At 44.2% G+C, this 287,362-nt stretch overlaps 8 protein-coding genes and 2 pseudogenes across 19 annotated transcripts; 5 read left to right on the forward strand and 5 right to left on the reverse strand.

Moving 5' to 3' along the window:
* Positions 1-2,200: 2,200 nt before the first annotated feature.
* On the forward strand, positions 2,201-98,061 carry nbeal2 (neurobeachin-like 2). 3 transcript variants are annotated; one of them, XM_088601389.1, is made up of 55 exons: positions 2,201-2,779; positions 34,116-34,204; positions 39,485-39,649; positions 40,790-40,871; positions 45,887-45,999; positions 46,704-46,786; positions 49,255-49,340; positions 50,828-51,134; positions 51,317-51,423; positions 53,038-53,124; positions 57,099-57,182; positions 57,701-57,799; positions 59,379-60,001; positions 60,768-60,900; positions 61,573-61,692; positions 62,474-62,810; positions 63,140-63,222; positions 64,292-64,384; positions 64,586-64,757; positions 64,925-65,058; positions 65,953-66,112; positions 66,656-66,758; positions 68,215-68,368; positions 69,785-69,940; positions 70,453-70,612; positions 71,044-71,132; positions 71,757-72,464; positions 73,004-73,182; positions 73,358-73,517; positions 74,359-74,493; positions 74,870-75,181; positions 76,104-76,253; positions 76,427-76,584; positions 77,215-77,339; positions 77,473-77,590; positions 78,372-78,529; positions 78,933-79,066; positions 79,940-80,047; positions 81,291-81,386; positions 82,265-82,389; positions 82,686-82,826; positions 83,006-83,136; positions 83,866-83,975; positions 84,715-84,832; positions 85,118-85,215; positions 86,004-86,117; positions 86,686-86,772; positions 87,487-87,596; positions 88,315-88,487; positions 89,129-89,223; positions 89,322-89,438; positions 90,555-90,716; positions 92,812-92,960; positions 93,284-93,419; positions 93,749-98,061. In XM_088601389.1, exons 1-55 carry the CDS (start codon positions 2,729-2,731, stop codon positions 93,854-93,856), a joined length of 8,385 nt encoding a protein of 2,794 aa, XP_088457515.1. In that variant the 5' UTR covers positions 2,201-2,728; the 3' UTR covers positions 93,857-98,061. The 3 variants fall into 3 exon arrangements, with proteins under 3 accessions (XP_088457515.1, XP_088457517.1, XP_088457516.1); XM_088601390.1 differs by lacking the exon at positions 2,201-2,779 and adding an exon at positions 29,070-29,225; XM_088601391.1 differs by lacking the exon at positions 53,038-53,124.
* Positions 96,861-97,477, reverse strand: LOC148651293 (insulin-like growth factor 2 pseudogene; annotated as a pseudogene).
* Positions 98,062-113,187: 15,126 nt separating the features above from the next.
* Positions 113,188-133,569, forward strand: nradd (neurotrophin receptor associated death domain). Its single transcript, XM_088601392.1, has 6 exons — positions 113,188-114,076; positions 125,199-125,331; positions 126,066-126,431; positions 129,397-129,619; positions 130,742-130,884; positions 131,529-133,569. The coding sequence occupies exons 1-6, from the start codon at positions 114,026-114,028 to the stop codon at positions 131,840-131,842; spliced, it is 1,230 nt and encodes a 409-aa protein (XP_088457518.1). The 5' UTR covers positions 113,188-114,025; the 3' UTR covers positions 131,843-133,569.
* A 7,631-nt stretch (positions 133,570-141,200) lies between these two features.
* setd2 (SET domain containing 2, histone lysine methyltransferase) lies at positions 141,201-201,817 on the reverse strand. 4 transcript variants are annotated; one of them, XM_088601395.1, is made up of 23 exons: positions 201,644-201,817; positions 200,828-200,895; positions 193,849-193,993; positions 179,270-179,291; positions 173,038-178,226; positions 171,637-171,768; positions 171,195-171,323; positions 170,474-170,597; positions 170,119-170,196; positions 167,597-167,694; positions 167,213-167,339; positions 163,913-164,047; positions 162,501-162,629; positions 160,784-161,710; positions 159,509-159,557; positions 158,727-158,937; positions 157,155-157,866; positions 156,268-156,384; positions 155,803-155,939; positions 151,919-152,030; positions 145,754-145,834; positions 144,183-144,284; positions 141,201-143,594 (listed from the first exon to the last, which is right to left on the reverse strand). In XM_088601395.1, the coding sequence occupies exons 3-23, from the start codon at positions 193,875-193,877 to the stop codon at positions 143,433-143,435; spliced, it is 8,802 nt and encodes a 2,933-aa protein (XP_088457521.1). In that variant the 5' UTR covers positions 193,878-193,993; positions 200,828-200,895; positions 201,644-201,817; the 3' UTR covers positions 141,201-143,432. The 4 variants fall into 4 exon arrangements, with proteins under 4 accessions (XP_088457521.1, XP_088457520.1, XP_088457523.1 ...); XM_088601394.1 differs by lacking the exon at positions 200,828-200,895; XM_088601397.1 differs by lacking the exons at positions 200,828-200,895; positions 201,644-201,817 and adding an exon at positions 201,341-201,535.
* On the forward strand, positions 200,275-213,040 carry LOC148651296 (uncharacterized). 4 transcript variants are annotated; one of them, XM_088601401.1, is made up of 11 exons: positions 200,275-200,295; positions 203,280-203,391; positions 204,271-204,366; positions 205,735-205,796; positions 206,919-207,056; positions 207,293-207,434; positions 208,109-208,294; positions 210,986-211,081; positions 211,538-211,613; positions 211,742-211,883; positions 212,395-213,040. In XM_088601401.1, the coding sequence occupies exons 2-11, from the start codon at positions 203,300-203,302 to the stop codon at positions 212,658-212,660; spliced, it is 1,296 nt and encodes a 431-aa protein (XP_088457527.1). In that variant the 5' UTR covers positions 200,275-200,295; positions 203,280-203,299; the 3' UTR covers positions 212,661-213,040. The 4 variants fall into 4 exon arrangements, with proteins under 4 accessions (XP_088457527.1, XP_088457526.1, XP_088457524.1 ...); XM_088601400.1 differs by lacking the exon at positions 200,275-200,295 and adding an exon at positions 201,900-202,015; XM_088601398.1 differs by lacking the exon at positions 200,275-200,295 and adding an exon at positions 202,418-202,560.
* A 3,649-nt stretch (positions 213,041-216,689) lies between these two features.
* LOC148651297 (fucolectin-like) lies at positions 216,690-220,104 on the forward strand. Its single transcript, XM_088601402.1, has 2 exons — positions 216,690-218,749; positions 219,260-220,104. Exons 1-2 carry the CDS (start codon positions 218,373-218,375, stop codon positions 219,420-219,422), a joined length of 540 nt encoding a protein of 179 aa, XP_088457528.1. The 5' UTR covers positions 216,690-218,372; the 3' UTR covers positions 219,423-220,104.
* Positions 220,105-220,308: 204 nt separating this feature from the next.
* Positions 220,309-235,461, reverse strand: LOC148651298 (IQ motif and ankyrin repeat domain-containing protein 1-like). The gene is made up of 15 exons (XM_088601403.1): positions 235,318-235,461; positions 234,547-234,633; positions 233,184-233,321; positions 229,809-229,942; positions 229,148-229,336; positions 228,430-228,621; positions 227,462-227,587; positions 226,833-226,972; positions 226,442-226,496; positions 225,141-225,233; positions 224,160-224,268; positions 223,655-223,751; positions 222,330-222,464; positions 221,848-221,976; positions 220,309-220,642 (listed from the first exon to the last, which is right to left on the reverse strand). The coding sequence occupies exons 2-15, from the start codon at positions 234,629-234,631 to the stop codon at positions 220,468-220,470; spliced, it is 1,797 nt and encodes a 598-aa protein (XP_088457529.1). The 5' UTR covers positions 234,632-234,633; positions 235,318-235,461; the 3' UTR covers positions 220,309-220,467.
* An 11,759-nt stretch (positions 235,462-247,220) lies between these two features.
* sack1hb (scaffolding CK1 anchoring protein Hb) lies at positions 247,221-275,083 on the forward strand. Of its 2 annotated transcripts, XM_088601406.1 has the most exons (6): positions 247,221-248,028; positions 261,036-261,094; positions 264,350-264,855; positions 266,677-266,841; positions 267,221-267,345; positions 268,426-275,083. In XM_088601406.1, the coding sequence occupies exons 3-6, from the start codon at positions 264,403-264,405 to the stop codon at positions 271,406-271,408; spliced, it is 3,726 nt and encodes a 1,241-aa protein (XP_088457532.1). In that variant the 5' UTR covers positions 247,221-248,028; positions 261,036-261,094; positions 264,350-264,402; the 3' UTR covers positions 271,409-275,083. The 2 variants fall into 2 exon arrangements, with proteins under 2 accessions (XP_088457532.1, XP_088457530.1); XM_088601404.1 differs by lacking the exon at positions 261,036-261,094 and having other exon boundaries at positions 247,223-248,028.
* A 1,017-nt stretch (positions 275,084-276,100) lies between these two features.
* On the reverse strand, positions 276,101-281,058 carry LOC148651300 (synaptonemal complex central element protein 1-like). 2 transcript variants are annotated; one of them, XM_088601408.1, is made up of 11 exons: positions 280,728-281,058; positions 280,421-280,474; positions 280,034-280,093; positions 279,764-279,838; positions 278,830-278,877; positions 278,597-278,648; positions 278,263-278,352; positions 277,511-277,574; positions 277,159-277,225; positions 276,262-276,597; positions 276,101-276,226 (listed from the first exon to the last, which is right to left on the reverse strand). In XM_088601408.1, exons 2-10 carry the CDS (start codon positions 280,458-280,460, stop codon positions 276,503-276,505), a joined length of 591 nt encoding a protein of 196 aa, XP_088457534.1. In that variant the 5' UTR covers positions 280,461-280,474; positions 280,728-281,058; the 3' UTR covers positions 276,101-276,226; positions 276,262-276,502. The 2 variants fall into 2 exon arrangements, with proteins under 2 accessions (XP_088457534.1, XP_088457533.1); XM_088601407.1 differs by having other exon boundaries at positions 280,421-280,920.
* A 2,263-nt stretch (positions 281,059-283,321) lies between these two features.
* On the reverse strand, positions 283,322-286,562 carry LOC148651301 (uncharacterized; annotated as a pseudogene). Its single transcript, XR_015925711.1, has 2 exons — positions 286,238-286,562; positions 283,322-284,997 (listed from the first exon to the last, which is right to left on the reverse strand). The product of XR_015925711.1 is annotated as an uncharacterized LOC148651301 (transcript).
* Positions 286,563-287,362: the final 800 nt, after the last annotated feature.

A 287,362-nucleotide genomic window follows, 5' to 3' on the forward strand; every position in this document is an offset into this window, starting at 1 on the left:
ACAGATCTACGCACGCCAGGTCTGGAATTATACGCAGGGCCCCAAGGCTGTGAGGCCGCAATGCTAACCACTGTGGCTCCATGCCGCCAAACCCTAAACTGTCGGCATTGAAATTATTGCAAAGAGAATTCTGTGAACGAGTGCTTCAGAAGGTCAAAGCGGATGAGAAATCGGATGAGCGGCAGCAGCCCCCGCCCCCAGCTGTCTGATGCCCCATGGGAAAACACAGCAGGTGGAGGAGAGGCAATTGTTGCTCAGGAGCTGCTGCCTGGTGACTGTGCTGTGATGCTGTCAGGGTCCCAGCCAGGGGTTTAGAAGAAGGAGGATTTGTGTTGTAACCCACCTGCAGGCAGGAGGAGGAGGAGGGAGACCCCTGGACACGCATGAAAATCCAAGGAAATAAGGGCAGATCTCAACACAGGACAAAAACAATCCGGCTTCAAAGGGAACGAGAGGGGTGACATCTAGGAAGGAATACAAGCCTGTCTCACTAGATAGCATGATTGTACAAGTTTAACCCACTGTTAGGGCTGGAGACCTCTGGGAAATCGGCGGCAGCTCTCATTGTTCAACAACGAAGCCGTCTGCGGTGCTTCAATCTGGTTGTGGTTGCAGACAAAAACAGATGGAATTTATTGTGCCAGCTCAGCTCGATAAAGAGCAGCAGTGCACGGCCATAGCTCACCAGACCAGAGACCCCTTTCAAGCAGGTTTAATTATATAAAGGCAATACATAAATACTACAAGTCGGCAGTTTAACATTGAGAAGTAGATAAACGAAGCAACAGATGTTTAAGAACTAATAACGGGAGGCTTAAGATCCGTCTGGTAGAATCAATAAAGATCCGTTTAGCATCAGTCAGGAAAAAAATAATCCCAGAAGACGTTGGAACGTTTTATATTTGCTTTTTTGTTCAGTTTTGCAGTATTACATCTACTCCAGTCCAATAATAACTGCTCGTGAGCTCTTTTTGTCCGTTAATTCAATTGTACTCGTTTTTAGAGTTTATCTGGTGTCATTCAGTGCTGCTGTTTTAATCTGTAAGCACCTCTGGGAGACTGGAGGAAAACAAGACCTAATTACCCTAGTGTGCACTGACGCTGTGGACCGCAGAAGGGACTTTCATAATATCAGCCACTTAATAAGGATATTAGATCATTTTATGTGGAAAAAACCCACTAATCCTAGAAAGCTTACCCTTTTCCAGTGCGCGACTCTAATAAAGCTTCAAGACGAAATCTGAAACATGACAGTAAATTAGCATGCACAACAAACTTGGCGATTTGCTTCTGTATTATTAATGTCCTGTAAAACAATACCTAGTGTTGTTGTGAAGTCTACACAAAACACATTTCCGTTTGTCATCCGCTTCCGTGAGCTTTGAAATAATTATTTATTTTTGATTAAAAAAAACCTCCAAAAACATCCGATCACAAATATAAACAGCTATTTGACCTCCGCTCACACTGGACACGATATTGATTGGCCCCTAGTGTGTCCTCTTTTGCCAGACAGAAACAGGAAATTGGTGTCTTTACGTGACGGAATAAAACACATGACATACTTTCTAATTTTAGGTGCAATGATGACAATAAAGTAGTAAAGATAAAATACACTCCTGCGTATTTAGCCCGCAAGTGTTATATGCGAGTGTTATGAAGACAACTAGGCAAAGGAATGATTTATCAAAGTTGCCATGTGACATTAATTACTGACAGTTTGGGGGAAATAAATGACCCATTCTTTTATTCTAGACAACAATTAACGATTTTGTGAAATGGAACTCTATTGTGAGATCCATCTAAAGCCAAGTGGATAACCGGAATTGTATTGTGCTACACGTTTACAAATATTTTGCAGTTGAGACGATTAGATGAAAAAAAGATTTGATTAGCAGTACATTTGTGTTATGGACGTTATCTCTTAAAATGATACTGAACTATATTTCCACGTTAACTTCATTGCGTCGTTTGGAACAGTTAGGTGTATTCCACAATAGGAAACGTCAGTCAAACTGTACTTTCTTGCGGACTTCCTCGTTTTGCCCGACCTTCAGGGATTTGATATTCTGTACTACAGTTTAAATTCAAGACTTTGCATCGCAATTCAGCGCACACATCCGTTAAATTGGGAACTGGACATGAGAAGGATATCGGTCTCAAAAAGGCACCTATGACTTTAAGAAGGTTACCTGCCGGCTGTGGTTACGCACCCCACTAGGAGGCCAGCGAGCCAGGGTTTCTTTACAGTTGTTATAGAGAATCAGTAAGATTGCACGAAAAACGCACATTAACGTCCACATGAACAGTCGTGCTGTGGTGCAGAAAGTGGGTGGGTGACAAAAAAGACGGGCTCCAGGAAACCTGTTAGCTTCCAGCTCATCAACAGCAAAGAGTCCTGGGTGCAAGGAAATCCACGCTTGCTATGCAGCGTCTGTTTTCACGATCTCTCTTCCTGCTTAACACGCAGTGGAAACTCTAATAACAATAAGGAACGTGATGCGCTTCTGATGTTGCCGGATTTTATTTTAAACCAGAGCAGGTTTTAACTTTGGAGGAAGTCATGGGTCGGCGGCGATGCAGAAGAAAATGATTCAGGATTAAAGAGCGCTCCTTTTCTCTCTCCTCCTTTCTTTTTAAACAATAAACAAGATAAATGCATGTTTTAACACTGTGAAGACTCCAATCGCTGACCTAGCACGAGCGAAGAGCCCCAGAGCCCCAGAGAATGGCTTCGAAGGAGAGGTTGTACGAGCTGTGGATGTTGTACTTCACCAAGGTGAGCGCATTGCCCACAGACACCTGTGGATTTGGCAGGTTTTCTTTCAACCATTTCCCCTCTTCCTAAACCGATTACACGGTCGCACATGAAAGCGACTGGCTCTGAGTTCATATATCTCAAGTACAGGAGAGATCTGCGGTGTTTTTCGTTTGGGAACGCTCGGCTGTTGTCGAATATTAAAAGTGTTTTGTTTAAAAAGTCTTTCTTTACACTTTTATGACTTTGGATTCACGTGTAACGACTGTGAGATTCCCAGGAGTATGTTTTTTTGTATTCTAGAGCGAGTGGTGCTTTGGTAATTAGAAGCATTTCCGTACTGTTACGGCGTCTATTTGTTGTTTCTGCACGGTTGTGATGTTTTGGATGTGTTTCAATGTGGGCTGTTGTAACCGTCTTGGTGAGCTTTGTTGGGGGACGACAGCTCCAGTCGGTATCTGGCAGCTTTGTGTACTCATTACATGATCAAGGAAAAGTACAAACACATTCAATCCCTTACCTCTACAACAGGACTGACCTGTTGTAGGGATGAAAAACAAAAACAGAGCAATAATATGAGCTTGGCCCTTGCACTGTGCAAACAGCAATATGCCTGCAATATTGCTAATTCTAGTTTACTATTTAGAATAGATTTTCATGCGTTTTCGTCACCACAGAGAAACTACAGGTATGGCCCTGTGTACTTTCTATTTGTAAAAATATTACCAAGTATAGGAGTACATGTTAAGTGGAATCTCATTGTCAGGAATGTACTATAGTAAACGCATTTCTAGTTAGATAAGTATGCGCTGGGTTGTTTTAAAATATTAGCTTGAAGCACAGTGCAAGATACTACAGCTCTGCCGGCCCGCTGAGCCAGCAGTGACTTGTATCTTCGGTATTCAAAAAAACTTTGACCGAGTTACGCGTAACTGAGCTGACATTTACTTCGCAAGTGTGCCAGGAAGCAGAGGCTTGGCGGAGGTAGCACTATTTTGCGTTTATTTAACTTCGTCCTCGATATGTCAACACGTGAAACGTCGGTTTACTCTGCTGAGCAGGAGTGCGTTTGGGAGAGATCAAGTGTGTGCGTGTAACCCATACATGTGAACAGATCGGCAGTGGGTGCATCTCCAGCACTTAATCTTAGAATTAAAAAAAAAACAATGAACACGATAAAAAAAAACCAGCCTGCACCTTCATCACTTTTTTTTATTGTCGCCTCTACTTTCATTATTGATCGTTATACTTATTACAATTATTTTTATAAATCATATTTGGTAAACGATTGAAAATTTGTGCAGGAACGCAAAACACATTAGCTCCTAGGTATTTGTATTTGCACAGCGGTGAAGTTGGGCTACAAGCAGCTGGCTGTGTGGCTTGTTGGGTGGCAGCTTCACTGTCGTCCTCCGGTGCTATATTATCGGTTTTGCAATCACTGGATTCTGTATTATATTGCAGTCCTTAACTGAGGTTAAGCCTGCAGGTTAAGGCTAGTTATTAAATCGGGGTACTACTTTTCGCACTCAACCTGCAGGTAGAGTTCGGAAGTAATTTAGTAACCCTCTGCCTCGCTCGGCTTTCTTCGGAGACGTTCGGCTGTTGAGTGGGGAGGAGGGTCGGGATTGGTGGTTTCCTTGGAAACCAGGAACAGCTGGTTGGGCTCACTGCGACGTGAGGTCATTAAGTGTACCAAGTTTGTTATTAATCCGCCCGTCAGCCTCAGAGATCAAACGAAATAACTTGAAATAACAATGAGAACCTTTGGGAGCTGCTTCACTATTGAGTGTGTTGAATTGAGATAACATTGCGACAGTCTTTCAGTTAGGATGCAGAAGTTTTAAATCTCCTTTTGAAAAATCAAACATTAAAAACCGTACATCATGTGGTCTAGGCCTAATCTCTTTACAGAACTGCACCAAAAGTGTTGTAGCTCACAGTGGTTCCCAGCCCTGGATATAGGGAGTCCACTATCTGCTGGTTTGCATTCCAACTGAGTTCAAAATAACCTTAATTAGCTTTGGTTTTTAATTGAGATTGGTTGTTTAAATTTTTGGATAATATTTGCATCTTTTGACCTGAGTTAACTCTTCTTAAACCTTTCTGGCAGCATACAGACCTTTACGTAGCCTCTCCTAAACTTGCTTACCATTGTTTCTGAATGAGGTGATCAATTGATGATGTTCAGACAGGTGGGAATGACAATGCAGCAGACATTCCCACAGTGAAAGCCTAGTGCTACCACAGAGATCCCATTGGTTACATTTCAGACAACACACCTGAAAGGGGGCAATTCTGAAACTCAGAAATTGTGACAGGGTTGATACTACCTATAAACCCAATTTAACTGTTTAGGATCCGAAAGCAAATTTACACCTATGACCCTAATAGACAACTGTAACCAATAAGCCTGTGCAAGTACCTCTCTGTAACTTTCCCTCTCAGCAAAATTGTTCAGAAGACGGTCGGGTGAGGGGGGTTGCAGCCTGCGGATTTACAATTTGGGATTTCAATATTTAGTTATACCTTACAGTGTAAAATATGGTTTCCCTACGCATTTTGCTGTAGAAGCCTAACAGTGAGGCAGTTGCATTCCTGTAGAGCATGGCTGTGCATGAAGGGTTCTGTTCTTTCCTGGGTGCAGATGAGGAGAGCTCTAGACAGAAGAGTATGCTGCAATAGCCCTCTCTGTGGAGGACTGGGTTATTCCAGCGTAGTTTATGTCACAGGCAGGGATATTGGGTTAAACTGTTGTCTTTGCTTGGTTAGCACAGTGCATGGCTTTTCATTACACCATGCGGTACCTCTCTAGGTGAAATGAAAGGAGGAACACAGGCTACAGCCTTCTCTGGTAAAAATTCCCCACTGTCCCCACCCCAAGCCACAGTGATGCAGCTGCACACAGGCACTGATAGAGTTATTAAATACTGCAAAAGAGCTGACAGACCTGCTCTCCCAATGAGGCATCTAACATGTCCCAGCATGATTCTAACTGACTACCGCTGTGCCTTCAGTCCTCCTATCCTCCAGCTGTGTACTGTATGTGTGTAGGCGATCAACCTGGAGACGAAATGTGAGACAGTGTCCCTACAAAGATGATAACCCCACACAGACAGCATGGGGAAATCCCTATTGTGGACATTTCAATTGGTCTATATTTAAAAAGTCATTTTGTTTTCGAACCAAAAGGGCTGACATATTTATTCTGGCCTGATGACACTTTTTGGGAGGGTCCAATTTGAGTGGAGCAGTGAATTTAAATAGAATGAGGGTCAATAGGAAGTCCCTGCAAATCGAGGAATGCAAAAGGTTGTGTATGTGAATGGAGAAGGGCTTTTTTAAAAGGAAGCAGACTGGCAAAACAAATCTTTCTGGCACCTAATTTTCTGCTTTTTGTGAGTATTTACATGCACAGTTGGATGGGTTGTGGGTTCAATATCCTGCTGCCGATCTGCTGTTGAGTAAGCAGCTATATAAATGGGGGTCATCAGTGTCCTGCCGAGAGGGTAGAAAGCTACCTGTGTGCCCAGTTCAAATGCCTGGATTGCAAAGGTGAGAGCTCGCTCTCTTCTTGGTTCTGTTACCATCAGGCTTGAAAAGTTAATTCTGCAGGAAGAAAAGGAGGAAGAGGCCACTGCTTCTGTTTCTGCTGAATTGGTGTATTAGTTTCATTTCCAAGCAAGGTCCAGCAAGCTAGGAGACCAGAAGTACAACAGGTTTTGAAGTGAGACCGGGAGGGAAGGAGTGGGGCAGTGATTGAAGATTCACCTACATGCAAAACCATTTTAATCAAATGATGAACTCAATGGATTGCACGGTTTGAAATGACCACCTTCATTTTATATACTGACTTTCATGAAAGAGCATCTCAAGGCACTCTCATTAAAACAAAAGCAGCCTTAATTGGATGAACACCGTATGGTATTCTCTGGAATTATTTTAAAAACTAATCAAATGTTCCAGCATAAAAAGCCTTCATCATGACAGGCGCTTGACCACTTTTTAATAATAAATATATCTAGGAGTACATTGTGTTGTGTCCAGTTGATCCTGTTCTGATATTGTTGTTCTCTGGACAGAGCCCTCTTCAACTGTGTTCTGTTCTTCTCTTTGGACTAAAACAAACAGGATGGAGAGATGTGAATAAACTCAAGCGCTAAATTAAACCAAATTGAAAGTCAGAGCAAATGTGAGTTTTAAGACCAGACGTGAAAGTGGTGACTATCTTGCAAGGTTTGCTAAGGGCTACCACATCATTCCTCAGACCTGGACCACCTGAACAGAAAGCGTAGTTTTCCCAGGGTCTCTCAGGGTTCACAGCCTCAGACTGGGAAACGAAAGCAAGCCAGAGTCTGAAAAGAGTACATGACTTGTAAGTGTGTGGGGAGTCAACACTTCACTGATGGAGGCAGGAGCCAAAACTGTTCATGCCCTTACGCCTATAGCCAAACCGCTAATACAGAGGGCAGTGAATGCACCAACCCTGCTTGAGTCAGCCATTCCTTACTCTTGCTTCTGAGCCCTGCCCATGTAATTGAATAGAATAATAGCTGCATGTTACCCTACTAGGCAGTCCTGTGTGCAGTAGTGGGTGGAGTGGTGGCTCTGTGGCTAAGGATCTGCGCCTGTGGCTGGAAGGTTGCCGGTTCAAATCCCTCGGAAAAACAACCAAGGAAAAGCAGTTACAGAGATACCTGAATACATCATCTCAACAGTGCGGTCACACCCATGTACATTTCCCATTTTAAATGCATATAAATTTGGAGACATACATTTAAAGGCCTTTAAACAAAAGGCGTAAGAAGGTATAGATCGAATAATACAACAAGTACCCTCTAGAGGTATAATGTCTTTTTAAGACGATGCTGTCATCATGGATTATCGGGGTGGCTCTGTGGCTAAAGATCTGCGCCTGTGGCTGGAAGGTTGCCGATTCAAATCCCGCAGCTGGCAGAGGAATCCTACTCCGTTGGGCTCCTGAGCAAGGCCATTAACCCCAGCTGCTCCAGGGGTGCCGTATAAATGGCTGACTCTGCGCTCTGACCCTAAGATTCTCTCTATGTCCGTGTGTCTCATGGTGAGCAAGCTGAGGTATGCGAAAAGACAAATTCCTAATGCAAGAACTTGTATAGGGTTAATAAAGTGATCTTATCTAATGTTTTTGTATTTGATGCAGTATGAGTCTGAGGGGAGGAGGCGCCTGAGGGTGTCACAATTTGGACTATAAAATGTTTAACGCAACTTTCTGAAACAGTGTGTGGAAGATCGTGGTGCCTGATTGGACTGTTAGTGTGAGCTTCTTGGTTTGGGTTTGACGCTTTATCCAGCAGGCTTCTGCTGAGGATGTTAGTCATAGGCTGTGAGCTCATTACTGCGTCTGTCATTCAGCACCCTCTGTCACCCAGATTTCCTCAGGGTGCAGTGATGAAGGATGTCCTGTGTTCTGCTTTAACACGGTTTGCTATGAATACTGCCAAGCTCAGAGTGAAGTGAATAGATTTATAGTTTTTTGTGTGTATAAATAAACATCTGCACTGTATTTTTTATTTTACTAGTATGATATTGTGGGCTTGGGACCTGGCAATACTAGTGATATGGTGCCATTACCTGAACTCCCCTTCAAGTAGCTCTATCAAGATACAGGTTATACCAGTGGTGGTCATGTCTCATCTTGCCAAATCGCAGGCGTATTCTATTTCCAGAGGTGATGTAAAAGGTGACACTAGCGATTGTTCTTGGTATTATGTGGTGAAGACTTCCAGGAATTCGGATTCTTTCCTTGGTAAATGGTGTCTGTACTGTCCTGTGGGCTGATCTAGCCCTGGAGTCAACATCAACCACTTGATCAATTTTAATTTTCCAGGTTGCCTTCCCAAGACAAAGTGGCTTCTCAAAGCAACTGTCAATGAATCGTGCTACATTGTGTATGGAGACCTTGGCAGTATTTGCTAACCTTTGAAACGAGCACTGGGCCATCTAGTTAGAACCTCAACAAACCATTTATCCACTTGCCCTTTCATTTGTACTGCTGCATAATTTAAGGGTGATTGAATCCAGTGACTCAGGAGGGAATGGTTGTGGTCGTAGACTTTTTTTAGGCGATTAAAATATTGTAAGTGAACTGGAATGAAAAGCAGCTGTTGTGTAGTGCAGGGTCTCCCCTGCAGACCCTGATTTCCCAGGAGCTCCTGTGTACTGTAGCTGAGCAGTGATTGGTCTGAGAGCTGTGCTGGGCTGCACAGCCTTGTGGTCGGGGAGCCCAGCATGCAATGCTGACAAACTGGTTTGGGCCTAACAGGTCCCCACACCCTTTACACACCCTGCAGGGAAACGCAATAGCGAGGACTTGGTGTCTTAGCGTGACATCATCATGCGTGTCAATCAACTGCACAGCCAGAGGGGGTCATGTTTGTAAAGTGTTTTCTGTATGTGTAGACATCAATTTCGCTGCTCGAAGTTAGCTATGTCATCCTAGTGAGACCTAGTAAGGGTGAAACAAGGTGTGCAAAAATAGTATGAGAAGTTGTAAGATGGTTGTGTCTCCCACGAGTCATGAAAGGAATTCATATTCATAACATCACTTTATCAGCCCTATATTCCTTATCAGCCCTATATAATTTCTTGCATTAGGAATTTGTCTGTTCGCATACCCCAGCTTGGTCTCCATGAGACACAGACACACAGATGGGGAGAGAGAAGCTTGGGGTCAGAGCGCAGGGTCAGCCATTGTACAGCACCCCTGGAACAGTTGGGGTTAAGGGCCTTGTTCAAGGGCCCAACGGAGTATGATTCCTCTGCCGGCTGCGGGATTTGAATCGGCAACCTTCCAGCCCCAGGCGCAGATCCTTAGCCACAGAGCCACCCCGGTAATCTATGATGACAGCATCCTCTTAAAAAGACATTATACCTCTGGAGGGTACTTGTTGTATTATTCGATCTATACCTTCTTACACCCTTTGTTTAAAGGTCTTTAAATGTATGTATACAAATTTATATGCATTTAAAATGGGAAATGTACATGGGTTTGACTGCACTGTTGACATGATGTATTCAGGCAGCTCAACCTATTTTCCTAGGTTGTTTTTTTGCAGCTTGCTTTGCAGTTCACTCTGTACAATGCTGTAGGCTACCTTAGCAATAAGGGCAATGTGTAAAGATGGATTTGTACATTAGTTTGTGTATGAGAGAGAGAGTTTGTCGTGTCCTTAGGCAGGTTAGGGGACGCTTAGCACCTGGTAGCCAGTTTATTGTGAATATTTCTGCAGTGAGAGTCTAGCCTTGCCCTGATGAACTAGTTTTGTTCCCCCTCCCCTCTAATTATGACCACAGATCAGCAAGCACTGTCTTTAATATCTGCTCAAGACAGCAGCAGTGTTTATGCCCATGAAAACCACTTCCTGCTTCTCTTGTTTTCTTTTTTGTAGCAGTGCAATCAAAAATAAAGTAACCCACTTCCTGTGAGGGCCTTAGTTGTACTCTCCAGTAGAGGGCAAAGCTCGGAAGACCGTTAATTCTTTGCTTTTATTACTGTTAATATGATATTCCTTTCATTCAGCCCAAAAATGTGGGTTCAGAATGGAAACAAATTTATAACTCAGAAATTCATAAGAAAAGAATCATGGTTTTAAAAAGGTGGGGAAAAAACTTTCGGGGAGCTAATTAAGAATTTTTTTAAATTGTCAGTGAACGGCTATACCAAGATGACACCAATGCCTTTGTCGGGGGGGGGTGGGTGTAATGTCTCTTACAAATGGAATTTTATCATGGGGACAGTTTCAAGGTTTGGCCATTATTATTGCACTAAAGACAGACAGCCTGTTGTGTCGCACACTGACATTACTGTGCAGGCACGTGAACTGACTGGTATTCCAGTTAAAAGTCTGCTCTCTTTGACCTGACCACTGTCTGTTCAGTTGTTAGTTTTTCACTCTCTTACAATTCTGCTCAACCCGCATTCTTTACATTTCAACTTAAATTGTGTTTCATTTGGGTTCTCAGTTTTTTTAGACCGTTATACTATGAAGTATTCATATCGCTAAGGAAAGTGTCATAATCAAACACAATGTGAGTGCAGGTGTGTTTTATTGGTAAATATATGAAAGATGTTTTCACCCCTATTGAAGCACATGTCTAGTCACATGTCGGTGATGTTTGTTTATTGTAACAAATGACTACAGTTTATGGGAACCTGATCCTACATATGAAGAAGTAAATGCTGATGTTCCCTGTTCCAGGACTTGCTGTGCACTGTTGTGCTGTACCGGTAAATCAAGACTGAGCACTGTCACTTGTACTCTCAGGTTGAGACACAAAGCAGTGGAAATGCTGTGTAATGTTTTGAACTGCTCTCAGATATGAATGTCTCATGTTTTTCGAGCAAGAGGGGCAGTGAGTTTTAGTTTCCTGGTGAGCGCAGGCAGGTGGAAACGCTGAGCTGGTTGTCGTGAGTTGGCGTCACCACGGTTACAGGGGTTGCAGTCGCAGGGCTCAGTATTAGGGCTGTTGTTATAAAGTGATGATATTTGTTTCACTGTGAGTCAAACCTCTGACAGACCTGTTCAGTTACCCGGCTGTCCTCGTTATTATTGATAAAATGAGCAAGAAAGCGGCAAGTTCTAAGTGATGTCAACAGCCACATCTCTAACTGGAAGCTTGGTAGATTACTGTATTCATAACCGAGAAGAGGCTGTCTGTAATGTTTCAGTAGTAAGTCCCCAAACCCCAAAACCAATGTATTTACCATTCTTAGTATCGCCCCATATTTGTGCGGTTTTCTACCACTTGTAACATGTGGCTGAAGAAAGATGGTGGGGGATTGTGGGACTGTAGTACGAGCTGCCGAGCCATGTTGTTGAAGCTGACACCCTGACTTCTTTCAAGAAATGCCTGGATGAGATCGAGGGGCTGTTAACTTCTAAATGCGCTGTATAGGTGTAATGACCTCTTCTGATTTGTAAGCTTTCTCATACTCAAAACTACATCAGCATTTATTTCATACATGAGCGGTTTACTCTGGGTTTCAGAGTAGGGTGTGAACAGGACATTCTCAGTGCACTGCAGGAGTCTCAAGTCTTATCCTGGCCCAAGTCACACACATCCTAGAGATGTGAGGCTGGTATGTGTGGGATTATCTTCAGAACAGAGCCTAACAGAGCTGCTTAGTCTGGCTCCTATACCATCGCATAATGTACAATAATATAAAGTATGTATGGTTAAAAGACATAGGTAACCCTTATATGATAATTAAAGTACTAATGCATTGGCTTTAAGTTAATGAAAATAACATTAATGAACTTACAAACTTATAGTAATCAGCTAAAATAAACAATATGAAATGCTCCTCTGCTCCGGTGGATGTGTACATTTTCTCTCTCTGCCTCTGTGATTATCCCGCTGCCCTGTAATGAAAAGGGCAGTAACACTCTCTGTTTGCCTATAAAGTGGGCTCCAGCCTGTTATTCGCCACACAGCCAACACAGAGCCCGAAGTTTTCATTACAATTTAAAACAAGACCGTGTAGAGATGTAGATGCTGGGTAGAGCGTACTTGGGCAGGGGCAGGGAGAGGCTCACTCACGAGGTACATTCGTCTCGCAATCTTGGTCTGTTGCATCTCTAATTTGAAAGTTGTGCCGAACAGCATTTGACTCATTGCTCTTCTTCCTTACAAGACCCTATCAGCCAGGCCCAATCGTGAATAAGTGCATTTGCGAATGTTAAATTTACAGATGTTGAGACTCTATTGTATAGTATTTTGGTACAAGGAGTTATTGTGACTTAAAGCTGAATGCAAATGTTTGGTACACAAAATTGTTTAATTGACTAATTAGAGTGCTGTTGTGCCAAAATCCTGCAATAGAACGAATGAGAAGGTAGAAACACAGGGTTTTCTTTTATACTCCCTATATGTTCTCACTGTCAGGTGGTGACAGAGTTAAACTAGAGAGAACTGACCCTTGCTTCTCCCAGGTTGGAAATGCATTCACTGTAGAAAATCTCTCACATTCAAACTTGCAGTCTATAATCTGTTTGTTTGGTTTTGTCAGAAGACGGATTTCTTCGGAGGAGAAAATGGGATTTCTCGCCTGTTCATGCCACATCATTCAAGCCCATTTCAGTTTTGAATGGAGCTTATTTGGCAGCTTGTCTGTTACAGATGGTGATATCACTTGTTTGAAAACTAGGTGCATTAAATTCGCCTAAAGTGGGAGGTCCAGCCTTTTGGCGCAGGGGAATTCTCTGCTGATGCTGGACGAGCAAATGAGAGGCTGTGATTAAATGTAAGTAAGGGCCGTCCTGCTCTTGTTGTACTGCCCCCACCCCCACATCCCTCCGCTCCCTGTGTTTACTCTGCAGCATGGAGCTGTGGTTACTCAGCTTGTGTGACAGGTTTAAACCGTGAGAGCTGCACAGGTAAACCACACAAACCAGGAAACAGGGCCATCTGACATCAACCACTCACAAAAGCCTTGCGCCCTTGTCACAAAAGCAGCCTTGTGCAAGTCTTCTGACCACTTTACTGGCACCTGTTGCACGTATCCAGGATCGCTGCTGTTATTCAACAATTACAGCCTGTACATCGAAAGAGATGCACATCTGCACAGAGAGCCAAACATAACTTAAAAACATTTACTTAATATTATATAGTATAATGCCTTTAATTCTCATTCTGCCCCCCTTTTGTCTTTGTGAGCTAAATGTGGCTTCATATTGCCACCTTATATCACACCTCCATGTTTCTCTTAGAACCCCAGTAGTTTTCTTTTCTCTTTATTTATGCCTTTTGATCTCTGGCTATAAGGAAGAGAGAGGTGTCTGGGCATTTCCCAAGTTTTTTTGGTAGTCGGAGGTGATAAGTGCAGTTTAGGGACAGGCCAGAGTCAGTGCTGTAATGTACGCATATTGTTGTATCACTTTCCAGGGTTGTGGACAGACTTCTAGCTTCTCATCAAGCAGATTTACAGGATCTACACATCCCAAGTGACTAGATCAGGGTCAACAACAGTCTTTGAAGAATGGGTTTTAACTCACACCTTTCAGTGAGCAACTGATTAAGACTTAAAACGGCAGGCAGTTAATCTCCCATCCAAATAATTTGCCCAGTTAGATAGCAAAGAACAGAGCTGGAATAAAAAGCAGATAATTGTATAGCTCTGAAGGACTGGGGCTCCCCATCCATGGTCTAGATCAATGTTTCTTTATCCTGATTGTGGGGGAGCCCTGTGTCCTCCAGATGTTGCTCTAGCTAAGTTCTTAATCATTGTCTAATTAATTTCAATTTTCCATTTGAGACCTATTTTTACATTTGTTTTTAGCTCTTAAAAACTTGAATGGTGGTTCATAATTGTCATCAACCCTGTACTATTTAGTGGTTTTCAAAACTGTTCTTAGGCAGGTGTGTCAGCCGAAATGTGACCGATTAGACTTAAGTAGAAAGAAAAACACTCACAGTGAGGGAGTATCTGATAGTGCTGTTCACAGTTGTGTCTGTTCATCATCAGTTCATCACCTGTTTTGGTCTGAAGAAAGGGAGTACATTTCCTATCACTTCAGTTGAAGAGATGGTACATAGTATACTCAGACTGTTGAAAATAATGTAATGTAACCAGGGTGTTTTTGAAACCAAGGTTTAAGTGCAAAAAAAGTAAACCAGCAGGTAGATCAATTACCAGCTGTAGTTAAGTCCCAAGTGGAACAAAAAAAACAGGGTTACCCAGGGCCAGGATTGGAAAGCAGTGCTCTAGATTCTGCCCTGAAGCCTCCACACCCACTGAGCCCTGTGTGTGAGGGCTGCATCAGCTTTTCTAAACATGCTATATCATTTTCAACAGTTTTCCACTGCGACATCTTTATGATTGACTGACAGTGGAGGCGTAAATGTAGTTTTCCCTTATGTCCTTTAACATCCTTTTAAATTTCAAATCCTTTACATATGTATATGTATTGGTATTTTAAAATAGTGGTCTGAGCATCCTTGGAAATGTAACTTGAGATGTGGGTAAAGAGAGGAGGGTGATTTTTTACTACCATCTGTATTTTAATTGTCACGCTACCAGCAACTGCATCATTTCCTGATCAGATCAGTTCCCCACTGCCAGTAACATGACACACACACACCTATTCGCTGACTTCGAGATTGGAAAAGTTCTTGCAGTAAGCAGCCTCTCTGCACTGCTTCCTCCTACTGATCATGGAGAGCACATGAACAGCAAGGGTGTTTATTAAAAGGCGTTGTTAATTAGCTGTTCCCTTTGGGCTTTTCTGTCTTGGAGATTAATGGACTGACAGTCACTGTATGGCAGTTTCAGCTATGTCAGGTTTCTGATGTCTTGTACACAGGCCAGCACCAGGTGCTTCAGTGACTCATGCCTCAGACTTATTTTGAGTAAGTGTGTATAGGCAGACATTTATTTTTATGTAAATAAATATCTGTGTTTTGGACAGGAAACTGCACCTCATTAAGCCTGATCAAACTCAATTTTTTTCCCATCACTTGGGAGAGACAGTGTAAGGCGCAGGGCTGAAAGTCCGCCGCCCTTCTTCCTGCTTTGCACATGGAGGAGATTTGTCAGCTTTGTACAGCAGGTTTATAAATGAGTGCTCTTCCTGTGCTGTTGCGGGTGTGCACAGCCCGATGAACAGTGGTGTTGATTTGGCAGTGTGACGAGTGGAGAGGACATGTTAAATCCTGCCAACCGGGGTTTTCTCCAGTCCTCCAGGGCCCCTCTGTAAAACAGGTGTCACCCAGCACAAGAAAGTCCCGAAAACTCCCAGTGCTGCACCCAGATTCTGCTGTAGGATATGCTGTGACATTATGATGCATGTGGACCTGCCATATACTGTACACTGCTGATTTCTTTCTTCTTCAGTCAATTTTTCAGGCAAATCTGAGGGCATCCATTTAGGTTCATGCTGAGCCATGTCAACTCGCACGCCGTTGTTCCCAGCACCCCTCTCACACAGCCCTGCAGCCCAATATGCAGCTGTGCCCTGAAGAGAAGCTGTGATGGCTCAGTTAGTCAGCGGAGGAGCACACTGCAGCATTCAACTTGCTGAAAAAACTTGTCAAACGTAGAATAAACCTACAGTCAAGGTGGAAAAGAAAGGCATAGCCAACTGTCTCACTTCCTAAGTTTTTCTGATAATTCTAATCTTTAATAAATAAAAAAAACAAGAACTGCCCTACGGGTAATTTGCGGCTTTTGCTGTCTAGCTCATCTAGCAGCTGGCTCCTGCAGTGACTAAGACAATGTATTTATTTCCCAAGGGTCCATATATTCATTTTCTAGCAGCTTTATCCAATACTGGGCCAGAGGAGAGCCGGGGCCTATCCCGGCAAGGAACAGATGCGTGGCTGGTTACAGGACGCATGTCCATCACGGGACACACATGGACACAAGTCTGCACACACTCACAACTGGACCAGTTTTTACATACTGCAAGTCATTAACAGCACAGCAAACTCATTTGGTTCCAGGGTTCACTTGGTGGGTATTTAGTGTGAAGCAATTTGGATAATAGGAAGAAGGTTCTGGTCTCATTGAGAGCCTGCAGCCCCACATCACTAAAACATGAGTGCTCACTCCTCTGTCCCATGACTTATTTAGAACAGTAAAGTAGTGCAGTATCAATCCTTGTTCTTCTGCCTATTAATCCATCAGCCAAAGCAAGCAAGTGGCTAGCTTGACTTATGGGATTTCCTCAGAGACGGCAGGTACCCCATCTTGCTGACTCAGTTAAGAATGGGTTGATCTAAGTCTGTGCTATAGGCAGGCCAGCGGAGAATTAAAATGCATTTGAACCATTTGAGAGCAGTGTCAGAAACTCCATACACAGTCTCGAGCCTAACATGGCTCTCGACAATCTTAACAATTTTCACCCATCAACTTACCCTTTCTTGCAAAAATTCTAGAGTGTGCTGTCACACTTCAGTTACATAACCACCTCATGACAAACAACCTTTTCAAACCCCTCTAATCTGGCTTCCGTCAACTTCACAGCACAGAAACTGCCCTGGTCAAAGTCACTTACGATCTTCTAATAGCTTCTAAATTCTGGTTCTCTCTATTCTCATCCTTCTTGATCTCAGTGCTGCTTTTGACACTGTTGACCATAACATGTTACTTTCTCATCTTGAGACTGTGTTTGGAGTTTCTGACACTGCTCTCAAATGGTTCAAATCTTACCTCACTTATCGCTGTCACTTTGTCTCTCTTAATGGGTACAGGTCTGAAATGAGTCTTGTTAAGTCTGGTGTTCCTCAGGGCTCAATACTGGGCCCCTTGCTCTTCAGCATTTACATGTTTCCACTTGGTCAGCTTTTAAGATCTCATGGCCTCAGCTTTCATTTCTACGCTGACGATACTCAAATATACATCCATACCAAACCTGACACTGATGTGGCTGTCTCTATTCTATCTAACTGCATCTCTGACATAAAAATTTGGATGACTCAAAACTTCCTTCATCTTAACTGCGACAAGACTGAAGTCATGATTATTGACACCCCCCATCAACTTCGTAAAGCCAGTCCTGTAACCCTATCTGTAGATGGTTCTGTACTTGAGCTTCAATCTAAATTGAAAAACCTTGGGGTTATATTCGATTCTGTCTTAACATTCGACCCACATGTGCAGCATACTGTCAAAACATATTTTTTTCATCTCAGAAATATCGCTACACTACGCCCTATGCTATCACTAACTGTGGCTGAAAAGCTGATCAATACATTTGTGTTCTCTCGAATTGACTATTGTAATGCTCTACTTGCTGGGGTATCTAAATCTACTTTGAACAAACTGCAGTATGTCCAAAATTCAGCAGCCAGAATCCTGACCAGGTGCAAATGATCACATTACTCCTATCCTGGAGTCCTTGCACTGGCTTCCGGTCAAATTTGTGTAGACTTTAAAATCCTCATGCTCGCCTATAAGGCTCTGCATGGCTTGGCACCTCAGTACCTGTTTGAACTATTATTGCCCTACTCCCCACCTCGCAACCTTCGCTCTTCTAATTCTGTTCTCCTTACTGTCCCCCCAAGCCTGTCTACATTGTATGGGTGACGGGCCCTTCTCCTGTTATGTCCCCAAGCTCTAGAACTCTCTCCCCAAGGATATCAGAGAGTCACCTTCTCTAAACTCCTTCAAATCCAGACTCAAAACCCTCTAGAAAAGCCTTTACTTAACTGGTTCCATTCTTCACCCCTCTGCTTTTCTTAGTACCACCATACACAGTCTCCTCTGTGTATTGTAATTTGTGTTTTATCTTGTGTATTCTTTTTAATTTATTGTTGTTGTCATTCTGTAAAGCACTTTAAGAAGCCACCTTTAAAGGCGCTAAATAAATAAAGTTTATTATTATTATTATTATTATTATTATTATTATTATTATTTCATGGTGCAGAGCAGGTTGGCCCACTGTCGCAGTAATGTTGGTTTGAACTTATAGTTTAATTTGAAGAATTCTTCATTGAAGCAGGATGCATTAAAATGCCACACACATCAATCAGGTATCATATCGGACCTGTCTCCGGATCTAGTGTGGCTTCTGAAGGTTTAAGTATTTTCTGTGATACACTCTGTGAGGGGTGTGATGAACACGTAACATCAGGGACAGCGGATAGTCTCAACCCATTATTATGCTTTCCCCATTGAGTCACAGCTCAGTGTGACTACCATATCTGCAGTAACTATTTGTTTGATCAGCAGTGATTAACAAATACTGTTGAAATCTTTGTTGACCAAGCACATTATCGCTGGGTTTCCTGTCAGGCACTAGAGTGATCCGGTAGTTTGTCCTAGACTTGGGAGTTAAGCAGCTGATGTCAACCCATTCTCTCCAGTTCACAGAGAGAGGAGGGGACTTATAGCAGGAGAGTAGTACTGTGTATAAATTAGGGGCAATTATTGAAGAGGAGGCTTGAAAGTGATAAGCAGTCATTCTGGAAACAGGTAATTGCCTGCTGCTGGTAATTAGCCCAGGATTCGTTAGCTGCGTAATTATAGGTTGTTTTGCGGTTCAAGGGAGCCACAGCAGAATCGGATGTTCTCACCCACGCAGCTACTCTTAGGAGTACAGATTCTGCAGAGTCTCTCACTGTAGCTGGATAGATGTTAATCGTTGGGTGTCCCCCAGCCTGTAACCCATAAGCCAGGACAAAGCGTCCAGTGAATTGAGAGAGAGAAATGAAAGTCTTGGTAGCACTCAGCTGGCTTGTTGTACTGAATGTGCTGATGTCCTAAAACTGGGTTATTTATGGTGTCTTGTGAAAGTATTCATCCTACTTGGATTTTTCCACAATTTATTATGTTGCAAACTCAAATAGAAACACATTTATATGTAATCCTTAAGGAGAATCTGCTTCAGTCATTAAAAGACCTTAGATTAGGATGAAGATTCTCATTCCAACTGGACGACGACCCCAAGCACCCAGCCAAAGTGTCACTAGGGTGTCTTCAGAACAAGAAGATGAATGTCCTTGAGTGACCCGACTAAAGCCCAGACTTGAACCTCCTGAGAATCTGTGGAAGGACTTGAAGATTGTGGATTACTGAAGCCCCCCCCCCTTCATCCAACTTGATGGAGCTTGAACCAATCACGAAAGAATAGGCAAAACATCCAGATGTGCAAAGATCCAGACATGCCCAAAAAAACCCAGTGCTCTAATTGCTGTAAAGGGTGTTTCTACAAAATATTGATTTGGGGGGCAGCGAGGTGGGGGGGTCAATACATCTGTAAACAGGATATTAGGTTTTCATACATTTTTGTTACACAATAAAAATAAAAATTATAATTGCGTTTGTCGAGTCAATTATCCATCTATCCATCCATTTTCGAACGGCTTTATCCCGTACAAGGTCGTGGGGGACCCGTAGCCTATAGCAGCAAGCAAGGGGTGCAAGGCAGGGATCGCCCTGGATGGGATGGCAGTCCATCGTGGGGCAGACACACAGGCAAAAACTCGCACCAGGGCCGCAGGAAACGCCCACACCAGGAGAGAAACCATGGGAACGTGGGAAGAACATACAAAACCCCATGCAGATCGCTCCCCAGGTCCAGAACTGAGCCCAGGGCCCCAGCACTGCGAGGCAGCAAAGTAAGTCGCTCCGCCACTGTGCTGCCCTCCTGTGCACTAATAATTTCAGCGCATTACAGAATGTGGTCCTAACACAACAATGTTCGCATTCGGTCAGGGAGGGGTGAATACTTTCTGAAGGCACATATCATTAATCGCTGTTATAGCGTTTATAGCTTTTATTGTTCCACCCTGACATGCCTGCCTGGTATGAGTTATATAGAGCAGATGCTGGCAAACAGAAGAGAGACGGAGAGACAGAAATGGAGGGGCTGACTGGCTGCAGGAATTACAGGGGAATACCAAGAGGTCCTGAGTGGGATGCTGACATGAAAATCACAGCCTGCTCAGAGCGAAATCTGTGTGCTGAATATTGGGTTCCCTCCTCTTCCTATCGCCTCCTACAGCGCTAATGTCTCGCTCGCCATCCCCCTGCCTGCTATCTGTGTGCTGTGTGGTGTGACGGAATGTTTCCTCTGTGCCTTTATTATGTGCCACCAGCGTTTCCAACACAAGCTTTAACAAATTGCAAGGTGTTTTACTCCGGGTTTCTCTGCAGCTGGTAGGCGATGACAACAGCAAATACCTCTTACCCACCTGCTGCATTGCCCAAGCTTACTGGAAAATCCCATTTCTTTTCAGGCTAAATATAAAATTGGCTTAACCTACATTTCCCGTGCTTTCAATGAGTTGTTGCCGTTTTTGGAATTTAGTTTTTTCTCTTTTGCATGTTTCGGCGGCATTCAGTGGGAACACGAGTTTACACAAAGGCCAGCACAAACAGGGTCTTGGTGAAGACATCCGTTTGTTAGTGTCAGCAGTATGAAGGAAGGGAGACAGAGAGGCCGCGTGGGGTGGGGTGCTCTCTGCAGGATTCGCCCTGATACCCAATTTCTTACAGGTGAATCAAGTAGCAGAAGCTGTCTGGGTCACTATTTCTGGTATTGCCTTTCTCCCATTTTGTAGAAATACCCCAGTGTTTCATTTCCTGTTTTTTTTTCAGATTATAAATGCAGTTATGTCTTGTAACTGATCCCTGTCTTGCGTTAAGGACCTGCTCATGAGAGCCGAGGCTATCAGGGTTGCTAACGTTTTTCTTGTTTCATTTGTGACTCTTGAATTCCGTATTTAATTTGGCTATAGTGGACCAGTGCAGATACCGTTTGGCCATAGGTTGGGCATTAAAAAATGTGGCAGAGTTTCTCCGGCAATCTTGACTTGATACCCATCAGCTCTAGCTTGGGAGTTTGTTGTAAATCTTGCCCTGCTCTTGTGTCTTTCTAAGACATCGGCACATCCACTACTTTGCCAGGAATTACTGTTTGAGCAGTAAGAGTTGCCCTTGGAACAGGAGGACTGTCCCCATGGGATCAGACCCTAGGGGCCAGATCAGGGCAATTAACATTGGAAAAACAAATTTGATTTTTATTCAAACTCTGTTGCCAACAGCTCAGGCATGAATGAAAACTTGAAACCTAACTCTAACAGCCCTGCTTATTGATTTGTGCTGTAGTTTTGAAATTGGGTTATGTATGTTTAATGGTGGCAATGAATGGCATATTTATTTGAGAGAAACCGATAGGTAGTCTTACTCAGGATCCCAGCATAGGTTCTGGGCCAGTATTTCAAAAATATTTCTCCAGGTTTTTTGTCTCTCCGTCTGAACAGCAGCCCATCATCCAGTGAACACTGATGTCTTCAACCTAATGTCTGACGTGCTGTCTGGTTTTACTTGGTTTATACACTGGGAGATCCACTCTCTCCCTGTGTTAGTGATCTCTGTAATTCCTTGTGAGAATGTGGTATATTGGCCTTCCATTCACTGGAATGATGACACACTGCACAAGGTGCTTCATTCTGACTTTTTCCAGTGTAGTTCAAGTAGGTAGCTCCATCAGCATGCATAGGCTGCAAAGGAACAAGTTAAAGGTTTATTCCATGCTGAAAAGAGAAGAAAGGAAACGCAACGTTAACCGAGACTTTGTGTTTCCTTTTTTTTCCCAGTGTATTTTGCTTCATCACGATATCTGCATTAGCAGCACGTTTGCCACAAGTCGAAGAGCTTTATTCTTTATGCAGTCTAAACAAGCCCACTCACCTTCAAGCGTAGACAAGAGCATTTCAGGAATACTGTGTACAAGATTTTGTTGCAACAAGTGCAAAGAACAATACTGAAAAATAATGTGTAACACGTCTTTTGTTTTACAAAATTGCTTAAAAGAAACTGAAAACTGTGCTGCAGTGAGTTGCTAAAATGTTCCAGTGAAATTGTGGATACAGTATTGAAGGACATTTTAAATAATACTGCCTACAGAACATAGGCAGAGGGTCTATTCCTGTGTTACTCATGGCAAATCTTCATGTCCTATGAATAATGATTTCAGCATTGATTTTAATAGTACAGGTCATAACATTTTACAGTATACTTGTGTTCATTCAATGGAATGCTAGGAAAAACATTTCACAGATGTATAACACTGTACTTGTCATAAGTTAATAAAATACCACATTACTTCCAAAAACTTACTTAATATGCTTTATTTTCAATATATTTTTAGGTTAGCATTTGTGTTTGAGCTTTTAACATTATGGCAGGGTTGATCTACTTAATACCTTGTCTCTCTTACAGCTACTGTAAGAGTTATGATTGGTATTTGCAGGCAAGTCTAATGAAGAAGGGAATTATTTTCTGCTTTTCCTTTCCCTATGCCAGTGGATCAGTGTCTCTGAAACGGTAGGTTGTGTAGGCTGAAGTAAGTAGCAGGTATTCCTGATGGAATTGGTGTGGGTTAGAAAATGGTTTATGCATGTCTTGGGTTGAGGATATTTAAACCAAGACAGTTGCTTATGGCAACCAAGAAATGACCTTTTTATAGTCAACGGTTCCTTGATGTTGTCGCATCCCAGTTTGAAATCATGGTCCGGGGAAACGGCCGTGTTTAAACGCTGCTTATGCACAGACTTGTCAAGGTGTTTCTCAAGACAACATTGTTACTGTCTACCTGTTGCTGTAGGCTGCCTAGAAGACATAACATGTACAGTACATCATGTTATCCAAGCGAACATAAAAGGGCACCTTGCAACTTACAACTGATAACCCCACTGAAGCTCAGCAGGTGTGAGCCTGGTCAGTATCTGGATGTGAGACCTCCTGGGAAAGCTAAGGCTGCTGCTGGAAGAGGTATTAGTGGGGCCAGTAGGGGGGCTCACTCTGTGGTCTGTGTGCATCCTAAAGCCCAGTGTATAGTGATGGGGACACTATACTGTAAAAAGGCGCTGTCCTTCAGATGAGACATAGTCCTGACAAGTTCTGACTCCCCATGGTCATTAAAAACCCAGAGGATTTCTCATAAAAAATTGGGGTATTAACCCCGGTGTCCTGGCCAAATTTCCCATTGGCTTTTACCAAACATGGCCTCCTAATAATCCCCATGAATTTCTTCACTCTGTTTAATCACTCTTCTCCTCCCCACTCATAGCTGGTGTGTGGTGAGTGTACTGGCTCACTTTGGGTGCCGTTGTATCACCCAGGTGGGGGCTGCACATTGGTGGTGGTGGAGGGGAGTCCCCAATACCTGTGAAGCGCTTTGAGTGGAGTGTCCAGAAAAGCGCTATACAAGTGTAAAGAATTATTATATGGGGTAGTTATCGTTATTAGTATATTGTTCTCTAACTTTTTTTTTTGTTAATAACATGCTAAATTCATGAAGGAGTAATCAAAGCAGAGACTCAATTCCAATATTAAATATTTCAGCTCTTGAGATGCATTAACCAATTCAAGCTTAGTGACATATCCTCATCAGCATCACTGTTTGGATCCTTTAATGGTTCTTTCGCCACATTGGACACATTATTGGTTATTATCCAAGATACTGTACCTTCTGTGCTGTACCATGCCGTGGTCTCATTGAATTGGCTTCATCACTCTGTTCTCCTCCCCACTGATAGCTGGTGTGTGGTGAGAGTACTGGTGCACTATGGCTGCCGTCAAATCATCCAGGTGGGGCTGCACATTGGTGGTGGTGGAGGGAAGTCCCCATTATCTGTGAAGCGCTTTGAGTAGAGTGTACAGAAAAGTGCTGTATAAGTGTAAGGAATTATTATTATTAATTAATGATACATTCAGAAGATTCTACATTCTTATGTGCAGTTTCATTTTTAACATGCTGACAAGCTGCCAACAATATCGCATTTTGTAGATCACAATCTGTACTTTTTCAGTGATCCCAAAAAAGGTCTCATGTCCCTACTCCACCAGATGTCTTGATGTCTTGCTCAGGCAGATGTCTTGAGCTTGCTTCGTTGATCCCTTAAATGGCCTTTGACACTGGCAGTGCACTGAGGAATATGTTTCTGGCTGATGTGTTCCCTGTTGGACCTGATGGAAGTCAATGTTACCTAAAGTACACAGAGGCAGAAAATCAGTAGGTAGGAAACTAACCACACTGTCATCTCCACTTGGCAAGTGTCTGTGACATTCCCCTTCACAGGTCGTAGGTCAGGCATGTGACTATCCAGTAAGGTATGGTCAAAACAGGGAGGTCTGATAGTGGCTTCATGCTCCTTCAGGACTTCATGGTGCTTTCTTCCTGAAAATTAAAATCGATTTACTTAAATCTCTTTATTAATCCATTTAAATTCTGATATCATGATTGTCACAAAGCTTTTGGAGGTTGCTCGGATTAACCACAGGCAGGTATACTGTAGCGCTTAAATGTTCAATGATAGTTTCCCATTGTAACACTTGCGGCTGGGTCACCAGAGTGTTCAAGGACTGAATTCTTCCAAAACGTTGCACCGGTGTTTTTTATTTCAAGCAGTGAAAATAGTATTCGAGGTCCGAATACCAGACAGGGTATGCCAGCCAGGGTTCAGGCACAAGAATCATGTATCACAAGAATCTCCTACAGCACGGTCATGGGTAGCTCCAGATCATCTGCAACAAATCAAAGAAAGCAATCAAAGAAATGAAAAGCACAAATCAAAGCTCTCCCTCCTCCCCTTTCACTGTGTCATTACCTTTTCTTTATACAAGGCTGGACATCACCTTTCCTTTAGTCCAGGTATGGAAACCTGCTTACCTATACAGGATCCTGGGTAATGCAGTTTCCTTAATGCCACCATTTTGTGAAAGTGCAAATGTGTTCCTTCACATATTGAGCCCCAGGTTTGACCAAATAATTAAACTCATAATCTAAGTAGTTGTCATGTATGCATATTACGATATGAACTAAAATGCCATGACCAAGGTTTATACTTACTGTATCTGTTGTCAATCTATGCCCTTCTGAGAGAATCGGAAAAATCTTACATTCTACTTACACGCTTACAACTACTTACAACTCAAGGTTAGAAGAGCCCTTTTAGGTTAGAAGAGACCTTAAATGGATTTTGGTAGGACTTTGGTAGGACTAACAACCTTAAAATCAAGCACAACCCACACCAAGTGTAGATAAATAAAAAAACTGCAGTTTCATGAACCCAAGTAATATATAACTGTAATGCATGTGGAATGTTTAAGTTATTGTTATCTACAACAGAAAGCTGCAGTTCATATTACAGAGACATTAGCAGAAATATTGCCTTGTTGAAATGTATGTGATATAGTTCTGGCTGTTGCTGTGAACTGTGTGATGCAAAGTGCAAATTTCTCATTCCTCTTTATCAGTTTTAAACTCAAGTCTTGTCATTGTCTGTATGAGTCACAGTATTCTCTGATTCTCTCCGTTACCAGATCATGGAATGGCTTTCATCACCAGTCAGATACTGTAGCTGCATTTAGAGATTCCTCCTGGAGAAACATGCATCTACTTTATCAACTGAATGCAAAATGAGTTGGGCGACAGGGAGTTTTGTTCAGGCAGGGTTTTCTGAGGTGGAAATATATCTTACCCTTTGTGATAGAATGTTCTTTCCATGAAGAAAGCTTTTCTCATACAGAAGTTAAAGGATCTGAAGATGTTTAGTCTAAGGAAGAAAAGAGAGATACAGAGAACTTTTTAAAAAACGTTAAAATAAAAAGCCTTGATAGAGTGACCACACCAGGGCATGTACTACTGTTTCTGGATTAACACAGCAGTAGCTGGTGTCTTGGCCTTTGGTACTACTGATGAACCTACAGAAACCTGATGTACACCAAGAGTAGGCATGTAAATATTTGACCAATGCATTTTGACCAATTCCACTATCATCTAGTTTGAGGTACTCATGTTATTCTGGCATTCTGGTTATCCTGACCCAGTTGCTTCTCTTGCACTCTTCCTGATTCTCAGTGTGAGGAGCACAATCTTGGGATGTTTGTATTGAAACATTCTGTTGGCCTAATTGCAGAGCTGAAACCACAAGGTACAATGATGTGTAACTCATAGATCATAAAGACATGCAACCAGTGCAAAATAACAGGAAAATGTTGTAACAGTTCATCTGTATCTCTGCGTCTCTCTCTGTGTAGTAACAGCACATCTGTACAGTTCAGAGCAAACAGGCGCGAGTTCATATTTGCTCTGAGCGGAACGATTCAGATCGTTAACGCAGCAGAAACAGCCACCTTCCTCTCTCTGTTGGAAATAATTACATAGCCTCCTTAGACATGCGTATGCTGATTGGAAGCTGTCTGTTCACAATTTCAATATAAAAAGTGTTCCTGAAAATTCTCTCGATCTGAATGCACTTGAGCATTAACAAAACAAAGCTGACCCTGACTAACTCAGACACATCGTCAAGATAAAATCAGTACAGCAATATCCAACTTATTATTGAGAACAGTAGGTTCCAGATTTGTGGAAGAGATTTTCCATCTACCTGGGTTTCAATATAGAAGAAATGTCTCAGGTTAAAACTCTTTAATCTCTCTTATCGTTATCTTCTGTAAGTTACAGTAATAGACGCTGAGCTATATCTGGCTTCAAATGTTATTGATTCCATAAAGACTTCTAACACAAACATATTGAAAACTCAGAATGGGACTATTATCATGTGATGGATCCTGATAGATAGCACTTCCAGTGATTTCACCTAGCTGTGAAGGTGTTTGAACTGTTGTAAGTAAAACAGCACTTAGACACAACATTCAGATACGAAATAGAACATAGCCGAAGGCCAATCTGAAACGCTCAAACGCCAGAGTTGCTGCCAGTTAACACGTATGTGCTATAGAGGTTTGCTGGCCAAAAAGAGAAAGAACCGAGGAAGAGGAGGAGTTAGAGGGACACAGTGAGCGGGTGAATTGGGAGCCTGATCCAAAGAAATTAACAGATTATCTAGAGCAGTGGATTTGGGGTTCCTACTCAGGGGCATGTTGTACTGACAGATTCGACACCTCCATTTGGGGAATATCAGGAAGATCAGGGGTGTCTAATCCTGCTCCTGGAGGGATGCTATGTCTTTAAGGAGACCTAGAAAACCCACAGACACTCTGGCCTTCCAGGACCAAGATTGGACACCCTTGATCTACATATTCCCCAAATGGAGGTGTCCAGCCTGTCAGTACAACATGTCCCTGCGTGGGAACCCCAAATCCAACCCAACCAACCTTCCCAAAACACCTCAAACCCAACACTAAATAAATATTGACAGTAGTGTCCTTCTCATAGCTGACCACAGGTCAGGTATCAGGTAGAGTGAAACTGTTATCATTGTCATAATGTCATTGTTCTACAGTATGTGGAATGTATATGAAGTGTGTACCGTATGAATCTGCTTTGTTAAGGAGCAGCCTGTAGAAGCATCATGATGCTGTCTAGCCTGGGTACGTTTACTTCCCAGTGATTTCTACGGAAAAAATGTGAAAAAAATATCCCCGCAAAGATAGTCTTCTGACATACAGTGTGTTGTAATAAATGACATTTCTATAAATTGTACTCCTACAAATGGCATTATCATTTTCATTTAAAGGTGCCCAATCTGTTTGTGGTGAGTCTATCTTCACTCCATGCTGAGTTTGTGTGCTCAGAGAAAGGAAGACGAGGCTTGTTTGTCAGTGCTGAAGTCAATGTAACTGGATAGAGTTCAGTGTCTAATGACACTCCTTTCACTTCTACTGGGCCAAGCTGTCTTTGAAAACAGCATCTAGCCAATCTGGTACCATGGAAATAAATCTACATCCTGCATAAGCACTGACAACAAAAATGTTATGTACTTTAGATGCCCAAATCCTTTTTAAAGACCGTTTTCTTTCATTTGTAGTTGGCTTAATGGCCTGACAATCAGCACAAGAACTGCAAAGCTTTCTAAACAAGTTGCACACAACGACTGCTTCACAAGCAGGCAGTGAGCCATACCAGGACCTGCAGACACTGTAAACAATTAACTTCTATATTTATATTGTAAATGTGCTCCTTCATAGATCACCACTCCTGATTGGGGGAGTCATAGAGCCACGGGTTTCTCATGTATTCTTTGGTAAATATAAAAAATTACAATATGCACAGTTTTCCAGGGCCTACAGTAGCTTTTCCAGCTTTTAACCTGTTGCATTAACTAGGAGCACAGTGCTGAGTGTGTCTCGGCTGTTTTTCAGGCCCAGTTAACCCCAGCCACACTGGCATATGAAAATATCACCGGGCTTTGGTAAATGGTCTGTGATCTCCACCAAGTGGGCATGTGCCAATTTGTTTTCTCAGTGGGGCTGATTGTCACCAGTCGAGCTGGTGAGGGTAGTTTGTCATACTCCTGTGCTGATATTCATTCCCGATCCAAAGAAGGTGGACTGATTCATAATTTCCGAGAGCGGTGTTCTCTCCTACCTTTTAGATGTTGTCCGAAACAATCTCTTTTTCCCCCTTAAGTTATATCTGAAAACTCATCTTTATCTTTAGGTAATTGTTTACTCCCAACAACCATGGGGATACCTAGGAACCAACTTTCAATCTCAAACAATCTTATTTTAGCAAAGCAGAGGCTGTATGTGAATACGAACACCAGCTGATCCTGGACTTTCGCATAGTGAGTAGTTGAGTTCAGGATAGCAGTACAACGTTGGGGCTCTCCACAGCACAGTGGGATCCGGCCTGCTTTGCCCTCCGAACGTGTGATGTCTCGCATACGCTCTGTACCACAGAAAGTGGCTCATACCCCTGCAGCCCAGTAAGAAAGAGAGAGAGAGAGAGAGGCCGATACGCACAGACACGCGCGCATACACAGAGACGCACAGTGAGAAAAGAGGAAGGGGTTTGAAGCGTTTTTGTTGCGAGGTGGAGGAAGTGTGTTTCGGTTAAAGTGACTTGGCATTTCCTGGTAGAGAAAGAGAGAGAGAGCAGCGCAGTCAGACGGCGCTGCTCCAGGGGCGCGCTGTGTTGTGGAAGTGGCCGCTCGCAACACACTGTCCCAGAGATCGGGGACTGCTGCACCCCAGCACCAAGACATGGACTGGCCCGGCGTCGCACAGCTGCAGGTAACTCGCTCAGAGCCGCCAGACTCGGCCTCGCACGCTCACAGGTGCAGAACTCGGGGAGCTGCTTGAACATGCGGACGTGGACCAGCTGATAAGAAGCTGAGAAATCCTTGTCTGTGTATGTGCAGCAGAAATGCAGAGAGAGAGACAGGAACATGCTGAACCACTCAGACAAACAGCTTGTGCATTATAGGACGGATACACAATAGCTCACAGGTCAAAGGATCCTGCAGGCTTTGTACCAAGATTAATGATCTTAAATTAATGCAGACCTGCAAACACGCACAGACCGAGTTTGACTTTATAGCTGCCTCGGAAGGTATCTGTTGTTTTCAATTCTGTGTCGATTCGATGGATTCATCCTGTAGGTAGACTTACTGTACCTGGCTTGTTTGTGCGAAAGACCATAACTTCGCATTGAGAGGCTCCACCGTTGTTGGGCATTCTGTTTGGTGTTGTAATCTGTGTGGGAGCACTCATCCTCAGAGACGGCTGTCTGGGTTGTGGACCCAATCTCTGGACATACATGGAATTTTTCTCTTCACTTCTTCTACATACTGTAGAAGTAAAATCTGTTTCCTCTCACAGATTTATCTTTGGAGTCCAAAAAACATCATTCTGTTTCTCTCATCAATGGTTAAATCTGCAGCGTCTCTTATTAAATAAATTAACAGATGAATTACTTTTTTGCCATCACTTCAGGAACGTGTGACAGGTCATTAGGGTCTCAAGTCTGATCTAAAAGCTAGTCTTCAAACTCAGTATCTCTATGAATTCCTGGTTTGAGTGAAGGAATGGAGTTTAGTCTTTCAGTACCTCTTTGTGTTGAATTTGGTGCATGAATCTGATGTGCTTCCTTTTGTAGCACCACTTCTCATTTCTTCCTGGCGTGAGGATCGCTCATTGGTTCGAGTAGAGGTCACCCTGGCATGTAATGATGTAAGACAAGTTACAAGCAGCAGGAGGTGCATTTGGCCTAGTCTGGCTGATTTCATTGCTCAAACATTGATCAATTCAAGGCCCTTTTAAAGCGTCTCTTGAAAGCCTCCGCTTCCTCAACAGTTAACCTGCGTCTGCGAGCCCTGATGACCCAGTTAGATGGACTGAAAAGAATGACGTTTATATAGTTGTCAGCGCTGATCGCTGTGGCAGGTTGTTGAAACGTGAAACATGAGATGTTCTATGCAGTGAAACTTTAATGATGGTGACAGGGCGACGTCTCCTCACCTGTATTAGTGGTAGGCTTTTGTATGTTTGGATGCGTCTTATATGTATTGTATATGTACTCTCTCACAGATAATAGCTCCCAACAGATCTTAGCATCCAATGTCTAGATTACATCACACAGATCACAAGATACCCTCGTATGACTAAAGCAGTGAGAAAGTAGGTTAAGATCCCAGTGCTTGACAATCGCAATTGAGAACAGTGGCTTCTAGCCGCCGAACAGCTGAGTGACATTTTTTTTTCTCAAGTTGAATTTCAGAACGTTCTGGGTATGAGAGTTCTGCAGAAACCAGAGTTTGTGATCTTGTTTTTGTGTTTCATGGAATCAATGAATGGTGAACGAAACTGCGTTGTCAAGATCTTCCGATCCCCTCCTAAGAGTGGATCCAGCTCTCTTTTCAAAGCTGCTGTTTCTCTGAATTCCAGATTACAGATCGCTCACTCTGAATGTCAAGCAGAAACAGCTCATTGAATTTAAATGGCCAGTTCGTTTTTAACAGAAAGTCACCCAAACTTTCTTTGTCGCTTCAAACAAAGGCTGAAATATACCAGTTTGCATATCGGTGAGCCTAGTGGGTCCCAGCAAACAGCAATTTGAATTTTATTTTTACTGAAAATAAGAAGTTCTTGATGATAATGACTTCCATTCATTCTGAGATGGCACTGTGTTTGGAGCAGGCAGAGTTGTCCTGGGATGACCTAAATTGTAGTACAGGGTATCTAGTTTGACAGGATACAATCATGAAGCTTTGGACACTGGACAAGACCAGGCATCAAAACTGCTTATTATTCATTAGAAAGGGAGCAAAATCCAGTAGTGAAGCGACTTTCAGTGTGTGGAGCAGAGAGAAGGAATAGGAGGTTGTTCTGTGCGTAGAGACATATCAGGGTCTAGATATGTTGGTTCTGTCAGTAGGACATCACATTTGATCACTTTTACACCTGAAGGTAATTTGCACGCTTCATATTGCACGGGGCAAAGTTCAAGGCATGTAGTATGTGCAGTCTGACCCACAATTTGATTTGGTGTCTCTTATGAGTGTCGGACAGCTACCACCCACACAGCAGACAACTTACCACTCTGAAAGAGCAGCCTCCTGTCACAGGAGACATGAGTGCTATTGAGAATGCTGGGAAGTGAGGAGCCATGATTGTATCATCTTACTCTACAAAAGCACCAATAACTAGACATTGGTTTCATGGATCCACTGTGTATGAAACACCTTGCTTAAACCTAACAGACAAGTGGAGCCCTTCTCACCTAACCTATCCATTTGGTAGTTAGCAGTTAGTTGATGCAAGCATCTCATCCAGTTGTTTCTTGAAAGAGTCCAGGATATCAGCTTCAGCAACATGTCTGGGTACCCATGATCCATACTCCCACAATCCTTGGGTAAAGTGCCTCCTGCTTGGTTTTAAGTGCACTTCTGCGTAGTTTGCATTTGTGTTTCACTGTTCACTGTGGAGAAGTGTCCAAGGTTGACTTTGCTGATGCCTGTGTGCATTTTCAACACTTGTATCCGGTCCGCTAGAGACCTTCTCTGTTCAAAAATAGTGTTCAAGAATAGTGTTCACTTCATAGGAAGTGTTCAGCATGTGTTCTGCCCACACACTTCAACTAATTGAATTTGTGTTATAAGGCTATTATTTATTAACAATACTAACACAAAGCCTAGTGTATAGTAAAGGTCTAGAGCATTATACTCTAAAGGAACGCTCTTTATACTTTGTCTCTGGATAGTATTGCATTGCATCCAAAGGTTTGCCTGGGAATTAACTGCAGATTGTGTTGATTGATAGAAGCTACATGAAGGCACAGACAGAGGCCTGTGTTGTTCTGCTTTCACTTGAGAAGGATTTATTCCTCCCTGGCTGGTAACTTTTTCCCCCTCTTGGTGTGTACAGCAGAGCTAGACTAGAGCCTGGCTGACATCTTGTATGGACCAGCCCTCAGGGTCTTCAGCAGCTGCCACACATCAGGCCTTTGTTGGGAGGAGGGTTTGTGTTTGGGCTGACAGACATTATCAAACTCAGTCCCAGCAATCCCCTATGGCAGCTCTAAACATCAGACCTGCTTCACTTTTAGACATGGAAAGCTTAAAGCTGTTGTTGGCATAAAGCTGAATTTATAAAGCCGCGTTTTCATTTAAAAGAGAAAATCTGTTGTTAAGTCTTTCCCTGTCTCCACTACGAGCTGTTAATTTATTTCAGATGAATCGCTGGGGTCTCGTTCAGCACAGTATACTCAACATTTCACGGTAGAACATCTCTCTCTTGAAACTGCTCCGACTGCTCCAGAATAGAACACTGTAGTTCAGTGATGTTTTGTAAAACACACACGGAGAACATCCATCTACTTTCTTACCGCTTTATTCAATACAGAGTTGCGGGAGAGCTGGAGCCTATTCCAGCAAGCAAATAGAGAAAAGTAGACAAATTATTTTATCCACTTAAGCTATTTACGGATGAGGCCATAGGCCTATATCTCCAGGAGCATGTGTTTTTTAGAGCAGTAGGTCGTTGTTATTATTTTTTACAGCTTCCTTTCTTGCCTAACAAAATATTGGTTCACTACGGTATTGTTCTGAGTCATAATGTGAATATGAGGAACTTGGGCTGCTGCCAGAGCTGTGGCTCTTATCATTGTCCCAGGGTTTGGTGAGGAAGCTGTGAAGTGTCATGTCTATGCTACAATGTGCCTGCACTAGGAGCTGAAGAAAACAGTGCTCGAAGTGGCCTTCATTTATCATGTACCAGTTGTGCTGTAGTTCCTCCACCTGATTGTCAGAATGAGCCACTTGTTTATTTCACGGCCCTGCCACACTAAAATGAGAGGCGCCACACCGAATAGAACAGGGCAGTGCAAAAGGCTAAGCCTGACGTGTTAGTGTTTATCTAACTCTCTGCTGTTTTGTGTGTAGCGTTTTGTTGTAGTTGAATAATCTATTGCCATGGCTACTCGTCTTAATGCTGCAGAGATCTGTGCTCTAGATGAAGGTTTCCCAATCCTCCTCCTGCGGACCCAGACACCTGCTAGATTTTGGTCCACAGAAGCACTCAAGTAAATAATTGAACTCTTTGGAAAATGACCTGACTGTGCTTCCCAGATCGGACTAGGCACTGTGTTTTAGACAGCTCCTAGTTTTTTCAGATCCTGACAGAGGTCTTTCCCTGCTGCTGAAACAGTCCAGCAAACATCGGCACAGGTTAACAGAGCAATCATCCCTTCTTTCATAGATTTTCAGTTGTTTTTTCTCCTAGTTGGCTCTCTTATGCTGAAGAAGATTGTTTTTGATTTTTCTGAAGCACAGTTAAAGCAGATTTAAGAGGTGTACTAGGTGTATAGTAGATTTTCAATAAATGATCAGGTACCAGAGTTAACACCAGCACAACCCAGTCCATCTCAGTGTAGAGAAGCTTTAAAACCTAAATCTCCATAATCTAGTTCAAATTTATTTGAACAGCAAAATTGGGTACATTTGCTCACAAAATGGACTTAGTGGGTATGTACCGTAGAAACTGTGGCTGTTCCGCCTCTTTTGGAGAGTTCTTAAGTTCTCACACCAAGGACGCACATCTGTTGGTATTTGTTTCTATAGTTACCTGCTCTTTGTGTGCAGTGTGCGTGGTGCCTAACCCCCCCCACCCTGTCTCTCCCCCCAGAAAGATGTGGGCTACCTGCAGCAGTGGCTGGAGACGTTCGTCATGTCCTTCGAGAAGATCATCGACGTGCAGACGCTGGAGCCCCGCCGGTCAGTTCCCCCTCCCTCCCGCGACCCGACGAGGGCTATGCCCTTCCCACACTCCACCCAAACCCCCAGGGCGTCTGGCGCCTCTAGTCCGCTCACCCAGACAGGAGAGAGAGGACGGTCTTGTAATTAAGTCTCTTTTACAAGGGTGTCCTGGCCACAGTGAAGTCACTTTTCAGCCATTTTAAACAAACACGTAGGGCCAAGAGATTATAGGTAAAACCGAATAGCTGTTTGCAGCACAATGGAAGGAATTCCAGCCCTACAGCCAAACCGTTTCGTATTATTAATTTTTAGCAAATTGGATGCGGGTTTGGGTGGTGGCTTATAATCTCCTGCTAAATGGTCTGTTCATTCAAAGCACTCCTCCTAAAACAGTCAGCAATTCTCACGTTCCACCTAGAATATCAGAAGTTTAGTACTAACTCTTGCATTGCAATGTGGATAAAACTTTAATTACCACCAGCACAACTTTTGTACTGTGTTGGGCCGATGCACTTAGTAAAAGTCTAACATCATACAGTAGAATTGCTCTTGACAGACAAACCGAGAGACAGTGTAAAGACGTACTGACATACAGTGGATATAAAAAGTCTACACGGCCTTATTGAAATTGCAGGTTTTTGTGATGTAAAGCCAGAAATCAAGATAAATAATGTCAGACATTTTTCCATCTTTAATGTGACCTTGCAACCAACAAAATTCAAGAGAAAAACAAATAGATAATTATTAGGAAAAAGAACTGAAAACCTACAACGCCCTGATTGCATAAGTGTGCACACCTTTTTATACGTTCAGGTGGGTAGCTGCGTCAGCATGCGTAGGCTGCAAAGGAACAAGTAATAGGTTTATTCCATGCTGAAAAAAAGAGAAGAAAGAGAACACAACGTTTCGGCCGTGGAGCCTTCTTCAGGTGTCATCTCAGGTGACACCTGAAGAAGGCTCCACGGCCGAAACGTTGTGTTCTCTTTCTTCTCTTTTTTTCAGCATGGAATAAACCTATTACTTGTTCCTTTGCACCCTTTTATAAAGGGGACTGTGGCTGTGTTCAGAGTTAACCAATCACATTCAAAATTTATATCCAAAGGTAAGCAGCATATACCTGTCATCAATGAAAGTGTTTCTGATTAACCCCAAATAAAAATCAGCTGTTTCTGTAGGATTTCCTTGAAACGTTGCATCCTACTAGGATAGCCATATTCCGCAAGGAGCTGACAAAACAGCTACGGGATCTTGTTGAAAGGTACTGATCAGGAGAGGGGTATAAACGAATATCAAAGGCATTGGATGTACCATGGAGCACTGTGAAGACTGTCATCAATAAGTGGAGAAAATGTGGCACCACAGGGATATTGACAAGATCAGGACAACCCTCCAAAGCTGATGACAGGACAAGGAGAAAACTTATCAGGGCGGCTACCAAGAGGCCTACAGCAACATTAAAGGAGATGCAGGAATTTCTGGCAGGTACTGGTCACTCCCTGCATGTGACCGCAATCTCCCGTATTCTGCACATGTCTGGGCTATGGGGTAGGGTGGCAAGACGGCAGCCATTTCTCACAAAAAAGAACACCCAAACCCACCTAAATTTAGCAAAAAAATACATTCGATCACCCTAAAACATGTTGGAAAATGTCTTATGGTCTGATGAGACAAAGGGTGAACTTTTTGGCCTTAATTCTAAAAGATATGTTTGGTGCAAAGACAACACAGCTCATCATCCAAAGAACACCATACCTACTGTGAAGCATGGTGGTGTCAGCATCATGCTTTGGGGCTGCTTCTCTTCAGCTGGGACTCTAGTCAAGATAGATGGGATAATGTTTAACTCCAAATATCAAAATATTTTGGCACTTAACCTGCTGGCCTCAGAAAGCTGAAGATGAAGAGGAATTTCACCTTCTTACATGATAACGACCCGAAGCACACATCCAAGTCAACCAAGGAATGGCTTCAGAAAAGGAAGATCTAAGTCTTGGAATGGCCCAGTCAGAGCCCAGACCTCAATCCCATAGAAAACCTGTGGAATGACCTAAAGAGGGCTGTGCACAGGAGATCCCCTGGCAATATGAAGGAGCTTGAACTTTTTTGCAAGGAAGAGTGGGATAAAATTGCAACGTCCAGGTGTGCAAAGTTGATAGAGAGTTATTCACAAAGACTTACTGCTGTAATAAATGCAAAAGGTGCTTCCACAAATTATTAGTTGCGGGGGTGTTCACACTTATGCAACCAGGGTATTGTAGGTTTTTTAATTTAAATTATTTTTCCTAATAATTATCTATTTGTTTTTCTCTTGAATTATGTTGGTTGCAAGGTCACATTAAAGATGGAAAAATGTCTGACATAATTTAGCTTGATTTCTGGCTTTACATCACAAAAACCTGCAATTTCAATAAGGCTGTGTAGACCTTTTATATCCACTGTAAGACTGCAGAGCACTGATCTTCATACCACTTCTCAGCTTCAGTGCAAAGTCTGTAGTTGTGCTAAATGCAGGCACTCGTGCTCTGCCTGATCTGATCACACTATTAGAACACAATAAGAATGGCTGCAAATCAGAAGAGGCCATTTGATTCTTCTAGCCCATGTAGTAAGTAGTAACTAATTAAGGTGGGTAGCTGCATCAGCATGCGTAGGCTGCAAAGGGACAAGTAATAGGTTTATTCCATGCTGAAAAAAAGAAAAAAGAGAACACAACGTTTCGGCCATGGAGCCTTCTTCATGTGTGAACACCTGAAGAAGGTTCCACGGCCGAAACGTGTTTTCTTTCTTCCTTTTTTTTTAGCATGGAATAAACCTATTACTTGTTCCTTAGTAACTAATTAATCTGAAGATCTTATCCAGCCATTTCTTCAAAGAAGCCAAAACTGGGCTCTACAGCATTGCTGGGTATTTACACACAACATTGTTATGTATAAACAAGTGCCTCCTGTTAACAGTTTTCATGCACTTCCAAATAGTGGAAGTTTTGCCCTTGTGTCCTCTGGATTGTGTTTCAATGACTCGGAAGAAGTCTGCTGGATTGAGCTTGCCAATGCCTTTGAGACTCCGAGAACTTGTTTTAGGACTCCTCTCATTCTTCTCTTCAAAGTTCAGTTCCTCCAGCCTGCCAGTGCAGGCAACCTTCACAGTACCATAGGCTCCTAACAGAGATGGAATGAGGTCAGGGAGCATGTTTTTTTTGAAGAGGGAATATCGACCCTATGATCTGCAGTTGCTTTTCACTTGATTGTGTGGGGGAGATTGACCGAGCTCCCTGGAAAGGTATTGCAGCCCTCGGTCTCCACCTCGCAGAGAGCATCACTCCTGACCTGAGTTTGACACTAATTTTAATTACTGTTGCAGTGACTCATTATTGCCAGACACCAGAGCTGCCAGCTGTCTCCAGGGCAATTTTAACCTCTGGAACATGAATCGGTCAACACAATTTATTGTTCATTGATCAGCATATTTGTGTTCAAAAGGGGTCTTATCTCATGGTCAATATCGCCACAAAGCATCTCGCAGTAAGACAGCACAGAGGGGCCTACGTCAGAAGTTATACAAATGTCCAACCCATGCACAGATATTGCACTTTTTTTTTATTTTCACTCAAGCTCATTGGTCTTAAAAATGGCTTATGTTTACTGTAACCCTGCCACCACCTTTTTGATATCATGCCTCCTTAGAGGAGACTGAGATGCAGTAGCCAGCAGTTAGCACCGTGTTCTGTCTTTAGTGCACCTGTTCTTGAACCGTCTGCATTATCAGCTCTGGTCCCAACAGAGGTTTGCAGTGCGATCCGCAGCCCAGGGCCTATAGATACCACTAGGCGCAGAAAAAAAAGCGGTGTCTGATAAAAGATCACCAGAGAGTGAAGCAGCCTGAAGCAGAGCAGGGAAATCCCCAGAGGCTACATTCTGCACATCCTCTCTCACACTGCGCCGACTCTTTCTCTCAACAAGTGCCGGCCAGTGCGCTGTGGTGCTGTTCTGCTGTGGAAGGAAGCAATTTCTGTCAATCACAGCCAGGGTTTGAGCCCGCACCCCTTAGGTTCAGGTGCACAGGAATGCACGCCTCTTATGCAGTGCATAAGTGCAATGTCAGTCCTCATAAGAAAGCTGTACCTGTGGCTGCTTCAGGCTTTATTCATTACATTCTGACCACACATAGCTCAACCCTCACAGACTCCACAAACTTCACAGGCAAAACCATCACAACAGAGCTGTTCTCCACTATAGGGGTGCTTTTTTAATTGTCAGTTATAACTTGCAAAGATCTTGCCTGTTTTAATACAGCGATGGCCTCTGCTATTGCAGAGAGCCTGAGAAACGTTTGGTATCTTTATCATCTGTTGTTATTCTTGTGGAATTCTGCCCCCCTTTTTGTATCGCAGCTCCAGACACAGATTTGCTATTAAAGGGGAACTGCGGTCCAAACTTCTCACACTGGTTCTTAAATCTCAGTAACAATAAATAAACAACACATTTCAAATTAAGCACAAAATTGTGAACTTTGTGAAAGTACTGTACGATGCCATGTTGTCGCAAATCCCTGGTAACGGCAAAGTTTGCACACATTACAACGTGATGCTGTCCTTCCTGCTCACTAGTCACTGTAACTAATGTAATGCGATGTATGAGTGAATCAGTACAGGTTGTGCAGCAGACATTTCACTTCAGAAATGTTCCAATGTGATTTGCATGCAGAGTCGAGACAGGTTTTGTTGCCTCATTCTGAATAGCAGAATATGGCACTGCGCATATTTGGAAAGCGCCTATTTTATGACGTAAATTGGAAGTTTTACAAGTTCCTGTGTACATTTTATTTGTATTGTGGTTGGAGATTCACTTATCAATGCTGATTTTTTCTACCTCCAAAATATAAAAATAGCATTGCAGTTCCCCTTTTAATTGGTGAGAAACACGTAAGACCCATAACCATCTTTAATTGCCAAAGTTTAGTTGGCAGATGCTGCTCTTCCAAAATACCTTAACCTAGATCAACTCATTGCTGAAAATGTAACCCTCTTTGGATAAAAGCATCAGCCAAGTAAATTAGAAGTTAGTAGTGGTGAAAGAATTGGCTTATTTTCCCAGTCTATAACTTGTTGAATTGAAATTAAATGGTTGCTAACTATAAAGAAACAGGTGTGTCATAGGTTAATAAATGTTAATTGATAGAAATTTCAATTAATTAACTGTAGTTGCCAAGTTTGAAACCACCCTTATGAAGGACAAAATGTGTCTTGTGCCGTGTAGCCAAGCAACCAACCCACTCTGTAACACCTTGTCATTTCCCCAGGCCGGAAGAGTCAAGTTCGGAGATCCCCCTGTTGCCACGGGACGTCCTGGTGTTGCTCAGCAACCAGCTATGGCACAGCGCCATCCAGTTGTCGGGGCAAGAGCAGCAAAGCGGCGCCACTGCCCACCCCCTGCTGCTCATCAAGTTCCTCATCATCATCTGCAGGTAGGCACGCTCTCCGTTGGCGTCCTTAGGAATCCCATCATCCTTCCACTCATCCTCTGTTGCTCTAACACTCCCTGTCTGACCAGTTTCTTTTTTCCTTTTTTTCAAATCCCTTTTTTTATTTCAGCTTTTTTTCCAAATGTCCCGTACAGCTTCCTGTTTGGTTAGGTTATACTTAGCTTTGGCATCTTCTCAGGATTTCTCCATCTTTCCAGGCCTGTGATTTTGTTTTTCCTGATAGGATCTCGGAACTCTTTGCTTGGAGCCCACCTCTAAGCGTTATCCAATCTTATATCACACGGGCTGGTGTCACTTTGTTGTCTCGTTGCTGTGTTGCTTTTACTAGTTGTGTGAGTTGTGTGACGCCAGCAGCCATATCACCCTGCAACTCACAACTGGCAACCCACTGAAGCTCAGCAGGTGTGAGCCTGGTCAGTACCTGGATGGGAGACCTCCTGGGAAAAACTAAGGTTGCTGCTGGAAGAGGTGTTAGTGGGGCCAGCAGGGGGCACTCACCCTGCGGTCCATGTGGGTCCTAATGCCCCAGTATAGTGACGGGGACACTATACTGTAAACAGGCGCCGTCATTCGGATGAGACGTAAAACCGAGGTCCTGACTCTCTGTGGCCATTAAAAATCCCAGGACGTTTCTCGAAAGAGTAGGGGTGTAACCCTGGCGTCCTGGCCAAATTTCCCATTGGCCCTTACCAATCATGGCCTCCTTATAATCCCCATCTATGAATTGGCTACATTGCTCTGCTCTCCTCCCACTGATAGCTGATGTGTGGTGAGCGTTCTGGCGCACTATGGCTGCTGTCGCATCATCCAGGTGGATGCTGCACATTGGTGGTGGTGGAGGGGAGTCCCCATTACTTGTAAAGGGCTTTGAGTGGAGTGTCCAGAAAAGCGCTATATAAGTGTAAGCAATTATTATAATTATTATTATTTGTCTGTGTTGTGCCTGGAGGGGCTCAAGTCAGTGATGACAAAGTCCAACATTCTTCCCAGAGCTTTAGCTAATTCTCTCTATGTATACATATATTAATATTTACTGTCTGTGTAGTGTCAGGTTTTTGCCTGTATGTGGGTGTGTGTTGATCGGGTTGTACCTGACCCCTTTCTTTCCCCCCTTGTTTTCAGGAACATGGAGAACATTGACCCCGACAGGACACCTGGATTCGTATTTGAGACCATCAAACTGCTTTCATTCTGCCTGGCTAAGGTAGGGGCTGAGGAAATACTTACTCCCCAGTACTTATGTTTCACTATTAACAGAAGGAGGGTCTGGGAGCAGTCAGTGTTTAAAGGGGTTTTGCACAGGCTGAAAGTTAGGGGCATCTCCTAAAGGTTCAGTTAATATGGCCACAACTAGTAACTAGGAAGGACATTTCCTTATCTGAGCTACATTAGTTCATCAGTCCAGACCTCATTCTGGTTTCTGGAGCCTTAAATGGACTAGAGAGTATGTGACATCCCTGAATGACATCCCAGTGATGCTGGTCTCAATTTATACTGTGTGGACTGGAGCAACTGGAGTAAAGTGCCTCACTCAACGGTACAACTGCAGAGACTTGAATCCACAACCTGTCAGTTAAAGGGAAACTGCAGTCCAAATTTTTCAGACCAGCTATTAATATAATAATAATTAATAATAATAATAATTGCTTACACTTATATAGCGCTTTTCTGGACACTCCACTCAAAGCGCTTTACAGGTAATAGGGACTCCCCTCCACCACCACCAATGTGCAGCATCCACCTGGATAAAATCGCAATAACTATTAAATCGCAATAACCAAATAAATTCATTGAGAGTATAGAAAAAAAATTCAAATTTCGAATGAAGCAGAAAATCGTGAACGTTGTGCAAGTACTGCAAGTCGCCATGTTGTCACAAAACCCTGGTCTCGCCATGGGCGAGAGCAAGAGTTTGTGCGAATTGTGACGTGAAGCGACCCTTCCTGCTCACTAGTCGCTGTAATGACTAATGTTACTAATGTAATGTGCAAATAAGCACAGGTTGAGCACCAGACATTTCACCACAGAAAGTTTCCAACGTGAATTCCTTTTAACGGCAAAACCGTCTTGAAATCAGGAGCAATGTTTCTGTTGGATTAAAAGAGATGTATTCACAAGCCACATGATGTCACCGGAAATTTTGTTGCCTCTTTCTGAATTGCAGAATATGGTGCTGCGCATACCTTGGTGATGGTGTCTGTTGTGTGATGGAAATTTGCATTTTACTTTTATTGTGAATTGCACTCATCAAAGCTGAGTTTTTCTAACCGCAAAACATAAAAATATCATTGCAGTTTCCCTTTAAGAATCCGGAGACTTAACCATTACATTACTCCCCCCATCCTCTCTTTAAAAAAAAAAGGGCAGAAATACACATAATGATTGATCTGTTGATTCTTGTATATGAAGAAGAAGGTCAAAATGCAGAAGTTTGAATATGTTTCTTCAGTTTCACCACATCAGTGGTTGACTGGTAAGCCTCTGTGTTTTACAAGCCCTGTGGGTGTAGAAGTCTGCCTGTGCTCTTCTATCAGTGGAGCTGACTGGGGCTGGCCGGTTTGTGCTGTTGTTCATTCTGAGCTCTGTCATAGTAATCACTCAGTGACTTAGTCAATCGTGACTTAGAGAAACAAGCTGTTACAAGTCTCCTGTGTCTTGATTTTGCCTGTAGTCTGAATGACCTAGTACACTGACGCCTGGTGACTCACCCAGTGCAGCGTGATGTAAGTTAGTAGCAGGTCTGCCAAAAGAGGGATTTTGAATCTGATTGATTAGTAAAAGATGGGACCTCCTGAGCAGCGTGGGTTCCAGCCTGGATAGTGCCACTAGCCAGCTATGACCCACTGCCAGCTCTTCTTCTGTCTCCCGTGTGCACTGGCGGGGTTCTTAGCAGTGAGCTGTATTATATGTAGTGACTGCTCTGAATTAGGTGGGTAAATGGCAAGTCATCGTTCTAAATTTAAAATAGAACTGCTGACAAGTGTCATGAAACTTGACAAAGGAAATGTTTTTTCTGTTTTTTGTTTGCATCATGGATCTTAAATAGTCCTGTGAAAGTTGATAGTTACTATATATTTTTTATATTTGATTACATATATATATACTTCCCACAAGTTGTACAGTGATTTATCATACCTCTCCTTCATCATGCTTTTACAGTGATTTATTGTGCTTTTCAAAGATTTGATGTATTTTTTGTCTAGGAATTTCAGATTAAACTTGTATAAGAGAGCTTTGTGTTGAATTTCTCAAGGTTATTCATGCCCTGAGCTCTCCTAGAATTTTTCTTACTATGCTGTGCTTAAACTGGTTCAAAGTAAAAGGTGCTGCGCAAATCATTCTGTGTGGTAATCAGAGCCCTTACAGTCCACGGATGTCTTTCTGATTGTGAAACACTAGGTGTTTCATTTCTGCAAAGGTGCAGTGAGCTTTGCACGGTGGAACTCCACCCCCACTGTCCACAGCTCAGGTGGGCGTGCAGCTGGTATATCTGCCTTGTCTTGTTCTTGGGCCAGAGGGCATTTACAGCTCCTGAATTACTCTCTTGCATCATTTCTTGCACCAGTGACAGTGAACCTCACAGCTAGGTGAGAAAGTGTGTTAATGTTTCACCAGATGTTTTAGTCTCAGCCACAGAGGTGGAAGACCGAAGCCTTAAAGTGGATCATGGGGTGCATGGGTCCCGAGTCTTTCAGAAGTGATGAGCACCAAGAGAATTTGCAAAGCATCTGCTCGCACATTTGCTTGATTATCAGTTCATGACAATTTCAGCAGTGTTTTCTGCAGATAACGTATTTTCATGTTTTTCTAAAGTCCAAGGAAATATATAGGATCACATTTCAGAAAGCAGCACGTGTTTTCCATACTGCAGATGACATGCAGGTAACAAAAGAGATATATTTTCAGATTTTGCAGATGCTGCTCTCTGGCAGTTTTGCTGTGTGAGATTTGTAACAGAGCCAAGATCAGTTTCTCCCTGATGCATGTCTCTACACCTGGAATATCTTCAAGTCCTGATTTTTCAATGAAGTGAGGCGGCCGGAGAAACCTATATTGTTGCCAATATGCGCTGAGGCTCATTCTTTTATTTGCATACCATTCAAATCAAGTTTACAGATCAGCATGTGATCCTTTACGGAAAAGATTAGAGCTTCCTCAGCTCTCTTCCTGATTTGCAGAGATAATAATAGCAATAGCAACAACAATAGTGTAGTTTTATATGGAAAAAAAGTAATTGAAAAGATTTAATAAGAAGGAAAGCAGAAGCTAGTGTGTGAGCTGACCTTTTCTGCTTTCCCTGTTGGAGCTGAAGCTCAGAGTGGGAGGGTGAGCACACACCCTGAATCCTCAACTGTACGGTATGTCCTGCCCTGCATGCTCAGGTCCACACAGTCGTAGCACTGCACACTCACAAACACTGGCCTGTCGATACACTCCCACTTTCAGGCTTTATTCATGGGTGCTCCAAAAAATCCACACGAAAAGTCACGCTTTTACCGAATGTACTACAGAGACTCGCACAACTATTGCACGGGTTTTTATTTCTTCTAATTGTCTTGATAGCCTTATTGACAGGTGTTTTTTTTAATTAACAGGCTTACATTTTGTCAAATATGGGCTTTTTGTGCCTTTGCCAATTCTAAGACTTGATCAGTAAATTCCACTTCTGTTCCACTGCTGTGGCTACCTCTTAGTTAGTTTCAAGAGGTCTTCCAAGTGAATAATGCAAACTAGGTCAGTTATTTCACTTGCATCTGACCTTTATTTTTAGTTATCCCATAGTGCTTATACAATTATTCTGGATTTGATCAGCAGTTTTGGTTGATTTATAAATACCCTGATCAGTTACTGAATACTCCACATGTGATAAGAAGTATCAGATATTGTTACTTGTTACTTTCACCCTCCTAACAGCACAGAGAATCAGTCCATCATATTTTACAGGAGGCCTTTAAATGAACAGTTGAATAAAGCCTGAAACAATTTAACAGTTATCAAACAAACTGGTAGAGTGTTCAATTCTGTAATTTAGAGATCCTTTGGAGTAAAGATAAAAAACATCCATCATTTTTTCGAGGCCTGTTTGTTTCACTGAAACATTAGTCTTATAATTGACCAATTGCTTGAACAGTGTGTTCCTGATCTTTAAATAACAGATGATTCAGGATAATATTCAGGCTCTCCAGGACCAAGGTTGGAAATTCCTGGTTTAGATTTAGAATAAAAACAGGAATGATGATTGATAACCACAGTCTTGGGTATTGTGGTCTTTGACAACAAGACTATTAAGTGTACATGGCAGAGCTGTGGTGTGGGACCAGATTGACCTCACTGCTGTGTATGCACTCTGTCTCTCTGTGCACTGCCCTCCGTAGCTGTGGAGTTGGGTCTGTCCCACAAACCACATATAACTGTTTACTGTTACACTAGTTTCTTTTTTCCTCAGAGCTGGCTAGATAAGTGTTCTTCTTTGGTTAAGTCCTTGAGGTTGGCTTGGTTGTTAGGGAGCTGCCATGTTTGTAACGTTCATTCCCTTATTCTGAGGTATATTCTGTATTTATGAGGTAGATTGCTGAGATATCACCCATCTTAAATTTAAGATAACATGAGTTATGCTACAGAAACAGCTGCAGACAATTTGTATGTGGAGACTATTTCTTAGCTGCCAGTGTAGTTTTCAGGAGAGAGCAAGGAGGTAGGATATGAGCTCCTTGTAGGATAGTTGTTTGCAAATGCATTGCATCCTGGGAATCTGACGCTCCTTGCAGAGCTCCTGACAGAGGACAAAATGTCTGATGTAGATGCACACCCGGAGGCATGCTGGGAGATCACATTCTTTTGTCTCCAGATACTCCAGCTTCCTCCCAGCTAAATGAGGACATGCAAACTTGGTTTAACTGGCAGCACTAAATTTCCCCTCAGGGTTTGAGTCCATTTCCAGTAGCCTGAGATGCTGTATATCCCGGTCACATCAGGCACCAAGATAGATACCAGTCCTCAACTTGCAGAGCACGTATGCCATTTGTACACTAAAACATGGCCTACTCTGAAGGACAAGAAAAATGTACATTTGGTTTAAGAATCATTCTACCTGCGTTCTTAGTTGCACAGCTGAACTAGTCATTTGTTTAATAGAGCATCAGGCTCTGAAGCTGGGGTTCCGATGGTGTAGCGGGCAGGGCAGGTGGTGATCCAGCCTCTGTGTGTCCTGTCTTGCAGCTGAAAGAGGAGCCGAGAGACGATGAGCAGCTGGAGACGGTGGTGCTGTATGGCCTGCTGCTGCTGGAGAGCCTCTTCGACCCGTACCAGACCTGGAGGAGACAGTTGGCCGGGTGAGGGGGGTGGGGCAGGGGTCCTTTTGAGGCTAGAGCAGACCCTTCTGATCCTGGTCCAGGTTTCGTTTTCCAGCCAAGATCTTTGCTCGCTGGAGCAGTCAAGTTATCCCATTGCAGGCCACATTAAAAACAAATTACAGTTACAGTACTTAATATTAAGTCAGGTGCATATGTTAAATATTTTGCCCCGTTCCCAAAAAAGTCCAGCAAGTATTATAGATAACCTTTAAACCATCAATTACTAAAGGCCCAGACCAATTTAACTGTGATCCATTAAATAGGCAGTGTGTTCAATTAAGTCATTTAGGGAACATTTGTAAGAAAGATCAGAATATCCTTCAACCCTCAAGGACCAGTAATACCTCCATTGAAGCATTACTTGCTTATTGTGACTAAACAGGTGTTTTGAATCTGTGAATAATATGTGATGTATAAGAATAACTCTCCAGGACCAGGACTGGACCATTTTTAAATGGGCAGCTTTAAAACAACATTGGAAAAGAACATTATGTCCTTCTGAGCCACAATTATCTCAAGAAATAAAAGTGAAATGAAGGATATGAATAGCTGGCAGTGTTAACCAGCGGGGTGCGATTTGAAACTGAGGCGTGAGCACGTGTCACTACGAGGGGAGCTGGTGGCGGAGGGTGGCTGCAGGTCGTGCTGTGCTGACCTGGTCTGTCTGTCTGCCTGCGCTGCAGGGAGGAAGTAAGCCTGCTGGAGAGAAGCAAGTACAAGTTCTCCCCCATCGCTCTGCCAGAGGAGCTCCCGGCCTTCTTCCACGGCGAGTATCCCCGCCTCCCTCCTCCGGCCTTTGGCTCCCTGTGTCCCTCCCGTTTCTCGCCCGAGACTTCTGTGTGCGCAGCGCAATACTTTAACAAAGTAAAGCCCTCAGCTGGCAGAGAACAAATGCTTGCACGCGTGTCTTCCTCATGACTGGGGTGGATTTGCCTCGTGAAGAGTGAGGAAAGGACAAGAGCCTGCACGGGGAGAGAGCTGTCAAATGCATAAGCCTCCTGTTGCTCAGCTTATGTCATTTTTTTGTTAATCATTTGCTGTTTTAGGCCGTACTGTAACTGAATGTGCAATCTACCCCCAGTCTAAATGAGTGTCAATAGGAGTCGTTTAAATTACTCTGACAGCCCCGTAATTATCCCACGCCCAGTAGAGGTTTCTCCTCTTGTTAGTGCTTCTTGCTCATGGAGTGGAAAATGAGACGTTCCAGGGTGCGGCGGCGTTCAGTTAGCACACCGATGTGCTTGGGTCCTTTCCGGGAGGTGAGCGCTCCCTCAGCTGTTGAAGGATACATCTCAGAACCAGATCTTCCTGCTTCAGGCCGCTCTCCCTGCCTGCCTCCAATGGGCTGGCATGTGCGTGTGTATGTGGGGGTGGGAGGGCAGGGATTGGGTGCTACCACACTCTTTGACCGTGAGACTGACGGACGCGCCCTGGCAAGCCTGTCGATTTTCAGCGCCGCCTGCGAAGCAGACGTGTGAAGGACTCTCCCCGGGGCACTGCCATGCTTTTGAAAGGGACACAAGCAAATATCCTGAGTCTTTTCTTTTTTTCTCATCTCCCCCCTCTCTTCCTTACTGTTGCTTTCACAAGACTCCCAGATCTCTTCATTCACCGGCAGTTTCACAAGTGGCTGCGTCTTGCACAAGACCTGCAGAAACTCTGGAAGGGTTGGGTTAGGCAATTGTCTGGGGAAACTGGCAGCTCCTGACTCTCCGTCTCTCCTGTAACTCCTTTCTTTTAAAGAGTGAGTCAGACAGGCCCAATAGAAGCTTGCTCCATTTGTGTGAAAGTCTAAGCGCAGAGTAGGGTGTACCAGAGGCACCTAATACTTGCTCCTGGACATAGGCACCAACTTCTCAAAATTATTTGGCCATTCGTTCTAAAAGGAGCATTACAGAAACAAGCATTCACATAAACAAAACATTTTTCTGCCTTCCCCATTACTTTAATTAATGGTATTAAACGGTAACGCGTTTCCTACAATAATGAGGCTTCGTACTGTTGGTAAACAGGGAGTGTTCCTTTACATAGTGCTTTTGCTAATGATGTCATTTACAATGTCCAGTTATACAGAATCTTCATTTATATGCATTCTGTTTTTGTTGGCAGAACCCATTAGTTATCATATAACATTACTCGCACAGCTTTGTGGCTACAGAAAAGGTTGTGCTTCTTAAACCTTCCAATTGGTAATTATTGGTACTGAAAATGACCATTAAATTTGTCATTTTTTTCAGTCTTTTAATTTTCCCGTACCAAAACCACACACGTGCTGTGCCCAAAAAAGGTTTTCTCATGGTTTCTGCTTTGCTTTAGCGTATATTGATACCCTTTACCATTCTTTAATTGCTCTTCTTGCTGTGCTTAAGGATGTAATGCTGCTCAGGATTTAGGGGCGGGGAGTCGGAGAGGGTACTTATTCATAAACATTGGTTAACACCCTACTTGTAGAGTTAGTTTTATAATTCACGACAAAGTTTTGTCGCCTGGGTGGACAATAGCTTCAGGAGACAGAAAAAGAGTGTGATGTGCATCAGAGTCATTCCAAGTCTCCACGAGGGGTTTCAAGAGACGTCCTTGTAACCTCGTTAGCGTGCCTCAGAAGCTTGCCGCAGCGTGGGAGAAGATCTTTAATTAGGAGTGTTTCTCAAGAGCTTGGGCTCCTAATTTGCTATGCGTCACCAAAGCTCGGGGCTCATTTCAGCTCTGCAGGTCCCAGCGGTCTGGGGCGCCCAGATGGGAGAGGAAACAAGTGGGACAGAGGAGGGCCAGTTGGTACCTTGATGGTCAGGCCTTTTAGTAATGCAGAGAGTAAAGGGAGAAAGAAGAAAAGAAGAATGCTCAACTGTAAAATCATAGAGGTGCTGTCCATTAACCAGTAAGCAATAAAAATAATGGAATTAGCTGGACACATTCTGTACTCCAAAATAAATTATATTCAACAATTCTCATCGTTCTAGTAAGTGAGAACTTTTTTTTACTCACACCCGCCCGCGGTTGTGAGAAACGAACCCGCACCTGCCTGACCTGTGGGTATGAGTCAACCCATGCAACACTAGTGTGTAGCCGTCATGTAATATGATTTGTGCATATTTGAGAGATCCATGGAATATTAGCCCATATTTCCTTCTTTTGTCAAGCATACACAGCTGGACTTTCAGCTAGTAAAATGTGCCAGTTGTTTTTTTTTTTAGTCAAAATTTTTATCTCTATCTCTGTGTGCCTCTCGTGCAGAAAGCCTGCAGGACAGCGAGAGGCTCCCAGAGCTGCCCAGGCTGCGATTGGTCCATCTGCAGGGTGCGGTTATCAGTGGCAGCAAGGTGAGGCCTCCTCGCTGGTTGGGACAGGGGTCACCCTGGGGCAGAGGTTATGGGAGATTACAGACCTTAAATTGGCATTATTGAGTCCATCAGGCCAGGACTCTTTTATAGTTTTCCTCTTGAAGGTAAATTGTTTCATTTAAAAGACAAATGTGATTGTTTCTGAATTCATTATTTCCATTGCAAGCATTGTTTTGCTTTGTTCTGACTTTGATGCTCTAGGATGATGTTAAGTGACTTGAACTTGCCAGAAATATCGGAACCAGCTGCAGACCTTTGATTCCAATCGTTTTGATGGCAGAGGGTACTTCTCGCATTGGAGATAATGAATTTTGTGGTTTATGTAAATTCGTTGCTCAGAATGATTGAATGAAGTTCCTGTACTGTCACACCTCATCATCCGCCTCATCAGTGGGAAGGGAAGAGCCGCAGCTCAAGAGAGAAAGAATGAGAGGCAGTGATGAGGAATAGGAGAATTACAGAAAGCAGGACAGGGAGTAGTAAAGTTTAGGCACCATGCTAAACCTCCTGTCTCCTCACAGAACTGGAGCCCAGGTCCTTTGTCCAATCTGATCCTGCCCAGAGGGGCTCCTCACAGTACCCATTCCACCCCTGTTCACCTTAACACTGGACCGGAGAATGACAATCTGATTCTCTCAAAGTGCTTGAAGGAGTTTTGAAAATTGCCTTTCATAGACCACGAAGGCAGCAACAGCTTGACCAAACGTTTGTGTGCAGGATGAGCACGTGATCTGTCTGAACTCAGCCCCTCCTTTACACTATGTGTAGTCAAGCTGTCCTCCTTCCTCTTGTCTAATCTGAGCCCTGCTGTTCTTTCCCCACCACAGATTTGCATGCGAGTAAAGGGCTCTGACAGGCAAATGAGTTTTCCCAAGTGCACGTCACTGAGATCTTCACGGGGGGGAAAGCCGCTCTGTTCTGTCTGTCAGCACATGTTGTCATGTACGCAGAGCGTTTTTTGCTCTGAATGAGCGCTGCATAAATTATCATTGAAAATTCTATTGATTGTTTAGGTTGGAAGGGGGCTTTGGATAGGGGTTTGAATACTAAAGACAGAGTCTGTTTTTTTATGTTGCAACAGTTTTGATTTGGATTTAACAACAAATATTGCAAATTTATTTTCTTGGGTTTCCTTACAGTATGCATCAGTGTGTCATTTATTCAGTGGCTTGAGAAGTGAGTAATGTAATTTGACAAAAAATGTATTTTAATTGACTGACTTAAACCTGCACCTTTTTTATTATTAACACACACTGTTAATTGGAAGGATACTGATGCAGAATTTGATAACTCCTTAGCTGAAAATCCAGTTTTACCCCTGCAAATGTAAGTAAATGTTACTGCAGATACCTGTGGAGAGAATGTGGAGTGATACAGTGTCAGTGTGTTGGTGGACTATAATTGTTGAGAGTCTTCCGTCTTTGATCCAGTGCAGTCAAGTGTGTTTCTGTGTCCATGTGTTTCAGAAGAATGGCTTGGCTGCCATCATGCCCATGGCAGTAAGCGACCTCATGAATGTGCTCAGCTCCTGGTGTTACCATGGCACCCCTGAGCCCAAGGACCCCCGGCTTCTACGGCTGACCCTGAAGTGCCTGACGACAATGATCCACCTCCTGCACGCTAGCAGCCTGGACCAGCGGCAGGTGGACATTAGGAGTGTCCTGGACAACTACTTCCGTGCCCTGAACTGGGATCGCTTGCCAAGCAGCCAGGAAGGAGAGGAGAGGTGCCGCTGGGAGGATAACCTCGTCACCCTCCGCACACACATGCTCAGTGAGGACCATGTCTGACACTATAGATCCTACTCCATTTCCATCTCTCCTGCTTTTCTTTCGGAGTCTTTCTCTTGCCTCTTCCCTTTCCTTCTGTTATTCCTCAATCTAGACCATGTACAGGATGATAAGGCAGCAGTTATCACGGTCTGCGGATATTGACCCTCTGCTGTGTGCCCACAGATGCTATCCCTGACATGCTGAACTGTGCTGACCGTCCCGTGCTCCAGGCCATCTTCCTCAACAACAACTGCTTTGAGCACATCCTGCGCCTCATCCAGAACAGCAAGGTCAGAGGGTCCCTGTGCGCCATTCTCTTCTTCTTGTCTGCTAGGCCTGCGTACGCATAGAGAATCCAGTCTTACTGAGTGTCTTCTCCAGTGGTGGTGACCCTGGCAGCTTTGCCATGAGCCCACTGTGGGAGCAGGGTGGCGTGGAGGGTCTGGGATCTGTTTGACGAGAAGCCTGTGTTTGTGTGTATGCAGGGGAACGCAAGTATAAGTGTGTGCCGTGCATGTGTAGATGTTTCTGCCTGAAAGTTTGCGTGTATTTTGAGTTTGAGTGTGACTGTAACAAACATTTTCCTGTACGGGGATGTCAGTGACTTTAGAGGGGCTTTAGAGGAGCTGAATCCACAGAGTTTTACATCAAGAGCTCCTGCCTCAGACCCATTGTAGGGTTAATTCCGCTCTGTGGAAAAACATTTTAAAGAACTAGGTTTTACAATAGCCACACGAGATTTTCTTTATTAGAATTTTTCATTTTCTTGCATGGCCTACTTGACAGTTTTGAGATATTTTGGGCTCAGAGCCATAGCATATTGCTTATAGCTGCATACAGCCATAGAATTTAGCTAAAGCAGAACTCACAGGTGAAATGAGCAGTGAGTTTGTTCATTGACTATAAATCTTATTATTTTTTTGGCTCATGCTTTTATCCACGGGAATGCACAGGGCTGAAAATGTTAAATTAAAATATGAAATCTACAGAGGCAGACTTCACAAAGTTAAAAACTGGCAAAGCTTCAAACTAACCTACTTCTTGGGTCAAGATAGGATTAATTGAAATCAAGAGGCAATAGGTGTGAAAGCGCCTTCTCATAATTGGCCTTTCAAAATAAATTCCTCCGATGAGCAGAATGTCTCCACACCCTGTTGAGCAGGTGGATGTGTTGGGAAAGTGTGCAGAAGATGCCTGCCAGTGCAGTGTCTACAGTGCTGTTGTGTAAGACGTGATATTCGGGGGTGTTGGGGATGTGTGAGACTGAGCGTGTGCAGTTTGTGTTTCCTGTGGAGTGCCTGGATGTCTTCCCTTCATGTGTAATCCATTCCACTCCACTGCAGTCTAGTGTAACGTTGTGCTTTCCAGTCTAGTGCACTGCTTTACTGTCCAGTGGAGCTCTGTGTAGTCTAGTCTAGTCCAGTGCACTGCTATGTTTTGTTGTCCTGTTGAGCCCAGTCCAGCGCACTTTAGGACTATGGAGTCCAGTCCAGTGCACTACTGTACTCTGTTGTCCTTATGAGCCCAGTCCAGCTCACTGCTGTGCTCCTTTGTCCTTCTGAGCCCTGTCCAGCTCACTGCTGTACTCTTTTGCCCTATGGAGTCCAGTCCAGTGCACTGCTGTGCTCTGTTGCCCTATGGAGTCCAGTCCAGTGCACTGCTGTGCTCTGTTGCCCTATGGAGTCCGGTCCAGTGCACTGCTGTGCTCTGTTGTCCTATGGAGTCCGGTCCAGTGCACTGCTGTGCTCTGTTGTCCTATGGAGTCCGGTCCAGTGCACTGCTGTGCTCTGTTGTCCTATGGAGTCCGGTCCAGTGCACTGCTGTACTCTGTTGTCCTATGGAGTCCAGTCCAGTGCACTGCTGTGCTGTTGCTGACACCATGTCTCTGTCTGTATCTCCGGCAGCTCTATCAGAGCAGTGGGTGTAGGCCAGACTGCGAGGGCACGTATGACCTCACCACACGGTTACTAACCGAGCTTGATGTGGAACAGGTACTCCACTGGGCTTGTTTCCAGCTCAGCAGAGCTGTCTGCAGAAACTGCACCATCTCAGCATGTCTCTCTTTCTGTCTTTCGTGAGTTTTTATCTGCTTGGTAGGGGGTTCTGTCTTTTCAGCTGTCTGGGTCACCTGGGTGTTCTCTCCACAAGGTCACTGCCAGTCCCCTTAGCTTTGTGCACCTTCATTATATGTGTGAATAATGCTCCCAAAGCCAGTTCTAGTGTTGTTTGAATCACAGGGTGGACATTACACACAGATTCAATGATTATGTGGTAATTACCATATAATAAAGGCCTGCGTGTACTCGTTACATTGTTACAATTGCACAGCCTGTACTTCAGCCCTGCATTCTAAATGAGCAGGTGCTGATTGGATCACATCCTAGTATCCTAGTATTAGGTCTACGGCCCAAGCAGTACAAGATTTGTTCACCCTGTCTAGTATGCACGCAGAAGATAAGCCTTAAATAAATGACATGAAGCTTTGTGATTTGGCTGTTTTGAATGTATTGAGAATATGTAGCATAAGCAGCTGCTGTCGTCCTGGTATCTGGTTTTCATTTGACATTCAAAGATGTAGCTGGCTCCATAGAGCAGAGTTTTGTCTGCCTCTTCCCTCTGTGATTGGTTTGAAAGTGTTCAGCTTCTTTGTGCGACCTCCTCCATTTCAATGAACATTTTAGGGGAAGCTAAACTTAACGTGTTTTAAACAGCAGGCAATCAATCTATTCACACCTCCCTGTGTGTGTTTAAATTTAAGAGCAAAAACATTCCCCTTCTGGACAGGCAAGATTCCAGTGCTTTTAACCTCCCTCCCCCCCCCTGCTGCCCAGACCCGTGCAGTGCCAACACACTCTCACTGCTATTGCTTCCTCCCATTGTGTTTCTGTTTTTCTAGCACTGCCACAGAAAGGACGTGTTCATCTGGCAGGGAGAAGCACACTGACACACACCAATAGGAATAACGCAGAGCTGGCCCTAAAGTGGAGGCCCATGTGGTTAGGGCCCAGGGGAGCTGATCTGCTCTGACTGTAAACTCCTCAAGCGCTGCCCAGCTATGCTTCGCTCGCACAGATGACATGAGGATAATTCATCCAGAAGGCAAACAACCTTATATGGCCATTATCGAAGCCCCTAGCTTTATGAAGCAGTGTTAGCCTCTGCAGGCTCCATTGTGCACTCGCACCATCCCTCAGGACAGCGCTAAGAGCACTGGGCACCAGGATTTTCCCATCAAGGACTTTGTCATGAGAGCACTGGCAGTGAGTCAGTTGACCTCCACTTTACCTTCATCTTGACCACTACAGCAGATTGTCCACATTGTGCACTTCTTATGCACTCCAAGCCCTGTATTGAGTCACCATCATGAGAAAAGATAGATAAGACTTTATTGATCCCGAAGGGAAATTAGCGTGTTACAGCAGCCCAAGACAAGCAAAAAAAAACAGACATCAGAATAGACTAAACATTAGAATACGTACAGTAATACAAAATAAATATAAAATACAGTAAATAAATAAAAATAAATACATAGGTGTGTGCAAAATATGATCATAGTCACTGTAAAAACAATAAAATATGTGCAAAATGTGCATAGGTATATACAGATATGTCCAGAAATGTACAATGGAGCAAACATGCTGTCCATAAAGGAGCAAATGAAGGGCTAACAGTCCTAGCCTAGGGCAGCATTATACACCCTGACAGCCGCCGGGAGGAAAGACCTGTGGAAACGTTCCCTTGAACACCGTAGCTGGAGCAGTCTGTTGCTTAATGTGCTCCGCTGCCCAATAACAGTCCCATGAAGCGGATGAGAGGCGTTGTTCATGATGGCTGTGAGCTTGGTCAGCATTCTCCTCTCAGCCACCACCTCCAGGGGGTCAAGGCTCAGCCCCAACACAGAGCCAGCCTCTGTGCTGAAACGTGATGTTCTAGGAAACGGCAGAATTCAGAGTAGAGTACTTGTCTTGAGATCTTAAAAACATGGTTGCTGTTTCAGTCAAGTACTGTGGACAGATTAGAGGAAGGCGTGGTTGCAGTGTGGGGATATAGTTCCCAGCCACACACTGACTCACCAAGCTGGTCAGAGATTGAACTCTAACCTCTGAAATAGTGCTGTAACGTCCAGTAGTGCCGTAAGTAGTTTGCATCAGTTATTAATGATCCACAGCTATGCCTGTAAAGACTGTAGCCACAAGTTATGCATTGGCCTACCCTGTCAGGAACACTTTCAGTACGGGTTTTAGCTGTGAAGAGATTGAGATGACCAACAGCGATGGGAGCAGTCCTCAGTGTACTGTCTCCTATGCATCTTGCATGCCCTGTGCTGTACCCAGCCCTGCAGAAAACATCCACTGTCTTTGCTAATTAATTGTTGGAAATTATGGTCATAAAAAAAAAATGTGGCACCTTTTCCCACAATAGAGAAAGATATGTGCTTGCACACCTCTTTTGCCCCCTTTCCACAAATGCTGTTTTGACATATCTGCAATTGTTTCTCAGAGCGCCAGAGCTTCAATCCTTGACTGTCCCCATGTGAGTGGGGGCTTGGGAGCTTCGTTAAGGGGTGTTCGATCTCCCGCCTGTGATATTGAACAGTGTCAAGCACCACACCCCCTTTCCTAGTGATGCAACAGTGACAATGACCGTAAATGGTTGTAATCTAAGGTCTTGGATCCATACTTACACATAGTACGTTTTGGTGACATCTACACAAAATAATAATTTGTAGTGACATTAGTAGGGACCCCTGATAACCTTAAAACTATAACTCATTCACCAGTCATGAAATCTAAACACTGGGTTCTTGAGGAATGCTTTCCAAACCCTCTCCAAACCGAACTTCACCATGAAGAGCTGCATTGAATTTTTGTCCTGCTTTCCCTTCCATCTATCAGGCAATGATCTCTGTTTTATTTAAAACTCAGTTTGAGTTGGGCCCTCATGTAAAGCACCGGCTGGGGGATTGGTGCCTTTCTGTTCTCTACTCCAAAAAGCGCTGACAAATCGACGCTCTTTCCTGGTTTTTCGTTTTTAAGTGTCAGTCCCCTCACTCCACGGCAGTCCTTCCAGAAAATGCCATCTGGGCGGTTGAAAAAGTGTTTCTTGCAGCTCTGGCTTAGCTCTGTGTGGCTGCCTAGGAGGAGTGCTGCTCTCTAGTTGTGGTTTGTGCTGGGCTTTGAGGTGTGTGTTAAAGTGGGCTGTAGCTGCCTGAGCTCTGCTTGGGATGCCATGGTCTTGGCTATCAGCGCTTGGTGGCAGCAGATACCCGCTTTGAGGCTGTCGCCTCATTGTATGAATGGCTGCTTTTTCTCTGAATGGCTCTATCTCACATTCTGTCTTTGGGTTTTTCATTCTCTGCCTGCCTGTCAGTTTCAAATTACAAAGGCTTCATTCACAGTGATTGATGAATTCCTGTGTTTCCGTAACAGTAACAATAAACATTGATAAACATTTATTCCAATAATATAATGTTATTATTAGAGAAACGGGAGATCACATACTGATCTTGAGTTTCCTTCCCGAGCAAGAATCATAGATATTCTCATTCTGACGGCTGTGAGAATTCTGGGATTTGATGTTTTTGTAGGAAAGGATGTTGCTCTAATATCTTCAGTTTTTTAACAGTGTAGCAGAATAAGCATCTCTGCTTCTCCAGGTCTGCCTGTGCCACTCACTTTCTTTGCCCTGGCTGTGGTAACTGAGGCTGTTCTTCATAGGGATCTGTTTCTCCTTGATGTCTCTCTCCCTGTTCAGATATTCGCCCAGTGGGTGTTATGTTTTAGGGCCCCGTAGCATTCAGGTTTGTGTTGTGTTTGCGTTTCCCAGTGCACGGAGGGAAACGTTTTGCTCACTCTCAGTCTGCCTGTTTTTTGCTCTGCCTTTCTCTTCCCTTCACGGCTGTTACTGCTGTCGCCGTTTTTTCCCGTTCTGTCTTTGACACGCTTTTATCCCTCTCTGTGCCCAGGTTTGGGAAAAAGGCTCAGATTCCATCACAGTCCATGCGCTGGGGGTTCTCACTGCCATCATGAGCAACTCGCCCTCTGCCAAGGTTTGTGTCTTTTCTTCATGTCGCGGTCACCTCTGCCCAGTTCTCAGCCAGTTAGCGATTGTCATGTAACGGGCAGTATGGTGGCACAGTGGTTAGTATTGCTGCCTCTCTGCGCTGGGGCCCTGGGTTCAGTTCCAGAACTGGGGCTCTATCCATGTGGAGTTTGTACATTTTCCCAGTTTTTGTGTGGGTTTGTTCTGGGTTCTCTGGTTTCCTCCCACAATCCAAAGAGGTAGGCTAATTGGCTTCTGGGAAAATTGGCCTTGGAGTGAGTGTGTGCATGTTTGTGTCTGTGTGTCCCTGGTGATGACAGGATCACCAGGATCACCATCCAGGATGTATTCTGTCGTGCACCCGTTGCAAGCTGGGATAGGCTCCAACCCCCATTTGACCCTGTATTGGATAAAGTGGATGAATGGATGATCATGTATTGCAAAACAAATGTCACCGCCCTGCTGGCTGTCTTTATTATAATCTTAGTGCCTTGCAAATTAAATCATCTATTCCCAACTCTCCAGGAGGTTTTCAAAGAAAGGATTGGCTACTCTCACCTGTTTGATGTGCTGAAGAGCCAGGGCCAGCCAACCAAGCGACTTCTACAGGAGCTGATGAACATGGTGAGGGCAGCCGTTCTAACAAGTGTTCAAGCACTGAGGAGAAGAAGTTAGCATGTGTCAAATGCAGAGGTGAAGAAGTTACAAGTCACTGCTCTGCAGGAGAGTTCTTGTAACTCAGGAGGTTACACTTACTAGGCTCTTTCCTTATCAAGATTTCAGCTCTGACCACTGACAGCCCTGTAATACTGTATGTCACAGTGACTTGCACTAGACCAGAATGTCGTGCTTCAGAGAGGTGCTCATGTCTCAGCTTTGCTTGCTTTTGAGAACTGGAATAGCACACTTCGTTTTAAAAGCATCATTTAGTCTTAAACAAAAGATCTTTGTTCATTACTATTAAACTTAATTTAGCTAGGATGTACCTTTTATTAAATGAATTAATTTCTGTAAAGGGTTCGGGCATTTCATTTATGGATTTAATTGAAAATGTTAATGCTTTTCTGATGGATCAAACCGTTTCTTCTGGTTACAAACTTTATCAAAATTTTGTTGTTAGAAGTGGCAGGGAATTCACTGTCTTTACTGTACTTAAATACCTATAAAACAGCTGTTTTCAACATTTTTACCATGCTCATGATAGTTGGTTGTGGGACTTATACTGTATATCCACCAACAAAGTTTTGCAGTCTGTTTCTCTAAAGGTTTTCTAATTTTTGCTACCTGTTTTACAAGAAAATTGGTGATTTCAATATTCTTGAAGATTCAGATTCTTTGGTGTTTGATGGGTAGTGAAATCTTGATTGTTAGAATCACTGCCTGGGTTGTGAACAACATGTTGATGTGCCTTCTTATTCTCCAGGCCATGCTTAGGATATGGCCCAGTATGTGATCTATTACAGCTTGAAGGACAGAGGCTGAGCCTTTTCCAGTAATTATATTATGTTAATGTCCTACATGTTTGTACACATTTACTAATTGGTACTGCTTTGGTGTAACTGATGTGAAGCATCAGTTTTGAGAATGAAATTCTTTGAATTTACATTTGACTTGTAGAAAGCAATTGGCCAGTTGGCCATAGCTGCACAGTTACCTTTGGAACTCCTCTGAGGAGCATGTCACCGCAGGGCTGGTTTAATGACACTGACTGCGCGTATTGTGGAGACCCCTGTGGGACTGTCTCTCTCTTCCTCGGTGGGCTATATAGCTGACCCTAACTTCGGTCTTCCCTCTGATCAATTCAGTTCAATTCAAGATGCTTTATTGGCGTGACCAATGAGTAAAATCAGTGTTTTTCAAAGCAAAACAAATGCAATTAACATAAAACAAAAATCTACAGACGTGTACAATAAAGACACAATCAGAAGATATTTACATATAAACATATGGAGTATTATTGGGAGACAGGCTCACTATTCCTCAGGCTGTGATAGGAGATCACATACCGAGTTCTCTCCTCCCTCTCCCAGTAGGATTGGGAGCTGTTGTGATTCTGGCAGGTGTGGGAGTTCTGGGATTAGATGCGTAGATTTAGGGAAGAATGTTTGTCTAATCCCAGAATATTTGTCACAGTGCAGTAGGACGTGTGGCTCTGTCTGTATTTCTCAATTTAAAAACTCAATTTCTCTGGTCTCCCTCTCAGGCAGTTGAAGGGGATTACTCACAGGCAGTGATGCTGGGGATCAGTAATGACCAGCCCCTGCTGCTTCTGCTCCAGTGGATTCCTGACCTGGCCTCCCGCAACCTGCAGCTGCTGGTGTCTCAGTGGCTGGCGGGGGTGTGTGGGGGGTCCCTGCCCTGCCGCACCACTGCGGTGGAGGCCGGGATGGTGGGGGCTCTGCTGCAGGTGCTGTCCCAGCTGGAGCGTCTGGACAGACAGTGTGCCGAGGCCTTGCTGGGGCTCTTGCAGTCGCTGGGCTCCCTCTCCCTGCGCCCTAATGAGTTCAAGAGCCTGTTACGACTCCTGCGGGTGGACCAGGCCAATTCGGGGGCCGTGCACCCCTACTGCGGGCACGTGGTGAGGGCGCTGTCCGCCATGGCAGCTCGCGAGGGCCGGGACAGTGCCCTACAGTATTTTGACCTCACTCCCAGCATGGCTGGCATCATGGTGCCCACTATCCAGCGCTGGCCAGGAAGCGGGTTCGCCTTCCATGCCTGGCTGTGCCTCAATGCTGAAAGCCATGACCTCACTCCCACAACCCCCACTTCGCCCTCCACCCCCACCCAGCGCCTGGGCAAGGGCCCGCGCAGGAAACAGCTGTACAGGTAAGCCCGAGGGAGAGAGTGACAGAGGAAGAGAAAAAAGGGGAGTGATAGGCAGAGGAGGAGAGGGAAGGAGTGAAGGCGAGTCATAGACGGAGTGTGAAAGGCGGTATGACAAAAGACAGAGTCCTGGTAGACAGTTTTACTCTGAAACTCTTTACAACGACCTCTAAGTGTGGCACAACAGCAAAAAACTGAGTACACAATGACAAGGACAAAAAAAGTGGGGTGAAAAAGCTTGGGAAACTGACTTTGTAAAACCAAAAGTAAATCTGAAATGTGCACTAAAAGCTTTAGTGAAAAGACAAATCTTCATGCAAATGTCAGCAGTGACTGAGACTCTGGAGAGGACTGAGAGATGGATTTGGGTACCGAGTACCAGAATCATTGAGCTACACACCACGAGGCTCCATTGTCCTTATTGACTGGTTCCTCGTCTAAGACCTAAATCTAAGATCTGGACTATATTGATGCAATAAGACCTTAAGATAATGTGGAAAGAGACCATTCATTGCCTGATACATGAGCAGGACAGTCTTGAAGTCCTCTAAACGTTTCCAGCAACTGCTGCTTTACAAAGGACTGGAGAACTGTGCTGGTTCATTGTAGATTCAGAACTGAAGAATTCCGGGCAAAATTAAAATTTCGTACCTCAGAAGATACCACAGTAAATAAGGCTTACTTAAAGCTACAGTATGTAGTGTTTTGGGGATGTTGGTAATGCTGGAGTGAAAGGGAGGTGCTCTCAGTGTGTTCTGTCTCCTTGCAGTTTCTTCACGGCAAGTGGCACAGGGTTCGAGGCTTTCTTCACCTCAGAGGGGATGCTAGTGGTGGCGGTGTGCACCAAGAAAGACTACATGGCCGTGACGCTGTCTGACTGTCCACTGACAGACTGCGCCTGGGTGAGTTTTACACTGGGGCACCCTCTCTATCAGCACAGGTAGAGACAGGCTCACTCTTGCAGCAGAGCCCAACATGACTGTCCCAGTACTGTTAGCTCATGCGTCGGGCAGACCCGAAACACATGTTGTGATGTTACTTAAATGAAGCTTTGGCAACACGGTTCCTTCATAAAAACTGCACATTATGACAGAACCACATGCATAAAACACGTACAGCAAACTAAAAACTCACATCATCACACCAGCACCACTGTCACTGAGCTGCATCTGCAGAGAGGCCTTGCCGGTTCTTTATAGTGTCGTCCATCGTTTTCACTGGACTTCTGTTGGCCTGGAGCTGTGCTCTCAGGTTTTGGCTGAAGCCATGTCTTGTTATGAACCAATACGAATGATCACCTGCCTGTAAAGTCAATTGCGCACGTGGATGTAAAGAACGATGCATGCTGTTTTATTGTGTTATGTAGCATTAACGAAGGAGTGATGTTTTTTTTAACCTCATGCACACAGAGCTTTGACACTTTCTTTACCGCTCGTCTTGCTACCACCAGGTCTAGCGAACACGTCAGATTTCAGCGTGAACCCTGCCAATGCAACATTTTTATTTTGCGCCATCTCTTCCCTCCCCTCTTCTCCTTTCTCACTCTTGCCTCCCTGTCTCTCGCCACTCTCCAGCACTCAGTGGATGTGGTTCATATTCCCGGACGGCGGCCCTTTGGTCAGAACCTGGTCAGTATCTACGTGGATGGCTGCCTGCGCAAAACCGCCCAACTGCGCTTTCCCTCGCTCAATGAGGTGAGACCTCCCAACATCCCCAAGGGGTTAGGAAGGGGGGGAGAATAAAAGACAGGGGAGATAAAGGGGTGTGAAACTGAGCCAGAGAAGGTCTGGAGCCTATTCAGTTCTGCCTATCGGGTGTTAACTCAAAAACATGAAGGCTGAACATTTCTCATCTGTCAACATTGGTGAGGAAAGTAGGAGGGAGGTGAATATAAACATGGAGAAATGAAAACAGAGTGGGAGAACTGGGGAAAGATAGAATGCTCAGTATACTGTCCTGATAGGTTGAATTATGGGTACCGTTCAAGTCTCTGCTTATACATTTAGGGAATAACATATGGTTTGTAGCAGACATACCGCATATTGATGTAAGGAATGTGCTGCGCTTGTATTAAGGCCATCTTCAATTCTTGGAGGACCCCAAGGTCTTCAACTTGTTTAACGTAATTCATGTAATTTTCTTATCTGGAAAATTTTAATGCAGCTTTGAAGGAGGCTCTTGTTTATGCAAAGAATTGTGGGAGTGTGGAACAGGCCAACCAGTCACACTGTATAAGTTGATACCACCTTTCACGGAATGGCTGCATACATTCCTTGGGTTAAAATTCAATAAATGGGCTGAAAGGCCTCCTCTCTTTCTCAAACTTCATGTTCTTAAGATCATTATTTGACAAATGCACCAAGCAATGAAAACGTGAAGGGCCTGGGCAGAAATATTCATTACTGCAAGGAAGTGACTGCTGCAGGAGCTGGGATTCCCTGTGTTAATGGCGCGTCCCCTGTGTTTCTCCTATAGCCCTTCACCTCCTGCTGCATCGGCTCAGCAGGACATCGGACCACCACGACCACCTCGCCCACCACACCCCTGCCCCCCCACTCCCCGGCCGAGCCCGCCTTCCCCCCCAACATCCCCCCCCTCACCCGCTCCCAATCCTTCCCGGCCTCTTTCGCCTCCATGCAGTGGGGTGGCCCTGCCCCCCCCGCCTCCCGGGACGCCCAGGTGCACAGCATCCCCGCCGGGCTGCAGGACACAGAGTGGGGCTCTCCCACCTCGCTGGAAGGACTTCTGGGGACCGCCTTCATCTGCCATGAGGCCCTGCAGGCCGCACAGGCCCGCGCCCTGTATGCAGCAGGTTAGACCTGGCTGGGTGGGGGGGGGGGGGCACTGATGAAGTACAGGGAGAGAAACACGGAGCACCCTTAGAGGAAGGGGGAAGCAGAGCAGGAGAGCGGATGATGAAGGTTACAGAAGAGAAACGCTAAAAAAGACAGCAAGTAGGGGGAAGGTTTTGGGAAATCGTTCGTTTTGGATTGGCTTTAAGGACAGAGAGGGAGAGATGATATACCCGTGTCAGACCTGGATCCCTGTGAAAACCGATACAGGTAAGAAAACAATCATCCTGCTGAAGGACAGGAATCATTCGTCTTGTCCTCACTGTGCTCCTCTCCCCTCTGCTGGCAGGGCCCAACAGTGTGTCCCTCTTCAAACCGGATGGGGAGCTCTCCGACCTCAATAGCAAGCTGCTGCTATACTACACACCAAAGGTAGGAGGTGCTACTGGTGTGATTTTTCTACTACCTTGGGAAAATAGTGGGAGTGACGGTCCACTCACCCACACACAGTATAAGTTCCAGCTGCCGAAGTGAAACTTAAAAACTACAAACCGTACTCTTGGTGCATGGCAGCTTGAGCCGTTCCAGGTTTTACAAGCCAGATCATTCTGGATTTAAGCCAACACCTGCTTCAGCATGTTCTGTTTAATGTCTATCTTCTGTACCGTGTGAACGGAATAGGTGTTCAGAATGTTTCATGACAAATTCATATAAACATATATTTTGTGTGCTTTGGTAAGAACTAAAAGACCATGAAATGGGTCCAAGTCCTGTACAGGGGGAGTCAGAGTTGTTCCTCTGTTGCACTGGCAACTTTCCTGTGCTGAGAGAGAGAGGACTGCCACAGGACAAGACTCAGAACGTGACATTTCTTTATTACCACTTCATACCAAGGGTTTGTTATTTTCCATCACCTATTTAACTCGGCAGGGGCCTCAGTCTCACTCCAGGACAGCTGCCACATGTTTCTGTGCTGAAGAGAGTCATGGAGTCACTTTCACAATGTCAAATTACGTAACTGCAGCCTAGGCCTCTCCAGCCAGCGTACTGGCCAAGCTGAAAGGGTCCGATGTGGTCTTGAATGGTCATTGAGGGGGGATTCTGATAGTCGTCCGGTCATAATCCCACAGATGGTGGCGTTGCACCATGTGCACCTCAGCCAAGCTCAGACACCTGATGTCTGTATCTGTGGTTCTTCCGAGCAGCTCTCTCACTGCAGCTCCTGCTGTCTTATTTTCTCTTTTGTAAATTATTATTTGTACCTGTATTGTTTTGTTAAGCGTCCTGCTTAGTGTTGTTCCCTGCAAACTGTGATTCATTTGTCATCCTAGTTCTAAGACATTATTTCTTGTGATTTATGATATGCTTTGACAATGCAGGGGTGGTGCCAGTAAAGCTCATTCAGTTGAAGGCATCGTTGCCCGTTTCCTGTTCTTTCTTCATGCTGTGAAGAAATGTTTCCTCTCCCTCATTCCCTCCCACCTCTTTCTCTGTGCCCCAGGCCTTTAAAAACCAGATTTGCCTGGACTTGTCTCCTGCTCACCAATATGATGGACGGCTCACTGGACACAGGGTGGTCAACTGGGATGTGAAGGTCAGAGCTGACCGTCTGTCACAGCCATCATCTCCCTCTGCGTGTGTTGGCCTGTCTGTCTGTGATTCAGTCTGTCGGTGTGTCTCCCTGTGTGTCTCTGGGCTTCGCCGCATGTCTGTTTTTCAGACGGTGCAGCTCACAGTGTGTCTGTGTCTGCGTCAGTGCAGTAACCCATGTCCCATGGCCTTTGTCTCCCCCCAGGATGTGGTAAACTCAGTGGGGGGGATGGGGGTGCTCCTTCCCCTGCTGGAACAGGTGTGCGCGCTGGGGGAGGCCGGGAGAGAAGAGCAGGAGACCTCTGACCTGCTAGGACCAGAGCTCACCTCCTCCCGTGGGCCTGCTGGCATGCTGCTGCCCCTGGGCAAGTCCTCAGGTCAGTAGGGGTCAGGGTGGCAAGGCTGGGGGGAACATGGGGCTGCTTCTGGGTTTGGCCAAGCTGTGTTCCGTCTGTGTGGTCTCGTCTGGGTTGTGTGTGCATGAATAGCACCTATAGGGACTCCACATCATGTGTTGGCCCTGTGCTCTGTCCTTGTTCCCCAGAGGGTCGCCTGGAGAGGAACAACGTGGCCGCTTTCTTGCTCATGGTGAAGAATTTTGTTTGCCATCACCCCGTCAACCAGGACAGCCTGTTGCTGTGCCACGGCCCTGCCATCATCGCTGCCATGCTCACCAAGGTCAGCGTAAGCACTGTGTGTGGACACTGCAGGCAGCAGGACCCTTTCTTTGTGTCTCGTCATTGGCTCTTTCCTCTTAAAGTATTCCTTTCTTTCTTTTCCTCCTCAGGTCAATCTCTTTCTCTTCCCTTTCACAGTCCTTCCTCTTTCTTTCCTCTGCCTTGGTGGTAGACAGACAGATAGCAGATGTAATGGAACTCATCAGCCTTCCACAGACTGGATTGTTCTATACTGTGCCCATAGTCCAACTGCTGCATGCAGAAATTATTATAATAATAATAACAACTTATATAGCTCTTTTCTGGACTCTCCACTCAAAGCGCTTTACAGGTAATGGGGACTCCCCTCCACCACCACCAGTGTGCAGCCCCACCTAGATAATATGACACCAGCCGTAGTGTACCAGAACGCTCACCACACACCAGCTATCAGTTGGGAGGAGAACAGAGTGATGAAGCCAGTTCATAGATGGGGATTATTAGGAGGCAATGATTGGTAAGGGCCAACGGGAAATTTGGCCAGGATGCCGGGGTTACACCCCTACTCTTTTCAAGAAACACCCTGGGTTTTTTAGTGACCAGTCAGAGTCAGGTTTTATGTCTCATCAGAAGGACGGCACCTTTTTACAGTGTAGTGTCCCCATCACTATACTAGGGCCTTAGGACCCACATAGACCAGTGGGTGAGCTGAGTGTCCCCTGCTGGCCCCACTAACACCTCTTCCAGAAGCAACCTTAGTTTTTCCCAGGAGGTCTCACATCCAGGTACTGACCAGGCTCATACCTGCTGAGCTTCAGTGGGCTGCCAGTTTTGAGTTGCAGGGTGATATGTCATAGCCAGCGGCCATATGACATATGAAATGACATAGCAGCTAAATGCCCCCTCCCACCCCCAGGTGCCCAGCTCCCTGATGGATATGAGTGTGTTGATGGCCTCCCAGATCCTGCTAAAGCAGGTATCCAGCGAGGGGAACAGCGCCCTCCTGACCAGCCTGTACCAACACCTGCTGTTCGACTTCCGAATCTGGAGCAGCAGCCACTTCGCTGTGCGAATAGGTACTGTCCATGCAGGTCTGTGGGCCTTGCCGAATGAATTCTGCCATGTGGCCCATGATCCGATTGATCCAAGGGTCTCCCAGGTTCGTGGAAGAAATCCAGTTTCTCAGCTTTAACAATTTGGCTGGGTTACTGGTTCCATCTTCCCATAATTCTTTGCGTAAATTAGCATCTCCTGTTGTGGGTTTTAAGTGCACTTCCTGTAGTTTCCTACTTCACTGTAATTGTCATAATTGTCGCTGATTTTACAGGGTAACTGCCTTTTAACAGTCACTGCTAATACCTTATTGTTCAAGATGTTGTCAGTGCTGTTCCACACACAGTGCAAACAGTCTCTTCACGTACAGCTAACACACACACAGTCCTTCCAGCTTATGAGGATAAACTGTCCCTGGGAACTTCATATACGATTTGCCTGGATGGCACACACACAAATCAGCTCTCAGTAATTTACAAGAAGGCAAGCAATGGTGCGATGTGATTTATTTGAAGGTGGAATGTGAAGTTCTCTTTGGTTTCCCTCCCTCCTTCCTCTCCTTGCAGGACACGTCCAGTACCTGTCTTCCGTGATCAGCGAAGGCAGGCAGCGTTTCCGCAGGAAGTACGGAGTGCAGTACACCCTGGACTCCATCAGGACGCACTACGGGTAGGCCTTTGGAGGGGAGCTAGAGGGGGGCAGACGGAAGGTGAGAAAGGAGAAAAAGATGAGAAGAGGAGAACAAAGTGAAAGGAGAAGGAGACGATGGGCAAAGAAGGAGAGAGGCCATGTGAAGAGAAGGTGAAGGAGAGAGTGAGATGAGTGAGCAGATGATAAATTAGAGAGTGACAGGAACTGATATAGCCAGCAGCCATATCACTCTGCAACTCGCAACTCGCAGCCCACTGAAGGTCAGCAGCTGTAAGCCTGGTCAGTACCTGGATGGGAGACCTGGGAAAAACTAAGGTTGCTGCTGGAAGAGGTGTTAGTGGGGCCAGCAGGGGGCGCTCACCCTGCAGTCCATGTGGGTCCTAATGCCCCAGTACAGTGACGGGGACACTACACTGTAAAAAGTGTTTTTACAAAAGTGTTTTACATCGCCGTCCTTCAGATTAGAAAACCAAGGTCCTGACTCTCTGTGGTCATTAAAAATCCCAAGGCGTTTCTCGAAAAGAGTAACCCCGGCCTCCTGGCTAAATTTCCCATTGGCCCTTACCAATCATGGCCTCCTAATAATCCCCATCTATGAATTGGCTTCATTACTCTGCTCTCCTCCCCACTGATAGCTGATGTGTGGTGAGCGTTCTGGCGCACTAAGGCTGCCGTCACATCACCCAGGTGGAGCTGCACATTGGTGGTGGTGGAGGGGAGACACCATTACCTGTAAAGCGCTTTGAGTGGAGTGTCCAGAAAAGCGCTTTATAAGTGTAAGCAATTATTATAATTATAAATTAACTGTAAAACCAGGTGAAGAGACAGAGCGGGTGAATTAGAAAAAATGGATGCACCATTAATCTGAGACTGTGTCAACAGCACCCCCTTGTGGTTAGGTTAGCCATCAGTAAAAGCATGTTTTCAGAGTGTTGTAGTTCAGGACAAGATTGTGTGCATTTGGTTTCATCTCAGTATCTCACAGGAGACGCAGTACCATGGTAGCCAGCACGGCCGCCTCCCAAATTCAGGGTCCTGGGTTTGATTGTGACTTTGAGTGTCTTTCTGTGGGAAGTTTGCATGTTCTTCCCATGATGTTCATCAGGCCCTCTGGCATCCTCCCACCTCACAATGACAGGGCGGCTAAACGTTATTGGTCTAAATTCTAAATTTTTCTCTCTTTGCTCTGCGGTGGCTTGGCATCCCATCCAGGTGGGGAGCAGTATTGTCTTCTCCCTGCTTGCCACTATCCTTAACTGGGTGCAATAACAAATAGGTGGAGAGATTCAAATCTTATTTATTTAAATCAATCCTTACGGATTTTAGAGCTACATCCATAAGTCACTGATCCTTCTAGACCACTGCTGGGCTGAGGATCAAGTCGGCTGATACGTAGGTCTGTTTGTGCTCGTGGTGCTGAGCAGGAACATGTCTGTGACGTGTGTGTGTGTGTGTGTGTGTGTGTGTGTTGTAGGGCGGAGAAGGAAGGAGGGCCTCTCTCTGACGAGGTGCGGACGGTCCAGACCTCGCTGTTCGCCCTGGCGCAGGACTTCCTCCAGAAGGGGCCCACCACGGAGGAGCTGCACAGCGTTCTGGCCTACATGGCCGCTGTGGCCGAGGAGCACCAGGTACCAGGCCAGGGGAGGGCAAGAGGGCTCAAGCGATGAGCCAGCCATCAGAACGCAAGTGAATCACAGGTTGTGGCTTTGCTAGTTCATATACCGGCTCGCCCCAGGTTACATAGCACTCAGTTTACACAAGTTCAACTTTACAGTAGGTTGACCATATTTTGGTTTTCATAAAAAAGGACGGCGGGGGGTGGAGATAATCGACACTCGACAAATGCCTCCAAAGTAACGCATCTTTGATTTTTCTAATAAAAAAATCAATTTAAATTTAAACTCTCTAGTTTTATTACACTTCTTAGTAAACTGATAAACAGTTGCAGTGTTGCTATTTCTCTTCCATAATGGCAAACAAGGAAAAAACTAAAATATAGCCCTATTTTTCAAGTTTTTTATTTGTATTTTAACACAACAAAAGTCTGAACATCTGAGGAAAAAATTAAGACATCATAACTTAGGAGACGTTCGCATTGGTTGCAAAAATGATCAATTTTAACGAAACATTTTGAAATATAATGAAACAAGTTAAACATTGTTATTTCTCATGGCCATAAAAACAGCCACACAGACAAGAACTGTTTTCAAGCTGCGCTGTATACGCTGCATGTAAGTTCAAAACATCTACCGGTAATGCATGGAACGAAGGAAAATATGTAGGCCTATGTTTGTTTACACAGTCTAAGTAACGAGCAAAAGAAAATCCCGGACAATTTTTGGAATTTTATAAATCCCGGTCGGACCGATATTTTAGTCTGGGAAAAAGATTAATTAAAAAGATATAATTCTGAAAATGTTCGTCTTGCTGGTTCAGACCTAATAGTTAACTTCAGGCAATAAAAACTTGCCAACCAAGTCATGTACTGCTTTTAAAGCATGTTCTATTAAAAGTATGAGCAAAACTTCTATATCCTGATGTATATCATTATGGTCCAAAATTAAAATTATACTGTGATAGAAATTTTTGGTCATATCCATTAATAAAACGTTCAGATTTACAGAGGTAAGTGGAGCCTACAACACCTGCGTAGTGCTTCCTTCAATAGCTCTAGCTTTTTTAAACCATGATTTTAATTTTTTTTGTTTGATTTTTAGTCTTTAATCCACATTTGTTACATGTTATTGCTGACTACAGCATATTTGATGTAGTACAAAGTACTACGTGTTCATGTGCTGAGGGATGCACTGCCATCACAGTAGAAAACTGTAAATGTGCATGAGGCTCAAGGGTGAAATCTGACTCGTGTAACTTTCTGGGCCCAAACTCTTACTTGAGTTTAAGACGAGAGAATCTGGCGAGAAATGAAGCTCTTCCTGTGTGTCCTTCCCCAGTTCAGGCTGCCTTTTATTGGCATTTATCGGGCGGAGCAGCTTCTGGCGAGGTGAAATGATGGGCGTCTTGTGTCCCTGCCCTGCCTGCAGGTGATCAGCGTGTTGGACATGCTGTACAGCCTCCTACGCTCCTCCCCGCCCCGGGACCAGCTGCTGGCTGTGCTGCTGGATTCGGGGGTGGAACCACTCTACTGTCTGCTGCTCAACAGCACCTTCGGAGACGGCGTGAGGGAGAGAGTCTTCCGGGTGAGAGGCCTCAACGCAGCTGTGCCCACCCACTACACTTCCTGTAGGGGGTGCTAGTCGCAGTGTTTAAGTCTCCTTGTGCAGATTCAGCCAAAAAACCCCGACGGTTTCCCTTCTAAGTTATATTAAATAACTTACGCAGCTCGCGAGTCCTACACCAGGCTACCTAAAATAGTTGGAGTTGAAGTGTTATTGCTCTGCACTCAGTTCAGCTGCATTTGTCCCCTTTTTCTCCTGTACAATGTGGTAATGTTCCTTTCCCTCCAGACACAATCTGCCCTTAGCTGCAGCCCATGCTCATCAGCATGGAGCAGGAATTCTTTATCATATCGCCTGATGGCAGGGTCTGCTGGCTGCTCAAACGCTGTGGCTAGCTCACTTATTAAGACATAAGACATTCAACAGTGTCCTCTTTTTAAAGCTATGATTGTCACCCACTGATCCCCCCCTGGTCTCTGCTCTCCTCGCATATCCATTTTTCCTCTCAACCCCTCTTTCTTCCCTTCTCTCAGATCCTGTATAAGATGCTGAAGTATGAGCGTGTGTCTGAGCGCGGCAAACACCGCTTGAAGCTGAGGGACTGTGGGTACTTGGGTCTGGTCTGCAGCCTGGGTGACATCCCCGTCACCTTGACAACCATCCGTTGCCTCTATGAGCAAGTTCTCGCTACAGGTAACCACACTTAGTGACGGGGACAGGCTGAAAACCGGGTGACAAAGGTGGAGACAGGGAGATAGATAGGATGGACAGAAAGGAGGCACAAGGAGAAAGGAAGAAAAGAGGTAGAAAGTGAGAGCTAAACAAAAGGAGAGAGGAAAGCCGAAAGACTAACTGTGGGACTGGGAGGTGAACAGTAGAGAGAAAAGAGAGTTTTGGAGGGAGAAGGTGGAGATGGAGATGAGGGTGGGTGGTCACAGAGGGTTTATAAGAAATGGGGGGAAATATTGGGGATGAGGGGCTCGATTGAAAGCAGTAATAAAAAAAAAATAGTAATGTCTCTCCACTGGAGCCCTTAACTATGTCAAGATTGAGAGAAAAGCCTTCAGTCTTTGGTGGCCTTGTTACACCTCAACACCTTTTTTGTCTCTTTCTCCTTCCGTCAGACTCCACTCCTAACTTCAGGGACCTGTTGGCCGTGGCGTATCTCTCTCACCGGGCTGACCTGGCTGTGCGCCTTGACGTCTGCCGCAAGGTAAGGCCAACTCCAAAGAGTATGAGTGACTGCCTCGTTCTTAACATCGCCACCTCCAGGGTACTCACTGAATCACCCACACTGCCTCTCCATCTACGCCAAAGAGCACATGCCTTAACATTTCACACTCCATATTCATGTCATGGTAGACGGGAATGAATTATTTGTTAGCACTTTTCTTTTCAAAGACAAAAATATATTCAGTTGTGTTTCACTAAGTAGAATCCCTTCAAACTACTTGCCTCTGTTAGTAAACAATTGTGCCACTGAGTGAAAAAAACTAACATGCTTGAACATTACAAGATGTCTCTCAGTTTCATTCCAATGGCTCTACAATGTGATGTACTGGCACATGTAAAGTTAGACATCTACATTTGCAGAAATTCTTTGAGGATAAACTTAAATTATTAATTTTAAACATAAATTTATTCATTACTCATACTGAAAATCCTGGGAATCCCAGTCACGCGGGGACATGGACTAAGAATTGGTTACAGTGTAGAAAAAAGACTTTTGAGAGAGTGTGACACGTCTGTCTGGGAGTGATTAGTGGATGACGGGTGTGCGTTTAGGCTCACTGCCCTTGCTTACAGCCTGATGACCTTCCTCTCTGCCCTCCCCCAGCTGTTTCACCTCATCTACTCCAGCGAGGACAACGTCAAGCAGCTGGCACGCCAGCCCGGCTGGCAGGACGTGCTCACCAAGCTCTACGTCAAGGAGTCCTACGAGTCCCGCGCTGCCAGCCAGTCCGGGCTGAGCCCGGCCTCGTCGCTGGAGACGGCCCGGCCCAGCCTGCTGAGGCAGGACAGCATGGTGCTGGAAGAGCCGGCACATGAGGTCTTCCTGCCATACGAGCTGAGGGTGGAAGAGGAGGAGGAAGAGGACCCGCCGGATGTGTCTGTCTCAGAGGGGTTCTCTGACCTCTCGCTGTCTCCCGTTGGTGGCAGCCAGCTCAAGAACTTTGGAAACTCGCTCAACTTCAAGTCTTTTGACTCGGCAGAGTTGGCCAGCCAGTCGTCCTCCATTTCCAATACTGTGGACATACCAGGCCACCGGGCAGATGAGGAACAGGGCCTTTACCACCCCCTTTCCCCCTTTAGTGGCTCACCCTTCGACCTAGGGCTGGAGCTAGGAGGGGGTGCAGGTGGGGGAGGCACTGGATCACAAACCCCAGTAAGCCAAGCTGACACCCCCTCCCCTCTCGATAACTGCAAGCCCTTCCCTGGTCTTCGCGCCCGAAAGAGCTCCAGCCTTTCCAACATTCTGGATGATGGCAGCTATGGCACAGAGGTCCCACCTGGGGACAATACCTCTAACACCTCTAACCCACAGGTACTGTTTATATGACACCTCAAATACCTTTAACCCACAGGAACTGACTGTACAACACCTCTAACACCTGTAACCCATGGTTACTAACTTTGCAACACCTCTAACATCTGCAACCCAAAGGTACTGACTGTACGACACCTCTGACACCTGTAACCCACCGGTACAGACTGTACGGCACCTCTAACACCTGTAACCCACCGGAACTGACAGTACAACACCTCTAACACCTTTAACCTACTGGTCCTGACTGTACAACACCTCTAACACCTGGAACCCACGAGTACTACCTGTACAACCTCTAGCACCACTAACCTACTGTTATTAACTGATTAAGTGCTTTTGCTGCTCCTCACTGACCTAGTAAAATACATTGGCTGTCTGATACTTTAGTTTGGCTTAATTCTTTGACAATATCATGTCATGCCATTTCAGTTATTCTGCTGATTCACAGGTACATTGACTTTCTGTAGAACAAACTGATGTGTCAGAATAGCACTAATCAATCCCCATACTTGTCCAACTTCTCCTCTCCCCTCCAGCAAACCCCAGAGGAGGAACTATGTAACCTACTGACGAATATCGTGTTCTCCGTGATGTGGAGTGGGGCAGAGGGCAGCGAGGACGCTGTGTGGCGCGAGAGGGGGCAGGTCTTCTCCGTGCTGACCAAGCTTGGTTCCTCCTGTCAGCTGGTGCGCCCACCAGATGACATCAAGCGCAGGTGCAGGGAGTTTGCCCTCCAAGTCAGGATTTTGACTTGAATTAATTTCCTCACCATGTCCGTGTGTGTTTTTGTCTGCCCCTCCCCCTTTCTTGTATCAGTGAGGCTGAAAAAGGCGTCTCTCGGTTTTTCTCTCCATCTGCGCTTTCCAACTGACTCCCTCCCTCTGTCTCAGTTTGTTGGAGATGATGCTGGAGTCATCCCTCACTGACCTGAGGGACAGCGTGGGCACCTCGCCAACTGGACACTGCCTTTCCATCGTGCGCCTCCTGCGTCTGCTGCAGGACTTCCTGTTTGCAGAGGGCACGGACAACCAGGCGCTGTGGAGCGAGAAGGTAAGGCCCGACGAGAAGAGGCAGAGAGGGAACGACGATGATTGAGGAATGGACGACGAGCTCCCATTGTGCAACTGTTGAAGGGTTCCAGATCGCAACATCTGAGGTTGTCTGGGACTGAAGCAGTAGACATATGTAAAGGTTGAAATATCTCTTCTTATTTCTCTCCCTCCTCTGGATCAGAGAGTAGGCACTAGAGGTGTTGAGAATAAGGGGGTACAGTCCCTGGGAAACTGGTACTGAGGGGGAGAGTCTTGTGGGATTGGAGGTTGGCAGTCAAGGAGGATAGACTCCTCTATGATGTTTATCAGGCTGGAGCTTATCCTGTTTTCTGTAGTGTAAAGTGTACTGAGAGCTGCACTCTTTCCCCAGAGTAACAGTCCATCCCAGGGTAGCAGCATTGTTGAAGGGTACCTCAGGTGACTCTTCAGCACATTGGTACTGGACAATTGTTGGTACAACTAAGTAAACAAGAGCAATCAGGGTTAAAGCTCATTGATGCAACAACAGCACCAGAAGGGGGGAATTAAACCCACACCCTATAGTTAGGAGTCCAGAGCCTTCACCTCCACTCAGCACTCCCTCTTAATCCTGCAGGTTTAAGATCCTCTGGTGATGCCTGCATCTCTGGAGTGGGTGGTTGTAAATAAAAGCCTGTGTTTCAGTAATTGTAACTCCCGTCCCAGGACAAATTATGGAGGAGATGAGCAGTCATCTGGATTGTTGACCATACGTGCTACGTCTTTGGGAAGGTGGAGCGCATCTTAACTGTTTAACTGTTTCTTAGTAGTAGTTGTTGCAGGCCCTGTGCCTGACCCTGTGTGTTTCCCTCCTGCGGCAGATCTTTGAAGGGGTGGTGAACCTCATGGACCGACTGCAGGCCTGGTACGGCTCCCCGGGGCCGCCGGAGCTGCGGGAGATGGCTCAGATTGGCCTCCGCATCATCACCGGGTACATCCAGCAGCAGCACTCCCAGGTCTGGGCCCTGACGCGAGCTTGCGCGTGGGAGATCCTCCTTTCACAGTCTTTAGTACATTTAATCCATCAGACTAAGAATTAATAAGACATTGAGTCTCTGAGACATTCATTTTAATACTGCTACCTTCTGTCTGTACCCTTTTACTGGCTTTCTCCACATCAACAACAAGACTTAGTTTTCTCCAAAGATTTGTATCTTCTTGACGTTGTGTACCAGTACTTATTATTAATTTTCCTCATCTCTAACCAAGTGGAGTTGTTTCATTTTAGAGGCATTACCATGCCTAAGTTAGAGTTGTGGCTGATATAATTGTAGTGTTGTTCATCCCGCACTGTACTACAGATGTCAATCCGGCCCATCTCTCCCTGTGCAGGTGTTTGCTATGGCCTGCGTGAAATTGCACAGCCTGCTGCAGACAGTGCTCTGCCTGGTCTGGGAGGAAGTGTGCTTCCTGCTGGGACGCCTCGGGGCCCCCCTGGTGCAGGCCCTGGAGGAGGGCGGGCGAGCAGAGGCCTTCTCGCAGCTCGTGCCCATCATGCGCACACTGCTGGACCAGCACGCTGACCCATCCGCCCTGCATGCCCTACTACCCTCCCTGCCCCCCACCAACGGCAGCGCCACCTTCACTCAGGACCTGCAGCAATACATCTGCACCCAGGAATGGAAGGACTTCAGCACGCACCATGTCAGTGTCTCTTTTTGCAATGCAAAGTGTCTGTTCTTGTAATCTAGGAAAGCAACTCCCACATAACTTGGAGTTACTAGTAGTTTTCAGCTTGGTTTACAGTTGTAACCCTGTACGGTTAGATGGCTGTCTGTGAGAGCCATTAATCATTGTGAGGATTAAGGGACCTTATACCGATACGTGTGGTACTCCAGTGTTACAGTACAAGACCTTGATCTCCTCTGCTCATGTATTTGAGGATCAATCTTCCATGTGGTTAAGTTGGTGTGAATATTTTGATCGCTCAAAGAAAGTTAGGAGATTTGTTTCACAACCCATACTCTTGGATGATATTGTACAGTGCACTCTACCCCTCCACATCTAGGGAAACACTTTTATAAACAAGAAGTACTTGGAGGTTTGGAACAAGAAACCCAGATATGTTGTTGAAGGCAATACCCTGCCTTCTTTTGAGAAACAGCAGAATGATATCTGTGTACCATATAGCTACTAGGAATTTATATAGAATCAGTCTCATGTCATGAATAAAAGTTGTAATGAGCAATGTATTACTATAATGTGAAATAATACTAATCATAAGAGACATACCATGTAATTAGATACAGTATGTATGGTGGCATACAGAGCTTAATTTCAGTTTAATTAAATGTGAAGTGTTCCTGTGTAGCATTCAGTGCTTCTATGCTCTTGAATTAGAAATTGGCCAGCAGTCTAAACTAAAACTGTAGTATTTAATTGAGAGTTTAATACAAAGTTTTCCCATGTTAGCAAAGCTAGATTATCCAATATGTATTTAAAGTGTACGTAAAGTTGATGTCTTGGGAACAGAGCCTTGTTTTGCAGTCTATTCATCGATAAGGCCTGGGAATTATTTGACCTCGAATTGGTACCTGAGTGCGTGGGTGTGTGTCTCTCTCTCCAGGTGCAGCCCACCATGCAGCAGTATGAGCTAGACACCTTTGGGAAGAGTCACGACCTCATGTCTAATTTCTGGAACTCCTGCTATGATGCTCTAATGAGCACGGCCCAGCGCCGGGACAAAGACCGTGTGCACAGCAAGGCCAGATTCCAGGTACTCAATCCAGTTGCTCTGTCTCTTTCTAATGATCTTTACCCATGGCTGTCACAGTCTTTTAACTCCACTGTCTTACGCTCTCTCCCTGTCTCTGCATCCCACTGTGTTGCTGGAGTCTGTGTTCTTGCTTTCTCGGTGTTGCTGTAACATGCTCTCTCTGTGTCTGGCAGGAGGTGATAGTGGAGCCCTGCCTGCGCCGCGTGCGCAGTGAGAACACCCGATATTACAGCGCGCTGAAACAGGCGGCCAGCCAGCAGGCTGCAGTGCTGCGTCAGTGGAAGGCCCTGCGCAGACAGCTGACCAGCGAGAGGGGCGCCTGGGCACTGCGGTGAGGATGCCTGTCAGTCTGTCCACCCCAGCCCCTGTATCTGTAACCGTATTTCAGCTTGTATAACTCCAGTGCCAGTGTTTCTGTCCAGCTCACTTCTGCTCTAATCATCCATTTTTTTTATATTATCCATTTTCTAATGGTTTCATCCAGTTTTGGGTGGCAGGAGAATGGGATGCTAGCCCAGCAAGCAACATGCACAAGGCATGGAACACCAATCCATTGCAGGGCAGATACAAACACACTCTAATACCTCGGCAAGTTCTATCAGAAGTGAATTAACCTATCTGTATGTCTTTGGACTGTGGGCTAAATCCGGAGCACCCAGAGGAAATCCACACAAACATGTTGAGAACATACAAACTCCAAGCAGATACCAGCCCAGGAATTGAACCCAGGCTCCCATCACTGCTCCACTGTGCCACGGTCCTTTGATATGAACTGTTTTGTAATGACTACATTTTCACCAGGCGTTCTGCTTCTCTGATCTCGGATTGTCTCTCCATCTACTTGTTCTGTCTTTCTCTGTGTTTCTGTTCATTTTGCTAACTGGCTCAATATCCCGTCTCATCTCTTTTCTGCCTGGGTGTTTCAATCTGTCTCTCCTCCCTCCCCGTCTCCATCATTCAGGATCCAGCCGGAGGTGCACTGGAAGCTGTCCAGCGCGGAGACGTACTCCAAGATGCGTCTGAAGCTGGTTCCCACCTACAACTTTGACTCGCACAGAGAGGCCAGCGCTCTGAGAGACAACATGGGTATGTGAGGCTGCCCACGCTTAGGAAACGTGGAACCATCCCCACGCAACAGTACCCTGCTGCTGTAAGTGTAGCGTCGGAGACGCAGTGTTCCTCGGGAGTGTGTTGATCCTCGGATTGGCTGTGTCTGCAGGCACGGATAACCGCAGCCTCGCGGAGCCGCTGCCTCTTGCCGTAGCGAAGGAGGCCAAAGTCAGCGACATGGAGGACGACCAGCTGGGCGACGAGGACCTGGTCTACCCGGACAATCAGTGAGTCACTGGGCACAGCAGCACAGTCAAGTTTTTGTTGTGGATCTGCAGAATTGTTTCTATAGCTAAATTGTACTCCACAGTACCTGCAAAATAGTTAGATCCCTATTCCAGCTTTGTCGCAACAGATAGTGCCCTCCAAAAGTATCAGGACAATGAGGTTCAACCAAGGATTTTCACTATAAACTCAAAAATAATTTCTCTTGAAGAATGTAATTTCTTAATGATCGACTTCTCTGTGCTCAAAGGGATACTTAAGGTCTTTGAAATATTTTCACAACTTTATCCCCTAGTTGTTTTTAAAGCTCCTTTTGTCTTCACGGTTAAATCTTTGCTTGCCATTCACTCCCTGACTAAGGGCCCTCTATTCAATTTATGGGAGGTCATGTGATTCTGAAGTCGTGTGAACAGCTATTCATTCACACAGACTGTGGCCACTCAGTTAGTGAACTTGTCAGAATAGTCCCATGCACTTGCACAAATGTCGGTTTGTCATAGCAAAGATGGAGAATACTTGTGCCATCTATATTTTTTTTATTTTTCTTTGCAGTTTTTGCTGATGTTTACATTTTCCCAGGCCCACAAAAGTGTTCAGTTTTAATCGCTTTAAAAAAAAAAGTTTGTTATTTTGTAATTCAATAAAATGGGATGTCATTAGAAGGGGGTGAATATCTTTGCACTTCATAGATACTTCTAACAGTCGTATCAACACCTCCTCTCCACTTCTTTTGTGGCCCGGTACGGCTCTTCCACACTCCTCCCCCCTGCCCGTCTCCCTCAGGACGGAGGTGGACGAAGAGAACCAGAAGGAAAAGTTGGTCCTGTCAGAAGAGTGCGAGCTCATCACCATCGTGGCCGTGATCCAGGGTCGTCTGGAGGTCACCACGCACCACCTGTACTTCTACGACGGCACCAGTGAAAAGGAGGAGACGGAGGAGGGTGAGGGCGGGAGCTCCAGGGGCTGTGGGGAGATCGTGAATGAAGGCAGTACAGCTGATTAAGCCCCTGAAGCAGAGTGCCAGGCCCGAGCCACAGCCTCTGATAAAGACCCACAACCCTGCTGACTCTGACATCAGGGACCCGTTTTCCCCTTTCCTGTCTCACATTCACCTGGTGTGAATTGACAAACTTTCAATTTGAGGAAAAGAAGGGAGGCTTCGCAGGGAAATGTATCATTTGTTCTTACAAACTCCTGGTGATCCACTAAAGACCTTGGTTTCTGATCTAGACAAGCTCCTAGGTTCTAATGTTGAGGATCTCGAGGGCTCCTGGCTCCGAATGCCTTGCAAAAACACAGTCCTGTAGAGCATTTTTACACTTTTTCCTTTCCCTTCTCTTTCAGGTATTGGGTATGATTTCAAGCGTCCACTATCCCAGCTGAGGGAGGTCCATCTGCGACGTTACAACCTGCGGCGGTCCGCCCTGGAGCTGTTCTTTAATGACCAGGCACACTACTTCATCAACTTCAAGAAGAAGGTGCCTTTCTTGAACAGCACAGTGCCCTCTGTCTCTCCTGTGCCACGCTGACCGCTCTGTCCTCCGCGGGACACACTGAACGGCGCTTTGTTACAGTGTACTGCTGTGGTAGTTCATATGCTTGGATTTAGAGTTGTCCTAGTTGTCCCCAGGCAGGAATTAACCAGACAAATTGAGCTTACACTTTCATTTTGCAGTATATTCAACTAGGGTGTAATTAAGAGAAATGCTGCCTATATTGTGGCTTCTCTGTATTGTAGATTCTCTGCATTCCTCCTACAGTCCATGCCATACTGACTTAATGGCATCAGGTTCATTGGCATCTCTACATTGTGATAGGCTGAGGACGTTTTGCGCAGCAATTTGGCTCTACCTGTGTGGCAATTACTCTGGGTTCTTTGCATTACTCCCACAGTCCATCCCATGCTGACCATGCTGGCTAATTGGCATCTCTGCTTTGCCCTGTGAATGTACGTGTGTGCCCCTCCGGGGTATGGTCCTACCATGCACCATTTGACTGAGTTAGACTGACCGTTACTGTCTAAGGATGAAGCAGTCACTGAAAACAGATGGATCTGTTTCAGTAGTCTTTATTTGGACCAGACACCCTGTGGATTAGTTCAAGTGTTGAGTTGCATCAGCTGGTGTTGCCTGCAAAGGAACAAGTAAAGGTTAATTCCATGCTGAAAAATGGAAAGGAGAAACACAATACTGATCCTTCTTCAGTTGTGCTCAACACCGAAATGTTGTGATTCTTCTTTGCACTTTCTACTGTGGAATTACCCTGTAGCATTTGGATTAAGCTCTTAGAGAGAGTACTCATATTTGGTTCTCTATCAGAATTAGTGTCTGTGGATCTGTCCCCCTACGCAGGTCCGTAACAAAGTGTATTCTCGGATCCTGGGACTGCGGCCCCCCAACCTCTTCTACTTTGGATCCCGGTCTCCCCAGGCCCTGCTGACGGCCTCAGGGCTAACACAGGTGAGGAAGAGTGAATCGGGGTACACAGGCTCCATCTCCCACTTCAGTAACAATGACTGCAGACCAGAGCTAAGGTCTCTGCTGATGAAGGGAGCAGCAGATCAGCACCCCTACTTCCAGGCTCTGCCTTGCACTTTTGCCTTTAATTCCTTTCTTCTTACACTGCTGTCAATTTTCAGGAGTCCTCCAGCCAGAAAGCTTCGAGAGAAGATGTAGGATCTGCTCTAGTAAAGAAGTAAACTATTGCAGATTAGATCTATACCTTTACAGCTCTCGCAACTGAGGTCACAGCCTTGCAGAGAGTGTTTCTCACTGCTGATCAGTACGCTGTTGATAAACCAGTGTAGCAGAACTGGGTGCTGATACTGAAAGGCAAAGATAACACTGGAGGCAGAAGAAAATATCTTTCTCAGCCTGTCTTGGAGAGAGGAATGTGTACAATAGCTGGACACATTGTAGCATCCTGCAATGGGGTCAGAGACTTACTGTAAATGTGCTTCATTCCAGTACCCTCTTTCATGCCATGCCTGTTCTTCTGGGATCTTTATGTTTCGCATATTTCGCAACACTTGTCCAATGCCTTTTGGCCATAATATATCTGAACGTGATGATAGTACTTATACACTTACTGTATATAGCGTTTTTCTGGACACTCCACTCAAAGCGCTTTACAGGTAACGGGGACTTCCCTCCACCACCACCAGTGTGCAGCCCCACCTGGATGATGCGACGGCAGCCTAGGATGCCGGGGTTACACCCCTACTCTTTTTGCGTAGGCAACAGAGCCTCAGGACCTCAGTTTTACGTCTCATCCAAAGGATGGCGCCTTTTTAACCTGTAGTGTCCCCGTCACTATGCTGGGGCATTAGGACCCACACAGACTGCAGGGTGAGTGCCCCCTACTGGTCCCTCTAATATCTCTTCCAGCACCAACCTTAGGTTTTCCCAGGAGGTCTCCCATCCAGGTACTGACCAGGCTCACACCTGCTGAGCTTCAGTGGGCTGCCATTTGTGAGTTGCAAGGTGATATGGCTGCCGGTAACTAGAGAGGCCAGAGATTGAGACACAGATAATCATGGTGCGATAGAGACCGAGGGAAAGAGAAAAGAGGTAAAGATCACCAGAGAAAGGGACTGAGGAGACGGAACAAGAGACAGAGACGAATGGAGAGGGAGAGTGTTCCCTGCTGGTGATGCAGGTATCATAAGTGTGTTGATGCCACAGTGCTGTTCTGTTGTTCCAGAAATGGGTGTTCAGGGAGATCTCCAACTTCGAGTACCTGATGCAGCTCAATACCATTGCAGGCCGCACCTACAATGACCTCTCGCAGTACCCTGTGGTAAGGTTCTTTCTGTCCATCTGTCTTAAAGGAGAACTACAGTCCCAAGTTTCTCAGATGGTTATTACATCTCGGTAACAAAATAAATTGAAAGTATCACAAAGTTTAGGTTTTACATGTTATCGTGTACATTTTACTTCCACTGTGATTTGAAACGCACTCATCAATGCTGATTCTTTCTAACCTCAGAATATAAAAATAGCATTACAGTCCCCCTTTAATGTCTATGTTGACTGTGCCCCAGTGTCTGTAGGCCGAGTGGTGTGTCCCTGCCTGTTAGCCTTGCCAGTTCTGTATTGTCGTGCCCTGGTTAGACTACTGTGATGCCTTTATCCCGTCCTCCATGATCCAGGAATACACCAGCTCCAGTTGGAGTGGGGAGGTGTTACAGCTTGTATTGGCTGCAAAGGAAGAAGTAAAGATTCATTTCAGTGTCTGCGCTGTCAACACAATTCTCCCATTCTTCAGCCTTTGCTCTTTTTCTAAAGATCTGCATAGGACTGATATAATTTTTAATAAATAAGATTTGCTCACAACTTCCAAGGACATTCACGACTCTGGACCCAGATATTTTGGATCAATCGTTGTTGTGTGTCCTAAGCCACACCGAGACGAGTAGATGGAGAACTCCTGACTTCCCCTCTACCTGCATATAACCAGGACCAAGGGCATCAGTTGCTAGGTTTCTTATCACAGGCTCAAATTAATCTTTTAATTCAGAGCTTTTTGAGCTGATTCTGAGCTGGAGATTTTATTGTAAAGTGCCCTGGAATTCCTTGCTTGAGGCATGATATAGGAATGCAAGTTGAGGTGCACTGTACAGTATTTGTGTATTAGTCGGCCTGTCCGTCAGTCTCTCAGTGTGGGTTTCCTCGTAGTTCCCCTGGGTGCTGTGCGACTACACCTCCGAAACTCTGGACCTCGATGACCCGGCCGTGTTCAGGGACCTGTCCAAACCCATCGGCGTCGTCAACCCCCGGCACGCACAGGAAGTCCGAGAGAAGTGAGAGCCTTTTGTTCCCTCTGTCCTTCTGTGAACTGCTCGCCACCTCTCTCAGAACAGTTAACCTCTTTGCTAAATGTCTCTGTGTCTCTACTGGTTTGTCTTTGTGTTTCACCGGGTTTGAAAGACCAGCCTGGTGTGTGTTCCAGTGCGTCTGGGGGGATGTGTCTGCACTGCGCATTAGTTTTAAGATCTTGTTCAGTGACCCCTTACATGATGACATTGGGGGAACTCTGGTTTCTTCAAAATACCTTGGCAGTGATTTAATGCATATCTATGCTAACTTGTCTCTGCAGGTATGAGAGCTTTGAGGACTCTACAGGCACTATTGATAAGTTCCACTATGGTACACACTACTCCAATGCTGCCGGCGTCATGCACTATATGATCAGGACTGAGCCCTTCACCACACTTCACATCCAGCTACAGAGTGGCAGGTGAGATAACACTTCTCTGACATGTTTGCATGCTCTTACAGAGACTCTCTTGTACAGATGTGCAACCTGCCGAGAGAAAACAGGACAAAAGCAGGCATTAATGCCATGTCTTGTCAGCCTGTGTGTTGAACTTGCACTGTGCGTGGGCGTGACCCGGTTGACCTCTGTACCGTCCGCAGGTTTGACTGTGCGGACCGACAGTTCCACTCCGTCGCAGCTGCCTGGCAGGCGCGCATGGAGAGCCCAGCAGACGTGAAGGAGTTAATCCCCGAGTTTTTCTACTTCCCCGAGTTCTTGGAGAACATGAACAGTAAGAGCAGAAAAAGAAGGAGAACAGACAAAACGTTGAAGTTTAAAGAGGAAAGGCTAGAAATGTGGGATAGAAAGCAGGTGTCAGTGCCATTCCCAGGAAGGAAAATAGTTGCTGTAGCTGCTACCTTTCCTATTGAGGTGAAGTGGTAATATTGAACAGCTCAATAGGTGCAATATTTATATCTCCCACTTCACCAAGTATCTGTATTGTCTACAATGTCAAAGCAGCTCAGGCTCAGGGCCTCTTGAGGGGCTCAGAAGATAACGTTGGTTGACTGAGTGCAGGCTGAGCTCTACAAACATGGGCTCAAGCCCTAGTCAATGTCTCTACCAGACTGGGACCTTGATTGCCTAAGCAGTGGCACTCAGCTTAATTAAGATGAGTTGGCTAGAGTCTCTCCACAGTACAGCGACCCCTGTTGCCTGCACGTCTGTTCTTTGGGCTGTGCTTCTGTGTTTTTCTCAGAAATATTTGTTGATACGTTGAGCTTGCGTATGAAAATCAGCCTTTAATCTGTTTCCCCTTGATGCCCAGTTTCTCATTCTGCTCTCCCCCTTTTATCTCTTCTCCCTCTCTTTCCCTGTCTTTCCCTTTTCAGTTCCAAACGAAATTCACCTGTTTTACACCTTTTTTGCCAAAGTGTTTACAACAGGGAAGTGTAAGGAACAGTAACGCTAATTAATTTGAAAGAAAGTTAACAAACATGCTTGAATTTCTCTCCTTCAGGGTTTGACCTAGGCTGTTTGCAGATGTCCCAGGACAAAGTTAGCGATGTAGTGCTGCCCCGCTGGGCTGAGTCCCGGGAGGACTTCATCAGGAAACACAGGAAGGCTTTGGTAATTGTGTGGATCCCTGATGCATTTGTAAGACATGCAGACAAACTGAGAAAGCTAGCTAAAATGGGAGATGGCTATTGAGAAATGCCCCCCTTTCAGTGTTAGTATTTAAAGTTACCAATAGAAGATGAAGTCATAGCAAACCAAAGCTATCTTGCTCTTGCTGTTTTTCTTTACTGTTCCACAACGCTGGCCGATTGTGTCGTTAAAAAAGGTTGACACAGAAAGGATTTAACACTCCTAACACTTGAACACTTCAGCAACAGGAGGATAATTCGATATTAAGGAGAAGGCTGTAAACTGTCAAAAGATGTAATGTGCACCTTCTGGGACAGAAATGTGCAGGCCTGTGAATGACACTGACCACCCACTTGTCGATAGACTAGAGACGTACATTGAAATTTTTATTTGCACCGACATACACAGTACAACACCACAGAATGTAGACAGTACATAACAAACATAATAAATAATAACAACGGGAGCAATACATATGTTGTGGAGAACAATAAATGTGTAGTAGTAGTAGGAAAAAAACATGGCAGACCATGCAAAAAGTGCATAGTGCGGATGTACATTGAGTCTGAGGCATTGCAGTTAGCTGTTGATGATGTATTCTGCAGTAGGGTAGAAGCTGTTCTTAAGCCTAGTGGTCTGTGCTTTCATGGTGCGGATTTACAAGCATCGCTGCTGACATGGTGGCTGTTGTGACACTAGCCCTGACCCGCTGTGTCTGCAGGAGTCGGAGCACGTGTCCGCGCACCTGCACGAGTGGATCGACCTCATCTTCGGGTACAAGCAGAGGGGGCCTGAGGCTGTGGAGGCCCTCAACGTCTTCTACTACTGCACCTATGAAGGTATGGGCCACACGCTCTCCCTGCCTCCTCTCGCTTCATGTTCTCCTTTGCCTCTTTCCACAAAGAAATCCCCCCCCCCCCCCTCCTCAGTTCATCTCGCTGTTTTGGAAAAGGGTAAATCTCCTCGTCTCACAAGTTCCAATCAAGATTAAAACTCGGACAGGGTCTGTATAGCTAGAGATTTGTGAGACACCTCGACGCTCCCATGTGTGGTTTCTCTGTGCTGGAGGAAGGCAGGTTTCTGAATTGAGTCTTCAGCTGTCAGTGCTGCCTGTTTGTCTGCAGGGGCCGTGGACCTCGACGCCATCGCAAACGAGACGGAGCGGAAGGCGCTGGAAGGGATCATCAGCAACTTCGGACAGACCCCCTGCCAGCTGCTCAAGGTGAAGGTTCAGCTGGGGTCGACCACAGCATTATATAGCCTTCAGTGCCAACCACTGTAGAGCAGTGTGGGGTTGTTTTTTTTAATTCGGCAGCAGAGGAATGAATGGACAAAATTTAATTGGAATATTTGTGATATTATATGATCACCGTGGGCTTCTTGGAAAAATCGTTTTTCTGTATGAGAGATCCTGCATGCAAACCCAGATGTATCTTGCTGTTTCTGATAACTTTGCCAATTAGCTATGTTTTCTCTTGTCCTGCAGCTTCAACTAGATGTGAAGTAGTAGTAGCAGTGGCCCTCAGAGTGGATATTTTAGCAGACAGGAAGAATGTGTTTTGGTAATAATCTGTATAGAGTGACTGGTGATTGTCTGGCTAAACCAGGGACATGATAACATCCAAAAAACTCAGGAAGAGAGCAGAGGTTTACTGTTGTGAGGACCATGTCTGTCTCCAGAGGCCTATAATATAAGTATAGTTATTGGTACAAAAGAACAAGTTAAAGGTTTATTCCATGCTGGAAAGAAAAGAAAGGAAACAACTTTTCAGCTATGGAGCCTTCTTTGGGTGTAAGTTATTGGTACAGTTCAGTTGCTTTGGAAAAAGAGGAATTTGTGCCCTACCCCATTACCCCATTATCCAGAAAGGTGTTTTAATCCAAATGCAGGTGGTTTTCAGAGTCCTGTTCTCTGTCAATGGTGAAAGGGCCGTGAGGTGTAGCTTCGTCCTGAGAATAAAACTGTCCTCTTTGTTGAGCATGAGTGTGACTCCGCCCACCTCTCTGCAGGAGCCCCACCCCCCCCGCATGTCCGCGCAGAGCGCCTCCCGGCGACAGGCCCGATTGGATACCCTGCCTCCCAACCTGTTCGAGCACCTGGGAAAACTCAAGGCCTTCGTGGAGGTCAGCAGCCCCAGTGTGAACCTCTTGGCTACAGACGATTTTTAGCAGGATGTAGGAGCCACAGCTGGCTCAGTCCCACACACAGAAACATGGCAGAAGGGTTTCAGTCAGTCTTCCCTGGGAAACTTTAGCCATTTTTCAAAATAATTCATGTCTCATAATTACGGATGTTCCCTCAACTCAATGTTGTTTATATCCCTTTAAAATCTTAATTTACAGATTTTAACTTGGTCTCCAAATACCATTTGTTTATTGTGCCTGTAGGGATTGAACATTTCTTCTTTTAGACAACAAACATCTGCTGTTCCCTGTGTTTGGAATTCATTTGTCATTAAACATTGTTTCTAGAATGGAAAAGTGCAAGAGGTAGCATACTTATAGAAAAGAGGAGTTCAAGGAATATTCTATATTTTCAAAAAGTTGTGTACTTTGCAAATTACCATTTAGTAATTAAGTTAATTTAGGAATTATTTAGTTATAAAATTTGAAGCACAAAACGGTATGAAATGGTATTACAAATGCAAGAGCATTATGTCTGAATGTAAGCAAGTGTGTCTTCTCTGTGCAGGTGGTTAGTGATGGTGTGCCATTAGTGCAGGCAGTGGTGCCTCGGAACCACACTCGTTCCTTCATCACACAGGGCTGCGACCTGTTGGTAAGACACTGACACTGAAACACTATCGCCGAAATAGATACACTGGCACCTGGACACTGAAAGTAATACACTGGAATGTGCACATTGACACTGATACACTGGCACAGCATCACTTACACTGGTACACTGACAGTATTACACTGACGTGTACATTGACACTGATACACAGGCACAGCAACATTGACACTGATACACAGGCACAGCATCACTGACACTGGTACACTGACAGTAACACACTGACATGCACATTGACACTGATACACAGGCACAGCATCACTGACACTGGTACACTGACAGTAATACACTGGCATGTGCACATTGACACTGATACACAGGCACAGCATCACTGACACTGGTACACTGACAGTAACACACTGACATGCACATTGACACTGATACACAGGCACAGCATCACTGACACTGGTACACTGACAGTAATACACTGGAATGTGGACTGAAACAGCTCCCAGCTCTGACCCTGCAAACTTTGACTTTGACCCTTGACTCACTGACACCAACACTTAGACTGCTAAATGCCGAGACTGACCCACACACATGCTGACACAGTGCACACATACAATTACTCTCTCGTGTCCTGTCACATCGTCACTGACAAACTGAAACTCCCACGCTAACACTGTCCACAGCTGTCCACTTTAATCATCACACCCCACCCCACTCATCGAGCCCCACTAATGCTCTCTGTCTTCCTAGGTGACGGTCAGTGCCAGCGGGCTGCTGGGCATTCACAGCTGGCTTCCCTATGACAAGAACATCGCCAACTACTTCACCTTCACCAAAGACCCCACAGTCTCAAACCCCAAGTAAGATGTTGCCCATTTGTCTCACAGTTCACCACATGAGAGGACTCACTAATAATAGTAATTCCTTACATTTACTGTATGTAGCGTTTTTCTGGACACTCCACTCAAAGCGCTTTACAGGTAAGGGGGACTCCTCTCCACCACCACCAGGGTGCAGCCCCACCTGGATGATGTGACAGCGGCCATAGTGCACCAGTACACTCACCACACACCAGCTCTCAGTGGGGAGGAGAACAGAGAGATGAAGCCAGTTCATAGATGGGCATTATTAGGAAGCAATGATTGGTAAGGGCAAAACATTGCTAATTGGTAAGGGCAAATTTGGGCAGGACACCGGGATAACACCACTACACTTTTCAAGAAATGCCATGGGATTTTTAATGACCACAGAGAGTCAGGACCTCAGTTTTATGTCTCATCCAAAAGATGGTGCCTTTTTACAGTATAGCATCTCTATCACTTTACTGGGGCATTAAGATCCACACAGACTGGAGGGTGGGCGCCCCGTACTGGCCCCAGTAACACCTCTTCCAGCCGCAACCTTAGTTTTCATCAAGGTACTGACCACCTTGATGAGCCTCAGTGGTGAGTTGCAGGGCGATGTAGCTGCAGGCACTGCTCTCCTAGGTCCACCAGATCTGTCAGGTCCACCAGGCCCATTGCGAGCGTGTGTGTGTTTCTGCTCCTACACAGCGTTACTGTTCCCCTCTCTCTGCAGGACTCAGAGGATCCTAGCGGGGCCGTTCTCCCCCGGGGTACAGCTGGGGTCCCGGGTGCTGGTGGTGTCGAACGATGCCCGGCTACTGTTCAGTGGGGGTCACTGGGACTGCAGCCTGAGGGTCACTGCGCTGACCAAGGGCAAACTGGTCGGCCGGATTTGCAGGCACATCGGTAGGACTGTACTGCACATACCAGTACCCCCATACAGATGTGGTGGGGGAATAATCTCACTTTCAGTAAATCCCATACAGTTGCTCTTTTTATATGAAAGCCAACCAGGGATGCAAACAGCAGGCTTCTGTCTGAATTTAATTTTGTTTGTAATATAATATACAAGATTCTGTCTGAGTTATAATACAGGCCTTTTTATACAGAAGAGTCAGGGAGCCTGCAGGGTGAATCCTCTTGATCCAACAGAAACTGCATTGTAGGACCACTCTTTGCCTTAGGGTGTTTTTTCAACAGTTTCACAGAGGGCATGTCCTTTCTAGTGTTATGCGCGGTGACACAGAAAGCATAAGTGCTCTAATAAGTATAGTAATTTCAGCACTATTGGTAACTGGACTGTGTTTGAGTACAAGTAGCTAAAATGAGAAACTAGAATGAGTCTGCTGTCTTCTCTCTTTATGTCCAGAGTCTGCTGGAAAAAAAAAACTTTCAAATCAGACCAGTCCTGTCCTGCTCCCTTGCCTCTATTTTCATTCAGTGTGCTTCTAAATATGGGGAAGATATTGTAGACTGCCCCCTCATCATTGAAAGACCGAGACGTGACAAGGAACTCCCTGGCTCTAACCCTGATCTCTGACTTCCAGATGTGGTGACTTGTCTGGCCCTGGACCTGTGTGGTATCTACCTCATCTCCGGCTCTCGGGACACTTCCTGCATTGTGTGGCAGGTCCTGCAGCAGGTATCAGCACACTTTTCCTGTCCGCTTGCTCTACAGACCATCATGTCTTGTAGAAAACCTTTACCCTCACCTGCCTTATTTCCCCTCCTTACCATCAGGGTGGGTTCTCCAGTGGCCTGGCACCACGACCAGTTCAGGTCCTCAGCGGTCATGACCAGGAAGTCACCTGTGTGGCCATCAGCACCGAACTGGACATGGCTGTCTCGGGGTCAAAGGTGAGAGGTCAAAGGCATAATTCTCACTGAAAGAGTGGAGCTGACAATGCAGAGAGTGTGTGGCAATCCTGCATGCTGACTCTCCAGTGTGTATAATAATAATTCCTTACACCTATATAGTGCTTTTCTGGACACTCCTCTCAAAGCACTTCACAGGTAATGGGGACTCCCCTCCACCACCACTAGTGTGCAGCATCCACTTGGATGATGCGATGGCAGCCATAGTGCGCCAGGATTCTCCCCACACACCAGCTCTCGGAGGGGAGGAGAAAAAAATTATGAAGCCAGTTCATCGATGGGGATTATTAGGACGCCATGATTGGTAAAGGCCAGGGGGAAATTAACCCAGGATGCCAGGGTTACAACCCTACTTTTGTAGAGAAACACCCTGTTATTTTTAATGGCCACAAAGAGTCAGAACCTCGATTTTATGTCTCATCCGAAGAGTGGCACCTTTCTACAGTATAGTGTCCCCGTCACTATACTTTGGCATTAGGACCCACACAGACCACAGAGTAAGCGCATCCTGCTTACCCCACCAACACCTCTTCCAGCAGTAACCTTAGTTTTTCCCAGGAGGTCTCCCATCCAGGTACTGACCAGGCTCACACCTGCTGAGCTTCAGTGGATTGCCAGTTCTGAGCTGCAGGGTGATACAGCTATTTAGATTTACAGTATAGTGTATAGTGTGTTTGTGCGAGTACAGGCAGTGCTGATAAGCAGAGAGGGGAGAAGGACAGCTTAAAGGGGCTCCAAGTTCAAAGGGGATCCAAACTTTAACATCACTCAAATTCAGAGAGTGTATTAGAGTTCCTTCAGGATCCAAAATTAGAAATGAAATTCCAGTTACTGGTCAAGAAGCACATACATGTGCCCTTCCATCAGACAGTCGTCAGCTTGAGTTTCACTTCCACATATTTCTATATGTTTTCCCAGATCAGTCGAAGCTTTAGGTTTTTGTTTCAGCTGTCGGCATCAGAGAACTTCCATGATAAAGAATGCTGAAATAATGGACTCCAGAAACCCGTATCTCTGCTAAAAATATGGGCTCCAGGGAAGTAGCAGTTTTGGAAAGTTTTGGAGGGTCAGATAATAATTGCTCCTCCTGTGTGTCAGGACGGCACTGTGATCGTGCACACCGTGCGGCGCGGTCAGCTGCTACGCACCCTGCGCCCGCCCTGTGAGAGCTGCTCGGCAGCCAGTGTGACGGAGCTGGCGGTGAGCATGGAAGGCCATATCGTCACCCAGACGGTCATCGAGGGACGGTCGCCGCACAAGGTAAAGGTGGTATGCTTTCATACGACGTTGCGGCAGTTTATTCCCTTTAAAAACACTAAACCTGCAGCGAGTCTGCGCTTAGCTCTAGTTCACCAAAACCCCCAAAAGATTAATGCTCAGAGCACAGGAGCAAAGCATGATCCTTCTGTTACAAAGCCCAAAAGTTCGTTTCAAATTCTGAACTGAGGCTCTTATTAACATAAAACATTGTGAAGAATTGTGCCTAATTAGGAAAAAAAAAACGTGTGTACATGTGGTGTAGGGGGAAGCGGAGAGAGTTTCAGCAGATAGGAGGAAGCATTAAAAGGGGCTTTGTCAAGGCAGAGATCTGAGGGAGGGCTTCATAGAATATGAATAGCATTGGAGAAAAGTTTGGGGTAGTAGAGTCACTGGGGGGGAGTTCTTACGATGGGAGGAGTTGGCAAAGGAATTGGTTTTGAGTGGGTGAAGTCAGTAAGGGGTGAGTGTGAATGAGGAAGTACAAACACTTAATTTCCTGTAATTAAGTACATATTTATACTTCTTTTGCTGTGTGTTACCATTTATAATCTATAGTAGCCTACAAATGTATTCATACCCTTAATGGAATGATTCTAATAGTTGCTTTTAGCAGAAACATTCAAATGTTAGTATTTGCTGCCTAAATGAATACAGTATTAAAAAATAAGAGAACTTACTGGATAAAACAAAAATGTCCCAAAAAATGTGCCTCAGTCACTAATGTTCTGATTTATTCACACCTTGCAGATATGTTAAATACGGTGTACATTTAATGCTTTTATATGTTGTGTATGAGTTCTTAAGATTTTTTTAGTCATCTGGTAGTTTCACAGAAAGTAAAGTAAAAGCTTCTGGAAAGTCCCTTTGATTTCCACTCAGTATTAAAGGAGACTGAAAAGAGAATCAAAGACCCCAGAACCATTTAAACATGGGAAAAGTCAGAGAATTGTCCAAAGATTTAACATAAAAGGTTATTGACCCCAACAACTCCAGTGGTGGCTGTGAAGAACCACATGACATCTCAGTTTTGACTTTGTGGTCTAACATAACTAATGTGATAGTCGCTACCGATCCAGGAAGAGGATGTAAGAACATGAGGTCTGAAAAGTGGTTGGGAGAATAATTTATATCATCAGGCTATAAAAACAAATGGAACCTTTAAAAAACAAGAGTTTCATCAGGACACAATGCCTTCAAGATAACATTTGAGGTAACCTTATGTATCTGGGGTCTGCAGCAGAGTTCCATAGCAACAGACAAAGACACAAGTTTGGTTAACAGGTTCTAACAGACTTCCTGAGTCTAATAGGACTACATGGTGGCACTAATTTAGTTTTTAAAAATGGCCTTACCAGCAGTGTGAAGAATTTTGCAGCTCATATTGCCTTCTTCTATGAGGTATGGAGGTTTTTCATTCTTTGGTCCTGTTAGAATTGAAGATCAGTTGGTTATTTTATCTGGATATTTTATCTGAAAACCCAGTTCTCCTGCAATGTGAACTTTCTGACTATGAAAGCAGATTAAGTGCTTGAAATACACCTCGACATTTAACTGTCGGATTAATAGTTACAGTTACAAAAAGAACATGTATGGTATCAGCTAAAGAAAACAGACCAGAGGAACATGTCCCATAACCCGAAGGAGCTTATAGTTGATCTGGTGAGAAGTTGGTCAAAAATCCCTAGAGAGAAGTGCCTGATCGTATTACTGAGCTACAGGAAGCACCTTCTCTAATCCAAAGTAGGAATAATAAAATAGTGATTGACATGATGCGAATGATCATGAACATTATGTATTTAGAATTTGTTTTCGATAAATATGGACAGATTTGTTTTTGAAGCACCTAGATGTGTATTCTTACACAATATCATTTGTTAACCCAAGAAATACTGAGAGCACACTTAGATTTTTTATTTGCTCAAACCAGCTTTGAGTTTCATTGGATCAAGGGTATGAATAAGTTGGAAAACCTGAACCTGAACAAATAAGGATGTAATGACTTGTCTTCATCACCTTTTCCTTCTTTCTCACACATTCTTTTACATACTCTCCCCACCTCCTACATGCCTTCTCTTTCTCTCCTGAACCCTTCCAGGATAAGTACACACTCCACCTATACTCAATAAACGGGAAGCAGCTGGCATCAGTGACACTAGAGGAGCAGGTGACGGCCCTGTACTTGGTGCCTGACTTTGCCATCCTGGGCACTGCAGAAGGCAATCTACACATTCGGGAGCTGTACAGGTGGGCATCCAGCACTGGCTTCCTGGCACGTGTTCACACTGAACCACCTACGACCAAGCAGAGGGTGTACTTTGAGACAGTGAGCATAACTCTGGGACTAGAGGCCTACATGGGAAGTCTGGTCTGTTGGGACGCTGTAACTTTACTGATCTTGTGTTATGGAGAAGATGAAGCATTGCCACTTCTGTTCATAGGCAACATAAAGAGCTTCAGGCCTTTAGCAGAGAATTATGAATCATGACCTCTTGACGCAGGCTTGAGGTGAAACACGCCACAGCATGTCTGACCTCTGGAACCTTGTGCTCTATATTGTGTGCGGACAGCCTGCAGCTCGCCGTCTCTCCCCTGGCACTGAAGCTACCAGTCCGAAGCATCTCGGTGACCAAGGAGAGCAGCCACATCCTGGCGGGCCTGGAAGATGGCAAACTCATTGTAGTGGGCGCAGGACAGCCTGCTGAGGTGAGGAGGAAAATGGAGGATTAGGAATACTTTAGAAAACCTCTCAAGAGAAGTAGCTTAGAAAAATTAAGATGGTGCATGACTAGTGTTGGCATTCATCGATCATGTCAATCAAGCTCTTGAATGGTATTTGAATTTGAATGGTACATTTCTGTTGCCACAGGTTGTTTTCATACATGAACTCTTTGAAATAACGCATCTCTGCATTCTCTCTTTCTCTGTCTCCCTGTCCTTTGAAATCTCATGGTATCCTTGCTCTTGCTCTCGCTCTCTGGCCTCTCTGTCTCCTTCCCCCCTGCCTCTGTCCTCTCTCTCCCTCATGCCTACAGGTGCGGTCAGGGCAGTTCTCTCGCCGGCTGTGGGGCTCCACTCGCCGAATCTCCCAGGTGTCGTCGGGGGAGACCGAGTACAACCCCCAGGAGGCTGCTGGGAAGTAGATAACGGGGTGATACCTGGGACTAGCCGGCAAGGGTGAAGACGGGAGGAGACGATGAATGGCGACACAAGAAGGAAGACGGACAAGTCAGTCTTGGGTTGGGAACAGAAACGCAGCACCCAAACGTGAAACCGCGGGAACAGCCTTGCCATCCCCCCCCCCCCCCCCCCGCCAATGCAAGGCTGGCTTTGCAGCGGCCCCCATCCACACGAACTGTAACCCTCCTGTCACAGGGGTGAGGGCGCAGTGGGATGGTTTTCCAAAGCTGCGTTCATTTCCACATGAGGAAGAGGAAAACAAACGTCTTATTTATTTTGAAGTTGTTTGATTTGCCTTTTTTCCCAAAACAAAAATTCCAAAGATACTCATGGCATTCAGAAGATGGCTCATTGTTGAGACTGTCTCCTAAACAGGATCTGCCATGTGGGTGTGTGCTCCCTGCCTCTGCTGGGTTAGGCTGAGGCTCCGCTACATTGCAGAGTACAGAGTCTACCAAGTCTACACAAAGGCCCACTGACTGTTCTGACAGCAGTATATAGCGGAGCTGGTTAGGAGCAAGATGAACTTGACAGGTCCCGGTAGTGTTCACTTCACCTGCTTTTAGATGGACTGACGGTTTGAGGGTTTGAGCCCAGGAATGCTGCACTGCTCTTTGTCTTGTGCCGAACGCCTAAGCTGCATCAGGCTTGAAAAACCACAGAAGAAGAGGAGCAGCTCCAGAAAGGACTCTGTGTGTCCGCACTGCCCCCTGGTGGTGTCTACACAACATGCGCTGCCCCTCGATGATGAGTGAACCACTTTGTTTTTCAGTGCAGGCTGTCCTTCTTTTCTAATATACGTGTTGGGTTGCTCTTTCTCTGGAGTCGCAGAGCACCAAAATTGTGCACTTTATATCACTTACTATACAGAACAAATCAGTTGTTAAGAGCATGGCTATTCAAACTGTGGTTATGTGATCAGTATCACTGCTCCAGCCAGCTCCTTCATTGCACAACAGGTTATAACCTCAATGTAATAACTAGAATGTTGCTTGTATTAAAATACTCAGAGTGGAAGATGGAGTCAGATCTGGAGCATCCCTGCTCTTGAGGTGCATAGGGTAAGGGGACATTCTCTGTGTGGGGTATTGCAGCCTTAAAGTCTTCTCCACTTTTACATTAGGTTGCGAGATGTTTTGTTTGCTTTTGCTTATAAAAGCTGTTTTTTTGCACTGATAAACAGTTCCAATGCAAAGGATTTTAGGTTAGTAACATCTGCAATACACTGAGACAATTGCTAGTGCTACTTGCTTTCAATGCAAGCAATAATCCCCTTTGCTGTGACATCAAAGGAGCAAATTGAGTTGGAGGTGGTTTGACTGCCATTCCTCCAGGACACCAGAAGGAGGCTTTCTGTCTGCATGTGTAGGAAGTGTGTTTCATTGCTCAGTCAGTTCCCAGTCCCAGCTAGGGGCTTCCTGGGATGCTGGTCAAGAAAGAGATGTTATTTAAGCGTGGCTGTGTCTCTTTCTGACAGTGCAAAGCACAGTTTGCATCACAGCCTAAATCTGAAAAGTTATCTGGGGTTAAAAATCATAGTTACACATTCCGAACTGGTTGTGGTGCTTTGTAATTTTAGTCTGCAAGCTGACAGATCTATGTCTTGACTGAGGGAGAGAGAGCTTGTACTGTCAAGTACAGCCAAGGGCAGCAACACAGTAGAGAGGGATGCAGGATTTCCATTCTTTTAGAGTTTAGAGGGAATTTAGAGTTGCCTGTACACTCCTTGCAGTGAATCACTGCTGCACTGAAATAATTAAAACAATGGACATGAGATGCAAATGAAAAGACACTGTATTGCACTGTTATAACACTGTAGGCCTGCTGACCAGCTGAGGGACAGTCACAGAGAAATGGAGGCAAGGAGACATGGAACAAGAGCCTGTCATACTGCCTGGCATGATCCAGGTTCATACAAACAGAAACTTGTTCCTAAACAGTAGCAGCTGGGAAATGCACAGAGATGTCATTTTCAAAGTCTCAGTAGTAAATTTGTTCATTGGCCACAAATCATCACATAGTGCCAGTTTCGGAGTCTGAAGAATAAACTATTCATATCTGTTCTGTTGAACTCTGCAGTTGTGACCCCTGTGTAATAGACCCTTCTTAACTTACTGACCTGTGACTCTCTCCTGTCTTAACTACTGACCTATGACCCTCTATTGTCTTAACTAAGCAATCTCGTGGTACGCTGACAGCGTTGTATGCAAAAGGCATCTGCTGACTTGTAACGTGGCGCTGAATTGTAGTGTACTGCCACATCTGCACACTGTGACATTCCAGTTTAGCACTGCCAGAACCAAGCTGTTCTTTTTCGAGTCACATGTTCCCTAAAACGAAGTTCTGCATTGTCAAAGAAAACAAAACGTGCATTTTCAACTTCCTCTTCTTTAAGCCCGTCCCAAAAGCTAGCGCCATGACATTGTTTGACAGCTACGCGTTTATTGTTCATGAAAAAAATAGTGCCTTTTTTTCCTTTAATATAAAAAAAAGATTTGACGTAATCCGCGGTGATGTGCAATTGCAGAAGTTTTTTCTGCCTTTTGTGATTAGAAGGTGCTGGATCAGGAATCTATTTTAAACAATATAAACTCCTCACAGTGTGGAAATCCCATCAGTTACAGGTGCAAACTAATAAGAAGCGATGTTTGTATCTCAGTAAATTTGCATTGAATTAAGCCTTTTATGTTGGCCGTTCTGAAGTTTAACCCCCTCCCCTGAACAACCATTCTTCTCCACTTCCTCTTTGCACTTGTTAAGCAGTAAACTGCTTTCATCTGCTTTTCCTTTTTCTGTTTCGGATCCACCTGAATTGCCTTCAGTTTAATTGTCAACTGGCTTTGAATGTTGCATGTACGTGTGTGAAGGGATGTGGGGTGGATCAAGGCTCAACTCACAGAAAGGACATAAAAATCACGACTATAATCCCCTAGTCTCCTTATCTCGTTGGAGCAAAGAATCCCAAACTCATTTGTGGCTGACAGATTTCTCTGTGGAAGACTGAACTGCAGGGGGCAGTTTGCTGGGTTAGGGTGATCAGAGGCCTGTGAAAGAGGACTTGTTCCTGGGCCTTGACTTTCTCAGCCTGACGCCTACATTTCCTTGCCTCTCCGCAGTCTTTGTGCTGCCTTTCTCTGCCACACGTCGTATTTGGAATACTTGACAGTCAGAGGCTTCCTTGGGACCTCCTTATTTAGTGCCGGTAATGCAGGTATCACTAAGTGACTTAACAGGTTTAACGCAGTACATTTCCAGAAGGTTCAAATCACAGCTTCGGAAACAACATTCTTCAGCTATTCCTTTCTGTGCGCTTCGAACTGTTTGATCTGTTTGATTGTTGGCCTGCTGAAATAAAACCCTCTGTCTTCACACACAAACTGTCGCGCCTCTACCAGCACTCCACTGCAAAGCGTTACAGCATAACTGAATGGTTTAGCCACATCCCTAATGTAAAATGTTAGGGCGATTGTGAACACCAACATTTGTCTTGATGTGGACATCTTTTGCACCGTCGTTCTTCTGTTTTCAGTTCCTAAGCAGGTATGGCAGAAAGCTTGGTAGCTGTATTTTTGCTGATCCTCCATTTCTGAAGTTGTTTGATATGAATGTGGTAATTTGGTAGTGAAGTGGGTTATGTTCCCAGTTGCTAATGTAGAGGTGTTGTGTGAAGCTGCCCCTCAGCTTAGGAGACCTCTACTGACCTCTGACTCTCTCCTGTCTTAACTACCGACCTCTGACTCTCTATTGTCTTAACTACTGACCTGTGACTCTCTCCTCCCTTTCTTAGCTTTGTAGCTGGCAGTCTGTGTGTATTTAGTTAGGAAGAGACAGTTTGGAATGAACTGTGCAATAATGTTGGCAGGATTCCTTGGGGGCTCATGAACTTTTTTTTTCCCTTGGTTTAGCCGACTGGCGCAATATGCTGGAGCAAGCAGTTCTGTGCATTTCCAGGCCTCTGCTGTCTGTATATATTTGCAAAAAAAACATACATAAGGGATCCAATTACCCAGAGTACAGCCATTTAGAGGATGCCTTAAGCTCAGGTGGAAGAGCCTTATATTAAACAAGTTTGTTTGCTATAAACACTGTTTTGTTTGACTGTTGTTGTGGTGTTTGTAATTGTTCTCTTAAGACACTGAAAATACAGAAATAAATATTTTCTACTATATTCTATGGAAGCAATTTTGTATTTTCTGTTTGGATCTTTGTTTTTTTTTAATCGGTGCATTCTTTCCCCAAAAGTCTTTCAAAAATCCCTGAAAGAGTCTTTTTCAAATTGTTTGGTGACACTTGACTTTAACGAGGATGAAAAAAATACCATTATAACTCCTTCATAAATGCTGCAAAAGATAATGTAACAACATGCATTATCTTTTTAATCATTGGGGCAAATCCACCTTAACTCCCTCTATAAACAAAGGATTCTAAAGAAAGCTAAGAGCATTACAGAGTGTGTGACTCAGCCCTCCTTTGTGAATTTACACTGCTCCCATCTGGGAGAAGCCTCTGTGGCCCCAGGAAATAGTAATGGAAATAGACTCAGGAAATTTCTCATCCCCTCTGCAATCTCACTCTCAATGTGAAATACTCCCTTATCTCCTAAAACGCTGTTGTACTGTATACTTTATTGGTGTTGTCTGTCTTTGTCGTGTTGTTGAGTTGGACTCTGTCATAAAACACATTTTCCCCAGGGGATAATAAAACTTGAATTGAATTCACAATGATTTGTTTAAATGACATTACAGGCACCCAGTTATTCATAATGGTTTATAATGAAACTTAAGAGTCCACAAACAGCTAAGAGCAGATCTCCATGTAGAGAAGAGTCCAGTGAGAATTCTGTAAGGCACTGTGAAGAACCTGAGATCTGACAAAGATTTACTTCAGAAGGAACAGATATGTTTATGCCCGGATACATTTATGTAAACTTTTATTCTTCTGTATGTTTTTAATGCCTGTTGTTTCATCATGTTGTGTGGTGTTTCTGAAGGAGTTGTGGCTGTTTTTTAGCTTAAAAAAGCGTTTTTCTGTGCCTTCTTTTCATCCATACTTTGACCACATCAAAATCACATGGCCTCACAAGCCTTGTGCACTTTAGGCACATCACACTTGCCCAGCCTTGTGTTATAATGATCTGAAGGATGCACAAGAAGGTGTTGGTGTGCTCCATTTTGTTGCTTGGTGTTGTGTCACAATTTTATTAGCTTTGTGTTGAAATGCAATGTGACTCCACATGTCTATGGTAGGGACACAGTGCAAAGTTCTTGCGCCTGCCTGTGTGTGTTTGTGTGTGTGCGTGTCGGCAGCAGCTGGTTGTGATTTGACTGCGGTCTCTCTGCTCCTCTCAGCTCAGCCGCCCCCCTCCCCTCCACCTCTAGCATCCCTGCTGTAGGGGCTGCTGGGACAGAGGGGCAGCGGTCGTCATACCAGCTGAGTCCTGTTCTGCAGCCCGGCGGCGGCTCTGCGCGTGGCCCTGGAGCCCTACAGCTGTGCCACAGGCAGCGGTGTGTGTGTGTGTTGTGCCCAAAGGGGCGGCACGTCTTGCCCACCTCCGCACCCCCTCTGTGCAGGACCGACATCTGGATCATAATCTGTGTATTTGCTACAGTTCTCTCACTGCACAGCAGCAAGTCACAACAGTTTCACACTCTCTTCCCCGTTCCTGGTCTTTTTTTGCATTGTTCGTTTTCTGACCCCCCCCAGATTCAGATTCAAGGAGCTTTATTGACTTGACCGATGAATTACAATGTTAACAATTAGCACAGCATTTCCAGCATTACTCTACAAGCCTAGTGAACACTCACTCTTGTGTTCCTTGCAATAATTTACCAATAATGTGACTTTTTACATTTCTGTTTTGCAAATCCATGTTTCTAAAATGGGTAAAGGCTTATTCTTTGCTGAAAGAAAAGAAGTAGTAATGTTTCGGCTGTGGAGTCTTTTTCAGCCAGCACATTGTCTCTTTTCTTTTCCTTGCTGAAATGGAATAAACCTTGACCTGTTCCATTGCAGTCTGTGCATGCTGACAGAGCTCCCTGCTTGAACACTTTCTAAACCGTGTTCCCCAGCAGTCTCCTAGCTAGTTGGAGCTAAATGTGGGGATTTGATGCTGTTTTCTTTTGGAAAACTGTGTTAACATCACGCTGGCCCAACAGGAGGAGGGAGTTATTGCATCTTTCTTTTCTCTGCCCTCACGCCCCCCCCCAGTCCCTTAGGGTTTAAAAGGTCACAGTAACGCCAGCGTTGATCCTGGGCGCTTTGATCTCTCCATGGGCGGCACATCCTGTCAGCCAGGCCCACTGCTCATAAAACCCCTCAGGGGAAATGCAGGCCCTCTGCTATTCACGCTGCCCGAGAAGAGGGGCTGGAGAGAGCCAAGGGGAGGGGGATGTTTGATAAGAGGGCTCCTTTCCCTCTGATCCTGAGGCAGTGACAATGGGGAGGAAAAGAGGTACCTCAGCTCTGGACCTTTAAGGCCCAAAGAGTTTATGGAGTTACTGTAGTTTATCTAGAGGTGGCGTTTCCTGTCGTGAGGATGCCATAACCTTCACACATCCAGCCCCCACTCTATGTACGCAACAAAGCCTGGGACTAGGCAGGTAACTCTGAATCTCAAAGACCCTGGGAAGACATGAATGAGGGGAGTATGTACTGTTGTATCTTGTGGTGCTGTCCCCTGTTGAGAGAGGCTACATCTCACCCCCCACCCTATTGAGCTACAGGACTTAAAGAGATCTGTGTCTTTTACTTTGCCGCAGGTTAACACAGCCATTTCACAGCCCTGAGTGAACTCCCTCTCAACACCCCCATTTCTGGTCTATTTAGGAGGGTCTGTGATATCTGCCCCTTCACCTACTCTGCACAAGGGACCTGTTTTTCAGGACGTCTAACCTTTAGAAAAGGCCTCTAGGTCCAGGCAGTGTGTTTTGACATTTCTCTCTAAAATTTAATCATACCTTTCCAAGCTGTGCCCTCCAAAACAGTTGGCACAGCCGAGTCAAAACAGTTTGCAGTCAAACTCAAATTGGCTGCGTCGAAGTATGGCAAATGATTACACAAAGAGTTTGGTTGTGAACGTGAGCTCATTGGGTTATAGGTGTCATGCAGTTATTGCCTCAAAGGGCGTTGCAGCCAAAAACTTACTTTTACACTCAGAAATCACTTGAAGTTAATATGTCCCAGTACTCGACTATAAAGGCAGCATGTTGACGTGATGGTAGGCATTGCTGCTATACAGTGCTGGGGCCCTGGGTTCAATTCCCATGGTGCTATCTGTGTAGGATTTGGATGTTCACCCTCTGTGTGTGGTTTTCCTCTGGGTTCACCAGTTTCCTCACACAGTCCAAACACATTCCAGTAGATTCATTGTTTTCTGGGAAAATTGGCAGTGGTGAGAGTGTGTGTGTCTGTATGTGCCCTGTGATGGACTTGTGAGCTATCCAAGGTGGACCCATTGCTTGATGGGATAGCAGGGGCTCCCCTGTGAGCCTGAATTGGATAAAAGTAGAAAATGGTTGGATGGTCAAATATAAGTATTGAATTACTGTAAACACATGTATGTTGTATATACAGTGCCATTCATATTTATCTCATTAACTCGATCACAAATTGCTTTGCTTGACTACAAGGCAAAAATAGCTTTTTTGAGTTTGCTGTCCCAGTACTTCTGGAGGTATGTCTTTCCACTTCCTGTCACTTGTGGAGAGGTTTTAAGCTATGAAATTCTTTGTAATGAAATACTGTCAAGGAGTGCTTGGAGTTTAAACATCTGAAGTTGAGCAGAACCAAGTGGTGTCCTGGTAACATGCTGAACATCGGGGATTAAGACGGAGGCTTACAAACTGGAAAGTCAGAAGAATGGTGGGAGGGAGTCATTTTAATACCATAAAATCATTTGAAAACGCAATCAACTGAGAAACCTACTTCAATACCAGCAGTGAAAGAATACAAGTGGCAATTAAAGCTGGTGCATTTAGAGATTATATCAGGTATGAAATATTTTCTCAAAGGGTTGTGGGGTTCTGGAGGAAATTTTACAGGCAGTATCCTGGGATCTTTAAAAAAAAAACGTTGGATGTAATTCTCATTCTTATGCAAGACGAGTGGAAGAGTTTGTCCTCTTTTGTAGCCTTCGGTATGTTCTTCTGTAAATAAGAGGATCATCAAAATACACTCCGCTGCAGTGAGGCAAGTCCGGATACAGATGTAGTGGAGTTTTACTGCACATTCTAGCAGTAACTCCAAAACAATGACCACATTCTTCAGTAGAGGATTGGTCAAGGTCGCATCATCATGGGAAAAATCAGTGGTCTTTTTCACAGTAATGAACCAGATCACACAAATGGCAGCTGTGTGGAAGTTATTTAAAAATAAGAACGGGGGGGCATTTCCTTACACAAAGGGTTGTGGGAGTAGGCAACAAACTACCACACCATGTTCCTGAAGCTGTTTCCCTGGCTTCTTTCGGGAAACGACTTGAATCCTTGGATGAATCAACTACTAATGACTCAACAGACTAGATGTGCCAAACAGCCACCTCTCATTTATACTTCTCCAGCAGCTGTTTGGGGAAGCAGACAAGGATGTCGAGAAATGTAAAAAGATTCATCCTCCTGGGCTCTAGCATCTAGCAGCACTGTCTGAGACTGGCCCCACGAGAGTGTTCTCACATTCCATTGTCTCCAGAGACCTCAACACTGTGAATGGAACAGAAGTCATCGTTTGCGCTAGTTTCTTTTCTTGTCTGCCACAAGCTGTGATGAGGAGTAGGGCTCACAGCTGTATGCCAGCTGTACAGGATGAGCGAAACTGAGCAGCTTTAAGGCATATTTTTTGAATGCATGATGGGAGGATATGAAGTTTACTGCGAATGAAGCCATTCCGATTTGAAAAGCAGTCACGGGATACCGCGACTGACATCAGAGGAAGCAGAAGGCTGTAGGAGAATGCTAAGGGTCAGACTTGCTGGGAAGGAGGATGGGAGAACATAAAAACATACGCAATGTCACAAAAAGACAGGAGGCCATTCGACCCACCTTCCCCAGTTGTAAATTAGCAGTTAATTAATTCAAGGACCTTATCAAGCCATTTCCAGCCTTCAACATGACTGGAAAACTTGTTTCATACTCCCACAACTCTTTGAGTAAAAACGTGCCTCCTGTGCTTGCTATTAAATGAACTTCCCCATAGCTTCCATTAGTGTTTTCTGGTTCATGTTTCAGTGTTCATTCTGAAGAAGTCTGGGTTAAGTTTGTCAGGGTCTTTCAAATATACTTGCATGTAGGTTTCGCTTGCGCCCTGTGGTTCATGTTTCACTGTGAGAGACCAGAGAGAACCTTCCTTGCTGTCATCTCCCTGTGAGAAGATGACGTCTCCCTTAGGCAGACAGCTCAGCAGGCCTCTCACACTGTCTGGAACAGAGGGAGGGAACTTTGAACACTGGAATCACTACAGAGGAGAGGGCACTTAGGGGTGTACACCCACCCCCTCTATCTCCAAACTGCCCACACTGCTTCTGTTGTAGGAAAAAAGACTAGCAAGAGGTTTTAAACAGTGACTCAAAACCAAAGCAACAATCATTCAGCAAGGGCATGCCTGCTGGAATGTACACTTTCAAGAACAACACATCAATAGGTTTCCATTCCTGTGTGACTGGTAACTGGGCTGTAGAGGTTTTTAATATAGCTTGGAAATGAATCCTCTCGCAACTCAATGTGAAAACAATTTTACTGAACTGCTTGGCAGGTTTGGCGTGCCATTAATGTTTATGTCCAGATACAAAAAGAAAGTCTGGAATATATTATTGATTGCATTACTCGTGTTTTAGAAAGCCAGTTTCTTCTTTGTGTAACTGAATATCAACTTTTCATTCATCCATCCATTTTCTAACCAGAGGCTGGAGCCAACCCTGGCAACAGATGGGCACAAGGCAGCGTACACCCTTGAAGGCTCATCGGTACAGATACACTCACACCAGGGTCATTTTTCCCAGGAGCCAAATAACCTACCAGTACGTTTTTGGACTGTAGGAGGAAACCTACATGAACAGGGGAGAACATACAAGCTCCACACAGATAGCACCCCATGGTCCAGAACCATGGGCCCCAGCGCTGCAAGGTAGCCATGATTAACCCCTGTGCCATCATGCCGCCCATCAGCTCTTCAAAATTTCCACAAAAAGTTGGTTGAAACAAAATCTCACAGTGGATGCTGGCTGGAATGGCTTCCTGTACAGTTCCTGCTCTTGCACGGATCCGTCACTCACCTTGAACTGGCAGCCGAGGCCACACACTTCTGAGGATGAGTTTGGGTGGGAGGTGTGAACGGACAGGTTGCGATGTGTCAGCCAGGGTTAGTGGAGCCATTTTTCATGTCATCAGGTTCTGCACAGCTTCTCACAAAACACCTCTGGTGCTAATGAGCACTAGAAGGCACCGTCGGAACATCTGAGCATTTCTCTGGCCACCTGACAGCTCGGCACTGATTGAGCACCTCTGAGATGACCTTGTACTTTGACTGCACTGTCGTCCGTCACTAGAAATTCATCAGCAGCTGACTCGGAGATTCCCAAAGGCGATCTCTGATCCTCAGATGGATTATCTCAGATAGGGCCTTAGGTCTCTAATTGCACCCTTAATTGAATTAAATGTTGGAGTAATTAGATCTTTATAAATAAGAACATAAGAAATGTTACAAACAAGAGGCGGCCATTCAGGAAATTAGTAGTGAATTGATCTACGGATTACATCCAGACATTTGTTAAAAAAAGGGTATCAGCTGGAAAATGTTCTCAAGCTAAGGTTACACATTAACTAGAACCATTTTTAAATGGAAGTACCACCTCTAACTAAGGGATTACTCACTGAAATGTTGTACTTTATTAAAGCCCTACCTTTACAAAGGATACACACAGGATCACAATGCAAGAAGTACAAAACCAATAGACCTTCCCTCTTTATGGTTTTATCTCTTTTTTTTTGCTGCATTTAGATTTTTACAACTCAACCAACGGTCCCAAACCAGGACAGGAAATCAAGGGATATTCCAAGGTCTGTGCTCTTTCTTGGATCCTGAGAAGACAGGCTTTTTAGAGGAACATTTTGTTTTTTTACACTGCAGTAAATTGCATCCTCCCAGCACTCTAATTAGTACACAGTGGAAACAGCTGCAACAAACAAGACTGTCTCTCTCATCGCACTGTGAACAGGAAAGGTCAGCAAGTCTGCTACAGTACATTCAGAACAGTGTAAAACTCTCAGTCTTTCGCATCCAGGTTCAGAGACACCGACGGTGGTAGAGAGCCGTCTCAGTGCCACTACAGCGCGTTTCCCAGTGTTGAGATTAAGGTGAACATGGAATAGCTCAGTGTCAGTTTTAAAAGGAAAGAATGGTATGCCCCACATTCAGAGTTCCGATGTCAGATTTGGAGGTGTTCTGAGAATATTTTCCTACTCATTCACTGGGAATTACTAACTGCTTTTGTAATCACTGTTCTAGTGAATGTGCAGGCACTCCAGTAATTGCACAAAGCTTTTAGTTCATACACCCACACACACACTCTCCTGCTGCCTGCATGGCTGTGAGCTCAGGCTGTCTGTGCTGTAATTACAGTGTGGGAATGCCTGGGGTGAGAGAGGAATCCAGCTTCATTCCTGGGAGCTCTAAGAAACCACATCACTGGCAGTTATACAGGAAACTAGGGTCCCCTCTCTGCGCCCCCTCCCAACAGGGCAGAGAGAATTCTGAACAGATGGTCAGACAGACACAAGGCAATGGACAGACAACCAGTGGTGCTGACAGACCTGCAACAGACAAAATGATAGATTAAGGTGCACACTGACAGACGGCACCTTGTCCTCAGATGCACGCTGTTCAGATGATTACTACAGGGACTGCTGTATATAGTAGTGAACCTCTTTCCTGGTCCTGGCCAGACAGGGTCTTTCCCAGTTTTCATTGCACTCAAGCTCTTGATTAGTTCATTAGTTTGATTAATTGATTTAGGTCAGCAGGAGTTCTTGAGGATCTGAAATTCCCTGCAAACCCTATAGAGCTGTGATGGGCTGTAGAGACTGGTAGTGAAAACAGGCCTATGGAAGTGGTGCACAGCCCCAGTCCTGAAGGGCCACAGTATCTGCAGGCTCTCATTCCACCTCTACTCTTAATGACATAATTGAGCTGACCATTAGTTTAATTGGACCAGTGTACCACTTTCCAAAGTTCTTCAGCTGTTAATAATTTAAAGAGACCTAGGAGACCTGCTGGACTCTGGTCATCAAGGACTGGACTTTTGCAGCTAAAAACGACAGCGGGTGCAAGGACAGAATCAAGGACTATGGGTCAGGGCAGGAGCTACACAGCTGGAGAGGGCACTCAGGTATCAGGCTTGCTGTGTCTCTTCAGCTTTGCTGTTTGCAGTGTGGCTTCTGCTGTATCCTACTGCAAGGTTTCCTAATTGAAGTCTTAATTAAACTAACAAGTTGCTTGATGAGAATATTAGTTTTTTTTTCTACTCAGACATTTGGGATTTTTACTATTTCTTATGAAGTACAACATTTTAAAGGTAGCTTAAAATAACAGTTTTAAATTTATCTAAGAGTTAAAAAGTGTGGAAAAAGCTGGCACCAGCAAGATATATCTAGCAGAAATATCTTGAAAATATCTCCAGTTTATCGTTGTATAAGAGTCGAAGCTGAGTTCCTAATTCTGCTACAAGACTTTGTTCAAAATGGCGTCTTGAAATGTTGATTTTTCTTGAAATCAGTTCAGTTACAGTAAAACAGAACCTTTCACATCCTGAGAAAACCAAGGACAAAATTTTGCAAATGTAATAAAAAAAAGTCCACACGAAGGCTACTTCTTAAGTTTGGCATTTTTTAACTGATGAATTGATCCGACCACAAAATTAAAATCAACAAAGGTTTTGCGCACAGGAAACTACCTTACATGAGAGTCATGAGGTTTGTACTACTTCATTAAACCTCCCCAGCTCAACCCTCCAGTCTGTGCACACAGGCTCTTCAGACAGCTCTCCAGCGCTGTGTTCAGAAGAACTTGCCAGGATTTACAGGTCAGATAGAGAGCTCCTGACCTGCACTTAGCAGGATGTTTTCAAAGCATTTTTCTCCAAAGCCAAGTTTGCAGTCAGTTTTCTAAGAGCCAAACCTAAACATTTAAAGGTGGAAGCCAAGAGAAGATAAATGTAAAAAGGAAAGATAAAATCATGTTTTTTTTTTCTTTTGCAGACTGCAGCAAAGATTTGCTCTGGAACGGAAAAGCATTATTGAAATTTTATTTTGCTGTCACTCTTCAGTCCAGAAACAGAATGAAAGCAGGCAGTAGCTGTGCTGAGAACAGACTGCACACTGAGCATTATGGTATTTACCGCTATCTGAATGATATATCTGTGCACTGCATAGCTCTATCGCTACAGTAGTGGGACAGCTGATATGTACTCTATATAAATGGTATTATAACCACACATTACAACCCAGTATTAGAAATGGGTTGTATGCAGGTAGATAGACTATTAAGAGGGCAATGTCTTGCCCTCTGGGGTCAGTTAATGGGGACAGGAAGGGGAGGGACCCAACAGCAGGGAGCAGTAATGACATTCTGGGCTAAATTGCAGGGGAAATGGTGTGTAAAGCCATAGCCTACCAGACCCTGCCATAAACTCCCCCCACCCCACCTCTCCAGTCCCCTCAGCAACACCACAGTGACTCACAGTGAAAGATACAGCTCCCAATAGACACATTGTTTCAATGACCCTGCTGGTTATGTCTAATTAATGCCGTCTACATAACACCATTTTGAATACACAAAGCAAGCGAACTGCAGTTTATGACTCAACGATGGATTTGGGAACAAACCATGGGACCTTACTTCTTTATTTATTTTGTATTTATTTATTGCACCAGGCAGTGTTTAGACATGTTGCTGGATTTGTAGTTACAATCCATTTTTGCAGATGTGAAGCTAGGTATTCTGAGTGTGTTAACGTCTGGATATCATTCCAGGAGTGAATTCACATCTCGTCCTTTCTTCAGGTGTAAGACACGAGCTTGTCAGGCACCTGCTTTCTGAGGTGACCACACAAACTTAAAACAGGTTTCAGTGTAATCAGTAAACTTCAGTCAGTCGCTGGAAGTGTCTCTACAGCACAATATTAATATTACACCAGCATGTGTGTCCGGACACATCAATGTTTCAATATACAGTTAGACCTGGGCTATGGCTAGCAGGTATGGGTGGTGTGGTGGCTCTGTGGCTAAGGATCTGCGCCTGTGGCTGGAAGGTTGCCAGTTCAAATCCTGCGGCTGGCAGAGAAATCCTACTCTGTTGGGCCCCTGACCAAGGCCCTTAACCCCAACTGCTCCAGGGGTGCTGTATAAATGGCTGACACTGTGCTCTGACCCCAAGCTTCTCTCCCTGTCTGTGTGTCTCATGGAGAGCAAGCTGGGGTATGCGAAAAGACAAATTCCTAATGCAAGAAATAGTATATGGCCAATAAAGTCATCTTATCTTATGGTCAGTTAGTTTACTTCACTGACCTCTTCTAGACTCTAATTTCATCTCCCCCCCTTCCCTACTCTCCCCCTCCTTCGCAAAGAAGGTTCTTCATCTCCCTTTCAGTTTCGCTTGCTCGCTTTCCGTCAGGGACCGATCTCTCTCACAGACGGTGAGAGGCACCATCCAGATGTGGCTGGCAGGGCTTCAGGGTTTCCAGATGTGCAGCTGGGGGTGAAGCAGCAGTGAAGTAGGGGACACGCAGTCCAGCTGCGGCGCAGTCAGGCCCCCACATGCCTCAGCTGCGCTTCCTGCTGCTCAGCGTTCCCTTCCATGTGCCTCCTTTGTTCTTTCTCCGCTTTGTTCCTCCGGCCGTTCTCAGCGCTGCTTCTGCTGCGTCTTTGTGTTCCCGCTCCCAGTTTCTGTTTATTTCCTGTATTTTGGTCTTAAACCCTTACAGATGGGCACGGCTGTGCACAGCTCTTGCACACAATCGGGAGTTCCAGTATATCTTGTGCTTTGACAAAAGCATTGAGAAGCACATACAGCACGAAGGAATTAAGAACAGTTACAAGCGAATTGAGGCCATCTGGTCTATCTGGTAGTTAGCAGTTAATCGATTTAAGGGTCTCTTCCAGCCATTTGTTGAAAGAAACCAGGGTACCGGCTCCACCACCATGGCTGGGTGGCTTGTTCCACACTCCCACCACCCCTCAGGTAAAGACGTGGCTTCTGTTCTCAGTTTGAAATGCAATTCCACACAGTTTCCTCCTTGTGCCTCTAGTTCCTGTTTCACTGCTCACGGTGAAGGAGTCCGCTGGGGTGAGTTTATCAGTGCCTTTGAGGATTTTGAACGCTGGTACCAGATGGCCTTGTAACCTCATGTGCTTGAGACTAAAAAGTTGTGTTCCCTTTAGCCTGTCTGTGCAGGACATTCCTTTAAGCCCCAAATGGATGTAGTTGTTCTCTGGCTGGATTCCTGAGGAGCAATATCTGTTTTATTACCTGGTGGACACAATTGCTGTCAGTATCCTAAATGATCTTAATACTGTCCTAATACTGCATTTAATAATTTTACCTTGATTTAAATTCTGCTCTTTTAAATGTTTTACATTTTTTCTTTTGCTTCCCCCCCTCATTGTCTATAAGAAGTAATTGAGAAAGTGTGCACTGGTTTCTGTAGTGTAAAGGCTTGACTATAAAGCATGTGCCCATCACAGAGATTACCAACCAGCAATTGGCGGTGTGGTGGCTCTGTGGCTAAGGATCTGCCACTGTGGCTGGAAGGTTGCCAGTTTGTATCCAGCGGCCGGCAGAGGAATCCATCTCCATTGGGCCCCTGACCAAGGCCCTTAACCCCAACTGCTCCAGGGGTGCTGTATAAATGGCTGACCCTGTGCTCTGAACCCAAGCTTCTCTCCCTGTCTGTGTGTCTCATGGAGAGCAAGCTGGGGTATGTGAAAAGACAAACTCCTAATACAAGTAATTGTATATGGCCAATAAAGTCATCTTATCTAATACAGCAGGCTGGACTGGAGCATCCAGGGTAAAGTGCCTCACTCAGTGGTACATCGGCAATGTCTGTAGTGGAGACTTGAGCCCATAACCTGTCAGTCCAAACTCTGCTATGCTATGCTGACCCCTTGAAAGTAAAAAATCTAACATATTGTTTATAATTTATTTTAGTTTTTCACTGTAGAGGCCACTGATCCTAAGGAAATTTAGAAATACGGGTTCTGTATTTAGAGGTTACTTTAAAGTAAAAACAATATTCCTTAAAATATTTTAAGGTTGCTCTTGACCGAAGCTAGCTTATTTTTGTGCTAAGATCATACTCTGTTAAAACTCCACTGGCACTCCATTTAAAGCACTTTACAGGTGATGGGGACTCCCCTCCACCACCACCAGTGTGTTTGCCCCTCCTGGATGATGTGACGGCAGCCATAGTGCACCAGAACGATCACCACACACCAGCTCTCAGTGGGGAGGAGAACAGAGTGATGAAGTCAGTTCATAGATGGGGATCATTAGGAAGCCATGATTGGTAAGGGCCAATGGGAAATTTGGCCAAGACACCAGGGTAACACCACTGCACTTTTCAAGAAACACCCTGGGATTTTTAATGACCACAGAGAATCTTACATTTCATCTGAAAGACAGCACTTTTTTACAGTATAGCATCACCATTGCTTTACTTGGGCATTAGGACCCACACAGACCTACTGGTCCCTTACTGGTCCCACTAACACCTCTTCCAGCAGCAACCTTATCTTTCCCAGGAGGTCTCCAATCAAGGTACTGGCCAGGCTCACACCTTCTGAGCTTCAGTGGGCTGTGAGTTGTGAGTTGCAGGGAAATGTAGCTACTGGCTGAGAATTACTGTATGTCTGAGAATATTTACATATATATATATATTAACAAGGCCTCCAGCATGTAACAGGAGTAACTTCCATAAAGTATACACATATATTTATTTATGTATGCATAAACAAAGTATAGATATACAATTTTTATGTATTTGTGTTATACATATACATGTATAGTACATATACTATACATGTATATACAACATGGAATTAATTGCATGAAACAAACAAATTCTGCTTTTTTCCTTCCACAGTTGTTGAAGTCTGGAGTAGTCCTCAGGATTCTTGACTCATGACCAAAACACTGTGTTTGAACCCCAGATGGTGACACTCCTAAGCCTAACATACAGTGACTAGTGGACAGGAACTGCCCTCGTCTAGCCTGGGACTGGACAGGACTGGACATGGGAGATCTTTGAGGAAAACCAGGTTGCTGTTGTTAGGGGCACTGGTGGACCAGTGGTGCTCTTCCCCCTGGACCAGACTTTCCAAACCAAAGCCCCTGCACTTTCATTCCCTCTGTTCTTAATTGACATAATTCGCACAGGTTAATGATTTTTAAGTATTATTTTAATTGTCTACATATCTTTGCTACCTATTTAATCACTGATGACAACTTTTATTTATTTGGTCATTTTGGACTGTGAGGATTATTTAATTATTTTTATTTATTAGTGGTGCAGAATGGCCACTGTGTGTCTCCAGGTGGGGCTGCTGGTATAGGATGGTGCTGTGTGTCTCCCAGTTGGGACTGCTGGTGTAGGATGGTGCTGTGTGTCTCCAGGTGGGGCCGCTGGTGTAGGATGGCGCTGTGTGTCTCCAGGTGGGGCTGCTGGTGCAGGATGGTGCTGTGTGTCTCCAGGTGGGGCTGCTGGTGCAAGATGGTGCTGTGTGTCTCCCAGGTGGGGCCGCTGGTGCAGAACGGCCTGTGTGTGTTGCTCAGGTGGGTGCATTAACTTCAGTAGTGCTCAGGGTTCTCACCTATATGTGAAGTGCTTTGGGATCCTTTAGAGTTTTGGGGAGAGGAAAAGGAGTAGGCACATGAAAACACTGAATTTATTATATTAATTCCCCTGGAAACATGGATCTTATGTTTATCTACTAATTTGTCAGCCTGTGGTCACGCATGGCAATTTCCAAATCTGTACAGCACATCTCTCTCTCCCCCCTCCCCCCTCCCCCCTCCTCTCTCCCTGTGTCTAGTCTCTGGGCTCTGAACCTGCCAGCCCTGTCCCACAGTGGGGGGTCACTAGATTGCTCCTGTGATCTCCTACAACCTCCCTCCCCTTTTCTTTCTGCTCTTGGTCTCTGCAGACCTTTGAAGTCCCTCTACCATTGTATCCAGGAGGAAGTTTCCATTTGTCACCTTCTGAAGTGGCCAGACCTCATGTGGGGTTATCTGTCCCTCGCTGTTTTATGAGGTACATCAATGTTTGTGTGAGTGTGTGTGAATTGCTGAGCTTTAAAAATGAATGATTCAGCCCTATTTTAATGCTTTTTGCTCCAGAGTGTAATTTCCCCCCATTTTCAGGGAGCACAAAAAAAGCACATTCAGCAATAATTAAAAGACGGTTCCCACAAAGAAAAAAATGATTGTTTTAAAAGGAAACTGGAATTGATTTGAAGGCACAAAGAGAAAATATTGAAACAAAGAAACATCTTTGAAAGGCCATTCTGTTAAATCTGTAAATTGCTTGGATTTATCTATGTGTAGGTATTCTGTAAAACAATTCAACTATGTAACACGTTTTGTAAATAGTTCCTCTTCTTTAAAAAAATAATTTGTTGCCGGTAGGTTGCGAAGTCCCAGAGAAATGGTAAAAACAGGTAGTATTGTACAGTGGACTTGCAACCATTTGGAGAAACATAAAATACACTGGCATCCTGCACCCTCCTAAGTCTGGTAGGTCTTGCTCTGTGTTGTAAAATTCAAAGCCTGGAGAAACTGCTTTGACTGAAATTCCGCGTTGTGGGAATCAAGTCCTAGAAAAAGAGACAGACGACAAACGCACACAAAAATAATCACACCCGACCCAGACGCGTTACTAAGAACTTGTCAGTTTAAGCTTCCTCGCTGTTCAGGCAATGTTACTATACAATAGTATTTCTAAAATCGCGTTGTAATCTTTAATGTTTCCAGAGCACAATATTTTCCCTGTTCTTCCTTAAGACTTTTTAGAATTTTTTCGGTCTTTCACATTCTGCTTGACATCATCATCATTATTGCTGTTGTTTCGACTAGGCCCTCTAATCTTTGGATTGCCTCAAAAAATCTCGCAACCATTTTAAAATTGTATTTGCTGGGCCTCCCCCTACCCCTCCCCAAGCACACACACAGCAAATAATAATTCTTCTATATGCCTCCAGATTGAAGTGAAAAAAGATGATTGAGGAAGGAAACGGTGTCACCAAAGTGTAAATCTTTATTCGCATGCAGTACAATAAAATGCACCAGACTCAGGCTTAAAGCTCATTCCCTCCTCTCTTTCCTGTTCAGACTTCAACTTCTATCACAGCTCCTGCCGTCGCCGCTTTCTTCGAATTACTTCAAAAGCAGTTTATTATTACCTCCAGCAGTCGGCCAATCGGTGCGCACGGAGAACTCCCACGTGATGCGCTGACTTTTGGGGGGCAGGAGCTGACGGATGAGCTTTCGGGGGGCAGGGAGACTTGAAATTCTGGCCAGCCGCGCTAGTCTCCCGCTGGCAGCCAAAGAAGACAGGAGGGACAGAGGCAGAGAGAAGGAGAGGAAAGCACGGAAAAAAAGACGAGAAGGCTAAAATCCAGTCTGACTATATGCATGTTAACAAGGAAGAATGATTGCAGCCTAAATCGGAGTATTTAGGAGGGGAATCTGGTTCTGCTCAGAGAAAATTGGCCGTGGAAGAAACGGAGCTTTGTCGAGTTAACCATTAATTTTTCCATCAAGACGCATTGCTTTGGCACTCAGACTGCATATTTACAAAATTAAACGCGTGGATATTTGTACCTAATTAACCCCATGTCTGACTGAGAAGTCCACTCCTCGAAATTGTTTCATTTTTTTACATCTGTGTCTTCGGGTTCCTGTGGAGCGCTTTGGACAAGATCAGAGGGTGTGCGTCTTCCCAGCAGATTTGCTCGTTAAAAACCCAGACAGCACGCTAACAGAAATACGATCGGCCAGCACCGATTTCGCCAACAACCCTGGGTCTGCTGGTGAGCCCCGGAGTGAGACAGGCGTAACCCCAGCGCGTTTCCCGAGAGTGCCTGGCTGTGATGGCTGTGGAGAGGGCTGTGCTCCGGGCTTGGACCCTGGTACTGCTCCAGGTAGGAGAACTACCGCCGCGCTACAGGCAGGACAGCGGTGTTTTGCGTGCGCTGCTAAGCAACACCGCGGCTCTGTTTAAAATCAGGTACCAGCAGTTCGGAAGCTGCGTTCTGCGCTCTACAATACAAACAGCACCAGAACTGGCTTGCAGAACAGACATTGCGGGGTTTTTCTCCATGTAAAAAAGTACGCATTTTCATCTTCTGGTAGGGAACGCACACACAAATACAAAATTCGCGTCGACTATTGCACAACTGCTGCGATCAGGATTAGAGCATTACATGTTTGCAACAGACATTAAATAAAGAGTTTAATTAATTACAGCTCTCTTTTCCACTGATACAATTTGCCTCTAGCTTGATTCTTAAATTAAAAGGGAATGTTTGGAAATAATTGGATCTTTATACATTATTTCTTAATGTTGTCGGAATTACAGTTATGAATGCTGCCTAGGGTACTATATTCACAGGTAATGTGTAGTATACTTTATCCATCAGTAAAGGCGGTCATGAAATACATATGTAGGTTTATATCCGTTAAACATTGGAGCCTCAGATTGAAGATATTGCATATTTAGGGAACAAATAGAATTTGAAAACTATGTGGCGTCCAGTACCCGTATAAATGTTTGCCTGAGTCTGCGTTTGTTCAAGCTAGCGCACTCAGCAGTAAGAATGAATGCCACCGAAACCAGTCCCGTCTGTTTCAGCAAGCCTTTTAGTGACTTCTTAAAATGAGGCTCTTCAGTACGTTCCGGGGCTGCCTGTCTCTCTGCTTTCCTGTTTGTAAGATGCATGGCTCGTAGCGTGTTGTCACTCTCGCACACATCTGCTGCGAGCTGTCTTCCAGATGTTGGGGTAGCGGTGACATCCTGCCAGCTAGACTCCAGACCGGCCGTGTTCACTCTGTACTGTCTCACACAGAGGAGAATGAGGAGACGCTTTCCGAATATTCAGCAGGGAGAACAGGATTAGTTGATAAAGCTGAGAAAAACGTTATCTCCACTGCTCTGGACTAGGGGTCGGGGGAGAGTTCTGTTATGAAAGGACAGCTCTCTCTACTATACCCCTGCGGGGATTCCAGTGTAATTTTCCATCACAGGGAGTAAATTTGCGTACTTGGTATTTTAATGACTTTTTTTTTTACCAGTCACTAGTAATAAACATCCACGACAGAATGGGCGATTTTAAAGTCACGCATTTCGACGCTGGCCCAAGGTTTACAGGTCTAAAATCAAACTTGAGTAGAAATTAGTGGAAATACTAATATTTTAAATAATATTAAAACCGGTCATTTAAAGACTATCAGCAAACGACGTCCGTTGTTAATAGAAGCTAAACTGATTATAGAGTGCGCTATTTTGTCCTTAATGAAAAATTGATTTACTCACATCGGGACAGGTAGAATGATTTAATCGTGTGTTTCATTTTTTTCCATTAAAGTCAAGAGATAATAAATAACAACCCCGATCTGACGTTAATATAGCGCAAAAGTACCGAGATCCTTCCGTGAAAATACGTGCTGTCTTTTCCTGTACTTTACCTGTATTTGTATCTAAAATCGAATACTTTTTCCAGGCCCCAGGTTGTATGCCGTGCAATTTTTGTGCTCTTTATTATAGCTAGCTCCACGAAGCTAATTTTGTGGGCTTGGGTTATCAAAGTATCCAACTTGAACATAACTTGGAAGTTGGAATGAGGTTTGAGTGGTGGAAAATGATTCATACCCCTATTCGAGTAATTAATCTCTTCTATCAGATTCTTGCGTGGGAGTTGTTTTAAGAGCCCTGTTCGGAAATAGTCCTGGATCACTGCTGAATTGTTCCGCACAGGCCTGAACACACCCTGCATCTTCAGACAATACTCCTGTCCGGTCATGCTTTGTAGAAAAGGATCTTTTTTTTTGTCGCAAGAGCATACTGAAAGAGCGTATAGTTCCAAGTCACGAACTAAGCTCCAAGTTCATATTCTAATAACTAACCAGAAGGATTTTGTGGAACAATCTTACATGGAAAAAATGATAGGTGGACAATTATGTGTCTAAAAAATGGATACAGATTCCAAAAGGTTATCTCGACCTCGGGGTTGCAAGCAAAAATTATTTGATACAGGTTAAATTCAGGTCCCAACATAATGAGCACGAAATAAATGTGAACTGACTACTGTCATTTAGGGCGTATAATGATATTTTGAGTTATGTCAGAATACAAATTTAGAAAAAAAAACTAGAACAGTGCCTGTTGTTCTTTCTTCTTGACGGGGATGTTTTTTGTTAATATGTTAAAATATCGTGCTACCAGGTCTGCCCATTGTTCGTGTTTCTACGAAGGAAATTCCAGACAGCAAATCCAACCACTTTGATGAAATAGTAAATCGTGGACTACATACAACAATTTTCCGTTTTACTTCAAGTTTGGAAAGGAGGACTAGTCGGATAATTGATGTGCTTTTTATGGTGTTCAGCAAAACGTGATTTACGAATCACAATATAAATGTAGGGGTTTTTTTTACATTTATAAGACGACTAAAGTGATACTGCATGCATTGGCGTCTTGAACACAATGAACTGTGTGTAGTCGCAAAGGAGTCGGTCATACTCTAGGAAATCACCTCAACAGTTTCCAAAACTGACATAAAAAGCATTTGCTAAATGTTCAGGTTATCTTGTCTTCGGGACACACAAATGAGGGATACACACTGTCTACGGGCACTAAACATTTCCTCCCCCGATTCCCCCTAAATCCCCATGTTCATTTCGATTCCCCATTCTTAACCCAACCTCCCTTATCCTAAGCAAAGCGCGGTGACAGTGAAAGTATCACTGGGATGTGGATCCGGATGAGGGTAACTACCATTCCGTCTGTGTGTAGAGGGGATATAAGTAACGAGAATTTCCATTTTAACCGCAGAGCCGCTGTATCCGCGGGGGGTGGCTGCCGTTATCCAAATGAACTCTCGACCCCTCTTAAAATGAGATGTTTTTGGAACGACATTAAGAGCGCCTGGAAGTAGGTTGCTTTTTAAGTCGAGGAGCTCAGAGTAGCGGAAACAAAGTTAGCTACGTTAATTTTCGGGCGCAAGAGCATTTTTCTAAATAACCTGGCTTTTGTCAAGAGATGAAAATAAATCGAGTGGTAAACGTGAAACGTGTATTTTTAGAATTGTCGTGATTTCTTTCTGGTCAGATCAACTTCTAAAGCGGTACCACAATTGTCCTCATCCAGGCATACACACGCCCTGTTTAAATTTCACAAATCCGAGGTGTAAGTGACACTTCGGTGGGAATTACAGGGATCAGCGTCAGTAATGCCTCCTAGGGCGAGACCGGCTGGCCTGGATGACTTCCGAGCACGCTTTGCTTTCATCTTATTCAAGTGGAAACGTTCACGTTTTGTCCGCTTGTGCGCATCTGTTCCGGAGAATCTACCCAGTCTCCTGCTTTCTAGCGCATACTCACAAACCTGGACAGCCACCAGCGCAGGTTTTCTACAATTCTCGCTTAATTGTCGAGCAACTAACGCGGGGTTCATTTGTAAAACCTTCAATTTCATGAATTTAGAAGTGGAGAACCCCGAGAGGCTGAAGGTTATTGATTATGTTCCATTCAATTGCTTGACACAACAAAGCACACACTTAAGCACAACATGAAGAAGTTGTCTTCAAGATTTTTAGAAACTGAAGATTTAAAGGTAACTATTTAATCTGAAGGACTGGATCTTATCAAGACCCAGCTGCACTTAGAGACTTGTGTATCAGAAAGGCATTGTGTTAACTTATTTCACGGTCAGACCCCTCTGGCCGTGTAGATGCAAGATGTTTTTTTGTGTTCTTTCCATTTGCTGTTTTTGTTACAAATTCTGAATCATTTGTAGAGTTTTCAAAAGTGCTTGATTTGCGCTCCAGGGGAACGTGAAGGGAAAGACCGTAACTGTCTGACAGTAACAAGGTGTCTCAGTTTTCGGGTTGAAGAAGTTAATGTCAATTAAGTAATGATACATTAGACTGGAATGCAAACCGCTAGACACACCAGCCTTCTGTGAAGCCTTCAGTACAATCTTTTCACTGGGGGTGCTTAGCATGGATTTGGAGCTTGGGAGTAGTTGTGGCTTGATGTCTGTCCCCCATGGTGCTGATGCTAGATATACACAACAGAACTCCACTAGTATCTGGTTTGAGCAACAGATGGAGAAAAATCCTAGTGTTCTTAACTGCTACAACTGCTATTCCGAAAACAGTTTGAGCACAGTGGTCCCGGGTTCGAGCCTGGTCACATCACGAGTGGGCCATAACTGGGATTTGCTTGGGATAGGGTAGGATTAGTTGGGCAGGCCTCTCTTGGCTCTCAGCAGCTTAGCGGTGCTGTCAGTGATAGGATGCGCCTCTCCTCTAATTGGTGGTGATCTTCCAGTAGTGGGCAGTGCTGCCAGTGACTTGTAAACTCACAATTGGCTCAAAGATGGGCAGGGTCGGAGGACTTTACATCCACTTCCTCGTTCTCCCCCTTTAGCGACCACAGGATTTGAGAAGCAATACCAATGTTTCGGCCGTGGAGTTCTTCACACATCTGAAGAAGGCTCCACGGCCGAAACGTTGTGTTTTATTTCTTCTCTTTTCAGCATGGAATAAACCTATGACTTGTTCCTTTGCATAACAAAAATAATGCACAATTCTTAATTTAAAGCAATAATGGGGGATATTCATTTCCTTGGTCTTTTTAATCATGTCTAAATATTGGAAATAATTTGATTTCAGACCAGATTTAAGTATTTAAATATTAATTTCTGCTTAAATGTTTAGTTCTTTGAAAATTATTGAAAAACTCAACATCTTAAAATCGGAAATTGCTGGGGGTTTTTCAGGCACTGTGCATGTTAGGAGTTGAGAACCAGCTTATCCTTTTAGTTCTTTTTTTCTAAACCTATTTGCGGTCATAAATGCAACAGTGAAGACAAGTTGTCGGGGCTCAGGACTTGTCCCTACAAGGTTGTGGGGTCAAATCACATGTGGGGTGCAGGTCTTCCCTTAAGTAAGTAAGGCTCTTCTTTTCCCCTGCTTTCATGAGATTCCCTGCCTTTATAAATGGCTACCAATGCCATTTTGTTTTCGATAAAACATCAGCCAGGTTAATTACAATTAATTACAATGACGGGGCTAAAAATGTGGGGTGTTGTTTCTCTCGGGGGGGGGAATTTGGTCAGCACTGTTTCAGGTGGTCTGATTGATCTGATGATTTTCCATCTGACTCATTAACCAGCCTCACCCTTGTTCCGGCTAGTCTTTCGGGAACACTGCTGGTGTTCGCTCTTTGATCCTTGTGTGGAGATGACATTTCAGTCAGCAGTGAGCAGCTGCCCTTGAGCTCTCCTCGCAGCTGGAGGGGTGCTGGAGGACAGGGCAGGAGGGGTAGAGGGGGTGGTGTTTGGGCCCTGGTCACTGCTGAGGCTTGTACTGAACTGTGTGGTGGACAATCTTGCATATGGAAGCAGTTTTTCACTAATCTGACTGAGGAAAGAGCCCTTTCATCCTGAAGACATCATTAGAACCTCTTCCTGGTGGTTGAGGTTGGAGAAGTGACACGAATAAATCAGAGGAATTTAAATGTCTGTGTTTTTCCCCCATACATTTCATGTATAGCTGCTGCTTCATCATGCCAATTAGGAAACATTCATCTGTGGCATTGGAGAACTTCAAGTGCTTCGCCTTGCGTTGTATTGGAAACTCTGAAATTAGCCGCCCCCCCCCGCCATCATTATGTCTTTTTTTACCCTTTAAAATAGTAGCTCCCCCCTCCCAGAGTTTCCCAAGCCTGTCTGAGATGCGAGACTGCTGTGTGAATGATGTCTCCTCTCTGTGTCAGAGAACTGCAGACCTGGTTTCAGTTAAAAACTGCCCCCCCACCACCACCATGACTTTATGAGCGTGTGAAACGCCTTATTTGGAAAGGCGACTGTGTAAGTAATGCCAGCCCTCGAAATTGGCCCAGCACACCCTACGGCTCTAGGGCTACGCCGAAATGCCGCAGTATCCCACCTTCCGCACTCTGTTTTTAGACAGCGATAAAGGCCTCACTGGGTCAGACTCCCCCGCCCCCTCCCTCCCCAATATTTATATTAGTGATATGGGAGCCCCGCTATCTCGTCTGGGAAACACAATCCATCTTGTTTAGTGATTTAGATTGTTTACACAGTGCAAGAGCCTGGTGAGTGTGCACTCTTCTCTCAGCGAGATCTGCCCTTCCAAAACAGGAGGCTTTTCTGTCTAGACATCGAGAGTCTGGCTTGGGCCTAGTCTTTACATCCAGACAGGACAGAGATGAGGATCTCTTGCCTGGAGGAGTCCTGTGTGGATTGGGAGGGCACTCATGGAAGTGGAAGGCCCTTCAAGGTCTAATCAACATCTGTAAAAGCCTGTGGTATTTATGAAAGGGGGCAGTTGTTTGAAGGTGTTGTGCTTCAGGGACAGCAGTTGTATCTGAACCAGATGAACCAAACCATAAAAGACCTCCTTGAAAATAAGCATTTTGAAAATCCTGGTGATCGCCCAGTGTATCTTTGTGAAGTGGCACAGTGGATTGCTGTCTTACAGTGCTGGGGCCCCGGGTTCAAATCCAGACCTGGGGTGCTGTGGAATTTGTGTGTGCTCCCCGTGTTTATGTAGGTTTCCTCCAGGTGCTTCAGTTACCTCCCACAGTCCAAACACATGCTGGAAGGTTAATTGGCTTCTGGGAAGAGTGGCCCTGGTTTGAATGTGGGTGTTTTTTGTCTGTGTCCTACAATGGACTGGTGTCCCATCCAAGGTGGCTCCTGCCTTGCACCCTTTGCATGCTGGGATAGACACTGGCTCCACTATGACCCTGAACTGGATAAAGTGGTTAGAAGATGGATGGATTGATGTAACTGTGTACAGGCACAGACACAGGTAGCATGTGGCTCTGTACTCACCTCCATCAGCACAGCTCTTTGGGTTAGAAACCTGATTTATGTCTTACCTGGTGCCTTTGTAGAAAAGTTGCTCTGACAGTTTCCAGCCAGATCATTTTCCATGCTGACTACCTAATCAAAAGAACTGTAGGATAGTGATGCTGATTTTTTGTTCTGAAATTCCTAATTCCACTCAATTTTGTGGATTAACACTATAATAATAATAATAATAATAATAATAATAATAATAATAATAATAATAATAAACTATTTTATATAGTGCCTTTAAGGGTGGCTTCTCAAAGCGCTTTACATAATGACAGCAACAACAATAAAAAAAAATACACAAGATAAGCAGAGAATACACAGTTAGAGGAGACAGTAGATGGTGGTACTGAATACAGTAGGAGCAGAGGGATAAAGATCAGAACCAGTGAAGTAAAGGCTCTTCTAAAGAAGAAGGTTTTGAGTCTGGATTTGAAGGACTTTCGAGAAGGTGACTCTCTGAAGAGACTATGTAATGTTAGAAGCGCGAATCGCCCAACAGCTGGTGTTAGATTATACACAAGACGTTGTGCAGCTTGTAAAACCTGAGATGTCTCAAACTCCCTTTGGAATGGGAGTCTTCATTTGCATCCCTGCAGAGCCCTTGGGGTGGGGACTGAGCTCTCTTACCTGAGACGTGCTGTGAGTAATGTAGTTTAGCCTCAGTCCTAATGGCAGTGTTCCTGTTTCTCAGCCCCAGCGCTGAGGCGGGCTGTCTCCCCTCAGGGGAACCGTCAGTCACAGCCAGCAGGATGAAGGCTTGCTTTGTTCAGGGAGGTATTTATTCAACGGCTTTGACAGCCCTGCATTGGGACAGGAGAGTTTAAGCACAGGGCCGGGTGACAGACCGCCTCAGGGAGTGACACGCGCAGACGGGGAAAAGGAAGGCAGGGCATCGGAGAAAGGAAGGGATCGAGGAATTCAGTCGAGGGAGGAGGGTGAGAGGGAGAGAGGTTATTACCCAGAGAGAGAGAGAAGGTGGCAGCTGTTATTAAACTCTCCAGGACTCTGTGAGACACCACTGCCTTTCTTTACAAGTTTTGTTGCAGCTGCATTTTTCCTTACAGTTTGGAATCTTTTTTCTCACTTCTGTATTAAACTGTTGCCCCCGCAGAAGTGTGTAGTGCGTTTAATGATTTTATTCATGGTTTTAAGGCGGGGGTCATTCATGGGAAAGCATGCATACATTAAGAGCTCACCTTCTGGGCTGACTCCTCCTCTGGTTCATGCTGGCTCTGCTGCTATAAACATGACCTCCCTATACAGAGTTATTTCCAGCTGGTGCTGAGATCCCCACTGGCTACACTAGACTTTCACAGGCCGAAGCCAGCCACCAGCTTGAGGGGCTCAGAGGGCTGGAGCTCATCCCAGTTTCTGTGGTGTTAAGCAAACGGAGAGTTCAAGACGTCTCTTAGATGGAACTGTAGGTCCATTGGAGTTTAGCCTCCCGAAACCCATCTACACTGCTGGGTTCTCAGAAGTAATCAGTAATGCTTTTGCTTGCTTGAGGATATAGCTGCCATGAGATGCAGTCCTTTGGCCACAGATATAGTCCTTGCTCAGTTGTTTTGTGTAAACCATGTATTTGACACTCAGCCCAAAGAACATAAGCCCGTACAAGCCAGAATCTCAATGTAGTGAAGGTTTTCATTAGGACCAGAGTTACGTTCTGGGCTGAATCAAGCAAGAATATCAGTTTGTCTGTTTTCCAGAAATTTGGAAGAGTACATACACATTTTCCTTAAGAAAGAATAGAAGTCACAATTCACAAATGTAACAGGAGAAGTCTGGCGCTCACTAGAAGTGCTTGAGAAAAATAAGGCATGCTTTCCGACCTTATTTTGAATTATTGGGATTTATCACAGTTGGTGTTAGGATAAACAGCAGGTGTAGCCCTTCAAAAGATGCATTTACCCCACCCTTCTGTTTTCAGCAGGGTCAGTCTGGTCTGCATTTGCTGCACTTTGCGCATAGTCTGGGTCAAGAAACATTGTGGATTTCCAGCCTGATCTTGGATGTCTCATGAAGTCACGTCCATTCAGTTGAAATGTCCCATGGTCTCAGTACAGACTTGGACACTGTTTTAAGCTACTGTCTCGGTATAGCTAAGTAAAGCTGTTCCAGTTGTGACCGAATAGAAATTTGGTTTTGTGTCTTTTTTCTTTACATCAAGAACATAAGAAAGGTTACCAAGGAAAGAAGCCCATTCGTTCTGTCTAGTTTGGCTAGTTGTTTTGTAGTTAATTGATCCAAGCACATCATTTAAGCATCACAGCTTCAATGGTATGGCTGTTAGGTTTGCTTCACACTCCCACAACTCTCTGTGTAAAGAAGTATGACCCCCCCCCCCCCCTCCTCGGTCTCCATTCTAAATGCACTTCCCCATAGTTCAACATGTGTTGTGTTTCACACACAATATTTGTTGATTGGTGACCATAGTCAAAATGTGGGCTTCAATGCCAACAGCAGCCAGATGCCCTGTTTTCTTTCCAAGGCTGAGACTGAAAGGAGACTGACCTGCTGAGCTGTCCCGGTTTTTCGGCCTGTGAATCGACTAGGGTTGACCTCTCAGCAGGTGGATATCCAGCGACTGCCTTTGTGAGAGGGGGTGGGGTTGTGTTGTGGGTTCTATGGTGTTGAATTCATTATCAACACTGCCGTTTCTGATGCAGTAGATCAGGGTGGTCACAGTCACGCGGGTTCTACTGGTTTCTCTACATCATCGATTGGAACAGGTGACAATTTAAACTAATTGCAGTAGCTGAAGATGTCCGTTGCGCTAGGATCCTGAAATCAAGAAAACCGCCATCTAAAAGGCCTGGTTTCTATCCCTGTGGTCAGCCGGTGTCAGTTCACGGCAGGAAGAGTGCTACATCTTTAAAAGTGGTCATGGACCACCCTCTTAGAGCTACCTCACATTGTTTTATGATATATTTATATTAATGGTCTGGGGCAGGAACTGAAGCTCCCTTTGCAAATTCCGTATCACAAGCTGCAGTCTGTTACCCAAGCCATAAAAACATTAAGAGGATTATATGTGCCTTATATACTCTGCTTTTCTTCTTCACTTCCTATGAGAACAGTCTGTACGCAGTTACACGTAGTGCAAGCTCCTGTATTTCCAAGTTTCTTCCATGTACAAACTAGGTATTTATCTCACTGAAGCAGCCACGCGAGAGTGCGGGGACCTCTTCCCAGTTGTTGTTGAATAAGCAGATGCAGAAGTTGTGTTCGGGGGCCCCAGCCTGTGTCTGCCTGGTGGTACAGTTTAACTTGGGGGGGGGGTGCCGGGGTGATTGAGAGGCGGCTCTGATCTGCGGGTTCACACATGCTCTTTCAACTCCGCAGACATCAGAGGATTTTTTTCTTGCTTTTTTGAAGTGGAGGGGGGGCGGGTGGTGGTGGTGGTGTGTGGGGGGGGGGGCCCTTGTTAGACATCTGTTTGTTCTCGTCAGCCCAGCCCAGAGGCAGTGGGTGATCTTAATAAATATGTGCATGTCTAAGATGCCACTGTGGGGGGCGGGGGAGATTGGGGAGAGGTGTTAAAGGGGCTGAGGTGGAGAAAGCGCTGCGACCTACACAGACACACCTGCAGGGCTGGCGGACATCAAAGACGGCACTCACCCAAACACAGATGCATGCGCTGGGCCGCCCCTCCTAACTGACACCCCGGCCTCAGGGCCTATCCCCGCGGTGATTCACTGACACACACAGCAGCTGTGGGGGAAGAAGTTAACAATAATCATTGCTTACACTTATGCAGCGCTTTTCTGGACACTCCACTCAAAGCGCTTTACAGGTAATGGGGACTCCCCTCCACCACCACCAATGTGCAGCATCCACCTGGATGATGTGACGGCAGCCATGGTGCGCCAGTACGCTCACCACACATTTCTTTTCCTTTCCATTTATTCTCTGTGAAACCCTCTCAGTCACAGCTTCTTTGTACCAGCAGACACTTCAGCCCCCTCAATGTGGGGTGCTAATTCTAAAGATCCCCACGAGCTCTGCTGCAGAGAATCTGGGCACGGTAGGGCACACCTGACACCTAGCGCAGGGAACGTGTCTGAAATGTTTGATCCTGGGGGGTGCCGTGGCCCTGACTGTGACCCCCCAGCAGGCTGGCCTGACGGCGAGGTGGGTGTTTGTATTGGCAGGTTGCCCTGGGAGACGCCTGTGCCAGCGGCCGCTTCACCGTGACCGGCGAGTGCTGTGACCTTTGCCCCCCGGGGTTTGGCGTCGCTGTAGAATGCGGGCGAGAGAACACCAAGTGTCAGCCGTGCCAGGACGGTGGGTACCTGTCTCAGGGATTTAGGGTAATGGGAAAAGGAAGGTTAGGTGGGGAGAGGAGGAGAGACCAGTAACACCGGCATAATGACTGAATTGGACTCTCCAGAAAATGTGCTTTAGGTACTAAGGTGAGCTCTGCTTTAGAATTGCAATGCAGGTTTGTTTTCTTCCATGCCCTTTCGTGAGGTAGATTTATTTGAATCAGAAATCGATTTGGGGGGGTGCTCTGGTGTGAATGCCTGGGTTTGTGTCTGTTTGTGCCCTGTGATGGACTGGTGTCCCCTTCAGGGTGTATCCCGCCTTGTGTCGGCTGCTTGCTGCTTGTGTAGGCTCCGGCTCCCCAGCAACCCCACGATGGTAAATTGATGGGAGAAAAGTCAGACCCAGACCTAAGGACACTGCCCCTCCAGAGCCACTACAGGCTACAGCTGCATCACACTGGACGCCTGGTCATCCCCAGCTCCGGCCAGCAGCTCAGTACAGTTTGTTTGCAGTGCATGCAGTGCAGTTCTTTTATAAACACAGTAAACTCAGAACTGCGAGCTCAATGCGTTTTTAAAAAAATCTGTTCTACTAAAAACTGCATTCCATGCTTTTTTATTTCCTATATTAATTTTGAGGCTGCGTGCATAACTCCGGAGACAGTGACGCGCTGAGCTGGTGCTGTGTGAGCAGAGACAGAGGTTGTTTCTGTCAGTAACCCCTCTTTGCTGTGTCTGTGCTGTGTGTTACAGGGGTGTCCTTCTCGGTGTCGGGCAGCGCCCCCTGCCAGCCCTGCTCTCGGTGCCCGGATGGCATCCCCAAGATAGGCGGGTGCTCCGCTGCCCGAGACACGCAGTGCGACTGCGGCGACGGGTTTTACCTGCTGGGCCAGGGGAACCACTCCACGGGGCTGTGCGCCCCCTGTAGGGTCTGCAGGAAAGGACAGGGCGTGGTGCAGGCCTGCGGGCCCCTGGGGGACACCAGGTGCCAGGCCTGTGGCTCCGGATCCTTCTCAGAGGAGCACAGCAGCACGGAGCCCTGCCGCCCCTGCAGGGTGTGCCTGGACAGCGAGGTGGAGATCCAGGCCTGCCTGCCGCACTCCGACACTCTGTGCATGGGTAAGAGCGTGCGCTCACAGCTCCCAGAGCCCCGGCACTCGTCATGATGAATGAGCGACTGTGGCACAGGGCCAGCACGTGCACAAGACGAGCACAGATAGGAGCGGACACAAGCGCGCCTAGCTTAGATAGCTTGGCTCTGTGCAGACGTTCATGCTAAAGGCAGGTATTTGCACTACAAGTATGACAGGAAGACTTTCAGAGTGCCCATTTTCACAAGGCAGGGTTTTGTACCTCAATGGATTTGAACCCCTTTTCCCTGCAGAATTATTTGGTGCAAGTGCATCGACGGTGGGTGTTTAATATAGAGGCATGTTTAATACTGTGACTATCACCGAATGTGAAATACTTAGGTTCATTTTCATTTGATCCGGTGCACTGTAGGACCAAAATAAAAGATTGAATTAAGTTTTAAGTGCAATCTGTTCAGATGTAGAAGTGACAGTCAAATCCTTTCCTTGTATTTTAATTGTCACAAAGGTCCTTAGACATGCCTGTCAGAAACAGTCCAAAGCTACAGAGAGGTCTACTTCTGCAGTGGAGAGTAGACACACCATGCTCTTAATACATCATGTCATTTTCACTGGTGGTACCAAAAATCTTATAGATTTAAAGATGCTGCTGATTTTTTTTAGCATTATTACGCCATCCACAGCTCTTGTGCCTGGGGAGAATGAGGACCAGCAGACATGCCCACCTGTCAGGGCTGTTGCTCTTTTGACACACAGTGCCCTACAGGAGAGTCAGTGTCGATCGAAGAAGCTTTCGCTGAAACCCAAGATGACCCTGGCTGACGAATGCCCTCCCTGCCATGTGACACTCTGCCCATTGGCTGCCACCACTTGGGAAATCACACTTGGCAGATGAATTGGGTTCACACTCGTGAACTCTGGGTTCATAGAGCTCATCCTATGCTCTGAGAGAGGGGGCGTCAGTACTGGATGCGCCAATCAGGATCCCCCGGGAATGTGGCACCACTGCAGTCGCCTCACTGTAACGCTCTGTGTCTGACCAGTTGACCCCTACCGACCAGCTGCTTGAGACGTGTACACTGAGCTGCCTGTTAACCCACACAGAGCACTAACACAGCCAGCAGGCTGAATAAGTTCATGACCCCATGCCTTTGAGCAGCTGAAACAGGCTTCAGGCTCCTTTGATCCTTAAATAGTTTGTCTCAGAGAGGTTGTGTGTAATGCTTACTAAACCACTTATAAATTAGTTATTGCTCATCAATGCATCATGGTTCAGGGACAGTTCACAGACAGCCTGTCTTGACATAATGTTTCACCTTTCGACTTCTCTACTGTATTGGTTATTATACCCTGATAAGTAGGGAAATAGGGTAAAAAGTTATGACACTCAATGTGTGCATTCGATCAGTGAGAATAGTTCCTGGTAAAAGCAACACAGTGTGCTTTGTCGGCTAGCTGTTCAATACCAAGCCATCCTGAGAGCAAGAAGATGTCATTGGAAGTACTGTAACTGATCTTGTTTTACATGCAATGTGCAAACCAAAGTGAAACATGCTTCCCTTACCTAAATACCCAGGCCAGACCCCTTTTTGGATTGTGTGGGATAGTGGAGAGGCTGCAAAACACTTGAGAGTCTAATGTGTGAGCAGTCTCCCTCCCCACCTACTCTTGTCTGCCCATTAATATCAGCTCAGCACACACACACACTGCTGGACAGACAAGTGCCTCCTAATAAGGGCAGGACAGAGAGAAACAAGACAGCAAGTATACTTAAGCCTGGTTCACACAATAGAATCAGCTACAAAAGTATTCCTGCGGTCAAGACAGGTACTTAATTATAAACCATGTGACCCCATTTGGTCACGTGAGATGCTCAAACTGGGAGTTGTTCTCTCACAGTGTGAACTAAGCTTCAACCTCAAGCAACCACTTCGCAGCAGCAAGGGTATGGCAGGCTGATGGTGCATTATTTATCTCCTTCAGCTTCAAAGCACATGAAGTTAAAGGACTAGTCCTGTTGCTGTTATTATCGATAATAATGTATTACATAACCTGTTCTTTCAAACGGATAGTTCCGGTCCTTAAAGCTGATTGGCTGACGCGCGTTCAAAGCCGTGCTATAATCTCTGATATACACACAGCCTGGATTTTGACTTTTCACTGTGTGATAAAGAAATATCAATGCGCTGACTGATGAAAAACAGTCAATCAAATCAATTGCACAGGCAAAAATGTACACCAACCACTGCCTTTGTAGCACAATGGTCCAGAAATAATCAAATGTTTGGTTAGAAGCAAGGGAGGATATGTCTGTTAGTGGACATAAATACGAGAGTTCGCTAAAGAGTTATTGGAAACCCAATTTCCAATATAGCGACAAAGCGCTGGAGTGATATCCTGGCAGGCACTGAGACCAGCAGCAGTGGGAGCACTCCCACAGCGAAAAAACAAATGCCAGATGAACTAGGGATTGGACAGTTTTTCAATGCTTGCACGATCAATGGAAATGTTCAAATAAATGTGCACAAGATACTAGTCATTTATTCCTTTATCATATTGGCTAGGTAATGTCCTCTCTTTGCTAGTTAATGTTACTTATGGCTGTGTTTCTGCATTGTATAGCAACGAGGGACTATATTCTCTGGTGGAGGAACGTGAAGAGCTTAATTTTCATGTTAAATAAATGTTTTAATTAAAATTCATTCAAAACAGCAATCGCATATTTGGCAACCATTTTATAAAAGCAATAAGGCACCGAGGCCTTTGCTGTATCGTAAATATAGTCACAGTTAAAAGGGTTGCCGGGCCGACGCTCTGTGTGGGGCCTAACAACGCCTTTTAACTGTGACAATATTCACGATTTAGCACGGCCTCTTGCTTAAAAATGCAGTATCCATCGTTCACCATAGCACTGTAGACCCATCTTACTATTCCAAAAATTCTGAACAGCACTGCTAAAATCTGTCCCTATTTCTGCCTCCCTCTTCCTCCAGATAAGAACCTGCAGATTCTGACTCGGCCCGACTCGGACAGCGCTCAGGAGTCTCCCCGCCGGCAAGCTCCTGAGGGGGAAGGAGACGAAGAGGGGTCCAGCCCTCCCCCTGGTTCCCCGAAATTCACTCCCCAGGAGGAAGGTGGCAATAACATCATCCCGGTCTATGTCTCCATCCTTTCCGCCGTAGTGCTTGGGCTGTTGCTCTACGTCGCCTACAAGTGGTGAGTCTGTGACACAAAATAAGTTATAGCCTTATGCCATGGGTCTCCAGACAAACCCTCACTTGCTGACTGGGCCTAAATATATCCTCCTCTACCTCACCCGCGGTTCCTCCTTCAATGGTTATGTGTTCTCACGGTGTCAGACCAAGACCGGAGAGGCGTTCGTGAAGCTTCCAGAATGTTCTTGTAGGCCCAAAGCTTCTAGAATGTCCGTGAGCTTCAATTTAGATTTCGTGCACACATTTTCTTCCACGTTACCAATCGCATCTCTCCCATTTCCTGAATATGACTACCCTCAGTAACTGATAACTGTAAACACAGGTGCTTTACGTTTATTTTAATGGTTTTACTTTATATAACAGAAAACTGTGCAATGCTGTTCTGATTTTCTGTCACGCTCGTTTGTTATTTGGCATGTGTATGTTGATTTACATGGTGTATTATATATACGCATGGTATATATATATATTTGGAATGGGAAAGCTATTTTCCCAGGATATGTGTTTCTCATTATCCGCTGACAGTTCAGAAACATATCCCCCACAAAAAAGAGGACCTTAAGCATTTCTTTCCATTCCTGGAAACAAGTTATAGCTACCATTCCTAGATCCAACCGTGTCTGAAATGTTTTGCTTTTCAACAACCTTTAAAATTTTCTTAAATGTTTTGCTTTTCAACAACCTTTAAAATTTAAGTGTTACAACTCACTTTTCTGCCTCAACATTTAATTCTAATTGAATGTATCAATCAGTTCCTAAATTTCTGTAGTTGATGATTTTATTGTAAAGTGCCTCAAGATTGTGTATCTGCGCCCTGTTGTTGCCAATAATTAATTAGCCTAATCCAGATATGAAGCTTGAACATAAACCAGGAGCCCCTTGGTCCTTCCAGACAAACAAGTTCACACAACACAGACCTGCATTAACGAATGTCAAGGCTGTTACTTCTCTTGCTTTCAGCCTTTTCTCCTGGTTCCCCGTTCCTCGCTCTCTCACACAGCTCAGCAGGGTGTCTCAGAATGACACAAGCACTCTACACAACACACACACGGTTTCCCAGCTGATTGCTGACTCTGAAATTGATCAGCGCGGCCCCCCGTAACGCTGGCCTGTCTCCCTGCAGCTGGTCCTCCTGCAAGCAGAAGAGGGCACTGGCGAAGGCTCGGGGTGGGGAGCTCAGTGGGGTGCCCGAGGGAGAGAAGCTCCATAGTGACAGCGGGGTGTTCCTGGACACCCACAGCCTGCAGGACAACCACCCAGGCAAAGGTGAGGAGGGACACAGCAGTGTCGCCCAAGTGTTGTGTGGATGAGCATGTCTGAGTACATGGTCTGAGTACATCTTGCCTGCTGCTCATGGTTCACGGCCTAATTGCTTTGTAATAATAATCCTTACACTTATATAGCGCTTTTCTGGACACTCAATGTGCAGCCCCACCTGGATGATGCAACAGCAGCCATAGTGTACCAGTACTCTCACCACACACCAGCCATCAGTGGGGAGGAGAACAGAGTGATGAAGCCAATTCATAGATGGGGATTATTAGGAGGCCACGATGGATAAAGACCAGGGGGGAACTTGGCCAACCTAGAAATATAGTTTTGATTTAACGTGACTTGATTTCTGTCTGTTAAACCACAAAATCTGTTACTTAGGTGTGTAGTTTCTATAGGCACTGTATATTGTATTTGTAAACTATATACTTGTATGTTCAATGACATTTTCAGCAATGCTGTGAGATTTGGAAAGAATCAAGCACAGCTGCTTCCAGTTAATTTCTTTGCAAGCAAGTTCCTTCTTTTTATTTCTCTTTTATCACCGAGTCCAACAGATGACAACGCGCCCGTGTCTTGCCTCACTCTCTGTGCAGGGCTTGCTGGTAATCAAGGTACATGCTTGGCTCCCCCTGCAGGTGGACTTCGGGACAGCAAGCAGGACAGTCGGCTGTACCTGAACCTCAGCCCCCAGAGGCAGGAGGAAGTGGAGACGCTTCTGCAGGAGGCGGTGGGGAAGGGCTGGCGTCACCTAGCGGCCCAGCTGGAGTACGAGCAGGACCGCATCGACACCTTCGGCCGCGGCGAGGACCCGGTCCACACCCTGCTGTCCGACTGGGCGGGCCAGGAGGGCTCCACGGTGGCCGCGCTGTGCTCGGCCCTGGAGCGCATCGACAGGAGCGACGTGGCCGGTGCCCTGAGCCGCCCAGCTCAGGCCAGCTCTGTGGTGTGAGTGCACGGGGCAGGCAGGCAGCTCCACAGACAATCAGACTGACTCGCGGCGCACGGAGAGGAGGGGGAGGAGGCCCATTTTCCTGAAATCCCACCACAGTGACCCGGGAATGAAATCTAAAGAGACTCAGGTGGTGGAAGTCCCAGCAACGTCGGGAGGCGAGAAGGAAGAGGAGAGAAATGGCTAAACTATACTAACAAATGAACAGGACATTGCACCGCTCACCTCCATATCTTCTGCTGTTCCTTTATACCGAGGGCACAGTCAGTAATACCCAGGCCAGCTGCCACTGCTGCTCAGCTTCGTTGTCATGGAAACAAACTCTCCAGCCGACCATTCAGAAGCCGGCCCTGCTCTCGCTGCCCCTGGAAAAGCTCTGATCCCTTTCAGCCCAGTGGATCATGGGAAATCCCCATGGCATCACTGGGTACCAAAGAACGTTGTCCAGCGTGTTACTGTGGTAGAGCTCCCACTGCTTTGGATAAGAGGAGAAAATTGTTGAGGAGGTCTGATAAAGCCAAATAACTAATTAAGTGAGGGGTCAGATGGAGCAAGGTCCCTGCAGTGTTGGGGCTGATCCGCCATGTTTGGGATTGGAGATGTCTCGCTGTCTTGAATGAGCTTCTTTACCGATGACAATGCAGTAAAAATCAGGTGCTAATTATGAAACAAAGCCATTTATGCAAATACCAACTTTGTAAGAGATACCCCCCATTAAAAAATATATATTTTCTCCATTTATACTGATAATCTATGAAAAAGGTTCTTACATTTATCAAGCAGTAACTACTTAAACACTAAACCATTCTTTAAACTGTCACAAATCAAAGTAAATGCATTGCACTGGCCTATGCTCATGTGGTTTAATGTAGTGGGCTGGTGTGCTCTCGGGCAGGAGTCGGGGCTCTTCCTGCTGGTGATTCCCAAAGGGGCGTGCGTCTTGTCTCTGTTTGAACCACTCGTATGGGTGGCACAATTCCAGTTCTTAAAGGCCACAGCATCTTCTGATTTTCATTCTGTCTGAGCTCTCTCTTTCCGAGTTCAGACAGTTAACAGCTTATGGCCAATAATTCTGCAGGTACCTTGGTTTTGCCCGACAGCAGCACTGTGAGGCAATGACTTCACGCAAGGACATCTTTGGCACTTCAGTTTAATTCATGTGCCATGGTGGTCATTCCTCATGGTCATTTTTTTTAAATCTCTACAACTACACTATGTTTTAAATGTAAAGTCTTAAAAACCATTTCATAGTTTAAAACCCATTCAAGTTACTTCCCAGCGCCTTTATACCCGCCATTAACATTTTTTTGCATTTAAAATCAGCAGCAGCAGTGTGATGTTAATCACTTGTGGCTGACCACCTCTAGTTCAGTGTGCATTCTGGGAAACCACACTGCCATGGCAGACATATTCCTCCCTCAGTGCTTCCTCATTTTCTGCCTCTCTCTATAGTCATTGCTTTGCCTTTCTGCCCCTACTGGAGGTCAGATTGGTAACAAAGTCAAACCAAGGACCTTTGACCTGCAGGACAAACAAAGTCGTCAGCATGGGTGGCTGAGAATTGTGGGTATTCTCTCCGTCTTCCTGAGTCTTGCCCCCCCCCCCCCCCCCCCCCATTCTCCCCAGCCATGCCTTGCGTGTTCTGTGTTTTGTTCATGAGTATGTTGCAGTGCGTTCAAAGTCTCTTTTGTAATGTCTTATCTCATGTTAAATATACATTTGCAGGATTTGGTCTGCCGTGTTTTTATTTCACTGCTGATTCATTGAGAAGGGAGGGAGAAGGCAGAGGCCCAGCAAATACACTGAAAATGACAGGGTTATATCGAGTGATCTCATTTACTACACGGCTATTCTGCCTGCCTGCCAAGTCTCAGAACCTGGGAAATGGAACTGCACACATGGCTGTCACTAGCATTGCCTCAAACACCATGGGCTGGATTAAATTTTGGAATCTACGATTCTATTCATTTTTTGAAGGATTATATATAGATGCATAGCAACCAGAAGAGAGGTTAATCTGTCCATCACATTTGGCATCCAAGCCAAAATCTTGTTGAGACACCCCTGGTGGCGTCTTATAATGGAACCAACCTCACTTGAAAGCATTGGCATGCAGAGTTGGGCCTTTTAAACAATATTAGAATAACTCGAGATGGTGCTGTGGCACAATGGTACGGTTTTTATTCCTGGGATATATCCTGCCTTGTGCCTGTTGCTTACCAGGATGGGCTCTGGCTCCCTGGTATTAAATAAAGCAGTTAGAAGATGGATGGAGGGGTAGAATAACCTAATCGAAGGTGGTTGTTTTTAGCAAGGTCATCCCAGTGGTGCTGAGACTGTAACTATTTTACAGGAGGCATTTTGTTTTTCCAGTTGGGCACAGCAAATTGTTCCATGACCAAAATAGTTCCAAAATAACCTAAGATACCTATCCTTCAGGCATCCGCAGTGAGCAATCTGGAAACCAATTAGCTGAATTAGCTGAGTGCTTTCATCTCCGAATGTTCCTAAAAGTGAATTGGCTTGTTCAGTTGGTGTCCGCCTGAGTGTAGCCTGTACTAACACATGGGCCTCTGCACTCACAAGTTTGTAGATTATCTCCATTTTAAACATTTAAGCTTGACATCGCTCTCAGATGTTTGCTTATTTTAGATAAGAGTCCTGGCAGGAGCCTCTTGTAATGAAATTGTTCCATTTAATTCCAAAAATTAAGATGTCAAGGGAGACATGTGACTGCACTACTGTGATCTCTGGCTAGAAAACAAAGATTCTTTTTTCTGAGTTTTTCATGTCCATTCCAACATTTTTCTTCCCCCTAAGAAGCAGAAATTGAGCATTTTTTGTTTGGCTACAAAATACTGGATACACCCTTTCTTGTTAATTGTAGGTTACGAGCAGTAACATTATTTAAAAAAAAAACTTGCCTATATCCTAAAGGAACAAAGCTTGATGGTATTTTTCTGCCTTGGATGTTTATTCCACTTTCAAAATGTAAGGAAAAAAAGTTTGCTGATTGGCAGGAAATATGTGTCCACAACACAGTAGTTTCTGATTTCTTAAAGGTTTACCTTTGCTTTTGTATCGTGGAAGCAAGTCTGCGTTCTGATCAGAAATATTCTTGTTGCAACAGGAGAACAATGCGACAACATTGTAGCCAGCAGCCATATCACCCTGCAACTCACAACTGGCAACCCACTGAAGCTAAGCAGGTGTGAGCCTGGTCAGTACCTGGATGGGAGACCTCCTGGGAAAGACTAAGGTTGCTGCTGGAAGAGGTGTTAGTGGGGCCAGCAGGGGGCGCTCACCCTGTGGTCCATGTGGGTCCTAATGCCCCAGTATAGTGATGGGGACACTATACTGTAAACAGGCGCCGTCCTTCGGATGAGACGTAAAACCGAGGTCCTGACTCTCTGTGGTCATTAAAAATCCCAGGGCGCTTCTCGAAAAGAGTAGGGGTGTACCCCGGTGTCCTGGCCAAAATTTCCAATTGGCCCTTACTAATCATGGCCTCCTAATAATCCCCCTCTATGAATTGGCTACATTACTCTGCTCTCCTCCCCACTGATAGCTGATGTGTGGTGAGCGTTCTGGCGCACTATGGCTGCCGTCGCATCATCCAGGTGGATGCTACACATTGGTGGTGGAGGGGAGTCCCCATTACCTGTAAAGCGCTTTGAGTGGAGTGTCCAGAAAAGCGCTATATAAGTGTAAGCAATTATTATTATTATTATTATAGGAAACAGCAAGTGTGATCCTCCAGAAAGAACTGTAAATGACCTCCAGACGCTTTGTTAAAATTATTGTTTTACCCATAATTTCCTTCATCATTATATACACAATCAATTTGGAATCGGGGACAGCACCCGGCAAAAAATCTGAACCAATCTGTAGAAAAACAATGAGCTAGAAAATGTAAAATACAGCTTGAAGACGCTACTAGGGTGTTAGCGTAGGTTAGAAATGAAATCAAGGAATGTAATAATAATATTGTACAATGCATGCAGAACTCGTTTAACAATATTCTGGACAATTTTGCTCACAATGTTACAGAAAAGATATTGCTGCTCTGGATTCAATGAGTCAGTCAGGAGTTCCAGCTCAGCGCATGCTGAAGAGATTAGCACTGAACTGAGCAAATTTAAAAATATCTCATAATTGCATTAAATTCACATTAAAGTTATGAGGAGCATAAAATAGCTGGGACTCAAGCGCGATGAGGACAGGCATTGTGCTGCTGGAATATTGTGTCATCAGAATGAGCTCAAAGAGTCTCAGAACATGATCAATGTAGGGCCATGCAGTCAAGTTGCCATCACTCGTTAACTCGTTAACGTTGCCATCACTCGTTAACAGTTCTGTAATGACAGCACACTCGTGCTCACACCATGACCCTTAGAAACCAAAGCTGAACTAAGTCCTATTTTATACATCCTTGGGTATCTGGCTTGACAGTGCTCTAGCTGCAAAACACAAGGGTAAATTAGAAGCTAAAGTCATTTGCTTTATTTCAACAAAATGGGTTTTGCATATTCCTCTAGTTCAGCCCTGTTCCTGAAGAGTCATTCTTATAGGTCACCTGAATCACCTGTTATATCAAGATTAGGCACACTCATTGCAGTTGATCAATTAAGCAAGGAATGTTTCACTGAGAGTGAGTGTTCCTTCCCATGAGGGTTGAAGGATTTTCAGATTTTTGATCTAATGCTCTTTGAACGGGTGGCACGATTATGGTTAATCAGCTTCTCTGAAAGCTGGCCCTTGTATGTGTGCATGTTTGTGTGTGTCCTGTGATTGGCTGATGTCACATCCAGCGACTACTCTGCCTCGAGTCCGTTGCTTGCCAAGATTGGCTCTGGCCCCCCCATTGACCCAATGACCCTGAACTGGATGAAATGGAAAAAGGACAGGCAGATGATCTCTGATCATAGTTAAATTGTTCAAGGCCTTTAGAAACTGGCTGAACTGGAGCTCTCCAGGACTAGGGCTGGAGACCCTGCTCTGGGCTTACAATAGAGCAATTTCTTTATCTTGGACTATGGTGAGTTGGCTGAACGAATGGTCTCTAAGCCTGTCCTAGGCAACATGGAGGTAGGCAGCGGTAAGCATCTTCGTGTACCAGATTCCTGCATTTCAAGACCTGTAGAACACACTGAATGGACATCATATCCACTAACTGATTTAATAAATTAAACTCTGAAATGGAATTAAATCCAGGAATAAACACTCTAGGACCCTGGTTTCCTAAATCTCTCTTATACCATTCTGCCATAGAACACATCACAGGTGCTCCCTATCGCACTCCTGACTGTGACCTTTATTCTCTGATTGAGAAGTCTTCTCTGCATGCTAAACATGATAAACACCTCACTGGTTTAAAATAATTCACAGATATTTAACAGGAAAACACCATTCTATCTCTAATGCATTGCAGTTCACAGTACCATTCTACAAGGTCATACCTCAGACCATTGCTGACTCCTCACTGGGGCTCTGGGCTCAGATCCCAACCTGGGGTGCTCTCCGAGTTTGTATGTTCTCCCTGTATTTGCGTGGGGTTCTTCTGGGTGCTCCATGATCCTCCCACAGACTGGTAGACACACTGGTAGGTTAAGCAGCTTTCTTTAAAAGGTGGCCCTGTTGTGAGTGTGTGCTTGTCTATATCGGTGTATTGCCTGTGATGGACTGGTGTCCTGTCTAGGGTGTATCCTGTCTTGCGCCCTAAGCAGAGAGAAAATGGATGGATACGTCTGACTACTGGAGGCAGGTCATTTCAATGTGATGCTGCACAAGACTGGTTAGCCCGCAGAGTAAATTGAAACTACTGTCATTTCTGAGGGCGTTTTCTGTGGTAGGAGTAAGTCTTCCCACAAGGTTGACACTTGCACTTGCTAACACCACAGTGCTTTTATACCCAGCTCTATTTGTTCGCAGATTTACTTTTCTGTTTCGCCTTCTGTGTAATATTAATTGGCTTGGGCATTATTGCAAATTAGGATGTTGTCAACTCACCTATCTGGCTCAGTATAAGCCAATGGTAATTGTGATGTTTATCTCGGTAAGGTGTCGTGACTGGTTATCCCAGATTGTGGCTTGTCATTGACGGATTGTTTGGCTAGAACATCTTGCCAGGATAGAGATTTAGGACTCTCCAGAAGAGGAGTGACTAATTTAATGCTGCCCCTGTCATAATAATAATAATAATTGCTTACACTTACATAGCGCTTTTCTGAACACTCCACCCAAAGCACTTTACAAGTAATGGGGACTCCCCTCCACCACCACCAATGTGCAGCATCCACCTGGATGATGCGACGGCAGCCATAGTGCGCCAGAACGCTCACCACACATCAGCTATCAGTGGGGAGGAGAGCAGAGTAATGTAGCCAATTCATAGATGGGGATTATTAGGAGGCCATGATTGGTAAGGGCCAATGGGAAATTTGGCCAGGACGCCGGGGTTACACTACTACTCTTTTCGAGAAACGCCCTGGGATTTTTAATGACCACAGAGAGTCAGGACCTCGGTTTTACGTCTCATCCGAAGGACTGCGCCTGTTTACAGTATAGTGTCCCCATCACTATACTGGGGCATTAGGACCCACACGGACCGTAGGGTGAGCGCCCCCTGCCGGCTCCACTAACACCTCTTCCAGCAGCAACCTTAGTTTTTCCCAGGAGGTCTCTCATCCAGGTACTGACCAGGCTTACACCCGCGTAGCTTCAGTGGGCTGCCAGTTGTGAGTTGCAGGGTGATGTGGCTGCTGGTCATCATACTGACGGCATGAAGGCTCTGCTCTCCTTATCAGGGCACACCTGTTTCTTTCTGCATATTTTAAAACCGGAATTTCACCAGACCTGATATTCAACAAGGTTAACTCACGTCATCACCCGTGTCTATCAGCTCTCTTACTGATGAAGTCCTTTCGTGTTGGTGCAAGTCACGTTTCATAAAAACCCCAAAAATGTTTCATCCATCCCAAAAAAACATTATCTTAGAAACAGAAGCTTGGAGTAACATTTCTGGTGCTGCTCCATGCATTCTAAAAGCTTTAAGTGCACAGCTAAGAAACATCTAAAAAGTACAGTCAGTACTTTCACGCCTAAGCTCGTAAGCTTCGGACGAGCAGAGAGGAGTAATGAGAAATTTATTATGTGGTATTCTGCATGATTAAAATAGGGCTAAAATATAAAAGGATACTGTACATGGTGTTCCTTTCTCTTTTAAGATGTTTTTAATTTACTTTTTTCATGAAGTCTCTTTCGTTAAGTCATTTTCTCCACTAATAAACGAGCCCATGCTGGCCGTCAGAGCCTGTACTGTTGAGCAGGCCGTCACGCAGCCCCCTGGGTGTGGTGACAGGAGTGGTCCGCTGTGGTCTGGAAGGGCAGGGGGGGGAAGTCAGAGAATCCGGGGGGTGGGGTGAGGGGGGGGGACAGGGATGTCATGCAATGCGATGCAAAGTTCCAAGAATCTGTAGCAGCCAGTCCTGCCTGACCGTAGAAAGAGGAAGGGAATTCTCATTGGATCCCAGCCTCAGGCTCTGCTGGGTTTCAGTTTTGAGCTCGTAATCTCCACAACTCATTTGACACTTAATGGAGACGCTCGCTTTCACTTTTCGGTTACCCTATTCTCAACTCAGACATCCCCATATTTCAATTCCAAAACCTTCAAACACCACGCATAACTGAGGTCTCTCCCGAATTTGCTGATGAGCTTACTCCATTATGTTTGTCTAAGCACCTTGATACATTTCCAAAACCTGAGGAAGAGATGAATGTTGACCTTTTTAAACTTCTGCAGAGTGGAATACACCTGACCGAAGGGAAAGTCATACAGGATTAACACCAATTACAAATACCATTCAATACTTTAATGACTGACACGTATCACATACACCCCAAATAGAAATTAGACGTCGGCTAGCATGTGTGTAAGATCGGGATTCCTGCTCTGAGTATTAAATGCAATTGCCCTTAGCTTGTATTAGTGTCCTGTGATTTGATTCAATTCGAACTCAAAAGGATTCTGGGTTATTTTGTCACGCCTTTGAGGATTTCCAATACTAGATCTGGTCTCCTCGTAGCTTTTGCTGTTCAGTACCAGAAAGATTGAATTATTTTAGCCTCTCAGAGAAGAGCATTCCTTTAAGCTCCAAAATGTATCTGGTTGCTCTGCCCTGGACTGAATCCAGAGCAGCAATGTTGTTTTTAAGTTGGTGACAAAAACTGCACAGAATATTCTCAATGTGATTTTAGCATTAGGTTGTATAATTCTAACATCCCTGGATATAAATTGCACAACTTGAAGACAAAAAGGTCAACAGGCAAAGCCTTTTTCACAGGTAACCTCTTCAAACTTTCTTGCAAGATATCTTTTTAGCTTACAATAGCTTTTGGTTTGCTACCTGCATGTTAAATGCCAATTGCCTGATGTTTGCCCAAACTTGTATCCTAAATCCAATTCCAAGTCTTTCGTCACCAGGTTTCACATTTTTATGCAAGACTTTACAATTCCATTGCTGTTGCAATAGTGAAAAAAATAGCTTCTATTCCATTATTCTTCTCTCTCAGCCTTTTACCTGTGCTTGCAGTTCATTATAACACTTTTGATGAAGTCATTTCTATTATTCCTCTAATTTGAGCCACTTCTTCCTGAATTAGATTTGCTTAATTTTGGAATAAATCTATTCTGTGCTTCAAGCAGAATGTCTTCGAACTGTCGCCATTCTCTGTACTAATTTCACAGGCATTTCTTTCTTTTTTGCTTTTCTTCACCTTTGTTTCATTCTTTTAAGCATGTTTTCCATAAATTCCATTGTTTTGGTCTCTCTGCTGGTACAAAGTAAACCTAAAAGCACACCCCATTATGATTGCTCTAGGGAATATTTCCCTTACCTGTTTTTCATAGCCTATCTTGGTTGTTTGGGAAGCCTGGAAACAGACACTCTTTCTAAAAGCTGTTCTGATAAAATTAGCCACGTCTACCACTTCGTCTCTGCCTTTAGATATCCCCGATGGTTAATTCCGCATTCCTGTTTCACATACAAACACTTATTAATATTGATTAATACTCATATTAATTCCCGGTTCTCAGTACTCTTGCCAGGTGATGTTCTAATCGTGGTCCCTTGCAGTGGTGAAGACAGACTTGGTGCTGTGTTACCAACTTCTGCATTACCCCCATCAGCACCAACAGACCCATGCCTATCTTGATGTCATTTATACAGTGCTTCCCTTGATGTACATGGTTTCAGCAGGTGCAATTAGTATGGACAGCAAAATCCCTCTTCTACATCTGTAAGAGTACTTTCACCACACCTATGGTAACACAACCCCAGAAAAAGACGGAAAGGAAATGTAAATTTTTACAAAAAAGGTTTATTTTCTTTTAAAATGTTTTACACTCAGTATGACAATGTCCTCGCACTGTAATTACAGAGGAGTGGTGGCGAGGCCCCCTTTTTACATAGAAATCCAGGTTTATCAGTAAAAATAGGAACAGAACTAAAATGACGAAAAAGCAGTGATTATCAATAAAATACTGTAACCTTGTGTGAATGGTACAGGAGCTCCCGAGAGGTTCTGCGGGACGCATTCAGAATATTCTGCTAGCCTCCTTGCCACATTTCCATGAGCTATTTCCTGGTTTTATTATATATTTACATATTAAAACATGGAACAACAGTCTTTTACAAATGATCGTGGATTTTTAAACATTCTCAACATTCAAAAAAAAAAAGAATTTATCAATATATTCACATATATGTTAAAGCACTATAATACAGGTGTTGAGAAATTTAATGCAATTAAAAGCTAATGGAGAGAGCGGAGAGGGCCCAACTGAACAGCATGGGAGGGGCAAGGAAGGGCAGACAAAGAGACAGCGGAACAAGGCGAAAGCCAAGCTTAGTCCCCACAGCTGGTGCTGACAGTAATTCATTTCATATGCCGGAACCTATTTCAATTACCTCCCCCTCAAACAAAGCACGATTGCACACTTTCAGTTGTAATGCTCCTCAAATGTTAAGAATTCTAGTTACAATATGCACGTTTTGTTTCGACAGTCAGTAAAAAGCCAAAGTGCCACCTCTGTTTTTGTGCGTGACTGAGGATCTGACGACAAACAGAACGGCAAGAGGCAGAAGACATGATTTTTAGGCCAGACATAAAAACGAATCGCCCACCATTCCTTCTTCAGCTTGGCTTCCCAATTGCTGATGCCCGACGCCAAAATGGAAGGGGGTTACTGTACATGCTCAATCCACACACTCAGAATTACATCCCTAGTCCCCGTTAACAGTACAACTGATCTATGTACAGTGCAATCTGAAGGCGTAGTTAATATAAACACTGGTGCATTTTTTACTCTCCTAGGGAGTGAAGAGATTGGAGACATAGAAGGTTTCCTAGGGCCGGAAGTGGAAATCACTGCATCGTTATGCTACGCAACAGAATGTACGAGAGAAAACACTGACTGCACTGATCATTGTAGGCTTTAAACAACTGCATTAAATTCCACCTCGTAACACCCAAAAAACAAACACCGCCCTAGTCACAAAAGTGAATGGTCTTTTGTTATCCTTTATTACATTTCATAAAGGACACAGCAAGAAATCACTGGAGAGAATTTAAAAAAATGACAGGGCTAAAATATTATTGAAGAATTTGGGAAAAGATGGGAAAGAGAAAACAATGGAGTACAGCTGATCTGCCATGCAATTTCCAGCCCTGGATCAGGAGGTACTGTCTACAAAGAGCTTAGGGGGTTCTAATGGTCAGAAGGTGGTAACTGGCATGTTACTGGCACAGTAAACTATCAGTCAGCATAGCTAATGTCAAGCTGTCAATCAAGTTTTCACAGGCTGCCATCTCCATCAGGGTCCTGGTGCTGATGGCAGCCCAGTGAGGAGAAAGGGGAGAAGAATCTGGCCACAAACACGAACGAAAGGCTGTACATGAGTGTTGTCTGTAAGTCTGTAAAAAGTGTTATCCCTGCTTTGTGACGCAGGACCTCTATATTCACAGTTTAAAAAAAAACTTACAAAAAATCTCCTGACACACTACAGCAGTGTGAGACATGTAAAGTCAGATTTTTTTTTAGATTAAAAAATATTTTTTTTAAAAAAATGAGTTAATCAGGGCGAGCCCGTCACGGAAAACACCCTGGTTCTCTGAAACCAAACCGGGGCCCACATAATTCGGGGAGGCAGAGTGCAGCATACTCATAGGGGAGGTGTGGGGTAGCTGTGGGGAGAACGGGGCGAACGGTGGGTCTCTCCATCTCTCTCTCGGACTGCAAGAACAACTGGAGGCTTTTCGGAGGGGTGGGGAAGGTGTCCTACCCGTTATCCTGGCACACGGTCCGGAGCTACAGGAATATCCGGCGCCGTACCCTCTCCCCGCTCCGCTGGGGAAGACCGCAGCCCTTGTGTGCGCCCCAGGAAAGTGGCGACTGCACTCCGTTAGGCAGTGGGGGGTACAAATGAGCAGGTCAGATGCCCCTATCCCACCCCCACATCGCGCGGCCCTGTGCTTTCCTGTCCTAGCCTCCTCGCGGCGAGAGTCTCTGGACGAGCACGGCAGGGAAATGCTAGTCAACCTCGGGGTCCTCTTTCGGCCGGTAGACGGGCCCGAATTTTTGCATGTACTTCTTGATGTACTCCTTGGTTTTGTGCTTCACATTCTCGTTGCACTCCAGGTCTTCGGGGTTCTTACAGGACTTCAGCTCCTTGTTCATCACGCCATGCGTCAGCTGCAAAACACACAGGCATCACAGCATGATCACTGCGAACCACTATCACACGCCTGCTGGGCATTGAAGGCACAGGGACTGACTTCTAAATGATCTGCTCGGCAAAAAACAGTTTAAGCTTCTCTCAAGGAAGAAACTGAGGCTATAAAATATCTTCCAGGTAGAAGACCCTGATGAGGACAGTTCCCAGTTATTCTTCACTAGGACCAGATACCCAAAAATGATATGGCCTGTTCAGCCAGATATTTGTTATGGTTTTTTTAATGTTTTTGATGCATCTCAAGAACAAATACAATTTCACAATGCAACATAGGCTGGTTTACACATACAAGTCTCCAGAGAGTTAAGGTGGGAAAGCAAAAAACTGCCCCATTTAAAGTAATGCAAGTGTAGATATTATCAGCCAAATTGCAGTAAAAAAGCTTTTTTTTGCCGTTCACATTTTTAGTTTGCTCAAATTAAGCGCAATTCCACCCAGACCCCTTGCAGTGAACAGCACACCAAAGGAAATATGCCAATTCTGTGTTCCAAACACTCGTTGAATTTCTGGTCTCTGTGTGTGTGTGTATTCCACACCCAGGACCTTACCTTTCTTGCCAAGTGTTTGAAGTCATCGGTGTTGCTGATGCGGCCCAGCTTGCAGTCTGGCTTTCTGTAGGGGTTCAGGCACTGCACGATGAACTGCGACATCTGGATTCGAGTGAAAACAAATCAGGGAAAGGGGCAAAGAGAAACTGTTGCATGGTAGAACAGTCAGCATCCCCAACAGAATCCCACAAACACCACCAGAAAAAACTTTCACCAATTTTAGACGTGCTTTGTGTGCTTTTATAAACTCTGTGGTGTGGCCAAGTTTAGCTTTTTGACTATAGATGCCCCATCATGATTTTCGAGTAATACTCTCCCCCATTTTATCATCTGGGCATTGCTGTTACCCATGTTTATTTTAATATAACATAATTAGCTATTGCCAGTACAGATAAAAAAAAAACAGTTTTAAAAAGAGACGCATAAGTGAACTACGACAAACGTATTAGATCTACGTCCAAAGAGGTTATTTTTTTAATTTCAGGAAATAGGAAAACCTCTAAATTACTATCCCTTCGGATCCAATAAATGTTCTAGTTGGAATATATTTCTCAAAACGCCTACCTTCATGTTGGAAAATGTAACGGATGCCTGTTAAATCACTGTGGTTTTGTCGTAAACTAGTAGTACAGCGGAGAATACAACAGATATGCTATACACAACCAGAGAACACTGCACTATGGTGGGTAACACCCTCATTAGCACAGACTGGGGGCATCAGGGGTTTCATCACCCTCAGCTAAAAAATGTTGTATTTGAAGACTGTCCATCTATCTTAAATCACAGTCTAAAACCTTTTCTTCAGTTTGTTCCTATATAACCAGTTTTAAAAAAAAACAGCATGTTAATTTCAAAAGCAATCAGTTACATGAAGAACTAAAGAATGGCCAAAGATAAGAGGAGACCATTAGGAGGAGCTTGTACATCTTGCCACTTGTAAGGCACTGATCCAAGGATTGTCTCCAGCTGTTTCCTGAAGATCCCCAGAGAATACTTTAAAAAACATCGGACTAATTTGTTCCAAGGCTCCACAACCCTCTTTGCCCTGTAAGTGCCACTTTCTACCCAAGCCTCCAGGTCCTTGTCGGCAGCGTGCACGCTAGTAGTGGAGTAAACAGGGGGCTTCACTGATACAGCAGGCCCCCAGGCTACATGGCCAATTCTGCAAGTTACTCCAAAGCCCCTCCGCAGCACTGCCCAGATCTTTAGTGTTATATAGCTGGCAGGCCCTCCTAGTCTGGTAATCGGCCCTGAGCTGGCAGAGAGCAATTGTCTGACATGCACTGGAGCAGCAGGGATCAGTTCCAAGGCTCTGCAGTAAAGGAGTCATCATGGAAATAAGTACCCAAGGAAGAGGAGAAATTAAACACATTCCTTTACACAGTTTAGGGTAAGGGTGTCTGGAACATTTACCCAGCCCTATCTATAAAAGGGATTCCCTGGGTTCATCAACTGGCAAAATGAGTTTTTCAGATCAGTGAGCTGACTGCAACAAATCGAGCCGAACACTTTCCCCCTCTTTGTGACATTTCCTACGTGCATCTTGAAGTTTACTGGGGAGGAGGACTTACTTCCTTCCGAAACACCTCTTTACTCTTCTTCGCCAGCTCACTGGAAGTGTCAGCCTCGGCTGTCTTGGCCTTCGTGGAAAACTGAGAAACAAACAAAACCACATTTTACAAAAAACAACAGCAACTCCTCTTCAGGATATGTAAAAACATGTGAATTCCTCTAACGCTCTCTTCACCAAATTTCACCACAGGGAGGAAATTAACGCCAAGTTGGGACACCACTCAGAAACGAAAGGCTTGAGCATATAAAAGGAGAGTTTAATTGCAACTTGTACACAATAGCTATACTTTCCAGTCACGTTTAAGAAAAAAAAATGTCAAGGAAAAGAAACAAACCACAAATGCCATAAGCTTTAAATATTTGCCTTGCTTCCAGCAGTCTGTAATTTGCAGCCCTCGAAAATACCAACGAAACCCGACTTCTGAACAAAGAGAAGAGAACAACCGCTGTTTCGTGATTGTCTTGTTTTACAATTACAAGGCTGTACACTGCAAACAGCCATTGCTGGAGCAGCAAACATCTTCGTTTCTGCTGCAGGCCAGGAAAACCTCATCGATATTAAAAGATCGCAGTACCACAGAAATTCCATTTATAAACTGGAGTGTTCACTGGGTAGATTACGGCAGGCATTTCCGAACGCTCAATCGGACACAGTTAGCAATACCAAGACGTTATTACAATTCAAAGATACGAGTTCAGACAATTCAACTCGTATCGCAAAATCATTTCGGGCTTGCGAGCGGAGAATCCTCGTTTATTTTGTTAGCCCCTCCTAACGAGAAACACCAGGCCGCCTCGGAGAAGGGAGGCGGAGTGTAGCTCTGTGCTAACGGACCGAGGAAAAGAGGGGCCGCGAGGAGAGCAAAGCTCAGTTCCACATCTGGCTGCTAGAAAAAGGTGTCTGGACAAGCCAGTACTTCGTGTCCTACAAAGAAACAGCATGAAGCCTTCTGAGTCTAAGTGACAATTAAAGAAAATTATGGACCCGGGCAGTTTAATGGATTGGGAGGCACTGATAAAGACGAGAACCGACTCCGAGAGAGTTAGTGTGAGGTTAATGTGGAGCTGGCCCTACAGGACAGCTGTTCGAACTGCAGCTGGTTTGTACAGCACACTGCAACAGTGCCTGTGCTGGCAGCAGTGTGCCGTGAAGAGACAGAGCTCCACAGACTCTGGGAGACGGACAGTGCTCCAGAACAGAACAACAGCAATAAAACCCAGGGCTGACTCTGCCCTCTTTCAAGCAGGACTGTTAATTAAAGACAGAGACAGCACAGATCTGTAGCCAGAATGCTCTCTTGTCCCCGCAGGTTTCAAATTCCGCACAGAAAAAACAGCACGCTGCATCGACACACTAGATTGGACTCGCAGTTTTTAAAAAGGCTACCAAACAATGAAAGAACATGCCCAGATATCAGGTGTGGATGTGTAACTCTTGGATTGAGCTCATATTACAAATGAGCTACTGTATAAATGTTTTTATTGATGCACTATATATACCCACCAAGAAGTGGCTATTTTGTATTAGTTTGCTTGAGATTCTTCCCTGTTATGTAGTTTCATTGTGTAAGAGTCCTGTCACGTTTGCTTTTTATTCACTGAAAGAGATACTGGGATCTGGGTGAAAGAGAAAGGTAAGGGGGCTTAGGGACAGAGAGATAAGGGAGAGAGGATCAGAACAGAATGAATGTGACCCAGGAGAAAAAAAAAAGAAAAAGCCCCTTTATTTTGTACAATGCTTTGGGCTGGCAGGGGCTTTTGCAAGAGCACATCTGTAAAAAATTGCCCATGACATCATGATCTGTGCCGATTAGCAGACAGGATGCTTAAAAAATACCAGAGCCCTCTTTTCTCTAAAAAGCTTTTGATAATTTTAAAACAAAGATTGTTACATATTTTAATGAAACCACCAATAAATGAATGACATTTGTTTTTCTGCTCAAATACCCAACTGACTGCTCTGGTCTTAATTATCATCAAACACGGGGCAAAAAAAAAAAATGTCTGCGACAGACACACACACACCAATAAAACACCCTGCGCTCCACCGCCTCGCTGGGGCCACTGCAGCTGTCGAAGGAGCTGGGAGACATTTTAAAACAGGAATGAAACTTGCCGAGTTTGGACTGACCACAGCATGGTGATAAATCAAGGGGCTTGAAAGGCAGCATCTCTGTGACTGAGTGATACGCAAGCTTCAGAGACAATCCCACTTGCCCCCCGACACACCAGGGTGAAACACGCCGACGCCCTCTGCGCCGATGACCCTGGCTCAAGTGGGAAATATGAAGGGAAAGGAGGGGGGGGCTTCTGTATGTCGTTCAAGTCATGTTGGCATTTTGTTTTGACAAATCCAAGCTTTGCTTTCAATTATTCTGACAACTATTCACAAGACAAAAGAGGCCTTTGTCATAAATCTTGTGGATCTACTGTACCCTGAAGAAACATGCAGAGAAAAAAAAAAACAATGCAGAGAAAGGGACCTTAGGGCACGAGAGAGGGGTGAGGAAAAGGACCTTGAGGGTAATCAAGAGACCCCCTAACTGGCTAACTGCTGCCAAATTTAGTGGGTTTCACAGAATTGAAACTAATCCAAGAATGAGACACTTCTCCCCTTCAATAAGCTATGACTCGACTGTTATTGTATGTCTTGCATCACAAAATAACATCATTAATAAGGTATTCTCCTTATTATTATAAATATATCTCCAATTTGAGTTACACTTTGAATTTTAAAGTTCCACATGTAACCCTAACCCTCCAAAAAAAGGAAAGACTATACAAACACCCAGAGCAAGGAAATACATTTCATCTGCTAACTTTTGTTCATATAACTAGACCTTGGGCTGCGCTCTGGCCATCTGACTTTCTGAACTGAAGCCTAAACAGACAGCAACAACTGGGACACAGAGGGGTTCCCCCTCAGTCTTCTGTGAAGAATATACTGAGTACCCTCAAAATAGATGCCAACACCCTATTCACATGCCTCTGTAGGACAAAGTGGAAAAAAAAAGTCTCTGGAGCAGACGTTTGCAATCAATTTTGAAACCTTGTCAACATTTCTACCACTGATTAACTACAGACGTGAGACATACCACATGCTGCCATCATCACGAACTGTATGTGCAGCATCTGGATGGTCCACAAGGCTGTGCAACAAACTGAGCCCTGAGAACCAGAGTCGGAGAAATGCCTAGTTTACAGCTCCACTCCACTTTGAGGTCCCTAGCTGCAGGTTTTTATACAAACTTTATTTTTCTGCTTTGTCCAACAGACCATGCCCCCAGTGAAGATATACATAAAAAGAGAGGTAAAAAAAAGGAAGGGTACCACTTATCCCTATTGTTGCCTAAATGTTCCTTTTATCAATTAATTTCTGTTCTGAAAGTTATTCCAGATACAGAACTTAATATTCATTACCTGACCACAGCATAATCTTGTAGATGAATGACCTTGCTACCACTGCTACTTCATCATCATTTTCTGCTTCGTTCAGCCCAATTTCCCTTTCCCCAGCAACAGTCTCCAGCTCCTCCTAGAGGATTCCCAGATGTTCCCAGAGAGATATAATCCCACCAGTGCGTCCTGAGGTCTCTTCCTAGTACATCATGCCTGGTACATCTCTAGTGGGAGCCACCCAGGGGGCATCATCAGCAGATGCCCGAGCCACCTCGAATGGCTCCCCTCGATCTGGAGGAGCTGCGACTCTACTCCAAGACCTTCCCGCTCCTCACCCTGTCACAGAGAGTAAGCACAGCACCCAACAAAGAAACCTCACTTCTGCTGCTTGGACCTGCAATTTCTTTCTTCATTGTCTTAAAACTCAGCTCCCACTTCCACCACCACAGCGTCACCATGACTGCCGCCACTGCACCGATCCTCTGGTCAATCTCATGATCCCCTCTGCCCTCACTTGTGAACAGGACCCCCAGGTACTTAAACTCCTCCACTTGGGGCAGCTCTTCTCCTCTCACCTTGAGAGCGATAACCACTCTTTTCCAGTCGAGAACCATGACCTCAGATTTGGAGGTACTGACCCTCATCTGACCATGCCACAACCAGCTGTGAACCTCTCCAGTGTGTGGCAGAGATCACAGTCAGATGAGGCAAAGTGAACAATAACATACATAAACAACCGAGATGCAACCCTCACATCCCCAAACTTGATACACTCCAGTGGGAACATGGTTGCACCTTGATATCCTTCCATGAAGATCACAGCTGTGTAAATACAGGGACGAAATGGCACGCAGCAGTAGCCCCAGCACCCCATACTCCCGCTTCACCTCTGACAAGATATCGCTGGGTACATGGGCGTAAGCAATCTCCAAATCCACACAACAAGTGTGCACAGGGAAGGCAAACTCCCATGTCCCCTCAAAAATCGGTGCAAGGGTAAAGAGTTGATCTGCTGTTCAAGGGACAGGACAGAATCCACTTTGCTCCTCATGTAGTTGAGGCTTGGCTATCTGATGGGCTCTCCTTTCCAGCACCCTGGCAAGACTTTCCTGGGGAGGCTGACGAGTGCGATCCCTCTGTAGTAGGAACACATCTCTGGTTCACTGTTTTTTTTTTTAAATGGGGACCACAACCCCAGTCTGTCAATGCAGAGGTACTGTCCCCACCTTCCAGAGGTGTGTAAAGGCCAACACCCCAACAACATCCAGTGCCTTCAGCATTTCTGGCCAGATCTCATCCACGCCTGCAGCTCCACCACTACAGTTCACTGCATTGACCTCAGCGACAGAAATGGACCCAGATCCACCAGACTGTCTCCTGAAAGGAAGGCATGTCCATCGGATTCAGTAATTCCTCTAAGCACTCCTTCCACCTCCCAATGATATTCCCAGTCAAGGTCAACTTTTCCCTTCCTGAACCATCAAATGGTTTGCTGCAACACCCCCTAAGCCAACCTCCATTGCTTCTTTGAACTCCTGTCATATCAGGCCTACGCTTCAGCGAGCACTGCAGCTAAAGCCCTCTTGGCCTGTAGGTACCTCTCTGCCAGATCCAGATGCCCCATGCAAGCAATGCGTGGAAGCCCTGATGGCTTGCCTCACTATTGGTGTCCACCAGCGGGTCCTAGGATACCCACCAAAACAGTCACCGACCACTTTCTGGCCACTGCAGCCAGCAACTGCGGTCTTGCACAAGGTCCATTCAGACTCAATGCCCCCAGCTACAGAGGAGAAACTTTTCTGGATGTGGGAATTGAACTCATCCCATATGGCGGCATCTGCCAGGTGTTCCCAGGGCACTGTCACAACCCATTTGGGCCTCCCAGGTCTGTCCAGCTGAGGCTCAACTTACCACCACGGTCTATTTCACAGGCAGAAGTGCAAGTTTCAACCCAAGAAGTAAAAAAAATGTAATTTCCGTTGAAGAAAATTGCAGGACGTTGATGTTCATGCCTTATGACATGAACATCAACATCACAAGGAGTTTAAAAACAATTTTTTGACAGGAGTTATGACAATTTTTATGCCAATCTTTTAGATGAGAAAATCAATTATAGACAAATGTGTTTTTTAGTTCAAAGTTGTAAGGCTGTTCTGACATGGGATCTGACCTGGAAGAACCCGATACTTAAAATTTTAATGTCAACTCCATCTGTGCAAAATTCAGCACCCAGAGCAGAAGTCTGCAGCTCATAAGAACTGAAGTAATAAAAGTCATATTTAGCACAACTTGTTTCCTTGCAACCGGGAGAGAAGAGCTGTGAAGAAAACAGAACCTACAGGAGAGCAACGCTGTAGCAATCGAACAGAAAGTCCCAAAGGAAAACCACGTCCTCAGGGCCTGTCGTTTCCTTTAGAAGGAGATGCACTTCACCTCATTTCTCTGAGGTGACCTAATGTTTCTAGAATGGATTCACAGAGCAGGTATTGTACAAAATTAACAAGGGGTCTCAGCCTGCAAGCCAGAACTGGTTTCGAGAAATTAGTTAATCTGTCTGAAACAAATACACTGTTGAACTGCAGTAATATGCTAAACTTGATATCTATGTCAGATTGGTAAATAATGCAGCACACATTATCACCACGCAAACGTTATAAAACTAAGGTCATCCAAAATTTAGCTAATTAATACGAAGGACCAAAACACAAAACCTGCCAGCGAGAAAGGAGCTTCTCTACATTCTTTCAAACGAGGGCAAGGGTTACCTTAGTGGGGTTTTCATCGTAAGTAGGCGTCCCCAGGTCCATCTCGGCTTCATGATCCACACTGGCATCATCGCTGCCGCCCTCCCAGCAGGGGGGATCCCACTGCGTCTGCCTACGGGGGGCAATACAAGAACAAAATTACACCAGTGCCTCACATCAATACTAAGGCAACACTGCAGTGAGTAAAGAGCAACCAACTGTGACTAAAAAAAGTAGAGATTAACAGAAGGACGTTTAGACTTACAGTAGACGTTTAGTAGCACAGAAACACCCTTTTTTCCTAAACAGGTCACACTGACCAGCAGCACTTAGTGGCAGGGTTACTGTGCTCATAGTGGCAGACGGTTGATTAGGACAAGGGAGGTGTGGGACAAACAGAGGCATTTGTGTTTTCCAAGGGGACAAGAGAGCTCCAAGTTTTCATTCTTCCTAAGGTAGGGGACTTCAATAGCCTAGATTGATTCAATGGTTGATTTAAACACTTTTTCCTGGCCTTTGGATGGGCATACTGAACCATCATCTGCTGGTAAGTCTCCATTCCCTGCACTGACAATGAGACTCTGGTTTCATCCACAAATAGAAAGATAGATAAGACTTTATTAATCCCGCAGGGAAATTGATTAATTTCATCAATTGATGAAATTGATTAAATACTGATAGCCAATCATGTCGGACGACAAATTTTGAAAAAAAATGTTTTTTAACCAAGACACCTAACCTATCGTATACCTAATTATCTGCTCTAATATGATTTCAGTTCCGTCATTTCTCTAAAGCTGCAATACACTGCATGGGCTGTTCTGTGCCACAGCATAATAAAACATCTCTAATAGACATAAGATTTGATAGTTTACATTTTGAGTTTTTTATTTGGTTTTTCAGTTATTTTCAAAACTAACGCTTTGGAGTATCAAACGTAAAAGAACAGATTAAGACGGCTTAAATACTAAAAGGCAGTAGAGAAATATTCTTGGAGCAAATGATGAGTTACCTAGGGAGAACATGCTAACCCAATCCCATTTACAGAAACCTATTTAAAGAGCCAGGAGAGCATAATTGATTCTTAGCATGATGCCACTTTACTGTGTGGGGGCAATTCCAAAATAGACTTAAACCAATGCAAAACTGGTAGGCAACTTGCACCACTATGTGAACATTTAACAAACCTTTGAAGATTAAACAGCCTTCAAATCTCTGGCTAGCCTATAAACACGCTATAAAATTCGAACAAAAAGATGACACAACTGATCAGCTTTTTAGAGGGGGAAATTCAGACACCTAAAACACTGGCATTCTTTTAGAGTCTAAATGAGTTCCCTTCCAAACACTGAGAAAGAAGCCTACAGAGAAGATTAGAATCAGATGCGAGACATCTGCAGCCTGCATGAGAAATTTTATCAGAGACAGACTCAAAACACGATACAGCAAAAATGGCAGGCTGCTACCTTCATCAACTTCATCACAGATCTGTGGCATACTTGTTAGCTTGCTGCTGTTAATTGACAAAATATCCTGAGAGGATAAAAGATATAAACAAGAAGAAACCAAATGGGCCACCATATGCATTTGATTACTAGTAGAGTTGAATCAGTCACAGAATCGATTTAGCCATTTCTTGAAGGATTCCTCAGCTTAGCCTCCTGCTCACAACTGAGACACAAGGCTATAAAAAGATTCCCGTGATTCAAAATGACAGTTCGTCTCGGCACTTGGAACATCAACATCATTTATGAGACAACTTGCGCCTTCTTGGTATTGGCCAGAGCAGATGGCTCTGCTCATGATTCAAGGTAATGAGCATTGTCTCAGCTATCATTTCCTCATGAAAAGATTACACAGACAGTAGAGTGAAGCAGCCATCATCATGATCAAAGTCCAGGCCAAGTCTCTCGTAGAATGTGACTCTGATAGGATCATCAGAGTAAGGTTTGATTCCAAATATTGTCACTTCGTCATTCTGTAGTTCTGTGTACCTACCAATGGGGCAGAGGATGAAAAGGACTGACTAATGACAAGTAAAGTATGTAGCCCCCAAGGGGCCACAACATATGCTTTTGATCAAGGGGGATCTGAATGCAAAAGTGAGAGCAGACAAAACCAACGATGAACGAGTTATGGAGTGTTTACATCGGTTTGACTTCGTTGATGAACTGCATCCTTGGAGGCAGAATCTTGAGCCGCAAACATGTCCATAAGTTACATGGAAGTTCTTCAAACCGACACTGTCCTCCAGATTGAACCTGTTCGTCATCAGCAGCTGCACCTGGTCTTTACAGGATGCCAAGGCCCAGCGGGGAGCAGATGTCAACAGCGACCACTACCGTGACAGATTCCAGACAGTCAGGATTATCTTTTCTGTGCTACTCCAGCTTTGTTTCTGCTAACAATAATAAGGCCCCACTCCCTCAGACAAGCACATTTTAAGCTAATTCAGCATTAATATATTGATGAAGAGATTAATCTATAACACCAAATCCTGCTATCATAAAAACGAGCAACTGTAACAGAAACAACTCAGACTTATTAGGATTTAGTTTCTTGTCGGGCTTCGAATTACAACTATAACTCCAAGGGTGATCATTTAAAACTTTCTGGGATCCTGCATACCAGATTTCTTTAAGATACTACTGCTTTTGTATAATGGTACAGTAACTGGATTCCTAGAACACAATGCACTGAAAGCAGCTATGAATATGGAAAAAAACAACAGATACTGTAAGAGATACAAGCCAATGATGTGCTATTCAAATGACATTTAACACTAGGGATGGCTATAAAACGATCTGCATGCAGTCTGCAAGAAGAAATCAGATTAAAAGACAGATTAGGGGAATCAAGTGGATATATGTCACTGATAAGGGTCCATCTGACTGAAGCAGCTTGAATTCTTCTTAGAAAACAGGACCAACCCTTGAACCCAGCAACAAAAATGCTAAGCTTAACATCATGTAAAAGTAGTTTAAAAAACTCCACTTGTTGGTTCGAGCAATCTTTTACTTAGCATTCCTTCTGCAAGTCAAGAGAAGCCAACTCAAGAAAGGGCAACTTCAATTCATCAATTTGTAAAGACCTGGAATACATGTTAAGAAGTTCAGTTCAACCAGAAAAGGCCTGCTGTGCTCTTTCAGAGCTACAGAGCGATGCTGTCGTCATTTGAAATATTGAAACTACAAGAACTGAACATTTCATCTGCTTACATGGTCAAAACATTTTTTGAATGTTTAGAAATTGATTAAGGATTAATGCTAAAACACTTGCAGGACTATGGTACTTTAAAGACAAGGGTAAGCCACCCCTGCTATAAACCACAAAAAAATATTAAAATTCACAAAAGGTACCTCATGCAAAAACTTGCCATTCACTGCGGCTGGTCCCGGAACCTATTGCTCGGATATTGAAATTGTATTTGCATCACATCACTTGATACTGGTGATATCACATATTGAATGTATGTGTTGGAGAAATGGCAGTCTGGGGTTATGCCTGCACTGTTGGGGCCTGCTGAGTGCCCTGCAACTGTGGACTGGTGTTTTCATCCACCCTTCTAACCTCATAAAACACATACAGGACACTGTGATCCCTCTGCCCACGGAATGGGGCAATAATGCTGGAGACCAGCCCTCTTTCCCACATTCCAGGTGGGACAAACTAGCACAGCCAGTCAAACCTAACGTGCATGGCTTGGGAAGGCATGGATAACCAGAGTGCGCCAGACAAACGAAACAAGAACGGACAAACTCCACAAAGACAAGAGCCCCTGGCCAAAAATGAATTCAGGATCCTGGTGGGTAAACGTCACTCTGTCGGCTGCAACGCCGCTGTAAGGTGAAAAAAACATAAATCTCCCATTTGAGAGGGAGAAGACGAGTTTTAGTCAGCTCTACCTGGTGATGACATGGTAGTAGTAGATCTTGCCCTCTGGGTCACGTGCTGCTTTCCAGTTGGGTGGAAGGACAATGGTCTTGGGTTTGGGTGGCGAAGGCGGCGGTAGGTCCATCAGACTGTTCGACACCATCAGCTCCTGCCGAAGAGCACAGCCAGGCGAACACTTGAAAAGACTCCAGGATGTCAAAGAAAGCAATGCAGGAGACATGGAAGGAAACTCAGGGCTGGAAGTCAGACATACTGGAGCTTGATCCATTTTAGGTTTTAAGAGCCGCAAACTCTAGGAACAGATTGCACTGACAAGGCAGGAAAGCTACCAAAGGGGGATTTTATACCTTTTCAGTTCTACGTGTTAGGATTTGCACAATCCCTCATAATAAATGCTGGATTCTGGTTTATTTGAAAAGGTCTGCAGCCGATTCACAATGCTGAAAATCAACAGTTTTAGTACTGCAAAGGCGTACCTGCTGGACAGTCTGTGCCGTGACAATGGTGGTGACACCCGCCTGCTGCAATACCATCCCTTGCTGGTGATAGACCTGCTGGCCCTGAAGATAGCTGGTGGCAGGTTGGGCATAGCTCTGCAGGGCAAAAGCAGGAGCAGAGAAGAGAACCAATTATTAGAGGTTAGCCAAAGTGTGATCTGTATGCTTCTGGCGCATAAGCCTGAAGATTACTACATACATGGACGCCTGAGCATGGTTAGCCACTGCAGCCAATACCCAGCATGAAGTCAAAGAAAAGCTGTACTGTCGCTTCATAATGACGAGTGCTATTATTAGGCATTGGACTGATGGGACACCTGACATTTGTAATTACTCATGGGTTAACTGTGTAGCCTTCTATTCCAGTATCACTTTTTTTGTGTACATTAGTAGAACTCTTGCATTTTTGACAGATGCAGCTCTGCTCTTGCGGGTCATGGTTGCTTATAGGCTCAGAGCTACACAGCTCTGCTCTTCCCATGGGAGAATTGTATACTGTCTAGGTTTCCTAGAGGTGTTACGTCACCATGGCAGCCTCCCATGAGCTCCGTCACAAATTACCTACTGCCTTAGATTAGTGAAAAACTGCCATGAACACATGTGACAATCCTAAGTGTCAAACGATAAGTAAATGATTTTGATTGTGTCGTTACAACTTGGATGGAGACACTAAAAAAGAAAAACAAACAGTATTGAACTGCACTATTTATACCCTCACAAATATATGATAGGCATTTTATATCCTCCTTCTGCTGTTACTGTTTCAATCCACCTTTGCAGGTAAGGCGATTACAGGTCAGGTGACATAATAGAAAATCACATTTAATAAATATGCTGAGGATTCAGTAAGATGGGTGAAATCTTACCTGGATGACAGGAGGGCTGGGCTGGGGGTAGGGTGTAGTGATGCTGTACACAGCCTGGCACGGCTGGCCCTGGTAGTAGATGGCAGTCTGGGGCTGGGCAGTCTGGTACTGCTGGGGCTGTGCCTGCACTGTAAGGGCCTGCTGAGTGCTTGGATCCCAGAGGGCATAGCCCTGCTGGCCCTGCACCTGTGGACTGGGGGTCTGCGCTGGCACAGAGAGAACGGCCACAGCGGGGTCCTGTGGCACACTGGGCTGCACGTACTGCGGCGTGCCAGAGACCTCGAGAGGCGTGGGCACATGCTGGCCGGAGACAGGCTGCGGCTGGGAGGCTGGGGAAGGAGAGGCCAGGCTAGGCTCAGAAAGCAGGGGCTGGGGGGGTGTCTGCTCATAAGGCAGGGTGCCACAGAGGGGTTCGCCGGGAGGAGTTGGCAGCAGCACCTTGCCGGCGTTGGGGTTGGTGGGGTCCACATATGTCTGCATAGGATATCCAGGTGGGTATCCCATGAACCCTGGGTGCGGACTGGAAGCGTAGCTCAGGGGATCGTAGGTCATGGGTGAGCTGACAGCCAGCGTGTGGAGCTGCTGTTGTTGTTGTTTCTGGGCCTCTCGCTGTGCCACTTCCTGCTCAAACAGCTTCCGGCGCTCTTCCGTTGACAGCTTGTTCCTCTCTTTCGTCCGGCCTTTCTTCTTACTGCTGCTCGGGGGGTCATACCTGAGGATAGGGGGGTGTGCAGGGGTCAGTCTGCAAATGCCATTAAAAAGACAACACGTCATGCAAAAATACACCATTTAGCAAGCACCTTTAAGAGCATGGCTTGAGGTCTTTGGCCCAGACGTTGCAGGGCCAAGTCTGCATCTTGTCCTAAACTGACTGCAGCCTGGCATGCCAGAGCACCTCTGAGGCAGGGTGAGAAATAGCTGGTAAGGGCCCTTGGAGCTCACAGTGAAACAGCAAGTTCTGTAAATTAGGAGCGTGCAGGCTTGTAGTGAGAAATGAACTGCACCTCCAATTACAGTGAATCCTCCGGCTGGAGGAGCATGTCTAAAATTGTCAAACATATTAAAACCTTCTCCATCAGAGTTGTAAACAGCAAAGTGTTTTCTTTAAAACTAGTAACTGGTTGGAAATGAAGCTGCAGAAATAAAGTATTAATGGAATAATGTGGTGCTAAATCACTGAATAGAAAATCCAGTCTATAGTGCCATCTACGGGCTGCAAGAATGGTTTTCTACATGCAGTACTTAAGGCTTTAATTATTCTGTTGCTATACGATTTCCAAGTTTGGATATATTAGAAGACAAGACTAAGATAAGGACAGGGTTGTCTCTCCATCTACTTAATTCAGAAATCTCCGGTCACTCTCCTTCTCTTTTAATGGGTGGTAATTGGGTATTGTCAACTCTCATCTTAGCCACAGTGAAGGAGATCTCGCAGGTCATTGTTAAACCATCTTCTTGCTGGCGTGATGAACATGAAACTGCTCTGAGTGCTTAGAAACTGTCGGTTTAAGGATGACTTCTGGAGGGGGGACTCTTGAGGAGCCCACAGCCCCTCTTATCCAGCTCGCTCACCGGCTGCTCCTCTCGTAGGCAGAGGGTGGGGGGGAGAGGGAGGAGCGGCGGCGGCGGCGCTCGGCGCTGCGCGGCGTCCTCTCTCCGTCCCTGTCCCGGTCCCGCTCCCTCTCTCGGTCCCTTTCCCTCTCCCGGTCCCGCTCACGGCTGCTGGAAGGGGTGCGGGGCGTCAGCGGGGGCTCCCGCGCGTTGGAGCCGTCCCGACTCCGCTCTGCAGGACAGGGGGAGGAAATCTCACTGAAACCAATCCCAACTGGGAGCTGCGGAGGAGGAGGAGGAACAGCAACAGCAGCTACGTGGCTGGGAAAACTATTACACAACTAATATGTTCGTGACAGAAAGCAATGAAACAAATAAAGAGCAACGTGATTATAACTTAAAGCACTTTTGACAAACGGCTTACCCACCCAAAGCAAAAACGGATGGTAATAAGTCACATTTCTACTGACATTCATTAAATAAAATCTGATAGCTATGTTATTATAGAGTTTTAATAAGTACTGTGCAACTCACTAAAATGATACAGCTAAATCTTCACCGGCTCTCTCATCTGTTAAGATGTTTGTGTAGAGTTCAAGGCACAGCTGTTTACAATTTCGGTCATTAAAGACTAAAATGTGGACACGATGAAAATTTAATACAAGTTATCTTGTGCAAAGAGCAACACAGATACAAGGTGAAAAAGAGGTAAAATGTACATAAATCCTGTACGAAGTCAGAAAAGGAGCAACAGAACATAAGAGAGCTGGCATTTGGGTAGGAATAAAAGAAAGCGGTCATACCAGAGGGCTCTTTTTCCACTTGGCTCTTCTTGGGTATTCTGTACACCTCCTGTGAAAAGGCGAGCGTGTTACTACTCCCACTTCACAACCTTGCCCCAGCCTCTATCTCTGTGGTTTCCACTCCCGGCACTGGACTACCCCATGTCTGCTGGTTTTTGTTCCAACTGCTGCCGTCATTACCAGTGCTAACTGGTGCCGGTAACTGACCTTATGCTGGTTTAGCCTTTTATCCATTCTCAGGCCTTGATTTCAAACTACCCATGTCAAACTTCAATACGCAGTACTTCATGAAGACTCTCCTCAACTTGCCAATTAAGACTTTACTTCCTTATTTCTGACTGAACAACTCTTAATAGGCGATTAATAGATAATTAACAGATATGTGGGAATGACACTGTATCAGACAACTCCCACAGTGAGTCTAAGTAGTTATATTTAAGCTTGCACACCTGAGTGAAGGCAGTCCCAAAACACACTAATGAGCACGGGGTTCATTCCAATTACAGATTTAATTGAGCTTTTTAAGAACTGAAAGCAAATTTAAAAAGGGTCTCCAACAGAAAATTGAAATAAATTGGCCTGTCAACAAGAACCCAGCTGCAGCACTGTTGAATCCAGCAATTAATTTCCTCAATTCTCCACACTACCCTACCAAGAAGGACGAAGCCCATACCAAGCAGACCGCATCACCTGCTCTCCTATAATCTTGTAAAAAGTCCAAACTAAAGTCACTTTGAAATTTCCTTGGGGTTCACACAGTACGATAAGAAATTCTGTCATATCGGCTTTTATCCAAATGAATAAATATGACTAAAAACAGTTCTTTCCTAATCCTTTCATAAGGAAAAGAAAAGCTATGCACTATACCATCTATGCCTGTTTTAATTCAACTATTCTAAACTACACTTAGTTTAAAACTATTCTACTATTTAAACTAAGTATAGCACTTCAATATCTAATGAAATGATTCAATATTTCTGGTTAAGTGCATGATTTTCTAGGTTATTTGGTTAGAGCTGTATGATTTGTATGACACATTGTATGAATTGCTTAAGTCTCATAATCGTAAATTCACCTCAAGATGAAAAGGGCAGGGATTTCAAGATGTGGCTGCAGTTTGTCAAACAACTTCACAGACTTGCAGGCTGGTAATGAACATCCTGGTCTCCTTCAATGTTTCAAAGGAGACCTCATGCACATCCCTTTACCATCAGCCAGCCTGGCCTGTATTACTACTGAGTGTACACAGCTGTAACTACAGGAACGCTGCAGTACCTTCAGGTCTTTCCAGCTGTCCAGCAGACGGGCAGCCATGTCACTGATGTCCACAGCCTTATGCACTGGCTCCTGGCTGCGCTCACTCTCCACATCGGACACGCCCTCCTCCTCGTCCTGTGAGGGCGTCTCCACAGCAACCGTTTCCCCTGCTCCAATGGACTCCGTAGCCACTGTCTCCGCAGCAACGGTCTCGGCAGTAGTGACCGACTCGGTGGCAACAGGCTCCGGTGCAGGAGTCGCTTCCGTAACAGTGGCCTCTGCAGCACCCGTCTCCTCCAGCTTGCAGGCCTCAGTTGCAGCGGGTTGGCTCTGTTCTTCCTGCAAGACCCGAATCTCCGGTTCCGACTTGCCTGCTGCTTCTTCGGCCTGGCTGGGCCGTGCTTCCTCCTCCTTGCCCTCTTCCTCCTTCTCCACCGCCTCCTGGCTCTCCTGCTTCTTGGCCTCAGCACTGCTGGCGAACTGGACGGGCTCTAGCCTTTCCTCCCTTGCCTGCCCTTCTCCATCAGTCTGGAGCTCTCCTGCTGCCTCCGACTGAGCCTGACCATTTTCAGTGGGATCAGCCTGAGAAGAATCGGCCTCCTCTTCTTCCTCCTCTTCCTCTTCGTCATCCTCCTTCCCATCAGAGGCCTTACTAGCGTCAGAGATGGCACTGTCCATGCTGTTCTCGCTGATGATCTTCAGGCGGCGGTACACAGCCCTCTTGGGCGTCTCACTGTCAAGCTCGGGGCCGGGTTTGGCAGGGGGGCCGTCGGGGGTGTTCAGAGGCGTCTGGGCACGGGATGTATTCTCACTGGAGTAGCCATCCAGCTCTGCAGCAGGGAGCAGGGTCTTCGTCTGGGCCCAGCGCTGGATGAAGTGGAGCACGCGGCTTTCCTCCAGCATATTCTTTGTGGAGATGGGCAACACTGCCAGGCTCTTCATGATCTGCAGGCAGAGGACAGCACAACGACAAACTGATAAACGATGAAGAAATTCAAGCTTAACGGTTAACATTTCAGCAAACTTAGGGAACAAATGTGTCGTGGCGACCGAAGGCCGAGGAACATAAATAGGTTAAAACGTTTATACAAAGATTGCTTCTCAAATTCAAATGATAAACTCTTCTAAAATGAAAACCAGAAAAGAAGGAGGCAAGAATGAATAGGGACCTCACAAGTGTCTCAGCCACGCACAGGCTGAGCTCTGTGATCGCAGGTTTGAGCCTGGATCATGTCACCAGCATCTGTGACTGGGAGTTGTGGGACAGAGGTGGTACTGTCTGCAATTAGTCAGGTAAACGAGCTTCCTGATAGTTGTAAAGAGTGTAGCAGTGAAGAAAAAGTGATTGAGTGGAGGAGAGAATGATTACCTAACGTAAACGTCCCTGGAATCCTAAATGTTTTCAACGTCATTTTCACTACATTTCAAGCAAATGAAGAAAAAAATTGACACAAGCCGAAAAGACAGGGATAGGAGGCCAGCCAGAGGAGTTAAAAATATCACGTAAAATGAAAATTTACACTGAAATTCTCTTAACAGGTATCTCAAAGCAATTTAGATACAAATAGTTCTACATTATAGAGAATAAAGGAAACCTATGAGGTATGCAAAATTTGTACACATAGGTAAGGTCAAAGACAGAAGGTGCTTGCAATTTCGGAGATGACAATATTTCGATTAATCAGTCTCGCTGTCTGAGCGTGTTGCAGCTTTTTAGTCTGCGGCCTGCCCTCACCTCCAGCTGCAGTTTGATATTGTTGCTGGAGTTGCCTTTGCCCTCAGACAGCTCCACCATGAAGATCCAGAGCAGGGAAAGGCCATGGTGATCCAGGAACTGCTTCAGGCATGCTGGGTTCTGAGTGTTCTGTACGGCACAACAAGCAACCCAGTCAGAGCACCGCTCAACAGCGAGATTCACAACCTAGCAGCATGATCTTCTACTTCTAAAAGGGGGGCGCAGCGGTGCCACAGGATCTGTACCTGTGGCTGGAAGGTTGCCGTTTCAAATCCGACGGCTGGCAGAGAAATCCTACTCTGTTGGGCCCCTGAACAAGGCCCTTAACCCCAGCTGCTCCAGGGGTGCTGTATAAATGGCTGACCCTGTGCTCTGACCCCAAGCTTCTCTCTCCTGTCTGTGTGCACGTGTGTCTCATGGAGAGCAAGCTGGGGTATGCGAAAATAAATTCCTAATGCAAGAAATTGTATATGGCTAATAAAGTGATCTTATCTTCATAATCTGTTGGAGAATCTATATTATCAATTCGAGACTTCACAATTTCATAAATTAAGGTGGTTTTACGCACACTAAGTAACACTAACATTCCTTTTCAGTACACATGTAAATATAATTGACTACATCCAGCCATTTTCTAACTGCTTCTTACAATGCAGGGTGGCAGGGGAGGCGAAGCCTTTCTCAGCAAGCAACAGGCACAAGGTGTGATAATTGACTACGACTGGAATTGAAAGCATGATCGCTATAAATGAGAACAATGCAAAGAATGTTTCAGTAACACTGATAAGGGGCTTGAGATTTAAGGGCACTTATTGAGGAGTAGCACTGATCACACTGTAACACAACAGTAGGCAGGGTGACGCAGTGGCATGTCTTACATATGAAAGCTGAAAATAACGATACTGCCAACAAATATAACTCTCTCTTATGGAGCACACTGCATCTTTCCTTTTTATATATTTTTCACGATTGAGCTATCCTGGATTATATGTGAAGAGTTGTTGCATACCTGTGGACTACAATCCTGGCTCAGGTGAGGCTGAAGAGGCCCATCTGATAGTTTAATCAAGTCTAATTAGCTTCAATATGATTATTATCCTTACAGTTCTGGATTTCTGCAACACTATCAGATGGGTTTTGTTAAGCCATACTTTGCACTTAAACCACCATGATCATTCAGGAATAAATATAAATATAAATAATATAAAGCATGCATGATGGCAAAATTGTAAAAATCTCAAATGAAATGTACCCCACTTGGATTAATCACACCTTGCTGTGAAATATAGAACCGAATGTGCAGCTTGATTTTTAACCCATTACAAGTAAATAACTGAGTAGCAACATTGAGTTAATTTGACAAAAAACAATAGGTATATATTCACAGTCAGAGACCGCGTCAACACACTTACCTGGATGAGTTTGAGGCAGGTGAACTTCTGCTCCATGGTTTCTACTCTTACCATGAGCCGGCACAAGGACACCACCTGCTTCTCATCAGACAGTCCCTCCCCGTTCTCCAGCAGTGCTTCGAGCTCCTCATCCACCTGAAGAGGGCAGCACAGAGCAGCTCATCACACTGCTTACACACGGCAATCAACACAGCATTCTACACACAGACACACAGCTTCACATGAAGGATGTAGTAGTTCAGGTGGGTAGCTGTGTCAGCATGCGTAGGCTGCAAAGGAACAAGTAATAGGTTTATTCCATTGTGAAAAAAAGAAGAAAGAGAACACAACGTTTTGGCCGTGGAGCCTTCTTCAGGTGTCAAGGCTCCACGGCCGAAACGTTGTGTAATGAACCTATTACTTGTTCCTTTGCAGCCTACGCATGCTGACGCAGCTACCCACCTGAACTACTACAGTTCTCCATGAGATTATTTGCAAAAATAAAAAGGTGTTTTACGTTAAAACACAGTGTAATGAAGTATGCTATTTGCACACCTGAAGAAGGCTCCACGGCCGAAACGTTGTGTTCTCTTTCTTCTTTTTTTCAGCATGGAATAAACCTATTACTTGTTCCTTCACATGAAGGATTACAGTTTATCACCCATAGTTATTTTCACAGATCAAGACAGTCCAGTACAAAACCTCTCAGACAAGAGCATTAGCAGTACGTGTTCAACTACAGGGGTGTAGAACCTTAAATCTCTACACTATGTGTATGTGTAACACCTACAGCGCCAGATAGGACACCAAAGAGCAGCTGTGCAGCTGCAAGACAGTGACTACCCATGACCTATTTCAGATTTTTACATAGTCTTATATCCCCGGGAAAAAAACACAGCTGTAGAAAACTTACCTGCGGAAAAGATCACGCGAACAGCTGTCAAAACAGATATTGCAATGTTAAGAATATCAGACATCTGAGATGTCTGATGTTTCCCCCCTGGCAGCTAAGCAATGCCAGACAAACAACACCTGAACAGCAGCACTGCTGTGCAAAGATGGAAGTACCCAAACAGTAAGCCATTACAAAACCCTGAAGTCAAAAAGGATGACGACAACAGTTCCTCTGAACCCACATTAGCAATTATAGAGACAAATGAAACATACTGAGTACAGCCTAACGTTTCTGTAACACAGGCCTGGGTTTTCAGCATTTAAAATTCAACACACCCAGGGTCCCCCAGCTTGATGTCAAAATCTCTGGCAGGCTCATAAAAAGGCAAAGCTGCTAACACCCTGAAACACCTGCAAAGTGCTGTGAAATGTTCTTCACTTTCCCTTTCTGACTGACTTACATAAATTAAGACCACTGAACTCCCGGAATCTTGGCCTTTTATGCTCCAATTGCCTCATCCGATTCACTAAAGCCCAAATCACCTGAAAAGCATCGCACTGAACAAGTTAAAGCTAGAATGTGTGTCAATAATTTCATGCATGACTAAAGTTTATAGTGAACGGGGGTTCCCGATTAATGTCTCCCCGCTTTTACGCCTTTGATTTTTCACGACAATGGGTGTAAAAATTCCCCAACTTTATGAACCCAAACCCAACCCTAAAAACCAAAGTCCAATGTAAAAGATGTCAAGTAAAACCACTGCAAAATAGTTTTGTACTACAGTATATACAAATCATTGCAGACGTACGTATCTGACAGAAGTATTTTATAACTCTCTGCCTAAGCCCTTTTTTTTACCTTTTCTGTGCCCCAACTTTGTCCTCTGAACTCAAAGAACCCCAACAAAGAAAAGTGTTGAAAAGCGCAAGCAGACTATGTTGTTAGGTAAGCTAAAAAAGTAATTTTACTCCATACAGTATTAGATATCCTTATTTACATACAGCACTTCATGTAAATATTTACTACTATATATTACACAATACATATTAAAATTATCAAAATTTTAAATTATGTTTAATGTTTAAATGTTCACTCACTCACTCTCACACAAATTATCTAACACAAAATCGCTCATCGCTCTCTCAATGTTAATTTTCAAATTCTAAGTAATTCTAAAACGTTTCAGATGAGCTTAAATTACATTTAAGTGCTCAACTTAATGGGTCATTACAGTAACAGTTATGTTTACACACAGAAAATATGAATGTGCACTACTGTCATATCCTGCACTGCCACTATTACTGCTGAAATATATTGATACTTATGGAGACGTGTCACACCTAACTTCCTCCAGGGAAAATTAATGTCCTCCTGATCCCCAATAATCCCCATTTCCAATACTTCTTCTTGGGAATAATTCCCATCTTAAAATCGATGCTCTTCTTTTTTACTGTACCCATTGAGGACTCCCTGTATGAGCATTCACATAGTTACTAAGCGTCTTAATCCTTATATAATCTGGTCTTTTAAATAAATAACACCTGAAAAAATAAAATTTTTAATTAAATCTGCCCAACATGTCCATTAAATACAGCAACCAGCTTAACTGCAAGTTTACTTGTTAACAAATAACCCTATGTTCCAAAGATTTATCTTCAGTACATAGACCCATCTTAAAATGTTCAAATTCAAGCTGCCCGGCAACTTTGTAATTTTAGGTGAGAATTAACCAAAACTGTACCACAGAAAGAATCGTCATTTATAGCATATACATCTGGGAACACGGGCCATTTATGAAAAGAAAGCAGGCTCTCTATTTCTTTAACTTCATCTAGCAGTCCGGTAACCAGCTCTTCTGCACATATGCCCTCGGGAAGGGACTCATCAACCACACACGATCGGATGGGTGTGCAGAACATCCCAGCTGCACTGACAACACATGCAGCCTTGCCACTTGAGAAAGCGCTATTGAAAGGAGGCCACAACAGTTGCAGGTGAAAGGTTAAACATTTCCACACGCTGCACTTTGTTATTACACAAGAAACAGAATGGGGCGACACCACAGACCAGAAACACAGGTTTATGGCACCCAAATGAAGACAGCTTGCCTACTCCCTGTCCCTGTTCACAGCAGGTTTATAGCAAATCTGGATCGATACCTCATTCTCTATCCATACTGCATGCATTAAATGAAAACAAACTTAGTGTGGCTTGAAAGAAGGGACTAAGGTATGTGGTCACTTTCGCCTGTAAAATAAAACCTAAACTAAAAGTGGTTTAAGATTAACTGCTTGTGGATTATCTGTGATGCAAACTGCAGATGAAGTTAAGCGCGCTCAAGATCAATTCTTTGGCCTAGCCACACAAATACAACAGTGGGAATGTGGACGTCTGGTCCTGCGCATGAAGCGGCCCAGCTCGCTCACCGAGTCCTTCTTCCGGGTTCGCTCCTTCTTCATCTTTCCACCAGCGGCCCGGATACTGACTCGATTCTCCCCGCCTAAGAATCCTCTGCAACTGGTTGCTCCGCAGAAACACTTCTGGGCCTCTTTCCTATGAGGGGAAACATATGTAGGGCTGAGAGTCCACAGGTTCAAAGCACAGCAGAGGGGATACAGAATCGCTAATTAAGTCTGGACCACCCATCCGTGAGCTTAGGTTTTTAGAAAGCCACGCAAAGTCACGGCAAGCTGCAAAGAGAGGACTAGAGGTCTCAGCATCAGTGTTATATGGGCTGAGGAAGAAAGTGTCAGCTACAAAAACTGGGTAGAGCTGCCACGCTATGACATCGAGTCAGAACAGAGACTCACCCGTATCTCTGGAACTGGTAGTCAAAGGTGAGCTCCGTGCCAGCAGAGACAGCTTTGGTGGTGAAGAACCCGACTCGGAGCTGGCCATTCACAGTCCACTGCAGGGAGAGAGAGAGAGAGAAAAACTGAGCTCACTCTGTGTAGTGAGACCCCTGGTCCCAAGCAGTAACAGCTTCGTAGAAAAACTGATTTCCATTCAACAGTTGCTGCTCTGTATAGCCAGTAAGTTCCAACTCTAGGGTTTGCAACAATGATGCAAAGACTCTCTGGACCCGCCATCCCTATCCAAGAAATTGAATTCACGTTATATACGAGATGCAGAATCCATTTTCCCCTGAAAAATGATTAAACAGACTTCTTACTTCGGACCTCACCCAATCTGTGATGGCAGGAAGATCCAACTTGTACTGTATAAATTTGGTTTGTGACAATCCAGCTATGTTGTGACATCTTATCAATTATTCTATGCATCTAAGCCCGGTCTCACCACATCTGACATTTAATATGTCCACAGTCTGCAGAAAACACTATTGTTTGCACTTACCCACCATCGATCATGCCTACATTGTAAATGTGTATTTAATGGAACGGGCTTTTGAGGAAATTCTGTTAGATTTAGATTGGACATTACTTGCATCCTGCATCACATCATGGACAGCCCAAGTGTCATTCTCCATCACAGTATATATACATATCTGGCAGACTATATATACTGTGACTGACGTATCACTTCTGCAATCATTTTTAATAGTTCACATAGGACAGAAAAGTCATAACAAGCATTAAAAAAAAACAACTTATGTTTGGTATGGACAAATGGGATAAATAACTAACTCTGAAAATACACTCATATCTGTATTCCGATGCAGAACTTTCTATTGCCCAACTGGTGGAGAAGGGGGTAAATACATAGTTTTATGATATTAGTATACAGAGAGATTTCTCTTGGCAATCCTAATGAAAGCAGGTTGTTTAGTCCTGCCTCCTTATTGCAAAAGGTTTCCTCACACGCATCGAAAAGTTTTCCCCAAGCTTCTGCTCGTCTGTAACTCGGCAACATGGTCTGAGAACTCTGGTTTAGAAAGGGAGAGCTCGTCTGGTATCTCTACCGGTCCTGCCAAGCACCAGACTGCTCCCTGCTTCAGTGCTGCCACCACAAAGCCCTGGCAGCACATGAAACGAATGAGCACATCCATGACTGAAGGGCTGTTTGCCCCCATTCTGTAACGGCTTTTGTGAACTGACAAAACGGAAGAGATGCAATTATGAAAAATCGGTCTCTTCCGCAGTCTTGCAGACACGGCCGAGGCTCTGACATCTGCTTGTTCTCAAACAATTCGGTGAAGCTGACACTCACATATGATAAAAAGATTTCTGCCCGCCATAGCTTACCATTTCCCTATATCCTGAGTGACTCAAGTTCAAGTTCATTGTCATTATACTCATATACAGGTATATGGTATAACAAATTTGCTATTTAGCTAGCTCTCAGACAATACGTAGTACAAAAAACAACAATACAATTGTATTATAAAAGAAAGACAGAGACAACAGGTGATGTGCAAAAACATGCATCACCAGAATGAAATAAAAGGATAGAAACTATGGGGAGTGAGCTTTTTGACATGTAAGGTAGAGGTAGATTTCAATGTGTGAGTTTTTGGGTAAGAAAGAAGGCACTGTGAGGTTCAGATCATAGGTGAGAGCCGAGGTGAGAGTGAGAGTGAGAGAGCCTGGGAGTTTAATAGTTTGATAGTGCGGGGGTAAAAACTGTCTGGAGTCTGGTAGTCCAGGCCCGAATGCTCCGGTACCGTTTTCCAGATGGTAGAGGGTCATACAGTCTGTAGCTGGGGTGTGTGGGGTCTTTGATGATGCTTAGAGCTTTCCTCAAGCACCGTCTGTCATAAATGTCCTGGATAGATGGGAGGGCAACCCCAGTGATGGACTGGGCAGTTTTCACCACCCGCTGTAGGGCTTTGCGGTCAGCAATACTGCAGTTGCCATACCACACTGTGATGCAACCTGTCAGTGTGCTTTCTTTAGTGCATCTGTAAAAGTTAGTGAGGATCTGGGGACATATCTTAGCCTTCTTCAACCGTCTTAGGAAGTACAGGTGCTGTTGCGCTTTCTTGACTCTAACATTCCTAAACCCCTGAAGAAGGCAGCTTGCCAAGCTGCCAGCAGGATAAGGGACTAGAGACCGAACATACATCAGAATGGGGGGTGGTGCTTGTTAGGTACTACACTATTTTCTTTCCTGTCTATACTGTATAGAACCAGAGCACTTGTTACAGGTAACTGTGTAATGGGATCACTTCTCTGGCCCTTCCACCAAGAAGTACAAATGGACCAGTATTAAAAGTAATCAAATCCACATAAGACAAACAAATGTATGTTGCATGTGTTCCACATAAGCAATCTGTGAGACAGCAAAACTACTGCCCCCCAGAAAAAATCTGCCAATTCAAACAAAAGTCAAATGGAGTCAGAAAAGATATCAATCTCGCTCTCTCCTTACACACCTTCTGCGTTTCACAGTTCGGCTCACAGCTGTGGTTCATGAACCGAGAGCAGTTCCCTTTCAACGTGGCATCAATGATCTGCAACAGAATGAAAACCAGAACAAGATAAAACGTAATTAGCCTACACTGAACACTTGCATCATTAGTCCCATTGATTTTCTTTGTTGGATTCTATTATGTTATTCTTTTCATTACAGAATCCTTCAAACATAATGCAGGTCCTAAATTAGAGATGGTTTCCTAATCAACCCAGAAAAAAAAAAAAGAGTACCAGTGTAAAGTATCAGCAGTTTCAGAGTGTCTCTCAACAGAAGGTGTGACTGTGCTGGGAGTGTCATTGTTGTGGAGGGCTTACCTCATTGTTCTTCAGGGCCATGAAGTAGTAGTGGATGTTCTTGCTGCGAGCATACTCTTTCACACGGGCTTTAAACTCCTTGTGATCCAGCACCTCCCCACAGTACTCCAGGACGAAGGTATTGCTGTAACACAGGGCGTATTGTTACCAATGCCACCCAGCTGCAAGGACGAGCATTACAACACTAAGTAAGCTAGACCTGTGAAACATTTGTATCATGTGGCTCACTTCTTCCCACAACCAATTAGAGAAAAGTGTCCCATCCCATATAAAAAAAGCAAAGAAGGCTCCATGAGACCCTCCCTGTCCTGCCATGTTGTCCCAGATACAGAGCTCTAGGTCATGCACAGAAAGTATACAAGCAATACAAGAATATAAAAAGGGGAGATTACCAAGATAGCTTTTAAAGGAACGTGAGAACAAGCTACCCAGACATGTAGTTCAAGCTGATCCCTTTCTTTCTACAAGCAACTGAAAGAGACCCTTGGATCAACAAACAGATTAGTCAAGATGGGCCGAACGGCCTCTGCTCGTTTAGAATTGCTCTTGTGGGTGGAGAGCTACAAGACTCCAGCACCCCTGCCTTCTAGTTGAAAGGAAAAGACTGGTAGGTGAAAGACTGTGCTTGGACTATGATTCTCGCCAGAATCTGTGAGAACCTGTCTGGAAAACCCACTCCCAGCTCTGAGCAGAGGACACAGAGCCCCAGCCACAGACTCACGGTGTCAGGTCCTTCGCCGCCCGCAAACCCCAGCCTTTGCTGTCTGTCAGGATGACCTCAAACTCCGCGTGCTGCTTCCGCTGGAACCGTCGGTTCGAGCAGTACCCTCCATTAGGGCACCGCGAAGAACTGCAGGGACAAAGATTAAGAGGTGGGAGAAGAGAGAGAGTGCAGCTGTGAAATCTGCAAGGTGGGTGAAGACAAAAAGGATTTATGAGAGAGCAGCTGAATTCACAATTTTTCAGCACGACTAAATTTAGGCAGTGTAAAAAGAAGTGAAGTTTTGGGATTTCAATTTTCCACTTACAATTTGCTGACGACACAAAGATCGCAATGGCAAACTAAAGCACACGTGACTTGCAATTTCGATTTTTATCATCGCGAAAGCTTCTCAAACTTGGAAAAAGACGCCAGGCGGTGAGGCTGGGATGCGCCTGCTCACCATTCAATCATCAGCAGGCGGTTGAGACAGTCCTCTCCGCAGGCCACCGCCCCCTGCGCTCGCTCCTCCTTCGGCAGCACCGCACACTCACACTGCATCCTCTTGATGTCCCGGTGAGACTTGTTCTTCTTCCTGCACAGACACAGCAGCGTCTCACACTGCCCGCCACAGGGAGAGGAGTCCCAGAACCACAAACCAACAGCGACAGAGGGGCTCCAACACTTTTTAGCGTATAAATTAAGTGACTTAATTCCATTTATCGACTAAATGGAGACCATTAGAGTCAGTCCCTTTCTCCAACTGCTGCTTGACTTGGGTAAAAAACAGGTTTGAAATGACATCCTTCAACCTACAAGAAAGAAGGCCTCATACTTTTCTGATCTCTTTCAAACTTTGCTGTCTCGTAACTTAAGAGGATATCATCGATTCTCATCAGTAGTATCATTGTCATGTACATTTTGTAGCACAATATATTGCACAATCTTTGAAGGACGAACTGTTTGTAATGGAGCCAAATGCTAAAGGAAACTGTAAAAGGTGAGAAATTAGGCATGCCAATTTTCAGGAAAGCTACTGAGATCTTTGGTTAAAGTACATTATTTAAATGACAAGGTAGCATGAAAATAACCCTGCAGTCTGCTTTTTCAGTTCCATTTCAAAGCATAGAACTCAAGCATAGAACTATGCTGACAGCCAAAGCGATACTATAATACTTGAACTGGAAAAGCCTGTCAAGAGTTTTAGGAACATGAAGGATCACAGCATAAGAGCATTGCTACCAAGAGCATCTTCTGCCTTGATGTCAGCGTTCAAGGTTACTCAGCTGCAACAACAATATCGCCTTCAAGACCTTTAGAATTTGATAAAGACAATAGCACCTGGAGGCCAACAGAAAAGCTTTTAACAGAACCTTACCCCTCATTAAAAGTTGATAGCACTTTAAAAGGTCACCTATGAAAACTCTGATACTCAGCACATTCTACTTTCATGCATAACCAGAGCAGCTTAAACATCTTCATATAAAGAATGGTCGAGTGCACAATTAAATTTCGAATACTTAAAAACAGCATCTAATCATTTTAGAAGCACTTTTTGGCAAATGTTCACCTGAGTCATCTAATTCAGGAACTATTTTCCAGCAGAGAAACACATTAGATTTAAAAAACAACTATAAAGCTCACTGGGTGATGTAGGACAAGGGTGACAACACACAAATGAGCTGTGTAAACAGTGAGAGCAAGAAAACCGCTAAGACAGTGGTCAGCTGAAAATCTACTGAGGCAAGAAATATACAATTCAAACTGAGAAGCGTTCACTTCACAATCCATATATTACAAACAATAACAAATGCCTCAACAATAACCCAGAATAATGATAATAATATTTTAAGCACTCTCTTACCGTTCAGTGAGGTAGAGGTTTTCCTCAATCAGGTCAAAGTAAGGTGGCATCTGCCCCATCTTGGCTCTATCTTTCCAGGTAACTGGGTCCAGGAAGTCCTGCAAACTGAGATGAGGCCAGACAGCCTCTGGAATCTGGGATGGGGTCTCCAATAATGCGACTGAGGTTCCTGAGTTATCACCCTCCCTTAAACGCTCCTTCTTGGAGGGACCCACTTCTGCTTCATTCTCAGAGTCCGACTCCAGCTCTGGACGTCTCTTCTTGGGGGGTCCTCTACCCCTGTGGGGCTTGCAACTTTCTTCCCTGGGGGCCTCTGAAATGGCCGAGCTCTCTGGAGCAGCACTGATAGGCCCTCTACAGTTGCTGCTGACTTCATTTGCCTGGACGAAAGAGGACGGTGCAGAGGGAGGGGGATCACAGGGAGCTGTAGCTGAAACACTGCTGTCCAAAAGGCTGGTCAGGCTGGATCCTGATTTACCTCGACTCTCATCATCATAGTCATTGGTCAGTGAATCGGGATGTACCTGGCCCACAGACTCCCGGTACTGCAAAGCCATAGGTGGACACACAGGCCTGCAGCTCTGGGGCCCCGGGGGTGCCCAGTACCCATTGTCTTGCCACCAAGGCTGTCCAGTCAGAGGGATTACTTCTTGTAGGGGATTTTGCTGTTGCTGCTGCTGTTGTAGTTGGTAGGTTTTGTCAAGATGGACTCCATGACTGCTATCTGGCTGCTGGTACGTACTGGTGGGCTGCTCTGCCTGAATGTAATCCCAGCCCAGATTATAGTCATCCTTGTTGCAGAACCCATCGGCCCTGGTGAAGTCCCCAGGCTGGTAGCGGGGTAACCTCCTCCCCCACTTCCTCCCCTGCCAGCTGTCGGGCCTCTCATAGTGCCGTGAGTCTCCCAGGTCCAATTCACCCCAAGAGTTCTGAGGGTCATGGACCGAGCCAAGTGTAGTCAAGGTCTTCGGTTTATCCTGGCCATGGGTCTGTGTGGGTTTTGTGTGGTGCTGAGAACAGTGAGCTCGCGATGCTTCAGACTGGCTGGTGCTGTCCACCATATTGCTTTGTGAAGGGTAGCCTGTACTCTGGGGGAATGAAATTGTGTCTGCAGTGGGAACTTCATGAACCCGCTTGCAACTCTCTGACATCTTGACGGGACCCCCTCGTCGCCTTCTCTCGGGGCTGACACTTCGACTCCTGGATGTGTCCCTCCGAGTTCCCTCCCCACTCCCATCCCTATCTGCACCCCGGCCAAAAGGCTCAGTCCAGCTGTGCTCGGCCCAGTCTGAAGAGGGTCGGCCAGGGCTGTTACTGGGACTTGATGAGGGTGTTATGATGGCTCTGCCCTCTATACTGATCAAAGTGGAGTTCTTTGGCACAACAACCACTGATTGCAGCCGGTTCCTGGGAACACCACTGTCGTCCGAATCCAAATCGGACTCCTCTGTCTCACTGTCCTCACTATCTTCGCCCTCACGTTCTAAGGACATGTTGCTGCTGTCTGGCTTGCTCTTCCACAAACACTGCCTTTGTCTTACCATATCCTCCTCTTCCTCTTCCTTCTTTAATCCTTCTTCATTTGCAACCAAAGGGAGCTGAGTTCCTTGGGGATCATTTACGGTGCTGCACCCTACAACCATTTCTTCCTCATTGTTTTTAAATGCATCACTTTCGTCCTCAAAGAACAGCTGTGTGGGTGCATTTAATGGCTCTGGCTTGGATTTAATATCGGAGATATTCTTCTGCTGCCTCATCTGGGAGCTATCTGCTTGGTCAACAGTTTCTTCTGTTTTCACATCTGCCACTTTGGCTGCCGAAAATAGACCAGCTACATTTACGTGGTCCTCATTCAAGTTATGTTCCACTATTACGGGGCATTCTTGTTTGAAAATTGGTTCCTCTTTCATACAAATCTCTTTAGTGTCGGGGTTTGAGTCTTTTGACAGCTGTATCCTGCGAACTGAGACTACCTTTTTAATATATGGTTTGGTCTCCAGTCTGGATCTTCTTGGTGAGGTTTCTTGATCCGAGGTCTCCTGTCCAACAATATCCCAGCGAGATTTTTTCACATTACCTTTTGTTGGTTTTAAAATGGGAGCATTTTTTTGTTCTGTAACGTTACTACTAGCAAGTTCATTAAGAGTGAGATTTAAATCTTTAACTGAGCAACTATCGACCTTCGAAAAGGATCCCTCTTCCAGAGAAACAGTGCTAGACTGTAAACTCCCAGTCTCTTCTCTGTCAGAGGAAATTAGTTTATACGTGCTGGTATTACAATGTGAAAGCCCACTATAAGGGGAGTCAGCATTATTAGGAATTTCTGACTTAGTAGGAGAATCACAGCCTCTCAGGTGAAGTGCCTCGATGCACAATGACGGTTCATCTTTGGAAAAGGCACTGCAGTTGGTTAAGGGAGACTCTTTCTGTATTAATTGCTCATCAGTGCATATTTCTAGAGGCGTTTGGGAATGCTGGTTGTCTTGTTTTAATTCTGGAAGAAGTCTCTGAATGTTTCCAACAGCTATGTCTTTACCAACATTAATGCCCTCCGGAGATGACTTTGTCATGTGAGATGGCAGGTCATTTGTAACTTCCACATCTTCTTCCATGCAAACCCTTTCCACATTTGTTACTGTCTTGTCTTCTTCAGCAGTCTTGAGCACACCTGTCCTGTGTTCCAAACTAATCTCTGTAGATGATACACCAGACAAAGGCACATTATCCAAAGAGCTGCATAGACTGCCAAGGTTGGAAGGTTGTTCGCAGCTGACCATTGTCACACATGAGTCAACAGGGATCTCACATGATGCTGTAGCCATCTCTTCCCTGTTATCGACTAAGGACTGAGGAAGTGCAGAAGAGTCTATATCACGTCCTGGACAATCTGGATGTTCCTGTTGAGAACTTTCAGCAGATGGCTGGGCTTTAGGCTCCCGTGAGTCAACATCAGTATCATCATACATAGTAAGAGCCTTATTTGTATCCAGAGCCTGGATGTTCTGTAGGTCAGGCATGGATGGGGAAGGGAGATCATCAAGTTCTTTTGCAACATCGAACTTTTGCACTTTAGAGTGAGAACGTAAACTGTATGTAGATAGTTTTTCAATCTTAATGAAAGACTTAATTTTGTCAGGAGGGCCACTTTGTTTACAGTCCTGAGCTAATGAGGAATCAGTGAGTCCAGGTTCAGGCACAGTTAGGTTTTGAAAGTCTTTCAAATAGGGTGTGGCATCATGGCAGCATTGTTTACTGTCCATTTCATTACACTGACTATTGTTTGTGGGGCAGGACTCTTTCATTCCTCCTCCATCTTCTGTCTGTGAACACAATTTGTTGGTATCTGACTGTAATGTCACTGTTTTGGGACTACTTGACTTGCCCATTGATTGTCTCTCGGTCTCCTGAACACATTTATTTGTCTCCGTGGTTGGCTTTTGCAGATCTGTGGGCTTGGGGGATGATGATCTTTTCACATCAGGTTTATCCATCTTACTACCAGATGTGGTTTGCCTCTCATCTGACCCTGAGGCAGAGGATGATGTTTCTGAACTGTGCAACTGAGATTTCTCTTGCTCCTCTTCTGATTCTGAGCTAGAGGTCATTTTCTGGGATGCTTTCTCTGATGTCTGAGATCGGGTTCTGGGTTTGGAATGAGTTGAATTCACACTGCTCTCCAATTTGGATACAGCATTGGACTTCCTGCGGTCTAGCTCCATCTCAGGAGAAGTCTTTCTGATGGACTCCAGGTCCACATTCCTTCTAGAGTCTCTCTCAGACCTAGAGTTAGACTGCATCTTTTTTTCAGTCTCTGATGAGTGAGACGGTTCTGTTGTTTTACAGTCCTTTTCAGATTTCGAGTAAGAAGAGGAGGTGGTGGTGGTTTTGGACTCCCTGTGGGAGATGGAATTGGTAGAGGATCTTTTGGAGTCACTGCCCCGGGAACGAGTCCTTCTGTGGTCATCCTCAGACTCCGAACTGTCTCGGGATCTTATGTCAGTTCGGGAACGGGATGAACAACTCCTCTCCCTGTGTGGGGTGCTCCGATGGGATCGCCGATCAGAATCATGATAATGTGATCGCTCTGACCTGGTTGACCTTTCACTTCTCAATGACCTCTCAGATCTAGAGTACGAAGAGCTTTTTCTAGAGCCTCTGGACCGGGAGCGTGTCCTGCTCCTACTCCTCCTCCTCTGTCTCTCTGATCGAGAAGACCGTAATGATGTGTGTCTTGACTCCCTGTCTGACTTTGAATAGCTCGAGTGACGGTCATCCTTTTCAGACCTGGTGCGGGAATAAGAGGATTTCTCAGATTCTTCTCCTTTAGAAACTGAGGAGTTCCTCTTAACTTCCTTACTTCTGCTCTCTGCATGTGCCGTGCTGCTTTTGATATCACCAGACTTGTGGCTGGAAGACGTCCGCACTGAATCGCCATCAGACTCAGAACCAGGAAGGGTGTTCTCTAGTTGAGGCTGGTTTTTCCTGGGGTCAGAGGTTTCTGCACACTGCACATTTTTCAGACCTTCTGTATCATTTTCCTCTTTCCCAATATGGGAAGTATTTCCTGGGCTCTGTTGACAGAGGCCTGGCTTCTCATTCACAGAGTCTTCTAGGGTGCTGTGCTCAACAGCATTTGGGGTCTGGGATTCCGTTTCAGCTTTGGCTGCAGTTTTGAGTTCCACTTGCAGCTCTGCCTCAGAAGGCGCTCCCACTGCCATGCTTGGAACTAGCAGAGGTTCCTCCTTCTCTCCTGTGGATTCAAGTTTAGCCGTGACACTGAGAAGCTGTTTTTTGAAGTGCATCTTCCCCAGGTCCAATTTCGGTTTTAAGGGCGAGGGCACAAAAGGTGAGGGTGTTATGGACTCTGCTACAAGTGACAGTGGCTCAATTTGCTCACTCCTGCTTTCTGGATGCTGCCCTACTTTATCCTGGGTGGGTGCAGACACAGCCACAGATGTCAAAACGGAGATCTGGGAATCACTAGCAGGTTTTTCTGGACTGAGTGGGGCTAAGAAGCGGTTTTGCAGCGGCTTCTTGGTCATGCTGAAGCTAAAGGAGACCTTCTGCCTTCCCTGCTCTTCCAAATTCACCTTCGTCTTGGTGCCCTTGGGCAGGAAGCGGCTAGAGGACAACCCTTTGGAAACCAGTCCTTTGAGTAGGGCTGGTTTGGAGTGATTCTCCTCTTTTGCCTAAAGAGAAAAAAAAAAACACAATTAGCATCGTCAAGCTAAGAATTTTGCTTCAAACAACAGGGCATTTCATAGTAAAAATGTACTATACTTAGTAATAAATGACAGTAGTTGTGACAAAAAAGCAATATTCATCCATCGGCTCTTAATGCAAGAACATGATTCGCTATGCACCATAGCCATTTTACAGAAGTGACCTGTGAAGAAGTCTTGTCACCAGGTAAAGGCCTGAGCATCCTTTCAAATCAAGTGGTAGTCGATCTTATAGTACACTGCCAAAAGGACAGAACTTGACAATGTTCAGGCATGGGGATTGTATACATTTTGTAATAATTATAAAGGAAACCCTAGAATTTCCTTTTAGGGAATTCTAAAATACAGAATCACTTTCTCATTAGTCTGCAGATTCAGGTTGGATACTTCACCAATTTCATGTGTTCATTACCCACTACACAGGAATGTCAGACAGAACCTAGAGTATGATTTCCACCATTTTTTCCAAAAACACTTACCAATGAGATACACCAGAGGCTCTCTGTAGAAGATCTTGTCAGTGTCATTCCTTACTGTGTCATTACTGTGAATGACTAGTGAAATAGTTCTAAAATTTGAACCAAGGATTAAATTAACTAAATCACTTTTATACTATTCTGCTACTGACTGGGAGCGCATAGGACATCCACCCATGACTTATTAGACTCCCAGGTGAAATATGGGACGAACAACTCCTCGCCATGTGCAGGGAGCTCCAGTGGGTCCATAAGTGGGGAATCATGATACCAACCATTCCAACTTGGTTGACTTCTCAATGAGCAGGACCAAGCCCTCCCTCTCTCTCCTTCTGTTTGGAACAACCAAGGGAAAGATTGCTTCATTGGAAAAAGCCACTCTCTCAGCAATATTGTGCAGAGACCAAGTTTTCACCAGATGCAGATGAACCCCATGAACTGTCAACTCTTTTCCATGGCATATCATTACCTCCTGCTTGATCACTGTTGTGTGCCTGAGAGTAAAGAATCCTGAGCTTGGAGAATCAGACTTACCGAAGCATCACCTCCCTCCTCCCTGTTGCCATCCAAGCAGAGCATGTAAAAAAACAAGAGAGAGGGTCATTAACATATGGACTATAACAGACTCAAATGAAAGGTATAGGAGAACTAAAAGGAACAAGGCTGTAGATGATTCAAGACTACTAGATATAATCTTGATGATTACAAAAGCAACTGTAAAAACAGGAAAGTAACATTTTTGAAGTGCCTTTAACAGGCACTGCTTGCACAAGTCTCTGAGGGAGACAGACCACCACAGAACACTACGTATTGCTATAGGTTTTATAATGGTGACTTATGTACACACAGCTGCTTAATCAGAGGATGAAAATAAAGACTCCAAATGTACAACATTTAAGTTCCTGAAGAATTGTGGGCTGCACATACACAAACAACAAGAATCAGAAATGTCATGTTATCTTATTTTTAGTAAATCTGCATCAACATATTTAGCTCCCTACTTTATCAGTATATTAGCATACTGCTGAGAAAAAACAGCAAGAAGAGAGACTGTTTTGAAATGAGTCTCCTCTTTTCTCCTCCTATGGCTTGGCTGTACAGTCTTCATCCTGGAGGGCTAAGGCACCAGCAGATGTTTTAGATTGCTACACCAAGCAGCACCTGAAGACTCTGGGAGAAGCTGTTAAATCGGTCTAATTAAGCCACAAAAGAGTGAAGTCAAATCCTTAATAGCTGAGCTGGAATGAAAACTTGCAGAGATACTGGCCCTCCAGGACCAAGATTGGACACCCGAAGCTTACAAGTAGTTAAGAAGCAGTTATAATGCACTAAGACGAATTTCCCAATTCATTCTTTTTTAAGGAGAAATATACTCTCAAGAAAAAATGCTGTTTTAACAGAAAACCATTTCGCACATTTTTAGAAACACCAAAACATTATTTCCTGAATCATTTCTTCCTACAGAGTACCGATTATTCAATCTCAGGTTTTACAGCGGTTCAATAGTCATTCCAATCTCGTTCTCAGAAAGCACCATCTGAGTAATCCTGCGTAGGCTCTGTAGATGGAGTTCACATGCAGGGGATTTTCCCTTATTACTCATTTCTATTTGCAAACAAAACAGCAGCTGACAGTGTGCCAGGGAGTCACACTGTAATGACTGGTGCCAGCTTCGCCTTCACCTTTAGAGATTAAAGGTGTTTTTTTTCTGTGAATTATCAGCAGCTTTGACGCTATTCCTCAAACTCACATGACATGACATACTCACAAATGACATAAAATGTATTTTTCAGCAGTCAGCTACTGAACAATATGTAGGCGTGAAAAACGTTTCTGCAAATACAACCTTACCTATGTGACCTCCAAACTCTTTAGACTAATGTACTTTTTTTCAGAGCTTGATTAGCAAGGGGTTGCCATTCCCCTTCTTAAAAAAAATAAAGATACTTGCACTTATGTGCCCTGCAATGGCACACCCTCCATGATGTTCTCCTGCCCCTTGGGGTTCCAGGATGGGCTCTGGGTTATTTAACCCTAATCAGGGCAGTGTTCTGAAGATGTCAGTATTTATATAGTGCTTTCTCTCCCAAAGTGTTCAAAATGTAGAAGCTAACCATTTCAACTATATCCGCAAAGATAGTGTCCTTTACGAACAGACGTTTCCATAACTTCTATAAATATAGCGCCTAGACGTATGAGAATGCAACCCTGGACTCTTCACCCTAAGCGATCTTGATCCGTGATGAGTTAAGAAATTAAAGTGCTTAATACGTTGCAAGTCATAGTGCTGCTGCTGGTCAGTTATTTGGTGTAAATGAATCTACAATAAAGAAAAGTGAGGAAGCCATCAGAATGAGTGCAAGAAGTGGAACAGCGTCATCACTTAAGGTCTCGTACCTGCCACCTGACCCAATCTGCATGGGCGTCATCGCAGCTATAAAGGTTAGAATTATATCAAACTCATTTAAGAACTTTCTATATAAATTAGCATTTAAAACAAATAGTATGTTTCTCTTTACTCTGATGTTACTGTTTTATTATAGGTGAAAAAAAACCTCTAACCCTATTTTTCCCTATAAAATCTCACATTTCCTAACCACAAACTGACCTACCACAAGGGTTTTCAGGAACATAACCCTTGCAGTTAGGAAGGGATCAACGTACTCTTATTTAAAGATGCCTAGTCTGGCTCCAGAGAATAACATGCAACACAAAAAAAGCCAGACTGAAAATCTGTCACCTACGATTACTAATCAGCATCCCGTGTTAGATTCTGAATACTGGACCACTATACATGAACATTTTTCTTTGTGAGAAAACGATCACAATGCTGCACTGGTTAAAACTGTTTGAAAAACAAAGGTTTTCATATGACGTACAGGTGTGACAAGCTACCTGGGCTTTTAAACCAGGCCCCAGTGTCACTACACACGCACGCAACAGAAGCAGCAAGGAAGGAGAACTGTGGTTGCTTGGATGGAAATAAACATGTCCTGCCTCAGGTCATAGCCACTGTTTATGCTCACTGCAAAACAACACACAGCAAACCCCACCCTCTCCCAAGGAGCACTACCAGCGTGCTTTGGCCTACCGCCTTTCACAGTAACTATTTTACGCGTGTTTCTTTATCACAGTTTATGTGACCTTCCTGGGAAAATCACAAGTCAAACAAAAACTTGAGTCATTTCTTTCACATCAGTACGGTCAGTCGAGAACACAGTGGCGTTCCCCGTTTAAAGGCGTTCCAGGAGGAGTAGCTAGGCTACAGACCCACCCACAGGAATGCAGCTTTTATCCATGACCTTTGTAGCACAGTTCTAGCAACAGGGAGGAGGAGCTGTGGTTATGCCACAGCAGAGGCATCACTACTCACCAGGCAATGCAAATACAAAGACTGGTCCTGAAGCTCTTTCAATTCCAGCTTCTGTAACAGCTAGTCACGTTGCTGAACAGTACACACAGCTTGCCTGGATATGCAAGGATCAGAGAAGTGCTTCTCTCATTGCACTCTCCGTTTCTCTTGGCATATAAGGCTTGCAAACAAGCAGAGCCCCTTCCACCCACACTGCTGCTCTGATTTTTAGTAGCAATCTGATCTCAAAATCTTGTCTAGTGGGCTGACATGAAAGAATTGACTAGACGGTTCATCTCGGGCTCCCTCAACCTGTGCCTTAATTTCAGTCCTGAACATATCGCCTCACAATTTCTAACATTCTTCTCTCTCCCCATCATTCTCTTTCCCGAGTTCAGTGGGGTCTGCAAAAAAAATTGTACTGTGTAAACATGATTAAGTTCTTGAAACAGGTCTCTATTATTAAGATTAATGGCTATCTCAACACTTCCTTCAATGTTAGGGGTTCCAAAATAAGCTGAGAGTAGGGATGTTGAGATTAACCAGTTTCACTATTAATCACGATTAGAAATGTCACAGTTTCCAAACCGTGAGAATTTTAGAAGCTACAGGGAAAATTCTATTTTAGAAGCCTCGCGTTGCATGTTGCCCTGAAAAATTCCTCCCGCGAGGGAGTCACGTGTGTGCGCGGTGTGCCTGGCTTGGCTCAGCTGGTTAGTCCAACAACACCTTAGTTAGCCTACAGAGAGCAGGCGTGCTGTGAAAATGGCGGAGGGATACGACATCTCAGCTTTCGATCCACCCAAAAAAAGCGCCTTAAATGGGCAGTGTGGGAGCATTTTGGATATCTAAAAGACGATCAGGGAGTAGTAAAAGATGACGGGGACCCAATTTGCAAAACGTGCCGGGAAAAAAAGCAACTGCCAAAGGTTCAAACATGTCTAATCGGCTTCAGCATCTCTGTGATCACCACCCATCCCTCTATACACAAGTCAAGGTAAAAAAATAAACTAGCTAACGTTACATTAGTTCGCTTATGTTAGGGCTCGCCCAGGCTGGAGCAGCTCACAGTGGAGCAGTCCTCTGTGCGTGTTTAAAATCCACTTTCATTTTCATTCGAGTTGATTTTGCGGGGATACCTCTATCACTTAAACATTTTTCCTATAATTGGTGTTCGCCACCAGTCCACCCACTGGCCCCGGCGTTAAAGTAAATACACTTTTTATTGACGAGTGGCGAAGTTTCAAGGGAGGAGAGGGATGGGCTGAGACTCTGACCTCTCTGAATATTCATTTGCCCACTATAAACTATTTCTACATATTTTATTTACTTTTATATATTCAAAAAGGTACATACTGTATTATTTGGACAGCTACAGTGAATTCTTAAATGTACCTACTTTTCCCCCATCATATTTATGTTTTTAATATAAAGTAGGCTTACATGTTTTATTTGCAGGACCAAAAGAATGTTATGAAAAAAAATGTATAATTATGCTATGTCTTTTTTTCCTCCATAGTGTCTCATGATAAATTACCTCCCCCCCCCCCCAAAAAAAAAGTAAAACCTGAGACTAAACTGGAGATATTTCCTGAGACTATAAGCGTACCATCAAAATCTCACAACGTGACATCCCCAGCTGAGAGGATCTCTTCCAGCAGAAACTCCCTCTGCATTACCCATTGAACGCTGACAATCTTACTAATGAGAACAGCTGTTAGTTGCTCCGTTCCCTACCATCCACGCAAGTTCAACTATCCGGGTTGTTACCGATGGAGGAAAGCTGCGAGATACGAGCCCTTTCATCTGGGCTACAGGTCCACACAGCTGCAGTGCTCAGCCTGGACTATGGATATTAACTACTGATACTGCCATTCCTGGCAAGTCTCGCACCATCTGACACTCTTCGCACACTGAAAATGTTTCTCCCTTAGCTCCAAGACAAGACAATGCATTTAAAAAAGGTCACTCCGGAGGCAGCACAAACTATGCATGCTACTTTCCACCACTGGCTTTCTAGGAAAGTGGCAGTAATATCCTATTATTCCAGCATTCTCTTACAATAAAACAACTACAGGAAACCAAAGAATCCTGCAAAGGTTCTGCATTATTCCCCTGCATTTATCTAGCATATTTTTCCAGTGTAATCTACATCTTCAAGATGGCATAAGGGTCCACAGACTGGGCAATGAAGTATTACGAATTAAAGAGTGCTGTTGAGCGTTTGGTGTGAGTGAATCTACGTTTTGTACAATGTAAAAGAAGTGGAGCAGTATCATCCCTTAAGGTCTTGCACATGCCACCTGATCCAATCTGTATGGGCATCATCACATCAAAGGTATAAACTCTGACAGAAACTGATGTAAAAACTACACATTATTATTTCCAAAATAGATTGCGTTTTTCCTCTATTCTAATGTTATCGTTTTACTTTATCGGTTGAATGGTGACTTTACTTTCCCCAACCCTATTTTTCCCCCTAAGATCTTAAGTTTACTAACCGCATATTGACCTACCACAAGGGTTTTCAGGAACGTAACCCAGTTGGCAGAGGATCAATCTTATTTAAAGATGCCTTGCCTGGCTCCATTGACTCAAACGCAACAAAAAAAGCCAGACTGACAATCTGTCACCTGTGATAACTAATCAGTATCCTGTGTTAGATTAAGAATACTGGGCCATCACTCAGGGTAACAGGAATATAAAGCAGATACCTAAATACAATATATTTTTCCTGCAGGATAGAATGCAGAGGCCAGCATTCTCTACTGTATAGCCTTTCTAGTGTTACTGAGCTCTCCCGTGGGAATTTCAGGGAGGTGACTGCTGCCATGACAACAAGGGTTACGGTTGACGGTATCCCAGGAAACTGGGTCAAGATGGTCACGCAAACAAGCCTGGGTGACTGCAGAGCAGGGCCACTGAGCAGAGCACCAACCTGCGGCAAGGAGACCTTGAAAGGCTACACGTGGCCAGCCCCCCCACAACCCTCCAGTTCAACTAAAATAAAAACTCTTTTCTCAATTAAAGCCATTTTAATATCACAAAAACCACTTGCTCTCATGGAACTCACAGTCGAGGACTTCTCACCCTGAAATAATACTCACTTTGCACTCCTGCCTGGAAAATATTAGCTTCATGAATATGCTAGACATTTAAAGTCCTTTCCGATTAATTTCTGTGGTTTATTTGCCGAACGTTGACATTAAAAGCTGGCTCATGGATATCATGACGCTGTAAGGCTGATTTGGTGCTCACCATGAAAGGATCTTAAATAACTGACAAAAGTTGCTCAAAGCAGTGCAGCAGACAAAACCAGACAATATCATGTAAATAAACATTACATGATCTTGCACACTGAATGCTCAAGGAATTCCTGAAGTTTCTGGGTTCAATGATTAATCAGCCCAAACTAACTTGTCAGGCAATACATTTTTTTTCTCAAAAACCTCACTGGGAGAAGTATGGAAGGAAGCCAACCACTGAATTAAGTCTCATAATCTTGAAAACCTAATTTTACACTTCTGGATCTTTGTGCCAAAGTACACCAGAGTTAGTGCATGACTATTTATAGATTCTAGGCAAACTAGAACACAGTGAAAAATTCAAACAGCTCAAGAGACTGATTAAGAGGTATTATGTTTGATATGAGGAGTCTCTTGATTATAGTTTGATTTGGAGAGTAGAATATAGTACAACAGGTAGGTAAACCATAGCAGGATATTTTAATCAGCCATATAGAAACAGGTAGCCTATGCCGCCAGGACACTGGCAAACGTCCTGAAGCACAAGTGTCATTTGTCCAGCAAAAGCATTAACTGAAAAATGGGTGGTAAGGTTTGCATGGCAACATCAGCATGAAACAGGCAGGGAAAAAAAAAAAACAGGAAACCACGCTGGTCAGCTTTGAGCTCTGTGGACCATCACCATGCTAGATGGAAAGTATTCCTGCCTCCAATGTCATATAAAATTTATCTGAATTCCTGAGCATTTTTAATCCAATCCACAAGAGGAATAATATGGCATAACCTACTGTGTAGGAATGCATGCAATCTTGAAGGTGTATCACTATAGTTCAAGATTTGCTGAACATACCCAAAATCTTGCCTAAAATAATACACTGATGCTTAATGGCAATTTCATCTAAAGCCACAAGAAATATCCTGAACCTAAGCAAGAGAAGGAAATGCTGAAAGATACAGTACAGGACCAGTAGTCTCAAAAGTATATATGCCTTTAGAATCAGTTTAAAACCAGGGCCTGTAGGAGGTTTAAACTGGAATTCAAAAAGAACATTCCAGAGTTAGATCCTATATGACATAATGTTCCAGGCTCTGTTGCACTGGGCTGGGAAAGGAAAGAAAAATGCCTGTTTACTGCAGTGAACTAAAACTGCAGATGAATCTAGCAGCCCGAAGCTACTGATCCAAAGAATGTGCAGAATACATCAGGCAAGGAAGAGTCCTGAGTTGAAAATGTAGTCTAAACTATGACACCCGCAATGAACTGTGAACCACTAACTTGCACTTGCAAGCAGATGTATAGTATCATGTTTGAAATATTACTTCATAAACATACAACTAAAAACCAAAACAAGATCTTAAATTTGTAAAATAATGAAATCACCTGCAATTTAATAGTGTGCACTCTTAAATGGAAACAGTAGCCTTATTATCTTCTGAGTCAAACTACCATTTGACTCAGCAGATAAGGTGGCAATTCAAAATAAAATGAACAAAGAAAAGGAATTCAATTTAATAAATCACAATAAAAAATCATTCTGTATGCAAATTAACTTGTGTGAATGAGAAATAGACATTCATATTTAAGTATATCAATACACAGATATCACTGGGGGGGGTAGCACAGAGTACTGGGAAAGCCTTTGGACTCATGACTGATGTGGGTTTGAGTTCCCACTAGACACTGTAGTTGAGTGAGGAACATCACCCCATTAGCACCAGTGCACCCAGCTGTATAAGTGAGCATATGAACAAGTAATAGGTTTATTCCATGCTGAAAAAAAGAAGAAAGAGAACACAACGTTTCGGCCGTGGAGCCTTCTTCAGGTGTGAGCATATGTCTTGCTAGATCACCGTGTTTCACTGCCAGTTCTGTCATGGTAACCCTTTCAACAATACTGGAGTAGGGATTTGTACACCAACTATCTCATCACTATCTACGTTTTTTAGAACATTTTTGGGCATTTGAATAAACATTTGTTTTTGGTTACACGTTTTATTAACTGACCTCTCATGACAAACGAATAACTGTTTGTCAAGCACTAAATCACCTCATTAAGTGAGATAGTTGATTGAGCACTGGGGATGAGGTTATTTATCCTACATAATGTCAGGCCTGGTAAAAATCACGAATGAAAAAACACAGAAAGGAGCTGACATGCCCCACTCATCAAGGGAACAGCACCAGCATGGCACTGGTATGTTGGAGGCTGGACTGAGTCACTCGAGATGAACTTGCCGGTTGTGAAGCCAAGTCCTGACCACACTGACCAACCTCAGAGAGTCCAGTTCAGTATTGGAGAACAAAACTTTATTGTGTACAGGAGAACAATCAGATGGGGTGGGACAGACTATCCAGTCACTTCAGACATCCACCTGTAATGACAGATTTTAACCAGCAGTGCTACATTAACCTTACATGGGCCTCATCTGCTGCTATCCTGCAGTCTCATCCTAATCCTAGCATTCCAGCAGGACACTCACATGTCCTCCTGTTTCTCAGATAACAGAGGCTTTCTTGCATGATGGGAATGTGCCATGGGCACCCTTCTCGCCAGACTGGAGCCCCACTGATCATCTGTGGGATGAAATGGGGTTGCATGCGTCATTGAGGGCTCAGAGACCAGTGAACAGGCATATTCTTGTCAAGGCTGAACAAGAGGAAGGGGGCATGAATCCCACAGCTTGGCATCTGCAACCTGGTATAAAGGAGATCTAAATCTTACATTGCTCCCAAAGGAGGACAGATTTGCTACCAGGACTTGTACAGAGGACCTCCTATTGAAGATTGTTTTTGCCAATATCTTTGTGAATTGGGTACAATTACAAGGGATAAATCTGTTGGGATTAAATATGTGATCACATATTTAAAGCACATACAGAAACCTGCTGTTGTGTAATTCCCAGAGCATCTTAACCAATGCTAAATTCTAAAGCGCGAAAATCATTTACAAAAGGGAGGTAAACCCATTATTTGCAAATAACGGAAAAACGTGACCGATTAATGAAACTGTAAAACAAAACTGAGTGCAGCAAGTAAAACTTAGTGGCACTACCTGGTTAGGCTAAGATACACTGCCATGTCTGATCCTGAGCAAACGCATCTTTAATCCCAATCAGCAACAGCAAAGTAAACACATGCGTTGCAGATCAGGATTAGCCACAGGATGAACAAGATCATGCGAATCAGGTGTGCGTGCTTCCAGGATTATCCAGTGCATCAGGTTCGGATATAGATTGAGGAGCTGTGACATCAATTATTTTTGCAAAACAATGCAATAAGGCAGCATTCCAAAGCAGTAGGCAAGGGAGCTGTTTTTAAATCACTTCTACTTAACTACAGTTAACAGCAAATTTTAAGTTCCTTCTTTTTTAACAAAAATACAAACACCAATTGTGCTTTTATGGCATGTTAGTGAGCTTCCTCTTCCCTTTTGAGTCATTCAGCATCATGACACTGTATCTAATCAGGACTCAAGAGGCAGCTTTCAGCGCCGCGTGTGCGTTAAGCCCTTGGTATTGAATGAAAGCTGATCCGGTAAAATGCAAGAAAAAGATGTTACAGTACATTTGATCAGGAACATCAGACTAAGCATGCGTGTTTGTACCTTCAGAGGCTATTATATCCAATTTTAAGGTATCACGCTAATGTTAGGTAATGCTGGATTTTTTTATGCCCCAATACAGTCAGTCACTTTCCAATGCATCACATTTTAGGGCTTCTGAAACATATTGTATTTGCATTATATTCAGATGGTATATGCATGTTCACCAACACCACAGCACCCGAGTAAGTTTCAAACCATTGTTTTGCAAAGGAAATAGGAGTTTAGCCAGTTTGCCTGGTATTACAGTTAGGATTCATCAGAATGTGAAAGTGCCAGAGGACCAAGAGTTTACTGAAGTCAAAGGACAATATATGGCTTTAAATTAAGATATAAAAAGATGCTTTTAGCCAGCTACCATTTATAATTCATTTTCTATGTGCTTGTTAACCTGGGTCACGTTCCTGCATCCTAGAGTGATTTATTAGTTTCTTCAATGGCTCTGCCTCATCCCATCAATTATCAGAAAGGCGCTTATTCTTGGTAAGGGCTGTGACAACTTTTCTAAGTCTCCAATGGAGACACGAGCACTTACACAAGTTAGAAGCATGAAGTGAAACGCTGTGTCCAGCACATAGAGACGACATTTTCTCTGGACCCAAGCCAGTGTACAGTAAAAATCATATTTCCATCTTTTCCGTTGCCCAAGGAAATGTGTTCTTCTGTGGCTTAGTCCTCTCTGTAATCATCTACTTACAATCAAATCTGAACTGTAAATTTTCATTGATGGATTTCAAAGAGGAAAAGACAGCAATAGGAAGAGAATAAGTAGGTCAACCACCAAAACAAAAGCACAAAAGCCAAACAGATTCCCTAATGGAAAACCTTTTTTCATTCATGTATCTTACATAGGCTCAGAAAGACGTTTGTTTCACAATCTGAATGCTTGTCCATTTCTTTGTTATGTAATTACTTCTTGTCCTTTCCTTTGATCTGTAACGGAGGTTGTTTTGCTTGTCTTATTGCCTGCAGCTCTTTGAGAGCTCGTCCTGTTTCATGATATTTTGGTGGGTGTTTGCCCTGTCCTTTGATATGCGACAAGTTGATTTGTTTGCCCTGTCGTCTGTTATGTACTTGTGAGTGCCATTCCCAGGAAGGAAATTAGTTGTTGTAGCCGTTACTTTAATACCTTTCCTAGTGAGGTGAAGTGGTAATATTGAACAGTTCAATAGGTGCAATATTTACATGTCCCACTTCACCAAGCATCTGTATTGTCTACAATGTCAAAGCAGCTCAGGCTCAGGGCCTCTTGAGGGGCTCAGAAGATAACGTTGGTTGACTGAGTGCACGCTGAGCTCTACAGACGTGGGCTCAAGCCCTAGTCAATGTCTCTACCAGACTGGGACCTTGATTGCCTAAGCAGTGGCACTCCGCTTAATTTAGATGAGTTGGCTAGAGTCTCTCCACAGCACAGCGACCCCTTTAGCCTCCTAGGAGCTTACAGGCTCTCAAGCCGAGACATGAAGAACACAATCAACCATTCAGAATCGGAGGGGTGTACAATTTATATAAACAACCTCGCAGATTCCTGGATTCTCTTGGCCTACACGATATGTGAGGTTAATCCTGAGTTTGTAAGGAATGTTTCCGAGTCCAACACTCACTGAACCATGTCTCAAGCGTGATCCAGTCCTGTCTGCAAGTGGGTGTCAGTGCTTTAAACACTGCAAGTAAGTTTTTACACAATACCTCAAGTGTAGAAATTCCTGCTTGGCAACTTACTTTCCTGTGCCAATCCTCCCAGCAACACTTAAAAGTGTAAAATGCTGGAGCACTTGTGTATTACATACACACTGGGTACATGTGGGCTGAAGGACTCAAAACCCCACCAAATTTTTGGCCCCCGCTCCTGTAATCAGGAAAATACCTTCCCTTCTGTACAGTTACAGCAGCAAAAGGAGAACCCTGGGGCTTTCTGTAATTTAGATTAATGAACCTATTAGCTCAATCAAGTCACGCGATAACATTTGTACAAGTGTAGAAGACCAAACACCACATCACACCCTGAGCAAACACAGTTGGTTTTTAAATATTTGCAACAGCGCAGCCAGAAGGGAGATGCTAAGTGCAGCCGATGTTACCATGAACGGAATTCTTGGCAGCTCTATTAAATATAAAAGTGAGGGAATGGGTCAGCTGGAGGAGAGATTTTAACTGAATCACAAGACCAAAAGCCTTTTCTGTGTTCAGTTCGCCAGCTGCCATATCACCCTGCAGCCCACTGAAGCTAAGCAGCAGGTGTGATCCTGGTCAGTACCTGGATGGGAGACCTCCGGGGAAAAACTAAGGTTGCTGCTGGAAGAGGTGTTAGTGGGGCCAGCAGGGGGAGCTCACCCTGCAGTCCATGTGGGTCCTAATGCCCCAGTGTAGTGATGGGGGCACTATATTGTAAACAGGCGCCGTCCTTCAGATGAGACGTAAAACCAAGGTCCTGACTCTCCGTGGTCATTAAAAATCCCAGGGCGTTTTTCGAAAAAAATAGGGGTGTAACCCCGGCGTCCTGGCCAAATTTCCCATTGGCCCTTACCAATCATGGCCTCCTAATAATCACCGTCTATGAAGTGGCTTCATTACTCTATTTTTAACCCACTGATAGCTGATGTGTGGTGAGCGTTCTGGCTCACTATGGCTGCAGTCGCATCATCCAGGTGGATGCTGCACATTGGTGGTGGTGGAGGGGAGTCCCCATTACCTGTAAAGCGCTTTGAGTGGAGTGTCCAGAAAAGCGCTATATAAGTGTATGCAATTATTTTTATTATTAGTTCCACCTGTAGAGGCAGGATTTTCACATGGCTTTCACTGAGGTAGCAAGCGATAGATAGCTTGAACAGCTTACAGTAGCTGAAAACGTTAAGGTATACACAACTTGGGCCACCCAGGAACTTGAAAAGTCAGTGCTAATAGTGCATATACAGATATAGTTCATATGTCATGTTTTTAACTGCATATCAATACACATGCAAATTAAGGATTGGTCTGTTTTGAAATACTTCCCAAGACCAAAATGCTGTGACTTCATGTACTCTGAACATTTGCTCATATAGATCCAGTCTTTTCTGTGCCAGGTATGGATCAACAATTAAATAAGAAGAAATGCTGGGGCCAGCACTAACAACCACAAGAGATGTTAACAATGTATACTGCTTTAATCAGTAAGCATTGATCATAGGGTTTTAAAAGGCCTTTCTTCCTGATACATCTCTCTACCACTGCTGCAGATACTTGAGAACTAAGCATGTGTGAAAACTGAAGAGAATGCTTAGGCTTTTTGAGTCTTTTTTGACAGTATTAGAAGGTGGTGGAGCGGCAGTTGGCATTGCAGCCTTGCAGCAGTGGTGCCCTGGGTTCAATTCCAGCGGTGCTATCAGTGTGGACTTTTTACGTCCTCCCTGTGTTTGCATGGGTTTCCTCCTGCCGTCCAAATACATCCTGGTGGGTCGATTAGCTTCTTGGAAAACTGGCCCAGATCGAGCGTGTGCGTCTGCCTGTGTCTATGTGTGCGCTGTGATGGACCGGCATCCCCTCCAGGGTGTATCCTGCCTTGTGACCATTGCTGGCAGGGACAGGCCTGAATTGGATGAAAGGGTTAGAAAATGGATGGAGGGATGATAGTATATAGCCAGTGATGAACACACATGAAAGGGTATCAGCTTGTGATTTGAGTTGCATCTTACTCAGTAAAAAAAAACAAAGCTTTAGTCTCTACCAGCATGAACCGAGTATTGTTAACGGTTACTGTTAAAAGTCATGATTGTCACAGCTCAAGGAAAATAAAAACGCACTAACCCTTGAAGGTAACTATTTCAAAGAGCAACGGCTTCACATGCCCATAACAGTCAAAGAACGTTTTTAAGTGACCCTTAAAACCCTATGACCCTTGCCAGGAAGGGAGCACTTAAATAGATGGCTGACATTAGGCTGGGATTTCCAACCCTATTCCGGGAGAGGCCCAATCCAGCAAATGTTATAGGTAACAAATATACTGACTGTTTCTACATTCTTGAAACGATTCAACCGATGAATTGTGATGAACTGCAAATTGTTAAATGAAATTAAAAGCAATGCAAAACAAAACCCAAAGCAGGAAGAGAGTTCCCTAAATTGAGTACAATACTTGCTTAACCGATCAGTTTGTTACAGGTTATCCCAGTCTTCGGAAACAAGTTGACTCCGAGTGGCCGATAAGACTTAAGAAATTCTGAAAAAAACTACCCGTTTTACTTTCCAGTTTAAGTAAATATAGGGCACATTTTTCTTTAGCCTCAACCCTGTCCTACGGTAAATGATTACTACAGTTTGTAGCCATTACAGATTACTACACTCTGTACTACAGTTTATGATTTGCAAACAAAGCCTTTTTAAGACTGAAAAAGACCTCTAGGAGAGATAGAGTTAAATAAGTCTTCTTGAGTCATTACAGTACAACACATGGGTGTTAGTTTGGGAGGGTGAAGTCTTTTCAGTCCCTTGAAATGGTGTTTTCAAGAGATATGGGGGCACTGCATGCAAAGTGACTAATGCTACATCAGCCTACCGAACAGTAGAGAAGCTGCCTGAATGCATGTGCTGCAGGAAAACATGATGGAATAGTGATGCTGTGCTCTTTTTCAGCACGGAATTCAGCTCTAATTAACCTCCACTTGTTCCTTTGCAGCTTCAGTTAAGACCTAACCATGAGAATCCTGCTTTGACAATTACAAGTTTGAAGGCCTGTACCCGTAATAAGACTAGTAGTGTTCAGCTCTGTGTTAAATGTCATGCTACATCAGCTTTATGCAAATCTGCGCTACACCTGCCACACCGCTCTCAGTGCGCAGAGCCCAAGTGGGGTTTGTCAGGGAGCCCGAGCCAGGCCGTGTCAGTGTGCAGTCTCTGTTGCGCGGTGTCCCCGTGGGGTGCAGCAAGCGAGAGTACCTGATCTCCGTCTCCACAAGCGTATCCATTTACAGCTGGTCTGGGGTTACGGCCCGGTGCCGCTGTGCGCTGTGCGCTGCTGCTGCTGCTGCTGGCCGGGCGCAAACCAGCTCAGAGCAGCGAGCTCTCCGAGGTGATGTCACACCTGACAGGATTAAAGAAACACTGCTCCAGTTAACAGCACCTGCACTGGCCCCTGGGGGGCCCCCCCTCCCCTCACTGCCACACCCCCCTGCAGCAGGGCGGCTCACTGCAGCCGAGACAGCTGTGCGGAAGAGTGGCATGACGGGCTCGCCGCCCCCTGCGTGCGTTTCAGCCCCACTGCCTTCTTCTCCATCGGGATTATTCCATAAAGTAGCCACACTGGTGGCTAAAAACTTGTCAGGGCGACTTTTGTCACTAAACTATTACCAAGTGTGGACACCCCAATCGCTGAGGTGGATGTAGGCGGAGGTTCAAAAGGTAATGGTGCTAGGTAAGCCATTACTGCACACAAGACGAGAGAAAACGGTCAAAAAGGGTTTTATTACAACGACCTGCTTATTTCACAATCTCTCTCCTGGAATGGAGGGCTGTGCACTAACACAAGGGACCCTGGGTGGTACCATATATTTTAAATCTTTCCAGTAACCAGACTAGAGTACCGATTACATCAAAACCTCCACTTGCTGCATAAATCAGGACTTCCACTGGTTTCCACTGGTTAGAATAAAGAACGCGGGATTGACTATGGCCAAGAATGAGCTGGCAGCTTATAATTTAGTGTTTGGAGGAGAAGTTGGATTATTTTTTGCTTTGGCTGAGGCCAAATTCAGTAGTATGTAGGCAACACTCTCATGTTGCAGCATCACAAGCCAAATACAAAGACCTGGTGAAATACACGGAGAAGGTCCTCAGATTTGCTTGTACCACGGTCACGGCTGTTCAGGGGCTGAAGACACAGGACAGACGTTAGAAGAGTTCCACATTGCATCGCTGTGATTTCATAATCGCTAAGCCTGACTCCATATTTTGTTCACATTTGCTTCCATTCACCCACGGTCAGAAGGCTGCTTAATTTTTGGCAACCAGAAGCCTATTCTGAAGGCATACCTTCAGAGTGGACAGGCTGGAGAGGACCTCAGTACACCCCAGGGAAAATCTGGCGAGACCAAATAACCTAGTCAGCAGATTTTTGGAAAGTGGAAGAAAACCGAAGCACCTGGCAAAATGTCACACGATCGTGGGGGAGAGCATACAAACTCCACACAGAAGGTAAGTCGGGTTACAATCAAGCCCAGAACCCCAGAGACTGAGCTTCTCGCTGGCCGGAGAGCCTCTGACTAAAGTCAAGGAGGCATTCATATCTGAGTGTAGACCCTAAAGAGATGGGAAGCATTGTTAAAAAAAACGCTGTGGTTTTTCAACCCATCTTCATTCCTCATCTTGCAATCTTTCACGACCACAGTTAGAGGCGACTGCAGAGAGTGCCTGGGGTCTGCCGGAAAGACAAAGCAGGTGTGCGGAGTGAAGAAAGCAAGAGAAAAGTGAAACAGTGAGGCAGAGAAGACTGTAATAGCTTCCTCCGATTTCTATCATGCAATCACATTTCCTGCCCATTCAAAGACTTTCTCACAGATCTCTCTTTATAGTGAACATCCAGTGTTCTTTTTTTACTCTCTTTGAGTGCCACTACGTTTACATTTATGATCTCTTAACTCTGCAAAAATTATAAAAATGCTCAATATATTAACTTCATGATTCTCTATGCAGACTGACTCAGAATAATAAAACAAACTTGAAGTACACAGTATTAGTCAACAGTTAAACATGGCACAGCTCAACCTACTGCTCAATACACCTCTATCCACCACCTGAGTGGGGTGGCTGATAGAATCATCCCCCACCCACTCCTCAAAGACCTAATGATTCCAATCATTAGTCAGGAATCACCGCGCAGACTGTTATCCAAAGGGAAATCCTGGATTTACGATCATGGTGAGTCATTGCTGTATCTGCTCGGTAGCGTTTATGAAACCAGAAAGAGGAAAGATCTATTTCACTACTGTACGTACATGACCCTGAAAGTCAAAGGTGAATCAGAGAGTCATGTTTTTAAGAAGACATTACTAGTAGATCCCACTAAGATGTCTTTCAAGCTAGACTCTCAGAAAAGCCCTAAATCCCAACTTTAATGACAGGGCTGGGTGTGACTACATTGATGTTGCAAATAATCGTGGATATGATCATTTAAGTCTTGAGCTTAATATAAAACAAAAAACTTAATGGTCACCTCTTAGGACTGTCATGCAGCAACAACTGTAAGGAAGAAATGTATTTCTTTTCATTCCAGCTGCTCTCTTATTACTGAGAAGGTCACAGGTGGTATTTTATATTCATCCATTTCTTTGAGCAAATTCAGTTTCTACTGTCCTGTGTTAGCATGACCCTCAAAATTGCTTTGCGATTGTGCACACAGTGAAAGGGTTTACCTAAACAATATATCCATTAATCTATTATACTTTAATGGTAAATCCGATTAACTCAAAAATGTGTAAAATTGTGTTCATGATTAACACCATCGACAAACAAAGCCCATCTGTAATTAAACTATAGGTCACAAACTATTAAACAGTTCTTATCCTAAATGGCAATAAAGGTAGCAGGAAACTATTGGGAAGGACTAGCAAGGCAATCCACAGCACTGCGGAAACATAGTCGTCTATCAAAAATTCACTTTATCAAACCTCAAGAGTATCGCTAGCACATGATATGCTACATCATGATTTTAACAGAATACTCAAATCCCATGGTGACACCTGGGTCTCAGCCTGTGCAAGAACAAAGAGCATCAAGGCACAAGGATTTCAACTTTTCACGAACAGAGCTGCGGCACAGAGCTAATTGGTTTCTACAGGTAGACACAGAACAGACCACTCCAGTGCCTCTATCTGGTCCATAGCAGGACATCTAAATCCTGAGCAATAAATGCCTGCTGGGAGAAAAAGGGGAAATATTAAAGTCACCTTACATGTCTCCAGTTAATGAAACAGAAATGTAATCTCATCTAAAAGTTAAAGCGATTTTTAGACAATGCCACTTTTGGCTTTCTTCAGAACTGTGTTGAAAAAAACTCAGAGAAGTACTTAGCCAAATATGATACCAATGATACCAAAAAGGCGTAGATTTAAAATGGCACTAGACACATATATGCCCAGATGAAAACAGGATTCTGTGGACCACATGTTCCTGCGAGCCCTAGTGACTTCTGAGTTCTTGCTCCAATCAGAGTAGTCAAACAATGAACGCGATTATTTTCTTAGAAGTATACAAGATTTTACTTGAAATGATTTAGCCTAAAACACTTACTCCTTATAAGATACAATTATCTATAACACACTTCAGAGATGGGTAAGAAGCATTCAATTTATATAGTTAATTAGGCCAACTATGTCATAGATGAGCTGGAACAAAACTCTCAAGACGTTAGGTGCTTCCAGAGAAAGCGTGCCTCAGACTGAGCTTAGGGCAGCCCTGAAAATGAAAACAAGACTACAAGAACTGCAACTTTCGAAAGCTGATCACCAGGACTCTGGAGAAACAGCACCACTTAATGCTTCCGTCTATGGGGGAGACAGGCCGCTGTCCTCATTCCACACATTTTTCATTAGAAAGCAATATCACTGTAACGTGTTTGATCATCACATGAGCACAGGATGGCGACTACTACAATTGAACTGCATGTGACGGTCCTAGCTCTGATCCAAGAGGAGAACTAACAGGCATGTAAATTAAGGTATACAGATCTAGTTAAGTTCAGACATCATAGACCTAGTTAGGTTCAGAAGTCCGTAGATGGTCCACTGTACTTGAATTCATTTTAAGCCTTATTACTAGTTTAATTCTTCAGTCCTGACCTCACCTTGACATGATCTTAAGACGAGCACGACTGAGTGCGATTAAGTGCACACTGGCTGCTAAAGTGCACAGAGAGAAAGCTGGGCTGTTTCCCAAAATGGCACATTCTTCTCTCTCTATCGAATGCTGCATTGTGCGGTTGCACCAGAGAATCACCCAGAGGAGTGAAGACCACAATTCCAGGACTGACAGGCAGGCTACATCCAGAAGGGTTCAGATCTAACACTGTCAGGCTGCAAGAACAAAGCATGATTTGGGGGAGTTTACAAATACAGACAGACAAGCTAAAACCCCAGCAAACCCCCTCTGTAGGCTAGGCCAAAAGACCAGGAGCAAATCGCGCACATGGAAACAGGGACAATATCGGATACAGTTGGAAATTCAGTTCTTACCAAGTACAGCCGTGGGCGTGTGGAGGGAAAAAATAGAGGCTGTGCCTTACCGTGGAAACTCACTGTCAAAGACCTTCAAAAAGCTGTACTTATCAGATTCTTTGATCACTAAGCCTCTAATGGGCTAGCATGCTGGCAAGAATAGCTATTCACTTTCCGAATGCTTTCTAACTTTGTAACAAAGTCACTGCTCTGGAGACCTGGCACAGTTGCCCTTCTGAAAAGGTTTCCTAGAGCTGCACACCACAAATGTTCAAGTGCTGATCAGAGTGGCAAAAAGCGATCTTGGAAAACAGCATGAAAGACTTCAGCTGCCCAAGACTGCCAGGTACAATTACCGATTGCCTCGTAATAGTCGTTGAGCTGTGTGACAGTTTCTGCGTTTCTATAACAATGTACACCGTGACACCTTCAAGGACTGGAGTAGAGTGATAATTTTGACAATGATAACATGCTTTAAAAGGATATGACACAAACTACACCAAACCTGATCCCCTGTCATTATCTTGCTGTTCAGATGGATGAAGTGGAAACACAGTACAGATGATTTCACCAGCCTGGCATTAGACAAACACTACATATCTACATTTTGAACTTATTTTCTCTCAATAATACCAGCATGCATAGGGCCTAAACTATAGTTTGCCATTTGGAGTTATGTCCTCTCAAAGTGCAAGAAACTCCAACTTCTCTGAACCGCACATGACCTCTATTAAACCGATTCAATCAAAGGCAGAAGACCACAGCAAGATGTGGCTTACAATCGAAAGGATTTCCCGAGATCAATTTGCTAACTGCAGCTCCCAAAGGAGACAGGGACACTGTGTGTAACAATATGAGTGCAGAATGAACAAACCTTGCCTATTCTCCAACCAAAACACAGAAATAGAAGACGGCTGCAATACAAGACATGAACCAATTAAGGAAATAACAAAGAGATTGGATATTACAAAGTCCAGTGAATGCGCTCAACAAACAGTTTATTGGGCAGCCCTGAGCTTGAATTTATGACCACACTTCACATCTCCTGCTCAAAGGAGTCTGTTGTCCTGCTTTAACATTAGGGGCAGCAGTGTGTGAAGTAGTGGTTAGGGCTTTGGACCTCTTACTAGAAATGTGTGGGTGAATGATTATGAAACTAAGGTAAACAAATCTATACTAAATGGGATATTTTCTATAGATGCATCAGCTCACAGGAATCGCTGCAAGGCTGCCATTTAATTTCATCCACATTAAATAGAAGAAAATCATTTTGTAAATAACCTTTTAATCACAGAAAGTTGTACACACTACTATGGGCATGAGCACACACTGGTGGATCTTACAATGACATTACCACACTCAAAACACAAAATCCTCACATTTAGCAAATAATTAGTATAGTTAAATGAATGAAATATTAACCAGGATACCCTCTGAACCTCTTATATACCTTCAGACTGAGAGAACAGGGGGCAAAATATAGTAAGTCCATTTTGCCAAAAGAGTAATTTGCACAACTTTTCTTGAGAAAACATGCTTTAAAGCCAGCTCAACCAGCGGTCTGCTTTTCCTCTGGGTCTCTAAAAGGAGACATGGGCAAAGACACAGCCGTGTTATCCTCCAGTGAACTAAAGTCATGTACCCAGGTATCCTTATGTATATATTCACGTATTTACATTATAGTGTAATTTAATAATGGGGACAGGATTTAAATACTTCAATACTGTTGCAATTTCTTGGTGTTACAGGAAAACCCAGGCAAAATACCATGAAAGAACCACATAAGTACACCCAGATAAACCTTAACGTAAAAGCATTTAGTCACCAAACTCTTCGAAAATAAATGATTGCTCTTCCATATACTTTGGCAGTCACAGTTTCGGTGCTTATCCGAACCTTACTATGTAAAACGCTGTAGGCCAAGACCGAAGTCTCCGAACCCTAAAACAGGCCTAAAAATTCAAGGACAAAACTTGCAAGTACTGTAGTTTTTTTTAGGATACGGTATTTAGACATTAACATTTCCCGCCAGAGATGGTTTTGAGTTTGGAATTAAAACACTTTTTTTTAAAAGGTGAACAGTCGTGTTACGTAATCATGGTCTTTGCCATAATGTTCCGAACACTCGCAAAACTTCGAATAAGCGAGAGTTTTCTGCGGCTGAATCGAAGCGCTGGTACGTTAAGGTGTTTTCATTCTGATGATTGTTGTAACTAGAAACGGCACACGGCCAAGACAAGACCGGTGTGCTGTTCTTTACTGCTACGTTGAACAGTGTGGTGTCACACGGGTTATTACGAAGCCAAGGGCAGCAATGGCTGATATTTGTATACCCCTGCCGCCAGCAAAGAAAAAAAAATGCAAACTCCTCAAAAAGCGGGGGAGGGGGTGTCTACGAACCTTATTAATGAGTCAGCCACTTCATTACATGTGACAAGAGCCGTTGTTGTTTTTTCTTCTTGGGGAAACTTCTCACTTAAGGCAAAGCCTTTTCTCCGATGATCTATTGTTTCTTTGTCATTAGTGAGTTGTTTTTTTTTTTGTACGGGCAAAGAAGCCATTAACCAAGCACAGTGCTCCCGCTTCATATCACAGACTACAACATGATATATTCACTGACGGAAAGCGCTCTTGAAGTCGTGTGGCATTGAATTTAATATAATGTACATGTATAGCTAGCCACATTTAATGTCCTTTTTTCAAATTACCTTATTTTTGGCAATCACAAGCTGATTTCTAATCTTGCATCTTGGACCAGCAAACTAACCTTGGATACCTAACAATTAAAAAATCGCATGATTAAACACCGAGGACTTTCTCGTGTCCGTCCTTTTATATTTCATAGAAACAATTTATTCATCCGAGTCCTTCCATGGCTGGTGACAAGCAAGAAGTGTCTGGTCATGAGAAAGGAGTTCCTGGCCCCGGGTAGCCGACATAAGACGTCATTTAAAAGGGGATGGGTCATAATTTACATCGTGGATCCGGGGCCTACGATAGAGGCCTGTTGTCAGCCTGTACCTCCTGCCTTGAGCTGGGGATTCCTAGCAACATGGCCCGCCAAAAGCATCCTTCTTGTTGAAAATTAACCCTTCACTCCTGATCCACACAGTGAAAATGAGAAGTTAACCCCAGACGTTTGTTTTTTACGACAATGGAGCGTGTTATTATCTTGGGTGTTCGTGGGAAAGACGCTGAAGTGTGTGTGCTTCAGTACTCACCCGCTCCTTTCTTCCATCACTGCACATTGCACACCGCAACCACCACGGCACGATTAACAGACCCACCTTGTTAATATGTTTGTTTTACTATTTTTTGGCAGCCCCAGCAAACTGTCATCATAAAATATAACAGCAACTGGGGAGGCTCTAGTTAACCGGCCATGTCTGACTTTCATGTCAGAGAGGAGTGTTGGTGTGTGCGCTGATGAAACAGTCAATCCGGAGTATAAATACCAGAACAGTAGGCACCTTAAGAGGAAGAGGAAAAACTTGCAAATCCAACGTTTTACAACAAATACTCACTCTGTCGGGTGCTCCGGGTCATAAAAGTCCCCCATGTTCTCCGCCGACTGCAAAGAACTCCTTCTCTTGTCTTAAAAACATCCAGTAATCCCGATTTCCCAAACCAAACAGGCTGCTCAAAGGCACATCAAACAAACGGAACACTCTGATCCTGGCCACTGGGGTTAATGCAACCATGCGGGTTTAACCCGATACATTCCTTTTTTCCCGAAAAAAATAAGCAATACGGATATTTCCGACACTTGACAATTTATCGTCCCTGGGTGTGTGTATTTTTATTTTCCCCCAATTTGATAGAATTTACCCGCGGCAGCTCCTCCTCTCCTCCCTGGACAACCTCACGCCATGACGAGATCGGCACTCTTTCCACAGGTCGAGTTATTACATCAGGGCAGAAAAAGGGGGGTCCGGCCGTGTGTGTAGAGAACAGAGCAGGAATGTTATTCTCGCCAAAAGCTTTCCTCTTTAAAAGAGCACAAATGCTTAAACAGCGCTCTATATTCTATTATTTATTTAAAAATTCTGCTACCGCCAGCATGATGTAATTATTCTTCTTGTTGTTTTTAGATTTTAGTGAATAAATTGCTTGTCTTCAAAGTCACGCAGAAGGTCCAAAGGAAAGACACGCTGGTGATTTTTTTTTCAATTCACTCTTTTTCTCCTTTTTTTGCGTCTCCCTGTGAAACGGAAACTGAAAGAATATAACTTCCTACCCGACAATCAGAGCTGAAAAACACCCTCCCCCTAATCTGTAACATGGTATAAAGCCATCACCCTGCGATAAAAAAAAACTCGGTTCGCGTCTCAGATTACGATAATGCATTGAGTGTTTGTGCTCAGAAGGATTAAATGAATGTACTTGATTTAGTCCAACTTTATTTTTTTAATCTATCTGGCAAAAAAAAAGCAACATTCAGGTATGTAGGCCGCCGGCGTTGTCGTTACTAAGATAAACAAACCTGCATGTCCAGTATTTTACGTAGCTGTAAAGTAAGTAGTTTTGTTAATAAGGGTTGGAGCTTCTTTATAAAGCAAAAGGTGGAGATTGATAAACACCGCCATGAACAAGCGTAGTGGTATGACAATGTTAAATAGTTCAGAGTTCCCGTTGTGTATGAAGTTTGAAAACGTTTTTCTCTTTGCTGTATTACGAGCTGATTATACATGATCGTGTTTAATTTGGAGCGTATACCTTTTCAACTAGGATCAGTTTTCTATAAAGTCATATTTTTGATCGCCGTTTACACGACTCAATTTAAAAACCGCTTGACTTTTTGTCTCCAGCGGGTAATAATAGTTTAGGATAAGGATGTGATAGTGTTGGTACAGGTGTCGCAATAGGTGAGAATTTGTAAATGGGCGAGTCCAAATTGGGGAGACAGAATAAACGATAAGAATTTCTTGGTTTGCCAATATAAGACAAAAGCCTCCTAAAATATCTCTTTGGGTGGTGGCTTACTTACAAGAACTTGCAGTTTGCTCAAACTTGAGTTATCCTAACCATTGGTAGTTCCATCTTTGGTTTGCCAGCTCAGTTAATGAAGCTGTTAGCTATTGCTGTCAGTTCCTGTGTCCACAACAGCAGACCTGATTCCTGTTGGTATTTCATATCATATCTCTCTTCCCGTCTTCACAGGGTGAGGCTTGTGAAGAGGCATGTCTGCTGTGTGGCTCCATGTGGGTCAGTGTGGAAACCAGTTGGGCCTGGAGTGGTGGAGATGGGTTTCTGAGCGGCCCAGCAAGGACAGGTGAGCTTACAGCTTATTTCCTGGCTGTGTCTCTATTTCATCCTTTCTCCTGTCCCAATTCCAGCTGTCTCTCCTCATCTCAGACATTCCCCTTTTTCTTTCTGTTTCTCCCAACTAGCTTGTGTTGTGTAATTGTTCTTCCATTTTTTTAATCTACTTATGCAGTACAAGGTCCTGGGGGAAAGCCAGAGAATATTCTGGGAAGTAACGGTACAAGGCAAGATACCAGTGTATCTGGTATACCAGGGCACATACAGACGCAGACATACACACACTTGCACCAGGGCCAATTAACCTACCAGCATGTCTTTAGACTCTGGGAGGAAACGCATGCGTACTTGGGAAGAACATACAAACCCCACCCAGATAGCACCCTGGGCATTAAACCCAGGGCCACCTGCGCTGCAAGGCAGCAATGCCAGCCTCTTTGCCACCCGTCCACCTAGTTATGTGCTACAGTGATGGTTAAATGTGTTTGTTTGAGTGGGGAGCTGGTTTGGCATGCGATAGATGCCAAGGAACAAGTAAAGGTTAATTCTACATTGAAAAGTAGTTGGAAGAAATGTCTTTTGGCTGTAGAGCCTTCTTCTGGTGTGCCACAATGTTTCTTCTTTCTACTTTTCAGCATGGAATTAACCTTCACTTGTTCCTGTTTTATGCTGATAATGCTTTGCATTGGTAAAAGTGGAAGAGAAAGGTTTTAGCTTTGATGAGTGTTAAAATGCAGTATATAACAGCTGTTTTACCTATAAAATTGCAGTACTGGGAAAACTGTGCCTTGGTAACGGCACATACCAGAGGGTGGTGAGATGACCAGTGTCCAGTAGTGTGCTTTAATGTGCTCTCAATGTGCTGTGTCAAACACTTGAACACCTGCAGGTACCCGTTCTGCAGCAGTGATGGATCGCTGGCCGCGGTGTGTGTGGACAGTGAACCCAAGGTCCTGCGCAGGACCCAGAAGCTGGTGAAAAGCGGGTGAGTCAGTCCTCCGTCCTCACCAGAGCTGCCTGGGCTCGGCTTAAACTGATGAGGTGGAGATTTTCCTAGGTTATTCCCGTGCGGATAATTCAAGGCTGGGCTGTAACATAAATGAATAAATAGCTGATTTTTTTTTTTTTAAAAAAGGGCAGGGCTGGGCTCGGCTCACTTGTGCTTGTCGTGTTGAATCAACTGCTACCAGTCGGATGTCCGTGACCTCCGTTTCCATCAGCCCTGGAGTGATGGCAGGCTGCCCCTGTCCACTCCTCCTGAGTCTCCTTTCCTCACTGTAGAACTTGATTTGTGAGGTCTGAGAGACAGGTAGACACCTGTTATATTTACAGAGAGAGTACATGATGTTTCGGAGTATCTGGAAGGCAGGGATAACTATTGTCAGAAATAATCATAGTACTATACGTGGGAATATTTTATTAAATTATTTGCTTCAAGTACCCCCTTGAGATTTTAACTAAATCAAACCTTTCAATAAATGCTACAGCAACCTTCTTAACATGCTTCCTTTCACTTTGTAAAATATTAATATTACTACTGTTGTTTTTCTTATTCCTATTATTACATTTTTATTTATTAATTGGACGATTTAATTTGGTTGACATTTCCATTACGAACTCCCTAAACCCCTGCAGTACTGTCACGAGCCGCTAGGGGGTTCATGAACCCCTGGTTGGGAACCCTGGTTTAAAGTATAAAAGCTGCTCGAAAATGTATGAGTGCAGAACATTACAGGAAAACGCACTTTTGTGCATTCCTTTTTGGTCTCTGGAAATGGCCTTTTCCATAACCAATTGAAACTCATTTCAAAGCTTTGCTGAACTGTGCTGTGACTTTGTTAAACCCTCGATCAATTTGTTAACCAGGGAGCTACTTTAGAAATCTCTCGGGGGGGAAGCTATCATGCATTGGGTGAATCCAGTGAATCTGATGATACCTTGGACCCCAGTAGCTCTTCGGATCCACACATCTCTGACCCTACGTGCACAGGGAATCCGAGAAAATATGTAACTGGTCATCTTTTTGTTTACCCTTTTTTTTAAAAAAGAAATGTTGATTGAAAAGTGACAGGCCTCTGAAAACAAAAGTGGCCGTTCAGCTCCTCAAGGCTCATACTGAACCTTGTCAGGATACTGTCGGCTCCAGGGCGGCCTCTCGCTGCTTGCACTGCTCCAGCTGTGGCAGGTAGAGTAGTCCACAGACTTGTACAGCTCTCTGCAGACGAGCCTGGTGAGAATCTGACACCTCTCTCCTCGAGGCACAGCATCTCGGTGACCCTCGCAGCCTGTTCAGTGCCATGTGATGGCCACATTGTGAAAGGTGCTAGATAGCTGTGTCCCTTTGTCATTTCAGGAGCCTCAGGGAATCGAACATCATTGCGGGACAAGGTGGCCGGGGCAGTAATTGGGCATATGGTGAGAGATCAGACTGCTGTACTTAGAGCAGGGAGGGGAGGATTGTGATGCTGCTTTATTATTCTACTTTTTTGGCCCTTTGAAGGAACAAGTGCAAGAAATAATACACGGGTGCCAGGGTATACATTGTTGTAAAAAGCGTTGGCATTAAGATTGTTGATCTGATTAAGACGGAGACACTTCAGTCCTTATGCCACCACCAGCATGGAGACCGCATGGCATACTGGGAACTCTGGACTTGGGCTAAGAGGACCATGGGTTGAAGATCTCAAATGGAGATGACAGCGGTTCCCCTCCTGCCTTGTGCCCTGAGCTTCTTTAATAAGTCCTGGGCTGCCTCAGCTCCTACCAGCAATAAGTAGCTTTTGGATAATGGATTGGCCCAAAGATCTTGTATGAGCTGTTTCCAGGTTAGGTTCCACAGTTCTAGGATCTCGGTAATAAAAAGGAAAATCCCATGCCTGTAATGATACTGCTGCTGCTGGTAGCAGTAATCCGCTCCCTGCACAGTTGATGAAAGCAGTGTTTCAGTCCTGCTCAGATGCTTTGTCATGGTTAGTTTTAAAGGAGAAGTAGGCCATCAAAACGCATACAGTAGCTATTTGTAGCAATAGCGTTTAGTCGGTAAAGAAGTCAAAGGTGGTGGTTCGTCTTGTACAACAGACCAGACATTGGGGGGGGTGGGGGGCGGAAATTGCAGTTGGCTGCTTTCTCTGCCTAGATGAAAATGAAACTGTCTTCATGGGGAATGATCAACTATCAATTCAATGTGTTCGCAAATAAAAATAATGTGTGTGCTTTTTGTGGAGCAGGGACAGAGATCAAATGGACTTTTCCCGTATTTGCCCCCTCCCCCCCCAAGAACAGCTGTTTTTTTTTAAAAGAAATTCCACATCCCTGCGATTTGTTTCAATGTCTGATCTGTTGTACAAGCTGAACCCCCATCTTTGACTTTACTGATTGCACGCTGTTGCTACAAATAGCTACGGTATGTTTTGGTACCAGTCTCACGTGGGCCTACTTCTCCTTGCATACTGATCATGACTAAGGGTCCGAGCATCAGGAGGGCAGGGAGCTGACTGCCTGCGTTAATCTCGGTGCCCGTTGTCCTTGTGTTGGCAGGGTACCATGGTGCCCCGGCTGAGGGGGAGAGCAGCCTGCTCTCGCGGGCGATGGAGAGTGTGCGCAGAGAGGTGGAGAGGAAGGATTGCTACTGTGGCACAGTGCTCTTCCACAGCCTGAGCGGAGGCACAGGCGCAGGTGGGCTGGAGTGAACGTGAGAGGTGCCCCCTCTGGCCTCCGAGTCCGTGCTCCTCACTGCATCTTGGAGGAACGTGTGGCCCAGCCTTCTCCTGGACAGGGTGTGGTGCAGGAAAGACTGAGGCCGTGCCAGAACAGTGGGGCTCCTAAGATACACTGCTGTAAATATCGCTCCTCAGGAGGAATACGGTAAAGTGGCTATTCCCCTAATTCTTTTTGTTGGAATTGTCCTGCAGGGCTGGGTGCCCGCCTGTGTGAGGAGATCCGTGAACAGTACCCTGCAGGCCACATCCTGTCGGTGTCTGTGGTGCCCCATCACCATGGGGAGAGCCCCCTGCAGCATTACAACAGCCTACTGAGCCTTGCTGCTCTGCAGAGGTACTGTTTGTTCATAATGTACGTGTGCTACCTGTCTGTAGTAATAATAATTGCTTACATTTATATAGCTCTTTTCTGGCCACTCCGCTCAAAGCGCTTTACAGGTAATGGGGACTCCCCTTCACCACCACCAATGTGCAGCATCCACCTGGATGATGCGACGGCAGCCATAGCGCGCCAGAACACACACCACACATCAGCTAACAGTGGGGAGGAGAACAGAGTGATGAAGCCAGTTCATGGACGGGGATTATTAGGAGGCCATGATTGGGAAAGGCCAATGCAATTGGCCAGGACACCAGGGTAACACCCCAACACTTTTGGAGAAACACCCTGGGATTTTTAATGACCACGGAGAGTCAGGTGCCTTTTTACAGTTTAGTCACTATACTGGGGCATTGGGACCCACACAGACTGCAGGGTGAGCGCCCCCTACTGGCCCCTCTAATACCTCTTCCAACAGCCACCATAGTTTCTCCCAGGAGGTCTCCCATCCAGATAAATCCAGATACCAGGCTGATACCTGCTTAGCTGGCAACCAACTGTAGCTGTGAGTTGCAGGGTGATATGGCTGCTGGCTGTAAGCATTGCACAGTCGACCCGCACCACCTATTCAAGACCTGCCTGTCAGGGCCACATTCTGGGTTGTCAGTGTCTTTTACTCTCCCCTCCAGGTCTGCAGATGGCGTGCTCCTGTTCCACAATGATGAGGCCCTGAGTCAAGCCTTGACCCTGCAGGGTAGAGGTCTTGCCAGAGCCCATGGCCTACCACCCCAGGCCTCCCTTGCGGCCATGAACTCCTGCATGGCTTCCTGCCTGGCAGGCCTGCTGCTGCCAGTGCGCAGTCTTACCACCACAAGGTAACGGGTTAACCGGCCGGGGATGGTGGCTGACATGGGGAGAGGAGAGTGGCACAGTCTCGGTTTAGAAGCCGTGTCTGCTGTTTAAATCCAATATCCTATACACTCATCAGGGGGAAGACTGCTGATGGACAGAACGAGTGTCCCAGAGCTGCCAGTAAAACGCACGTTGTCCAGACACCGTTGGAGTCAGATGTCGGTTTATTTATTTGGCTGGCAAGACGCAAAAGATACATCAACAACACTTCCTCTGTCTCATTCATGTTGTATCTTCAGCACGCTGCTTGGCCTGTCTATCTAGTGTAGCGTCAAACTACTCAGTTGACTGGCTTCACCTGATATGGGACCAGGACTAAGTATGAACCAAGTGATAAGTTGGTCCCAGGTGGGCCTAACGGCTGCCCTCAATACTCCCTAGCTGGAGTGGTGTGTGGGCATTGACACAGCATGGTATTGCCAATACCCTGTGCTGGATAGGTTGCCACAGAATTATTAAAGCTCCTGCCCCAGTGCTGAGTTTGGCTCCAAGATGGCCAAACCTAAGGGTGCATTTGCCCTAAATGGTCACTAGATGCCAGAGGGAGACTGGCAGATGGCAGAGGTTTTCAGCTCTGGGTCCCGGACAATAGATGCCCACTTGACCCATGAATGTTAAGTGGAGGAGGGATTCTTTCATGAAGTAGAATAGCTGAAGAAAGAAAAGGACTTCTTTCAAAAGGAGCAGTTTTGCCATAGTAGACTGTTTGAAGTCTCAACAAAGCACAGTAGATGTGGGGAATTTTATCAAGGTGTATTGTCTTATCGGGTTTTGTTGAAACTGTTTCTAAAGAGCTATATCAGGGGTTTTTTTGTCAGCTGAACCCCCTTCAACAAATTATTTGCCTCAAGTACCCCCTTGAGATTTTAACTAAATCAAACCTTTCAATAAATGTAGATAGATGCTACAACAACATTCTTAACATGCTTCTTTTCACTTGGTAAAATATTAATATTACTACCGCTCTATCAATATGGATTTCCGGAGTGAGAATACTAAGCGAATACAGAAGAGTGTAGAAGTCATTAGAAGATGAGCTAATGTTGATAGAATTAATCTTTCTACCCTTTATTAGAGAGCTTAGGAAGCCTAAACTGGTACAATTTCCCTGCTAGGAGTCAAGCATGTAGGGATTTACTTTCACTGTGGGGAAATGTTTGCATATGGGTGGGATGCTAGCACCCCTAGTGTCTGCGCTAGCAAAGAGCACACATGATCAGTAGAGCAGCTGGTGACCCCCTCACATCCACTGAGTCAGGTATGAATGAAAAGTGCCTCCGAAGCTCTTCACCTCCTTTTTGTTTCCTCATGTGGGCTCTGATTTCACATTTGGATTTGGTGCTTCATTTCTTCGTTCATCCTTAGTCTAGTCCCACACTGACTGCTTTTGACAGTTTTTAAACCAAATATTTCCCATTTTCAAAATTTGAGTTCACTGCTCACTATACTTGCCATAGTAGACTCTGAGAATATCAACCTCCAGATGGCAATAGAGCCGTCACTGCTTTTGATGTCAATCAGTTTGCCAGTTGTACGCGCTGGTTTGGTTAACAACGCACAGTAGCAATGAAGGCGGAGTGCAGAGCTTGGACGATTAGGGTTCTGTTGCCTAGGTGACCCGATGTCTGGACCTCTCGTAATCTGTGTTCACAAATAAGCATTCAGGGATACAGTCATTAACAATGTTGTTCTCACTTGGAAACATACAGTATTACAGATCAGGTGTACCGCTCTTGAGAACAGTAGAGCATATGGTTGATTTCCCTTCAGATGGAGCAGTTTGAGATTATTCTTATGGAAACTCAATACACAAAAGATGATTGTTGACCTGTCTCATTTATGTTTTATGCTCTTTATAAGGAAATAACTTTTACTAACGATTTCCTGAGTGAGAACCCCAAGCCTTGAGCAAGGCAAGTGTATAGGAATATCCGATTGTAGTAGAATTTGGAAGTAGAGACTTTAGACTAAATTGAAACCTGCTCCTGTTTTCCTGCTGGGGGCTGGTGGTACAGAGATGAACCCTGGATGTGCTACCTTGACAATAGAGAAATCTCTTACAGCAGCATCAGATGTACAGTATCTGTGGTGTTTGAGAAAAGGATTGGGTTGTGTAATTGCTCTCTGCTGTGTGGGTATGTAGCACTGGGTTAGTACTATTGGTGTATGTTTTGTAAAACATACACCAATAGTACTAACTATTGGTGCTGATATTTTCCGTTTTGTAACTGCTCTGTAGAATTTAGGGTCATAGAGGAGCTGGAGCCTATCGCAGCAAGCAATGGTTTCAAGGCAGAATACACCTTGCACTATCCCTCACAGGGCAGACACTGATGCAAACAGACGCACACTCCCACACAAGGCCCAGTTTTTCCAGAAGCCCGTTAACCTACCAGCTTGTCTCTGGACAGTGGGTGTCTCAGGTGTCAGTGCACCCGGAAGAAACACTTGTGAACATGGGGAGAACATACAAGCTCCACACAGATAGAACCCCAGGAATTGAACCCAGGGCCCCAGCCCTGCGTGGCAGCACTGCTAACCGCTGTGCTGTCCCTTACCAGTTTTATAGTTCACCATTTTTTAACTCATGTGCTATGCACGTCCTTCTTTCTGTGCTTTTACAACAATGTGTTGTGCATTCTGTCTCTCTACAGTGGGCTCAGTCTGGGGCTGGAGCCCTGGGAGTTGCTGAGGTCTGTCTGCCCTCTCCCGGCAGCCAAGTTTCTCCACACCGGCCAGGCCTGCTCCAGGTAGGGGTCACCACACAGGATAGTCCTGAGCACTAGCCAGTCCGTACACAAAATAGTGATTCCTGCCTGTCAAGATTAATGATGCACAACATATAATCTTTAAAAGATAAAGCTGAACTCTTTCAAAATGTGAAAGGCTTGAGTAATGAACACTGTCTTAAACTAACCTAGCTCCTTTCACTTCAATAAATGTCAGGTAAGCACATTTATTGAACTTTTTATATAAAACGTTCATAGAAATATTTGACTTCACTTGGATGTTGAGACCACCTTCCTGGTTGTACGTGGCAGAATCCAGCTCCAGTATTCCAAAATTCAGCTTAATTGTACAGTAGTATCACTCGGAATGCCCGGAAAAGCTGGGTATAAAGTATTCTCGTGACTCATACATGGTAATACAGGTGTGCTTTGCAGACCACAGGTAGTGATGGCTGCTTCTTGGTTTTTATACATCAGAGGGAATACTTCGTGGGACAGCTTGGCATCTTCTAGTCTCCAGTCTCTGCCTCGCCACTCTCCCTCGGGGAAGCCTGTATCCTTCGGTACGCTGCCTCCCTTCCTCACTCCCAGCGCCTCGGCTCTAACCACAAGCACACACTGCCTCCTACCATCTGTCCCATCCTGACCTGCGTTTGACCCTTGACCTCTGTGGGCCTACAGCACTACAGCAGAGCTGTCCTTGCAGTAGCTCGGGGTGACCAGGACGGCTCGTTCCTGTCAACAGCACCAGCGGTTTCACAAAAACTGAGACTTGGCCACCGCTGTGTCTCTTGGAATCCTTTCCCTCTTGACTTTTGGACAGGTAACCACACCCCCTCTTACTGTAAATGACGGCACTAATCTCATTTTTTCACTGCAGGTTGTTTCCTTATGAAAGATATACAAAAATCTAGCACTCTAGGCTGGATAAGTCTTTGCCTATAATTAATTTAAATTGTTCAACACACCTATTACTGGATGTGGGAAACGTATTTCAAAATGAAATAAAAAACCTTAGTCACATGGAAGATATGCAGCCATTGATCAGTTTATGGTTGTGTAAAGCGCAGAACCTTTGCCCTAATGGGTGGCTAGTTTTAGGGTTAGGGTCATGATTGGTCTGAGAAGGTAGAGTTTGGTTTGGAGTATTAGCCGTGTTTCATTTGGCGACGAGTCCCATCGAGAGTCCCTTTCAAGGAAAAGCACCTTTGCAAAGTACTGTGCATTAAAACCAATTTCGGGGAGCTGCAGTGACGGGGAATGGGGTGTACTTGTCCAGGGGTGTGCGAGCGAGGCTTGCTCGTGTTGTGATGGGACATGCCGTGTGCTTCCAGACCCCCGGGATGAGCCGAGCCCTAGCCTCTCCTCGCGCTCGCTCACCGTCTGCTCCAACCACAGCAGCGTGGAGGATCTCCTGCAGCGCGTGGGCCAGCGTGCCCAGGACATGCTACGTGCCCGCGCCTACCTGCACTGGTACCAGCGGTACGGCTGCGAGCCGCACGACTTCCTGCAGGCGCTGGACACCCTGAGCGCCGTCACGCGGGAGTACAGCACTGGAGGGGAGCAAGGCGGAGAAGCGGACGCAAAGTGGCGGGGCTAGGTTGTGTACGGGGTGAAAATGACTCTTTTTCCATGACTTTACAGACCGATTTAAACAAGCTCGTCGTTTTTGTTTTGCTTGTGATTTCTCCTTCTCTGAATCAGAGTGTGCTGTGAAATCTTCGCTTCTAGGGCGAGATTTTGTACAAAGTAACCCAGTGCCTAAAAGAAAAAATACTTTTCCAAGCGCATTTTTTTTCAGGATGAGTTCTCTCCTGCTGTATCTTCGTCTTTTCACGAGCTCCCTCTTCTCTTCCCGTAAGTGACTCCTTTCTGTCCGGTTGCCCTCCTCGTGTTCTCCACTTCTTTCTCCCGATCCATTTGTATAATGCAAGATGTATGGTTAGGAAACGTTCTTCATTAAAAGCCTGAATCAAACAACATCACGAGCTCTTTCTTGAAACTTAATATTGGAGGGTGTTGTTGTTTCTGATCTGTCCCCAAGACCGTCCTGGAGTCGAACAAGTAACAACAAGTGAAGGAGGGTGCTGAATGTTGCGGTTTAAGGTGGCAGACGAAGAAGGACGGGGTCTTCTGGGTGCTGTGCTCGGCTTGGGAATGATGTTGGAGTTCGGCAGGATTAATGAGCGGCAAGACAGTGCAAGAATTTGTAAAGTACTCTGTAGTATAATAGGAAATGTGGGATACAGGAAGCCAAAGAAAACTGGATACAATAGTACTTAGTACATGTAGAATGCTAGTTGTGTAATTTTGAACTGTAGCATCAAAGCATAAATCTAGATCAAAACAACTGTTTTCAATGAGTTGCTGAAAGGCGGGCTACAAATTCCCAAAGGTGTTTTATATAGCTTATGATGCTTAAAATTGTCCATAACCTAATGCACATAGCATCTGTGTTGTTTATATTAAACTGAGAATATAGATAATTTGTTTTTTATATGCAAGACAAATCGTGTTGCTGGTGCCCTTGTGTAAGCATTAACACTGCTTTAGGAACTGCCTTGGGTTTAACAAAATGCATTTACAGATCATCATCATCTGCATTAATTCCCCAAAAGCTAACATGGATATCCAAAAAAGAACCCTGTGGTACTCCAGAGCTGAGCTTCGCACAATCGGGACAAATTCAGATATTGTGGCAGTGAGATAAAAACAGAAGTTAATAGAAACGTTAACAGAATATCATTATCAACGGTGTTGAAAGCTGTTGATTAAATCTTTAAAAGCAGAAGGGAGCAAGAACTCTCATCACATTGAGAACACCATGTAAGAAGGTGTCAGAGCTGCTTTGTTTGAAAGCTGCCTGAAATTTCATAACTCAGAAGCTCCTGGAACTATGAAGGAACCACAAACTTCAAAGGCAGGGTACAGTTAGAAGCATTTGGGAACAATGCATCCTTTTGGGAGATTTGAAGTACATTTGGAAGCATGCAGAAGCATGCGTGATGATATGGGAGAGCTTTTTAGAACACTGGAGTATTTTGGGAACATTACAAAGCATTACTTCTAGAACATTAGGAAGCAGATGAGATCATTTTCCAGCACTGGCAACTTTGGGGAATACTTCAGAACATTTGGCAGTGTTTTGCAAGAGGAAGAGGAAGGTTAAAAATAGGACAGTATGTGGGAAAACCACTGGGGAAACTGGCCTTTTTCAAAATATGCAAAAATATGGTTTTAAAAGTCGGGGAACAGTACCGAGAATAAGCAACAGATTTACAACATGAATGAGCAATTCAAGCTGAAGTGACTGGAGGGATGGAGAGGGGTCAAGAGAGCATGAAGCTGTCCTCACAGAGACAAGTGCACCAGCATGCTCTGAGAGTGTTAGGGGTACAAACAGAATGTAGAAACTGGAAGGAGATACCTTGGGGCATGAAGACTAGTAAATGTTGTGGTTTCTGTGGTGTAAATGGCAGATGAAAATGGTAGAATTGTCTGGCCAAGTAGTATCCATAAAATCTTGATAAATAGCATCAGAGGAAATAAGATTAGAATTTAGTGTAGGATTTAGACTTCTTAGTAGTGGAAAAAAAACAGTTTTCCTTGAATATCCTTAATATCCTTCTTTCCTCCTCCAGCCCCCTCATCTCCCATCCATTTCTCCTATCTCCCCTTTCTTTTCCCCTCTCTCTCCTTTCAGGTTAGCATTATTGACAAGACAGTATTGTATATGGCTTTTTAGAACAACTGGCACAGGGCAAACGGCGATGAAAAAAGGAGCACAGTACACTCTCGCTCTCCCTCCCCCGAATTGCTCTTTTCTATTTGTTGCCATTGGCCCCAGCTATACCCGCTTTCCTAACTAGAAGCCCAGTTAGATACTGCTGGGACATCCCAGCCTTCTGTTTTTCTCCCCGTCTCTCCAACATTAAAGATTGCAGTAATTAGGTCTCTGGGTGTCGCAGCAAAAGTGACACACATCATCTCTCCATGTCTCCCTCCATACCTGTCTTCTGCATCTCTAACAGGAGGTGAGAGGCAGTGAGCTTTCCCCATTTCTGCTCTTTTTGAGTAGTTCTGTCAATTGCTAGCAGGGGACAGGCTTCAATTATAACTGGGTGTCATGGAAATTTTTGCATTTAATTACAAAAATGGTCTTCTTTTCTTGCCTTTTTAAAAAGCTCGCAAGCTGAATCTTATTTTGAAAGATAGATGCAGGCAGGCAGGAACGTGACATCATGTTGTAAGCGTATTCTGAGCCCTTTCCACTGTGGCATGAGCCCATAGTCAACATGTATGGTAAAGGCAATGTGATCCCTCCACTGTCATTAACCTGCTCTATCACAACTTTTGGGTCAGGACTTGATCAAGATGCACCTTTTGCTTTTGTGTCGCCTGGCCTCATGGTAAACATGTTCACGCAGCTAATTTGTTTAAAAAAAAATATTTTTTGTCCAGAAGCCATAAGTCATGTGCTTGTATTTCTTTTCTTCAACTTCCAAATCCAACCAGAATTCTGCGGCTACATTGTAAAGATCTAACTCTAGAGCCAATCTATTATTTTATTTGATCTCCTTGTTTCTTTAGATCTTTGGGTAATTTTGCTTGTGCAATTACTCCTGCACAATTTTAAGGGTATGTTTTCCAACAAGTAAACAACTACAGCACACAGGCTTTTAACCAGTCTCTTTAACTTGCTCGCCGATATTTGTGACTGATCAGCTATTAATAAGTCATCAATATATAAACAGATACTAGTGGGAAAGGCAGTGAATCAGAATCTCACACAGTGAGTGGTTTTATTCTACCTCTACTTCGGTCCAACTGGCCACATTTAACTATCGCATGTGAGTGAGGGAAATCCTGAAAGTAAAAACAGGGTAGTTACCAATTATATAAATCCCAATGAACGTTTTAGGAGCTAAAAAACAATATAAAACTATGCCCCAGAAAACTTAATTCAATTAGTCTATGATTAGGAATGTGGTTGGGCAAAAACAGAGGACATATCCCTCACACCAGCAGTTCAAAGCATTTTGTGCTCTTTACACTCTGAACACTAGGTTTGCTGAACACTTTTCTGCTGGATCTAAAGCTAGTGGAATAGTTAGGCCATACATTTGCTTTATTTTAGTAAGTTAGTAACTGAACTTTAGTAAGTTAAACCAAAATTGTTTTTACAGATTCTGGAAAGAATATGTGATGTTTGTGGGAGAGGTAAATGTCATATCTGTCCAGTTTTGTTCAATAACACAAAAATGAGAAGCAATGCTGTCTAATACTCCATTTAAACATACTTATAGCCTACCATCCAGTGCATACAAATCTGATCCATAATCTGCCCTAAACACTCATGTGCTTATCTCAGCTCCCTGCAAGACCCTGTAACTGCCAGAACAATGTCTTCTGATAGGGAAGGGTCTATCAGCCACCAGCAGAGATGGGGTTTTATATATTTATACGCCAGCAGCCATATCACCCTGCAACTCACAACTGGCAGCCCACTGAAGCTCAGCAGGTGTGAGCCTGGTCAGTACCTGGATGGGAGACCTCCTGGGAAAAACTAAGGTTGCTGCTGGAAGAGGTGTTAGTGGGGCCAGCAGGGGGCGCTCACCCGCATGTGGGTTCTAATGCCACAGTATAGTGACGGGGACACTATACTGTAAACAGGCGCCGTCCTTCAGATGAGACGTAAAACCGAGGTCCTGACTCTCTGTCGTCATTAAAAATCCCAGGGCGTCTCTCGAAAAGATTAGGGGTGTAACCCCGGCATCCTGGCCAAATTTCCCATTGGACCTTACCAATCATGGCCTCCTAATAATCCCCATCTATGAATTGGCTTCATTACTCTGCTGTCATCCCCACTGATAGCTGATGTGTGGTGAGCGTTCTGGCGCACTATGATTGCCATCACATCATCCAGGTGGGGCTGCACATTGGTGGTGGTGGAGGGGAGTCCCCTTTACCTGTAAAGTGCTTTGAGTGGAGTGTCCAGAAAAGCGCTATATAAGTGTAAGCAATTATTATTATTATTATTATTATAATATACTGGTGGTGCTTGTAACAGTGGAGACTGCTGAGATATCTCTGGGAAGTATAAACCAATTTACACTCGCGTATCCCAGCAGGTATGTTATGTGAGAAAGGGCATCTTTTGTGTACTTTTAAAGAAGTCAAGGCAACATTTTTACAGATAATGCCTATATCAAGCAGTTTTGCAATAAACCCGTCTGCTGTGTGGACAGTGCAGTATTAAATATCCAAGTTCACTCAAATATGTAAATAACCAATACAAACATAGCACTCAAATTGGCCACATGTTGGACCTGTAATCCATGGCTTTAAATGAGCAGGTGTCTAGGGTTTATTGGAGCTCTGATAGGGCTGCAGGCACATACAATAGCAAGTTGATTGCCTGTGAGCACAGAGAGCTGAGAAGCCACAGAAAGTAAGTAGGAGATTTGCAATAGTACAAACAAATAGGGAATAAGGTACTGAGGTCTGTAAATATGTATAATTGAAGTACGATATATGAATTATCTGGCTTTCTAATTTATGTAAGATACTACAGATAAAATTGCTTCTAAATGTGTACGATCTTTACCAAATTCCCTGTTTTCTGTATTGCAGGTGACGATCCAAATGTTAAAAAGGTGTTAGTAAATACAGGAGGAGCACTTAGAATAAAACTCCAGATTAAATTAATTTAGGTTTTGAAAATAAATCTGTTTTCCTGCAAACATACATTTCTGCGGTAAATTGAAAATGCTATAATCAGACTCGGGCCTGAAAATTGTTGTCTATTATTACAAATTTTGTGTGACTAAACGTGTGCACAGAACAGGTTTGGAAATGGAAACTTTAAAGGTGGGAAGTGGGATTTTTACATTTGGAATTAATTGCATGGATGTTGAAGATGACAAATGATAGAATACTGCGATACAGCTACTAAAAACGTAACTATTCCAACTGTTATTACTGCTGTTATTAGCACTGCTGCTTTTGCCAGTACCATTGTTTCTCATGCCAAGTGCTGATGCAGTGTTACTCACTGCTGCCAGTGTTGGTGTTAAACCATCAGGACGAAGCTGTGCATGCTCTGGGCTCTGCTGCTCCTGACCAGCCTGGTTCCCACTGGTTCAAGACCTGTGAACGTCTTCCCAATGGTAAGCACATAACTAAAGCTGTCTCCAAACAATTGTATTTGTGATTGTGCAATTCCCTGTTTTTTGTTTCAGCTAAGTTTGTGTTATGTACTGTACAACACAACTCAATCTCTCCTAGAATACTCCTTCTCATACAGGTAACAATGCTGAGTAGTTGGGTCAGCTCATCAGCAGTTAACAGGGGAATCAGGGAGTTGCCGTGTCTCGTGGCTGACAGCTTTCCCGGTATTTCTCCAGCAGAGCAGAATGTGGCACTGTACGGCCGCCCAACCCAGTCCTCGGTGCTAGAGCTGGGGCAGGCCATTAATGCAGTGGACGGAAACACAGAGTCAGACTTCAACAGGGGCTCTTGCAGCAGCACGCACCTGGAGAACTCTCCCTGGTGGAGAGTGGACCTGCTCGCTGAGCACAACATCTCCCCTCTCCGCATCACAAACCGGGAAGATGACTGCTGCCGCGGATGGCTAGCGGGAGCGCAGGTCCTGGTGGGAAACCACCAAGACCATAACTGGAACCAATGGTGAGCATTACCACACTGACAGCGAACACACAGTGATTGTTTCCAAGTGATGCAATGAGTCTGTGATGACAGGGCGTGCGTCTGCAGTCCAGAGCTGCAATAAGTGGAGTCTCCGCTGCCCGCCATCCGCACGCAGTATACCTCTCAGAGTGCAACATAGCCTTCTCTCTCTAGGACCACCAGCAACACCACCCTTTCCTCAAGACTGCTCGTGCCATACTGTGGTTTTATCTGCACGCTACCACTCAGCCCTGAATGACAAGAAAAAGGATTACAGCCCTTTTTCTGTTCAACAGCAATAGCCTGCTCCACCTTTCTTCCTTAAGATAACAAGCTCTGAACACATCTCAACTTTATCTCCAGGCTGCAAATGGCAAGATGCCTGCAGAACAATGTGCCTGAGATGTGAATTAGGAGTGCACATTCAAACTGCAGTCATACAGTATGCTGTTATCCTTAGCAGACCCCAGTGATCTCTACGGGTCCTGAGTGTTTGTGATCTCTGTGCAGGTGTGGAGAGATCTCATCAGGGGGCCAGGTCGCTCGGGAGTTCTGCTGTCTGGGGATGATGGGCCGCTATGTTTCCGTGACGCATCACAACGTGAACAGGATTCTGAGCCTGTGCGAGGTGAAGGTGTTCAGGGTGCCAGTCAGAGATGAGAACTGCCCCTAGCAGTGAACCTCTCCCTCACGCTGGTCTTGAGCACCGAGAGAAGATGTGTGCATCAGTAGTGAAGGAAACTGGCAGCATTTTCTAAAAGGTGTTGTAGTCTGTTGCATTGCACTGTTTTGGCACAATCACATGTGCTGAGTTTTTATGTTGTAATAACATCAAATCAAAGGATTAAAGAGGTTGGACACTGGCATTACCCTGCCTCTGGAAAGTCTGTTATTTAACCTCTCATATTCTGCTGGGTTCCGAACTGTGGCAGAGAAAGAGAGCCCAGGGTGTGTGAACCAACAAGGAAAATATCGATTGGGAAGTTTAGTTGGCATGTGAGCTGCAAAGAAACAGGCAGAGGTTGATCTCTTCTAGTTTTTAGCTTTTTAAAGAAAAAGTCAGAAATGCAGCTGAAAATACCTTTTTGTTTGACATTTTTGCTACTCACTTGTGTGTAGTGGAAATTTTACGAGCGATGTATTTAAAATAAAATGATGGAATCTTTATTTTTTTTCTGTACTGGCACAGATGGTCACCTGGTGCACTGAGAATATGCTTAACAGTGAACACAAGAATACAAGAATATTCAAAACACATGCTGCTGTTCTGTCAACATTATCCTTCTAATATATAGATGGGATTATATCATGATATTATTAGCATAATGTAAACTAATAAATATTGAATGCCTGTGTCCTCGTGATTTCATCAATTATTCCCTTAACTGTAATTGTGACTTTTTTTCTTAATCTTCATTATTCTCTTAAAACTATTGCTATGTTAGTTTCAACTAAATCATGAAGCAAGTGGAACTGTAGAAATTTGTGGGCAGAGACTATCTACAATACGTAAATGACGCTTAGGCTAGGTGAACTACAAATAAATAAAGACAACATAATTCAATAATATACATTTATTGACTGATTTCTTCTACAGAAATAAATTCTGATTGGTTCATAGGCAAAGTGGATCCTTACCATTGCAACATTACCTAGAAATCTATTAGCTTAAGCTGTTGGACCTCCAGTGTGGAGCTGAAGCTGAGACTCTGCGTCAGTCACAGCTGTGGCCGAGGCAGGGTGACGTCAATGGGGTAGAAAGCAGTCAGCAAGGCTTCGGGAGGGCTGCGGAGCTTTGTCACAAGGACAAAGCTGAACTTCTCGGTTCTGGCTGCACTGAACTCAGTTTTGGAGTATTGGGGGCCATCAGAGGGCCGCACCAGGATCAAGTACCTAACAAAAGGTGGCAAAAGAGAGAAAGAGAATGAGTCCTCTTTCAACAAGATGTTGGGTAATGTTATTCAAGTCGAATCATTTTACTATGTGGTCTGTAAAATCTGAATGATTGTATTGAGTACAGTACACAACAATGAGACGGTCACCATGCTTTTTCTCATGCTTGGTTGGTATAATACAAAATAGGTGTCACGCCCTCTGCAGCCAGAGGGCGCTCCTTCTCTGTCCTGTCCCTAGTTTCCGGTCTGCTGTCCTTCCTGTCCCTCTCTTTCCCTTGGGCTATATATTTCCGGGTCTTGCACTCTGTCCTCGCTCAGCATTGACGTTCGGATGTCCTGAGACCCGCCTAGCACCAGGGCGCCCCACGTCCGCTCCCTGAGGGCATAGGTTTCTATACGGCATTCCTGAACTCTTTGCACTATGAGCCCGGGCCTTTTCCCGTCTCGCCGCTACGCATATGGGTCTTTTTCCGCTCTCCTTCTCCCCACGGTTAGTCCCTTTGGACGTCCGTGACAATAGGGTACTAAAAACATCTATAAATATAGGTTAAAAAAACGAAATATGCTCCGTTTGCCCCTAGTCCTGCTTTGATATTGAGCTGCACCATTATATGATGCCCCACTGCCTGTTTCGTAAAGCGTCACATGGGTGTGAGAGTTTAACAGTCTAAGTATCAGATTGAGTCTTTGTGCTGCCTGTTGTGGTCAGAAAGGAAGTGGGACTCCTGCAAATGCAAGATAATATAAGTCTGAGGTAAGAAAAGAGCATCATAATGAAACCTTGACAATCAAGCACGGTTGATGATTTTTGCACAACATTTCCTCAAATAGAAATCAACTGTTATCATCCCACAGACTTGACGGTAACATTGGGCTAAACGGGCTGTGAATACATATAAGGGTAAAACATCTATGAAGATGTTTTCATTATCATTTGACTTCATCAGTGCAAAACATTTTTGTGATCTCCCCCCCCACCCCCCACCCGATGTGTCAGAAAATTGGACACCATCCAATGCCCCTGATTTTTTAAAAAGAATTAAAGTCCTTTCTGGACTGTAGCCTTCAAAGGCTGGAGATCACGACTCTGAAGTTTATAGTCAATCACACATTACTGTAAGTCTATGCCATGTTGCATCTTAGCAGCATAAGGAAACAGAGAGCTTTTCAGAAGAAAACTCAACAAGTTATTCTGCACTGTACCTCTCATTCTGCAGCAGCTTTTTGTTCATAAGCTGATCCATCAATCCAGCCTGTATCTGATTCATCTGATTCTTCACTGACTCAGACACATCTGCCTCCATCATGTTGATCACCAAGGGTTTACCAAACCTGGAGTAGGAGTAGGACATTGATTAGCCACTGCAGTTCTCTCCACAAAGAAAAGTCTTTGGCCCACCAGAATCCAGAATCTTTCCCACCCCATAGTGTGTTAGTTTCTGTATCTAGGTATCCCTCTTCCTCTTGCTTTACAGCTACATTCTCCCTCAATTTTCTCACCAATATCACCTCCTGCCCTATGTTCTCTCCTCCCTTTTCTCTGTCTCTTCTCCCACCTCACTCTGTTCCCCTCTGCTACTCATCCCTGTCTCTCAATCTCCTCTGCCTTCATCTACATTTTCCCTTTTTTTCTTTCCCTCTGTCCTCTCTCCTCCTACTCCTTACCCTTCTCCCCTGTCTCTCACCTGATGGCACCCAGCAGTGCTACTCGCAATACCTCCGGCTGCATGTGTTCTGGATTCAGAGCATCCAGGTAGTTTGTGTCTCGGTAGCGTAGGAAGGTGGCTGCCTGTCCTGAAGGATCTATGAGCAGAGGCCAGCTGGAACCAAGGACAAATTTGTGGACTTAAACTGTCTCTATGCAAATAGATCCCATAAATCCAGTCGAAGTCAAAAGCATTCAACTTCCTCCAAGCTCTCAACAACAAGGCTGGGTAGGCTGCTCCACACTCTCACACCTCTTTGTGTACAGAAGTTCCTCCTGTTCTCAGTATTCATGACAGCTGGTTTTTAGTCCTCATTTAGCTATCTTTGATTAGAATCTTCAAAAACATGATCACAACAACACAAGCAACCAGTATGAAGTGTTGTAGCAGCTAATTCATCACATTAACCTTTTTGTTGGGATCAGCATTGTGCATTGACCACTGCAGGAGTTTGTGGGACAGTTTGGTAGGGTGTACAGGATAAAATAGCAACACAATCAAAACCTTTATACTAAGCCTAAAGTGTTTTAGTACAAAATGTTCTGTCTTATGTTTGTTGCCACCACTAGATGGTAGTCCTGTTTCACCATCCTGGTGGTATCCAATGTTCATGAACATACTGTACATTAGTTTATATTGTGAACAATTTCTTAATCTAAAATGTGTTCACATGTAGCATGAATTCACTTTAGTTTTTAAGTAAATCCTTCATGTTATTAATTTTTTTTTAAACAGAGAACAAAACGTAGGAAGCTATGACCTATAATTTTGCACCATTCCTAGACACAGGAGATTGTCTCAGAAAGGACAATCAGACAATTAAATTTATAATGAGCAATCACCTGATCAATTTAATAGCATGTGTGTCCCTCATCTTTGGTGAAATTCATTTTAAAACATTATCCAGAGTTGAATTACCATTACTGAATTATCCATAAATGACAGTTGTTACATTTCTCCCCACATTGAAATAGGAAATCTTTTCCTCTATAATAGTCAAGGAATGTCGCTGGGAGGCAGGTTTATGATAGAATAAAACAATTATATTGTGAAATATGTTTGCTTATTCTGTTGTGCTTTAATGTCACCCAGCTTAACTTATATATTAAATAATATATATATAAATAATATAGTAACATACAAAATGAGGTTAATAATATCCAAATCAAACAAATGACACTGATGTTGGCTAATTATTTTAAATGACTCTAAGGTTAATGAAACAGGTTTTAAAATAAGAATTGTCTAAATTCCTGGTCCTGCTGCATTAGATATAAGGTCTCCTGCGACCTATGACCCCTCACCGGCCATCTTGCTGGATCCTTCCCCCAACGTCTTTGAGCAGAACATCATCCAGCTCACGCACCAGACAGTGCACTGCACCGCGCTCTGCGACCGCACCTGAGGGTCAGATTCTGGGGGTCACTGCACAGGGTCACTCGTGCACCTCAACAGTGCGCTCGCAGAATCACTCACCGAGGGAGACATGACAGATCGTGAAACTGCTGCACAGCTCAGGTGCTACACGAAAGGCAGTCACGTGTTTTGGAAAAGTGGCAGATGTACTGGACCCTGTGTACTGGGAAAAACCTGAAAGGACATTTGAAATAATCTATGTGCCCTAACGGTGTTTTCAATCAGTTAGTGAGGAGCTTGCGTCAAATGAGAACGTGATGAAATGTAAATTGCAGCCTTGCAGTACTGGGGTTATGTCACCCTGATCTACAGTGCTCTCTTATCTGATTTCTTGAGCCTCCCAATGCCTGGACAGTCGCTTTCTGTATCTCGTGGCTGTCTGGGTAGCCCCACCTTCCCCTGCCTGCTCCCGCAGCTCCAGCCGCGCCAGGGAGAGCTGCTCCTCGGCTCGCTGGGCCTCCTCTCGCACCCTCTCCAGCTGCTGCTCGGCCTCACCGATCGCCTGCTCCCACAGAGAAAGAGAGAGGCGTGGAAAGGGACAAAAGACAAGGCGCAGAAATGTCGTGGGGAAGTAGGCTTTGGTTGCACACAGCATAAGGGGGGAAAAAAGTTTGGAACAAAAGAACACCAGTGCTGGATGGATGGCTTTTAGTTTGCTTCTGCTACCGTTAGGTGATTTCGCAGGCATCCAGGAAAAAAAACAGCTGGAAAGGGGTAAGGCTGCAATGTGTAACCGAGACGTGCAAAACTATCTGGTTTTCTCATGTGTTCATTTTCCCTCAATCAATTCCTAAAGTAAAGCTATCACAGATCCTTAAAAATGAGGAGCTGTTCTACAGTTACCACAGGTAACTGAATCAGATTGGCGTTACAGAGATTAAGCAGTACAGTGATGACTTGCTGTAATCCTGGGCAATGTTATGGCTGCAGCTGGTCTTAATTAACCCCTCATTATCTAATTTCCCTTAGACACCCCTTCCTTCACTATTTAAACCCTCAGCTCATCCGGTAACATCGCTTGGTATTAGGATCTCTTCTGCCCCATGAGCTCACCTCGTCCTTTCCTCCTTAGTACCTGATCTTCCTCGTCTGGAAGCCCTAAAACATCCACTCCTTTCTTTTGGTGTTTGGATTTCTCGCTCTTGCCTCACCCTTATTGGATTTGTTTGCCTCTCTTCTTGTGTACCACCCGGACTTGACCCAGCCTGGAATATCCGACCACTCGACCTCTTCGCCTGCCTTGGATACCTCAGCTACCGGACCTCGCCTGGAGACCCGCACAGGGTTCATAATTTACATAGTTCCTCACGGGCAGTAGCAATTCCACGCCACCTCTGACATACTGAACACTGTTGGCAGAGCCAACGCCCTCACCGGCAGTGTCAGCTGGGCTCGGTCCAGACCCTTCCTCTCACACTTGTCATGCTCGGAGATCCTCTTGTTCAGCTCACAGTAAGCCTTCTGCAGCTGCACACAGCAGGAACACAACGATAAAGGTGATTGCAGGAGACTCAGCGCATTGCCTAATCCCAGTACCTGCACAAACTAAAACATATGGTGCTAAAATGTGTTAGACTTTTGAATTCTGCATTGGACATTTTATAGGTCTGCTTTAGACCAGGAACATGCTGGCTTCTGTTTATATCTGACAATAGGGTACATATACATGAAAGAAATACTTTCACATGCCTCACTGACAGTGCTGGGTAAAATACTTTTAAAAAGCGATGCATTACAGTTACAAGCTGCTTGTCTAACTTTAAAACAATGACTTGTGTGAAATGAAGCAAATGCAGTACTATTCAGCACTAAAAGAAAATATAAGCATGCATCTTTTTGTTTGCTTCCTTAAAAAGTCATTAAAACGTCATTATTGATGTGTCTATCTTAACACAAGCTAAGTGCAAGATAAGTACATTTTAAAGAATGAATTAAACGAAGGACAATAAATATATTCAATTTTTTTCTGATGAATACCTGAGGCTTTAGGAAATAAACAGTCATGCTTCAATTTATTTTCAATTAATTAATTTTTTTCTTCAGTTAATGTATCTTCCTCATATCTATCCTTTATACATAATCATTTATTATTATATTAGTGTTCCATATACACTTCAAGAAGATCATCAAACATCTCCACATCCCTTGGGCAACCTACACCAAAGCTTATATACACAAATAAACCCACTAATTAGACCGCTGTGAGGATGTGCATTATAATTTAATATACTAATTGCCTATTTGAGGTCTCTGAAGCCCTGTTTAGTGGTTTCTAGCAGAGACAACAATCCTTCAATGGGTCAACCTGCTGCAGAATATTGTGTAAAAGCATTATAAAATAAATGTTTTTTTCCCCAAGTATCATAGATGTTCTAAAAATGTTATGGTATACATTACTTGTGTCTGCATTGTGTTTAAAAAAAGCTTAACATTTCTGTAAGATTTTATATATTACCATACAGGGATAATCAGAGTTTTCCTGAACTCATTATTAATTAGGCAAATCTTATAGGAGGAATGTATGTTGGTTTAACGACACTTAAGCTGCTTATTTTATCTGTTATGAGATTTTTAACTTCCAACTAACACAGCAGAACACACCTGGTCCTGAAAGGCATTAACATACAAAATATAAAACATGTTCCTAAAGTCTCCTGTTCACCTGCAGCTCTCACCTCTTTCTGACACCTCTCATGCTCTTTCTCTAGCTGCTGAACCTCAGATTTCAGCCTGTAGGGGGAAACAACATGTGTCTATGGTTTAGCTGTCTGTGACTACGACTACCTTCGACTTTATAAAACAGAGAAACGAGAAATCCTAAATTCCATCTTCCGGATGTCTGTGATTGAAAAGTTGAAACAATTGAAACTCTCATCTGCCACAAATTTTAAGTACAAATAACTTTATGTCCGTTTACAATACAAATGAGCAAATATGTATCGTACATGAGAATCGAGTCTTTTCTTATCGGTTCCCTTGAATGTTTTTTCGTTTGGTTTTTTGTAACCTTTGCCATAAATGCCAGAACAGCAGGTGGAAAGTATACGTAGGTACAGTGGGTCTCACCGGTCAGCCTCAGCTTCTCTTTGCCTCTGCTCCTCTATGACTCTCCTCTGCTTCTCAGCCTCCATCTTCTCCAGCATCGCGTCTGTGGCCTTTAGGTCCCAGCCCTGCAGAGTCAGGGCTATGCCATTCCCCGAGGCCACCTGGGAGCCCACAGCGCACACACACATACACTCAGCACCACCCTGGTATAATGAATGAGTTGAACTGTTTTCTTACTGCCTTCAGTTACAACCAAAATCTGCCACAGTCAACAGCATAGTCTATTACTACATTAACATGGGCTTTGGCGCATGTTATTCGGTATTTTGGTGTTAATGCTTGAGCATATTCAGTCTTCGGGGGTTCTCTGTAACATTCCTCTCCCTAATAGAAAGCTCACCATCAAATACAAAGTAAATGAGTGGAATCTGTAAATCACAGGGAAATAACCAAACAGAGCAATATATGGTTGAACGCAGCAATTAGACAAGTTCTCAAGGGAGACAAAAACCAAAAAACAAATGAGTTTTAAAGTCTTAATTGGCAGACTCTTTATCATCCTCACCCGGGACTCAAAATAATGAAGTCTGTGCTCTGATGGTTGACACGACATGCTTCTTCAGTTACTCTCTAACGTATTTCCAAGATACCTGTTCAGGTGTGCTGCCATCATCTGCATGTATTCTGGGGTCTGCCCCCAACTGTAGCAGGGTTTGGACTGCACTCAGGTGACCTCCAAAAGCAGCCCGATACAGGGGAGTCCTCCCAAAACCACCCTGTGAAAAACATACATTAATCTCAAGGACTTTATTAAGCACATGCCCAATTCTCAATTCTTAAGAGAAGCCAGCCCTCCAATGCTACTAGGAATTGTTACTACTGCACACCCCAGATGGGCACATTGCAGATATCTCCTTCAGCAAAGTACGTTATCCAGTGCGCTCCAGTAAACCGAACTGTAGAGACAAAGTGCCAACTTTGGATGTGCAGGTGATTGAAATGTATGTTGCTCTGGATAAGTGTCAGCCAAATGAATCCATTACTCTAATGGTGAGAGTATGACATGAGACAACACACATTCAAGCTCTCTTGTTGCATTTATATTATCACGTTCTTCATTAATACGTAAGAGATCACTTTATTAGCTATATGCAATTTCTTGCATTAGGAATTTCTCTTTTTTCGCATACCCCAGCTTGCTCTCCATGAGATACAGAGGCACACAGACAGGGAGGAGAAGCTTGGGGTCAGAGAGCAGGGTCAGCCATTTATACAGCACTCCTGGAGCAGCTAGGGGTAAGGGCCTTGCTCAGGGGCCCAACAGAGTAGGATTCCTCTGCCAGCCATGCGATTTGAACCGGCAACCTTCCAGCCACAGGTGCAGGTGCAGATCCTTAGCCACAGTGCCACCGCTCTGCCCGTGTAAACCCATATGTAAACCATTTGTAAAGATGTAAAGAACCCTGTAGACCTTATACAGAGAAGAAACCATTGATCGGTGTGAAGGTCTTCTTGGACTCTGCAGCATGAATTTAGCTGCTGGAGATTATTGTGGTGCGATTTAGAGATGGCCCAGTATCTGGGAAGAGACCAGTCCAGATGCGGGCGTTGGCCTTGCCTTGGTGTTCACGTCAGCCCCGCGCTCCATCAGCAGGGTGATGATCTCCGACTGCCCGCCCCCTGCTGCCTCCGAGAGCGCTGTGTTGCCGTGAGCATCTGTGCTACTGATGATCCGCAACTGACTGAGCAGGCGCTGCCGCCGCCCTGCCTCGTCAAACCCGACACCTTGCTTGGTGTCCAGGTCAGACACCTGGAGGGGAACCGTAAGACAAGACACAACCAAAGACAAAGCACCATTTACTGCAAAGAATCTGCAAAGCAGGTTTTCGTCTCAGAGTCAGTTATTCTTCACGGAGTCGGGGTTCAAGCAGTTTTTGTGTCCAACAGATATCTTTTGGGAAAAGATAAGATAAAGTATCTTCTACAATTCTGCAAGCTTAAGAAGTTGTAAATCTATTACATCCAATTAAAAGTTTTGCTGTAAAACTCACAATTCAGCTAGAAATCCAAAGAGATTGTGTTTTGCCACCAAAACGAAGCTAAAATATTTTTATATAATGTTAATCCAGTAATGTAAAAATACATTCGCATAATTAGATAATATGTAGTAGTAAAAATATGATATAGAGTAAGATCACTGTAAAGTACTAATTTTCACATGCTTTTTGTAAGATATTAATTAATTAAATCTTACAAAGTGCAAAGTCTACAACTTAGAGGTGAGTGCAGTGTACCGCAGCCTCTGTCCACAGAGCCGTGTCAAAGCAGAGCCTAACCTCCTTCAGCACAGCCAGGATCTCCTCTGCCTCACCCTCGAAGGCTGCCTCCAGCAGGCGAGTCCTCCTGCGCTGCTCCTCCTGCCTCCTCTTCCTCTCCTCTTCCTCCCTCTTTCTCTCCCTCTCTGCTTCTTCCTGCTCCCTGCGCACCAGTGCCAGAAATGCCTGCAGCACACCCTCACTGAGTGACTACCAGGTACAGACATAATCACACAGACACTCAAGCACACAGGTGCACACAAGCATCCAGAGACAGATTTTAGAAGCCGTCATACATAAACAGTCATGCCAAAGCACAGAGAACTGAAGTTAAAACTTCAGTTTGCAAACTATTATTATTATATTATAAGACTTTGAGACACACAAGTACACAGAAGCCCGCATACGAACACAGGCATGTACTGTATAAACATGCAATAAATAATAAAGAGGCATCCTTCAGCATTCTGATGCAGAACAGAGACTTTAAAAGAAAGAATGAACAGTCAAAGCAACAACTGTTTTCCATTGAAACATTTTATAGTTTTACGTTCGGATCTTAAACAAGTTGGGTGACATTCTTTTCACAGGTTTGTATGCCACACACATTTTGCGTTCTTATGGGTTTAACATTTTGGATAAGTTAACATTAAATGGAGAGCTTGGTGTTTTGTCCTCTGACCTCTTTCTGAAGCTGGTCCATAAGCTCCTCATACTTCTTTCTCTCTCTTTCCCTCCTCTCTCTCTCCCCCCTGGCCAGGAGCTGTCGCACAGCACACTGGATAGTGACAGCAGCTCTCTCCTCTGGGCTGAGCTCTACAGCAACCGAAAAGACAAGACTGACAAATGCAGAGCTGAAAGGTCTTCAACTGAGTAACATGTTCCAGTCAGTGACACAGACCATCTTTCCCAAGGATTTCCATTTCTGCAGTCCAGAATGAAGATACAGCATGTTGCTGGAGAGCCTGAAACCTGGACATAAAGTATGTCATGTGCATATTACTCTCCTTTAAAACGAAGATCATCGTCAATGGCTAAAGATTTGAAGTAAAGGTGTTAATTTAATTTAGTTCAGAATCTCGTAACCAGAAGACCCTGTGGTTTTGAACCCACTGGGTATGGAGGATGTAGATGGGTTACATCTAGGCCATTTATTGCAGCCTGTTCAGCAAGAGGAAAGAAAGATGCATACTAGGTAAAATTCATGTAGAAACAGGATTGCAGACATTGCTGTCTCAAAGTTTTAGAAAACTTTGAAGGGTGTTCTGCAGAGAGGTTACAGCCACAGCGCAAACATGGCGTTTGACAAAACTGGGTCGATCCTTAACAAGGACAGCAGGTGGCGCTGTGCTCTTAACTCAGACCCAAAGAGTTAAAAGCACAACTTGATTCTTAAAGTCACGGTGAACACAAACTGACTTGAATTTCTCTCGGAAATCTGGTACCAGGACAAAAACGTTCGGATCAACGGTTGCAAACCAAAGCACAGACTATAAAAATCCTCATTTTTATTTTAGGATGTGATGACATTAAACACAGTTCCTTATTTAGTTTTTCTGTGGCTTGCTGCAAGACGCTGAAAACAAATAACTATGATTATGCACTTCTAACTAAAAATCAAGATTCTTGTACGTGCAAATGAGGTCATGGCATATCGTATTGCAATTAAATTAAGAAATATAAGGAACTGTTAAATAAATAAACATGCAGTTCTTTCCTGATTTACGCAGTATGTGTGGTTTTATCCCCGCAAGACTAGCGTACAATGAACACTTATAATGGTTTGATTGATTATTGGACCAAAGTGGCAACTTGTGTGTGCCACGTCTTTTTTTTCTTGATGTAACGGAGCCAGGTTCGTTTCTTCGAAATGCAAGTGTTTTAAGGTACAAATGACCTCATACTCATTCCATGCAATTTCTGCAACGTAGGGCTAGACAGAGAGCAGATAAGAGAATGAAGGCAAAGGAAGGGGGAGCTGAGTGAGAACACTAGCTTCACTGTCTGAGGAGAACTCCCATCTGCCTGAAATGCAGCAGAGTGACATTTTTCATAGTGATGTCACGAATACCTCAAGATAAACCACCCCGCAAATTGAAGGTGTCCTTCAGTCACACACTAATTACAATACATAAAGTGATCATTTTTACCTTTAAAATGCTATTGAAAAGACCAGGTTTGCAGTGATAACTGACAAGTCTCATGTAATTTTTCAATGCAAATCATATGTCTTATTCCTGTGTATAGATGAATTATTTCTACTCAATGTTTAATGCAAATTACAGTCTTATTTTGTATTGTTTCATTGTATGCCTATATATTTGTTTTCTATTTTTTCTGTTCTTAACAAACAGCAAGCATGATATTACAGTATATCAGTTTTGTGCGGCAAACAAATATTAGCAAGGCTAGAAACTATATACTTTGTTTAAACCTAAAATGTAAAGCTTGTATTTTTCGAAATGTTTTCTGTATTTCTTAAACTGCATTTCTGAAACTATTCTGAAGGAAAGCATGAAATGCCAATATGCATCTTGGCACAAGCTGACAGGAATATGTTTCCTAAAACTGGTACCCTTCAGAACGTGTAATTGTCTTCTAATACACATCCTATAATCTGTTAAAAACACTGTGGAAACAGGCTGTCAGATCATAAATTGATTTGGCCAGCAGCCATATCACCCTGCAACTCACAACTGGCAGCCCACTGAAGCTCAGCTGGTGTGAGCCTGGTCAGTAGCTGGATGGGAGACCTACTGGGAAAAACTAGGGTTCCTGCTGGAAGAGGTGTTAGTGGGACCAGCAGGGGGCGCTCACCCTGCGGTTCATGTGGGTCCTAATGCCCCAGTATAGTGATGGGGACACTATACCGTAAACAGGCGCCGTCCTTCGGATGAGACGTAAAATCCCAGGGTGTTTCTTTAAAAGAGCAGGGGTGTAACCCTGGTGTCCTGGCCAAATTTCCCATTGGTCTTTACCAATCATTGCCTCCTAATAAACCCCCTCTATGAATTGGCTTCATCACTCCCCACTGATAGCTGATGTGTGGTGAGCGTTCTGGCGCACTATGGCTGCTGTTGCATCATACAGGTGGATGCTGCACATTGGTGGTGGTGGAGGGGAGTCCCCATTAACTGTAAAGCGCTTTGAGTAGAGTGTCCAGAAAAGTGTTATATAAGTGTAAGCAATTATTATTATTATTATAAATTTAACACTGTCTCTCTGATATTTAAGAAAGGAGTTGTAAATTGTGAAGCTGCAACTCTGCATGTAATAACTGGTTGATTATGGGGACATTTTCACTTACACAGCACATTTCCAGATTGTCATTAAGACACTGAAAGGAACACACCTGTTCCACACAACAGCAGCACAATTGTATGGGTGGCAACTCTCATATGACGTCCCATTTAAAAAGAAATCTTTCAGGCTTGTGCACAGTGTATTGACAGAGTGAACAAAATACGTTTTTGGTCAAACATTTGAAGAATTTGGATTAACTGGTTGCTGTCAGTTACTTTAATTCAGGAAAACTACAAAAATAATTCTAAAACAAATGTTTGCAGCATACTGGTTAACAGTGCTTTATGATTTTACAATTACCACAGTTCATTTCATTTAGTGTAAGTTATACATTTAAAGATTACAGGTGATTATTTAACAAGAGTGTTAGAATCATACATTTTGATATAGTTTTAATCTCCATAGCTCCAAGTGCCTGGTGCATGTAAGTGATTCAGATCACGAAACCTTTTGTACAGCACCATGGATTTCAGTTCTTCTGATTTGCCTTTAGCATTTCTCGTTTATCATTTAAGGGCAATTGCAGATAACAATGCAGATGAATTTGTAAGTGTGTTTATTTTTTTATTAAATCCTGCCAGTTGTGTTTAGGCAAGATTAAACGCTTTCTGATTAATAATGTGATGCATTTCCAAATATGGATTAAACATGTGGATTAAAAGACATTAAAATGAAGAATCTCACCAGAGCAGCACCATTTCATGGTGACTGTGTATCTATCTGTAGTAGTGCCCTTCATCAGACCATGCCATACCTGACCTCCCCCTCGATCCTGTGTCTCCCAGTTCAGCACTGCTAGGAGTAGCTGGTCCTTTCTTTCCATCTTTAGTTTTGGATGGGCTTTTAGCAGCATTCTTAAGTACCGTGTTGCCTTTTGGTGTCATTTTCTGTCCTGGAGGTAGAAAGAGATATGGGTATGGGCACAGAACGTAGCGATTCAACAAGCAAGAGAGAGTTACAGAAAGTTTCCTAATGCAATCCAAAAAGTATTGTAATGTACTGTCAATGTATTGATAATTTTGAACAGGTAACCTATGTTGGACCAATGTTTTCAAAATTTACCACAAATGCCTGGGTCTAGCTGTGATCCAACATAACGATGGTTTGCATTGGCCTAATGTCTGAGGGTTAGAACATCATTAACACCATTATTGAGCATCTTGAGAGTGTTTGTGGAGTACAGTTACACAGGGGTGTAACTCTCTTGAGCACAAGTGTTAGCAAGGCTGGAATTAGTGAATCTGAGCAGCCCCACAGAAATAAAATGTATCAGGTCACCAGATCTCAGAGTTCATCAGGGTAAATGCTGTGGGGTGTTCAGTAGGTTATGTGTGAATGCAATTTAAAATCTGAATGGTCAACACTACTGTTCAGCCAGTGACCAAGAACATGCAAACTCTACACAGACAGAAGTGGATTCGAAGTCAGGAGCTGTGAAGAGGCAGTGCCACTTCCTGATCTACAGTATAGTGCCAGCATTTATTGTACAATAATATTACTGTGTTCGTGAATTGTATTACTACACCTGATTCTTTAATATTTGTGTGTGACATCTTTTCTCAATGTGCTTTTGCTTTGATCATTCTGCTGCCTTCTGTATCTGCTTAGGATTTTTGATATCTCCTTGACGACATAAATTGTCCAATGTGGTAGGACGAAAAAACAATATACATGGAATGTTTATTATTAGCTGTATTCACCAGATTTGGAAAAATGATTTATTAAGTGTCCTTCTCTCATGTATTCATATTAATGTTAATTAATTAATTAATGTTTCTTTATTAGCCCTATACAATTTCTTGCATTAGGAATTCGTCTTTTCGCATACCCCAGCTTTTCTCCATGGAGACACAGACACACAGACAGGGAGAGAAGCTTGGGGTCAGAGCGCAGGGTCAGCCATTGTACAGCGCCCCTGGAGCAGTTCGGGTTAAGGGCCTTGCTCAGGGGCCCAACGGAGTAGGATTCCTCTGCCGGCCACGGGATTTGAACCGGCAACCTTCCAGTCACAGGGGCAGATCCTTAGCCACAGAGCCACCACTCCGCCCTCAAGACAGCAAAAAAGTAAAAATCATGTATTTTATTTACTTTGGAAGAAGGTGCAATGAGGAAAATACCTGTTTTTTTGGTCTGGACTGGACCCTTTGCAGAGACCTTTCCCACCCCTTTCGCTGGAATTGCTTTGGCTTTGCTGGACTTCATACCTACAGAAAATGGAAAGAAAATTCTTCCTGTCAATAAAGAGTTATCAGTCCAGGGCTTAGACAACTGTCACATACAGTGCAATACCCACTAACTAAAATTAGCAATAATACATCTGAAAAAATATTAGCTACCCTGACATATTTTACACCTATACATATTTTACAACGAGCAACTGCAAAAATGGTCTGGTTTCCCCCACGCTACTTTCAAACCCATGAAATAAAAAGCACTCCTTGGATGAATGTATGTGGTCCTGTCTCAAGTCAAAGTCGATGAGCTAGATAAACACGGCTTCGCTTGCGTCTGTTCCATTCTGTGCTTACTGCTGCATCGCAGTGATATTATCCGTTCTGTGTGTCAAAGCTGCCTATTTTAATATTGCAACGTACTGCAACATTCAAGACGTAAGGACGTACAAGTCATTTGCTCCGAAGATCAGTTTGCATCAATAATAAAACAACACAAAATGTATGTGATACATTATTAATTTATCATTTTCAAATAAAGCATGTTAACTATTTTTTAAAATAAATTTAATACATTTTGTGTATACAGCGTTATAATGTGATGTGAGCTTTTTATTATTTTTTTACTTTTAACACATAAAAAAAGCAAAGTTAACATTGAGAAACACCAATACAAGACGCCTAAAATTAAGTTTCTGAGTGATAAACAAATATTACCTGGGGTTCTCTTGTCATACAAACCAATTGAAATAAAATACCTTTTGATTTTTACGCAAATGCATTTAAAACACAAACTGCTCCAAAGTTTCCGAAGCGGAGCTGGTGTCCATAGTAACTGCTACGTAGTAAGTGAGAGGGAGGGTGCCGCAGTGCTCGCACTGTGCGCAGGTTCTCAATTTTCGCTTGAAGCCTCTGACGTTCAGACCTGTATAGGTTAGTATTCATGCCTTCAAAAAGGATTTTCCGCATTTCCACTTATACAAAGGGACTCCATCAAGACAAATTATTAGTCTTAATATATTTCATTTATTTTGTCAATGTTTTTGTTGCAATAGAACGGTGTTAGAAATAGTGCTCAATTCCACAGCGCTCATCACCCGAGATCTCTGGAAGACCTTGATCATATTAAACAAGCGTATTAAAAAATGCTTTAACAACGAGCTCAGAGCGCTGATTTTATCTGGAAGTCCATTACCCCCTGACTGTAGTTGGAGAAGCTTTGTCTTTTTTATTATGCTTGCCTTACAAATGTATTTCTTCCGTCTGCTGCGACTTTTTGTGTGAGTTGTCTCGAGGAGTCGATAATGTAACAACTAACATGACAAAAAAAAGAAAACATTTGAATGTCAGTATTCATGGGGGCTTTTTAGCAATGCGCAACGTTTCCGAAACACATTTTAGATGTATGTTTAATAAAAGCATTAATACGAGTTAATAAATACAAGTACTGATATGAACAATGTGGGCATAATATGCAAATATTGTATTTCGTGGCTTTTCGAAGCCATTGACAGGTATATTCACTACATTGTAAGAAGAATCTGTACTGTTTAGCAAAAGTTATTGCTTTCTTTAACCATCTACTAGGTATGTGTAAAATCTTAAGACAGCAAAACCTTACCTTAAAACCTTAAGACATGCGCAGCACCATAATATAATATACTAAGGTTCCAAATAAAAGCATTTTGGATTCCATCCTGACCTCTTCCTTAACCACTAAATAATAATAATTTCTTACACTTATATGGCCCTTTTCTGGACACTCCACTCAAAGCGCTTTACAGGTAATGGAGACTCCTCTCCACCACCACCAATGTGCAGCCCCACCTAGATGATGTGACAGCAGCCATAATGCACCAGTACACTAACCACACACCAGCTATCAGTGGGGAGGAGAAAAGAGTGATGAAGCCAGTTCATAGATGGGGATTATTAGGAGGCCATGATTGGTAAAGGCCAACGGGAAATTTGGCCAGGATACTCTTTTCGACAAATGCCCTGGGATTTTTAATGACTACAGAGAGTCAGGACCATGGTTTTACATCTCATCCAAAGGACAGCGCCTTACTACATATACTGGGGCATGAGCGCCCCCTGCTGACCCCACCAACACCTCTACCAGCAGTAACCTTAGCTTTCCCAGGAGGTCTCCCATCCAGGTACTGACCAGGTTCGCACCTGTTGAGCTTCAGTGGGCTGCTGGTTGTGAAATGCAGGGTGACATGGTTTGTAATACAAAACATTTTTAACTGAACTGTCAGTTTAGTTTGGGTTACATTTCAGTACAATTACTGTTGCAGTCCAAATTCCTGGGAGATGTATCTGAAACCAGTGCACAGTGTTTTAACAAAACAGGTTGAAAACATGAACACTAAAGTACACTTAAGAGGAAAATGAGTTTGTACAGTAAGCCTTGTTTAAAGCTTGTCCAAATTGGCAGATCAGCTGTCTAGAGTGTAACCCCAGCATTATTTTTTGGATGAGTGTCATTGATGGAAGATGCATGGAATTATCTGGGCAAAGATTACTTTTAAAGAAATTAGCACTCAAATAATCCTAAACAAACAAACTCCTGGAGAGCCCCAGTCTAGTTGGTTTTATAGGTTGCCTTAAAATAATTAATTTCTAAACCCAAGAACAAATTTAACTTTGATCAATTTAAATATGATCAAGGGGTGGCGTGCTCAATTAAGAAATGTAGAGACCATTTGGAAGAAAATTCTGAATATCCTTAATAACAGCACTTAAGGACCAACGTTCCTTTCATTAAAACTTACTGGTTTCATTGCTTGATTGCTTAAACAGATGTTCCTCATCTTTAAATAACAGGTGATTTACAGTGAATATCTAGGTTGGTGCTCCCCAGGATCACAATTGGAGAATCTTGTTTTCGTACATTTCTTCAATTACTTCTCCTAAAGAGTTGAGAAATGAAATAAAGACAGGGACACGTTTCGTGTGAACAGCAGTTCTGGGGTCATTAGATCAGAATGTGAAGGAAAATCCAGGGAGAACCTTTGTCAGAAATGCTGGAGTGTTGGGAGGCAGCAGAGGTCAGGTAGGTTGTGAGGTGAATGCAGGCAGACAGGCAGAAAACACACCTACACACCATTATAGACAACACATATAATTTTGCAATCTGTCAGAATCCTGTCACAAACAGTTATACGGAGCATTGTGGGAAATCCTGCTCTAAAAGTAAATAGACACTAAACATTTTGATTAATTTAACCTTGCCACTTGATGCTCCCTCTTCGCCAGCCAAGTATGAATTAAAATGAAACACGAGTCTTGCTTTAAAGCCCAGATTGCCTCCTCCAGTAAGTCCAGAGCTGTCTAGACACTGCTCCAGGATAATCGCTCCAGATATGTTGGCAGTGAGCAGAAACCTGATGGTTTGCACTCTGCAGCTGACTGGACCATTTTTATGGAAAGGTGGGGGTGGGGAGTATTGCAACTCAGATGGCTGTAGCAATGAATTGTTTGTATTTTTGTAGTGCATAAACCTCACATTCAGCTGACTGAGAACACAGGTGGGTATATTTAGAATTGTTACCAGAGCCTTCACACTGTCAGGGATCACCCTCCACAGTAGGTGTTATGTAGAGGTCATCATCAGCTTATTTTGGGAAGAAAGCCCTTAACAGAACTAACGGCTTCCTCAATTTAACAATTCTCACATCAAGAATTTTGCTACAGGTCCAAAGCAGTTAATCACTGTAACAGCATTGTTAGAGAGGGAGTGGCAGTATAGCAGTTGGGTCTTGTAACAGAAGGGCTAGTATTCATTGGGGGTTAAGCATGCTGGAATAGGGCTGTTGCCTCTGGAGATGTAATTTGTGGCTGTCTGCTGCCAAAAGGGCTCTCACACAGAATTCTATATATAAAAATTAAGAACCACTTATCATTTAAACCTTATTTGTGCTTTTCATGTCTTGGCCCACAATGACAAACCCTGCTACCGCACATGGGACCTGACTCCTCAGCCCCGCCCACATTCATGCCACTCTTTTAACATATCAAAGGCAGCACAGCCTCGTACCAGAGGTTCATGCCGATTGGAGGAGAGGCACATCCCTCACAGCCCTGCAGGGGTCTTTGTGTTGCTGAGAATCAAGAGACCCCAGGCCAATTAATCCCACCCAACCTTGGGGGAAGCGTGGGCCCATTCAGCTATTGCCATGAGTCAGGCTCAAACCCGAGATCGTAGAGTCCAACATGTGCCAAGGCATGCTTTTATTAGTTAAGCCACACGGGAGGCCCACAAAGGTCACAGTTTAAAAGTATTCCTTCAAGACCTGGACAAGAAAGAAGACCGCGTTTCTACAAGGATTACAGCACAGTGACATTGCAACTCCATCTAGTCACAGTGAAAAACATTTTTATGAATGAAACATTTTATTGACAAAAGGCACACCCTTGCTGCACTGAAGAGAAAAAGAAAACTTTTTTTTTCTCTTTTCAGAATTGCCCCTCAAGGACAGAACTCTTTATGGTTCAAACAGTAGCTGAAACAATGCACTACCAAACAGAAATTGAGCTGTACTATAACATTTGAGAACTGAAATTTAGTGGGTATTTTGCAATATTTTAGTGACTGCGCTACAGGGACTTTGAATTTAGTATGTGGACCATACAGTGATTGTTACCAGGGTGTATATCTGAGCGTAAGCAAAAGCAAAAGATGAGGAAAATTGAAAAGCACCAAATCCTGTGAAAATGTTTTCCGGCAAAAGCTAGGATACAAAAAGATACTGCATGAAGTCACACAGATTTCAGTATCTGTCTTCTTCAGTTAAAATGACACATAGGGGCAAAGTTAAGGCAGAGAAAGACCTTTGACCAAGGAGAGGTTCTATTATCAGCTTAATTGGGTCTGTGGCTGATTTGTTTGAGAAAGGGATGTTACAAAAGAATCCCACCCTAGCAATAAAAATCAGGGATGGTTTAGATTTTTATTTCAGTTTTTATTCACCCAATTTGTTTTTAAGGCAGTCTTTGGAACACATTTTGGCAGGCAGTGTAAAGCTGGGAAATTATAAACACACACAGGAATATGTAGCCAGTGGGCTGTTCTAGACAGGCAGGGAATGTAAGAGGGCGCTGTCTGGTTTTGCTACTGTTTAAAGAATGCTGGATGCTCTGTGAAAATGGGAGCAGTGTTTGCACATGTACAGGTTGAATGGGCTCCTGCCAAGAGGCCTCCCCTTGTCAGGACATGGGCTTTCTGAGTGCCCAATTAATAAAAGCACTCACCCGAGTATAAGTGAGCTCTATGATTGGAGTTTGAGGCTGTTACACGCCTCTCCTCCGATCACCACTGACCCTCCTACTGTATACGGGGCTGTGTTACCTGCAATGTCTTATAAAAGAGGGGCTGCCTGCACTTCCTCATTCTCCCCTGTGTGCGGTTGCTGGGTTCGTAGCAGCAAGTTGAGATATTAATTCCACATTGAGTGGGTATAATGACAATAATTGGCCTCTAAAATAAAAAAAGACAATATGGATGTTATACAAGCCACCTTACACACTGTCACCCTCGTATTCAATTATATGAAAGGATCCACATAATGAATCTAATCCAGCCAATATGAAGCCACCACTGTTATGCTGTTATAGAACATACAGTACTGTACATTGTCCTCCAGTGCTCCTGTTTTGACCCTTCTTTGCAAGATTTGTGGCCCAGTGATAAAAGCCGTCAGATGTGGGGTGATGGTTTGGGCAATTTGTTAACAATTAAATATAATATATATATTATATATTTTTTTAGATGCATTGCATTTGTGCATGCTGCAGTAATATAGCTGTAGATGTTGCACAAGGCTTTTGACCGTAGAGCCTTGAGTTTCTTTTTAAACAGGTGGGGCTGCCTGGGCAAAAGCTTGTGGATGATCATGTAACCCCTGAGTTACTGAATTAGAAGAAAATGCTTAATTTTTTCATCTCTGAGAGCAGAGGTTTTTGTCTCGTTGAAGGAGGGATGTACTATTGTTTACTAGTTATGGGTCACTATGTGTTGGCATTGTTAGGAAGAACTGCATGCATTCTTTGAGCAAAACACAGTGTGTTCCCAGAGCATGAGACCAACCCTAAACTGTGGATTTCTGCTTGGATCAACCAAAGTCATCTTGTCCCAAATCTATAAATGTGTACTACAGCAGATAGGGAACATTAAAATATAGAGGTATATTTTGTACTTCAAAACTATTAAGCCGGATTATTCTTCCTTAGTTAATATACAGCAATTGGGAATTTAATGTTTTCAAAGAGCTGCATAATGACAGCATGCAGTGATCTTACAAAATATTTTCCTACCTGATGTAACTCATCTTCTGTTAGAGATTTTGCTATTGACAGGGCTGTGTCAAATAGTTTAATATTTGTATAATAGTTTAATAATTTATAAATAGTTTTCTTCATTGACTCACAAATTTCCAATGCATGACAAACATTTAGCGATAAGACTAATCTTCTCATCTGATGCAATACTTGCCTGTATGTCCTGCATGGCTCTTTGACCTGACTGGTTCTTTGCCTGCATGTTGGACCTGACCTGACAGCAGGACCATGGTCAGTTAACCAGGAATCTGGTGAAGAATGGAAAAAATAAGATAAGATCACTTTATTGGCCATATAGAAGTTCTTGGATTAGGAATGTGTCTTTTTGCATACCCCAGCTTACTCTCCATGAGACACACAGACAGAAGAGAGAAGCTTGGGGTCAGCCATTTACACAGTGCCCCTTGAGCAGCTAGGGTTAAAGGCCTTGCTCAGTAGGATTCCTCTGCCAGCCACAGGATTTGAACCAGCAACCTTCCAGCCACAGGCGCAGCTCCTTAGCCACAGAGCCACTGCCCCACCCCAGAGCAGACATGTTGGCCTGACATGGAGGTAGGAAGCCAAGAGGATCTCTCATTCTCTCTTCTCTTTCCATGACTTCTCATAACTTTTTAACTCCCTCAGTCCTCCAACATTCCTCTTTTTCTTCCACTAAGAGGGATCTGTCCTATATCTCTGGGTCTCCTCCTATATCTCTGCCTGTGCATCCCCCCGTAGGTGCCCTCCCTCCCTCCATCATAAACTCAGCTTCTCAAAGTCTAATCTTTTCTCTCTGTCTTCTGCCTCCTTGTCTGTGGACCTCTCTGCTAGTCTTGACTCACAACCCTCTCTCCCTCCTCCCCTGTCAAGATCTCCAGGAGCCTGACTCCCGTCCTTGTCTCTCCTGTTCCCAACAGTCGCAGTCTCCTGTTTCCAGAATACGCCCCTCCCCTACCAACCATATTATTCAACTGGGAGTCCAAGCCCTGGAACTTCCAAATTGTGTTGGCCTTCTTTTTTTACTTTTTATCTTATCTTGCCATACATGCGCAATGATTACTTATCAAATGTAACTTTAATGCATGGGTTGTAAGCGCCCCTGAATAAGGGCTTCCGCTGAGCAGATTAATTATTAATAATGATGATAATAAAAGGAGCTGTTTTTAAGACAGAGATAATGAAAGGATGATCAAGACAAAGAATTGTAAACTGCCCATCCTAGGCTGTAAAAACCCAGCCTTTTTATTAATGATTGGGTATTATAGACCAATGAATTACTCAGTCTTTTGATCTCTTTCGTTTTACATTGCCTTTCTTCCTACTTCATGAAGAAAGAATATTTTGTGGGCATTATATACTGAACCTTTAGCTATTTGGTTTTAAACCTAACAGTTAATCCTGGTAGATCTGTAATATGTGGTGCAAAAAGTAGCCTTTTATATGTATGGGTATTTACAGAGGATGAAATTACATCAATGACTAGGAGCCCTTGAGAAAAGACCATTATATTATTATTGAATTAGAAAATTCAACTATAACACCTCTTATTAGCTGCTCAGTTTACCTCAAGTTGCTGTGCTGAGTGTTTATGATTCTGGTCAATGATTATGAAAGATTGCAAAATGTCAAGCTTGGATTCTTCTCACCAAACTACTATTATTGTTATTATTATATAAACTATTATGTATTAATAAGAGTCAAAGCTATTGTAATGGTAGAAATTAATAGTGAAGTCTATGAGTAAAAATATTGACACTAATAGCATACATACATGGAGCAGCAGTAAAAACACAACACTTTTGTTGCATTTTAGGGCCTCTCAGTATGCACCGTAGCTATGTGCCTCCGATGTCTGAGACATTCGCACAGCTGTATTTGAAATATAACTTCAGACTTGCGGGAAGTAAATAAATGTTGTCACAAGTGAATGAAGTTTCAACATTCTGAAGTGGGCCAAGTGTAACCTGTTTTTTTCAGACAATGTTCTTTTAAGCTAGTGGAGCTACTCCCCATTTTAATAAACCATCAGTGACACTATTGCTCTTTACTCAGAGCATTGTTTTCCACAAGGAAACTCTCCTTCCTATTCTATTGCTTGAAGCACAAACACAACTGGTTAAGCAACCTCACACATGTAACAAAATTGACAAAAAGAGGTAAAATACATAAATCAGTACTTGAAAAAAGCTAGAAGTGTAGTATCCCACATACATTTGCCTACACGTTTTTAAGACAAATACCTTATTTTGCTTAGGTATACAGAGAAAGAAACTGATTAGGATGTAATCTACCTTGCTTTATTGCACATACAGTGTGGTCTACATGATGTTCAATCTGTTAACTCAAACATTGTTTTTTTAAGGCCGACAAAGATTATTTGAAATGCTGAAAACCTGTAGCAACAAAGGGGGAATGAAGAGTGTGCTTTAGAAATGCTTCATTCATGCAGTAGGTATCTACAGTGATGTAAGCTGAAACTCTTGACTGCCTTTACTGCAATCCAGTCAGAGGGAGTAAGTTCAACATGCATGACCTCGTGGCACCCTGAGAAAACCCGTCTCTCAAGAGATAGCCATTTCTCTTTGCTTAAAGGAAACAGGACTGTTCTGCATTGTGTGTCCCGGGCAGTTGCACACTGCACTGCAGCGAGCTTCTCCTCGGAAATCCAGCCCAGGTTTTTGTTCCTGCCTTCCTTGAGAGTGGTTGAGCCATGTTTGCTGTACCTGCAGAGCAGTTAGTCAGCCAGTGCGGAGGGGGGGGTGGTGTGTGTGGTGTGGGCGCTCAGAGGAGGGGTATCCTGGGTGTGGGGTGTGCGGTGCAGCAGACAGGGATGTAGCCGTAGGCTGTACAGGAACATTCCTTGGTCAGCCGCACCCTGAAGGCCCCGCCTCCTACCTGTGCAGTTGCTAAGTCAGTTAAAAACAAACCCTATAGCTGCTGAAACACACCCCACCAGACAGGCACCTTGAGCTGGCCACAGCTTAACTCTCTCAGCGCCACACACTGCAGGGGCCAAGACCGTTTTTAACACACCTTAGCTGCAGGACTTTCTGAAAAGTTGTCTTAAAACAAATCCGGACTTATGCATGCACGTACTGTTTATGTGCAAAGCCTTGCCATATTAAACTGAGCACCACTGAGCACTATGGCACTTTGGCAAAACAAGCAAAAAAAACGAGCAAGCACAAACACATCTATTTCTGCTAGCTTGTAGCTAAAGTAGCATGCAAATAGGCCTCATGTCGAAATAATTTAGAATAAACACAGTGCTTCTGTGTGGAAATTGTGTTAATTTTGAATAATTTTATTATTTGCCGCTGACGGGGAAGAGGGTTAATTCTATATGGCCTCTATACGTACATGAAAAAATATAATGGAAAACAATACAGGCTGATATCATCTAATAAGGGACTATCATGTTGCAGACTCTTGGTTGATGAGAGCACAACTCCATCATCAGTCTTTATTGCTCCTGCAGCGTTGCAGTAGTGGGTTGTAATAATACATCTATAATAGCCAACATGAGCTGCATGAGTCAGAGCTGCCTATTGGCTTGTGTCACTGCAGGTAATGAAGTGAGGCAGGGTGGAGCCCAGGCTGGGACAGCAGTCCTGCTTCTTTGTTACAGGAAATTCAGAGTTCACTGCATAGCACAGCGGGATTGACTGGCTTTTATATAATATCTTATATTCATATATAATATATTCTATTATTATATATGACATATTATGTTTAATTTCTGAATGATCCACTGGGACACCACTCCTGGAGCTGGGCCTGGGGGTGGTGTTTGCTGGTCTCAGCCCGGTGACGTGGACACGTTGTGGGGGTAACATTTTTACTCGCCACCCTCAAGTCGATGGCAGCTGGGTGACAGCCATGAGCAGCACAGATCTAGATGGACTAGGTTATCTTCCAGTGTCAAATCTGTGACTAATTCCCATCTCTTATTTTGGGCAAGAGTGGGTAAGCAGTTGTAGACGTGTGCAATAAAAGGAAAGGGCAGATTTCTCACAGAGTACTGCGCTTGGCCCGATCACTGCTGCCTGGAAATTTACTCTTCCTACCAAATATCTCCTTTTGCTTTGTAATGCTCTAATGTAACCTATCCCTTTTATGACCACAGTAAACCCACATGAGGTATAAGACGGTAATTCTATGGAATACGGTAGTAAAAGTAATTATTAACTTAAACTACAATTTTTCCTTGCTAAACACATACAGTGTACTGCAGTTGTGAAAAGGCTTCCTGTGCTTCCTGTTGCAGTAGTGGGTTGTAATAATACATCTATGATACAAAATGCATTAATCCAGATCTAAAACTGGTGCCATGAATTAATATGGTGACAAGGGGAGTCTCTGGAGGTGGAAATATTGACAGCGTGTTCGAGCAGCTTAACAGAACCTAAAGGGGCAGAATGGGGAAGTAGCCAACAGGAGCTGCATGAGTCAGAGCTGCCTATTGGCTTGTGTCACTGCAGGTAATGAAGTGAGGCAGGGTGGAGCCCAGGCTGGGACAGCAGTCCTGCTTCTTTGTTACACGAAAATTCAGAGTTCACTGCATAGCACAGCAGGATTGACTGGCTTTTCCCATGAAGTGGGGTGAGGTGGTTCGGGCATCTCTGTTTTCTGTTGTTTGAGGCATCTACTGTGTCACCAGACCAGAAATCATTTGTGCAGAGGGCATCCTTAAAGAAACTCTAAAATGCACAGGATTTTGCTCATAGGTCCAAAACTATCCAATTTACGTGTTTGGAACCGAATGAAGGTGTGACAATAGAACCGTTTTGGTGGGACACCACTCCTGGAGCTGGGCCTGGGGGTGGTGTTTGCTGGTCTCAGCCCGGTGACGTGGACACGTTGTGGGGGTAACATTTTTACTCGCCACCCTCAAGTCGATGGCAGCTGGGTGACAGCCATGAGCAGCACAGATCTAGATGGACTAGGTTATCTTCCAGTGTCAAATCTGTGACTAATTCCCATCTCTTATTTTGGGCAAGAGTGGGTAAGCAGTTGTAGACGTGTGCAATAAAAGGAAAGGGCAGATTTCTCACAGAGTACTGCGCTTGGCCCGATCACTGCTGCCTGGAAATTTACTCTTCCTACCAAATATCTCCTTTTGCTTTGTAATGCTCTAATGTAACCTATCCCTTTTATGACCACAGTAAACCCACATGAGGTATAAGACGGTAATTCTATGGAATACGGTAGTAAAAGTAATTATTAACTTAAACTACAATTTTTCCTTGCTAAACACATACAGTGTACTGCAGTTGTGAAAAGGCTTCCTGTGCTTCCTGTTGCAGTAGTGGGTTGTAATAATACATCTATGATACAAAATGCATTAATCCAGATCTAAAACTGGTGCCATGAATTAATATGGTGACAAGGGGAGTCTCTGGAGGTGGAAATATTGACAGCGTGTTCGAGCAGCTTAACAGAACCTAAAGGGGCAGAATGGGGAAGTAGCCAACAGGAGCTGCATGAGTCAGAGCTGCCTATTGGCTTGTGTCACTGCAGGTAATGAAGTGAGGCAGGGTGGAGCCCAGGCTGGGACAGCAGTCCTGCTTCTTTGTTACACGAAAATTCAGAGTTCACTGCATAGCACAGCAGGATTGACTGGCTTTTCCCATGAAGTGGGGTGAGGTGGTTCGGGCATCTCTGTTTTCTGTTGTTTGAGGCATCTACTGTGTCACCAGACCAGAAATCATTTGTGCAGAGGGCATCCTTAAAGAAACTCTAAAATGCACAGGATTTTGCTCATAGGTCCAAAACTATCCAATTTACGTGTTTGGAACCGAATGAAGGTGTGACAATAGAACCGTTTTGGTGGGACACCACTCCTGGAGCTGGGCCTGGGGGTGGTGTTTGCTGGTCTCAGCCCGGTGACGTGGACTCGTTGTGGGGCCAACATTTTTACTCGCCACCCCCAAGATGAAGGGTGTGGGGTGCGATGGCAGCTGGGTGACATCCCCTTTTATGACCATAGTAAACCCACATGAGGTATAAGACGGTAATTCTATAGAATACGGTAGTAAAAATAATTATTAACTGAAAACTACTATTGTTCCTTGCTAAACATATTCAGTATACTGTAGTTGTGAACAGGCTTCCTGTGCTTCAAAGCTGAACTTGTGAAACCCAGTCTGCAACGCCAGGCACACTCGGAGGCTCCTGTCTAGTTTAACCTCAGCAGTCAGTGTGTACACCCCGCACTGCTTGTCGAGCTTGATTAGCAGCCGGAATTGTAGTCTCTTAATTGTCTCTCAGTCATTTCAGCAAATAATCCCACTTCATCACTGCACTGGGTTCAGGAATCCAATATGAACCCTGTACGTAGAACAAAATAACGAGCTGGCTTTTTTGTATGTGACGGATGTGCATGTCTAATGTTCAAGGCGCGTCAGGAAGGATCTGTTTAATAACGACTTCAAAGGAAGATAAGGTGCTTTTGGTATACGAAATTTGTGTATATTCCTTTAATACTCTGATTCAGACAGTTCTGGCGCTGATACCGTCTATAATCTCACACAGGCAAAACGAGACTTGCCCTGGCTGCTGTGGAACGAGATTTTTCATCGTGAATCCGGTACAAATTGCGAATCCAGTGCCGCAATGAAAAAGTGAAGAAACAGCTGGAACATGGCCTGCCACAGTGCCAGTACGAGCGGTCTTGAGCACCACTGTGGTTGTGGTGGTCACTTTGTGAAATATATGCACTGCTTCACCTTTCCCCCCACAAAACTTGCTTTTACTGTAACAGCTGATGTGTAGCACTCCGGCTCGCCTTGGAAATGAGAGCTGCAGTCGGCGGGGAGGGGTGGCCCGAGGAATCCCCGGCAGCCAGGCCGCAGTGCCTTATCTCCGGGCGCTCTCGCTTTCCACAGTGCACTCTGGGCGGACAGCAGAAACGCAAACAGGTTCTGCCGGAGTTTGTCTCCGACTCGCAGCTCAACTGCGTGGGTGGAGTCTCAGTCGGAATTAGGAATGTAGCTCGGCACAGCCGACCAAGGGAGAGTAAAGGGTAAGGACGAAAAGGAAAGAAGAACAGGAAAATAACAGAGAAATTCATACAGAAGGAAAAGCAAGAGGAACATACCTGGAAAGGTGAGAGTGAACTAACTTCGCAATGGGATTTTTTTGTGTGTGCTTTCGGACTGGACAAAACTACAGATGAAGAGTAAAGACGAAAGACATCGATCCCTATGTTATTAAAAGGCTTGTCTTAAAAGTCTTGCTCTGTTATAACTTGTTCAGTAACTTCGTGAATTCTGAAATGGTATAAGGCAGATTTTCGATGGGTTGGCTGCGCGTTCGGTAACACCTAGTTTAGTGTGTAGTGTAGAAGTTTCCTCAGGTGCGATGAGACGATTGTTCAAAGATTACCTTGTGCACTGTGAGAGGTGCTTTATGAACGGCCATCCCTATTTGGTCATTTATAAGGTGTTTTCATATTTCATACATGGAATTGTGGGGTATTCTATCAGTAAAAGAAAGAAAACCTTAGGATAACTTCGGGAGTTAGCAGTCTCCTGACATTTTTCTCAACGTGCGAACTACGCTCCTGGCAGTCTATATAGATACTTTGCAGTAACACTTAAATGAGGGTGGTTAGGAGCCGCTGGCAGGGTCGCTAGGTGTGCAGAGTTCACTTTTCGCTAATGGTATTATCGGCCCTGGAGATTTTTAGACTGTACAAGGTGAGGGTGTACAGGGGACGCTGCCTGTTACCTCATACCTGTGCGCCCAGCCCCGCGGGCCGCGGAGTGTGGACTCGCCATGGCGCTCGCGCCTTCCCCGTGCGCTTGCAGGATCCTACCGACGCGACGTCAAACCGTGTAAGGTCTCCCAGAGGAGTATCATCGAGATTGGGCACAAGTTCACATCTCAGCCAAGGAATTATTTATTCCCCCCATCACCTACCCCCAAATACTGTGCCTTAAATGAAGAAATGCCTTTCAGAGTGGTTACACATTATGTTTGTCCTGTAGTTGAACCATGGGTTTTATTAGGCTATTTAGTTTGACAAATTAGGACCTAAAAATCTTTTGGGAATCAAATCCAGATTTGGCCTTTTCTGGGGGAAATCGTGATGTTGACTGAGGTGTGATTAAAGACTTGAATTGTAATAATAAAACTTGATAATAGGTGTTAACTGTTTAGCTGTGTTCGATGGGTCTGTAATTGTTTTTGGTACATATTACAATTCCCCGTGAACAAATATATACAGCAAAAATGATCAAAAAGCTTTCCCTGTTCTAACAGGATGTTTAAATTTTTCAAATATGATGAAAAGATAAGGAAATATCTTGCTTCATGTTACAAAGTATATTAAGAGATTGAATGCTGTTTGTGCTTTGCTTCGCAATGTTATGTTAAGGACTCGTACTGTATTCATTCTAGTCTGTAAAAATACAGTAGTGTAAAATTGATTAGAGTATTCTTTTTGTTTTTGTTTAATTTGAACAATTTTAAACGTTCATGGAAAAATTTGAATAAAATGTTCCATTTCTCCTGATACTATCAGTATATAGTCAGTATCAGTATATTCTGCAATTTCCCTCACGGGATCAATAAAGTATCTATATGAATGCTGTCCTGTAAGTACGAAGTGAGGCCTTTACTTCCTTGTGCATCGTTTTAATATTTCACCAGAAAAGACCACTCTAGAGGTGTGAGAAATAGCAAAGCAAGAAGCAGCAATGGAATTTTTCATTCTGGATAAGGACACCTAGAAAGCAAATCTTTTCAGGCCTTTTTCCCTTTTTTAAATGGTAACAGTGTATGCTCAGACACATGCGAAGCAATCACAAATTAATGTCTGTAGTTTCTTTGGATTTAGTAACCCAGATATGTAAAACATAAGAGTGGATAAAAACATGGTTCAAGATGTTTCACTCCCAAGTCAAACGTCCTGAATGCAGGCCTGGCCTGACCTAAAACTGAAATTAAGTGCAAATCTGAGAGTTCATATAGCCATGGAAAAGCGAAATAGATTTTTGTTTTCATTTAAGCTATGTTCTGGAAAGCCCATTGTAATTTTATGGGGATTTTTGAAATAAAAACAGCCTGTATGTTAGAGCCTGTATGTTAAAAAGAGAGCCTTTTTAAACGTGGGCCTTGCTGTATTGCTACTGTACAGTATGTTGCGTCGCCTGATATCTTTTGAGATTTGTAAGAGGCGTCTCCTCTGCGCCCCTAACCAAGGTTGTCTCCAGCTTCAGTGTAAACAGGAATTTGAATATATACTGAGCTCATTCTGGACCCAAGCTCTCGAGCGTACAGTTGGCCACTTTTGGAAACAATTCTGTCTGCATGCAGTGAGATAAACATCGATCAAAGTACTGCAAGCAGGAAGATGAGGGGTTTTCTCGAAGTGCATGAGTCCCCACAGCAGCATTTACTATTAAACTGTTGCTGCATGAATCCTACCCTTAGGTTTATTATTGTTTACTTATCTGCTCTTAATGTCCTCTAGGCGTCTTTGTTTCATTCTGCTGCATCGTAGACAGCACAATACTCAGTTGTGTGACTTCAAGGCTTTAAATCCGGGGTTTTCTCTGTGTTTCAGTCGTTGTATTTTAACCAGCTTTTCACTGGGTGGGGGAAGAGTTCATGAGCAGGGCGTGCGGCTGCTCATGGCTGAATTGTTTTGTGGAAGTGTGCGTCCATCCACATTTTGGGTACGCATGCTTTGTTTTGTGCCTTAGTTATTCAAATTGTCATTTTAGACCTCCTCCCAGGGTAAACAATGAAACGAAATGGAAGATTTGCTGCAGGAATTTGATTCATCGGTGCTTGCGTTGAAATGAAGAAATAAGAGGTAAACCTCTGCTTTCATCCAGCAGCCTCCTGGCTGGTCTGAATCAAGTTTTTATTTTTCCCTGATTGGATTTATTTTAATTAGGTCATGTATTTGGGATAACCCAGTTCCAAATACACAGGGATAATCCGTGCATTGGCTCTTGCCAGTGAATTGCTTTCCAGGTTCTTGGATTCCTGGACACAGAAAGTGATTTGTTGGGGCGTGTCTTTATTCTGAAGGGCAGCAGCAGTTAGAAGGGGTAGTGACCTCTTGCGGAGTCGGCCAGTACTCGAGTGCTTGAGGGGAATGGCTGGTGCCCTTCAGTTGCAAGTTGCAAGATGGAAGTTCTTTGCACTTGCCTGTGTCTGCATGTGTCAGAGGAACGGTTCGCCTAGGGACTGTTTGAGGTTTTTGTCTGTCCCTGACCTGCTGGTGTGTGTTGGGCCTGTTGTGCCTGCAGCGAAGAGTGAGGGGACAGATGACCCAGGGGAATTATCCTGGACAGTGGGAGACGGCGCTCACTTCCTAGTAGGAAGGAATAGGATCTTAGCTATGTGTTAAATGTGTGCAGTATGTATATCTCAACCACGAACATTATTGCAAAAAGACAGGGTTGCCAGTTTTTCCAGTTCCTTCTTCTGAACTAATTTCCAATTCCAATTCCTGTTTTTCCATTTGCACAATGGGAACTGGTTTGAAGGAGAGAAATAAAAACTGGGTTCATCTTCAGCCCCCCCCCCCAAAAAAAAAACAACCCTGCACTTTTAATCCACTTGGATGTGGTTAAATCTATACATACAGTACAGTGTTAACTAATTTGGCTCAAATTAAAAGTAGCTGTTACATTGAGGCAAATTGTATTTGCTGAGAGCTCCACTGAACCTTGATTAAATTAAATATTTCACTGCATGTCTATGAAAGTTAGCATATTGTAGCAGGAGCCCAGGGGGAAAATGGATTGTTAGTGCTGCACGTCAGGCTGTGTGAGAGGAGGGTGTGCCAGTTGATTTGAGAAAAGAAGAGCCCTGAAGGGTCTGACCCTTTTGTGATGGCAGTGAGATATTTCCCCAAGGAGACCAGGGTTCGATAACCAGCATTGTTTTATCATTTATGGAGAACCCAGCTGCCACCTGCCACCTTTGCGGCTCTGCTTGCAACCATGAAACCCGCAACCGCACACGGGGGAGTGAGGAAGCCGCAGAGTGTTTCTCTCGCAGCGAAACAGGCCAGCGTGATCCGGCCCCAGGCAGGCGATTGTCTGTCCTGCACCTACAAAGACTGAGCGTCTCCTTTCTGGAATAGTACCTAAGCGGAGTGTAGGAGGAGTTCAGAATAAAAATTCCATTTAAAAGCCCAGGCGTGCTGATTATCCGAGAGCTGCTGAAGGAAAAGCAGCAGATCCCTGCTGCTGATCTTGGAAGTCTGGAAGATCAAGATCTGTTTGCAGATCGTCTGAGCTGTTCGCCCAGAGTTTGGCATCAGTGGAAGACTGGGCCCCAAGTGTCATTGGTGGGATGTGTTGACAGCTCTGTCTCTCCAAGTGCAGTGGGGTCGGAGGTGAAGAGAATCAGAAGGACTTGGTGACCTGCGATTTGAAGGTGACAAGTGTGTTGTCTCGTAGGCAAGTGGCGGAACTGTGTTTGTGGTCTCGGTGATTGGTAGCTGCTTTTCTACATGGTTAGGGGTGTGAGCAGTGAGAAAAGAAGTAAGGATTCTACCAGCTGAAGAAGGAAGCCTTCTAGATGTAGCTGAAAAAAGATAATGCAGTTTATATTTTGGGTCCATCACTGTAAATTTTCACTGTAGTTTTGTTGTGAGTTTTTCTCTCTTTGTGGCCTGGAAGGATAATGGTGGTATTCTACAAGAGAAATGGGTAAACCTCTAGTACCTGTTCTTCTGGTTAATATATTCAAGATGGTGGATATTAAGTACAGCTTTCACACTTTGCTTTGAAACCTGGATTAGTGCAGGGTCAGGGTGCGCTCCGTTTCATGGGTAAAACGGAGGCAAAATACGTTTTTTGTTCAGGTTTTGACTCTTCGGGTCCTGATTGATTCGTGATCCCCTGCAGGTAGCAAGTGAGACAGACAGGGCTCTCCCAGTAGCGACCCTGCGTTCGTACCTCAACAGTCGCTGCACAGACACCGGGTACGTCAGGGTGGAGGGGAACAGTGAAGCAATGGGTTCCCACTGCAGCGCTCGGGACTGTCCCGGCCTTGCGAAGCTGCCCTGCGCCCTCTGAAGACAGATCTTTCATTGCAGACCCAGAGCTCCTGCTGCAGTCTGTCTGCATCCAGGTAGAGAGTGGTATTGAGGAACAGGCTGCCTCTGGCGCCACCCCCGAGGGCAGATCAAGAGAACGTTGCCTCGTCCAGTTATTTTGCGAGACAAGAAGCGCCGAACTCCGATGAGACTCCCTCTCTGCCTCTTCCTTGGTTTGTTTTCTCTCATTCCTAAGGCGCCCGGTCTTGTCGGTGTCAGTGATTCAGCAGTTTGTCAGCTTGGAGTGCTGCAGCGGACGTCCAGGCATGATGAGTCCTGGTGGGAGAGGGGGAACAAGACCCTGCCTGTACCTCCTAACCCCTGACTGCACATCTCCCACAGTGAGGAGAGGCTTTCAGATTCAGAACATTTATATATCTATGTAAGTCTAGGAAACTACAGTGAGAAGCATTGAAACTGAAATGTCCTGTCTGACTGACAGGACTGAAGTGTAGAAATTGGAATTTGAAGTTGAAATATTAATGGCGAAGGTGTAGTATGTGCTGGGAGAAGCGACCTCTTGGGCTGAAGGAAGAAGAATGGGGATGTTATTTCGTGACATTTCTGCGGATTAGGATTTTCCTGCTTCCTTTGTGGTTGATGTGAAAATAGGTTCATTTCCAAGTAAACAGACCCTGATCTGCCAGGGTCCCCATGTGTCTACTTCTTGGTACCTGAGAGCAGTGTTTACTCTCTAGACTCCAGAGTCTGAAGACTAGAGACTCTGGTGTCTAGGGTGTCTAGGAATGTGGTAGCTCACTGAAACAGGCCCTGTAACCTGCCCTCTGAGTAAAGGGTATTAAGAAGCTTTGTGCTGACTAAGCGCAGTCTGGAAATTTGCTGCCTCTATTGGAAGTTGGAACTTTTGAAGGTGATGCAGGTTAATGTTTTTTTGTCTTTTAATTTTATTTCTTCATCTTTCTGTTTAAAGCTCCGAGGGCTAGTTCAGTTAAATATCTAGCCGGTTAGACGAGGCGACATTTCCACACAACTCCACACAGAGCTGCGGAAAGATGTCCCCTTTCAGACAAGTCGAACGGTTGCTCACCCTCGCAATACAAATGTGTTCTTTTATTTGTTGTTTTGGGTTTTCTTCCCTGTTGGTTAGAGCCTTTGGAAACATAAGACCTGGTATTTTATAAATGTGAAGTGTTTATTAGCTTGACTTCCAGTGTCTGATTTTAACATCGCACATCCTCACACTTAAAGAAAAAAAAAACGTTGCAGATTTTTGTTCGATTTGACATTTACTCACTGGCACTTTTTCCTTGAAAGAAAAATAAACCCAGTGATTATTTGTAGCAGAATCTCAGGAAAGAGTAAGAAGCAGGAGAGGTAGAGATAACAGGACTGAGTCCCAAAGCCGCTCTTTCTAACAGGAGCCAGGGCTGTGTCAGGGGGGATCAGCAGTACCGTGTGTGACTGACAGGACTGAAGTGTAGAAATTGGAATTTGAAGTTGAAATCTCAATGGCAAAGGTGCAGTATGTGCTGGGAGAAGAGACCTCTTGGGCTGAAGGAAGAAGAATGGGGATGTTATTTCGTGACATTCCTGCGGATTAGGATTTTCCTGCTTCCTTTGTGGTTGATGTGAAAATAGGTTCATTTCCAAGTAAACAGACCCTGATCTGCCAGGGGCCCCATGTGTCTACTTCTTGGTACCTGAGAGCAGTGTTTACTCTCTAGACTCCAGAGTCGGGAGACTAGAGACTCGAGACTCTGGTGTCTAGAGTGTCTCCAGACGACCGTTGCTTCTGAGTGTCCAGTTGCTTCCTCCAGAGGGACAGAGGCTGAGAGAGTCTGTCTCTCCTGCTGCAGGGAGGGCAGTGCACAGCGTCAGGACTGCGGGACACTCTTGACGTGGCAGGAGTGGGCTATGCAGGAACTGTTCTTATTGTGGGTGGCGGGTGGCATCCAGCATCAGGGGACAAAGGTTTCTTTCTCGGGGAATTCGCGGGCTGCAGGGATCGCCGGCCCAAGACCACGGGGGGCCGAAGGGAAACGTTGATTGAATGAAGCTGGAAGACGGCTCGGTTATTTGGTAAAGGAGATCAACTGTTAAAGTATGTTATTTAGCTTCGTGTCATTTAGCTTCATTTAGTGCTAGTCAAATTGTTCTGCTGTGTCTCAGAAGGGAGCTCAGTCTGCTGAGCTAGCTCAGTGTTTGATCCTGAGAAGCACGAGTAATCTGGGAGGCCAGTCCACCACCTTGCCTTCGGTTTCTCACGCCAGCACTGGTGAAGAGCTGCTGAAACATTTGTGACCCGACTGTATAAATATATATATATACTATATTTGTTGTTTTTTTAAAATGCTGGAAATCCATTCTGGTACTCTAACTGGTCAGCATAGTGCTGTATCTGTCTGGTGTTGGGCTGAGGAGAATGGATTTGACAAGTGGCACGAATTCTCTATGATTGTACAGCCCAGCTCAGCCTCAGTCCATTCCTGTAGCAGGACGCACCTTCAGTGCAGCTGGTAATGAGGGCATTGGTGTGCAGGTTGGAACTCCATGTTGCATTGGTTTTCACCAGGTGATTAAAGTCAGTGACTGAGATTGGGTGACTCTTATGAGTTGGGTAAGCTGGGAGTTAGCAATATTTTGACCAGTGTGATGACATCTGGGTCTGGATGGCACCCTGGGAACAGCAGTGCCACCTTTAATATGAACCCAACCAGTATATTTAGTAACACTTAACAACTGGTCATAGGAGACTCATATATGAAAGCAGCTATTACTAAAAAATACTGTGGTTTCACAGACCCTTATTAGCACTATTCTTGGACTAGCTAATATAGATTATAGTCTTCGAGAACAGCCAATCATGAGACTAGCTCATGACCAGCCCCGCCATGAAACCAGCCCCTCATGTCATATTCAGAAAATGTTTTTCAAATGACCCAGTTCAGAGCTCTTGCATAGTACAGGGAAAATATGCACTAATGTCCCAGAAATAATGATAGCTTTAATATTTAATCTTTTAGATTTAATGATAGGTTCCTGGTGGACTTCTGTAAAGCTGTGCTACCTTAACGTGGGTTCTGTGCGTGGGGGAATTAAAATCTGTGTTCAACAGCTTTCACCCCTGGACATTCGATGGTTTGTAAGAATAAGAATTTTACATCTTGCATCCTGTTTCCCAGCAGACCTTTAGACTGTGGAAGAAAAAGACATGCTTGAGTTAATATAATCTGAGGTATATAAATGCAGTATGTGGACTGTGTTTTAAAATTTTGTTGATACCATATGAGGTAGTGTGTTTGAACTAACATCTTAATGTCAGTTTTCGTACACCGGGCATCCAAGTGTTCTAAATGAGAACCTCCCTGGTGCTTTGCCACAACACTGGTCTGATTATTATACAGTACCAAGCAAGAGTGCTCACCTTGAGATGAAAAATGAGCCTGACTTTTGTGAAGAAGCTCCTCAATTCAGCTTCCAATATTGGTTCCCTACTGGTAAAGACCCAAAGCTTTCTGTGGTGTTTCAGCCAGTTTCAGATTAGTTTAAAGCAGTGAAGGCTGACATCCTGTCTTTATCTAGTCAGGTAGATTCCTGCTTGCCTTCAGGATACAGAATCATGGGTGTGAATCATGGCTACAATGAAGGTCTGTAGTCTGGCTCTAAAAGAGTTGTCAGATCTGCTGAGATTTATAGCTATAATATTGTTGCTTATCATGAACTTGTTGATGCCATGTCGAGCTAGTCATGTACCTGCTGTTTTTTTTTATACCAAAGAAATAGCCCTGTATACCCCAGGCAGACAGCTGTAGGCAAGCACATTGTTTCAGAAGGTCATTGTGAGTCCGTACACAGAGTGACTCATAATGCTGAATCAACAGGCCTGTGTTTTAGAACTGCGCAGTGTGTACAAATAAACACGCACCTTGGCAATTCACACAGACTCATACACACACCCTAGTGCTCGTGGAATGACAAACAGGGATGCACACGCAGGCAGCCTGATGTGGATTGCGGGCAATAGGGATCTGATTGCCCAATGGCTGGCACTTTGCAAGAGGCTTTCACAGTGGAGACGGATTTGAATGTTTCCATAGTGATGTATACAAGGAAAACACAGCTGTGCAGTGCCAGGATTCAGGCCTGCCCGGCTTGTCTGTTCAGAGTGCTCTCTACCCCACAGGCACATCACTGAGATTCAGGGTCCCTGATACATGCAAGGGTTTTTGAAAGACGACAAGTGAGGACAATTAAAGGAACAGCACTGAGGCTTCCTGCCAACTTGGGAAATCCCCAGATCGGGAATGTTTCCTGCAGCGTGTTTTAGAACTTTCCATTCAAAAGGTACTGAGATGGAAAGATACATGCTGTAAAAATACCTACAGAGTCTACATAACCGGAGTAGGAAGGGCAGCAATGCAGGGTCCTGTTTACAAGAAGGGGGGGATATTGCACCATCCCCCTGTGCAAGGGGTTTGGAGACTTGTCCAGAAAGATGGAATTGCCGACCTAAGTGTTTTCACCACAAATTGACTTTTGGTGCGTATACTTACCAGTTTATTTTAGCTTCTGAGTTTTCTTTGTAGGTTTTGCTGACACGTCACTTCTCTCACACAGATGAGTTTTCAGCCTGAGCAGTCAGGTTCTGATTTGGAATATTCACTTCAATCAAGTGTATATATACATGGTTTGTCATTAAAATGAGATGGGACCTAGTGCATTTACTGTAACTTGTGACTGAAAGATTTAACGGAAGATCTTGGTTAACAGTGGGCTTTTAGGACTGACTGAAGCAATCGGAGTTTGTTAGGCTCGGGACACTTCTAATCGTACCTCATTGACAGTATTTACACTTCCTGATACCTCTGCTTTTTAAAAGCACATATCAGAGCTATGCTAAATACCACGAGTGTAAATATTATAGCATATAGGAATTTTTAGGTGTGCGTTACTCAATATTCTTGGAATTTGTCCCTTTGAGATTGCAATTAGTTTGATTAGTTTGCAGTATTTACCCATTCAACAGGAGTTTAATCAGTGAAATCAAGATCTTCTGATCAGATCAGCAAGTTTGACTGTCCTGACATGATAAAACACCATTTCCACTTTCCTCCAGCTGCAGGGCACTGTGTTTTATCTGCTGTATCTTTTTACCTGTGTCTATGAAACTAAAACGCATACTGGGGATTCACAGAAATGCAGGTCATCACAAACATTTCCTGTCCTCTTGTTTTGGAGAGAAAAAAATTACTGGCATTAAGTTATGCACCTGGCCTCTCAAGCACAAAAGTTTGTGGGTTTATCTTCCAGTCTGGAGTATGTGGGTTTATTTTCCAGTTTGTCGCAGACAGAGGCTTAGCTGAGATGCTAGAGGATTCCATTCATTTCAGAGGAATACATTAAAATTGTGATCTGCTGTGATCATTACTATCGTTGCTTTACTATTAAAAGACACTATCTGTTCCAAAGACTACATTTGTACTTTTATGTAGTTTTGAACCCACAGCCTTTCCATAAAGCAGTGGCTGTAGTTAAGCAATGTTTACAATCACAATTTGAGTTGTAAATATCCGGATGCCTTCATCTTAGCCGACTGTGTGTCTGGATTCTTGGAGTAAAGAAGAATGAATAAAGTCGAGGACCTGACTGTGTGGGAGCAACGTGCTGCAGAACCAGAGATGTATTTTTCTTACACTTGGGGGGGAGAAGGAAATCCATTTGGTAGTTTATTTAATGAGCTATTCTAAATTTATAACTAATTTGATAGATCCACCTGGTTTAGAAAAGCAGATTGTGTTTCATGTCTTGGCTCTCAGCATCAACCCCATGACCACATATAGGAGAGGATAAGGAAGAGGCAGCAGATGCCTCCAGTCCCTCCACCTTCACCCCACTTGTTTTTTAAGATGTCACAGGTTACACAGCCCCACACTGGAGGCTGAAAAGAGGAAGCTCGATTGTGATTGTGTCGCATCCAGGAGGCTGTGTCTCCAAGAGCAGCGAAACCCTTCACTAACCCTTTGCCCTCCCCTTAGTGGCAACTGTGCACTGCCAATTGGGGAATCCCAGTCGCAGTCGGCTACTAACTTGATCACAGAGCTCAGCCTGCTCTCCAGAGAAGTCTAATCCACTTGGGAGACCTGTATGTGTGATGGCTTTGTCAGGGTCTGAGTTTTGATAAGCACAGAGCTATCTGCAGCCCTTGCTGTGCTGCAGTGTAGCTGTGTCACTTTCTGAAGTAAAGCCAGGCAGAGCTAGTGTTGGGTGGACTCGAGGTGGAAAGTTTATCCAAGGACTAGCTGTACAAAAGCTGCATCTCCCCTCTCTGTTGCCTTGCTCTGTGTAGAATAGCTAACCTTTCTGACAAGTGCATGTTGGGTAGGAAAGTGTTACACCCACCCAGGAACAAGGGTTATAACAATGATCTGCTTTGTTTAACAGCTGGTGATTCCAGTTTAAGAGATTATCAATTGGGATTGCTCTGATTACAATCACTTAAAAACACAAAACAGATATTCTGCTCCTGGTGCTGTGTAGTGTCTTCAGGAAGCACTTCTTTACACAAAGGATTGTGGGGAATTTGGGAACAAAAGTTAGTTAGACAAACTACTAGAAACCTCTAATGAGTTTGCAAACTGTGTTGTTTAGCTTGTCACTATGTAGTTTGGAACTATGCAATTCGGCTTATTAGTAGTTTCACTGGACCAATTTACAAATTCACTTCACAAGGTGTTGGTAATTTAAAGAGACCTATAAAAAAACAGTTGTTCTCTTCTGATTATCGACTTCATCTCCAGGCAAAAGAATGAGCTAAAACTGTTAATGAGCCAAGGTGTTTTTTTCCTCAGCTGATTTCTGGGAATTTAAGTTGGGTTATGTAGATGACATTTTAATTAAATCTTTTGTGCTTTGAATTCTGCCATCGTGGAGTCTTTGCGTTTCTTGCAATTATCTTTAGTCACACACCCATTGGAAGAGTCATTTGGAGACAGAAACACACCCAAAGCTGTGTTCCGGGACAGAGCGAAAACCTGAGATGGAGTTTCCTTGTGCTTTAGACACCTTTCTCGCAAGACAGCCTAAACCTCTGCCTTTTTACCCTTCTCTGCCTTACATTAAGAGCACATTGTGACTATCCCCGAAATGCATTCCTCATTGCAGTCTTGATCCCAGACAGCCTGTGTAAGTACAGGTTTTCATTCCTTCTCATTTTACAATTTGGCTCTTAAAAAGCTCGATCCGCTCATTACTGGGACACATTTCACAGCTTCTTCCAACTCTGAGGTGCTGCTTTGAAGAGACCTAGAAAGCCTGCAGAGACAGGTCTGGGATTACTCTCCCCTGATTTCGGAGGTGTTTGAAGGTTGTTGTTTTCAGTTCTCTGTGGCTGGGCTTCCCAAACCTAGGCACTTGCAGGTTTTCAGTCCAGCAGAGTTTCATTACTTAACTGAAGCCTCAACAAGTGGCTCAATTAAAACTTGACTTTATGTCCCACTCAAAGATTTGGAATTTTATTATGAAATTTAATCGATAAAGGCAACCGCTACAGAGTCAAACCATTCAAATACATTTTTTATGAAGTCAGTTACCAATTGTGTTTTGTTACCGAGAGCCGGGCTGGAACAAAATACAAACAGGTGTGTGGGCATCGGGGAAAAGGACTATGATTCCTTGGTCTAGACCACAACAATTCCAACAATTACCACATTCATTAATCCAAGGATCTAATCCAATTTGTTCCACACTCCCACAACTCTTTGTGTACAGAAGTGCTTCCTGTTCTCCATTTTAAATGGGCGTAGTTTCTACTTGTGTCCTCTGGTTCTCCAGTCAGTAAAATAACCTCTAGTTGGTAAACCCAAGAAATGCCAGTTAAATGGGCCCTGGAATAAGTGTAACCAGTAGTATCTGCTTAAGAAGACGGTGTGGTAAAACCCAGAGTGAAAAGCTCCTTGTTCATAATTAGCATAGTCTTAATGTTCATGACTGGGAAACGCAAGGTTGAAGGCATGTGGCATAATGACAACTGAACCCCGAAAACACGGAACCCTGGCAGTACTGAACCCAGATCATTTTCCATTTGCAGGTCAGCTCAATCTCACGGACGAATAAGGAACCCAAGGAGATCTGTTTTTCACAGTTTATGTAGGTAACCTTGAATGGCATTTTTTACATTTTTTCGTGCCGAGTGCTTGAAGCTCTTGCAGCTTTGTCCACCTGTGGAAAAAAAAGCTGTCCAGAGGGTAGGAGTATGGTGCAGCAGGTAGGGCTCTGGACTGCCAGCCCTGGTGGTCACGGGTTCGAATCCCAGGTTGGAAGCTGATGAAGAGGATACTTCATTCACTTCACTTGAGCAAATTCCCTGAATATAGTCATGGGAATGATCTCCAGGTCATCATTGCAAAGGAGCATTTCTTTGCAGTTGATTTAGCTGGTTAAATAAAAGATCAGCTTCTTAAAGGTGTATATACAGTAGGTGTTTTGAAACCTGCGGCACCTCGAGAGCTCAGGAAACCTGTTACCTGTTCCAGGCTGGCCAGTTGTTCATCTGGCAGGGTCATTGAGAGCTGAGCTGTAATACAAGCCCACAGAGACTGGTACTCAAAAGGAGTTTCGTAGGGCTTCCCTGACCCACCTGTTAAAAATTCCATTTGATTTCTTTTTGCTCAGCTGTCAGGAGAGCAAATCACTTATTGTACAACCTCACAGAGCGTCCCGCAGCTTGCGGGAATACGTTTCGCAAAAGGGTGAGAGCCTAGGTCATTGCAGTCACATCCAGAACAGTTGTCTGTACAGCAGGCTGTATTGCAGAACTTAATCCGTGTGTAAAGTGTAGAGGTGTTGAGAAAGAGACTTATTTGTAAATGAACAATGATTCAAATCTGTATGTCACAGAGAAGCACAAAGGGCTAATGCAGAGAAGCAGGATATTTGACCAGAGTCATTTTGTTTCTTTAAGTGGCGACGGCAACAGCAAAAAGCCTGTGTGCTATAAAACATGTAGTGTGTTACATAAAACACCTGTATGACATTTACTGTTATTTGCATGTAATTCTGTAGGATGTACACGTGGCGGTGGTGCAAGTAGATGTTGCATTTCTTATACCACGGTTAGATCTGAAGAGATTAGTGTCTGTGTGTGCCATCTGTGAAGGGTGTCGGAGGTAATGTTTATCTGCTGCTTATATGTGGTTTCAGTCTGGATATATATCTGCTCTCTGTGAGATCCGTTGGGAAGCAAAGTGTTTGGAGGCGATTGTGCACAGATCATGTTACCCAGGTGTACATCAATTTGTGGGTTGTCATGTCAGTGAGTGGTGCTGCCTTTGGTGCCTGTCTGTGTGGAGTTTGCATGTTCTCCTCAGGTTTGTGTGGGTGTGTGCTGTGTGGTCCAGTTCCCTCCCTCAGTTAAGGTTTGACTGGCAATGCTACAAACCATGCCTGGGATTTCCCCTAAGGTAAGTGCAGCTAGCCTCTCCACTACCTTAGGGCCAGATCTGGTTCAGTAGAACACGCAGGCCAGGGGATAATGCAGGGGGTGAAAAACAGTAAAGAGGACAGTGTGAGCTGCCCTTTTGTCTGTACTCAGGTTTCATATATATGTTTGCTAGGGTTCGTTATTTCCAGCTTCTCCTCAAACAGAACTTTGAGCGGCCTCAACTTGATAGTTAAGAATTTGTTCCCTTATTATGAGCTATTTTGTGGGAAATAGATTTTCAACACATGATAAACAGACACAGGTGGAAATGACACTCATCTGTATGAGGAAAATATTGATTTGGAGCACCTTTCATCTGGTCTTTGTGTTCGAATCCTTTTCCTTGATGGGCTCAAAGCTGCGCAGGCACTCAAGAGCTGCAGCAGTGACTCTTCTCCGGATAGACTTATTTTTCCGTTACAAAACGCTCCCCGTTTTTCGGTGGGCCTTTTGTGGTTTTAGCAGGGAGCCCCCATCCTGCGGTGAGCGGGACTGGAGACGGGCACCCCAGCTCCTCGTCCGAGCGCAGCCCAGCTCAGGAGAGGACAGCCCGGCTGGAGCAAGGCCTCGCCGAACCCCAGCCCAGGGCTGGTCATCTTCACTGCGGAGGCAGAGGCAGGAAAAACACTGCATCTTCCTGCTTCTGTCTGGGGGACCTCTGTGGAGCTAATGACATGCCATATCATAGTTAGGGGGAATTGTGTTCATATATAAATGCACTAGTGGACGTTTGCTGAGGGAATTGTTGTGCAGACTTTGTTCTTGAAGGCTGTTGTCAGTGCTCTGGTTCAGCTGTCTGCGTTGTCATCTGAAACTGGTTTGCAGGAAGGAGACGTGGCGAGGAATGAACTCGGTTATTCCATGCGACCCCAGTAGGTGCTGGTGTTGTCAATTACAGAAGGCTGGGCAGTCTTGCATAAAACCAGACAAAAGAGGGGCAAAAGAACTGTTTGGGACGCACAGACATTTTGCTATGAAGCCCAGGCATATAGAAACAATTTTGGAGGTACTGGCCAATAAAAAGGGAGGAATGTGACTTGGGGAGATTCCGGAGTTTTAAAAGGCCAAAAAAAAGCCTAGAAAAGCACCTAGAAGAATCACCACGTCAGTCGCTGAGGATTTTGTTTGTAGTGGCAGCCTCATGCTCTGCCTGTTCAAAAGACCACACTGCACAAAGTAGGCATTTGATGGGGAAAACAAGTATTTTCTTAAATTAGTTTTCCTTGGAAATATAAAAAGCGAAATCACTGGGGCAAGTGAAATCAAGCTGAATGCTCTCTACAAGCAAGAGGCTTCTAAAGAAGGCCAAGAGCCCTCTGGAGTGTGTGGCACACCCCCCTCCACTGTAAATGTACATTACTCCCTTCTGGGAGATGCCCCTGTGTCCCCAGGAGTAATGGAAATAGACTCAGAAAATCTTTCACCTCCTCTGCAACTCATTCTCAATGTAAAATTAACCCCCTTATCTCCTGTAAGATGTTCTAAACTTTGTTGGTGATAGTTCGGGTGGGTAGCTGCGTCAGCATGCGTAGGCTGCAAAGGAACAAGTAATAGGTTTATACCATGCTGAAAAAAACCTGAAGAAGTCATTCTCACACCTGAAGAAGGCTCCACGGCCGAAACGTTGTGTTCTCTTTCTTCTTTTTTTCAGCATGGAATAAACATATTACTTGTTCCTTTGTTGGTGATGTTTGTCTGTTTTTGTGGTATTGTTTTGTTGATCCCTGCTGTAAAATAAATTTCCCACGGAGGATAAGAAAGCTTGAACTGAATTGAAAAACGTTGACAATTCTTTTTCCATACTATTGTTTTCTAGCACCGGGGCACGTCCTGGTGTTCCTCTGTTGTGCGATTTCTGAAATGCGGGGAGACGTACCTGCTCTGTGTCCTCACGCGGCTCCTCCATCCCTCCTGTCCCGCAGGCTGAGTCTCCTCCCCCCTCCCTGCTCCCCGCCCCCTCTGGCCTTGCCCTGCCATGGCCCGCCGCTCCCAGAGCTCCTCCCTGGGGGACAACCCCATGGACCCCAGCTACCTGCCACCCCACTACCGCGAGGAGTACCGGCTGGCCATCGACGCGCTGGTGGAGGATGACGTGGAGGGCTACTACGAGTTCCTGCACGGCCAGGATGTGGTGGACTTCCTGGCGCAGCCGGAGATCGAGCACATCAAGCGGACGGTGCTGGCGCCGCGCATGGCGACCCAGCCGGAGTTCTCCTACACGGAGAGCGGGTTTGCAGATCCGGACGGCTCCTCCGATACCTACTGGCCTGTCCACTCGGACCTGGAGGCCCCGGGGCTGGACCTGGGCTGGCCGCACCTGCACAGCTTCATCGGCTCCACGGAGGTCACGACGCTGGTCAACCCCTCCGACCCCAGCATGCCCAGCATCAAGGAGCAGGCACGCCGCCTCATCAAGGAGGCGACGCAGGTGAGCAGACGGGGAGTGAGGACGTCCGTGTGAGCAGCCGAGCACAGGTCACAGGTGAAGGGTAATCACACGAATGTCACAGGTCACAGGTCACAGGTCAGTCACAGGACAAGGGTAATCACGTCTGTCACAGGTCAGTCACAGGTCACAGGTCAAGGGTAATCACACGTCTACCAAAGGTCACATGTCACAGGTAATCACAGTCTGCCAAAGGTCATCTCACAGGTTGGGCACAGGTCACAGGTAATCACAGTCTGTCACACATCAGTCACAAGTCTCATGTGGTCACAGTCTGTAACAGGTCATAGGTGGACACAGGTGGCCACAATCTGTCAAAGCTCCCAGTCTCTCTCGGGTCAGTCGTCACAAGTGGTCGTAGGTCAGTCTCGGGTCACAGGTGGTCATAGTCTTTCAAAGGTCACAGTCTGTCATAGGTCGGACACAGGTCAAAGGATGCTGTCTTACATTGAGTAATTGCAGTGCATATCTTGAGTGCGTCCTCAGCCTGATCTTCTGTAATCACTCTGAGAAAAAGAGAGCTAAAGTGAAGTGCTTTCATGACATCCTGAATGGTAATGATGGATTTGAATATTTTCCTATGAAGTGATATACCCTGGAGGTTTTATTATATAGGTTTAAATTATATTATTTAACTTCTACAATTACATTTGACATTACATTTAGGGGCATTACAATTAGACTCCAGTCATAATCATGCCTGTGGTTCCTTTTGTTCCATTCGTTACTGATGGGGATTCCAATTGCAACACATCAGTACAGTAAAAGTGACCTTTCTCACGATAGCCATAACCCAGCTCTCATTCCCTATTGGGGGGAGAATAATGCAGTACTTAGAGGCACGATGTGACATTTGTGAAGCTTGCAGTTATAAGGGATGTTCTTTTATAGGGCTCAGAGTAACAGATGGTTAGTCATTAAACATTAAACTTTGAACGAAATCATTTTTCTGTGCCGTTATTTCTAAAGTTCTCCTTTACAATAGTTAATACCAACAGGTATCCTTTAATTAGATGAGTTTGAATGTGTAATTTTCTGTGTACAATCCATAATGAATGACACCCATTTTGAATACTACTGGTGCTTCATAAATCTACCATGTATGAAGAAACATAAGATTTTTTATATTTTCATAAAATATTTTTATGACCTTGCCATGGGTTTTATAACGATGTGGGTCTGGTCTTGTACCTCAGTGGGAAGCTCTGTGTTGTTTGTACTCAAGGCCCGACACAGAGCCTGAGGCCGGGTTGGAAGAAGGCCTGACTTCAGTTGAGTCAGTGAAAGGCTTTGCGTCAACGCTAGTGCCCCTGCTGCTGGAGGTGTGGATAGAGGCCTCAACGAGTGAGCAGGGCAGCTCTAAGAACACAATTTTTTTTAAACATTTTAAACCGTGCTATAAGCTAGTGCTCTTTGCCAGTACATTTAGCTCCTTGGAATACAAAACTCTTATCAGTATCGTCATTATTATTACAGAATTGTCAAAAAAGTCAATATGCTGTATAGTATTTTGAGAATAAAACTGTACTTATGCAGAGTATTTGTATGGCACTTTCTCACAACGCCAGCACCCATGATTAAAAGGCTGACTGAACACACAGAGGAGATTGTTCCAGACAAGGTGTATGTGAGGAAAGAGAAGCACATAAGGCAATGCAGAACAGTACTGAGGACACAAGCAGTGCTTGATGTGAAATTGGATTTATGGAATCAGGGAGCATCTGTACATACTGTGAGAGTGTGGTTCCAAGTGGATACGGTCAGAGTACTTGAGTGAAAGGCTGCTGTGCTGTCTTGTCGCAGGTCATCGCTGTGGTGATGGACATGTTCACCGATGTAGACATCTTCGCCGATCTCCTGGATGCAGCTATGCGCAGGGTACCGGTCTACATCCTGCTGGACGAGCTCAACTCCCACCACTTCATATCCATGGTGACCAACTGCAAGGTCAACCTGGACATGATCCACGTGAGTCCCTTCTGAAACCCCCGGGGGAGGGGAAACCAGTCGCAGGCCTTGTACTACGTGGACACTGCGGGTGAACGATTTTCGTTTTCTAAACCGAAACGGGGCAGGCAAATTAAAAACAACTATTTTTTTGTTGATGCAAGACGTTGATTTGAGAACGGACCAGATCTGCCACCCTGATGGCATTTTTCTGTTGGCACAGGTCAGGTATTGAAGCGTCGAGGTTGGTCTCTCCGTTGTCTCGGGTCACGCACCTCTGTAGAAACAGCTCCGAGTGCACGCTCAGTGATATTTACCGTCTCGCGAGTTGTGGAGCGGCTGGGGTGAAGGGGGAGTGGTGCCCAGGCTGACGGGCCCCGTGTCTGTGTCTGTGTTGTAGTCCATGCGGGTGCGGACGGTGGCAGGCACCACTTATTTCTGCCGCACTGGCAAGTCCTTCAAGGGCCAGGTGATGAACCGCTTCCTGCTGGCGGACTGCAGGGCTGTGCTCAGTGGGAACTACAGGTGAGGACGGCTGCTTTTACTTACCAGTGTGTGTGTTTGTTAAAATGCGGTCAGGGTTCCGAAACCCTCACGAGGAGAGGTGCTGTTAAACCCGACAGCACTTGGTGTCACACGCAGCCTGTTGACTGGCCAGAAAGGGTCTCAAACTGTCGGGACTGTCGAGAAGAACCTGTCAATCTGGGTTCCTGGCTTGGTGGGATTTCAGCTACCTGTAGATTTTGTTGTATGGCAATGCAAACTGAATTCTTTTATCAAAGCAATTATTCCAACAATACAGCACTAATTTATTCTAAAAATTAAGACCATAGAGGGCCGAATGGGGTGGTATAAAGGAAAATTAATTTTGAAAATCACTGGTTAAAAAAAACAATACTTGCTAGATTAAACAGTGAGGTTGCAGGTGCCATTAGCAACATAATTGATACACATAGCTGTAAAACAGAACTAGCCTGCAAGACAATAGATATATAGCTGTTTCTTATGAGTGTTTTTTAATTTTGTGTGCTGAATTCATAATGACATCTAGTGGTTAATGAAAGAAACAGGTTTTTTTAAACCACATGATCAAACCTTATTTACTCCAAGTATTTCCAGTCTTCCAAAGACATCCCTGCTAGATAGAGATGCCAATAACCAACTAAATTGTCAGTGTGAGAGTGCACATGCCCTGCTGTGGTCTGGTGTGTGGTCTAGGGTACAGAAGACCCAGTGCCCGTAGCAGGTGCTCAGGTCCTTACTAAAAATAAGCTGCTTCTCTACTTATGCAAAACTGCAACAGGAGAAAAATATTACATTGAATCTGTATTTTACACACATTCACAAATAAGTACACAGATCTTCACAATCTTTTTCCACATCATTACTGCATATACCTGGCTTCGCAAAAGTATCCACACCTTTTAAACATTTTCAAATGTCGCTCGATTACAAATGATCCTTCAACACCTTTTTCCAATCTGTATTTTTATTGCAAACTCACATGCTCAAATAGAAAATGTTAAAGACAAAACCAGTTAATTGTCAGCAGATACCTTAAAGACAGTCAAAAACTGAAATATGCTTCTCTCTTGCTCTCTGCAGCTTCATGTGGTCGTTTGAGAAAATTCACCGCTGCATTGCCCACCTCTTCCTGGGGGAGCTAGTAACCACATTTGATGAGGAGTTCCGAATCCTGTATGCCCAGTCCCAACCACTGGTACTGGAAAAGGCTCTGGTGCCTATTTCAGGGGACAGTGGTTACTCCACCTCCCAGTATGGCAATAACAGGGTGCCATCATTCCGAAATCCAAGAGGCTTTCTGCACGTGGAGAGCTCCCGGCACTCTGAGCGTTCTGGATATTCCGATCGGATGGACCTGGACCGGGACATGGCGCCGTTCAGGCGGGAAGACTCTTTCCGCCACCCCCAGGAGCTTGGCCCCATGCAAAACTACAGCCAGAAGTATTCCCAGGCATTAGAGATGGAGAGGTCGTACATGGACCAGGGCAGGTCTTTGATGACCTCCATGAAGATGGAGATGAATGCTTATAAGAGGCACAGCTACGCAGAGGGCACCCATGAGAACTATTCGTCTGCCCGGCAGTTCATGAAGCACCGTGTTATGAACAACCTGGAGGAGATGGAGACTCAGAGCGGCCAGTTCCAGAGGGAGCAGGCCTACCATTGGGGGGGAGGTCCAGGGTCGGGACACGGCATCTATGAGAAAATTCGAAGCAGAGGGTACCAGCACATGGAAGAGTATTCTGATGACCCTCGATACCCCCACGAAATGAGTGAGCATGAACCGCCGGGCAGCTACAACCCCATGTTGGATTACATGTCTTCTAACTCCTCTAAGGAGGTTAAGCATGGTTCTGGCAACATGTTGGCTCCTGGGGAGGGTCCTTATGGTCAACTGACAAGAAGACAGAATACAGGTCAGCCGTACGTCTGTCAGAGCTCCCCCACACAACTGCACCCCCCTGACCAGAAACACATGTTCCATGAATCTAGCCTAGACCGGCAGCCACAGGACCCGACTGTCAAGCAGGGCTTGCGGAAATGGAGGGTCAACTCCTATCTCAGCGGCATTGAGGACCCCCCAGAGCAGGGTCTGCAGCAGCCCATTGGGTCTGATGCCTTTGATGAGCCCCCGCAAACATCAGAAGGGCCACTGCATGGTCCAGAATCCTCATTGCCAAGGTTCACTACAAGAGAGTTCCCTAAGATACCCAGTTTCAAGACTGAGCTCCCACGATATGGCAAGCCCCTCCTGCCCGAAGCTTCACACGGTCCCCAGTCCGGAGAATCAACCTCCACGACAGCGGTCTCGAAAAATACTACAATATCACCAGCCACAGCAGCCGAAGAGACAGAGAGCAGAGAAACCAGAGAAATCAGTATTACTAAGCATGAGTCCTTCCGCAGTAGAATGAACCCCTTGATTCAGAGGAGCTCCAGATTGCGCTCTTCACTCATCTTTAGTTCCTCTAAGTTAGAGCAGCACAGCTCCTTAATGCTAAAAAGTGGACTTAGCCAGAAGGACAACCAGACAGAAGAGGAGGAGACTGATTCCCTAAAGACATCTTCTATTGTTGCTCAGATCCTAGAGAAAAGGCGATCTCTCACAAGGGAACCTTTTGAATTTAACTTGACTGGCAAAGACAGAGACAGACAAAAGACAGAAACAAAAGATCCTCCTCTAGCTGAAGCAGCTAAAGCAGAAGAGCCACCAAAGGTTGCTGCAGTTGAAGAAATGCCAAAGGTTCCTGTACCAGAGAATCCACCAAAGATCACCCTGCCAGTGGAACTTAAACCATCACTCAGCCCAATCCCCCCAACTGACATGAATGATCCAGACAGTAGGCTCAGATATTTTAAAGAACTAGCTGCCAAACGAAAGGTTTCCAAAATGGCTGCAGATCTTGCCTCTAGGGGTCCAGAACCCGCGACCAAAAAGCCAGACCTCTCTTTGAAATCAGCAGAAACTGTCATCAAAATTCCAGAGATCTCCGTAGACCCGCCAGAACCCCAGGCCAAATTACCGGAGCCCCAACCTCCAGCACCGGAAGAAGTCAAACCGGTGGCTGAGGTTTTGAATAAAGAACCTCAGTCTAAATCGCCCAAACCCTTTCCTTCACCCAAATTCTTCAGAAAAGATCCTTCAAAATCTTCCAAGACACCTGTTCCTCGCATTTTGTCATGTTCTGAGGATATTCTAACAGATGCTACCGACACTCAGAAGAGTGAGCTAAAGAAGGCACGTAGTCTGAGTATCTCGGGCCTGAACACAGGGGAGTCAGTGGAAAAGCTAAACAAGATCCATGGGTCCAATTCTTCCCTGAATATCCTGGATGGAGGTGAAGGGAAGCAGGACACCAAAGCGTTGGATTTCATCAAGAAGCAAACTCAAAAGCTCAAGGGACTGCTTGGACAAAAGAGCGATAAGAAGGGGATGTCCGCCACTTCAGAGGAGAAGGCGGCAGGCCAGACTATGAGGACAGTCCCAGAAGTGTCTGAGGAGCCAGCGGTCAAGACTTCCACAGAATCGGACAGCACAGGCGCGTCCACCCTGGGCGAGAGTGTAAAGGCTACAGAGAGCAAAGAGGAAAAATCCCCCCATAAGTCTCCACCATCAGCTCCACCTAAAACCAGCCAGACACGTTTCCAAACGTCCACTTCCAATGTGCTCTACAGCAGCAACCTCAGGGATGACACCAAAGTCATCCTGGAGCAGATCTCGGCCAATAGCCAGAAGAACCGGCTGGAGAAGCAGGCCGCTAGCAGCACGGATGATTCCAAGGAGGAGCAAAGCGGCCAGGCTGCCGCTGACAGCGCGGAGTCCTCCAGTCCCGTTGGAGTGTACCAGATAAGGAACCGGTTCCAGCGGCCCCAGGCCAACCCCGAGGAGAGGGACAACCTGCTCAAGAAGATGGAGAGCATGCGGAAGGAGAAGAAGGTCTACAGCCGCTTTGAGGTGTTCTACAAAAACAAGGAGGAGGGGACCAAGACTGCAGACTCGGAGGAGGACGGGAGCACAGGCAAAGCGAAACCGAAACTGGGGCTTTTCAAAAGCAAAAAATAGGGCTGGGGCCGAAAATCCCACAAGAATAGGAGCTCTTGTGGTATACCGATGAAAGGCAGAAGCATTAAAGGGAGGAAACATTATGCTAGTGAAAAGAGTAATTTATGAAGTTACTTTTACATTGTTTACATTGAATTTTGTAAAAAGCAAAGAATTCAGTCAGTATGATGACATTGTCAGACCTCCTTGCTAAAGAGACTGCCATTAGGATTTGCTTTCAGGGTGACATCCATGTATTTTGCTACATGATGACGACGGGCTGTCTGCTTTGCTCTCTTTGCACTGTGACCTTAGATCTCTGAGGGAAAACTGCAGGGTGGACTCTAGAGTCTAATTTGAGACTGGCCCACTCGGATTTTCGCCTTCTATTTGTTTCAATGTTATTAACTGGATCCCTGAGTAACAAGAATGGCAGAAAAGGTGCTTCTAACTGGCGTCTCGGACTTGAAGCGGCCGACTGAAAACTGCAGCAGTCTCTGTACAAGCACTGAACAAGCGATGTTTTCTCTTTTTTATATAATTCCCTATTTTAAACGAAGTAGTTGTGACACAGTCATTCTATTCTACATCGTTGCATCAAGTGGATGGGAAAAAGGGAGCAAGCTTTTTACCCTTTTATGGGTGGGAAAAATATGGATTTGGGTTCGGCAGCACAAGAAAACCAAGGCCAAACTGGAATTCATCCAGCATGTCTGTCTAAGTACTTTATTAGAATGTTTGTCAGTGGAATGTGAATGCGATTTTATTCCAGAAAGATATTTATACCACTGAACTTCTTCTTGTTTCCAAAGGGATCATCAGCACGATTTATTCTTGCAATGATTTTTTTTTAATTCTAACTTTGTTTTCCAAATTGTCTTTTTATTCTTGCTCTTCATTCTGCACGTGGAGTGATATTTGTTCCACTTTTAGAAAATGTGATCAAGAAAAAAAATCCTTTAGGATAGGTGACAAAGGGCACACACCTTTGCGAACTGGAGAAAAGTAGCATTTTCTTTACGTGGGCTCTGTTTCAGGCATTTCAGGTGTCTGTTAATATTGTAGTCTTGAATTCAACTTTTGCTAATGTGCAAGGAGGAAGCCCTTAACACAGCAAGCAGAGCCAGGGGTCTCAAGCAGATTTCAGATGGCTTCTGCAGAGGTTTACAAATGCAAGCTGCTTTGCCTCTGCTGATTGGAGGTTTATTGTCCTGCAGGACTGCACGTTTAACACCACCTTGTCTTCCCTGACTATATTCAGCCTTGTTCATCTCAAGAGGCAGATTAGCTACACATTAAATAAATAAAATAACTTCCCTTGTATGTGTAATGAAATATAGCATCCTTTGTAAACTTCTTCCAGCATCATCAGTATAGAACTATCTTTTCCAGTTGCTTTCAAACTTGGGATTAAAGCTACAATATGGTGAACAGAAAATTCATTAAAATGATTTTGGAGAGTTTGCAGAATAAAGAAAAATGGAGGAGCCACAGTTGCTCCGGTCTGCCTCCAGCATTTCAGATGCATATTTAGTAGTAAGCAGTGGCCAAATATCAGATCCTTACAGAATATTGTTTTATTTTGTTAGGTACTTTAACACAATTCATTAAGTCTCATCCAAAATGTTTGCTGTATATCTTTTACCGTTTATAACCAAGGAGCTCCGTTCAGGTGATTTATGGGGATTCGGGAAACATTGTCCGTTTTAAACCAAAGACCTTAATATCGATTTGTTACATGGTATTTGTTCTTCTTGCACTCTACCTATTTGTACAGATGCCAAAAGATAAGAATATTATTGATCAATTATTATTGAAATACAGCAGAACCTGAAGCGATACAGCTCCCTTTTCTAAAGTAAGCCACATTTTAGGAACTTATTCTAGATTGTTAGACACAAAAGATTTTCCTAAATTGCACAGTTTCATCAACTATTCGAGAAAAACTTAGAGAAGTAGTCTAGGACTAACTATTTTAAGATAAGCTTATTACTGTATGTCATCTGGGACTAACTACAAATTATATACTGTATACTTTGTTTTATCTTTCGTGTGCCTTACTATACCACTTTGTGTCTTTTTATTTTGTGTATATAATGTAAAAAACTCTTGTGCCTTATTGTGAGTTACTCCTTTCTGTGGCTCTCATGTTTTACTATGCCTGGTACATACTAATTGCCAGAAAGTAATACCAGCGTCCCTCTGACGCTGTATAGCCCAGCAGAGGAAGATCAATGTGTTACTATTTTATAAACCATGGTTTTAACAGGTTGTTTGTTTGCATATAAACATTTACTCTGTATATGGGTTATCATATATAATAAGAATTGCATATAAAATACCTTCTTATATGTCCTTTAATGGCTTTGTTTTATGTTACAGAATGTTATACTGTAATTATTGTATGCAAACTGTAAAAATGGGATGAAACACCACCATCGTTCTTAAACAGTCTATTGCATGTGTGTTATAATATAGTGCTGTAATATAGGCACTACCATTCCTTTTTAAACCCAGTTGTTTGGCTAAATTTTAGGACCAATGTTTAAGTACCTGATCAGTAATCACTGCATCTGCTTGTAGTAACTTTGAAAAAAGTTGTTATAGAACCAAAAAGTAAAGCAAATATAGTGATTTAAAAAGTTATTGTGATGTAACAGGGATATACATATCCCATCCTGAGGAGTCATAATGCTGCACATTAGATGATCAGTTAGCAACTAAATGTTTACTCAAATGTTATAATGTAAACTCAAGATACCATAGGATATAAATAAAGGATCATGTAGCCTTTAAGGTTCAATGGTGTTCTCCACTGCCCTAAAGCTCGGAAAATGTTTCCTTTAGGAGATTTGATTCCAGTGGAAATAGACTATTTGAGGTTGTTAGCTCAAGCCATAATACTGTATTTGTGCCATATTTAGTTACTGTTCATTTTAATTAATAAACCGGGAAGGAAATGATCTGCACAACACCATTTTTAATTCCCATTGGAGTTTAGCGGTGTTGAGGGCACGACGCATCTGTGGTACCATATTAAGGAATAATGAATGGTGTTTCAATAACTGTGAACTTGAACTGTTTCTATGAAAGCAAAGATTTTATTTGGACTTATTTTCATTTTATTTATTTTAGATCTGTCCAACTAAGCAATAAAACCATAAACACTGTTATATTCCTCAGACATTAATATGATCCACCTTACCATTTTAAGTGGCATCATAAATTGCAGGGAATTGGTCACTTCCTTTCAAGAACCTTGACACAATTTCAACCTGAACCCAGTTTGCCAAGGCTTTATGTTAAGAATACTGAGACAAGACCAGCATCAGAACCTTTAAGCTTGATTCTTGCTTCACCTAGTAAAAACGGCTGAACTGTACACTTATACCGCATTTCCTGGTTGACTTTTAATGTATGATGTTCTCTAACCGCAATGACTCTGTAAATGCCATGGTTTAAATGTAAGTGGGAGAGTTGTATCTAAAAGCACTGTTCTAAAAACGATTAACTGCAATAACTTTGCAGTGGTTTTTGTTTGAATAAAATTGTAAATACTGTAGAAGTAAAAATAAATGTGTGATATTAAGACTATGGGTGTAGGGATTTAGCCAACTCTGTGCAAAATTGAAGCCAGAGCTGCCAAGGTGAACACAAGTGTCATGTTTAGAATAAAACATTCCTATTAAAAACAAACCTCTACCTTGTGACTTTATTTGAAGTACTGCTAAGTGTTAGACTAAAGTAGGGTCTGTACATTTGTAGTTTGGTGGAGAGAATTATGGTGAATAGCTAAATTCACTTATAACCATGTCCATCCCAATATTATAGCATTATGTACTACAGTGTATAACATAACTGATTAAAAGACATAGGTAACCCTTACATGATAGGTTCTAATACATAAGCTTTAAGTTCATTTAAATAACATTGATGAACTAAAAGAAACAACAGTAATCACAAAACTTAATATAATCGGTTAAATAACATTCATTCTGCCTTTGTGATTAGCATGCACCACTGTAATGAAACGGTAATAAAACTATAGGATCTCTGACAGTCTGCTTCAGCCTGTCATTCCCAACAGCCAACACCAGAACCAGGAGTTTTCATTCAATATAAAAACAAGACCGTGGTGAAATGAAGGTGCTGGGTAGAGGGTACTTGGGCAGGTGACAGGAAAAGCCTCTATTACTAGTTAGATAAGTCTCTTGATCCTAGTCAGTGGCACGGTTAATTTGAAATTTGCGGTTAAAAGCCTCGGGTTTAATTTGAACCTGCTCTGCTCTTCTTTTCATCCATAACCATATTAACCAGATCGAAACATGGATTTGGGAATGTTAAATGCGCAGTTGTCAAGACTCTGCTGTTATATATAATGTATTTGTTTTAAAAAAGTGTTAAAGTTTAAATCTGAGGTAAGCTCAATCAATTTAAGATGGGTCACTATTTGTCTGGAAAGGATTTATTTTATAATTTGATGCCTATCCACCTGATAGAGAAGATCTGATTTAATATGATAAAACCTCCAAGCTATATATTTTACACATTTCCAGCAGCACAGCTAGAGTTCCCCAGCAGAATTAAATACAAACAGGTTTATACAACATGTACAGTAGCACAGTTCATCTCCTAGCCATATACTTCTGCTGTACTCGCTCATGTACAGAGAACGGTTTAAATGTTCAACAAAAGAAGACTTGATTATCAATGCATTCTCACTCCCCTAGGATTGGATTTTTATTTCACAATGCAGAGATACTGAATATAGCCAATAAAATACGTTAGTCTTAAGTTCTGTTTATTTTCTAAATAAACAGAGCTGAAAAGAATTTATTACTCCTTTTATTTAATTAAATGTATTTAATTTAAACTTAAAACTTTATTTAATATGACAAAGAACACAAAAGGTATCATTTAACAATATATTGTAGTGAGGGGAAAGGCAGTGAATAGGTGATGAACTCTTAAACAGAAAAAAACATTTTAAGTTTATGTAACAACACTAATACTAGCAATATAAGTACCTAAATAAAGTACCTGGATTAGTTCAGCTATGTTCTGTTCAAACGAGAAAAAAATACATTCGTGTTGCTGCGTCTCATCTACATAAAATTAGTTTTCCTCATTTTCGCTGGTTTTCTTTGCAGGACCCCTTGCTCTGGTGATCTCCTCTTCAAGGATTTTCAGCTGCAGTAACTTGATCTGTTCTAGAGCATGAAAAATAACCAAGAGGATATTTTGCACATTTTTGAGCATAGAGATCTTAACCGTTACATCTATTTTCTGCAAGACAGGACACACTTTACTTATCTTAAGGAGTTAAAATGCAACTGCAGCATCACATTTTGCCACTGACTGCAGACACGCTTAGCCGGTTTGAAATCCCTGTTTAGGGCATCCACTTAAGTTTTACTTAACATGTTTATAGTGCATGTTCAAATGTACTGTACAGAGGATCAGAGCACACTCACCAGAATGCAACAAAGTCAAGTTGTAAGGGATAAACCATGGACTGCTGAATCAGTGTTAATCCACAGTGATCCATCTCTAAGTATGTTTTTTTTTTGTACTAAGAGCTCTGGAACTATTCAAAACATTACAAATACATTTAAACCCTATCTTTGGAAGTGTATGTTAATTTCAGCCTCGTGTTGAAGCCTATACACTACTGACCCGAATAATTAACAATCTGAATATTTGCTGTCCGTCTGTGCCATTACCATGAACCAAATGTGCCACATTGAAAACAGAACAAAAACAAAACTTACCAGCTTTTAATAACTGGGCATTGGCATTTTCGGCATTCTCTATCTCCACTGGAAGTCTTTCTGGAGACTATAAAAATGTTAAATGTTAATGTTAAAAACATAAAAGTTTCCCAAGTCAAAGGTACAGGTGAAGGATCATGTGTTTCATGTGAGTGAATGGGGTGATTCCTTGTAAGAAACCCCAGTCCTAACAGTAAATACTCCCCGGAAAGTTTTGACAACTTGTTTGGTGTGCTTTCATGACAGTTTAAAAAACTATGAGGAATGCTGCCAAGTTCTAAATAAAAAAGCAACAGGAATGGGAACAGTCACACTTTTAAAGTGAAATAAAGCTAAAAGTATTAGAGCTTACATAAATGGAATACATATTCTTGTGATCTTCCAACAGCTGCTGAAGCTGATTTTCAAACTTCATCCTGTTAAAAAAATAGTATGTGCACATGAATTTTTCATTAATTGTAACACTCACTCAGTTTATCTAGGCTGTGATAATGAAAAGTTTGTCTATATGACTGCTATATATAATGATATAATTGGTGATTTTTTGTCAGTGAACATCTAATATTATATTGAACATTATTTAAAGTTTTTGTGCACGTTGATGACATAGAATGCAGTTTGTATAAGCATGTCTCCATGTCTATTTAAATCAATTATACATTTATACCATTATAATACAGTTCCTTGTATTCTTAACTACATCTTGTTCTTCAAAACTGTGGTATATTCTTTAAAAAATCTTTTAAAAAAGGACAAATGGTAAATTATAAAATATAATGTTTTTGCAAGTTGATTAAGTCTTAACAACTATTTTCCTCAGTTACAATTTGCAGGCTTTCCATTTTAGACTTCAGAACAATAAGGTTCCCATTTATAGAAGTCCACTGAAACTGATGCAAGTCCTTACCTAAAGAGTAGTGGGAGTCTGTAACAAGATACCGAGCCGTGCATTTGTAAGGCAATACCCTGGCTTATTTTGAGAAATCCTTTTAAAATTCTAGGATTAACTGCCAAACTGCCTCACCTTAACAACTGTGCTTAATGTTCTAAGCATTTAAAATGTATACTGTATATCTAAACAAAATGAAGAAGATGAATCTGCACCTTTGTTTCCTGTGTTTTAACTTGGTCTCCTGAATTTTGAAGGTGTACTCTTCTAGCAGCTGCTCATGTTCACTGTTTAATTGATGTCCCCTAAATAATAAACAAAAATGTAAACACAAAACCTGTGTCACATGTTAGCCATTTCCAAATCCATCTACATGTTTGTTTACCTACATACTTAGATGATGAGGGCAGCATAAAGGGTGCTGTAGATTTCTCAGGACATTCAGAAAACGAGTCAGAAAAATGATGGCATTGCATTTTAAACTCTTTCACAACAATCCTGACTGGCTCAGACTTTATTTCAGGAGTAAACGCCATTGTTCATTTTTACCTGTTTGTGTCCTCTTTGAGCTCACACTGGTACTGCAGAGTCTTACAGGCATCTGCAGAGGAGGAAACAAAAACGTTCATTTTATGTAGGACTTATCAGGGCTGTACATGTAAGTCTAGGCTTGGTCTGTAATACGCAGTAAACAATATGAGAGTCTTGGTTTTAAATCGATAGCTTTGGCAACTCTCCGTCTGCTGTCAGTTTAATATTGCAAGTCTGTTTAAAAGCATTACCTTCTTTTTCTCTGTAAACCTTCTCCAGCTGAGAACGCTCTGTGTGTACTAGAGGAAAGGAGAATATAATGAAAGCCGAGTTGCATGTGCTATTACTTGGGGGGGGGGGATATTAAAATTGCAACAGCGGAATTTTAGCAGAAGTTAAAGTACCATTAGGTAAGCATGCATGTGTGCATTTTATACACAATGAATGAACATTCAATTGACCACAAATTCTGACTGTAAACACTAAACTTCCAATATTCATCAGTCTATATTCTTCATGAGGGGTGGCACAGTTAGAATTGCTGCCTTGTAACATGGGGCCCGGGGTTCGATTCCAGCAATGAGGTGCTATCTGTGTGGAGTTTGTATGTTCTCCCCGTGTTCGCGTTTCCTCTGGTGTTCTCTGGTTTCCTCCCAATGTCCAAAGACATACTGGTTGGTTAACTGGCTTCTGGGAAAACTGGCCCGGGTGTGAGTGTGCGCGCGTCTATGTTGGTGTCTGTTCTGCAGTGGACTGGCGTCCCGTCCAGGGTGTACCCCGCCTTGCGCCTTGTTGTCCGCCTGAAATTCCAGCTCCCACGCGACCCTGAATGGGACCAAGAGGTTAGAAAATGGATATCCTTCAAGAGGAAACTCGCATTTTAATATTTACATGGTATTATTCTGTCAGAATGTCATAACTTTGATTATAAATTCTAAATAGTTCAGGTGGGTAGCTGCCTCAGCATGCGTAGGCTGCAAAGGAACAAGTAGAGGTTTATTCCCTGCTGAAAAGAGAAGAAAGGAAACAACATTTTGGCCGTGGAGCCTTGTGACACCCAAGAAGTTTCCTTTCTTCTCTTTTCAGCATGGAATAAACTTTTACTTGTTCCAAATTCTGAATGACCATTTCCTACATTAATATCCATTTGCAAAGAAACGTTGTTAGAGAACAATTCACACTTACGGGCATCTAATTCTTCCTTCAGGGTCTTTTTCAGGGACTCGCCCTCTTTCAACTCTTCTTCTAAAGCTGTTTTCCCTGGGTGGGGGGAGACACATGTAAGACTTGGGTTGTGTAGTCCACCAAAGGGAAGCGAAACTGTTAAGACGCAAGTTTGGAGTTTTTTGGTCTAAAATCCCTAACATACAATTGTCATAGCAGCAATATACGACATGAAAGGCACTAGGGTTTTTTTTTTACTGAACGTCTAAAATGAACTTCTGGCTTGTTCACCTTTTTGCAGTTTCCTTAATTTATTCATTAGGTCTTCCATCTTGAGTTCCGCCTTATCGCCTAAAACAGAATAAAAACACACTTATGTAATCTCATTTGAAGTAATGGCAGCACAGTTTCTCCCAAGAAAAGCATTACTATTGAATCCGTTTGCATCTGTTAAAAGCAGGTACTGTGTAGAAGTGAGCCTCTCGAATAAGTTCAATACTAAGAAACTGCGCTTTCGTAATTTATCTGAAAATCTGAATATTTGACTGTTGGCCACGTAAGATGTACACACCAAGAATTTTTATTTACGCTGAAAACGGCTTTTTATGCAAGCAAAAAAAAAACAACAACCAACGATTTGAGTAACATACGGCGCCTTGTTCTTTTACAATTTCATACCGTGTTTCAGCTCTTCCGTATTTTGTAGGATATCTTCCATATCTAAACTTCAACCTGGAAGACGAAACGGACAGAAATACGGTAATAATTCAGCCAATTTCTGTCCACCTACATTTTGAGATGAGGAATATAATTTAATCTATTAGTCTCCCTCGACAGCCTTCACCATTTATTAATGGTAAATAACATCTAAGAAGTAGAAGATGAATTTGTCTTAAATGAATGAATATTTGAATAAAGGCCAGCGCAGCAAAACCAGAGACTGAACGATAACTACTAGATTACAGAACCGACAATTCAGTCTAACCTAGCTAAGGACTTCAGTTTTGCCGTTGATGTTTTTTTGGTATTTCATACAAATATAAAAGCGATTACACACGCGCTCCTGGAGCGTTACATTCAGCCTGGCCATTGCACGCGACCTGTCCCCAAGGCGCTTGAAGCCGGTGACCTCGTGCTCTGCTCGTTGAAAACGGCTCTCACGCGTGGGCGAATTTTGTTAACGGCTTTGAAACTCTTATGTCTTCAAAACGTTTCACTTAATACACAAATAAAATATTCTTAGCTGGATCATACCTACAAGAGTGAAACTACGTAGTCACATGTCCCTTCTTACGATGGAAAACCTGAGTTTAGGAACAATTTAAAATGTTACTTTTTACCTGAATGATCCTTTTCTTCAAAAGGTGACTATACTTTTTGCCTGCCCCGCTTCTGACTACGATCATCAAGACCCTTGTTCTACTACATTTATTGCTCAACTTTTGTAGATCAATAGACTCCTTTAATCTTAATAAAGCGAAAGGTTTAAATAAAATGTCCTGATTCAATGAGCTGCTCTTAATTTAAAGTGCTACTTTATGTACCAGGTCTTAGCACAGGGTTGGCTATTTGTCTCCTGAACAAAAAATATTTAAAAGCTACTGGTTTGCATAATACTTTACTCTTTATTTAGCTTACACCTTTATCCAATCAACTTTGCATCCAGCAGCCATATCACCCTGCAACTCACAACTGGCAACCCACTGAAGCTAAGCAGGTGTGAGCCTGGTCAGTACCTGGATGGGAGACCGCCTGGGAAAAACTAAGGTTGCTGCTGGAAGAGGTGTTAGTGGGGCCAGCAGGGGGTGCTCACCCTGCAGTCCATGTGGGTCCTAATGCCCCAGTATAGTGACGGGGACACTATACTGTAAACAGGCGCCGTCCTTTGGATGAGATGTAAAACCGAGGTCCTGACTCTCTGTGGTCATTAAAAATCCCAGGGCGCTTCTCGAAAAGAGTAGGGGTGTAACCCCGGTGTCCTGGCCAAATTTTCCAATTGGCCCTTACTAATCATGGCCTCCTAGTAATCCCCCTCTATGAATTGGCTATATTACTCTGCTCTCCTCCCCACTGATAGCTGATGTGTGGTGAGCGTTCTGGCGCACTATGGCTGCCGTCGCATCATCCAGGTGGATGCTGCACATTGGTGGTGGTGGAGGGGAGTCCCCATTACCTGTAAAGCGCTTTGAGTGGAGTGTCCAGAAAAGCGCTATATAAGTGTAAGCAATTATTATTATTATTATTATTAACTACAAAGCCCTGAGCTTGAAACCTCAAGGCTTCCTACAGCTTCCTCAGCCACTACTCAGGGAATCTCAATACTCTTGCACACTCTTCTCCTGGATAAATCCTAGTTCATACAGAGGTTGTAATTCACCACAAAACACAGTTCAGTCCCTCGATACTCTATGTACCAGCAGAGAAGCCCACAATCCCCAATTTAAACACCAGTCATCTTGCAACAGTACTTAATCAACGAGGTGGTTCTGATGACATCTTTAAACATTTCATGAACATCAGGCCTTTAAAACCACATGAAGAAAAACACACATTCCATTGGTAACTGTACAATAAACGTTTTATTGGAAGAAATACCTGTCTTAATAGACATCTATATTAAAGAAGGCATGCACATTTTTAATTGTGCTATACACAGATTAAAAAGATATTTTACAGATGTATGAACAGAAATGAACTTGTTTAAGGTTGGAATTTCACTCACACAAAATATATCAAGTTTTTTCTTGATCTCCTGAATTTCAGAGAAACGCGAAGACAAAAGGATCAGGTACAAGCCCGTACTGTCGGATCGTAGCATTTTATCCTGGGAACAATTGGAGAAGATAGACTGCAGAGAAAGATTTCAGGACAGGCAAACTAAAGCACAGCTCAGGGCCCCTACCTGCTAACCGAAATAAGTTCCTCATACGAGAGCAATGCAGTTTCAGCAACCAAGTGAAACGTTTGGGATACACGCGCAAAGAAATAAACAAACAACATGAATGAACCAAGGACACTCTTTTGAGAGACGCTATACTGTAAACAGGCGCCGTCCTTCGGATGAGACATTAAATTGAGGTCATTAAACTCTGTGGTCATTAAAAATTCCAGGGCATCTCTCAAAAAAGAGTAGGCATCCTGGCCAAGTTTCCCCATTAGCCCTTACCAATCATGGTCTCCTTATAATCCCCATCTATGAATTGGCTTCATTACTCTGCTCTCCTCCCCACTGATACGGGGTGTGTGGTGAGCTGCACACTGGTGGTGGTGGAGGGGAGTCCCCATTACCTGTAAAGCACTTTGAGTGGAGTGTCCAGAAAAGCACTATATAAGTGTAAGCAATTATTAGAAGTGTTACCTCGTAACTGAAATAAGTTCTTCAGTTTCAGCGACCAAGTGAAGCGTTTGGGATACACTTACAAAGAAATAAACCAACATTGAATGAACCGAGGACACTCCTTGGAAACCTTCCATATACCCCAGGTATAACAGAGCACTTCACTCAGTCAGAGACCTCCATTACTCACAGACAAGTGTTATTACAGGGTGTATTGTGTTGAACATCATTCTAGGGCATACCTGTGAGTACCGACACTTGACTTTGAAATATGAAACATCTGTAACAACAGGTTCCATTCTTTCATTATCAAAACTGCCGGCCGTTTTGTAGGTGGAAGGTCATCCTCTTCCTAGGATGAAGGGAAAACAAAAGGGACACGATTCAATGTTTTCCAGGGATCAGCAGTCATTTTTTCACATTAGTGTTTTTCAGTTCTCAAGTGTGTGTGATGTGTAAATTTGGCACTATGAGCTCAGTCGCTGCATTCAGCTCCTGTACCGGACTAATATTGGCAAGCTGGTCACAAACCAGGAACACCGAGAACATCAGCAATGCCCTTCTGTGGCAGCTTTGGATAATAGTCAACTGTCTTTATGGTTTATGTGAAACATACACGTGCGGGAATCCTTTTCTTCTGGACTGCTCTCGGCTTTGTGGTGCTGTAGCTACGCGTACAGAGTCAGGGGCCCAGGGCCTCCTCTTTTAGAGATGTACCTCTTACATCTGGAGCAGAGCCCATGTACTCGGAGACCCACCTCTGTGCTGTCTTCCCAGAACAACCAGCAGCAGATACACAGGGCCATCTGTCCCTGCTAACACCACACCCGGATCCGTTCCTTCACTGGTGGTTTCTGCCTTTTCTAAATCAGCAGATGACGTATCCCTGGACAGCCTGTTTTTTAACCCTAACAGGCTTTCACAAACCCTGCAGGGGGAGGTGCGTTTGGGTGCGGCGAGCAGCAGGCCGAGACGTAAGCCCGGCAGGGATATGAGCTTGCCCGCCTACACCGCCCGGCCACATCAGCAGCCCTTGATTGTCTTGACAACAACAACGTAGGGGTTCCGACCCAGGTGGAGCCTCTGGTGACGTTTCAGCCCACGCAGGTCCCGGTAGCGCTTCCCGCACTCGCCACAGCTGTACACGTTGCCGCCAGCGTGGACACGCTGGTGCCGCCGCAGGGCCTGCGTCTCCTTGAAGCCGCAGCCGCAGGTGGTGCAGCAGAATGGCATGTCGCCCAGGTGGGTCCGCTGGTGCCGCCGGAGGGTGACCAGCTGGCTGAAGCTCCTGCCGCAGGGGGTGCAGCGGTAAGGCGTCTCGCCAGTGTGGACACGCCGGTGCTTGGTCAGCGTGCCCAGCTCGCGGAAGGTCTTCCCGCAGTGGCTGCAGGAGTACGGGCTCTCCCCCCAGTGTGGATGCGCTGGTGTTTGGTGAGGGCGCCCGACTGGCGGAAGCTCTTCCCACACGCGCTACAGGCGTACGGGCTGTCCCCCTTGTGGATGCGCTGGTGGGCCCGGAGCGTCCCCAGCTGGCTGAAGCTGTTGCCGCAGTCCGCGCAGCTGAAGGGGCGTCTCCCCCGTGTGCGACCGCAGGTGCACCTTGAGGTTCCCCGAGCGGGTGAAGTGCTTCCCACACTCGGCGCACGGGTAGGACACCTTCTTCCTCTCCTCCTGCAGGTCCAGGCCCTGCGGCAGAGGCTGAGGGACCCTCTCCTGGCAGTCAGCATGCTGCTCCCAACCTTTCAGGACCGTGTGCGGAAGGCACCCCTCTCCGCCCAGCCCACAGTCCCCAGGACGTCCTTGTGCGTGACCGATGTCAAGGCATTCCTTCTTAACGCAGGGATCATCCAAGCCAGCAGCAGCAGCCCCCACTGTGTCAGCCTCTGTCCTTTTCCCAGAGGTCTTCAGCACTGCTTTCCTGCACAGCCACAACAGAAGAGGCCATCAGGAGCACTGAAGCACTGATGCTAACACAGCTGCAAAACAAGACTCCTCAAGCGCATTTTCAAAGGTCTGAGGTTTCTACAAATGCAGCCATGCATTCTGTGTGGGAGAGTGGTAGAGCGATTATTTTCAAACTTGATAACGACCATATTTGAAACTGTCAAAATAAATAGTATTTAAAAATAGAAGCTGTGCAATTACATAAGTCTGCCGCAGGTTCGTGCCTGGATAATTTTACTAGCAGTACCCAGGCAGCAGCGTGTGATTGGCTGAGTGCAGCTGAGGAAAGGCCTGTGATTGGTCAACCTGGGGTTCGCCCAACCCCTGCAAATAGCAACCCCTCCCCTTCCCCTGTGCTCCCAGCATGGAGCTGAGCACCTCTAAGGCTGGAAGGATATAGAAGTTTGCCTACATTTCCCTGTTCCCTCCTTTGCATGGGTGCAGTGTTTATAGCTGTGAACCACTGCTACCTAGCTATTCCAAATCAGGTGGATGAAATAAAAATAAGACATCTAGGGAAGTGGCTAATGTTGCCCAGAAAGGTTGAGGTTGCAGACTGTATAACTCATTTTTCTTACTTCCTGGCTTTTATTAAAAATCTTGTTTTAGGATGGTACCAGAATTAAAATACTTTACATCCTTTTTCAACCAAACAATACGAGTTGTAACATTTTTCATTTCCTAAGCAGGTCTGAATGATGAAATATTTGAGAAGGTGGGGTCATTATTGCCTGATGTATTAACTTCAGAGACTTGTTTCAACAGGTAGAGCAAATTTAGAGGAATATTCCATTTTAAGGCAATGTAAAACTGCCCAACTTCGTGTACCTTCTATATAGTAATGCATAAACATTTCATTTTATAAATTAACATCATTATGGCATTATCATATATGACCATAAATAAATTATTGAGCTATCGGGTAGTACTCTCCAGAGTTAACTGGAAAAAACTCCACTCTATCCAATTTGTCTGTGCTGCAAAAACATCATACACAGGCATTGCTGTGTTAAAATAGATTAATACCACTATATAGTAAAAGCATATGCAGTGTTGCACTGTGAATCAAAAGCAACAAAAATGAATAATACGCAAAAATAATTATTACTATACCCCCGCATCCACACATCGTCCAAGGGAAACATCTGCAAACCTTCTTTTATCTCTACTTTGGAGTATACAGTAATTACAAAAGTAACGGGATAGTACAGTACCTGTGTGGCACACACGGTGTAAGTTATCTATCGTTCTGCCATCCTGGATACAGCAACACTGACACCTTACAAGACCCAACAAGCCTCACTCCGCAGGCAATGCACCGCTTCCGGTTAGCAGTGCAACTTCAGAGAGCGTTCGCAAAGAGAAGAAGGAACCTGCGTTTCAGCTGTAGTGTCAAAACGATAGCGTAAAAAAGAGACGCCAAGGTTGTGTTTTTGACTCTAAAGACTAATTATTTTTACTGACGATGACAATAATATACAATGAACGTCTCTATGGACAAAAGACGCACTGCTCATGCGTTTCTGGTAATATTCCTAGTTTTTCTCCCAATAGGTTCGCTTGTGTTATTAAAATACGCAGCAACGTGATAAAAATACAATTTCGCACAGTTCCCCTCCTTCAAAATGTGTACCCTAACCCAGAATTTCAACGGTAATTTGAAAATCGTTCATAAATGATCTCATTCTAAAGATGACCGCTGACCACGAAAGGGTATTCCCTAAAAACACGTTAAACACAAAACTATTAAGTTTTACTCAGGATTATAAATATAATGCACTATGGCTGCCGTCGCATCATCCAGGTGGGGCTGCACATCGGTGGTGGTGGTGGTGGAGGGGACCTGTAAAGCACTTTGAGTGGAGTGTCCAGTGTACAGAACGGTGCCCCACAGATAGATTTCCTCCTGCTTTCCCATTCCTGAGAAAGAGAAAGCATGCATTTGTTTCAGTAGGTGCTAAAATGCTTTTTAAAGGAAGACTCTTACCTGGGCTGCATCTCAGCCTGGTTCTGCAGAAACCTATCTGGGAGGCCACTGACATTGAGCGAGAGGAGCAGTAGAGTTGTGTCACGCCCTCTGCAGCCAGGGGGCGCTCCTTCTCTGTCCTGTCCCTAGTTTCCGGTCTACTGTCCTTCCTGTCCCTCTCTTTCCCTTGGGCTATATATTTCCGGGTCTTGCACTCTGTCCTCGCTCAGCATTGAGGTTCGGATGTCCTGAGACCCGCCTAGCACCAGGGCGCCCCACGTCCGCTCCCTGAGGGCATAGGTTTCTATACGGCACTCCTGAACTCTTTGCACTATGAGCCCGGGCCTTTTTCCCCGTCTCGCCGCTACGCATA

The sequence above is a fragment of the Lepisosteus platostomus genome, chromosome 12 (genome assembly GCF_059453375.1).
Source record: "Lepisosteus platostomus isolate fLepPlt1 chromosome 12, fLepPlt1.hap1, whole genome shotgun sequence".
Taxonomy (NCBI): domain Eukaryota; kingdom Metazoa; phylum Chordata; class Actinopteri; order Semionotiformes; family Lepisosteidae; genus Lepisosteus; species Lepisosteus platostomus.

Bases quoted from the DNA above. Each gene is read 5' to 3' on its own strand.
- nbeal2 (XM_088601389.1), top strand. From the start codon at position 2,729: ATGGCTTCGAAGGAGAGGTTGTACGAGCTGTGGATGTTGTACTTCACC. The intron at 2,780-34,115 runs GTGAGCGCATTG...CTCTCCCCCCAG, and splicing joins GGATGTTGTACTTCACCAAG to AAAGATGTGGGCTACCTGCA. The intron at 88,488-89,128 runs GTAGGACTGTAC...TCTGACTTCCAG, and splicing joins CCGGATTTGCAGGCACATCG to ATGTGGTGACTTGTCTGGCC.
- nradd (XM_088601392.1), top strand. From the start codon at position 114,026: ATGGCTGTGGAGAGGGCTGTGCTCCGGGCTTGGACCCTGGTACTGCTC. The intron at 126,432-129,396 runs GTAAGAGCGTGC...CTCTTCCTCCAG, and splicing joins CTCCGACACTCTGTGCATGG to ATAAGAACCTGCAGATTCTG. The intron at 130,885-131,528 runs GTGAGGAGGGAC...CTCCCCCTGCAG, and splicing joins GGACAACCACCCAGGCAAAG to GTGGACTTCGGGACAGCAAG.
- setd2 (XM_088601393.1), bottom strand. From the start codon at position 201,678: ATGGGGGACTTTTATGACCCGGAGCACCCGACAGA. The intron at 178,227-179,269 runs GTAAGTCTGATT...TTTTCTCTTTAG, and splicing joins AGGAGGGAGGTGATGCTTCG to GCAAAAGAGGAGAATCACTC. The intron at 167,695-170,118 runs GTGTGTAAGGAG...CTCTCCCTGCAG, and splicing joins CGAACTGTGAAACGCAGAAG to TGGACTGTGAATGGCCAGCT.
- LOC148651296 (XM_088601401.1), top strand. From the start codon at position 203,300: ATGTCTGCTGTGTGGCTCCATGTGGGTCAGTGTGGAAACCAGTTGGGC. The intron at 211,082-211,537 runs GTAGGGGTCACC...TTTATACATCAG, and splicing joins ACCGGCCAGGCCTGCTCCAG to AGGGAATACTTCGTGGGACA. The intron at 211,614-211,741 runs GTATCCTTCGGT...GTGGGCCTACAG, and splicing joins ACTCTCCCTCGGGGAAGCCT to CACTACAGCAGAGCTGTCCT.
- LOC148651297 (XM_088601402.1), top strand. From the start codon at position 218,373: ATGCTGAGTAGTTGGGTCAGCTCATCAGCAGTTAACAGGGGAATCAGG. The intron at 218,750-219,259 runs GTGAGCATTACC...ATCTCTGTGCAG, and splicing joins GACCATAACTGGAACCAATG to GTGTGGAGAGATCTCATCAG.
- LOC148651298 (XM_088601403.1), bottom strand. From the start codon at position 234,631: ATGAAGTCCAGCAAAGCCAAAGCAATTCCAGCGAAAGGGGTGGGAAAG. The intron at 229,337-229,808 runs GTCAGAGGACAA...TGTACCTGGTAG, and splicing joins TGGACCAGCTTCAGAAAGAG to TCACTCAGTGAGGGTGTGCT. The intron at 227,588-228,429 runs GCAAGGCCAACG...TGTTTTTCACAG, and splicing joins GGGCTGACGTGAACACCAAG to GGTGGTTTTGGGAGGACTCC.
- sack1hb (XM_088601406.1), top strand. From the start codon at position 264,403: ATGGCCCGCCGCTCCCAGAGCTCCTCCCTGGGGGACAACCCCATGGAC. The intron at 264,856-266,676 runs GTGAGCAGACGG...GTCTTGTCGCAG, and splicing joins TCATCAAGGAGGCGACGCAG to GTCATCGCTGTGGTGATGGA. The intron at 266,842-267,220 runs GTGAGTCCCTTC...TCTGTGTTGTAG, and splicing joins TCAACCTGGACATGATCCAC to TCCATGCGGGTGCGGACGGT.
- LOC148651300 (XM_088601408.1), bottom strand. From the start codon at position 280,460: ATGGAAGATATCCTACAAAATACGGAAGAGCTGAAACACG. The intron at 277,226-277,510 runs GTAAGCTCTAAT...ACATTTTTATAG, and splicing joins AGAATATGTATTCCATTTAT to TCTCCAGAAAGACTTCCAGT. The intron at 276,598-277,158 runs GTAAGTTTTGTT...TTCATGCTCTAG, and splicing joins TGCCCAGTTATTAAAAGCTG to AACAGATCAAGTTACTGCAG.